General features: G+C 41.3%; 15 protein-coding genes and 1 long non-coding RNA gene across 22 annotated transcripts; 7 read left to right on the top strand and 9 right to left on the bottom strand.

The window, feature by feature from the left end:
- The first annotated feature begins 19,543 nt into the window (after positions 1–19,543).
- On the top strand, positions 19,544–33,052 carry LOC124640610 (transketolase-like protein 2). The gene is made up of 13 exons (XM_047178450.1): positions 19,544–19,743; positions 22,975–23,092; positions 23,586–23,803; positions 25,242–25,392; positions 26,154–26,381; positions 26,915–27,102; positions 27,949–28,020; positions 28,186–28,309; positions 29,135–29,283; positions 30,309–30,426; positions 30,737–30,848; positions 31,213–31,332; positions 31,888–33,052. The coding sequence occupies exons 1-13, from the start codon at positions 19,646–19,648 to the stop codon at positions 32,058–32,060; spliced, it is 1,869 nt and encodes a 622-aa protein (XP_047034406.1). The 5' UTR covers positions 19,544–19,645; the 3' UTR covers positions 32,061–33,052.
- LOC124640609 lies at positions 32,935–66,403 on the bottom strand. 2 transcript variants are annotated; one of them, XM_047178448.1, is made up of 3 exons: positions 66,262–66,403; positions 39,126–39,207; positions 32,935–35,863 (listed from the first exon to the last, which is right to left on the bottom strand). In XM_047178448.1, exons 1-3 carry the CDS (start codon positions 66,299–66,301, stop codon positions 33,796–33,798), a joined length of 2,190 nt encoding a protein of 729 aa, XP_047034404.1. In that variant the 5' UTR covers positions 66,302–66,403; the 3' UTR covers positions 32,935–33,795. The 2 variants fall into 2 exon arrangements, with proteins under 2 accessions (XP_047034404.1, XP_047034405.1); XM_047178449.1 differs by lacking the exon at positions 66,262–66,403 and adding an exon at positions 53,966–54,444.
- Positions 66,404–71,101: 4,698 nt separating this feature from the next.
- LOC124641002 lies at positions 71,102–75,555 on the bottom strand. The gene is made up of 5 exons (XM_047179009.1): positions 74,855–75,555; positions 74,418–74,652; positions 74,092–74,118; positions 72,068–72,313; positions 71,102–71,447 (listed from the first exon to the last, which is right to left on the bottom strand). Exons 2-5 carry the CDS (start codon positions 74,469–74,471, stop codon positions 71,304–71,306), a joined length of 471 nt encoding a protein of 156 aa, XP_047034965.1. The 5' UTR covers positions 74,472–74,652; positions 74,855–75,555; the 3' UTR covers positions 71,102–71,303.
- A 2,959-nt stretch (positions 75,556–78,514) lies between these two features.
- LOC124640814 (adenosine 3'-phospho 5'-phosphosulfate transporter 1) lies at positions 78,515–89,870 on the bottom strand. The gene is made up of 8 exons (XM_047178748.1): positions 89,670–89,870; positions 88,619–88,729; positions 86,934–87,037; positions 83,002–83,414; positions 82,782–82,932; positions 82,152–82,354; positions 81,864–81,989; positions 78,515–80,765 (listed from the first exon to the last, which is right to left on the bottom strand). Exons 1-8 carry the CDS (start codon positions 89,690–89,692, stop codon positions 80,619–80,621), a joined length of 1,278 nt encoding a protein of 425 aa, XP_047034704.1. The 5' UTR covers positions 89,693–89,870; the 3' UTR covers positions 78,515–80,618.
- Positions 89,871–91,254: 1,384 nt separating this feature from the next.
- On the bottom strand, positions 91,255–92,450 carry LOC124640895. Its single transcript, XM_047178856.1, has 3 exons — positions 91,910–92,450; positions 91,728–91,825; positions 91,255–91,546 (listed from the first exon to the last, which is right to left on the bottom strand). Exons 1-3 carry the CDS (start codon positions 92,022–92,024, stop codon positions 91,379–91,381), a joined length of 381 nt encoding a protein of 126 aa, XP_047034812.1. The 5' UTR covers positions 92,025–92,450; the 3' UTR covers positions 91,255–91,378.
- A 19,209-nt stretch (positions 92,451–111,659) lies between these two features.
- On the top strand, positions 111,660–136,501 carry LOC124640885 (prostaglandin E2 receptor EP1 subtype). Its single transcript, XM_047178840.1, has 7 exons — positions 111,660–111,833; positions 121,818–122,260; positions 123,853–124,029; positions 131,080–131,263; positions 131,745–131,992; positions 134,179–134,361; positions 134,499–136,501. Exons 2-7 carry the CDS (start codon positions 121,934–121,936, stop codon positions 134,619–134,621), a joined length of 1,242 nt encoding a protein of 413 aa, XP_047034796.1. The 5' UTR covers positions 111,660–111,833; positions 121,818–121,933; the 3' UTR covers positions 134,622–136,501.
- Positions 136,502–141,850: 5,349 nt separating this feature from the next.
- On the top strand, positions 141,851–150,433 carry LOC124640801 (arfaptin-2). 2 transcript variants are annotated; one of them, XM_047178732.1, is made up of 7 exons: positions 141,851–142,053; positions 142,217–142,347; positions 142,760–142,921; positions 143,206–143,374; positions 146,057–146,209; positions 146,284–146,434; positions 148,055–150,433. In XM_047178732.1, exons 1-7 carry the CDS (start codon positions 142,043–142,045, stop codon positions 148,229–148,231), a joined length of 954 nt encoding a protein of 317 aa, XP_047034688.1. In that variant the 5' UTR covers positions 141,851–142,042; the 3' UTR covers positions 148,232–150,433. The 2 variants fall into 2 exon arrangements, with proteins under 2 accessions (XP_047034688.1, XP_047034687.1); XM_047178731.1 differs by lacking the exon at positions 141,851–142,053 and having other exon boundaries at positions 142,068–142,347.
- LOC124640803 (DPH3 homolog) lies at positions 150,429–151,650 on the bottom strand. The gene is made up of 3 exons (XM_047178733.1): positions 151,420–151,650; positions 150,932–151,006; positions 150,429–150,826 (listed from the first exon to the last, which is right to left on the bottom strand). The coding sequence occupies exons 1-3, from the start codon at positions 151,525–151,527 to the stop codon at positions 150,758–150,760; spliced, it is 252 nt and encodes an 83-aa protein (XP_047034689.1). The 5' UTR covers positions 151,528–151,650; the 3' UTR covers positions 150,429–150,757.
- Positions 151,651–152,903: 1,253 nt separating this feature from the next.
- LOC124640632 (EH domain-containing protein 3) lies at positions 152,904–177,883 on the top strand. The gene is made up of 3 exons (XM_047178492.1): positions 152,904–154,261; positions 174,619–174,789; positions 176,240–177,883. The coding sequence occupies exons 1-3, from the start codon at positions 153,037–153,039 to the stop codon at positions 176,440–176,442; spliced, it is 1,599 nt and encodes a 532-aa protein (XP_047034448.1). The 5' UTR covers positions 152,904–153,036; the 3' UTR covers positions 176,443–177,883.
- LOC124640637 lies at positions 176,570–197,408 on the bottom strand. The gene is made up of 2 exons (XR_006985574.1): positions 195,675–197,408; positions 176,570–176,788 (listed from the first exon to the last, which is right to left on the bottom strand). It is a non-coding gene; the product is annotated as an uncharacterized LOC124640637 (long non-coding RNA).
- LOC124640636 (small glutamine-rich tetratricopeptide repeat-containing protein beta-like) lies at positions 178,533–180,222 on the bottom strand. The gene has a single exon (XM_047178498.1). The coding sequence runs from the start codon at positions 180,074–180,076 to the stop codon at positions 179,198–179,200; it is 879 nt and encodes a 292-aa protein (XP_047034454.1). The 5' UTR covers positions 180,077–180,222; the 3' UTR covers positions 178,533–179,197.
- LOC124640634 (actin-related protein 10) lies at positions 183,136–190,040 on the bottom strand. Of its 2 annotated transcripts, XR_006985573.1 has the most exons (6): positions 189,780–190,040; positions 187,590–187,742; positions 187,135–187,243; positions 186,814–187,066; positions 185,843–186,698; positions 183,136–183,508 (listed from the first exon to the last, which is right to left on the bottom strand). XR_006985573.1 is itself a non-coding variant. In XM_047178493.1 (5 exons), exons 1-5 carry the CDS (start codon positions 189,854–189,856, stop codon positions 186,154–186,156), a joined length of 1,137 nt encoding a protein of 378 aa, XP_047034449.1. In that variant the 5' UTR covers positions 189,857–190,040; the 3' UTR covers positions 185,840–186,153. The 2 variants fall into 2 exon arrangements, 1 of the variants encoding a protein (XP_047034449.1); XM_047178493.1 differs by lacking the exon at positions 183,136–183,508 and having other exon boundaries at positions 185,840–186,698.
- Positions 191,750–217,244, bottom strand: LOC124640635 (synaptonemal complex protein 4). Of its 3 annotated transcripts, none has more exons than XM_047178495.1 (7): positions 217,166–217,242; positions 195,151–195,421; positions 194,652–194,756; positions 194,206–194,445; positions 193,832–194,028; positions 193,679–193,751; positions 191,750–192,347 (listed from the first exon to the last, which is right to left on the bottom strand). In XM_047178495.1, exons 2-7 carry the CDS (start codon positions 195,355–195,357, stop codon positions 192,105–192,107), a joined length of 1,065 nt encoding a protein of 354 aa, XP_047034451.1. In that variant the 5' UTR covers positions 195,358–195,421; positions 217,166–217,242; the 3' UTR covers positions 191,750–192,104. The 3 variants fall into 3 exon arrangements, with proteins under 3 accessions (XP_047034451.1, XP_047034450.1, XP_047034452.1); XM_047178494.1 differs by having other exon boundaries at positions 217,138–217,237; XM_047178496.1 differs by lacking the exon at positions 194,206–194,445 and having other exon boundaries at positions 217,166–217,244.
- On the top strand, positions 198,038–202,249 carry LOC124640631. Its single transcript, XM_047178491.1, has 2 exons — positions 198,038–198,263; positions 198,365–202,249. The coding sequence occupies exon 2, from the start codon at positions 199,317–199,319 to the stop codon at positions 201,753–201,755; it is 2,439 nt and encodes an 812-aa protein (XP_047034447.1). The 5' UTR covers positions 198,038–198,263; positions 198,365–199,316; the 3' UTR covers positions 201,756–202,249.
- On the top strand, positions 201,806–204,808 carry LOC124640630. Its single transcript, XM_047178490.1, has one exon. The coding sequence runs from the start codon at positions 201,943–201,945 to the stop codon at positions 204,514–204,516; it is 2,574 nt and encodes an 857-aa protein (XP_047034446.1). The 5' UTR covers positions 201,806–201,942; the 3' UTR covers positions 204,517–204,808.
- A 10,521-nt stretch (positions 217,245–227,765) lies between the features above and the next one.
- On the top strand, positions 227,766–234,731 carry LOC124640979. Of its 2 annotated transcripts, none has more exons than XM_047178978.1 (3): positions 227,766–227,908; positions 229,940–230,041; positions 230,116–230,619. In XM_047178978.1, exons 1-3 carry the CDS (start codon positions 227,783–227,785, stop codon positions 230,458–230,460), a joined length of 573 nt encoding a protein of 190 aa, XP_047034934.1. In that variant the 5' UTR covers positions 227,766–227,782; the 3' UTR covers positions 230,461–230,619. The 2 variants fall into 2 exon arrangements, with proteins under 2 accessions (XP_047034934.1, XP_047034935.1); XM_047178979.1 differs by lacking the exons at positions 229,940–230,041; positions 230,116–230,619 and adding exons at positions 233,867–234,124; positions 234,197–234,731 and having other exon boundaries at positions 227,770–227,908.
- The last annotated feature ends 9,889 nt before the right edge of the window (positions 234,732–244,620 follow it).

The raw sequence follows: 244,620 nt of genomic DNA, 5'->3' as shown, positions 1-244,620 counted from the left end.
TATTGTGCCACGAATAATAAGCTGGAATGGCAGAGTTTACGCGTTCGGATAATAGCGGAAGGATCTCCGGTTATTTATGTGACAAATATAACATTAATTGAGCGGCACTCGATCTGTTGAGAAATAAAACACCCATACAGTCATACAGGGACATCTGCTGAGGGTGCTCCGCGATGTTTGAGCTGCTACTTGATTAATTGCTTGTCGTCTCAGTTATTATGCACTTCATATACTTAGGTAGTTGAATGGAGCTCAGGAAAATACTATAAGATTTTTTGCCATTTTAAGACTTGTTGCAAAATAATAGGGAGACGCAGTCTATTATACTCAATAAATTCAAAAAGATATACCCATACAATCATAAGAAAAATTACTTCATAGATTTAATGGTTTTTTTAATTAATGTATACCTAGCCATATATTCCTGAGACGATAGTTAATTTCCAAATAACATGATTTTGTATTCTTAGCGATTTTCCATAATCCGTTGAGTATTAAAGTACAATAATGAAAAACATTCACCGTTACTAACCTAAAAAACTAACCGCACATTTAACACAAGTTAAGTACTCTTAAATGTTTATACTTTTTAGAATCAATCTTTACAAATTCAAAATTAATTTCCACAACAATTGCAAATATAGGACACAAAAAAATATCAACAATAACGTTTAAAAAATAACTGATAGTATCAGTCACAATTACATCAGACAATCAAAATCTCATCACAAAGCCACACTTTAACTTTTATCATTTTATTTTGAAATCCCCCAATAGTAACGTCCCCCGATTGTAAGGTCCCCCAATAAAGATGGCGGAACCATAAACGGTTTTTAAACTATTAATAAAACGGAATCGCTTGCGCATCCTGTCCGACCGACGCAGGCGCAGGATGTGGATTTGTTTTTTTTTTAGTTTTGTCTGTGTATAAGATACAGGTTTATATAAAGTACTTACCGTATATAATAATTGAATTAGAAAATTAGGATTTTATTTTTTAATTTCTTAGGTCTTGCACTGTAATTTACATACTTAATAATAATTTTATTACGCTGCTTAATTAAGCTTACATGAGCATTGTGACTTTTCCTTTTCTTAAATATGTTTTATCAACGTCTTTATAATCATATGTTTTCTTATTGAACATAATGACTTAGATACGCAGACTTTCAGTATTTTCATTTTTCTCGTATTCATACTGGATTGTGACAAAAAAAATCTTCCCTCTTTCCAAACATACCAGTACTACCAAAACTTAATCGCCTCGATCACAACGTAATAAAACAGCAACTTATCATGAGGGTATCACAACACGAGATAAATATCTGGAAGTGGCCACACAATGCCCGGCGCGGCGACTCGTCCACTCGTCCACTCGGCCACGCGGAGCCGGTTCCTCTCGGCCACAATGACGAGTCGACGGTATTGTCTGCACCGGATGTCGGTACACGGATAGGGAACAGGTCTTACTGTGAGCGAGGGAAAAACGCTATAAGCGGTTCATCAGATGTAGAAATTCAATAGGTAGATATTATCTTGTGTCTATGGTAAATTAAATGGTAATTTCTGTTTTAAGTTATTTCGCGGTGGTTTATCCTCAGTATCAAAGTATCCTCAGTAATTGAACAGCCTAATAAAAAAATTGCCAAAGACAACAAAAATACCGCTTCTTCTTTATAATTTTAACAATAATTCTATCATGTTCTCAATAGTTTGAATCATTCAATGAAAAACACTTACTTGCTTCTAGCCGCTCCGCTTCCCGCTACTCGCTGTCAGTGGCACCTCGCCCCGCCGCGGCCGGTTTCCTTCTCACCGCATCAATTAGCCGACACCTTTGCTTTGTCGGCCTTTTATCATCTGCCTGTTATACTCCTCATATTATACTTACATAACGAGCCAATTTAAACCTTACAACATTAAAGATAGAGTTGAGAATACGCTGTGAGAGACGGGATAAGGGTATTTATGTAGACGTAAATTATAAATTGGTCCGATATTTATTATAGAAATATTTATGGAACCGTTACTAATGTTCAATTAAGATTAAGGTTAATTTTGATGTCGTCAATTGGTGAATATATTTCTGTAATTAGATGTTATGCTAATGAGTGGGAAGTTGGTTGTATAAACACTTTTGTTCGGTAATGTGTTATTTCCTCGCAGCTTGGTGAATGGAGCTTTATGTTCACGAAAATTACTGTTACAGTGATGGAAATGTGTTGTATTTTAAGTTAGTAGTATTTTTTTTTTAATCCACTAAAGGCTACGTGTGAATATACCTAGATATATTTCGATATAACCAGAATAAACTAAAACTCAATTTAGAAAATCATAAACTGTTTTTTTGTAGTATAATTTATTTACTTACGAAAAAAATATGTACAGAGCTAAGTATGTACAAAAAAATATATTATAAAGGAGGTACCTTTTACACCAAAACTGGTTAATTTCACTTCATAAAAGTATTGCAGTTTTGTAGACCACAGAATAATGCTTTTTGCTATGAGGAAAATTACATGTTCAGCTAAATTCAGTTTTTATTTGCCAAAAAAACCTGTTGCAGTGTATGAACTAGTCAGCATATGACAGCCATGTTATATTGCGTTATTAATAATAAGCAGGTACTCAATGTATGATTTATTGCGATTTTAATTGAGGAAGATTGATGTCATAAGTAACTGTTGATAACTAGTTTAATTTATTGCTGCATCGAATGATTAATATTGTAATAAAATAACCAGGTTTTCAGTTTAACTGTTTATTTAAATAATTTGTAATGGTAAATTATGTGGATGTACTTTGAAAACTAGAAGAATTTTAGGAATAATGAGGAACTAAAAAATATGAAACCACCTTCAAGCGTATTTATTAACATTCACACTTTAAAAATTGAACTTATAATTAAGTTGATTTTTTAAAGTGTATAGTGTCAGTAGACGATTAAAACAATAGTTCGACTTCGATCACAAACAATAAGGAAGGCAAGCCAAACAATGAGTGTATCTATAAAACAAAAGCATTTAATAAAAGTTTATCTCCCGAGAGCACTAACACAAACACACTTACATACAATTTGGCAACATTTAAACGCGAACTGCGGACTCCACCATATTTGCCAACTTTAAAATCATAATAAAAAAATCATACTTCAGTATGAAGGATCGACTACGGTAATCTACGAATTGGAGGGAGACAGCCACAGCGTAGACAGGGATAGCAGATGATTCCTGTCTCCTGATTGGTTGGTTGCAGAGCTAAGCCCCGCCCCACGTTGTGGTGTACCCCACGTGTTTTTGTTGCGCTCAGACGATGTTTGGCTGCGATCGAGAGCGGACGTGATGATGCTCCGTAAAACTTTCAGGAGTTTACGTCCATATAAAGTATTTTATGCACAGGTGTAGTTTATCGTATATGTGGGAAAACTGTTTTGCTATGTTGTGTAGAACAAAGACCTACTTTTGTATGCAGTGTACTGACACTGTTTGTTTTATTTTACCGTTATTGAAGTAGTTACATATTCAAAAATTGCAATTTACACAAGAAAGAACACCATATTGCTGAAAACACCTTCACATCAGTCTTTTCCCAAAGTTATTGCAATTTAATGTTTTCACTGTCATATGTCACCTTGACTCGTACTGTAGGGAAAAAAATAATTTTATATAAGCACAACATTGACTATTGATATTTCTATAAAAGACCTCTTCACTGGTTCACAATTAGAATTTTATACAATAAGTAAGTAATCAAAAGAGCTTAACTCTTGAATTATGCACATAGGATCGAAACGCAGAAAAACACACATCAAACCGCATCACCTGATGTATTTTTTTAACCAATACGAATAGTTATTGGCAAGTAATACGCCACACATGTTGCCTCGAACCGCAGCCCCCTGTGCACCCTGCACCCTGCACCCTCGGGGAGGTCTGCTCATCTGGCCCTTGTTTAGGAGTAAGCAGTTTTTTATCAAATGTTCTGTGCGGTTTTCTTAATCTGATGCATTGATTGATTGGCAGTTTGGACCAAATCTTGGTGGCATAACTGTTGCAAGTATTAGCTTAGTAAGTAATCTTTAACATCAGTGTCTTAACCTTGTAGAAATATTGATATCTGCACCTCGATTTAATTTTGCTTAGAAATAAACTATAGTATTAGTAAAATACTTGGCTTTTGTGAGAACTCTAATTCATTTTGCCATGAGCCTTTCGTCAACTACATTAAGTAGTTACCCTACTTTCACTTATTGTATTCTTGAAACCATTCATTCTACTCAGTCAAAGTCATTATTTTTCTCAACACTTTCTTATACAGAAATGCTAACTTATTTGATAAGCGATGCTCCATTCCATAAACTACTTTATATTAGACAATAACTTCCAGGCAACTGACTCCCTCAATACCATTTAATATTTAATCTCACAGAACGAAACAGAATCAATCGGAGCTCCATTAAACAAACTAAATTTAAATCGTCCGAACCCTGGGGTTCCGTAATACCATTAGTTAGGGTTCCGCACCCTCGCTGGATATATCTATTGTCGTCAAATGCAATTATAACGCACCATTTACTCATAGTTTTGTAAACAGATTAATGAAATGGATAATTCAATTATATTCAATTATTTGAAGCCGTTTCCGTGTTGTTAATATGTTGGAATTTAATTTTGTTTAGATTAATATTGCTTTTAGACTGATATGAGTGGGTGAGATGAGTTTTCATAATTAAAAGCGTTTTTTTTTTGTGAACAGCAGCAAAGCAGCTGAATACGACATGTTATTCATTTATGCAAAATGATGAATAATGATGCAGTTGTTATAATAGTATAGTTTTTCTAAACTAAAATAAATGACAGGAGACAAGGAATCTTATGTTTTTTAGTTTGTATTTGTTGAACATCTCCATAACGGTGATAAGTGCTACTAATATATCTAAAAACCGTTATACATCGTAATGCCTAGAAGGTATAGACATTGCCTACTCTATTCAATAATATTGTGGGCTTAATGCGTGCTAACAATTCAAATGCTGTAATACGAGTATTATGGCAACACCATTGTTTCCCTTCTAACCATTATATTGCTTCATTGTAGCAACCACATTCATTGATATTATCTAAGTTGTCATTGTCTTTATACACTTGTAGACTTCATGCTATATAATCCGACGGGTTGGTGTTGCAGTTCAGTACAACTTAACTATGGGTAATAAAATGTAGTTACCAATTAAAATTGACATAATAAATGACAACAAAACAGGTAATTACTTTAAACTGTGTATTCAAAATTTGGGATAAATGTTCTACCAAAAGCAAAAAATTTGCACTCGTGTCGACGCGAGACGCTTGGAAAACTTATATTAAAAAACATTGTTCATTTCCTTTCATGTTTAGATCCCTACCTAAGTGACTTTCAAGAATTAACTACATAGACGTAAATCATTTTTTTTTATAAATAAAAATCACCAATTCACCGTAGTTCTCAAAAGAGTGCCAATAAACACAGAGCGCACCGCGGCACACAATTAGTCGTTGTTAATGAATCGTAATCCAGCGCGCGATAAACAAGGCGCACGTGCCGCCATCTATTGGAAAACTTGCTCACTTCACCAACAGTGACCAGACAGCGGGGAAATGTCGATTATCGATACTATTTTGTTTGTGGTCAGTAGTATCTAAAACTAGTACTAGTACTAGGTACATATGTACTTATTATTGAAACCTCTGAATTGTTTTAAAAGTTAGTAGAGTTAGTCTTTAAATAAACATTATTTGCCTTCATCATCATCTGCCTACCCTTTCCCAAACTATGTATGCTAGGGTTGGCTTGCAGCCTTATTGGATGTAGACGTTTCATATGGTGCCACTGCCTATCTGACCTGAACTGGATAAACATATGACACGTTTTGCATGTGATTTCCCGATATTTAAATTTTAAACAATTATAAAACGCCTGAATTACGATTTCACGTACATGTATGTTATCATCAACTCCCTATGTGAGTCACTCCTAATTTATATCTTACATTTGAAAAAATGCCTTTCATTTGGTATCAATTTACGCCAATAAGCACATGTCAAACAGTACACTTATTCAAAAAGAAGAACAGCAAAACCTCAAAAGTATCGATATCAACGACAGAGTGCGGATATCCCTAACCCCGGTGCAATAGCTAAACATTTATTTGATGGCGTATCGAGTGATTGCGCGCCTCCGTATTGCTGCCACCTGAATTAAAAACAATAAATTGTCGACAACATACCCCCCGCGCGTCCCGCTCACCCCCGCACACCCCCGACCAAATGAAACTTAAGACTCCCAAGTTTTCTATTAAAAAAGTTCCAAAAAATAATGTTTATATTTATCGATATCGAAATTATTGCCGTCTAATTTGGTTGTGACTATAAATTAGGGTATGTTTTAATAATGGCTACATTTCCCTGTTTCAATGTAGTTTGTTTTGTTTATGTTTTCTTAGCGTAATAGTAGATACTTTGTTTGTTTGGGTATTAGAATGCGCCTGTAATATTGTGGTGACACAGTTGTTTTTCAGCTTTGTATTAAATGTCAAGTAGTCAAACTCGATAGACACTTTCGGATATCAAATAAAGCTACTTAGCAAATTCAACCACATTTTTGGCAACACTAAAGGAGTCTCCAATCCCACATCCCCGTCTTTTTGTAAAACCTGAGCATCAATCAGCCAATTATTCGCTAACTTATGGTATTGCGGGGCGCACACTTAGCGTGGAAGCGGTCCAACCGCGGCAAGTCGCGCGATGTGACCACAGGCGCCGAGCAGACGCGCGACTAAGCGCGGGCGTCGTAAATTGTAAGTTGTCGCGATTTTAGATCGACGTGGTTAAATTTGTGTAGATTTGATAAGGTTTTAAAAGGGGTTTCGGAACATGTAATGAAGGTTCATGTTTAATCACAGAAAGGCCATAAAGGTTTGGGAAGATTTCTTTATTTTCTTTTAATCCTTGTTCAATATCCTGTGAGTGCGCAGTGGTGTATATAATATATATGGTGTGTAGTATGTAGTGGTGTATATAGGTAAAGTCACAACTCAAAATTATTTTAGTTTGATTATTTTGAATGAATTAGCAATTGCATAAAAAAATATTCTATTATCATTCTATCTTCGCCATCTAATGAAACCAAGACACCATTGCGATATAAGAAAATTGCTCATTAATTAACCTGCCAGCTCTGCACATTCCCAACTCTGTAAGATTGGCTTTTAACCGAGCATACTACCGTTGTCTCCGAACGTTACAATATTCGCTAATTTCACCCCCGCCACCCCTCACTCACGCACACATACACACGCGAACACCATGTAGGACACCAATATAACACCATAAGTGGATTTTTGGCACGAAAACACTCAACATACGGCGATGGAGTTCCGATAGCTAGTTTATTTATAGTTCCCATTTCCCATTTCTGGTATGACCATTATTTGTAATTGTAAAAACGTGTGCTACAGAAGAAACTATGTTAGTTACCGTGCTGTCACTCTCGCTGTGTGGGTAACAATTCCTGTTAATACTTAGATGCGAATACTAACTATATTTTAAATAGTAAACCGATACTGAAAAATCACAAATTATCTGAAATATCGGATATATTGTCAAAGAAGTAAACCTCAATCAAAGAACGGGAAACCTTTACAGATACCAAACCCAAATAAAATCTTTTTAAGTAGAAACATCTATTATGCCCCAACCAAACAGCAGTAAGGTTAATTAGACTGAACAAACATCGTAAGGGGTTGCAAATTAAATTTATTAGCACCCCTCCCCCGCACCCCGCGGCTAAGTGTCACTAATGGCAGATTTAGTGTCGCGGTCGCCGCCCGACACTTGACACTAATGTACTGACACTTTAGCGACGAAAAAATATGTGGGGATACACTTATTTTCGTGTGATATCGTAAGTTTTTCCGTTTTTTCTTTTTTTTTTGTAATATGGTATTTATAGTTTCGTAAGAGAGTATAAAGGGGTATATTCCTCTTTTCTTAGTTGCACAGGAAATTATAGCCTAAATATTAATCAGTCTCTTAGAATAATTATCATTGTGATCTTGAGATAAATACACGGTGGAGTAGATTTTTCAAGATTAAATCGACACTGCGACTTAAAAGAAACCTAATTGCTAGACTAATTACAATAGTATCAATACACAAATTAAGGACAAATTACATGAACATCTGACAGTCCACAACAGAATTACAATGACTAATTGACAGCACTAATGACTAACTTGAATACTGTTTAACAGTTCTCCCAATCAATCACAGACCAGTTAAAACCTAATCCAAGTAACATCAAGTTGTACAGTTAAACTATTCTCAGAATGAAGACAATGCTGCCTAACTGGCTAATGATGACCTCTTCGGATGCTGGGGGGTGTGAGGCGATACCGGGGGGTGTCGGGGGGTGCCGGGGGGGGGGGTCACAGTGATTGTATATTATTATAAGAGAGAAATAAACGTAATGTCTGAAGTTGACCGCGGTCACGCTGAGGTTTATTGTCGAGTTTAGTGATGGGAATTGTGTCTATCTATTCGATTATAGAATTGATATATCGAGGAATTATAAGAGAAACTAAAGTGAAGAAAATTATTAAGTTGAAACAGCGCCAACATTACAAACACAAAAAATAATAAAAATAGTTATGTTAGTATGGAACATAGTTCATAACAAATCATTTTCTGATTTTCCTTTTCCAATGAGAACGTTTATTTATATACATAGAATATCTGATAAGAACGGGTAAAAAACACTCTAGAGTGTTTTTTATGATATACCTATAAAACATCAATGGCATTATAGACGAAAAATATATAAAAATCATTAGCTGCATATAATAAAATTCTAGTTTGGTAGGTACGTAGTTTGCAGAGACTGCATTCTTAATTTGTCCTAATTCTTTTTATCCCTACTCTACACCTAACTGACCGTATAAATAGTTAATATCATTCATTATTCTATTCAAAATATAAGTACAGTGTCCCATCCCTCGAGCGAGTAGTCTTGGCAATAGCGCAGGTTTATGCGGAGATTAGCGCAAAACAGGCAGTTAGCGCCACTCGCCGCTCATTAGCCGGCCCCAAAGTTTCGCGCTCGGCCACTCCATAGCGACACGCGGCGCAATTACTTGTTAATCAGCCTGTGTTCATTCACTTCATCTTGTTTATGTGTACTAGCCGTATGATATGTAGTGCAGTCAGAGAAACACTAACGAAGAAAATCACCAGGGTACAAAAAACAACATCAAATTAGTAAAACAATGTTTTCCAATTTCTTTCACTTAAAGGAAAAAAAATATAAAATCTCAAGCCCTTCCCCAATCAAGAAAGTCAATTAAGAAAATTAATAAAAACGACCAACACCTAATCCTTTTCCATTAGTACGAAAACATGCAAAAATAGTGCGTCCACCAAGAGCACACTAAATCTAACAGGTCAAACATAACTCAAACTCGAAAAAAACAGCTCATCTACAAAATGGAATTGGAATAAGTTCCAATTCTTCGATTCCAATTCCAGAATGAATCCATTCTGATATTTATTGGATATTCGGATTAATCTTTAATCTGCCCTCTTGTGATCCGTTTTAAAACGCGCTTATAAGTTTATTTGCCATTCGAAATTAAGCCTTAGCTGTTAAGGTATAAGGTTGTGTTTAAGTCGGTGCAGTTAGAGTGGAGGTAGTAAAAGTGGGCAATATTTATGAGCTTTGGAAGGAAATTCTTCGTGAATGTTTGCATTTATGAAAATATGCTCGGATGGAGGAGGGCGCCACACGGTCCAATTGTGACATTACATTGTTCAAACCTGTACCTATTACTTTATTGTATTAAGTTACATGAATATTATTTTAGCATTAGAGTTCGATTGCTTAAAAAGACGAGCATCCGGTATATTGTCCTTTCAAGTGGGGATAATACATTTCATTAAAAACAATACGTTCAGGTTTAATGTTGCTGATTCCTGATAGCTGAATATTCAGTTAGTGATTATATTTTACTTAATTTCTGTAACTGAATAGTCGTCCGGCAAAATTATTACCTATTTGAAGTGTTCCTAATGACCATCCGAAAGTCTGAAAACATTTTTTCTAAGAATTTGCGTTCATTAATCAAATACACCTTCATCTGTATCATCCCTTATAACTTGGAGCTGAAAGCTCCGAGACAACTGTGCACTCTTACTAAATCTGTGCATTCAAATGTTGCAGCTGTAATTATCGTGTGACATCACGTCGTACGAAGGTGTTCGCGAATTTTTTCCTCTTCTAATTAAGGGGGAGTCGCGCCGAGTGCGCCTGGCGTCGCGTAAATCATCCCGACTTATTAAAAGAATTCTCTACGAATCGAACCTCTTTAAGATTCCAACCTCCTTCCTACAAACACAACGGAAAATACACTTTAAAATGTGACATTTAAGAGTGACATTAGCGCGCCGGTGTTGCCAGGCAATCATCGCGTATGTTCCTGTATAAGATTTGCTATCGGAAAAGTAATGCTTTTTAATATAAAAGCTAAGGTCGCGACTGCGAATGATTTTCTGTGTATTAAATATTGAATGGCGGAATTTATGACTTATTTTTAGGGCGGTTGGAATAATTTGAAAATTATTATTTTTTTCGTTGCCAGCGTAATAAATTTTTATTTCGATAGGTGCTGAAATGAATGTAGATTATTGAACATTGAGCGACGTAATTGAAATGGTAGTAATATTAAGAGATTAAACAGTATGCCTGCTGACAAACTTTATTATGATTTTATGCTTTTGAAAAGTAATATTCAAGTAGTTACTCTTAAGAAGAACCATAATGTAATGACTGGGTACAGATTAAAACTCCTCTAACAAGAGGAGTAGTCAATACAATTTCTAAATACAATAAAACCACAATTAAGTAGATACAGTTACCGTACCTTTGTGATGTTTGAAGATCAATTCTAAGAAAACACTACATCCCCGATTCCATTGACGTGGTAACAAGCTTCCATAGACAACAGCCGCGGGGTCGTCTCTTGTGAAACTAACAGTGTGGACTAGCTCGGCCCGCGGCGCCGCCTGCCCACTCGCGATCAAATCAAAACATACAGGTAGGAATATATCAAACATCCCCTGTGCTGGGGTGCCCATGTTTTATTGATAACGTTGATTTTTAACTAGTTAACTCTTTTTGCAACTACTCCATTTTCCCGAGTTGTACTGTTTTCTAGAAATGATCAAGAATAGTATTTTCAGGAGAAAGTAATTTTTAGTTTATATAAAAAAGACTCCTCCAGATATCGGGCTACTGGATAAATTAGCAATTCTTTCATGTGAAAATAGATAGTTAAGGCAAATGCTGTGCAGACGTCTTTCACCCGTTTGATGAATAAAGAAAAAGTTAGATACTTGTAAAATTATCTCAGCCGTATCATGCAAAGTGTTAATTTAGGGAATGTCCATAACAATACAGATTAATTCCTAAATATAAGTAAGCTGGTCACCCTACCCCCCACATTCAAACGGCCTCGTTCTAAATAAAGACATTGCTCCCAAATCGCTTCTATTTCCCCAGCATCTGTATCTGAAACCACCTTTTATTTACCGCTGAAAAAACTACATTCAACCTTATGTTTAATACAATAAGGTTTAATTTCTTATTCTGTGGGAGCAAAGTTAAGGTTGCCATGTTATAGGTATGAGATTGCAAGGAGTCGTGTGTGTGGCAACATTAAGGCGAATAAAATTTAAATATGGCAACACTCGCGCGCGCTATAAAAGAAACAAAATAACATAAAGAGGTATAAAAATATATTTATATAGGAATGGTTTAGGTGTTCCGTTCACCTGGCGCGGTGCTCGGCTTGTTTTAATATCAAACTATATTATTACATAACGCTGTATCTCATATTACGGTATGAGGTAGCGCAAATCATGTATTCATGGATTCACTAATAGTTTTTTTTCGTTGGAAAATACCCGGGAGCATTATTTATCTGTAAATTGCTTTATCACAAAATACATTCAAGACACAAAATCTCAACTAAAGTTAATTGAGATCGTATTGTCTGCCACCGAGGCAGTTTTTGAGAAAGAAGTGTCGCAAGTTCATTGGTAGCCAGTCATTCTTGCTGAGGTATTATCACATCCTCGAATTTCTGGGCTACAGTTCGTCAATAACAATAGGCTGCGCTGAATTCTTTAACTACTTCATGAACCAATAGGTAACTTCCTAATTTTTGTATGACCACTGTAGCTTTGTTTGTGTGTTCCTCATTTTTACCTCATTTTAACACGTGATAAGGTAAGCCCTTTTTACCCGATCTGCTTATCATTCTGATCATGTATCTCTTTGCATGCGATGCAATCTGTAAAGGGTTACACCATACTTGTGTGACCCTCGCGTGCAACTTGTCACTCAGTTTACAAATATTTTTTGTGGCCAATCTATTTGTTATTTGCTGAATAAAATCGGAAGACTTAGTAAATTGTTTATCTCGGATTAAAAGATGAAACAATTGTAGTCACAAGTCATTTAAGTGACATGTCATTATTACGAAAGTATATTAACTGAAAATGTAACTGTGAAAAAAAAGCGTAAGTACAGATACTTATAAGTTATTTTTCTCAACAGTATTATTGATGGACTACGCATTTTTATTATTTTATATAAATAAATAATCATTGATTACCTATATCTTAGCTATCATCAACTGCCTAGCCTTTTCTCGATCTTGTTGATTAGCTTCCAATCTAACCATTTGCAGCTGAGTAGGTACCAGTTGCCACGATCTTCTGTCTAAGCTTATCAACAGCAATCTATGGCCAATAATAAAATTACAAATTCAGAATTACATAAGATAGCAAACAGTGGTCACCCACACAATGAGAGCGGCGTAACAAGTAAATATTTTTGCGCGTTACAAGTAACATTCGGCGTTGCTCGTATTATTCAAATGCGCACCAATAAGACCATTTACGGCCGAACATAAAACTACAATCGAACCGTACGAATAAATATCAGACCTCTGTAACTTATAACCTTAGGGACCATGATGTACTATCGGAATACTGGAAGAGGCCAGATCAATGAATTAGGAAATGTTCGTAATAACTCCAGGCTAGGTAATAGGTAGGTGTCTATGTACAAAACTTTAATGATCTCCATTCAAGTAGTGAATGCTTCGAACACAAGTCATGCATGTGATATTGCACTACATGTAAAGTTCAATTGCAGGGAAAACTTTATGACATAGTATTTATGTAACATCTACCTCATCAAATTAGTAGATTACTATAAATCTGATCTCTTTTTTCAGTTATTCATTAGGAGCTGGAGTGCCTATGAGCCTATGAGTATGTCCAATTGTCCTTTACTACAGAATATGGCTCTAAATAAAATCACGCTCACGCAGTCGGAAAATAGAGAGTTTTCACCACTTCGCGAATACTGATGATTAGTCTTCTAAGTTTTGCACTCCATGTTAATACGTCTGTTTTAAATATTTATATAACATAATGATTTCGGAAGTGAGGCACATCCAGTGAGTAATGTGGTAGGTAAAAGTTATAATAATACAAGCCATAACGCGGGGTTATGGTTGAGGTCGTAACCGGCGAAACAACCGGACCGAGGTTAATTCCACACCTGCACTTATTTGCCTCCTATACTTACTATATACCTACCTAAGGCTGTTTACTTGTTTATCACACACGCATTATGTAATACGTCTATGTGTCTGAAGTCAAATATTTCGTCAATCTGAAATGAAAATTAGTGAAGTCGAAATATTTCATTTACCTACTTTCTTGAAGAACTTGCCTTTCAATAATAATTTTCTCGGAGTCCACTACGTGGAAATGATGAAGCTAATTCTCTGTTTTTTTACAATAAGTTAATTGTAGATTCAGAAGACCCTTACCGAGTGGTAATAGATTACTCAGATGACTGGGTAGAGGATGTCAGATTGGCAGTAGCTCCGTCCAGTTAGGCCGGAAGTTAACTCCAACATAATTGAGAGAAAGCGAGGTAGGTCATAATTTGTTGAATCCAAAAAGTAGTAGAAACACTTCTTCAGAAAAACATATTTGCTCCGTTTAATTTCAAGTTAAGTCATTATATTTATTTAATGAATAATTGTAATTGTAGTGTTCGCTATATACAGGTAAGTATATAAATTACTTTAATTTAATAATGTGAAAAATATAATTGGTCTTGGGTGTATTTTTTACAGGAGATGATAGAATAGTGGAAAATAGAAATAAGTTAACGGTACGCGAGAACGGTCGTTTTTGGGTATCCATTTACTTGTCACAACCATTAAAACATTACACAGAAATCAAAGTGTGGATGATTTGATCATCAAGTATTTCTCATCCACCTTATCCTTTCTTCAATAGAAACTTAAACATTCGGTGGAATATATTATAACAATTACATAGCAAAGCACATATTAGTTACACTTAAAGTTTGTAGGCCTTCAACTAATAAGTGCTTACACGTTAAGTAAGAGTAGCGAAATAGACAAACAATGAGTTGGCAATAAATTAAGTGATACTTAAGTAATGCTAGTTAATGCCGCGCAACTAAGTAAGGAACTTGTAAGTTTTTGTACTTCAGTGTAAGGAGTTCTACTTGTAGGGCTGGCGCTGTCTTTGAATAATTATACTGAAAGGAATCGCAGCTCAATTGTAAGCAATTGACTAATAACAATGCTTGGTAAGAGCAGCTTCAGTGTACTTTAGAGGACGAATTCAGATCTATATAACGGATTTTGATCGTTCAATACACAACTTTTATAATTTATATCACTTGTACTTACATACTACTATACTTTGAAGTATTTTTCAGTGGTGCTTTAAAATTGGTACAGATTTTTTCATTTCTTCGACTTGTCTTGTTATCGTAAGCATAGAAGAATCTCAGCAATGTTCCCCCCAAAAACTACAATCTCTAAATGCGGAACTCTTAGCAGTGTGTACAAGGGTAACCAAAGCCGAATATTATTGATAGTTTATTAATATTAGCGAGGATGTCACAGCCGGGGGCGAGCAGATAGGGAGGCACTCGTTTGTAAGCCCAGTCAAAGGAACTATGTGTACGTTTGTGACGGACTTATTACTACCAAACTGGAAAGTTCTCGATGCTAACAACTTTCATGTGCTTAAGTAAGTGTTATTCGCGGAGGGGTGGTGGGAACAAGGTAGGAAGGTTGTGAAGAAGGTATGTAGTTGCTAACAATGGCACGGCTGATAAACTACCATGAATGTAATTACAATCACTTTTATTGGTTTCTTAGGATTTCCTACTTGCGAAGTGAATCTCAACTTCTACAAAAGCTACCTGAAAAGTTACCAGAACCGTTAACATTTTTAGTAGATCAGTGACTAACGTACTTAAGTATTTAATAAAGAGTAAAAAAACTCCTCACAAACTATAGTTTTTTAGCTTTAGATATATGAAATATCATCACTACTGTTTAATCATGTAATGGTTTATAACAGTCACCGGTTCTTCCATTTTCATTTTGTTTATCGTTCCCCTAACTTAATAAATGAACTTAAACTAAATGTACACATAATGAAGTTAAAGATCATTCCCATGGCTAACTGACGCGACAACACAAAACATAATCAAATATGCTACAAATGTAATCCCCATTTATCTAACATCGGCCGATATCCTATTATCCTAATCAAATAGCCTTTAATATCGCCGACACTGTAAACATTGTTCGGTTTACACGGTTGGTGCTGTTTGCAAACATGTAACCCTTTAGTGACGTCACCGCGGCCGGCGGCACGCGCCCGCGCCGCCACGCGCCCGCCACACGCCCGCCACGTGTCCGCCACGCGTCGCCGCCGTGAACAACTAATACAAGTAATTATGTTAGCGGATTACACGCATGATTGATGTTGGCGTGTTAACGAATTTATTAGTTGTTATCGAATAACTCTGTTGATATGCGCATTACAGAACATTAACCCGCTTTCGGTTCCGGGAGCTGAGGCTTAAAAGCTGCCGTGCTGCCATAGATTATCCAGGATTATGAACAGGTAATTTCTTTAACCAATAGTAACAAGTTAGATGTAGTTTTTCGTTTAACTGGCCACAACTTTTTCCCTTAACCTAACTTCTTAACATTTATGCTATGATACACCTAAGTCCATTCTCATATTAAAGACAACATTCGTCCTGAAAAATAACTTAGTCTAAGTCAACTGACTCATCATTAACTCAAAGCTGGTGATTTAAAAACATCACAAATACACCCAGTAAGCTGCCTCGAACCCTCAAAGGCAAACTGTTTAGTTTTCCCCATAACATTAGCACAAGAATCAAAGTATCGGTCTCAAACGTGGGCCCCGGGGCACTGACAGCGCGGACGTTCAGATACGCGCACCGAACATGGCGACACTTGAACAACTTCGCCCTTTTTACTATTTTACAAATCCGAACGTATATTTGCGCTGACCGTTAGTTTTATGCATTCTCACTGTGGATGTGACTGAGAAAAGAATAATAGGTAATATCTCTATTATTCTACTGTAGTGTTACTGAAAATTCTTTCTTGAAAATCTAGGATTTGTGGTACTAATTGATTAAGTACTTTATACTGTGTAATCATTTTACAATATTCATAACACAAGCAAAGTGCAAAAAACTATAGCAAGCAATTGCCAAATATTTTAATAAGCTACTTAAATATAGAAAATAACCAGGTACAATAACAATAAAGAACCTCCAATCCTACAAACAGCAGAACTAACAAACATAATCTCCCATGTAGATACGATCAATCAATACAATATCCGAACGGAAAAATAGCGGTCATGTCCACACAATCGTTCGTCGTATCGTTCTATTGATATTCAATTCGGAATCGCGCCGAGAAAGATCGCCCCGGGACACCGGCCAATTGAATTTGAAAACAGAACATCGAACGCGCCCCCTCCGCCCCCCGCGCCCCGGCTCCACTCGCCCGCGATGCCCCGTGTGGATGCACCATGTTTGTGGATGTTTCTGGGATAAAAGAAATGGACATAGGAAACTATGTCTTCAAAAAAAGCTATAAGAAGCTACTAAAACTATATCCGTCTTACCACAAAAACTTTTAAACGTCAGTTTAAGACTTGTCTAAAAAAATGACGGATTATGACGTTGACATATGGTTCATTTTGCAGCCACAATTTTTTTAGACAAGTGTTAAACAGATGTTTAAGTTTTTGTAGTAAGGCCATATATATTAGTTAGCAAGTGTGTTACTTACTTAAGCACTTATTACTTCACTATGGTAAATTAACTGGTAATGGTTAATATGGTAAAATTTAACTGCCTCGTTGGTCTAGTTGTCGCAAGTGTGGCTGCTGAGCACGAGGTCTCGGGTTCGATTCCCGAGTCGGGCCGAAATCGCTTTGTGGGTTTTAGAAGACTTTCACAAAGCAGCCCGAAGCCTGGAAGTTGGTGATTGATTCACCCGTGCATCGGAGAGCACGTAAATGTCGGTCCTGCGCCTGATCTCTTTCCGGTCGTGTCGGATTGCCGTCCCATCGGGTTATGAGAGTGAAGGAATAGGGAGTGCACCTGTGTCTGCGCAAATGCTTGTGCACTATAATATGTCCTGCGCAGTTGGCTAATCTCCTTACATGAGAACAGCCGCCGTAGCCCATAATCGGCTAGGAGGACATCATCATCATCATCATGGTAAATTAATTACCATATATTTTATTAATTCCATCATTATGTTTAGTACAGACCTGTTGTCTTCTCAGACTGTATAATCATATTTTTATGTCTTATTTAAACTATAACTAACTGACTTACCTTGTTTCTATATCCCACATGTCCCACTATGATGTGAGATATGATGGTCACCCTAGCCGCCGTGTGCCCAGCGCGGCCATTTCCCTGCCGATAGACAACAGTTTTATTGTTTTTATATTTATTTATCAGACGGCATTTTTGCGATATTAGGCGTTGCGTAGGCGCGTAGTGGCGTAGCAGCGTAGCCTCGTAGCAGCGTAGTGTCGTAGTAGCGTAGCTGATTTCTGGCGTATCACTGTTTAAAATATTTACTACATACAAGACACAGATTTGCAGATTTTGCTTTTTTATTTAAAATAATGTTTTTACTTATCCAATAATATTTGTAAGTTAATCTGTGAGAAAGTAAATCTGTGTAGACCTTCTTACAAATGCAGAAAAAAAAGACTGGAACGCATTCGAAAATTAAACTTCTTAATCGTAAATGCCATAAAAATAACTTGTACTTAATAGACATTGAGTCCTACATCAAAAATCAATCGCTACACGAGCCGTGACGCGCTGGTCACATCCTCGCTACGCCAACGGAGTCAGGTGAACAAAGGTCCGGCTTGATACGTCAGCGCGATTTAGAATAGCCACCCTCGTTTTATCGTAAACTCAACCACCTTCATCATCACCTACCGCTATTCCAAAACCAACCTTACTACCCTGTAATAAGAGCTAAGACGACTGCACGATTAAGTTTGACATGTATATGACGTTTTTATCAACATGTACATTCGATTTGTAACTCTATTCCATTGCAATAGAAGTGATAATGAGTGTAATTGTAAGGTTGTTCTAGTGATGTCCCCGCATCGGTAGTTCGGATTCAATTCAATATGACAGGCGTTTGATCGCGTCGTTTGGCGGATATTACTCAAACAATGTTCAAGTGCTTTTAATACAAGCGCTATCGATGTTTGTAATGTCTAATAAATTTGACGCTTTGTATATTTTATTGTTTGTAGGTCCTTAAGAAACTGCTTGGTATGTAACCTGTGCATTTGTTGTGTGTGTGTGTTTTATCACTCTTATCTATGTATCTACGTGGGTGAAGAATAAGACCTACTATACGATTACCAGTTTACTCTGGCTTTTAATATAACTTTGTAATTAATCTCTAATCACCTACACAACTATGTACCTACTGGTCAGAATGCATAACATTACAAATGAATAGTGTACAAACTGTGCAAAGGACTTGAAAGGACTCAGGACTAGTACTTATACGATTTCTATCATATAAAAATAATGCTGATTTCATCAAAAAGAAGCCCAAGACAATTAATTCGCCTGAAAATTTGTTATGGTTGCTTAAGACCCACATAATCATTTTTTTGTTTTTAATAAATTACAGTAATTTCTTTACATTGGACAATTTTTTTACTTTTAGCCGGCTATCTCGTTAAAGACTGTTGACTCGTTAAACTTGAACTTGTACATACAACGCCATCCGTTGGTAAACTGTAGAACTTGGTCACAAAATATTCCTAAAAGCGCACCAGAGATGGCAGCACCATCGGATTGTTTACTGACTTGAAATATTTTCCATTAAGGTATATGAATACACAATTGTTTTTATGAACTAAGATCAATCAGCTAAAACTGATTATAATTGAATTTAATACAAAAGTATAGAGAAATAACCTGTTGCACAGCGAGGTTCGTTGGCCGATAAAAAACTGATGAATAATCTCTGACAGCGATTGTCATTCCGTTTGGCGTTTGTCAATTCATTGAATCCGGCGGCGGGCAAGCGACCGGTCGCAAACAACGTGGTTATAGTTTTCGTTTGAAAAATACACAAAAAAACACGTCCAAGATGAAAGGCGACAAGAACGTAGACATCCAGGCTCTCAAAGACATCGCCAACAAGCTGAGGATCGACAGCATCGTTGCTACTAACGCCTCCAAGTCTGGGTAAGTGGATAACCTTAATGCATTCGCCGCTTTATTGAAGGTCCTATGAAGGTTATTGTGCCGATTTCTTGCTTATTAGAATCCTATAGAACATATTCTTAGTAGTTTCGTGGTTCTGTACATCAAAATAAGTTGTTGCAACATTGTTTGTTGACATTATCCTTTTTTTGTTATTTTTGTCATAAATTAGAGTTATTGTAGGGCTTATCGGCGGTCGCCGGCCGGCAACAAGTCGGTGCGGCACATAGGTCGCTTACTCAATTCCGGTGTACTTTGGTAGCGTTTGTGGCCGGTGGTTGCGCGATCCTCCCTTGGAGGTTATGAGAACCATGTGACTGGTTGCTATCACGCCATGCCCCCAAGGTCATCGCCCTCAAAGCTCACTCACCATAGGAAATCGATTGTTTATTGTGTTTCTGACATGCATTAAGTAATAATGCTAATAAGAATTTTCCATCACATGAAGGTTGGCCTATATTATATAGGTAACTTTTGTAATGTAGGTAGACATGAAATCAAGTTGAATATGAATATTTGTCAGTAACAAAATAATTAAGTTATATTACTGAAAATGATAACTACATTAACTATTATTTTCACTATTAATGTGTATGCAAAATATTCTTTAGTAGTGCAATCTGGGATTGAAATCTTATCATTATTATAGAGAACAATAACTAAGTTAGCCTTTACTGAACAAACAAGTTATACAAGCAGAGCTGATAGTTGAAGTTAATAAGTAGGTACTCTTTACACAAAATCATATTTCTAAAGAAGTCTATTTGTGCATAATTTGTCATGCTGATCTTATTTCTAATGTGTTTATGTAAACTTGCCAAATCATGACTTATCCATACAAGTCATAGTGACTAATAAATATTAAACGGTGGCTAATTTCCAAGATATTTCTTGCCCAATTAAATGCAATCATTTACATTATTAATTCATGTTTAATTCACACTATTTACTTATTCTATAATTAACTAGAGTTACGGTTTACAGTTAAGAATAACTGCTATAATCAGTTACATAATGAATGGTTCTGTAGCTACGGCAATCTTAGGGTCAACTGATATGAGACGTCAAGGTGCTCAGTAAAGTCAAGTAAAGGTTATTGACAATATCTATTAATTTGACAGTTTTGTTCAGTTGAAATAGCTGTTATCAGCTTCACCTGGTAGTTAATTTCGATTAAACTATGTAAATGCAACATTAAATTTAATTAAAATAATGTAGCATTACATCCTATTTATGTGTATATTGTATGTAATGACATGCAAAACTATAGTTTGTCATCATCTCATCCTCCGAGCCTTTTCCCAAACTATGTTGGGGTCGGCTTCCAGTCTAACCGGATTCAGCTGAGTACCAGTGCTTTACAAGAAGCGACTGCCTATCTGACCTCCTCAACCCAGTTACCCGGGCAACCCGATACCCCTTGATTAGACTGGTGTCAGACTTACTGGCTTCTGACTACCCGTAACGACTGCCAAGGATGTTCAATGACAGCCGGGACCTACAGTTTAACGTGCCATCCGAAACACAGTCATTGGTGTCTAAGGTATATTTAGAAAGTACATACAAACTTAGAAAAGTTGCATTGGTACTTGCCTGACCTGGAATCGAACCCGCACCCTCATACTCGAGAGGTTGGTTCTTTGCCCACTAGGCCACCACAACTTTTTTTCTAAAACTATAGTTTGTGTGTAAGACTTAAGGAAAGTAGATTTTTAGAATGTAGATGTGACTTCAATAATATGTCAATTGAATAAATAAACTGTCATGTTATTTTCTAAGGCATAATATAAACATTTGCACTAAAATTGCATACCATCTGTTATAATTACAACATGGGTTGTACATAGCAACCCAAAGCAACTCAATAAGTACTATATAATAAACAGCATACAAAAGCCTACAAATTAGATACCAAGCAAGTTTATCAATGCATCTTATCTTACTACAGCATTATACAAATCTTTACTGTGATATGAACGATAGCTAAAGTATTTGTATGTGTATAGATTTTTATTTATTGCAATGAAATCTAACGTTCGTAAGTATGGTCATGAACTTAAAATATACTTTGTACTTTTTTAGTTAATTTATCTTAACTCCCTGAAAGTCTAAATAAGTTTAAAAAAATAGAGGATAATCAATTTTATAAGTCTATAAATAGGTGTTTAGATTTGTTTGCGTACCTACTGCTTACCCAATTACCTATTAATTTATTGACACTCATTTACTTATGTCATAGTACTTGTCCTCGTCTTTAACACGTCAATAAATTATAAGAGAGTGACGTATTATATAACGTACATACTAAGTACCTAACATAACTACACACTAAACTCAAACACACGAAGCTACTTAAATCTGCAAAATTCCCGATCAACATTGAACCTTGTACTTTGTAAATACAGTTGAAAATTGACTGTAGTAACTTGATATGCTGGCGTCTGTTCTGCAGATACTTTCCACAGCACGAAAACTAATTTCAACACAAAATCTCCAATAGATGAGTGTACAGTTGAGTGCCAAAGCAAGCCGTTTGTCGTACTCGCGCCGACTAGTTGTCGACCGCGGGCAGTAGCATTCATACACTATAGTCTATACATAATTAACTGTAGATCATTATTATTTACACATTAATTAATTATTATTGACCATCTGCTCTATGACATATGTAGCAAAGCAGGAGTCCTTACGTTTTTTGCAATGAAGTAGTAATGATCAACTGTTTTTTACATCAACATATTTGTTCAAAGTAAGTACTTGTCTATTCAAGGCCACCAATAAAAGGTGAAGGACCGCAAATACGGTGATCACTTTTCTGTTTTTAATTATAGGTATAAAAACTTATTTCTTGCATTACTTAGCCTTTTTATTTCATTCTAGTATTCCAATAGTTTCGGTCTACATAACATGGTCACGGTCTAAACTTTTGCACAACGATCAAATTGAAACATAAATTTTGTTTGCATTAAGATGACAAACCAAATACCAACAACACCCAGACTAAAAGTATCTATAACATTCCTTAGTACTCAACATATCATATTCTCAATCGAAATTGTCTCATACTGTAAAATTACAACAAGCCAATTTGAGACATATTCTTAGTGCAGTAAAGTTCAATTTTCTACATGTCGGAATCAGTGTAGCGAACTCTTCATGCGAATTTGTACCCTATGTGAAGGACTTAAGATTAATTTTCTATGTTATTTGCAGTCACCCAACATCATGCGCCTCCATGGCAGAGATCATGTCGGTGCTGTTCTTCCACACCATGCGGTACAAGATCTCGGCGCCCAGGGACGCCTCCGCCGACCGGTTCATTCTGTCCAAGGTAAGCACAATAACCTGCTATGTAACCAGCGAATTCTAATATTACAGGGCTGTGGGACTCTTCAAAACACTTGCCCACCCCTTATGTAACTAAAGATTCCAGAAAGTAATGCGTTTTACTTACAAAACAAGTGCAACTTCCCATCCCTTCTACCCATAATGGAAGAAGTTATATAATCATTTTCTATAAAAAAAAATGCTGTCCAAGGTTTTAATGTCTGCAATAAACCAGTGACTAGGTTAAGGTCCAAGTCTGCAGTATTGACAAGCGCAATACGACGCTATAATGCACTGCAGAACTTTTATTATCGCAAGCTAAGAAGCCCCGACGTGTCTTATTGCAAAAACACGAAACTGAAACATAAGTAAAGGTATACATACCTACTGAAACATAACAAGGAAGTAGGTATAGCCATTTACAGTTACGGAACTTCCCGTGGGAATTATTGATAGTGGGAAGTATTTTAAATAACCAAAATGATACCCATATCCAGGGTCACGCAGCCCCCATCCTATACGCAGCCTGGGCTGAGGCAGGTCTGTTCCCCGTGGAGGAGCTGAAGAACCTCCGCAAGCTGGACTCCGACCTGGAGGGACACCCCACCCCCCGCCTCAACTTCGTAGATGTGGGCACTGGCTCGCTCGGACAGGGGCTGGCTGTCGCCGCCGGTATGGCCTACGTTGGCAAGTACTTCGACCAGGCACCTTACAGGTACGTAATTTGTTTTAGAGTTGAAAATGAATTGATAAAGACGCATAGGACTCTATTACATGTGTAGAACAAGTACCTTATCAAAATCATATGCCTAGCTTTTTTCCAAAAACTTCGAATTGCGGTTCCAATCTTACCAGATCCAATTGATTGTAATAGGCATGATGACAGTAATCAAAAATCATTAAAATAATATATTTATTAAATTAAACTTGAAGCTTGGAATATAAAACGCGCATTGTTTTCTTTATTAATAATGTGATTAATATGTATTTTTATAAAATAAAATTACGAAATAAGGCAATCCGCCATGATATCTTGAACACCAATCAGAGCTCGTGACGTCATCTCTGAAAACAACTCGCGCGAAAGCGCGCGAACGTCACATTTCGTTATTGTGAACTTCCACTGCGATCTTTGTTTTTAATTAATTGTTTATAACACGAGTTATGGAGCCCGGATTTATCAAGGCAAACAGCGCTAATTTGCCTAGAATGGATATCATAATGCTGGGAGAGTTTTTGGCATCAAATAAAGATTTTTGTTCAGCTGAATTTAGAAATGTTAAAACTTCCATGTAAGTATACTAGTTTAATTAAAAAACTTCCATTTAAGTGTATTAGTTTAATTTAAAAAACTTCTATGTTAGAATATTAGTTTAATTAAAAACAATTTTAGTTATAAATAATTCCTCAAATAAACACATACATATAAATACATGATATGAATAAAATGCGTAATATAACAGCAATGAGAGATGAAACCTAACCTCGAAATAGTTATTTACATTATAAACTATGCTAGAATCTAGAGAACTATGTAATAACTTACATCAAAGTGATCTTCACAAAAATAAAGTTGTACCCTGGGCAATATTGCTTTTGAATCTCGCCTTGCAAGTTTAAGCCACTTGTTTCGTATTTTTTTATTGTGAGGAACGTACACAAATAACTTATCAGGAGTTGTTTTGAGATGTGTTCTTACACTGGGGGACCCCACAACACCTATGCACTTTCGAATTCATATTTAATAACACAAAAAACTTAATTATTGCACGAGCGTTGTTTACTTACGTCTTGTAATTTCAGTCGTGACGTCACAAGTGACGACATGACACTGACAAGCGTTTTCGCGCCGGATTCAAAGTGGACAGAGAAAAATGCAATTATTTGATAAAAAACTTCACATTTTCTTAAAATTAATAATTTTTCATATAAAATAGACGTATACCTACATCATACAAAGGAATTTAAAAATTTGTCATCATGCCTATTCTACTTTACTACTACCTCAGTTAACAAAAAAAAACTAGCTATCTCCAAGGAATATCTTATTGACCCAGGCACCATTATTCCAATTGTCTGTTTAAAATGTATTCCATACTCGTAGCTTTACGTTCCTTCAAGAAACATTTCACAATGATATCCTCGTATTCCAGGGTGTACTGCCTGGTGGGAGACGGCGAGGCGGCCGAGGGCAGCGTGTGGGAGTCGCTGCACTTCGCCAGCCACTACAAGCTAGACAACCTTGTGGTCATTTTCGACGTCAACCGCCTCGGCCAGTCCGAGCCCACCTCGCTGCAGCACCAGGTATATCAACCACAACATTTATTCTCGGTTATTTGACACGCATATAGGACACAAAACAGACAGTCAAATGTTCATGCAAAAACACAAAAATCTTGGTAAAATAGTAACACAAAATAACAATGTAGGAAAAAAATATGCATACCTATATAGGTATCTCATCTGTGCATGATCATATAACAATGAATACGAGGTAAGACACCAGACGAGATGACAAACTATTTGTTTGTAGACACTACTTATATGCCTTGAGTATGTTGTTCATAGTAACACCGCTTTCACCGCCTATACCGCCACATATCGCGTACGATACAGATAAGATAACGTATAAATACTGAATATTTGGTTTTCATAACATGCAATCAAATAGATATGATTTAATCGGTTACATTAGTGCGAAAATTTGGCCTTGAATGATGACAATGCACTTTTACAATCACCTTGTCGCACATTTTAATACTAATATCGAATAAAATAAGTGCTTGCATGAGATGAGAAAATACAATTGTATCCAAAAAATTTATAAAATATTTATTTAGCTTGTTATTCTGGTCGATTGCAAGTTATTTTTTATTGTAAAAGAAAGATTGCTTTTTCAAAAATATCCAATAATGCAGTAAAATTAAAAAAAGTGCATTCTTTATAATATCTTAATTTAAATTGTTTGAGCATTTAAATGAAGCCTTTTTTCATATACTCAACATTGCAATTTGTCGTAGTCACCTAAAAAATAACGAAATCTGACCATAAACATTTATCCTTAGCTGGACGTGTACGACGCTCGCATGAAAGCGTTCGGCCTACACTCGCTGGTGGTGGACGGGCACGACGTGTCGGAGCTGGTGAAGGCCTTCGACGAGGCCGCCGCCGCCCCCGGCAAGCCCACCGCCATCATCGCCAAGACATTCAAGGGGAAGAACTTCCCCGGCATCGAGGACTTGGAGAACTGGCACGGCAAGGCCTTGGGCGCTGATGGTGATAAGATCATCAAGGTAAATCTTATTTATATTCATTTTTTTATTTCTTATTTGAATGTCGATGAAAACTGAGAGTAAATATAAAATTAATTAGTCAAGATTGACTAATAAAAATATCGGAGACATGACTTATTACGTCATGTTTTTTTTTTTAATAATGTACATATTTTATTATTAATAATGAAAGTAGCGATGTGTGCACTAGCTGAATATACAATAGTGCATAATGTATTGTGCATTATAAATAGTTCGTGCAACATAAATAGTGTGTCGTACTCACGCGGTCGCTGTCGGCCGATGTGGGCAGTAGCATTCATACATTTATTTTACCTTTATTTATTTTTCACTCTTTTATTAAGTTATGGCATTGTTTATATGTAAATTTTTAGAGCTTTTATTCAACCTTCCTCACCATTATGTAAAAAGTTATTTTGTCTCTAGAACACAGACTAAAACCTGGAACATAACTATCAAACCTTATACATGTCATACAATCTACGAAAAATCAACCATAACTCCACAAAAATAAAGTCCAACCTCCCCCGCAGCACCTGCAATCCCTGATCAAGAACAACAGCATCACGCTGAAGCCCAAGGCCCCGCTGGCCGAGGCCCCTGCGGTGCACATCGGCGACATCACGCTGTCGGCGCCGCCCGCGTACAAGGCGGGCGAGCTCGTCGCCACGAGGCTCGCCTACGGAACTGCCTTGAAGAAGATCGCCGACACTAATATGCGGTATGTGGACTGACAACAATCATTAGCAGCCTTTTTGACGTCCGACTGATAGACACAGGCTTCTTCTCAGACAGAGAACTGACGATATTGTGTAGTTTTGACGCGTCTTTTTCTATTTGTGGTGCTATATTGTTGTGTTCTGAATGAGATGTGTGAAAAATCAATTGATTTTACATATAATGTTCATATGAAGTAACTGGTGTCTTCATGGAAATGAGATAGACGTTGAATAGTAATGTTTTGTATAAGTGTCTAAGTGTTGGTTTATCAAGTAATCAGACAGACACAACAAAGTGCTATATCGATATTATTGCTTCCTAATAATGTTTTATCTTATTTACTATGCAGTGTAACTACCTCAGTAATCCCGAACCTATACTCGCAACAATATTGCATGGCTTATCACGTCACTGTTATCAATCCATTTGTCTCGGAACATTTACTATAGTTTCATTAACCTACCTCAAGGCATGCACCAGCTATATTATGTAGTAGTGCACTAATCTAGTGCATTATAATCAGTCGGTGCAATATTATACTATGTGTGTCGTACTCACGCGGCCGATGTCGGCCGATGTGGGCAGTAGCATTCATACATGTATGTTAAACTACCTTCCAACAGCGGTTTCTTGCGAACCACTCCGCGCACCCGGATAAGAGTTGCTTATGTGTTCAAAGTCAAATCATTTATTTCAAAGGACTTATGTATAAGCTATATTATTGCCAAGTTTCATCATATGTTTAGTCGTTGACGCGTAAAGAAGTAAACACCATGCATTCGCAACCGCTTGTATATTATTAGTGTGATCTGTTACATTATTATATTGTATTTTATTTGTTCCACAGTGTGATCGCGTTGGACGGCGACACAAAGAACTCCACGTTCAGTGACAAACTGCGCAACGCCTATCCTGAAAGGTATAGTTTTGGACTTTAGTTTTTTTTTGTTTCCATATGTTTGATTATTTGAAATTTGAATTGAGAATCAATGGTTTCGATCTATTTGATTCAGCAAAAGTAATTTGGGGTGTCATTTTTGTTTGCTTAATTTGTTGAATAACGTTCATGTATGATGTACCTCAGATACATCGAGTGCTTCATCGCGGAGCAGAACCTTGTTGGCGTGGCGACGGGCGCCGCGTGCCGGGACCGGGCGGTGGTGTTCGCCTCCACCTTCGCCGCATTCTTCACCAGGACATTCGATCAGGTCAGAATATGTTTATTGATACCTGTTTTTTGTTTTAGGTTTTCAAATGTTTGAAATGTGTGGAAGCAGAATGTAGTCCTCTCCCCTCGACTAGTTTTCCTACGGCATTGATACTAAATATTTTTCCTAACATTTCTTCATCATCATCAGCTCTACCATAGGATGTCCACAGCTGAACGTAGGTCTCTCTCTTAAATTTCCACAGATATTGGTTGGTTGGTTTATATATTCTGCTAACATTTAGTAATCCTAAATAATATTATAAATGTGAAAGTAACTCTGTCTGTCTGTCTGTCTTTTCTTCACGCCTAAACTACTGAACCGATTTGTGTGAAATTTGGTACAGACATAGTTTGGAACTTGAGAAAGGACATAGGATAGTTTTTATTTCAAAAAAAAAATATTCCGGACATATAGCGCCATCTATTGGTCAAACCAAAAATAAGCCGGAAGTCACTATTCCATGCGAACGAAGTCGCGGGCAAAAGCTAATAAATAAATAAATAATGTCGGGACACCTTTTCACACACGGTCGGTTAGCCCCATGGTAAGTTATTAATTAACTTGTGTTATGGGTGCTAACACAACTGATAAACTACATATAGCTACATATATACATATTGATAAATACATATTGTAACACCCAGACCACGGCCAACAAGCATGCTCATCACACAAATGTCGACCGAGCCGGGAATCGAACCCGGGACCTCAGGTTCGGCGGTCCGGCATGGTGACCATTGCGCCATCGAGGTCGTCAAAAAGCTAGTAGCTAAATAAGTTATCGCTTGATTTCATCATTTATAAATAATCCGTGTTTTGTAGATCCGCATGGGCGCCATCAGCCAGTCGAACATCAACCTGGCGGGCTCGCACTGCGGCGTCAGCATCGGCGAGGACGGACCCAGTCAGATGGGCCTCGAGGACCTCGCCCTCTTCCGCGCCGTGCCCACCGCCACCGTCTTCTACCCCTCGTGAGTGTACTGTAGCTTGTGCCCAGTCAGATGGGCCTCGAGGACCTCGCCCTCTTCCGCGCCGTGCCCACCGCCACCGTCTTCTACCCCTCGTGAGTGTACTGTAGCTTGTGCCCAGTCAGATGGGCCTCGAGGACCTCGCCCTCTTCCGCGCCGTGCCCACCGCCACCGTCTTCTACCCCTCGTGAGTGTACTGTAGCTTGTGCCCAGTCAGATGGGCCTCGAGGACCTCGCCCTCTTCCGCGCCGTGCCCACCGCCACCGTCTTCTACCCCTCGTGAGTGTACTGTAGCTTGTGCCCAGTCAGATGGGCCTCGAGGACCTCGCCCTCTTCCGCGCCGTGCCCACCGCCACCGTCTTCTACCCCTCGTGAGTGTACTGTAGCTTGTGCCCAGTCAGATGGGCCTCGAGGACCTCGCCCTCTTCCGCGCCGTGCCCACCGCCACCGTCTTCTACCCCTCGTGAGTGTACTGTAGCTTGTGCCCAGTCAGATGGGCCTCGAGGACCTCGCCCTCTTCCGCGCCGTGCCCACCGCCACCGTCTTCTACCCCTCGTGAGTGTACTGTAGCTTGTGCCCAGTCAGATGGGCCTCGAGGACCTCGCCCTCTTCCGCGCCGTGCCCACCGCCACCGTCTTCTACCCCTCGTGAGTGTACTGTAGCTTGTGCCCAGTCAGATGGGCCTCGAGGACCTCGCCCTCTTCCGCGCCGTGCCCACCGCCACCGTCTTCTACCCCTCGTCAGTACATTATAAGCTTATATTTCCATCATTAACAGTATTATAGCGCGGCCCTTACCGCTCTAGCTATAGCCTCACTCTTAACTCCCGGCCGCGCCGCGCGTCGGCACTGAGCGATTCACCGCGGAGCACGATTCATGGAAACTTATGTCCGTCCATAAAAAATGTTCTGTATAATCTCCGAAATACAAACACGAACGGCACTAAATATGGGTGCAATATTGTACGGATGGCGTGGTAATTTTATATACTCTTCCTCACAATATAACAAGTAATGCTATGTACACAGTGACGCGGTGTCGACGGAGCGAGCGGTGGAGCTGGCGGCCAACACGAAGGGCATCTGCTACATCCGCACCTCGCGGCCCAACACCGCCATCCTCTACGCCAACGACGAGGTCTTCAAGGTAAGCAGCATTACTATTATTTCTTATTTATTGTAAATTAACATTTGAATGTTGACAAGCACCTTATAGTTATGCACTGTATTATATCATACGACCGCTGACTCAAACACGGGTTTAATACAAAATTGTGAAAACCCTTGCAGTTTAATCAAGGTCGGTTGATAAGGGGAGCCTTACAATCAGCATGTACTATACAAGAGACATTTACTTTTGCGTAGCATATTCCCAACGCCCAACTAAATAAAAACAGCCACCAAATATGGCTATTTCAAGTTAAACATATATAACAAACACTACATTGTCTGCACAGGTGGGCTCGTCCAAGATAGTGCGTCAGTCCCCCAAGGACCGCGTGCTGCTCATCGGCGCCGGCGTCACGCTGCACGAGTGTCTGCTCGCTGCCGACAAGCTCAAGGCTGAAGGTAACTACATTACACCCTTCTTTACCAGTTCACACAGTCTTGTAACATAACCTATAAAGGGATTGTGGAGGGTTACACACATACACACAGTTAGTATAGCAGAAACATTTTCAAGATATTTTTAATTTATCATCGGCTTTTATACTGTTCCAATTGCGGACGTTTCATAAATAGAAAATGTTAACATTAATCACTTTACCTTGCTTAAAATTATGACTTATTTGTATACTGTAATCATGTTTTATGCGAAAAAATAAATCGAAATTGTTGTATATAACAATGTTCAAGGCCGATATTGTTAAATTTTTTAATACTTTTGAAGTAGATAAAAAGTCCACATGTATTTACTGTAACGTTCCAATAGGCGTGGAGGCCCGCGTGTTGGACCCGTTCACGATCAAGCCGCTGGACGAGGCGGCGGTGCAGCAGCACGCCAAGGCTGTCGGCGGCAGGGTCGTCGTCGTGGAAGACCACTACCAAGCCGGTTAGTACTCAACAACTTTTTCACATATTTTAAAAAGGCTTATAAAAGTACTCTCAAAACGGTTACAATTCAATGGACGTTATTTTATTTGGATTTATCTTATGTTTTGTATTCTAGTCCGTGTTTAATTGACTTCGAAAAAGAAGTAGGTTTTTGTATTGAAATGTTTAATTAGTATTGGGTTTGGGTTCTTCCAGGTTATATTAAGAAGTTATATTCTCGTGCATTGTCTTAAAAAAGTGGTTAGGTACTGTCAATGAACGCCGGGTCGGGCCATGTGTTGGAAAGTCCTTATATGTATCATTAAGTATATAATTCGCCTAGACGACGCCGAAATGTATTATAAAAATAATAAATATTATGCAGTCTGCGACGCAAGTGACTGCGTGTGCGCTCTCTGCGTTTAGGTTCGTCGGCGATCCGGCGAGCGGTAGGCATTTATCGCGCGCAAGCATATCGAGTGGGCAGGGGCCTGATACAACTTACTGCATTTTGTTCAGTATTCCTTCAAGTTGAGGTTGCAGCATTGTTTACAAATGATTATCACCATTACAGGTGGACTCGGCGAGGCAGTGCTGTCAGCCCTGGCGATGCAGCGCGACACGCTGGTGAAGCACGTGTGCGTCCGCGCCGTGCCGCGCTCCGGGCCGCCCGCCGTGCTGCTCGACCACTACGGCATCTCCGCGCCGCATGTACGCGCCGCCGCGCTAGCGCTGCTCAAGGCGTAAACACTCATACACACGCTGAGCTGAACTTTATTACATCATGTCAAGATAACTCGCACTCCCATTCAACTAAAAAGTAGATGTTCAATAATTCGCTTTTTGATGTTTCTTTTTGTGTGATTTGTAATGAAGTTCAGTTCTAACGTCTACTAGTTGTCCTCTTGTCGAATTTTTATTTCGTTTTGATACCCGATTGTTACATTCTTACGACTTGTTATCTTATTGATGGTTTTGCGCACAGAACTTGTTATTAATCAATTGTTATATCAAAGATTTGCAATCATACATGTTTGCTCTACGATCAGAATCAAAATTAACATTCCTGCAGGCATTCCGATTGTCTATGTTTATACAAGGTCTAATACTTTGAGCAGACAGCTTGAGAAAATTATGTAGTTCCTAAGAACATTATCTAAAGTTAAGTGAAGAAACATAATATAGATCTTTTTTCTATACTTTATATACAATATTGAAGTATATATCCGTGCCTTTGTTTATTGTGATGTTTCCGCACAAGTTGCGACTCCGGTCGAGTTTTTGATGGATTTTTGAAGGTTAGCGTGTAAGAGATATTTTATAGTTATTTTTGTATCAGCGTGTAGGCTCGCCGGTACAGCGAGCCGTTGTTAATCGGTATGTGGTTACTTTGTTGCCTACAGTGGACAAGTTTAAGTTTATATATTTTACATAAATCACTATTGGTCTTGTCATCACAGAAGTACATTAGAGTTCCATTTTCGGCAACAAAGGCTTTATAAAGTGCATTTTGTTCACTCACATTGTTATTACTCGCATAGTTGTACGACGGTGTTGTGTCACAGTCCCACAATCATGACGAGTATATTTTTGGGATCCTTTATCAAAATCAAACAAAATATTGATTCGGTTAAATGTTTTAATTGGTATATTACATTCCTGTTTTCATTATTTTGCTTTATATTTTAATCACTGGATCAAGTGGTCTTTTTTTGCAATAAAGTTTATTGTATACAAAACAGTGTATTTTTTTTTATAAAATTACGAAAACATTTTAAATAAAATGACAATAGAGCAGCAGTTAATAACAACGATGTATAAAACTTAACATTAATGACTAGAATGCCTCTGGTTGGCAATATGTACAGGTTGCCGATCGCCTAACGCTAACTACAGCTAAGTTAGAGGTGTGTCACGTGACTAGTTATGTTAGTACTCCAGTATTTAACTATAACAACATTAATAGCGCCCAACGTAGTCTTATCTAGTCTTTACAACAGTTTTGTTATAAAACTTGACTATACAATAATAAATATTAGGCATTTGTAAATAAGTACATACAATATTATACACAAGTTCAGTACTTTCAACGAGCCGAGCCGTTATAGGATTATAAATTCGTACATATTTATATAAAACACCATTACACAATTATACATTTACTTACATTATAATAATAAACAACAAATAATTTAAACCAAAGCGAAGATACGATAGTAAGATAATAACCATTCAATATGGACGGAGTGGCGATCAAGAACAAAACAACACAATTAATAGTTTTAAAATCTCACTAAACACGATTATTAAATGCATTATTCGACCGTCAACAGCGGCCGGGTTAATTCTCCAGCGTCCGAATAACTTCACGTTATGTACAAGCACAAGGGGTTCAATTCAATTCCTCGTACAGTGAGCACGTCAGCCTTCCGTGCGGAGCCAGTGCGGCGAGTGTGACGTCATGTTACGTTCACGCGTGACGTCACCCCCACTCCCCGCGCGCCTCGCCGGCGGGGGGCGGCGCGGGGGAGGCGGGGGTGGCGGGGGCGGGAGGCGCGGGGTGCTCGGCGGAGGCGTGCGTGGCGTCCTCGAGCTCGCCGGGCAGGTAGTCCTTCCAGCTGCGGAACAAGTACCGCGTGAACTTCCTCAGCTGCCGGAACTTGCAGTACGTCGCCCCCTCCGCCGACTGCAACTGCTGCGTCTGTATCAAAAACCCCTTCTCCTTGAACGTCTGCTCTAGCTTCTCTCGCTGTAAACTTTTCCTCGATTTCCTCTTCTTTTTATTCAAGTCTTCTTTGCTCAGAGCCGTACTCTGCTCTTCTACTTTCGGCTGCGAGGTCGACGTTTCCGCTGAAGCGTTAGCATTCTTGCCTTGATTTGAGTCCCGTTGTAAATATTCGTAACCTTTATTCCCCTTGTTCCCTGTGCCGCTATAATATCTGAAGTTGCCGCCGGAGTCAACTGATAGCATTTTTTTCTCTTGCAACGAAGGCTTGGAGCCTCCGGTGAACTTGAACTTACAAATGCTGACCTCCGTGGTAGGCGTGGTGGAGCTGGTCTTGCTCGGCATCGGCGGGATGAATATCGCCGAGCGTTTTCTCTTCACTGGGCCCTGCACTGGGTTCGGAGACACTCGCTTCATTTTGGTTTGATCTGGACTCCGTTTCGCTTCCTCCACTTGTTTTATCACTTTAGGGTCTAACAGTTCTGAAATTTGTTTGAGCACTAATTTGTTTTTGTTATCGTCTACGGAAGAGTTTTCTGACACTTCACTAACACTGTTGGGCGTGGAGGCAGAGCCCCGGTTGTCGGCGTCGCCGGGGAAAGGCAGGTGTCCGGCCGCCGCCAGCCGGCGGTAGTACAGCAGCTGCGTCTGCAGCGCCAGCGGGTGCATGTAGATGCCGGCGTTGGGCCAGTACACGTAGCCGGGGAACTTGCCGTCGCTGTCGGGGCTGGCGGAGGACTGCGCCGGCTCCGACAGCGTGGGCGACACGTTGCGCGGCCGCGACAGCTCGGGCGAGCTGCTGGCCGTCACCGGCGACAGGTTCGTGTTCCGCTGTATGACCGAGATCGCGTTCGGAGGCTGCTCAGCCTTCACGCCGTCCTGCTCCGAACTCTCAGTTTCTACTTCAGTCTTTACTTCAGGTAGGGACGAGTAAATGTTCCCGAACTTTTTCTGTATTTGGATCTTAAGATCGTGTAAATCTCTGATGCACAGGTTCAGAGGCTCGTCGTCACTGTGAAGGGGTCCTGCGATGGTGACCGGCGCCTCGGGCATCGGCTCGTCCGGGCTGGAAAACTTAGGTGGCGTCATTGATTCCAGTCGCTTTTTGTTTTCTTGTGACAACTTCCTCTCCAATAAACTAGAGATAATTTTGTTCTGCAAGTCAGTTTTTGGGCTGCTCGTTGGAGGATTGTCCGTTCCCCTGAATGGCGGGCACATGTTGAGCTGATTTAGTCGGTCCTGCGCGGGCGGCGGTTGTCCCGGCACCACAGTCCCGTAGTTCTCATATATTAGGTGGCAGATATCTGCTTTCTTGGGCTTCCGCCCTCTCCTCGGCTTGGAGTTGTTCAGCGTCATCTCTCCCATATACGGCAAGTCGTCGTACGTGACAATTTTGCTTGGAGCTATGGCGGGGTTCTTCTTTTTCTTCTCGTCCTTGGCGGGTGGTTTGGGCGCCATGTTGATCATGGAAGACACTTGTGGCACGGTTAGTGTTCCAGTCTCATTCTGTATGCCCGCCAGCCTTTGCGCCCAGATCTTAAACGTTTCGTTACTGAAGTTGTTGATGTCAAAGTTTGGTTCAGCTTTGGGTTTGTCCGCGGGCTTGTGCTTCTGCTGCGCCTGTTTAGCGGCGTTGGCTTTCTGCAGGCTCTGCTCGTAGTGGTCGAGGTACTCCTGAGGCAGCGCCTGGTGGTGGAACTTCAGCTTCCATCGGTTCTTCTGTCTGTTGCGAGCGTGCTTCGGTTTGGGAGACTCCTGCTTCTCAAGGCGCTCTTTGCTGGCCGACAGGAGCTGCTGACGTAACAGCTCTTTGTTCTCCGATGTCCTGAAAATAGAAAAAAAACGTGATATTTAAAGAATGTATAAAGAAGATAGTTCTAAGATACAATATGGTTGATAGTGAACATTGTGTACCATAAACAAGGAATATATTTGGAGCATGTGAGCCACAACATTCCTGCCATTGCTGTCATGGCTTGAAACAACACAATCGTGTCCAGAAGTTGGCAGGCGCCACAGTTAGCTACACCTCCATCATCCTCCGAGCCTTTTTCCCAATCATGTTGGGGTCGGCTTCCAGTCTAACCGGATTCAGCTGAGTACCAGTGCTTTACAAGAAGCGACTGCCTATCTGACCTCCTCAACCCAGTTACCCGGGCAACCCGATGATACCCCTTGGTTAGACTGACACCAGTCTACTACTACCCGTAACGACTACCCGTAACGACTACCCGTAACGACTGCCAAGGATGTTCAATGACAGCCGGGACCTACAGTTTAACGTGCCATCCGAAACACAGCCAATGGTGTCTTAAGATATACTTAGAAAGTACATACAGACTTAGAAAAGTTGCATTGGTACTTGCCTGACCTGGGATCGAACCCGCGCCCTCATACTTGAGAGATTGGTCCTTTACCCACTAGGCCACCACGACTGCTTAGTTAGCTACACCTGTTACTCCGATATGTTCTGCGTGTTTACGAGACATTGACAAAATATCATATAATTACTGGTACTAAAATTGTTTATTTATTTATTTATCTACATACATTTACCATTACAGGTTACCCCAATGCGATAAATGCGCCTTAATTACATATAAATTATCTATACATATAATAAATCTGTAAAAAAACTGTGTCTGTACATTGAATATATTAAAAAAATAATAATTGGGTGGGGTTTAGAAACAGTAATGGAGCACAAATCCAAAAAAAAAATTCTGTCTGTTTGTCTGTATGTCTGTATGTCTGTATGTCTGTTTGTTTGTACACGCTAATCTTCCGAACTACTGAACGGATTTCAATGATTTTTTCTTTGTTGTATCAGTATTAGGCCTGGTCAACATATAGGCTATAATTTATCTTCGAAACTTGAAGACCTGATGCAGAACTCCAACAGACCAATAAAACTATAAGAGATACAAATATGGTGCCGTGGCAAAAATTGTTTCATTTGATGAGCATTTTCAGCTGAGATTATAAATTTTAAGATCTGGAACACCTGATGTGGAACCCCAAGAGCCCAGCTTCTCTGTACCATATACAGGTATGCCGTTTTAGCAAAAGTTGTTCAATTTGATAAGCACTTTCTATTGACTTATACAAATTGAAGATCTAAAACACCTGATGTGGAACTCCAGGGGCCCAGCTAGACTATAGCATATAGAGGTATGACGTTTTAGCAAAAGTTGTTCAATCTGATAAGCACTCTCTGTTGACTTATAAAAATTGAAGATGTAAAACACCTAATGTGGAAACCCAGGAGCCCAGCTAGACTATAGCTTATAAAGATATGACGTTTTAGCAAAAGTGGTTCAATCTGATAAGCACTCTCTATTGACGTGTAAACATCGAAGATCTGGAACACCTGATGTGGAACTTCAAGAGCAATACTACACTTGAAATGTATAGAAATGAATGTTATGAAATAGGTATAGTGAATCAAAATAAGTAATTAGTCCGTCTTTTAGATAACCCTAAAATAATGGACACGCATTTTTCTTTTCTCTCTCTCACAAACAAATAATAACGAAGATACAACAACGCTTGAATTTCGTGTTAAGTCACTGCTTAGTACAAATTTTACATACCTAGACGTGGCGTCACGAGCCTCCACTCTCTAACTTTGTTGCGTTTTATCTTCATTATTATTTTGTATATCTCTTCCAGACCTCGGGACTACAGAGTTCCAAATTTTTGGGAGGCATACGTGGGGTCGAAGCCAACACGCTGAAGCCCTTTTGAGACAACTTTAATGAAATGGTGACACAAAACCGACGATTATCCCTTTATACACTATAGAAATGAACCCAAGGACAATCCCCGGTGGACGTCGTTAAAAAAAAGACAATCCCCGGTTCTGTGCTAAACTATTGCTAACTATGGAGGAAAACTACTTGGGCTATTTTGATGGGATGTTAGTGGATGACAATGTATTAGGTACATGTAAAAACGGCAGGTGGAGACTCGCCACCTCACTTACTGTAACCAGTCACTGAATAGCAACAAGAGGGCAATAGGGACATGAGCGGCTGAAGGGTGAGGATACCTCGGCGGACTTTAAACGCGGATTACGCGCTCCCTGTGCTTACCATGAGGCACCTACCCTCCGAGCAGGGCCACTAATCCTGCTCTAGCGACTCCACTCTGGACGGCCAAGCCAAGCCAGAGGCGTGAGACCTACCCCCGTCATGGTTCACTCCGACCGGCCGGAGATGGGGGACAGTATACTCTCCCTGGAGAACTCAGTATATATAGCCCCGCGGGGTCGCTACTCCCCGTCATCAGCCTCAGATGTCTTGCGGTGCCTATATCTCATTATTATTGTCGTTATTATCTCAAGAGCCTTTGTCCCAATTATGTTAGGGTCGACTTCCAGTCACGATGCAACTGAGTACCAGTGTTTTACAAGGAGCGACTGCCTATCTGACCTCCACAACCCGGTTACCCCTTGGTAAGACTTACTGGCTTCTGACTACCCATAACGACTGCCAAGAATGTTCAATGACAGTCGGAACCTACAGTTTAACATCCCCTCCAAATAACGGTCATTGGTATCCAAAATATACGTAGAAAGTACATACGAACTTAGAAAAGTTGCATTGGCAGGCACTTGCCAGACCTGGAATCAAAGACGCACGCTCATACTTGAGAGATTGGTTCTCTACCCACTAAACCACCACGAATTCCACTAAGTCACCACGACTTTGTCATCTATTTAATGTTTTTTTACGAAATAATACCTACGTGTAATATTTTTGCCACACACAACTTAAATGCGGTCTAATTAGAATCACTACTTTTATCCCTATGGTCACGTCTATTGCGACTATTCAGATCTTTGATTTTGCTGACCCCATAGTCGCTGGCATAAGGGACAGGATCCGCGTACGAAGTCGCGGGCAAAAGCTAGTTTATACTAAAATCTATCTATTTATCTACTACGGATCTATCTATTTATCTACGTTGTTGGAATTTATTGCCGTTCCCTTCACTCTCGCTTTAACATGGACTTAGTCCTATTGTTATGATTATAGGCACTCTGGTAAGAGTTGAATGTGAGCGGATATCTAGTAGTTATTTACCTTTGTTGCGCTTGCGGCGCGGGCGGGTGCGCGGGCGGCGGCGTAGGACACACGTCGCCGCACGCCACGCGCCGCATCACTTCTGAAACAACCAACACAACAGCTTACTAATCTTATCTACGTTAGATAGAAATGGGAAAGGGAAACCATACAACATTTGGGTCGAAATTGGGGACGCAGGGAATATTATCAGTACCTCAAACGCTATTTTGTCATATTACACGTTACCTATAAATTGAAATTTCATCAATATCCGACTTCAATATATTTAAGGATCGAGCGGCATATGGTGTCCTTTGTTGCACATTAACATAAGTCCTTAATTGAGCAACTATAGCGAAGTTTAAATTGTTTCTAGGCATGAATAGGTAATGGATTTTATTACAATTTAATGACACAGGTACTAAGTGCTATTCATAGTTAGTTGCACTGTAATGGTTGTCTGAATGCTACTGCCCACATCGGCCGACAGCGACCGCGTGAGTACGACACACAGGTTTATCTCGCACCGCAATTCAATAATGCACTATGTTGGAACGCATTATTTCTTAAACAGACAGTGCTCTTATTCAAGTTAGAGCAAAACTCCAACTTGAAAGTACCCCTTATAATTTCTTAATAATGACAATTATTGTGTCTTGTTACATCTAGTCATCTACTTTAAACATTGTTACATCTAGTCATCTACTTTAAACATTGTTACATCTAGTCATCTACTTTAAACCGCACCTACATAACTTTAACAGGGTTACATAAGTTTTCTTATCTGAATCTATAGCGCCTAATGACTGATATAATGGCTCACTAACCTTTAATAAACCTATCACACAAAACTATCTATTTACAATGTTACATTGCAGAAACAACAAACTTCTTCAATATAATCATCATGAATAATTTCATGAAGCATCTACAGTTAATGTAAACACACGTTTAATGTGTTTAGCTTGTAAAGCCGACGTCAGGTAAAGCGAGAGGTGTGCTGTCTACTCGTAAATCATTGCTGTTTACTACGCATGCGTACCAGATCATCGTCATCACATTGTAGATTACACCCTAATGCAATATATCGAGTATTGAACCGGCTGACCTCTTCTTTAGCCGGAAAATGCAGTTATTTCATAAGATTATCGCAGATCTAAATAAGCTATTCACTTAAGCACTATAAAATAAATAGGTATCAACATAACAGTCAACTCCCTCAGATAAATGTTATCTAGTGAAAATGCATCAGATAGGTAATTAATATTTTTACCCGTAGCTAGTGAAGTTATAATTAAATGTCTCTCTGTTGGTATGATACCTCGCAGTAGGAGCTTCCAAAGAATGTGTGAAACTCGGCGAAATATTACCGGTTTTGCGCGAAGCGTGTAGTTAGTCCGTAGGAATTAGGGCATTTAAACTATCGCAGCCGTGGTTATCATAGCCTCAGGCTGAAAATACAGTATGTTTGTGTGTCAGTGGGTACGGCGGCTCGGCAGAAAGGCGTGAAACCCGACGCGGCTCGAGTGCGGCCCGAAATACTCGCGCCGGGAATGGCCGCGCCGCTGTGCGCACGCGCCGGTTTCGCAACAAGCTTTCAGCTGATGCCACCGAGTAATCGCAACAACACGCACTTGTTCTCCAATGTGGACGTTTTCTTTTATTTCAGAAATAGATGTTAGACTACATCTGTCATATTGTGACAGGCTTGAGTAATCTCGACGCTCTGGCCGTAATGAATGCGGGTCAGTTTTAAATATTATGAGGTAGATTAACAATACGAAACTTTGGGAAAATAGGATTTTCAAATTATTGACAGATATAAACTTGCATTCAAAAAAGATCTCTTACAAAGCATTGTGTTTTTGTGTTCCAAATGTCCAGAAAAAAATATTTTTTCCACAAAATCCATGGCCGTTGTGAATCACGCGCACCGCATTTAAACGTGATGACACTCACAGTATGACAGAATTCAGGAACACTTCAGGTTTACGCTTACGTAACAGCGAGACTGCACTGCATAGTAAATACGTATACCTCATAATAACGGAGCCAATAAAAACAGAACAAATCTCGTTGATTCGAGCGGTGTTCAACAAGAATGTAATGTTGTCATCGATGCGACCCGCGGTATGCGTGGGAGGAGAATTAGCAACATATTTAACATTCTTGGAAAAGGCGGAGGACACCCAATTGATGTGCGTTTTCGGTAGCATGACGCGAAAACTAAGCACATATGGTTAAGGACTCACATTGGATTATTGTTTCAGTTAATTAACTTAGAATATTATCTGTGGTAAAGGCCTTTGTCCAATTCAAAGAGCTCTCAATCCAATCCAAACTCATGCTGAAATGACGCCGGTGTCTTATGTATAGTGTAGGTAGGTACCTAAAGGTTACTGCGTCCACTCTATGGATTTCTTCTGATTAGTTACCTAACATAAGCAAGACCACTTTCTTAAGTAAGTATATTAGACTGCCCGCATAATAGACATATGGACTAGGGCATGCAATTTCGGTAAAACAAAAATTACCGGTAAAAATTCGGTAATAAAAATATTTTTACCGGTAAACCGGTAAAACGGTAATTTTTGTAATTTTTTTAAAATGTGATATTATAACAATAAGATTGGGTAGTCTTAAAGCAAAAACTAAATAAATATGCAAAGTATAAGGTGGTAAACGTTTTTTTGTGTCGTGGGCCGTAACAAAAAACATGTCAGTACCATCCGTACGCGATGTCGCCGACAAAATGCAAGAGAAACGGCTGCGATGGTACGGACATTAAAAAGGAGTGACACCTGAGGACACCGGCAGTGTGAATGTGATACTCAATCTCAATATACCCGGTCAAAGGCGCAAAGGCAGGCCGAAACCGTGGTGGTTGAGTGTCGTAATGAATGACATGAAAATCTGCGAACTCGAAGAGGAAGATGTCTATTCAGGAGGATAGAGCGAAGTGGAAGAAGGAAGATACGGAAAGCCGACCCCGTCACAAGACGGGATAAACGCTAAGAATTACCGTAAAAAATATATTTTTCATTGAAGGGAAAGCCCTTTTTTATGGTAAATCATCAAATGACAGACTCTTTCTGTCTAAAACCCATGTTTTTTAGTAGGCGTTTTATGGACCAGGGTAGCAGTAACTCTTTCGAACAATCCCGCGGCCCCGGCAGGCCTTGGCCCTGCTGGGCCCCATTGGGTTTGCTGACATCTCCCTGAGGAGCCCGTGGAACAACGCGCGCCGCTGACACGGGTCTGTTGTCTATGCAGACGGTGGAACGATGAGCCACTCGAACTCACCGCCCACAGACCGACGGCGACGCCTACGGTGGCCGGGAGTCGTCTCTCGACCCTTGGCGCCCGTGGTGTCTTCCTGGTCCACTACAGCGGCTGGGATGAGAGGTGCTACTCGCAGTCGCTCCGCCGTCTCCTTCTCGAGCATGACTGCTTCGCAGAAGGGGCGACGGCTTCCCATTCCGTCTAGCTCCGGACCATGGCTTGAACCAGGGAAGGACGCGAAAGGTCGCCGCTGCATATTGCCTCGACGACAACACGGCGGTACCCTTCCCAGGCAGTGCACACCTGGACTATGTGCTCCACCGTGTCCTCAGAGCAGTCCGCATGGTGGTGAAGTAAAAGCCCTTGCTCAGTAAGGTCATAGAGTAGGTAAAATAAGCATTAGCTACATTTGTACCTAGTATGAGCTGACAGCTATGAGGAAAAACAGAATTACTGAATGAATACAATTTGTTTAGATTTTATAAATTAAGATGAGAAAGAAGATTTGTATCTAACCTAGAGATAGTTAAGGACACACAAGTTTACTTTTCTAAAAAACAGCAACTATAACACTCTTACAATACGTAATGTATGCAACATTACATTATATTCAGGCTACATAACAAAGATTTGACGTTAAATGAACAATTGCTATATTTTATCAGAAAAACGTAAAAACCGGTAAATTACCGGTTTCATATTATTTTTACCGGTAATTTAAAACCCGCAAAAATGGGCGATTTACCGGTAAAAACGAAACCGGTTAACCGGTATTGCATGCCCTAATATGGACTTGTCAAACAAATATTTTAATTTGGTCTATGATATTGAGTGAACATTCTGTGCATGTTTACACAGCGATCCCGAGTGAGCGCGCGTTGGCGTCGTTCTCACAATAATTTACACTGCGTGACGGATAATGACGGCTCAACACTTTCGCTGTTAACTCGCCGCGTTCGTGCACATGCTGTTCTGTGAAGCGAATCCATTCAGCTAATCAGCAAACGCATTACCAAACAGATTTAATATACTGAATATGTGTATCTACCGAGAAGGTACTTACCTAATACCTATTTACTGTACATTGAGTAGCAAAATCTCTATCTCTGTAAGAATCGCAGCTCACAACAGTGCATCGCGTAGCTGTGCCGCGGTGGCAGTCTGCCAGTCAAACATAAGGAAGAAATCTTGCATAAAAATTGGCGAGAGTTTAGTACAAATTGCTATAAATAACGAACGTTACGATACACAACGCGAAGATGCGAGTAAGGTTTATGAGATACGAATCACAACAATACGGAGTGAGTCATAAGAACTGCCGACTGTTGTAAACTGCTGATACCGAACCCTTCACTTTTAAGGCAGACGCTACATTTAGCAAGATTATTGTGATTGCCATAATATATATTTGTTTATTGTTATTGGCTTCCTTTTCAGCGGCTCCGAGAATGATTTGTTTTGTCTTCGACTTAATTGGGGACGTTAATCATGAAGAACCGATCCAAGAGAGACGACTTTGAAATTCTTAGTCCCAAATAGAGTATTTACAACATTATCCAACATCCTATTAAACGTCATAAGGTAACATTACAAAACTCTGCTTCCTGCTTTCTTATGGACAGTAGGTAGAGACAGTTAGTCGTTCGCATTAGTATCTATCCTGTAAGTATCCCTGTTCAATCTGCGACCCCGCATGCGGAAGCCGTAAAGGCGTTGAAGATCGTGTTAGGTCAGCCTTTACTATCCAAATAAGTAATGAAGTCATTCACTCCTTCTCTTCTTAAGAAAGAATATCGCTTTTTGCCTTTAATTTTTACAAACCCTTGATGAATTTAACTCCGGTACCTAAGAAACTTCTGATTCATTCCCAAAATGGTAGGTAAGTCATTGTTTGCAAATTGTGATTTTTCATCAAATTACGCCAGATCGCAGTCCTTATAAGGAAAATATAGAAACAAAGAACAATAAAAGCTGAAAAACCCGCTAGGCTAAGGAAGGAGGAAAATCATGATTTCAATAAAATCATGACCTTACTCATTAGGTACCTACTCTTTACTTAAATAAATGACTGGTAATCCCACGTTAGATTGGCGATATCTCAAAAGACTTGACCATGAATAGAGTCTAGTTTAAAATACAGGAGTCAGTACGAAAGCCACAATGAATGAAACAAATATAGAAGTGATGAGAACGGAAATATGGAGGAGAATATTAACAAGGCACTAATATAATAATTACTCATAGCCAATGAGTTTCCTCAACAGCTCAGTCATCGCGAAAACGACAGCAGGCCACAAGAGTTTGATAGATAGCCGAAATAGTCACCTACAGTCCTACACGTTGCGGTTCTTATTAACCGCAAACACCGCAGAATCGGACAAATAAAATGTTTTTATAAGTAATTTCCAAGTACCTACTTAAAAAAACTTAATTTACCTACAATAATCCTTCCTTTTATGAAAATTTTAAGTTTCGCGAGGATAACCTTTAATCAAGCGTTGCGTTGCTAATCTGATAATATCTTATTATTATTATTATTCTTATTATCTTATTATTATTATTCTTAGAAACTATTCGCCAAGTAAACATAAGCTCCGTAAAAAAAATTCATTAAAAATAGTAAAACCCTGTAAAACAAGTAGTAAATCACATAAATAAGATCGAAAATGTTCAAATATACAGTGACAGTGTTTGCAGACAAAAGTGGCATGTGAAAGTTACTTTTTTTATCGAAAGCATCATACAGTGAAGTGATTCAGTTCTAAACAAACTTTTAACACAAATAAAAACAAAATCCAGCAATATTCGATAAAATTAAAGTGAAACTGAATATAATTGAAGCCAGTGAACAAATAACTGTAAGTAAATAGACATTTATAAGTGATACACAAAAAAAAATACGCTTTCTGCAAGTTAATTCAAATTCGAATTATCAAACGACGCTTCAAAACTTCAACGATCTTTACGGCTACAACCTCTACCGATAATTCGCACACATTGTTAATGTCTGAGCGGCGCGTTGAAGGAGGCGCTCAGTCGATGATTGTGGCTGCTGGTTCGAATCTGCCTAACGCATGCAACTTTTGCTTACTTTTTTTTTTGGCTTTTTATGATTGCATGTATTTTTTAAGACAAGTTTTCTTCAAACATTTTGAGTAATAAAAATGTGCTGATTTCCTGAGCATTTTTTTATGGAACTACGAGACACGGGCGAACATAAATAATTGAACAAGTTGAAACTTTGGGTACATATTTTTACGCCAGTAACGGGGAGCGTAGTACGAACAACAGGGATACCACATTAAAAATTATACTTGATTTGGTAAAATTAATTGAATTTATCGAAGTCGAATTATAACAAAGTGGAAAAAAGTAAATTAAATAAAACATTAAAATGGATCGCAGTTATGAAAACATCACGATCAGAAGAGGAAACACGGCTCTAAATGCTTCACTTGACAGTATTGATGACAACTCATTCATTTCAACGGAATCTAACATTCTACAGAGAAGTCTTCCTGATCTATCAACGGCGCCGTGGAATTATCCAGAAATAAAATTACTTAAGGATAATATCAAAGAATTGAAAGAGAAACTTGAAAATGCCGAGAAACAAATAGAGAGTCTAAAAATAGAAAAGAATTGTCTGAGAAAAATAGTAGAAGAACAAGGAAATAAAATTAATGACTTGATGACTAAAAACACCTTTAATGTAAGGAAGGAGAATTTTGAACATAAAACAAATGAACATTTTACTGAAAATGTAGTACAAAACACGGTGGATATGCAAAAAAACCCTAATGAAATAAATTGTGTCAAAACTGTGGTAGACCGCGATCGCTCTGAGATTACTAATGATAAAGCAATAAATGCTGAGAAGAAAAATAACAGCTCAGATAAACGAAATAGTATAAAGATAGCTAATAGAACAGAACAAACGAGATGTCAAGAAAATAAAATACATATACTTGGAACCCAGCAGATTGTAAACATGGCAACTCGATTGAATGACATGAGAACTAATTCTAAGTTCGAGAAGTATATGGTATCTGGGATAACAAAGAGCAATGCGACAGCAACCCAGCTGATAGGTAATAATTACGATCTCAGATGTAGACAAACGGACAAAATTATTATTTGTATAGGTGAGAATGACAATAACCCTCTTATGATTTCCAGTGAACTGTGTAATTTTATAAAAGTAAACAACAAATGTCCTATTATAGTATTAAGTATTGTGTCTAATAAACATCTTAATGAGAACATGTTAAATAAGTATCTAGAGTTAATTTGTAAAAACCATCAGAATTGTTATTTTTTAGAATCTGATAGCAACACATGTCATAAACTAAACTTGCTAATTGATTCAATTGATTATAATAATAAGTATTTACTCTTTAACCAAGGTATGGCTCAGGCAAGATGCACCAAGTGGTTATGTGATTCGAACAAAGAAATATCAGTTAATCATTATAAAAATTCATTAAGAACATATAATTCAGTTAAAATTAAACAAAACAATAGTGTAAAAAGAAACAGGATAAATTTTTTTCGTTACTGATAATGTTAAAAATAATAACCTAGATCCTTTTAAAAACGTCGATAAAAGTATAACAGATTATGATATTGATAACATAAAAAATAATGCAGTGGATAAAAATAAGGAACCCAATAAAACACACTCGGATGATTTTAGTAATATAAATGATAGACAGAAAAAACAAAATGATAGTGCTCTAAACATTCTTCACCAGAATATAGCGGGGTTTAGAAGTAAGAAAGAACATCTGGAAATAACAATTGACTCATTTAAAGACAAAAATAAAAACATAAATATTTTATGTCTAACAGAGACTTTTATTAAAGCTGGCGATGAGAGCAATGTTAACTTAAGGGGATACAAATTAGCTGATTGGTTCTCTAGGAAAAATAAAAAGAGAGGAGGTGTTTGTGTATTTTGCCAGAACTTTGTTGAATATAAAGTGATAGAAAAAGTAAAACAATTCGCTAAGGAACAAGTTTTTGAGTGTTGTGGCATTGAACTGCCACAATACGACATTTTAATAATTGTCCTGTACCGGACGCCAAACTCAAACCCGTTTACTTTTCTAAAAACATTAGAAACGATGTTGTGCAAACTTCGTAATAAATTTAACAAAAAAATAGTATTACTAGGTGACTTAAATATTAATATACTATGTAATAGGAAGGATGGGAAACACGACAGCGTATCTGAATTGAATAGAATAGCATTAAATTTTGGTCTACAGTTACACATACAACAACCTACTAGGAGACACGCATGTCTGGATCAAATTATTAGCAATATAAAAGAATCGTCTTGTGAAGTCATTCCATTAGGACTATCAGATCATGAAACGGCCCAGTTAATGTCAGTGCCGATTGAGACAAAAATCACACCAGATCGATTCCGAAAAATTACGAAACTAGACTTTAACTCCGAAAATAAACAAAAATTCTATTATTATCTATCTAATTTAAATTGGTCTGAAGTATATAATGAACGAGATGTGAATACAGCGTTTGATAACTTTCATAAAAATCTTATGTTATTTTACCACCTTTGCTTTCCTAAAATTACAATAAAAATAGATGTAACTAAAAATAACATGAAATGGATCAGCAAAGGGATAAAGAAATCGGCTAGAACTAAAAGACTCCTTCGCATCCAATACTATCGTATGCCTAATAAAGAAAATAGATACAAATATACTAAATATAATTATTTGATGAGAAAATGCATACAAAAAGCGCAAAGACTAAGTAATACTAAATATATAGACATGGCTAAAAATAAATGCAAAGCAACGTGGAACTTAATCAGGTATAATACAAATAATGAAAAGACTTATAACACACATATTCAGGAATTAGAAGTAGATGGAACAACTATAAATAAACCTATGGAAATAGCGAACCATTTTAACAACTATTTCATTAAATTAACTAATAAGGAGTTTGATAGTAAAATAAACAATTACAAAATTAATCAAACTGACTCAAGTATATTTTTACGGCCCGCCACTAGTTATGAAATTCTTCGAATAATTAAATCACTCAATGATAGTAACGCAACCGGATATGACCAGATAAACACACAGATCATTAAATTAGTTGCCCCAATAATAACCCCGATACTAACTCATTTGATAAATCAATCGATATCAGCTGGTGTATTTCCAGACGGATTAAAAATATCCGTAATCAAGCCAATATATAAGAAGGGTGATAAAAGGAATGCCTCTAACTATAGACCAGTCGCTTTGATTCCTATTATCTCCAAAGTTTATGAGAAAGTTATGCACTCAAGAATACTACAATTCATAAATAAATTTCAAATACTAAAAAAGGAACAGAATGGCTTCCAAAAAGGTAAATCTACTACCCTTGCCGCATTCTCATTAATCAGCAAAGTTATAAAACATATAGATGACAAAATACCAACCACCGTAGTATTCTTTGATATGTCAAAAGCTTTTGACTTCGTATCACATGACCTACTACTAAAAAAATGTGATAAATATGGCTTACGTGGTAACGCTTACAATTGGATTAAAAGCTATCTCACAAATAGATCACAATTTGTTGAAATAGAAAGTAAGGGCCACGATCTAAATTGGTCTACCTGCCAAAGCACGCAAATTGAAAATAAATTCGGGGTTCCGCAGGGTAGCATTTTGGGACCATTACTTTTTCTTATTTATATAAATGATCTCCCAGATGTAACCGACTATACCTGCACACTTTTTGCTGACGATGTATCGGTAACTATACCTAAATTTGATAATAATTATGAGCATGAAATTAACACTACAATAAATGAAATAGCGAAATGGATGGAAAATAATAATTTAAAACCTAATGTAGACAAAACAAATTACATACAATTTTACAACAAAGATGCAACTGGAACGAGCCTAAACTTAAAATTAAATGAAAAACCACTAAAAAAAACGGACAAAACCACCTTCCTAGGAATAGTGCTCGATGAACGATGTTCGTGGAGCGGTCATGTAGAAAAAGTGTGCGGAAAAATCGACAGATTTGCTTACGCTTTGTGGCGATTAGGTAATGTTTCCACAAAACAGGCGACTATGCAAGCCTACCATGCATATGTCGCATCAGTATTAAGATATGGCATCTTAATATGGGGAAACTCGGTGCATGTTGGCAGAGTTTTTATCTCACAAAAACGATGTATTCGAGCAATTTGTAATGTGGATAATTTGACATCATGCAAACCGCTTTTCAAAAAGCTAAAAATCCTAACACTTGCTTGCATTTATATAGAGGAAGTTTGTAAATTTACTAAATCATATGAAGATATTATGTTTAAGAAACTTGGTGATGAATGCACATTTAACTGTAGATTCCCAAATAAATTAAATTTACCATTTATGAGATCCGAATTGTACCGTAGAAATTGTTACCCAATGTGCATTCGAATATACAATAAGCTACCATCTCGCATTAAAGAACTACCTATGAGTAAATTTAAGAAGTCCCTCAGAAATTGGCTTATTGACAAATGTTTTTATACAGTTAAAGAATACCTAGAGGAGAAATAGAATTATAATAGAAATTTAGCTATTAGATTATAGGAAAACTTAAATATTTGCATGACTAATTTATAAGTCGAATATAGTGAAACCATTTTTTGTCATTATATTTACCATCATAATGTACCTATATTCTAGCAAATAAATAAATTTCATTTCATTTCATTTCATTTCATTTCTAGTAAAATTCCTTATGAGTGATTTTTAATTTGGTCTAATTTTACAATAAGTCGCATTTATTAGTCACTTCTGCAAAAGGTAAGGTTCATTTGTAATTGGTTATTATTTAGTTACAGTAACATCAAATGAATTTCCCAATTGGCCAGTGTAAAGCGTATCGCGCCTTGTCTCCCTGAGTCATCGTCACCTACATTCGGCGCGGGTGTTTACTGCGCGTGTGACGTCACGCGGGCCCTGGCGCGCGGCCAGGCTACGTCACACGCGCTAGTCAACTGTGCCATGTGCGCGCACGCACTTCTTCTTAACAGTTCATTTACTTGTGATTACAGGTTCTTGGCATTGCTGTAACAGGTGGCTCAAAGTTTTTCTTTAAACAATTCCAGGCGAGTGTCGTATGGCGCCACCTGGCTCCTCGTGAATGAGCCCCGGCGCTAGCGTGGTGGACTGCCAACAGTTCATTATCATGTCTGCTGTCCCTTTTCATTTTTTCGATTGACTTGATTTATGTTTTGTTTTGTTTTTGTCGCACTTTCACAGGCTAGCGATGCTCGTACTATCATACCTACTACGTACATTGTACCGCGTATTGGTCGCTGAACTTGGGACCGATGACTTGTGAGACTTGTGATGAGTACACTGAATCATGAAATTCTGAAAAAACATTCTACACACAACAATGTGACAAACAGCTGCTAAGTACAAAACGTTTACAAAGAATCAATTACATCACCAATTACAAGCCTGCAGTACCTACATTTTAAGGACATAAATAAATAACTACAAACTTGGAGTTTTTATATTTTCGCTTTCCAAAATTTGAGTGAAGTCGGTTTAACAACTAGCTATTAATTTGAGATCGGCATAAAGGGAATGCTAATAGCTGCCATGTAGGGCAGGCGGAGCCGCGGGCGTATTCACATATCGGCGCGCGTAGGAGCGCTCCGGACCAACGCGAACTTATTTATGACCGTTTTGGAAACGAATTGCGAACCGTTGACCAAAACAAACGATATGCTCGTGTAGCTTTACATAATATTAACTATCCGACATCCGACAGTTTATGGTCAGCTAACACTATTGGCTATCTTAGCAGTTTAGACGATTAAGCTTTTAGGCGCATTTTATTGGAGATAGGCTATGTTGTCATGCACGGATGTAAATAATGTCTATTGCATATCGGAATATCTACTGCTCGTAGATGTGTGTAGTCGGAAAATGAGAAAATGCCTTTTGAGATTTTTAGGAGTTTAGCTGTTAAGAATGGCATGATCTTAAATGAATTAAATCCACTACAAAAGGATATGTTGATGCATTAAGCATTCGATGATTAAAGAGAAGTTTAGAGGAAGGATCATAAAAAGACCTGAACGGACCACGCCGCACATTTTTGGTGTGTTAATAATGGCTTATGTTTAACTGATCACCAGATATAGTAACAAATAGCAGACAAAAATAGTAAATGATCACCAAAATTAAACCACCATTTTAAAGTAAAATTATAGCCAAAGTTTTTAAATTCTGCTATCCTATTTAAACAAAATGAGTCCAAATAAATCGTTGTTATCCCAAAAGTAGTAAATGATCATCAAAATTATACCAGCGTTTTAATGTAAAATGATAATCAAAGTTTTTATATCTTGCTATCCTGTTTAAGTAAACTGACTCCAAAAAAATCAGTTCGGCCTGATACAATAAATGTAATAACATTAAGGGGACCCTTTTCCTGCACAAAGGTGGAAAATTGTCTATTGCATGCCTCTAAACAGTGCGATAAGAGTGTGTTTTCGAGGGAGTGTATTGAGAAACACATTCTTCTTCTTCTTTCTCCTGCCTTGTTCCCAATTTTACTTGGGGTCGGCGCAATTTGTCATTTTCTTCCATTTTCCCCTGTCACTCGTCATACTGACACTCACTCCCTTCCTATTCACATCATCTTTCAGACATTCCATCCATCTTTTCTTAGGTCTGCATTCTTAGGCATGCATTGCAAGCCGAACACATAACTTAATATGGCATCATAATACTTTATTTGGTAATAAGCCTACATTTTATGGCAATCACAGTGACTTATTTAGGCAAAAATAATACATTAATTTGGTCGTCAAGAGTTGGTGATCATTTACTAAATTTGGTGGTCGAATACAATTTAAAGTGAAGTCGTGACTAAAATAGCTGGTACTATTACATTTTTAGACTTTATTTTTCTGGTGTTCAGTAGATATTTTTGGTTACAAAACTGAGGGTATCAAAGCATTTTATGGTGGTCATTATATTTGTTCCCGTTAATAATTTATGTGGAAACGATTAGGTGTAGTCCATAACAAGGGTCTTTATTAGATATTGACTCTATAATTACATATATTAATTCCATAAATATTATTAACTGTAACCTTAGCAACGGTTATTCAGCTACATATATTCGTTGTGAGAGATATTATTGAAACAACGCCTACTGAAAAACAGACAAATGAACTGTACCTTTCAGTTTGAAGTTTTCATTACAGTTAACCCTGAGAGGTATCGCAATCTGACAAACAATGCGATCACCTCGACATCTCCGAAACCGGAGTGATAACAGAAAGCACCTCGGCGCTGTTGACACAACGGTGCGCGAGATGCGCAGACGCACCACTATTTGACACTTGCCCTATTAGGACTAGCGCACAGGGAGCTTCCTGCGGTAAGTGACACCGCACACAGAGTGATTGGCTGCGCACACATGACACAGATACTATAATGAAGCAATCAGCGGACCAAGGAGAAGAGAAAGATCTGACTCCATGACATAAGTGATAAAATTGACACCCTACTTTCTTTCATAGAATACATTCACATGAGTCTAGTAAGGTTGGCATTTACTTAACACATTGGTAACAAATGACAATCTGCTTTAATTGCTCACCTTCCTATGACGGAAATCGACAGCTATGTACCACCTAACACTGGGATTTAATCACTTATCTATCACCTCAGAGACATCATATGATAGTTATTTTAAGTTAATTGTATAATCAAGTTCCTGCGTACTATTTCCTCTTTGATTAGATATTTCCTAGATTATCTATAAGTTCTATAACATAACATAGATATTATCCTAATTGTATGGAAAAGGTAGGTATGAAGATAACAGAGGTAGGTAAAGAGCATCTAAACTACATACGTAGATTAAAACGAACATTTAAGATGAATTAAAATGGTTAGGGTTAACCAAATTATTTTCACTTAATAATATGTAGCTTAAACAGAAGTCTACAATACGAAACGGCTTTAACTTTTTCAACACTCATTTAACGCTTTAGAATAAATAAAAATGAATTAATTAATTACAATAAATAAGTGTTAGTTGCACGGTTATAACTAACTATTTACTGAGTTAACAGAGAGTGATAACTGATAAGGTTCGGAATCAATAGACTAGGCGCGTATCGTCACCGTCGCGATAACACGCACAGAGAAATAACGAAGCCACCGGGTTACTTTAACTAACACAACGCACTTCTAATTAACTGATAACAACTAAAGTGTTTATTGAGAACATCAACATCATAATTAGTTTGACTACTCGTATTTATGATTTTACAGCGCAACGTAATGTTCAATATCCGATTTAATTTACTGACAGTCATTTTAATTTTCAGTTGCAGTTGCAATATTTTTTCAAACACATTTATGTTTAGAAAATATAATGATAAATACACTAGTGGGTTTATTTAAGAAAGACGATTATTTTATTTTCTTTCAGCATTCAACAATAAACACTTTAATACCTTTATTTCCTTGAATGAAGACTTGTAAGATAAAAGCACAGGTATTTACCTCCGCCCTCGGGCAACATTTGTGACATCCAAATCCTTTATATTGTGCACTAATATCACAAAACAGTTAATTGATAACGCGTGCGCGCGCGCATGTCCGGCGTGTACGCGCGGGCGGCGGAGGTCGCGAGTCGCGCGGCTCCCGAGTCGCGAGTCGCGCACTGCGCCGAGCTGCGCCCGCGCCGCTCTAATCTAAATACAGACAACGCGGCCCCAACCAAAATCGCTCGTATTACTTTCGGTTTCCATACGGCCTAAATTTAGAGGCCGCTCGCTACAGAAATAAAAACGTTTTTTACGTGTTTTTAGACGGGAACAGAGAGCGTTTTTGCAGTGGCTGGTGTTGTGCCAGCTCGGCGGCGCGCGCGCCTCGCGAAACCCGAGATTCGTGCCATATTTGGCAACCGCTCGCGCGATCACAAACGCTTTTGGGTATTTAGTTTCGGCGCGGCCCGGCTGGCAGCGGCCCCGTCCGCCCGATGCGCGCGCGCTGCTAATTTCAGCCGCTTCCGTTGCGTTATAATCGCTCACTGATCGGGGATGCATTACCTGCCGGCGACTGCCTGCCATATATGGTATTCTCTTACAGGGACGTCACCCCGACCGGCGCGCGCGCATGACTCAGCCCGCTCCAGACAGCTTCGCGATATAGACATTCTGGATGCTAGCCTGTACTTGTTTATGTATTAGGTTGGACTGAATTGCAGATGTAAAATGAGGTGATTAGCACACATTCGTTATTTTCATCTCCTCAACCTCAATTCCAATAAATCTGTATCATACGTCGGATGCGCACGCGTACACATTACTCAGTTTTTCGCAATTCGAGAGTACGAGTGATGTGGTTTGTTTATCAATACGACCGAATTATCATTTAACTGCCACAATCATGAAACTATTCAGCCTCTAGTCGTCGGTATTGTGAAATATTTCGAGCATCTCATTTGGTTTCAGCATTTGAACAAAAACACATTTTCGGCGTTTTGTAAAAATGTAGGTATGTGACACGAATTTAATTGATTGACCAAGAAACATACCGTATTCGAAGAAGTCACACAAGGAAATAATTACAATGGCTATTGTTAATAAAATAATGAGAAAACAACACAACGTTTCAGTATTTTTCATGAGTACGTGAGAGCGCGTCAGCTGCACAATTTGTACAAAAATTATTTGGCGTGGCGGAGAATTTCGGCTGTCACGATCGGTAGTAACAAAAACTTTTGGAGTAATTACTTTTACTTCGGGTTTACATAATTTGTGCTCTTTATTAGTTATCTCAATTACACAAAGTAATCGATCTTTGTTGAAAAATAATTTTAGTTCAGCGATGGTACAGACCGATTGTGGTACGAGTTACGACCATAAATTATGTAAGCATTTCAGAAGTATGGAGTAAATGTTTATTTTAAATCGAAACGTACTGTTTTTATTGGAAGAGCGGAAGCGAGGAGCCATGATTGGCATCACTTCAAGCTGCTCGCCAGTCGGTGTTCAATCCGAACATTCCGCCGAAATATAACATAAATATTATTTTAATCGTGAGAAAAACCGATTCTAGCATTTGCTCATTTACACGTTATTCCGACTGTTTTATGTCGATAAAATATTTGGTTTAGTTCGTATGCGCATTGCTACAACGTCAGAGAACAATTTATTTTGGATAGAGAAATTATTGAAAAGTCCATTTTCTCATAAAATACCCTATGTCATGTTCGTTTTTTCTCTTCGTTCGTTCGTTTTTTCATCTTGGTCGTCTGAACAGCAGTCGTACGGGTCAATAGCTCACAAGGGGAACTGGAAAGCAACATTTTTTAATAAGTTAGCTGGCGAAATTACTTGATTTCACATATTTTTGAGTGATGGCTTTTTACTCACATAGTTTTCATAATTGTTATGTTAGGTAGGTGCTTGTGGGATGAGGGCAGGAGGATGATGATAACGATGGGTTTGTAAGATTATTGTAAATATTTATAAAAATAAATTTGAACACCGTACGTCGACACGCTGAGCATCCTGAAGCGTCAGTGATCTGGGGGTCGGGACGACAAACTAACGTCCTCACGTCTCGCGTTATCGCTTAAGACTAAGATCAACTTATCTGGGGCCCGATTCTCCTAATTTTACTTAAGCGCCATTCGATTGACGTTCGACTCGATTCGACTGAGACCCAATCCCGACTCGATTACGATTGAAGCGTATGTGGCATTCCGCTATTTTTTCATTGAAATAAACGTTTTTATCCTTTTCTGTCATTCAATAATGAATCATTTTGTCTGCAAATGATTTACGATTGCAAAATGATTGTACAGCAAACTACCGTATAGACCAAAATCATCAAAATAGCAGACCAATCGCACACCAATCAAATGTCAATCGAATACGATTGGTCTTTTATTAGTAGCAGAATGCCCGATATGGTTAAAACTGCTATTACGATCATATTGCGATTCGATTTCTATTCGATTTTGACATTATTAACTTAGGAGAATCGGGGCCCTGGATATTAACAAACGAATGTTATAATGGTGGCCGGTGGTCGCAGGCGGCTGTCGCCCACAGTTCGCTAACTGACCCAATTCCGCCACTAGGAGCCACTCTCGCATTTAGGTGTCAATTATTTTAATTAAGCGCATACATATTAATGAGCTGTCATGAATAATAAATAATTGCAGCCTTTTATGAGGAAATTCATACTGCAGGATCTCAGCGAGCTGACAGTTTGATCTATCGCTAGTAATTGACTCGTTATACGAGTGAAGATTAATGTGCAATCGATATCAATATAAGTTCGAGTAGGTACTGTAATATTGAGCAACTCACCAATAAATTCATTATATTACAAACATTTCAATCGTAAGAGCCATAAAGAAGGCCGTAAAATGTTCACTAGAAACAAACAAATCGTATTCCTTGCAAAAATAATCTCGTTGAGATAAATCTCATTGCATCGTTATTGCGCTATAAAAATTGTAAATAGATACGTAATAGCGAGTGTAGGCCTTTCACTGCGCGGGTGCAGCAGGCGTGCCGGCGCGGGCGCACACCCCCGCGTGTCTCACCGCGCACAGCCACCTAAGCACAAATAGCTTTTGTAATATCATAATGTGTAATCAAATGCTGCGAGATCGCGCCGGTGCATCCGACAAGCGCGACATTTGCACTGCGACTGATATCTAACGCGACAATAATAAACGTGTTGAGACAAACATTGCTTCTGAGCCTCCATTACTGCAAAATGTTATTATAACACGGCAATATATTTAGTCACGAGCCAGTTATTTTGGCATCTCACTGCTTACTCGTAACTCACATTCGAAACTATTTTCACTTATTCTATTCCTATTTTAAGATGACGGCGCCAAATACCTATCTGTTGGAATGATCGGTGCTCTTGTACTCGAGCTTGTCATAGAATTAGGATGATTGGTGAATAATATCTCAATTGCGAAAAAAATGGCACTTGCATCCCACATGAAGTCCGTCACTACAATTTAACAATACTTCATTGAATGTCGCCAATTATAGCGATGTTGGTTATTGATCGGCGAGTGGCGCCCACGCGGGCCCATCGGTCCCCGAACCCAGCGTGACAAATGTGCGACCTCTCTGACTGATGATGATCGACATACAATTAATTGATATTATTGGCCGGCTCAATTCTATTGTTTTCTATTATGATTTACTGGTTCTTGTCAAAGGTTTCATTGTGATTTAATTAATCGGAAAGGCCTATATGTATGACATACGGTCTGAATGGCAATTTTATGAAAAGATAAATGAAAGCTACAAAAGCTTTTAAAAATCTACAAACTGCGTCTTTTGTTTTGACGTTCGAAAAGTGCTGAGTTTTGTTTGAATATAATGATTTTGAGTTGCATTGAGATGACGTAGACAACCTATGACTCTTCGACGGTTTACCCATCTTTAAAATACATAATTTATTATATGTAGGTAAAGCTTAAATATCTGCAAAATTAAATAGAGTAGTCAAACTACCATAACAGTTTCCTTATAAAATTCATTTCATCATAACCATACACTATTTTACACACCTATAATTATGAGATTCTACTTTTACTTCAGTGTTATTTATTTACCACCTAGCCTGTCATTTATTCTCTGCAATTCGGCGAATCTCCTAGACATAAAAATATCTGACTCCCACGCGGGAAAATTTGAGTGCGGTATTGTTTCCCACCGCAAACGCACACAGACGCACTAGTGTCCGCCCACGCACACAACCGTAACAATTATTTGTGTAATTCGCACATCATGATTCAGGGGAAATTCCCTACTGAAAGTTTTCAGTTTTTTAACCTTTTGTATTATGAAAGGTCCTTATATGTATTCCATGTATTAAGGTTCTGGTGTTTCCTCACTATGAATTGAGATTATTAATTAATAAAGCGTCATTCACTCAGACTTATCCTCCACGACCTCCACCAATAACAAAACTGCTCTGGTGTAGGTTACAGTGCTCGCGTAGGTGACAGACAGAACATCAAAACGTCAACAAACTGACATGATGAGGTAAAACATCCAAATATCGTAGAGCCATATTTACCCAAAAGCGGCTGCTATCAGATTACCAGATACCAGTGACGGCTGATGGCTTCCTACGTGATGGACTTGCGACGTAGCCCCTCCATCATTAGCGGGCACGCGTTGCCCAAAACCCTGGGCCACGCCACACTAGCGCAAAAACGTATGCCTTATTAGTAGTATTATAACGATATGTGGGCTAATGTATAATGTAGGCTCGGCTAAGTATATGCGATGTTAGTTATTGTTTCTTGTAGGAGTGCCTTTAACCTGCTGCCGTTAAATATCGAACATCTTTGCTAACTGTCGTAGAAGACCGAACGCAGATAACGAAAGAGCTGCGTATGACGATAATTAACAATTTTATGTAAAAGAAGTAGGCTTTTATAAAAATGCAACATTATTTTACAATTGACACACTGTATGATAGCCTGTCGAGATTGAATTATTTTAATCATGCACTGTCATTCAAAGTCTAAGTACCTATATTGTTCATACATTTCAGCTCAATCAGTTAAGGATATCTGCTTCAAAATTGAGTTGCAAGATTTCGCCCTAAAGTACAACTTACAAGTTACAAAAAAACTAAAACTTAAGTACCTATGTGACAAAAATTTTTGATCAAATAGTCCTAAGAGAGCTGGTGCTAACAGCTCAAACAACTCCTCAGCTTCAAATAGGTTTATACTCGATCTTTTTGTAATATAAACTTTTCCATATGTAGGTAAGTAGCTAAGTGTACCTACATATTGTATGTACCTGTGTATTGTTTGTTTGTGTAAGCTTCCTCAGCGCGCTCAAGGGCTGTTGTCGAGTAATATCTGGCAGACCCCCAAATACACTCATTTCATATATTTTATGAAGCGAATACCTCAATGATCATGTCGCTGCGACATCCATTTAAAAATAAGAGTTATTTCCTATTCTTTCATCTGTTTCAACATATTTAAATAGAATTGTAGTAAGGTCAGCGACAGACTGAATTTATTACCAACATTATTTACACGACATCTTACCAGGGTTTCAGCTTTCATGTATTTCATTCCTTTTCATCTAATATGGTCATTATTACAACAAAATTCCCGTAAACACAATCGAAGTACAGACTACAGATGCTTATAAGTACCTACGCACTGACCTGTCATAATAAGTTCAGTCTTTCATGTGGGAAATATGAATAAGCGCGGACTATTTTCCCGAAACAAAGGACCGATGCTACCGACGACGTATTTAGTGTTACAGAACGCATTGTTTGATTATAAATATTAATATTTGTCTTTGCAGTCGAATGCATCGAGGCAAACATCTCCAATTTTCCAACGATTTCATAAAGACATTCTGACTTTGTCTTAATACGCTATAATTTATTTAAATAACCCGCCATCGCCATCGCAGATCGATGAAAACGCCATATTGGCGCGATCCGGCCTGCGCGTACGCAGCTCCGGCCAAAACCAGGAACCAATAAATATAAATACATTTTAGTTGTTGCCCCAAAAGGCCCAGCGGCCTCGTCGTTATTTCCTTAAAGCACTTAAACCGAGCACAGAATAGGGCTGTGTTATTTACCGAATATTGTATCTTGACGCTTTCGTTGTTCCGAATAAGCGGCGCGATTGTCAACCAATATGGAATATTTATGAAAGCATTCCGCTTCAGACTCAATTACCTGTTTCGATGGTGGATTCGATGGCGTGTGTTTTATTGAAAGCTGATTTTGGGCAACCTTGTTAAAGTTAAAGGAAAGTAAACTCGTAAGACGCATTATTAGAGCAGACTTAAATGGGACACAATAATTACTTAGGAACATCACGACTCTCAACAAGTGATCAAGGAAGTTACAAAAGGAAGAATATGCAACTTGGGATATGAAAGTTAGTAAGTATGAATGGAATAAGTTGTGCACCGCTAGAACAGCCCTGCTGCTGCACTTGGGCGGCATTGTCGCCTCGGTTATTGTTCACATCGACACCATCTTCGGAGTGTTGTTCATTAGTGCGACTGACTCTCACTGGTGAATTTTATATTTCAATATTTTTCCAGCTTGATGGAAACTCGCTGCTAGCAATATAGGCTTCAAATAAACTTGTAAGTTTGTAATTTAACTTTAGTTTGTGTCTATTTAATAACATAATGGTTGTACAAAGTTAATAAGAACAATGGTTGTTCGAAGTTAATGAGAAACAGTCCCGCGCATTACAAATAAAACTACTAGAATGGAAGTTTGTAATACACGTAGGTATAATGAAGTTGTCAGTGAAGAGCAACACTGAGTGCTAAAGTGATATCACTGCGCTACTATATGGGTAACATTGACGCGCCATCTCCGGCGGTCAGGAGGAAGTAGAAGATGAAGAATCTTCAAATATCATCAGTTTTTTATGTCATCATCATCATCATTTGTACTTCGCTGGTTTGATTGGCATAACAGACAGATTTAAAAATTAACAATGTTTTTAGCGTAGGTACCGCAGAGTCTAGGAAAGATACAAATCTGTGGTATACTCAGTACATAATAAGATATTGACTGAACCAACGCTTCTCACAAGCAGGCTCGAAAATCAACAATCTCTCGCGTTATAGGAACAGTGACTCAATTCGGATTCTATTATTATCTGAAACCGTCCGACTTGTAAACACTGCTTATTGTAATCGCTATATTTTAGGGGGAATTACACAAAGGCATCTTAACGTCGGTGTTATTATAATACCTAACGAGTAAATACAAAGGAAAGAAGTCCAACTAAGTACTTAAGTAAATATGTAGATCATGAAATCGTACTGTACTTGAATGTCATGACGTGAGTTAAAGGTGTAATTTTCTAGCATTTGATAGCATAGATGGCAATGAAACCTTTACTTCTATAGATCATAACTGAAAAATATGTATATTGCTATGCTACGTATGTATAAGATTCTGACACCAACTGCTCGAAATGAAAAGCTGTACTTGTTCTGTGACATTAAAATTATTGAAACAAAATGTAACAACTGCAAGATATCAGATGTCACGCCAGTCACTAGTGTCTAATGTTAAGTGTTCTGCAGCGGTGCGTGGGCGCATGCCTGCCGAGTGCCGCGTATTATGCGCTCAACTCAACCACTAAGTAAAGGAAATCATTTCCATGCTAATACATCGCCTGCAGATAAACCTATGTAGTACAGACCCAACTACACGATACTTTACATCGGTTACACAACAGTGACGTCACTTGGAGAAATAGGATTTGTTTTGTTAGAGATTGCCAACTCAACCTGGTAAGTAAATAGCAGTTTTCATACGATTTTTAAACAACATCAAACAATATTGTTTATATCTTGCATGCTTGTGAAAAACTTTGTATCAATCGAGTTACTATTTGCAAAGCGGCGACAAGTCTCGGAGGTCATGTTAGCTTTAGTAAGATCTACTTAGCGGATAATATAATAGAGTCAGATCTTGATAATGAATAGGTATATAAAAGAACATAAATTATCGCCTCGCCCAGGCGTCCGTCAGTAAAACAATCAGACCCTATCATTACACTGGTCCAACTAAAAAAATCAATTTGTCAGCAGTTATAGGCGGAGATCAAGTGCCTCGCCATAATGTGTGCACCGACATTACCGAGCCAAACGTGTGTTTTTATTGTGTTTATTGTAATAATTATGCGGAGCGCACGTGGGAAGCACCCACGGTGTTATGAATCACATCGCGCACAGATATGGCGCGGTATAAATAATATTGAGCAAAAACAACGACGGATTGATTAGTTGATAATGCGACTCAGTAAAATGTGTTAATGTTTAGTAATGAGCTGTTGTCTGCACTATATATTGCTTGACGGGTGACACCGATAGGTAACGTATTCACTTGATTAACTCGCCAGTGGGCGACGGGCGGGTTAACGTCTTGTAACACCGACAAGTCTGGTAACTGTCAGTACGAGAGCTGAGTCAATATCATTGAGAGCGAGCAACATTAAGTGTTTGTCTTTGAGCCGGAATTAGGTAACCATACAGTACAATTGCCAGTAATCGTAATAAAAGCGCATTGAAGAGAAAATAAATATTCTGCATTTACATACATCGTTATTAAGCAAAAAAATAATTATAGTCTTCTAGCTTGCTCGTCTGTATCGCAACTTTTATTTTATGATGAGCATTATGAATAAAATATAAATAAAATGCACTCACTTTCTCCATCAGCCAGACAATAACTGCGCAAATATTATTTAATTAAAATACCTGAAATTCCAACTGCATTGTTGCGTTAATGTTAAGCTCGCGTTGTACATGTATTACTCGAACCCACTACCCTTTACATCCATGCGGCAGTCTCATTACAGTCGCTTGCGCATCGCCCACGCTTACACCTAATTATTCTATGGATTTTCCCCAGCTTTCCATTTACGTACATGCATTACCATCTGTTATCATTAATAGATAATAGACCGATGTAAATCTGTATAATAATTTTATAATTTTAGTAGCTGCATGCTAGTTAAGGGAACATAGCCTGAATAGCAAGTGCATGACACGACATTTTCTATTCTTATTGTTAAGTAACTAAGGATGTCACCCTATTTATCAGCAGTATTTAACACCATACATTCACTTTTGTGACACGTGTAGAAATATCAAATGTGTATAACTAGCGATACCAGAGTTTTGAGTTACCTCTCGTATGCATAACAGATACTTAGATGTATTAAAAAAAAAGTTGTATTCAGTTAAAATAGAAATTTTTCTCTTAAAAAGTTACTAAATTGTCAAGTCCTAGCGCTCGTTATTCAGTTACAAAATAGTAATATATGTATAGGTACTGGTTCGTTCATCATCTATGCATGATTTAGCTATGAATATTTTACGCAAATCTAACTATGCAGTGGTATCTCGGCAATCTTAATGGCGACCGGACTATTGAGAGTTGTGTGTCCGTCGGTCCTGATCCGGCTGACACTCGCTACATCCCTACGGTTCCTTAGAGTCGACGCTGATCATTATAATCAATTCGAGTGAAATGGTTTTGAGGAGGAAAGGAGTAACGCAAGATGAGATTAGTGTTGTTTATGAATGCGGTTTGTCGTGAGATAAAAGTAAAGCAAGTAAAAGTTGGGCAGGTAGGCTGAATCATAACAAGAATGAGACTCTCTTCGGCTTACACACCAAAGAGATTGAAGTAGATTAATATAAGGCAGGATGAGAATAGACTGACTGTTAATGCTGTAGGCCTAACAACAGTATCCAAAATGGTAGCGTTAAAGTTTTTTTACCAAAACAATCGCTATTTATGGTTTACGAGTTTTACGGCTATCCATCAATATGATAAATCGATGATGTTACTCGCCCAATTTGCTATAGTTATATAGCTGTCTCCCACGCAGGCGGAGCCGCGTGCAAAACTATAAATATGGCATATTTTGATGACATTTCTTCAAAAGGCTACGCAACCACCTGACAATATTGACATACTATTACGAGTTAGGAACTAACGCCTATTTTGGATTTAAATATTCGCCTATTCTTCTGATATATCGCTCTTGTTGCTAATTAAACGGATGGTATAAGAGGAGGCTTATACTATTTAGTAACAGGAAAATATTTTAATGCTTCAGGTAGGTTCTTCACATATCACGAAAAAAAAATATGCTGATGCGGAGGAATGAGGATCATGTTGTCAGCAAGGCGTAGAGCATAAACATGGATTGCTATCTATACTAATATTATAAAGCTGAAGAGTTTGTTTGTTTGTTTGTTTGAACGCGCTAATCTCAGGAACTACTGGTCCGATTTGAACAATTCTTTCGGTGTTAGATAGCCCATTTATCGAGGAAGGCTATAGGCTTTTTATCCTGGTTCGTGCAGAGGTTCCCACGGGATGCGGGTGAAACCGCTGGCAGAAGATAGTTATCTATATAGGATGAAGACGACCAGATAAACTTTTTAGCTGAAAAGAATATCACTGCTGAATGAGATGCCGTCAGATAGAGAAGTATGGAAGAGGAAGAAGTGCGGCGCCGACCACTAATGAGAAACCGAGATAAAGGAGTGAGACTGAGGGACAGGGGAATTATGTATGAACTCGACGCGAAATACCTACTTAGAACTAGCTTAGCTAGAATCGGTTCCTTAATCAGCTAAAATGTAGGTAATAACTTTGCATATTATGGTAGCTATCTAACATTTTACTGGTTAGATCTAGCAACAGTCACAATCATAATTGTTTAGCTAATAAGTACCTATCTGATCAATCTCGGCTAATGGTCGGTGAATTTATTGTTTAAACCGAAGAACTGTCTAGTCTGTTATTGATACTACCTATAGTACTTATATTAAATAGAGCTGGCGGCGTAAAGATATGCAAATGAAGTGCATAACCTTGCAGTTGGGATGACTGCAGCTCAAGGAGCTACTGCCTAATGCAGCAGTAATTGTGTTGCAGTGGGAGGTGAACATGGATTAAACTATGCCGTTACACAAGTAACTACAAGTATGCCACTTATCTGAGGTATGGTAATGTGTGTGCATATTCTTAGACGACAAAGTTTTAACAACTTTCTAAGATCGAATTCTAGAAATTGTATTGTCGTTGGTGGTGACAACTAAGTTGCATAAAGTGTGTAGAAATCTGGTTGGTGCCCAATTGGTGCTTGATGTTCATCTTTACATCCTTTAAGTCTCTGCATATGATTTTAAACTATCTTAATTAAGACCTACGTTTCGTAAGTCGTTATCGAAATATAAGTATAAGTAAGTGTTACATTTTGGTAATTTGTATTTTCCCCAAGTTTTCACCCGCATCATGAAATTATGATCTATGCTTAGGTATTGTCGGTGGAAGAGTCAAGCGTTATATGCAGGTACCTACATATTACTGAATGTATTAATTTTACTTGTTAGTACGTAATGAACTAAAATCTCGGTAAACGTGTTGATGCGTACGAAAGAGAAAAGGAAAATGTTATAATTAGTGATCAAACGCATGTATGATACGTAAATCCCTGTAGTTGTCTAAACATGGAGCAGGTAAACGAGGACTCAAACAAATCTGTACTTATTTATTATTAACCTATACTTACAATTTACCTATTTAAATACCTATGTATATTCTTTGTTCTTTAAACTAGCTTTTATAAGCATACTTGCATACGAAATACGTAGGTACTTAATTTTCACTTATCTAAGTCATTTCCTAATACAGCCATAAAAAGCTTACATATTTGATTACTAGGTACGGTAGGTGGTTACTATCTCTATCGTAGATATGTTGTTATACATCTTATCAAATCTAGAGGAACCTAAATCTACCTAAGTATCTTCTATTTGTATCCAATTTTCAACAAAAGTATCTATGCTGTCTTGAGTTATAGCAGCTGCATAGCTTGTTGACAAAAACAAACAAAAATAAAAGCCAAGCCTTGGCTTGTCGTTGTCTATCGTTTTATAAGGCAGAAATCTTACTACTTCCTTAATTTAATTTCTCTATGAAATATTGATTTCTGACACTTACGCGAATATTAGACATTTAAATAAAACTACTTTTACGGATTTTATTGCGTTATATTAATATTATTTAATCCCGACGTTTCGGATCCTTTACAGCATCCATGGTCACGGGCAGACTAAGGTGTTGGTCGTCTTGATATATTAGTTAAAAACAGCTACCCTACATTTTGTTGATTATTATTGACAATCCGATTCACGCAAAACGAGCTCACTGTATCCATAGGTCGAGCAGTTCTATATGAAATGTTTTGTATGTACACTTACGTTTAACGAAGCTCCCGTCAGCACTCCTCAGTCCACACATCAGAATCCAACACAGCACGCGACTGCCATCAGCACTATATTCACACAATCACTTGACAGTTATTGCTCACGATGAGCTATTATTTATTGGGCACAAAATTATCCTCACAGCACAATAATATTACCAAAACAAAACAATGGTAACTGCTAACGACACGCCATTCTAAATTGAAATGAAATGCGCGCGAAATATCCGCGAGTGAGGCAAGTCGTAAGGCACAGGGCAGGCAAAGGCACGCATCATACTGCCAGTGAGGCTGTACGCTAGTGGGTCACCGCCCACCGCAAGCAATGAGATCATAAAGCTGCTTCGAATATCATTTACACTTAACTCGGTGCAGCTAACGCGTATCGCCTCCCTCGCCCAGTATTTACATAATTATGCCAATACCCAGGCACTTACTTTTTGCTAAGTAGGCAGGTACAACTGATAGGTTTAACCGTGAGAAACTATGGTAGGTGTAAAGCTCTTGTAACTTAACTTACATAAGTAAATATCATAATTCAAACGATTTCCAATAAGTTTTAGAAGTCTAAAGATTCTCTAAGTAAGTAGGTCTTGGAAAATAATCACGAAGTCAATCAAGTAGGTAATTCTTTAGTTAGCTGGTACTCATTGGATATCCCTACAAAACATAGGCACGTAGGTACGCAGTTAAAGCGACAGCCTACTACAGACTCGCGAGTAGAGGCCATGACTTTTAACAAATGCAGTCAATAAAGTAATTGCATTAGATACTTAGTTCTAATGTTCTAATCTATACATATAATAAATCTGTAAAAAAACTGTGTCTGTACATTGAATATATTAAAAAAATAATAATTGGGCGGGGTTTAGAAAGAGTAATGGAGCACAAATCCAAAAAAAAAATTCTGTCTGTTTGTCTGTATGTCTGTATGTCTGTTTGTTTGTACACGCTAATCTTCCGAACTACTGAACGGATTTCAATGATTTTTTCTTTGTTGTATCAGTATTAAACCTGGTCAACATATAGGCTATAATTTATCTTCGAAACTTGAAGACCTGATGCAGAACTCCAACAGACCAACAAAACTATAAGAGATACAAAAATGGTGCCATAGCAAAAATTGTTTCATGTGATGAGCATTTTCAGCTGAGATAATAAATTTTAAGATCTGGAACACCTGATGTGGAACCCCAAGAGCCCAGCTTCTCTGTACCATATACAGGTATGACGTTTTAGCAAAAGTTGTTCAATTTGATAAGCACTTTCTATTGACTTATACAAATTGAAGATCTAAAACACCTGATGTGGAACTCCAGGGGCCCAGCTAGACTATAGCATATGAAGATATGAAGTTTTAGCAAAAGTGGTTCTATCTGATAAGGACTCTCTATTGACGTATAAACATTGAAGATCTGGAACACCTGATGTGGAACTTCAAGAGCAATACTACACTTGGAATGTATAGAAATGAATGTTATGAAATAGGTATGGTGAATCAAAAAAAGTAATTAGTCCGTCTTTTAGATAACCCTAAAATAATGGACACGTATTTTTCTTTTCTCTCTCACACAAACAAATAATAACGAAGATACAACAAAGCTTGAATTTCGTGTTAAGTCACTACTTAGTACAAATTTTACATACCTAGACGTGGCGTCACGAGCCCCCACTCTCCGACTTTGTTGCATTATATCTCATTATTATTTTGTATGTCTCTTCAGACCTCGGGACTACAGAGTTCCGAATTTTTGGGAGGCAAACGTGGGGCCGAAGCCAACACGCTGAAGCCCTTTTGAGACAACTTTAATGAAATGGTGACACAACACCGACGATTATCCCTTTATACACTATAGAAATGAACCCAAGGACAATCCCCGGTGGACGTCGTTAAAAAAAAGACAATCCCCGGTTCTGTGCCAAACTATTGCTAACTATGGAGGAAAACTACTTGGGCTATTGTGATGGGATGTTAGTGGATGACAATGTATTAGGTACATGTAAAAATGGCAGGTGGAGACTCGCCACCTCACTTACTGGGCCCCCGGGAACCAGTCACTGAATAGCAACAAGAGGGCAACAGGGACATGAGCGGCTGAAGGGTGAGGATACCTCGTCGGACTTTAAACGCAGATTACGCACCTACCCTCCGAGCAGGGCTACTAATCCTGCTCTAGCGACTCCACTCTGGACGGCCAAGCCAAGCCAGAGGCGTGAGACCTACCCCCGTCATGGTTCACTCCGACCGGCCGGAGATGGGGGACATTATACTCTCCCTGGAGAACTCAGTATATATAGCCCCGCGGGGTCGCTACTCCCCGTCATCAGCCTCAGATGTCCTGCGGTGCCTTTATCTCATTATTATTGTCGTTATTATCTCAAGAGCCTTTGTCCCAATTATGTTAGGGTCGACTTCCAGTCACGATGCAACTGAGTACCAGTGTTTTACAAGGAGCGACTGCCTATCTGACCTCCACAACCCGGTTACCCGCTCAAACCAACACCCCTTGGTAAGACTTACTGGCTTCTGACTACCCATAACGACTGCCAAGAATGTTCAATGACAGCCGGAACCTACAGTTTAACATCCCCTCCAAATAACGGTCATTGGTATCCAAAATATACGTAGAAAGTATATACGAACTTAGAAAAGTTGCATTGGCAGGCACTTGCCAGACCTGGAATCAAAGACGCACGCTCATACTTGAGAGATTGGTTTTCTACCCACAAAACCACCACGACTTCCACTAAATAACCACGACTTTGTCATCTATTTAATGTTTTTTTACGTAATAATACGTGTAATATTTTTGCCACACACAACTTAAATGCGGACTAATTAGAATCACTACTTTTATCTCTATGGTCACGTCTATTGCGGTTCAGTTCTCAGCGTTTTGTTTAGTCTGCTGTGCTTTTGCCGTTAAAGTACAAAAATTAAATATATGGAACGTTTCTAATGGTTATGCGTATTCCGTTGTTTTCAAGTCAACGGGCCCTTAAAATTCAATATCAGACTATTCAGATCTTTGATTTTGCTGACCCCGTAGTCGCTGGCATAAGGGACAGGATCCGCGTACGAAGTCGCGGGCAGAAGCTAGTCCTGAATAACACTATCATTCAGCGGAAAATGAAATAGTGCTTGACTGTGCCTACTATTGCAAACTATTTTCATAATTAATTATTTTATATCCGCTCCGAGCTAACAAGCGCATGTAAGAAAATTCAGCGGAGCATTAACGATTGCTATCTAAACCTGGGACCCGATTCTCCTTATTTTACTTAAGCGTCATACGATTCACGTTCGGCTCGATTCGACTGAGATCCAATCCCGACTCGATTACGATTGAAGCGTATGTGGCATTCCGCTATTTTTTCTTTGAAATAAACGTTTTTATCCTTTTCTGTCATTCAATAATGAATTATTTTGTCTGCAAATGATTTACGATTGCTAAATGATTCTACAGCAAACTACCGTATTGACCAAAATCACCAAAATAGCAGACCAATCGCACACCAATCAAATGTCAATCGAATACGATTGGTCTTTTATTAGTAGCAGAATGCCCGATATGGTTAAAACTGCTATTGCGATCATATTGCGATTCGATTTCTATTCGATTTTGACATTATTAACTTAGGAGAATCGGGCCCCTGATAGAGCGTCGTGCGTGCGTCTAGCGCAATGTGCGGAGATGTGCGAAACTGCGAAATTATGTAAGGATCGCCTTGGACCACTCATTACTGCTGTCATCCGTCGCATCGCTCAGCTAATGTTGCGCTTGTTAAGGTGCGCGCACAACTAACATGCGCCAGCGCTGCATGTAATACATTACATAAACAATTTATATTGGAAGTTTAAGCGTTTTGATGTTACTAATTTTCATTCTTTTGTATCTCTATTAATAGTTTTTTTGATAAGATACTTAAAGCTCGGCTGACTCTTCTGCACTCATAATGATTTTGGCAGTAATGGTCATCAATGCGACGTGCAATAATTTATTGCCATCGACATTTTCAGTAATATATGATTCGATAAGTTACTAAAAACACCCATTATAACAAAAACTAGGTACGGCCAGTATCAAGGCGTCCTTACGCGGCAAGCGCACATAATCGATATCGATGACTTCACCTGCGCGAGCGCAGTCACCATCACCGTCCCGGTATTCCGCGCGAATTTGTATATCAAATTGGAATTTGTGTTTGGTAGAAAGACATTTTCTTTAGGAAAAAGCATTCTCGATATTATGACCGATTGATAAAGGGCACTTGAGAAAATATGACTTTCCTGGTCCTTGATATATTACTATATTTATTGAAATTATCTCGACCATTTTCTTCAGTTTTTCAAGGCCATGTCTTCGAAAGCCTTTCAGAATTTTATTGAAATCACTAAGTAATTTGTTTCACGTGATGTAGATATTTGAAATACATTTTTTACCCTGTTTACAGCCTATGGCACACTAAGTAGTGAGGTATGGTTTGACGAATTCGTATTAATCCTGTTAACCTTCCGAGAAATGTCGAGGATATCGAAATAATTCGAGGTTTGACTTCGCAGTAAGTGAACTACTCCATTGATCAGGAATGTGAAGAATTTCCGCAATGTTTTTGTTGACAAACCGTATAAGGATAAGCAAGTTCTCGATCGACAACTAGCGTTTTGAGGCTTTTCTTCTCATGAGTACCTATATCGTTACGACGAATTATGTATAATTCTGCCATACTTAACTCTAGTTCGATATTCATTGAAGCTTAGCGCCCACCGTGAATTACGAATAGAATCATTCTTAGACGTTAAAACACTAAACTACATAAATGAAACACCTACCTTGGGTTAGTAAATATATATGTAATGGGAAACGTAGCAACGGCATAATAAAAGATATAACGAAAATGTTTTGAAAACATGGTTCGAAGGTAAATACAAGAATAATTTCTTAAGATGAAAACTATGTTTATAGGGCTATCTCCGAATTAAATATATGACTAAGTAAAATGATGAACAGCGCCATCTGTGTGTGTGCGAGCGCACTAGGAGGTGTTGTCGACGTCGGCCGCCACGTTGGTGGGCATGTAGTCGAAGAGCAGCGCCTTCTTGTCGTAGCCGCAGCGGAACAGGTTCCACGCCAGGTCCTCGGGCGAGTCGCCCGCCTGGTCTGCGCAGCTCTCCAGGACCTGCAGCAGTTTCACATTTAATACTCGCTGAAAATAGTAGCTTCTTCTGGATGCGTTTGTTTTTATGATCAGAAAGTCGGGCAACTTAGTCCAAATGGGAATATTAACTAAGTACATTATGATGGTCAAGAATGCAGTCGCTCATCGAAAAAACATCGGTATTCAACTATACCTGACTAAATACCAGACCTCAACCTAATGGAGAAAAGGCAAGGCAGATAGTTGAGGAAATCCAAATGACCGAAGAGAAAGGATAACTAAGCATATGAACGTGAATATCGCACGACGCACGTGGTACACCTCTCGTGGCCTCCCCTAAAAACTAACTTGCTGTGCCCGACAGGGTCCGACAGGATACAATTATGGTCTCTGCACACAGCGGGCGCGGCGCGGCGGGACGGGACGGCGACGCGACACTGAGCAGTTGTAATGTACTAGATATTACGGATGACATCACACAGAGCCGTCCCGCTCGGCGCGACGCGACGCGACGATCTAGTACATTGTGTCGCGTCGCCGTCCCGTCCCGCCGCGCCGCGCCCGCTGTGTGCAGAGACCTTTATGGGATGCAATAAAGTTATTGAGTATTGAGTACACCGCAGTAATGGTATTTCGCTCACCTTGGTAGCGTTCTTAGCATCAGGCCTGGCGGCGATCTTGCCGAGCACGGCGGCCTTGTGCAGCTTGCCGTCCTTGCCGACCAGCTTGCACTTGAGCAGCACGCAGTAGACGTGGCGGCGCAGCGCGGGCGAGTCGTGCAGGCGGCCCGCCAGCAGCGCGTCCAGCTGCCGCGGCGCCACGCGCGACTGCTCCGCGCACGCCGCCGAGTGCGCGCGGAACATCGCCTTCTCCTCCTTACCCAGCATCTAACCCGACATTGTTATTAATGCTCCAGACCGTACCTTGTGTGGTTGTTAAATACTAGCAGATCCAGATTCCAGATCAGACGAAGGACAATTCAGGAAAATTTGGTAGCTAGAGTAGGTATCACTCTAATTACCAGGCACTGGTATTTTTATGCTCCTGCTCCACCTGCGTTAGCGTTAACGTTAATGTCAATGGCCAACTACACGTTACTTATTGCATTAAAAATGCGCGTTGCCTACACTTAGGTTACAATGCCGCAAGAGTTAATCCCTCATGAAGTAACGCGTTAACACACATTAAAGAGGTTAAACGTAGACACACAAAATAATTCTAAAAACTAAAGCTTTCTCATTTGACCATTCCATTATCGTGCTCGTAAAATGCAGTTACCGCTTAAAGTATCTATACTCGTCCTTGCATGCGTGCAATGAGATGGCATTAATGTAGCCAACATCACTTAGCGCTCTAAGCTACGCACTAAAACCCTTTGATGTGTCCAAAAAACCGACAACCGAGTTATCGCTTAACGTTTAATGCTATTAATAATGCCATTTGTATAAAATGCCATTAAAACGTTGGCCACATCTGCGTAAAGCCAAAATTTTACGCGTTAAGACGCAGGTGGAGCAGGAGCATTACTATACTTCGGCCGTTCAGAGAATGCGTTCCTGACACCTATCAGTTAGTCACGACTAGTGATGGGCACAACATAACACTGAGTTCGTTACCGTTCCTTCAAAATGAACCGCCGCATTATTTTAAGATTATTTTCGTTTTAAATTGGCGGAATCATTTGTTTTATATTTTAGTTATTTAAGTGGAAACCAAAAAAAGGTAATATTCATATAATAAAATTGTTTTATTTATTCTTTGTTACAAGTACATTGAATTGAATGTGCGAACAGAATATTAATCAGACTCCGATTTGCTTGAGGAGGTGGTGTCTTCATCATCATCTTCGCCTACATGTATAATTATATTATTATCAATAACAGAATCAATCCTGATATCTCGGTCTAACAAAAGCCGGGTAATCAAATAAAAACAGATCGAAAACACTTGAAAAACGTGGTCTATGCGCACGAAACGACAACGGACGACTGTTTTAGCGTCACAAAATGGCGGCCCATAACGCCATTTGGGGTTACCATTTTTAATCTAAGTATAAAAATGCGGTTTGGTCATAGTTTTATTTTTATATTTCATAAACGTTATAATTAAGTCCATTATTTTCCAATTCTTAAAAAGAAAATCAAAACGTATTATTTTATATTATAACTGTATAAGAACAGATTACGATACTTGCCTGTTATTTTTAGCACAGCACTACAAAATATAAACCGCTGACATAACCTTGTAATAGCGCAGTATAGATTTAGAAAAATATTGTTTACCAAGTTATTTGACACTCAGTTTGGCACAAAATTATAACATTCATTGATTATTGATATAATAATGTTGTTTTAATGCTCCTCAATTGTTAAAACGGTAAACAACCAGCAAAAATATTTTTATCGTAACTGCAACGCCATTGCAAAGTTACGTCGTCAGTTCAATCGCGACGTGTCAGGAACGCATTCTCTGAATGGCCGAACTATAGTAGGCTACAAAGACTGTTTTTTGGGATAAAAACTATCAGGAGCCTCCATGGCCTAAGGAACTTATTTTGGACTAGGTAGGTATTCTTTGATTTATTGGAATCACTATCTTCAGGGCAGCCAAAACTACATTTGCGAAATAGCACAGGTTCTCTTACCTAAATGAATGCGATACTCACTATACAATTCTTGCATACTGTTGTTGCCTGAAAAAAACACATTCCCATTAATTTTAACCTAAGGTAGGTAAGTAGGCACTTCGAATTCTCAGTATTTTATGTCGGTCCTGCAAAAAGCAGGTAAGCCATAAAGAGGACACTATCCATTTTAATGAAAAGCTCAACTCGTGGATGTTAGCCTCCAGTTCCTGGCTGTCACAACATAGTGTCTTCCAATCTTTCCAAAAACGATATTCATAGATTTTGTATGTTCCAGTTTAGCAAGGTTGTCACCACTAGGATATGGCAAGCACTTGAGATCACAGTCACTGGGCGTGGAGGCTCACCTGTTGCGTGAGAGCGACGAGCGCGAGCAGCGCCAGCGCACGAGAGCAAGTCATGTGACGGTCCGGTGGCAAGCGCAGCGGCACGTGAAGCAGCACATCAGCCAGTGGCAGCCCGCGCAGCGCTTGCAGGAGTACTCGCGCGTGTAGCTCTCCGCCGAGCGATATATGCGCCGCCGCATCTCTCGCCACCGCTACCACGCGACAACGACACTAGCGATTGTCTACTCGACAATTTCTGTGAGAAAAAAGTGAGAACTCTTACGACCGTTTATGTCGTTCTTAATGAATCGTGTAGCCGCCATGCCGGATATAAAACACGAAGTCTCTAAATCCAGTTTCAGATAAGACCAAGCTATACCTATTTGTTGAAAAAGCATAGATGGTATGCAAGTAGGTACTTATACTTAGGTAGTCTCTATTGAAAGGCGGATACTTACAATGGTTATCATCTACCTTGACACAGGCGGCCAAATAAATTTTCTTACTTTCGTGAAAGCTGAAAGGAAAAACGGGAATATATAAATTGTCGAATAGCAGTCGCAAAGGGTTCCACAGTTAGTAGGGGGACCAATAATTATGAAAATAATGAAACAATACGGCGTGTGTTTAGTAAACAGCGGACGGACGCGGTAGGTATCACAACACGGCACATCACTCGCCAAATATTCCACGCCATTGTTTAACGCATATCTTTCATTGACAAATATCTGCCGCCGCACATTGTACAACAAACATTCGAGGGATGTTGTTGTGAGTGCCTCACTTACTTGAACATTTCGTATCATCACGCCTCCGGCACATCTCAGTATTGTCCGTCGCCGCGACAGTACTGTGTCACACGCAGTTCCAATTTCATAGTAGGCTCTACTTGTGATTATTTCTCAAAACATAAGAACATTGCTACTCGTAACGAGAAAACTGGAGTCAAATAAAATTTTAAGAGACATTTTACTCACTGCAATAATTTCTTTAAAATTTAGAAGATTTCTCTTTAACAAAAAATGCGTTGGAGTTTCCTTTAACTTTATACTGCTATCCTCTTCTTTTTCATGCTACTTCTTGATACTCTGAAATCGGATCAAATTATTTTATTAGGGAACAGTTTTCTCATTTACAGAAATTAGAAATCATTCTACTGATTCAACTTTGGTTTGATTTGCGGGTCCGTCAAGTCTTTCCCGGTTGATAGTAATCTACGCGGGTGGAGCTAACCTACGGCAGGAGTAGGTGCCAGCAAGTTTGAAGAAATGTGCAATGTAACCTTGTTCCAGACTTGTGAGCGCGTTCGTTCCGCGCGGAGGGGATGCGGTGCATGCAGACGGTGGAAGGCGGGCGCGGGCGCCGCGCGGGGCAGGCGCGCTGCAGCACGCACGGCGCCAGCCCCAGCGCCAGCGCCACCGTCGCCACCAGCTGCATCAGCATGCCTCACACCCACCCTGCCGTGTGCACTACATTACATTATATTCCCAAAATTGCGAGTAGTGCACTCACTACTCGCAATTTTGGGGATTGCCTGCGCACCAGCATCGAAATGAATTTCAAACGTATTTCTTTAATTACTTATTGACTGATTTATATTTGCGCAAATTGGATATGGAGAAGACATCAACTTTATCAGTTCAAATCTGAATGCCATGGGACGGCACGGCACTTCGAATCTATTGCCTACCTTCATTGATCAACTCGCCTTTCCCAGCTACATTAAAATCATAGCTCGTCATTCAATAGTACCTACCTATATAACACCTAAAAACTACCGAGGCGTAATTGCCATTAGCCCCCGAGTTGTTGTTCACACGTACGTAGGTATAAGTCATACCTACTTTGCAGGTTATTTTTCGAACAGGATGGACTCGAACTGCTTGAACTCATAGTAGTTGTTGATGCTGATGGGGTTGGCCAGCCACCACATGCTCGCTTCGGACACACACACCGCGGACACACGCGACCCGCCGACGAGCATCTGACACTGACGCGCGCGCGCCTTCTGTTTTACAAGAGCTTTCTCGCCTGCCAGTCACTTACAACTATACTCTTTATGCCCGGTTTACACTTTGTTAAGTTAACACTGCAGGTGATTATATAGTGCAGGTGTTTAGTAATCAAGGTGTGAACGGAAGCGTAAAGTGATTAGTGTTAAGTGATACGTGCTATTAGTACTTATTGATTAGTGCGAGTGAATAGAATCAAGGTCTATTTTTGTTGTTAAGTGACTACCCCCTCTCAACTTTTCTACTACCCTCTCTCGCAATTTGCCTGTACTAATCAGTGTGTAAATACGTGTGTCTTAAGTGCGCAGTGTCAAGTTCAAAGCGAAAATGAAGTGGACGGAACAACATACTTTAAAATTCGTACAAGAATACATAAAGTTTGAATGCCTATAGAATGTAAAGTGCGCAGAATTTAAAAACAAACAGTTGAGAGATGCGGCCCTATTGAAACTGAGTGAAGCGATGGGAATTCCCGATTTCAAAATTGAGTTCATTTTCTATATCATATACCACAACAGATACAATCTCCTTAATTATTTGTCTCAATATTAGGCTCTGTTCATCTTCCATTTCTAGAGACACTATGCACAACGGACAGTACCACTATGAGCTTCTTCCTAAACACTGTGTAAACGGAGATGGAAAAGATTACTTAACACTTGAGACTTATCGCGTAAAGTTAACGCTTAACACTTATCACTTCACACTTCGCAAAGTGTAAACCGGCCTTTAGTTAGGAAAGGAAATTCACACATGAAAGGGGTTTGTATTTAGCATTCGTAGCACGAGATGAGCTCAATGAGGTTTTAATGGCATCACTTGTTACAGGCCAATATTATTCGTTATTGAACTATATAACTACGCGATTTACTCTTATTCAATCCGCCAGACAAAATACATACTTGAGCATTGAATAACCATTGACTCTTCGATACTAGGTATCAGCCCCGGATCTAGGGGGGGGCGAGCCGGGGCCCATGCCCCGGGCGGCAAAATCAAGCGGCTGCCTGATTTAAAATCCTATATCACAGATTACCATAATAGTTACCCACAGGGCCGTCTTAACCTATGGTGTAGGGTGTGCGAATAATCCGGGCGCCTCGGTCTCAGGGGCGCCGCGGGACGCCCCACCACCAGGAAATTTCGATGAAATTACGCGGCTAAATGACAATTTATGTACAATTTTTCTGATTGTTTATTATTTTTATTGACGCACCAAATGAACGAACACAAATGGCACTCGCTCTAATCACGGTTTCTTTTTATTTGTACATAATTCCCAGTATAATTTGTGAGTCTTCAAACAAATAACTTAAAAAAGTTCGCGCTCGTTACGCTGTTGCTTGACAATGTACTTAATCAGGTACTTTGGTGTCGTAGAATCAAAAAATTTCGCGCTCGCTTCGCTCGCGCAATATTGCACAGACATTGCCTTGTTGATTACATAAGTCGAATCCACGCTGTCTTACCTTTTATAAATCAAATGTAGCAAAACAAAATATTTATGGAGTCCTCAAAAACAAAAAAGTTTGCGCTTCCGACTGCTTACCTATTACTTAACAGCGCTTTTTAAAACTTATTAACTTTTTGTGTTCATTAATCTGTTTCGACTTTCATAACTTAAACCTGGCCAACAGGCTCACTACAATGATTTCGACACATTTTTTTTAAGTCCTTTACCTACCAAAAAAGTGACTTTCGTTGGTGAAAATAAACATAAGTAGGTAGGTAGGCGGGGTGGCATTTTTCAGTTTTTGCCCCGCCTGAAAAAAATTGAAGATCCGGGGCTGCTAGGTATCAAGCCTACCACGCGCTCCTCAAAGAGATGTCAGCAACCCCAGCGGGGCACAACAGGGCCAAGGTCTGCTGGGGCTGCGGGATTGTTCGAAAGAGTTACCGCGGCCCTGGTACATAAAAGGCCTACGACGGAACACGACGGTTTTTAGTCAGTAAGAGTCTGACACTCCCTCACCGCTGCTAACCCACAGCGGGAGGGGTCATTTGATGATTTTTGACGTCGCTAAAAAAAAGAAAAGGTAAAGACCACCTTGTATACTACTTTGGTGTCTGGTATAGTAAAACAAAATATAAATAAAACAATCACAGTTGGATCCATGTTCAACTTTATTTAACTTATCTATGACACAGCACGTGTTGGGGTCATTCGAGTGCGCTATAATATATTACAACCACAATATTTTAAATAATAAGCAATGGCGGCCAACTAGTATTATGTTACATTAGATCTTAACAAGAAGAATTAATTAATTATCTAGAGACAGTATCTAGTAAAGTCGTAATACTTACATTTGATAAAAGACAATAATTAAGTAAATATACAATATACAACAGTACTTAGAGGATATGTAGGTATTGAATGGGTACTTCCTAACCGCCATTGTACAAATAAAATTATTTGAACAAATAAATACCTCATTACACTATAACTTGATCGTGGAACGATCATCTCACGCGTCGATTACATCGTAACAACCAAAAGGCTGCACATATTTATACATTAGTCCGTCTGTACAACGTGTGACATACACACTTACACTACTGCCTTAAGGCCCATCAACAGTCTGACTCGGTAACATTAGCCTCTAGTCCTTTTCCCACATATTACACAACTACTAATACGCCTTGCGTACAAAACTATTCTTCCATCCTTGCTCTCCAACGCTTGATGTCACTAACATCCTATAGCCAAGAGGTGCTATAAAATCCTTTATGTAAAATTCTCTACTTTCTTAAGTCTGGTCGTCTGGTCGTCTAGTCTTACTTTAATGTATACAGGGTGGCAAATTTCAAAATCAATTTTTATTTAAAGATTTGGCTCAATCGACAAATACAATTCTTTTGTATAGTAAGCACTTAATTGTCAGGTCACAAAACCTATATTTTATCCAAATTGAGCAGTCACAACCTACCACTATAAAGGACCAATTATTTTAATTTCACAAAATATGCAAGATTGCCGCAAAACGCACACGTCTACAAAACAAATTAAATGACAACACACGAGAACTACGGATAGTGGAGATTTATACTATTCATGTGCGCTGAGGACCAATCTGTGTAGAAAACATACTGTGAACACAAGTTATAGAACAATAACAACGCTCGGTCAGCTGACGATTATAAAACCAATAGGAATGGTTTTTCACAATTACCAGTTGGTTTTTGCTTGGTACAATACTGTATCGCAAGCAACACTATTGCAGAAGACGAAATAAACAAGTACTAATCTAACGGACAACTTGAAGGAATGCACAATTTGTGGAAATGTGAAATAATGGAAAACACCGTGACAACAAACTTGCTGCACACGTGGTTTACAAATAATCCACTTGATTTATTCTAGGGATAAACATAAATAAATATAATGTTTAGGTTGGGTCAACCTTAGGGTCGGCATTAGATTTGTGTTTTTGAAATAAATACATAATGGCCACTTATTTACTGATTCTATCGGTATACACTATAAATAATATATAAATAACATACTAATGAACCGAGTTACACTGGGTATATAATTTTACCACTAAAAGATTGAAATATAATCGCATTATTATCTAGCTGTATTGAATTTTGGCTTTAGAGATTTACTTCAATCACCGCACCTTCCGATGAATAGATGGCAAAGTAAAATATTTTTTCAGCAAATAAATTCTTCAGTTCATAATTTTGGTAGGTATAGAAAATATTTATTACATAAATTCGAGCGTTCATTTTATGACTGACAGACAACGAAATTTTAATGGAAAGGAGTCCATAGTTAAAAACCCACCTGTTGACTTGTGTATCCTTCGACAGAATTGGACTTAAAGCACTTTTCATTAGTGCTACGGATATAAGGTTAGGAAACGAATACATGATAAATATTATTAGAATACAGCTTTCGAGCACTGGGGTCGTGAGATCGTATCATGTGTCTGATCACATCGTCTCCTTTTTGCTTTTGTGTTTATATTGTTTGTGAAGTTTTGTCAAACTGTATCTTATCACTGAGATAATACCGTCCATAGAAATGTGTCGAGAGTGTCACGTGTATTACTCAATAAGAGCGGGCGTACTGCTGATAAACATTTCGAATTAAATATGTCATTTCACCCTGTGGATATATTTCGGTAGTAGAATATTACAAGTGGTTTAGGAAATTGAACTGTAGTTTGAGTTAGGTAGAAGTGAAGGAGTGAGGTGTGTGTGTTCATGCGGGCAGAGCCCTGCGTCCGCGGCGCCGCGCGCGTGCGTAGAGGCGCAGCAGCACGGCGCCCAGCACCAGCAGCACGCCCAGCGCGCCGCCCCCAGACACCGCGTGCCCGTACACCGCGCACGACAGCAGGATCGACACCGCCTACACACACACCATCACACACACGTACAGTTATCGGCACGGATATCGACCCATGACCTTCACCAGCGCAGAAGCGGTTTATTGGTTTATTGCCTTATGTGTACAGTACGCAAAGCGATCCCCACTCTTCCGCCGAGAGCTCAATATCCGTGCCGGTAACTATAACAGCCGCCTCCCTAAACTTTAGTTACAGCCTTTATATCATTCCACTGCTGGGCCTCACACACGGAGGGGAGAAGGAGTTGGATCCCAAACGATCATTCAATTTTTTCCCAGACGCTCATTCTCTACCTACCCTTTTGCCCAACTACATAAGTTGGAGTCAGCCAGTCTATACCCCCTTGGAGTTTAACTGGATGTTAACCTTTTGAACGCCAATGTCGGCTATAGCCGACATGAGCAAGCGTGCCCTGTGCGCCAACGACGGCTATACTCGACAAAAAACAGGTCGCAGAAAAATACAAAATAAACCTATTAAATCATTACTTTTATGTATTTTTTAGTAGATATTTAATTAAGATTTTCGGGCTTGGCGTACAGGGCATAGGAATACCGATATGGCGTGGCGGTGAAAAGGTTAAACTTTCAGGCTTCTGAGTACTCGTAACGACTGTCATAAATGTTAAAAAAATTACAGCCGAAACCTACAGAGTACCATGCCTTCCGAAACACAACACATATAAAATAATAATTAAATTTTTATTTAAAATCATTCAATATGAATGTGGTCTTAACAGTTTTAAATTAAGAACAGGCGTTGACTCCGCCCCGACTATCGAAATATACTCCGTAGTCATTTATTGAAAAAAATATATATAGTAGAAGTGATGGCCAAGTGGGTAAAACTGTCACGTATGAGTATATCGGTTCGATTCCAGGTCAGGCAAGTAGCAACACAATAAGTACTTTCTAAGTATATTTTGGACACCAATAGCTGATAAAAAAGTGAAGGAAAACATCTCGAGGAAACCTGGACTATAAAAACTGAAATTACCAACCTGCATTGAGCAAGCGTGGTGATTAACGCTCAATCCTTCTCCATGTGAGAGAAGGCCTTTGCCCAGCAGTGGGACGATAAGAGATGATGATGTGACTGACCTGGCGCAGCGTCATGATGATGGTGAAGACGACGGCGCCGAAGCGCGAGATGGTGTGGTAGATGAGCAGCTGCCCCACCGCCGAGCTCACCGACAGCACGATCACGTCCGCCGCGAACACCGGGTGCTGCAACGTACACGACATTACATTACATGACTATCAAACTAACAAAGTAGGACGTTACAAGCTTACCATTGTGCAGGCGAACCCTTTGCAATTGGCTTTATGTAACTGCAGAATTTTAGAGTAGTCGTCTGAAATGTTCTGAAGTGTGAGTGGCGTACGTACGTGCAGCAGGCTGAGCGGCGGCGCGTGGTGCGCATGCGCGGCGGCGGTGAGGGCGCAGGAGAAGGCGTTGACGGCGCAGAGCATGTGCAGCGCGCCGCAGCCGTAGCGCGCGAACACGGCGCCCTGCCACGACGACGTGAAGCTGTCCGCCACCATGTACAGCGCCAGCAGCGCCGCGCCCGACAGCGTCATCGCGCTCGACACTGCGCAATCACAAGCGTGCCCATCACGTAATCATGCTGTATCCATCTACTATCACATTATTCACTCTGTGTAAAGCCCGCCTGATACTTAACCCGCGGGCCGCGCGCGCGCCGCGGGCTAAGTGGAGATCGGGCATAACATTTCACTCACCGTGCTATAAGTATTCACCCTGCATATCTTTTACCTCTCATACAATTCACCCATACTTAATACATCTCTGGATGATTATAGGTGAACTTCAAACACCGATAACATTTCTCACTCCACTACCTATTTAGTTAATCAGGCACTGAAATAATATTTCATATCTAACAAGTTCTTGACATTAGAGCTTTGAACTAATAAAAAAAAAATTGTATCAGTTTTTAATAATTTATTTAGCATTTCTCTCATTATGAGGCGAAGGTAAGTATTTAGTGTGCTCACCCATGTTGTCGTCGTGGCTGCCGAACATGAAGAGCACCATGCCGACGGAGATGAGCACGGCGGTGACGTACTCGTAGGCGTCGTACTTGTTGCGCGACACCAACTTGCCCATCAGCATCACCGGGATCACCTTGCACGACTTGGACAGCACCTGCCGCCGGGACACGCGTCAGTCACACACAAACACACACACGCACACACAGGGCACAGCGAGGCGTACCTGCGTGGGGAAGCTGACGTACTTGAGCGCCTCGTACTGGCACCAGGCGCTCAGCACGTTGGTGAGCGCGCAGTACGAGAACTTGTAGAGCGGCGCCGGCGCCAGCGCCGCCCGCGTGCACAGCAGGCGCCCGCCCGCCAGCAGCAGCGCCGCCAGCCGGTTCACGAACACCAGGAAGGCGGAGTCGCTGAAGCGCTGCGTGCTGCCGTCCGACATCACGTAGCTCTGCGTCATGATCTTCTCCTGCAGCAGCCCCCACACCAGGTAGGAAGCCATGAGGCCGATGAAGCAGAAGGCCAGCTCGGCGCCCTCGCGCGCCGGCGTCTCGTCCTTGCGCTTGGCGGCGTCGGGCAGGCGCTCGCCCGGCTCGCCGAAGCACGCGAACAGCACGCGGTACGTGAAGCCCGTGTTGCCTGCGGCACGTGCCGTACACTCGACATGTTACATACAGCTATGACCAAAGGATAAGCATCTTGCGTGCACTAGGTACCGCTACCGACTGCTCCTTGTTACAATTCGACGACGAGCGGTCAAGCGGATTTGAGAAAACTTGTCCGGAGCCTAGAGTGTAGATTTTTTCGGGGTTTTTCTGTTTCATAGGGTATACTTCTCAGGTGATATACCTAATACTCAGAATATCCGAAAGATATTCGCTGAAGGTCATTCAGGTATACGCACCGACCTCGTCACACTCCGATGATGAGGTGGAGACTATGTATGAGGACGTAAGTAGGGCCATACATAGTTCCAAAACCCACTTCACTGTTGTTATGGGGGATTTTAACGCTAGGTTGGGCAAGAAAAGCGGTGATGAGTTGAGAGTGGGGCAATTTGGATATGGGCAACGGAACCCTAGGGGACAGAGGCTGGCTGACTTTCTGGAGAAAGAGGAACTCTTCATGATGAACTCTTTCTTCCAGAAGCCGCCTCACAGGAAATGGACCTGGTTGAGTCCCGATGGTTTCACGAGAAACGAGATAGACTTCTTCATGACCGACAAGAGACGGATATTCAGTGATGTCTCTGTGATCAACAGGGTAAAAACCGGAAGCGATCACCGAATCGTAAGAGCCTCACTGAATATCAATGTTAAACTTGAAAGGTCCAGTCTGATGAAGTCTACGCTCCGACCTACTCGGTCCCATATTCAAAACCCGGAAAGCTTTCAACTCGAGCTCTCTAATCGCTTTGCTTGCCTTGAGAACTTAGTGTCAGTGGACGAGATCAACGACGGACTAGTGGAAACTGTCCGCACGGTAGGGTCTAAGTTTTTTAGACCCTGCCGTAAAAATAGACCTCAAAAACTAACCGAGCAAACCTTAAACCTCATGGCTGAACGACGCTTGCTACAGTTGCAGTCTTCCCATGATGCGAAGTCATATAGGCAGCTCAATAGACGAATATCCAAGTCCTTGCGACACGATCTGCGTCTCTTTAATACGAATCGTGTTAAAGAGACCATACAGCGAAACCAAGGCTCCAAAGTGTTCGCAAAGGACAAGTCTATTGGGCAAAGCCAGTTGACTAAGCTGAAACGGGAGGATGGCAGCATAGCGTCGACCAAGGCAGAGGTTTTAGGCGAGATCGAGAGGTTCTATGGACAGTTATACACTTCGGTCGCAAAGTCCGTTGACAGCTTGGCAGGAGATCCAAGAGCCAAGCTGTCCCGACATTATACCGAAGATATCCCGGACATCAGTCTGTACGAGATTAGGATGGCCCTGAAGCAGCTTAAGAACAACAAGGCGCCGGGTGAGGACGGAATCACTTCAGAGCTTCTGAGAGCGGGTGGAACACCGGTACTTAAAGTCCTCCAGAAGCTCTTTAACTCCGTCCTGTCCGAGGGCAAAACGCCTGAAGCATGGAGCAGGGGTGTGGTGGTGTTGTTCTTCAAAAAAGGTGACAACAGCCTATTGAAGAACTACAGACCCATCACACTTCTAAGCCATGTTTATAAGCTGTTTTCAAGGGTTATCACGAACCGTCTCGAGCACAGGCTTGATGACTTCCAGCCTCCCGAACAAGCCGGTTTCCGAAGAGGCTTTAGTACCATAGACCACATCCATACGCTGCGGCAAGTTATACAGAAGACCGAGGAGTATAACTTGCCATTATGCTTAGCGTTTGTGGACTATGAGAAAGCCTTCGATTCGGTGGAAACATGGGCGGTACTTGAGTCACTCCAACGATGCCATATTGACTATCGGTACATCGAGGTGTTGAAGTGTTTGTATAATAACGCCACCATGTCGGTCCGAGTACAGGAGCATAGCACGAAGCCGATTCCATTGAGAAGAGGTGTAAGACAGGGGGACGTAATCTCCCCGAAACTGTTTACCGCAGCAATGGAAGACGCCTTCAAGCTCCTGGAATGGCAAGGACTTGGCATCAACATCAACGGCGAATACATCACTCACCTTCGGTTTGCCGACGACATCGTAGTCATGGCAAAGTCGATGGAGGAACTCAGTATGATGCTCGAGGGCCTCGACCGAGTTTCACAACGGGTGGGCCTGAAAATGAACATGGACAAGACGAAAATTATGTCAAATGTCCATGTTCAGCCCACCCCAGTCTCTGTTGGAAGCTCGGTACTCGAAGTTGTTGACTCGTATATCTACCTAGGACAAGTAGTCCAATTAGGTAGGTCCAACTTCGAGAAAGAGGTCAACCGCCGAATCCAACTCGGCTGGGCAGCGTTCGGGAAACTACGCAATGTCTTTTCGTCCGACATACCTCAGTGCCTCAAGACGAAAGTCTTTAACCAATGTGTGTTACCAGTGATGACTTACGGCACCGAAACGTGGTCTCTCACTATCGGCCTCATCTCAAAGCTCAAAGTCGCTCAACGAGCTATGGAGAGGGCTATGCTCGGTGTTTCTCTACGTGATCGAATCCGAAACGAGGAGATCCGTAGACGAACCAAAGTGACCGATATAGCCCACCGGATTAGCAAGTTGAAGTGGCAATGGGCAGGCCATATTGCTCGTAGAGCAGATGGCAGATGGGGCCGAAAAGTGCTGGAGTGGAGACCACGGACTAGCAAGCGCAGCGTAGGACGTCCACCAACGAGGTGGACAGACGACCTTATAAAGGTCGCCGGAAGACGCTGGATGCAGGTCGCTTCCAACAGGTATCTGTGGAGATCAAAGGGGGAGGCCTATGTTCAGCAGTGGACGTCCTATGGCTGAGATGATGACTTCTCAGGTGATCTCATGGTCATTAGTACAGGACCTGGTGACGGAAACTCTGAGAAATCGTCGAAATCGAGGACAATTATCGAAAGTCGTAGGCATGCATTGAATAAAAACTTTACACTTAGATGTATGTCTAAACACATTGTGAAGTTTTAAAGCTGACCTGATGATGGAGACAAGAGAGTTGAAGGAACCTTACAAGAGTACCTATGCATTAACTATCTGTGTGTGGGATTATTATATTTGAAGTGATAAGAACTTTTCACTAAGCTATATTAGTATATAATCACTGAAAAGCAAAAAAAACTATTTACAAAAATAAACCGACTTAGCCTAAACGCTGTTTTGTCTTGGTTTTTAATATTTTTAGATGTAGAATCTCTTCTATTTTTACGATTGTAATAGAATACGACGAGGGGCATGCGCTTGCGCACGCGGCGGTTTCTTATTACAGTCACTTCCTGTGCATCTATAGCTAATTTGTAATTTCAAATCATTACTAAATCAATTTTAACAACACCTACGGCTAATATGTAGATCATGTTGATGTAAATAAAATGCTCACAAACTAACTCGATCGAGAGAATATTTTCTAAATAACCGTCAGATTAAAAAATGTAGAACGTTCGCATATCGCGGCTTTGGCTAATTAACGCAAAACAAGCAGATAGAGCGTAACTAATGAACGCGGTTTAACAGTCGTCACCACGCGCTCGCCGTGCCCAAACTACTCACTTATCTTATCGAAGTAGTTGATTCTGTCGAGATATTTGTACAGGATGAACATGGGCAGCAGCACCGTCGAGTACCCCACCAGGTTCAGCAGCAGCCGGAAGAACCTGCAAATCACACCTGCAAGTTATAGCGGCTGAAAAAACATTAATAACTTTGGAGAAAAAATTCGAAATCATTCAAAAAACATTAACACTTTTTGTTCTTTTCAAGAAACAATTTCAGGAGGGTCAGTTTTCAAGAGGCTACCTCCGAAAAGCACACACAGGAAATGTGTGTTTTTTTTCTGACAAGCAGAGGTACAGCCAAACCAAAGCAGCAGAGATCTGTCTGTGCGGGTTAACGGCTATAACAGAGCCTGTTTGTACTGCATGCTCATTTAAGATAGTTTTGGACTATAAAGTATCAGATTTAAAAGGTATTTAACAGGCACTGAAAACAATAATCAGCAAATACATTATGCTATATAATCACCAGCATACAGACAGCTACTTTAACAAGCGTTTTATTATCAGTATAGTATGGTGACACCAATAATTAGTTATTTCTTTAGATTCTCAAGTAAGTAAATAATATATAACCAACAACTAACTTAAGTGAACATATCAAAATTAATATTCACTTTATTGAAAACTAAGTGGTGTGAAAACTACAGGTTCTCCTGTATCCGAATGGAACTTTAATGTTACTTGGGGATAAAGCTTCCCAACAGGGAAAGAATATTTTAATTTGACTCAGTAGTTTCAGAGCCTTTATTTATTTATTTATTTATTTATTTATACTTCATGCACATTTCGTACAATGGCGGACTTAACGCCTTAGGCGTTTTCTCCCAGTCTACCTTTAGGTGGTGGAGAAATAGCAGTGGTAGGTGCAAGGTTTTTGTTTGGATAGTTAGTTTAAAAGTATACAATATATATATAGATAATAATACATAATATACATACATACATATAATTGCCAGGAGAGATAAAGAAATAGATAAAAAAAAAAACAATCTACGGTAGCGATTCTGCCAATTTCCTATGGATGTGGTCGCGTAATTTCTTTTTGAATGTATAACGACTGTTAACCATCCTGACTTCCAGAGGTAGCTCATTCCAGAGAAGAATAGATTTAACAAAGAAGGAAGAGTGAATGATATCTGACCGGTGAGCAGGGCAGTGAAGAAGACGATTATTAGAGGAGCGGAGATTTTTGCTATGTTGAGAACATATATATTGGAAGTGAGGAGTTAAATAAGAAGGCGTACAGGAAGAGTGTAGAATAGAGAAAAGAGTAGTTAATGCCCTCATCACACGACGTTGTCTTATCGGTAGCCATTTAAGTTGCGCTCGATAGGCTGACACATGATCGTACTTGCGGAGATTAAAAACGAATCGAATGCAATTGTTGAGAAGCCGGTCAAGTTTATTGAGCAGATCTGCATTCAGGTCATAGAGTCAGGCCTTTAAGGTACAAACAAACAAAAAATCTTTTCTCTTTCTCTTATTAGTACCGCTGTTTCCCACTGTCTCACCCTTGGCCCATTGAAACTGCTTCTCATACCCAGATAAGAATAGTCAACAAATAAATATAGTGCAGTAGCACAACATTGAAATAATTTTTTTAATAGTTTCAGCATTTTTAGAGACTCTATGGTAAAAACAAACAAATATACCATTAGGATAGACAAGCCAATATCTCACCATGAATACTCAATATCACTGAGTGTGGCGGACTGCTCGTACGCGTCGATGAGCAGGTGGTAGAGGTGGGAGATCAGCCACATGCACCCCAGGCATATCAGCCCCATGGACCTGCACCAGACATCCTTATTTTTTTATTCATTCATACATTATGTGAGATGTTTTCTTCACTCTTCTTTATATCATTTTAAGACGATGATTAGAATAAATTCGTAATTCATTAAATAATGATAGTCGTGGTGGCCTAGTGGGTAAAGGACCAACCTCAAGTACGAGGGCGCGGGTTCGATCCCAGGTCAGGCAAGTACCAATGCAACTTTTCTAAGTTTTTATGTACTTTCTAAGTATATCTTAGACACCATTGGCTGTGTTTCAGATGGCACGTTAAACTGTAGGTCCCGGCTGTCATTGAACATCCTTGGCAGTCGTTACGGGTAGTCAGAAGCCAGTAAGTCTGACACCAGTCTAACCAAGGGGTGTCGGGTTGCCCGGGTAACTGGGTTGAGGAGGTCAGATAGGCAGTCGCTTCTTGTAAAGCATTGGTACTCAGCTGAATCCGGTTAGACTGGAAGCCGACCCCAACATGATTGGGAAAAGGCTCGGAGGATGATGATGATTAGAATAAATTCTTGCTGCTGATTGGAGAAGTACACACATGTTTGTTTTGACTTTAAAATACACGGTGACCCTTGACCAGTGTTTTGTTCTCAAATTAGTCAGATAGGATATATGAACCTCATCGCATTAACATTATGTATATGTTTTTTTTAAATGTTGTCCTGTTTGAAAAATAAAAATTGAGAGTGGTTTTATTACAAAGATTCTTATAAGATTGCTATAGTAGATGCAAGTGGCAATTAATTAATTAGTTAAAAACAATTTTTATGTTAACAAAGCAATTCATGCATATCTACAGAACATTGTGATAGTCATGGTATAAACATACGCGCTCTCTCCCTGAGCCGTATACTCTGATAACAACGATTTATGCCTAATAATATTTTTTACTGTAATTTGGTTTTGCCAATGTTTTTATGTTTGAAAAACTTACCACACTGCTACTCCCGAGGACATTGTACCGTTCTTTATAATAAAACAATCACAAAAATATTAAATAACATATACAAAAATACTGACTGATATGTAGTTAAATGCTTTACACTAACAATTCATTGTTAATTCACTATAATATTAAAATTAACTTCATTATTTCGGTAAACCCACAACATCCCCACCCGACCCATACTTATAAAATGTCAAATTTATTTTGACAATGACATGAGACGCAACAGATCATAAGACCAGGGGATATAAATGTTGCCACTATTAAAATAAGGCTACAGAATGCTTATTATTATACATTTGAATTTGCACCAACAACGACATAAAAGTGTGATTAATAATATCTCATTTTTGGCCATTAAAATATTGTAGTCTTCAATGCAGTAAATTCATGCAGCAATGTTTTCTATCAGCTGTACGAACGAAGTATCTGTAGATCCATGTCTTTAAGGCTTTTATAATGGCTTTTATGGACTGTGTGACGTTTGAACCACATTTTTACTATAGAAACCATAAACTGGCACATTTAAAAAACAAGAATAAATAAATAATGACGTTAAAAGTTTACTAACCTCTGCATTTTTGTAATGAATTATTTTTAAATAGTTTTTGTGCTTGTAACTCAGTAACGATCTCAGATTAACTAATAATTTATTGAGCTGTATGTTATCTAAATATATTTGTAGACCTTATGGAACACAAAAAATATTATCGCCCTAGACATGTGGTCTGAGGCTGTAATGTTCTTGCTAGAGTTTTTGGCAGCATTGTGTGCAGTGGCTGTGTGCGGACCATGCTTGCTGGCGTGCGCGCGGCGGCTGCTACTGGGAGACGAGCTGCTGCACCGCACGCCCACCGTGGTGCGCGAGGCCGACGTGCTGGGCTGCGACGAGCCCGCCTGCCCCTACTACAAGAAGAATGTCAAGTACCTCATGGTACCCGCGCGGAGGCGCCTCTACGGCTCCCCTACCCGACAGTGTTCTTAATGTTTTCAAGCTTTATATTTTTCTTAGTTTAATACATTTCTGTTTTAAATATCCTTGGCAGTTTTATTTTACATACCTACTCGGAGGGATCAGCTTGGCAAGTTCATCTGGATGTCTTCAAGGGGCAGAATGTTATATCCGATAAAGACACAATAGAAGAAGGTATCCGATCCATGACAACTGTTCCATATTACATACCTAGACAACAGGAAAAGAAAAGGCCAGCAATAGATAATATAAGCTTTAACTTTAATGTTAGCTTTCTGCTACTTAATTTATAAAGAATTATTAATTTATTAAGAAGAATTTATTTATTTATGATTGTTGTAGTAACAATGAATATATAAATAAACAAGCCATCGGAGCGATGCTCTCTAGATCTACTTGACCGGTCAACTCGGGAGTGTGGCGCGCGCCTGCTATGCAATTTTCCAATCAGCTCCACTAAAGTTGTAGTTCAATATGACATTATGCGTGTAATTCCTCTTATTAGGTACCTGTGGTACTTACTTATTTCATCACATCACTTTGGAATCGGAATACAGGAGTTAATGAAAAGGACCTATTTAGGTGTGATTAAAAACAATATTTACCTATGTAGCAATTTTATTGACATTTTTGCACAAGACCATGATACAGTTGAGTGACTATTATATATATGTATGTAGAATGGATTTATGTTCAGTGTACGTATGGCGGCAGCGGGCACAGGTCAGTGGATGCGCGGGGAGTGGCCGATGCACTCGTTGTCGACGCTGATGTCGGGGTCGCGCTTGTACGACGGCTGTCGCCCCCACTGCTTCCACGGCGTCGCGGACGACGGCAGCCTCCAGTCGCCCCCACACGGACACGTCTTCGTCTGCGCAGGCCCATACTTTGCCTAATAAACGAAATACAAACATCAATTATGTTGTAATGGCAGCAGAGGTAATAAAGTCTTTATAATAATTGATATCGGTAAAAGCAAACAATCTTAGCAATAGCAAGACCTCGCTGGCTCCAGGAACCACAGATGCAAAAATAAACCCTTCAATGCTGTTATAATTAAACAGTATCTTGACCTGAGGAGCGACACCTGCCGCGAATATTTTGGCTGGTAGGTGGGGAGGTTGTCCTGCCACTTGCTGGTCATCAGAGATCGTTCGCTTAGCAGCAAGACCTGGGGAATGCGAGCATTGGTTACATGGTGGGCTGGAGGGAGAGCACAAGCACAATGCAGAGGCATGGTGGCGAGGGTACTAACCGAGAAGCCGGAGGGTACTGACCGGGAGGCCGGCGCAGGTCCATTGCTGGTGGATAAGCACCACCAGCACGGTGCACAGCGCCACCAGGGCCTGCAACAACACCGCGCTCGTCATCAGATGTGTCTCGTGTTCGAGGTGAAGCTCATCACCTCCGCCTACGCCACTCACTGGTACTTTTTATTGAGTTGCGGAGCAATATGTATTATGACTATGACGGATTTGATACTGTTATTTTTTTCGGTATTTGACAGAAGTGTGGAAAAGTTTGACATTGTATTTTTTGGACATCATTTATTATGAAGGTTTGATGCTACTTGGAATAAAAAAAAGCTAATAATATTTAGGTGTATAGCTGACGGATTCGCAAAGAACAGAATACGAGAAATAAAATGCACTCCATCGTACCGCAGTAGGCAGTGCTACGAGACGTTCGATGCCCGCTACGCAAACCTCGACATAACTATTTGTTGAAAGCCTAAAGGTACGTTTTGGAAGCAACTGGCTGCCTTCAACAACTCTTATAATCAAACTAGCTTCTGCCAGCGGTTTCACCCGCATCCCCTGACAGTGGCGGCCCTAGGGGTGTGCGAACTGTGCCATCGCACAGGGCCTCGCGCTTGGGGGGGCCTCGCGCTACAACCCACACTAATGTAAAAAAATTATAATAAAAAAATATATATCTGGTTTTTTTTTAAAAAAATGTGCATTTTTTCAATGCACATTTTTTTCGCGCTCGCTACGCTCGCGGATGTTCACTTGACAGTACCTTTACTTCTAACTTGATTAGAGTACTTCTATGTCCCAAAACTCAAAAATTTTCGCGCTCGCTACGCTCGCGACTTCACCTTGCGCTGTTGTTGATTATACAAGTTTAGGTGCTTTAGTGACCCAAAAAGCTCAAAAATTTTTGTGCTCGCTACGCTCGCGGGTGCTTTACTTTCCACTAGTTTTATTTTTTTTATCCTTTTTTAGCCGAACCTAGAAGGTAGCGCCGCTTTTAAGTCCTTTTATTAACGAAAAAGAAGAGAAAATAACTCCTACTTTCCGTATGAACTTTCTTATTTACGACGTTCGAACTACTCAAGTCACAATCTTTCAATATATAAGTAGAGGGCGCTAGGGTCATGATTGCACCCAGGGCGCTACATGAGCTAGAGACGGCCCTGAATCAGTTATACGAAGAGCTGAATATTATCTCGGTGCTGAAATATATATATTAGAAAATAATTTAACTGAAATTTATCCCACTACCGAAATAGTATTGAGAATTCGAATAATAAAATCATAATATCGAAAAAGCAGTTTTTCGAGACTTACAATTATTAAAACATGTCCCTTGCTATTCTTTCGATCAAAAATGACGTTGCTCATTCATTCGACTATTCTGCTCTAATTAAAGATTTTAGTCGTAAAAAAAGTCGCAATCATCAGATCATTTTAATATTTGTTAATTTTGTGATTCTTTAAATATATAAACTGTAGTAAAAATAAAATTGTATTAATTTGCTAAATCAAAACACCAACTTACTCTCGCGACACATACTTTTCACGTAGGACAAAGGGCCTCGCATAGACCTGTCGCACGTAGCCTCGCAATGGCTAGGGCCGCCGCTGTCCCCTGAGAACCTCTGCACGAACCCGGATAAAAAGTAGCCTATAGCCTTCCTCGATAAATGGGCTATCTAACACCGAAAGAGTTGTTCAAATCGGACCAGTAGTTCCTGAGATTAGCGCGTTCAAACAAACAAACAAACTCTTCAGCTTTATAATATTACTATATGTAGATTAAAACTTGCACTGGTTTTTTACGCGTTTTTATGAAATGATTTTCAATCGAAGCCTTATATTCGTGTACAGGGCTGGGAGATTTTTTTTGTTTGTGAATATGATACAGTGTTTTATTGTCTTTGTGTACGCACTTAAGACATACTTAATTACATAGACACGATCAGCGCATATCCTTTGTTTATGTTACCGGAAATGTATGAAGTCTAGGATGTGTATACAGCTCCTAGGAAATGTATACAATTCCGAAGCTATGTAGGAAATGTATAAAATATTCTTTCAATAATTTTATTTTATACGTAGGTTATGCATAGGCAGGCCCGCCGCTAGCTGTTTGTTCGCCCGCGTGCAAAACTGATTATGCCGCCCTACGACTACATACGTTTTGACAAAAAATATATAGGGGGGGGGGGGAGGGTAGATCCAGGGGTTCCGGACCCTCCCCGCCCATTCAGATCCATCTTACTTGTCCAACAGAAAAAAATATGTACATGCACCGCTCTGATTGCAGAAACCCCACCCACTTTTGGATAAATAACTATTGCAATACATAACATACATTACACATAACTTTTTATTTACTTGAAATGTTCAGAGTAACCTAAGCAGTCCTGGGTTAGCCCATAAGCAAACTAAGCAATTGCTTAGGGCATCAATGCAGTGCAATCATTACCCAAGTGGCCCCTATGTATTGAAAGATTGTGATTAACTTAAACTAACGCACTTAAATATCTATAACAATGTTTAAAGTCAGTAAAATTATGTTATTTGGTGGGTTTCCCGTTGAAAACTTCCAAGGCACATTTCATATGTAAGGAATCGCGAGCGGAGCGAGCGCGAAAATTTTTTAGTCTAAGGACACAAAACAAATAAAAACCACTGTTAATTAACAAAGCTAAGTCAAAAAGTAAGATATGCACAGAAGTGAAGTGCAAAAGCCGCGAGCGAAGCGAGCGCGATTTTTTCCTTAGAGTTTTCATGAAGTAAACATATTATCATAAAAAGCCATAACGGACGTGCGCGAAAAATGTTGTTCGGAATTGAATGCCTCAACAATAAAACAAAGATAAAATGCGACATCTGACATGGAGCCGCGAGCGCAGCGAGCGCGAATTTTTTTGGGGATGCAAAGGGTAAAACAGTCAAAATTGATAGGAGACGACCAAAGCTAGGGCGGCTTTTTCTGAATCTTTATTGGTTTAATTTTGCCGCCCCCTAAATAGCATTTGCCCCACGCTACGCCACTGGTTGATCTTAAATCGATTTTAAGAATCTTTAATTATGAAAATGTCCTTTCAACAGATGTACGTAATTGAAACCGGCAGTGTAAGTAATATTCTTAGCGCTATTGCTGTGTTCGGAAATATTGAAATCAAATCATTGGTAAAAATATATTGTATTTTTTAAATATTACGTGATAACTCGCTAGATTTGCCGCCCCCTAGGACGTGCCGCCCGCGTGCTGTGCACGCGCTGCACGCCCGCTTACGGCGGGCCTGTGCATAGGCATTGTATAAAATTCCAATATCGTTTTAGGAAATGTATAAGAACAATGGTTTCTGTCGGATTTCTGTCGGGTTCCTTCTATCTGGCAGAATTGGCGTACTATGAAGATGGTAGTGAATAGGACTGTATGTAAAATTTAATAAAAATGCTTCGTGAAAATTTATAAGTGTTGTATTCCGCAAGGCTTATTTTTGACAGCGAAAATTTAAAAAAAGATAAAACAAAATACAGACACAAAGAGGTTCCTACATTACAGGTTTTAGTGTTTTACATTAAAAAAGGTTTAACGTTCTGGGTATCCCGAACATCCCCCCGGGCGTTGAGAGCTCGACTCTCAACCAAAATCTTCCGAGTGAGCTATAGGTAAGGGGAATATCTTGCTGAAAGCCCGACGAACCACATCACCACTTGAAATCATGATGTCCGCGACACGACTGATGCCATCATGTCCAGGGAACACCTCTGTGACTCGGCCCAGGCGCCACTTTAAAGGAGGTACCCTGTCCTCCTTAATGAGCACAAGAGTGCCTTTTTCTAATGGCTTTGTGCAGGATCGCCATTTCGTTCGTTGCTGGAGCTCCGACACATATTCCTTACACCATCGTGACCAGAAGTGCTGACGAAGTTGCTCTATACGCTGATATCGGGTTAACTGAGTCAACGATCGGTCCTCGAGGTTTGAAGATGGAAGTGATGTCAGCGGTCGTCCAATTAAAAAATGTCCAGGCGTAAGCGGCGACAAGTCGTTAGGGTTCGAAGAGAGTGGTGTGAGCGGGCGAGAGTTCAGTATAGCTTCGATCTGGACTAATACGGTGTTCAACTCCTCATATGTTAGATTACAATTGCCCAGTACTCTTTTTAAATGATACTTAACAGATTTTATACCGGCCTCCCAAAGACCTCCAAAGTGCGGAGAATAAGGAGGGATAAAATGAAAGTTAATATCTTCATTTGATAACTCACCGGATAACGAATCGCAACTACCCTTTAAAAACTTACCAAGTTCATGATAAGCACCAACAAACGAGGTCCCATTATCAGAGTATATATGTTTAGGTTTTCCCCTTCGCGAAACAAACCTACGCAAAGCTGATAAAAAATTGCTGCTTGTTAAATCACCTGCCAACTCTATGTGTACAGCCTTAGTCGTAAAGCACACGAAAAGAACAATGTACACTTTCGTAAGACGACATCCACGTCCCTGCCTAGTGGCTGACATAATAGGTCCAGCATAATCTACGCCTACTGTTTCAAAGGGGTAACCTCCCGGAATCAACCGCTTTTGTGGCAAGTTACCCATCAGAGGAGCAATTACCTGTCCCTTTGTACGACAGCAAGCAATACATTTCTTACAAATTGATTTAGCTAATCGTCTACCACCAATTGGCCAGAAATTCTCTCTTATGGACGCGAGTAAGAGCTGCGGTCCAGCATGCATAAGTTTTTTGTGCATAAAATCAAATAATAATCGTGTAACGACATGAGTGGACTGTAATAATAATGGATGCTTTTTATCGAAAGCAAAGTGAGAATTATCAAGACGACCTCCAACACGAATTAAATGTTGGTCGTCCAAAAACACATTAAACTTATTTAAGGGACTCTTTTTGGGTAGTTCCTTTTTATTCAATAACAGAGCGTATTCGGGGAATGATTCCTTTTGTGAAATTCGTATAATAACATGTAGAGCCTGTTTTAACTCATGAGTGGTAAGAAATAGATGTTTAGATAACTCCTCTTTTTTACAACGACTTATAAATCTCAATACGTATGCAACCGACCGTTTGAGTGTAGTTAAGTTTGGAAATCTATCAAAGTCTATAAAACATGGTCGTGAATTCTTATTTGCAACGAGTAGAGAAACTTCGGACCTAATTTCGGGAAGGTTTTTCGTTGCAACTGTTGGATCATCAGGCCATTTAGACACATCATATCGTAAAAATTCAGGGCCTGACCACCATAAATCTAAACATTGCAAAGAAGTTACATCTGTTCCACATGATATAATATGGTCAGCTGGATTTAAGTCTGTGGGAACATGCCTCCAAGAACAAACCGCAGATTTGTCCAATATCTCAGCGACACGGTTACGGACAAAAGGTTGTAACTTTATTGGCAACATTTTAATCCAACCTAAAACAATCGTTGAGTCAGTCCGAAAGTCACATAGTACGATCCGTGGAACTCTCAATGCATTTAAAAATGGTAAGTCGCGTAAGATCTTGGACCAAATTCTGGATATTTCAGAAGGGAACTCATCATCCCATCCCAATTTAAATACCCAAAGCTTTTGCATGAGGGTTTTTATGACAATAATGCAAGGAGCTAATAGACCCAGAGAATCAAAAATTTGAGCAATTGTAAAAAATGTCCCACGCTTTGTCATGACTTTATTAATATCGGGATTCAATGAAAATACTAAAACGTCAGTCTCAGTAAGCCAGCTCAAACCTAACATTTTACAAGGTTCTATTGAACCAATATTCAAACTAAATGAAGAATGACCTATATGATCGGGTAATACTTGAGGAGTATTTGATTTCCATTTATGTAATGGCACACCAGCTGAAGCCAGCTCAACGGGTCCTTCAGTAGTTAAAGTACTTTCACAGACAAGGCCATGATGAGCTATTAAATATACAACCTTCTGTGGGTCAGGTGCACATAAAGACATATGGTTAAACTCTAAATACTCTTTCATAAAATCACAATAACGAATGCTAAATGATGTCTGACTCTGAACGCTACGCTCTAATGAAAGCAAACACAGCTTAGATTTATGTTCAGAGTGACCTAAGTTATAATGTGATTGTTTTAACGTCAATCTAACACAAAAATGGCCATCTTTCAGACACGTAGTGTTTCTAATAAGGTGCTCTTCACACATTTTTTCTTCTAGATAATGTACTGATGACTGATGGCTAACTTCCTCAAGCTGCCTAAAACGCATTAAACGGTTTTGGATGTCATCGGTACTTGAGTCATTCTGTAAAACATTAGCTTCAGAATGATGAATATTCGTAAAATTACAAATAAATGAGGGTGAACGCGACACTTGACCACTATTAGCCATAGGGCCTGAAACTATCCAACCTAGTCTAGTCTCAAATAGTACCGGTTTACCTATACCGAGGTTTATCTTTTCTGTACCCAAGATGTCCCAGAAAACATCTGCACCTATAATTAAGTCCACGGAGGATGGTGCATAAAAATGAGGATCAGCTAGACACAAATCACTCGGAATATTTATGTCATTAAGATTAAGTTGACGACAAGGCACTTCTTCAGTGATAGAAGGTAAGATGTAACAATTAATATTTACAGAAAAGTTTCCATTCAATGATTTTATCGGAACGCAACACATTTTACTTATTAGTGAGTTGGAATTATTTATGCCAATTAATGTCTCGCTAACCTTAATAGTCGGCAAACTTAATGAATTACAGAATTTCTCTGTGATAAGGCAGCACGTACTACCACTGTCAAGAACAGCACGACCAAGATGTTCGCGGTTACTGCTATCATAAAGTTTTAACAAAGAAGTGGCCAAAAGAACTTCTCCTTTATTTCGTGCATTCGCCGTGACTTGTGCCGACAATGTTACGTTGTTATTAGACAATGGCTTCGCAACTTCACTGCTGTTATTGCCGTTACCGATAGAGGTTGATGGTTCAATTGACGGGTTAGCTTTACCATCAGTAATATGAACAAGAGTGTTGTGTCTGCGCTTACACACTTTGCAGCCTCTTGCTTTGCACCGATTTGCATAATGACCCGAACGGAAACAGTTAAAACATATCTTGTATTGTGGTATTAACTCCAACCTCTGTTCATTACTAAGACCTAAAAATTGTGAACAGTTATTAAGATTATGTTCACCGCTACACTTCGGGCAATGTTTAAATGAATTAGACTGCTTATCTGGCGCACTGGTTACAGACACCATGCTTTTATATTTAATGTTAGTAAGAGATGACTTATTAGCACTACTCTGTGACATTTCAATAGTCTCTAACAAATCTGAACGGCTTCGCAAGAAGTCAAAAAATATGTTCAAAGTAACTGACTTGTCCTTAACAAACCTACCTTTAAATTCTTCCCATTCTCGAAAGGTTTTAGAATCCAATTTGGTTGATACCATGTGAATCAACAGCGTGTCCCAATGATCTGTTGGCTCTCCTAAGGATTCCAATGAACGCAAATTCTTATTCACAGAATCAATGACACGTTTTAAAGCTACGGAAGATTCTTTTTTAACAGTCTCGAGGTTGAATAATGCTGCAACATGGTTGTTTATTAAAACCCGCTTGTTGTCATAGCGATCGCATAATATCTTCCACGCCACAGAATAGTTGTTGGCGGAAAACTCAATGGATTGGATCACAACAGCAGCTGATCCCTCGAGACACGCTTTAAGATAATGAAACTTGTTGACGTCATCAATATCATCATTACAATGTATCAAGCTAGAGAACGTGTCATGGAACTCCAACCATTTCTCATAGGAACCACTAAACTTAGGCAGTTGTATGGTAGGTAATTTAACAAGCCTGCGATTACGCGTTTGTGCTGAACTATAATCACTTTCCAAAGGTTCATTCTTAGTTGGTTTCAAGTTACGTGTAAGTAAGTCTTGAGCCTTTGCAAAGATCTTATAATACTTAGATTCAAACTCGTTACGCTCCGGTAGTTGACTATTAACATCATCAGCTAAACACTCTAATTTTGACTGAACCTCGTCAAATTGTGAAAATAAACTTTCCATCTTACCCAAACGTAGTTGCAATTCGCACACCTGTGACGCATCCAATGACTCATCCAACTCGTTGACATAGTTGGTAAATGCTGTCAACCGACCCTTGCAACTCGCGCGTTTTCTGACTGACTCCTTGTCGGTCATTTTGGAGACCGGTATTAATTACACTGTAACGTTAAATAAGTTAATACCAATTCGTAATGTCTCACAAACTTAGAAATAAGACTTGCAAATAATAATAAGGGAATACAACAAGTTAAAGTATACAAATAAGAGTACCTACCTAATAGACTGTCTGATACTAACTTACATTAGTGAAAACTTAACAGAAAACCTAAAATATCCCTTAAAGATGTATTACAATAATCACTATGTATATAACACACCTAGTTTCTGCTTAGTTTAGCACTGAAGCTAGTTAACTGCAGATAAGTTATTTATCTGGTTACAACAGTCTAAATAAATAAATAGGTAGTACTAACCTTAACAATTTTCACTTAGCTGAAATACCTATTACCTTACCTATGAATTTAGAGCACTGGGTACCTTTGCCTACAATGAATAAGATTGTCAATGAACACCACTGTATGCATATCCACGTCCAGTTTCTCCAAATTATATAGATTTCCGTAGGCCGTAATTAGTTCTTATTTTATAGTTCTTCTTATTTTATCCGATCGCAGGGACCAATGAATAGGACTGTATGTAAAATTTAATAAAAATGCTTCGTGAAAATTTATAAGTGTTGTATTCCGCAAGGCTTATTTTTGACAGCGAAAATTTAAAAAAAGATAAAACAAAATACAGACACAAAGAGGTTCCTACATTACAGGTTTTAGTGTTTTACATTAAAAAAGGTTTAACGTTCTGGGTATCCCGAACAGGTAGAATTTCATGGATTCATTTTATTTAGCATATTGCCATTTATAACCTTCAATGAAAAAACGTATTAAAACTTGAAATTAATGACGAAAACGAATCGCTGCAAAACCGACTCCACGTAGTATTGTCCGCCCTACCCCTACCCCTAGAGTGCAATTCAAAACCGCGTAGGCGCGGAGGGGCGAGGCGGCCTGCGAGCTGAGGCGCAGGTAGTTAACGCTCGCCGCCGCGGCTGAGGCTCATCCTTTGCGGCCTTTGCGGCTTACATATTATGTACATGTGTATAAATTACATTATAGATACATGTGTAAAAAAAGTCGTGGTGGCCTAGTGGGCAAAGAACCAACCTCTCGAGTATGAGGGCGCGGGTTCAAATCCAGGTCAGGCAAGTACCAATGCAACTTTTCTAAGTTTGTACCTATGTACTTTCTAAGTATGTCTTAGACACCAATGGCTGATAAAGGTGAAGGAAAACATCTTGAGAAAACCTGGACTATATAGTCTGAAATCACCAACCCGCATTGAGCAAGCGTGGTGATTAATGGTCAATCCTTCTCCGTGTGGGAGGAGGCCGCAGCCCAGCAGTGGGACGATAAAAAGGCTGTAACTGTAACATAATATAATATGTCATATAATATGTTTAATATAATATGTAGGTATGTATGTAATCCGTCATTGTATACAATTCCTAGGAAATCTATGTAATTCCTTAATGGTAATCTATACATTTAGTACGTATATACAAGAGTAGTAGAGGTGAATGTCAGAGGTCACCGCCCTGCTCCCCCCCCCCCCTTTGCCGCCGGTCGCCTCGAGGCTCTAATAGGAAACTTACCATCAATAAGAGTAATTGTTACCCTAGCACTTAGGTACTTAGGGAAACCTATTTGTTTTCCCATAAACCTGCTATATTTGCAGCATGTCACGTATTTAATCAACATTTACTGAAAATAGCTCATGCTGTGGGGATATACAATAGTGTCAGCAGCGTATATGAAATTTATACCTTTACACAACGCTTGTGACATACTCACTTGTGAAAATACTTATATTAAAGCGTACCTTTGCGTAACATTTATGACGTCGCTGGCGCGAGTTGACTTGGGGAATGTTTTCAGTTTGGATATCCCCAAGCAGTTATTATAAAATATACCCGACCATAACGTGGCTATCCACAAGAGGTTGCTGTAGAATTTCCGAAACAATATGAAAATGCAGTTGCCGAGTTTAAAACTGAAATAAAACGCTTCACAAGTTTATTTGAAATTGCACTGTCAAAATTCACAAATATGATAAAAAAAAAGTATATACATCAGAACAAGCACAAAACTTAATTTTACATCCGATAATGACAAGGCGTGTAGCTAGAAACATTCAAAGCACATTCATTAGTAGACGTAGAGAAAGGGGAATATTAAGGCGACGAATTGGTGAACAATAATTCCATAACCGGCACGCGCATCTAAGGGGCCAAAAGGGGACGGAGCGTCTGAGCGGGGCGAGGATTACAATACGCGCGCTAGCTTATAACTAAAAGTCGTAAGCGACAAAATGGTTTTGTAATTTTATTATTTAGAAATGATTATTTGATAAAAATTCCTTCCAAATTTTAAAGAGTACTACAACTAGTTCGGCCATTCAGAGAATGCGTTCCTGACACGTCGCGATTGAACTGACGACGTAATAACATTCATTGATTATTGATATAATAATGTTGTTTTAATGCTCCTCAATTGTTAAAACGGTAAACAACCAGCAAAAATATTTTTATCGTAACTGCAACGCCATTGCAAAGTTACGTCGTCAGTTCAATCGCGACGTGTCAGGAACGCATTCTCTGAATGGCCGAACTATACTAAAAAAAACGGTTGTCTGTAAAGTCGGTTTACTGACGATAGTCGAACGTGACAACGTCTTAAGAAATTGATCGTCAGATGTCGAACGTTGCCGAACACGGAGGCCGATCGTGCCTCTTTGTTGCTCGTTGCGTGCTCTCGCTTGCACTTCAAGCCTTAAACGGAACGCCTCAGAGCGAGGTAACGCCGCATGAGTCATGTTTTTTCGTGCGTGCAGCCGGCTCCATCGATTTATAAGACGTTGTCACGTCAAAAGAAAAATATATTTTATAAAAATTGGTGTCAATTAAATTGGCCCGAAGTGTTTCGTCGTCAACCGCAGCTAAGAACCAATCCCGAGTGACGGATATGACGCGATGCGCTGCGGGCCAATCACCGCTTTACCGCCGCCCCCGCGCTCCCTTCATACCACCAAAGGGACCCAATAAATCACTTCTGCGCAGGTGAAAGTCAGGGCTCGACTTCCGTGCCGGTAACTGTACTTAACCAGCAAACGACAAGGCAGTACATGAACGCGCGATTGATTATTTAAAATGTGTAGGTAGTTATAAAAAGTAATCTCGTAATCGTGATTGCAACTACAATTTGTAGTTATAGTTCGGCCATTCAGAGAATGCGTTCCTGACACGTCGCGATTGAACTGACGACGTAACTACATTCATTGATTATTGATATAATAATGTTGTTTTAATGCTCCTCAATTGTTAAAACGGTAAACAACCAGCAAAAATATTTTTATCGTAACTGCAACGCCATTGCAAAGTTACGTCGTCAGTTCAATCGCGACGTGTCAGGAACGCATTCTCTGAATGGCCGAACTATAGTAATCAAATTTTTTAACTACTTTTTACGATTATTTAATGTAATTTGCAGTTTTGATTACTAACTACAATATGTAGTTGTAGTTAGTAATCAGTACTTAGATTTCATTTTGCCCAACACTGGCTATGCTCCATAATTATTTCGATCGAATAGTAAAGCAATTGATTTTTTACTCATCGTGAAATAGTTCTATTACCTTATTATTATAGTTTTGTTATAGCATAACCTACAATCGCTGCACTAGCGGACTGATGCTATTTATTTTAATTATGAAAGCACGAATATTCGACAATATATCACTGAACATATATTTAATATCGAAAGAATCATTACCTTTATCGTCGCAATTATCGTTGCTATAAACAATTTACACCACATTCACTTTTCACTGCACTTCATACTTGACGAAAATATGTAAATATATTATTGAATAGCAGCTGTTTACGCGGACGCATCGCTCACTCAAGTGGGAGAGAGACAGATGTCGAACGCTGCCGAACGCGAAGGCCGATTGTGCGATGGAACGCCTCAGAGCGAGGTAACGCCTCAGAGCGAGGTAACGCCGCATGAGTCATGTTTTTTCGTGCGTGCAGCCGGCTCCATCGATTTATAAGACGTTGTCACGTCAAAAAGTTAAAAGGCTTAAATCGGACCCGTTTGCCCATAATATGTGAATCTCTTTTTAAAAAGAGGTATGTTTGATATATTTTTCTCTGTTATAAAAGTTACCTAATCATGTTTTGAAGTCTAACAAAATAAGGTTTATATCATGAACTTTCAGGTAACCAAGTTGTATTTTGATCCGTTTTGTATTTACTGAGAAAAATTGAGATCCTTGGCGCCAAAATTTCCAATTCGTCCTCTTAAAGTGTAAAGTGTAGGGTTCAAGCTGGGCGGCCATCAAACAAAGAACGCATGACTAAACGGAAGCATAATATAACGCCCGTTAATTTTATATTTTTCATTTTATCAGTTTTTCCTAATTGCATTTCTTTATTAGGTTGATTTTCTTGTATAATAAACGTTTTTCTATTGTTCTTGAAATTATTTATCTTCATCATCATGCTCCGAGCCTTTTCCCAACTATGTTGGGGTCGGCTTCCAGTCTAACCGGATTCAGCTGAGTACCAGTGCTTTACAAGAAGCGACTGCCTATCTGACCTCCTCAATCCAGTTACCTGGGCAACCCGATACCCCTGGTTAGACTGGTGTCAGACTTACTGGCTTCTGACTACCCGTAACGACTGCCAAGGATGTTCAATGACAGCCGGGACCTACAGTTTAACGTGCCATCCGAAACACAGTCATTGGTGTCTAAGATATACTTAGAAAGTACATACAAACTTAGAAAAGTTGCATTGGTACTTGCCTGACCTGGAATCGAACCCGCGGCCTCATGCTCGAGAGGTTGGTTCTTTGCCCACTAGGCCACCACATTTTTTTTTTGTTTTTTTTTTTTTTTAATAATTATTTATCTTATTCCTTATATAACAATAATTATTTTTTTTTCTGTCTCTGAGTTCCTTGAAAGGCAATTAAACGGGTATGGATTAAACTATAGCTAATCGATATCGAATCGATAATAATGTTGCAGTCGGGTATACTTTGAAATTCTTGATACGGCTATATATATTTTTAATGTTTTCATGAAGTGGTCAATTCTACGATATGGCTACGACATATATACGAACTCAACACTACGGAGCGTTGCGTAAAGGTATAATTTTCATATACGCGTGTCAGCAATACTAGACTTTGGTGTATTTATTATTTGGTAAAGATATCTACTCTTTGTACAGTGGACTCCTTGACCTTCTCCCTTACTTACTTACTCCCCTGGGTAGTCCCTTATACATAGGGTTGTACCTACAACTTATGTACTTTTATTTAGGTATTCTTGTTCTAACTTACTCTCCTTATATACTTCTTAAGGGAGTACATGGGGATAGACAGGGGGATTAGAGATAATTACGTGTCCTATATGTATGCTCTAACGCCTCTAACCTTGCACTCCAAAACAGACATATGCTACCAGCCATGTATCGCGAGTCGCCGTGTCTGTCTGTCTGTGTCGGCCAGCAGTAAATCTCCCGCCAGGCGGCGCCACTTGCCGACTTTGGCCTTTGGTTGGACCAACCATTTCCGCGCATTCATTGGATTTATTTATTTATACAACAACATCATTATTATTGCCTTTGCTCATTTTGACGCGCCGCGTTCTGCATTAACTTGACTATATGGGTAGTCACTGTAAATATCGATGTCAGGTATGCTGTCGTTCCCCAGCGGGGCCCAGTAGGGCCAAGGCCCGCCGGGGCTGCGCGTTGTTCGAAAGAGACACCGCGGCCCTGGTACATAAAAGGCCTACGACGTAACACGACGGCCAGTAAGAGTCTGACACTCTCTCACCGCTGCTAACCCACAGCGGGAGGGGTCATTTGATGATTTTTTACGTCGTTAAAAAAAAAAACAAACCAGTACTGCAGCTTCGGCCGATTTCATGCAGTCGCTGCATGCGCGGCCGGCAGTTGCAGTCGGCAGCTTGAATTCAAAACGTACCTTTATAATTTACACTTAAAACTGCTTGCCTTTCAGGGTTTATTCACCTTCAGTCATTAAAAAAAGTTGATCAAAATATTTTTTATTATTTACAATTGAAAACAGTTTCGACCACAATAACACGATAATTATAAAATCACAGAATATTTATTATTATTTTAGGGAAACAACGTCATTAGTATCAAACAAAAACACAAATATAATGCATAATACAATAATGGTCCCAAAGTGAAGACTTACACAATACAAGACACAGTGAGGAAGGCATTATCCCGACCGCAGGGCACGCGCCTGCGCGCGCGCCGGTGCGGTCACCACCCGCTGTGAGTCACGGGGAAAATGTTACACCATACTGGGGCCCGATTCTCCTAAGTTAATAATGTCAAAATCGAATAGTAATCGAATCGCAATACGATCGTAATAGCAGTTTTAACCATATCGGGCATTCTGCTACTAATAAAAGACCAATCGTATTCGATTGACATTTGATTGGTGTGCGATTGGTATGCTATTTTGGTAATTTTGGTCTATACGGTAGTTTGCCGTGCAATCATTTTGCAATCGTAAAACATTTGCAGACAAAATGATTCATTATTGAATGACAGAAAAGAATAAAAACGTTTATTTCAAAGAAAAAATAGCGGAATGCCACATACGCTTCAATAGTAATCGAGTCGGGATTGGATCTCAGTCGAATCGAGTCGAACGTCAATCGAAGGTCGCTTAAGTAAAATTAGGAGAATCGGGCCCCTGAACACAACTAATTAACAACCATTACAACAACACACATTACATTAGAACAATACCAGCTGGCGACGTCAGCATGTCACTTGTAGGTAAGTGTGTTTTCCATTTATTGATAGATATGTATAGATATTGTAGTCAAATGTACAGGTACATTAGTTTTAGCGTCGCTGAGTAGACTCGCATGCGTATAATTTTTGAATCGTTACAAACCACTTGCTAAAAGCCAACCATTAACTAAGTATGTTCTTTTTAAATCAGCCTGTGCTGTGCTGTAAACGTAACCCGAAGGGTAATATTGTTAACTAAAAATAAAACTGTGTGGGTAAGTAGGGTATATTCGTTTTCCCGATACACAATGAAATCAGCTATTGTGTTAATTAATGAAGTGTCTACTTACCTACCCAGTACTAGGTATATATAAAATAATAGGAATTCGTTTTCAAATGCGGTTGTTGTACTGACATGCGTAACTAATCTGCGTCATAACAAACATTCACTTCAGGAAAACTGAAGAAGATGAAGTGGTTTAGGAATTCTTGCCTTAACCTTTCAGCAAACAACCTTTACCTAACTTTATTGTATTTGTTTTTTTTTTTGCGAAATAATCTGCAAACAAAAAGTATTAATTTAAATAAGCTTAATTTTTTGTTACCGTTAACTAATTATTATCAATGTAAAACGCGTCTGCCATCATGCTAGTTGCAACGAGTAAGGCTAGTCACTCAGAATATGATTATTGATAAGTAATTCATACCAAGTACAACAAATAATTATCATAATAAAGCAAGTGTAATTCGTCGCATGCGCATTACTCATGTACTGTTGAGCGCTGCATGGTGCAGGCGCCGGCGGCGGGCGAGTAGTCGGCCCAGTAGCCGGGCGAGTGGCCGGGCGAGCTATCAGCATGCCAGTCGCGGCGCGGGCGCCACGTGTGCCGGGGCGAAGCTCCATGCCGCATTGTGGTCACGTCACAACGTGTTATTTATAGCTTACTACTGGAATTTACGATGAATATTATGCGAAATGAAAGCTCACTCTGAATGTAAACATTACTATATTGTGGACTTATCTATCAACTACCTAATTGGTGTTTCGGACTGTCTTAAACACTACAGAATATTATATATCAGTAGACACTGCTAAATCCTGTCTGTTCTCTACAAATTCCTACATTAAAACTTTCAAGTTTTACAAAACTCTATCCATAGACATCATCATAATCAATCAGCAAATCCCCAATAAACAATATTTATTGATTTTCCCTCTGCCATTAAAGACTGACTGCTAAATGTTCATGAATTAATTCTTGGAATCAGCTATTGTCATCCAAGTACAATAGTATTTTATCTTCTAGTAAATATGGGCTAAAATACATTAAAATCAGAGACCATGAAACCATATAAGTTTTAACAAAGTTCATTATTATGTACAACATTTACTTGCAATAACTACCAATATCATAATAACCTACTTTATACCTACCACTATGCAACTTTTAGTGTCATCTATTGAGAATTTTCGAATTGGGTCCAAACGCCTCCGAGCAGTCGATGTGCTAACATAAAAAAAAAAAACAAAACTGTAGGTCCTCCTTTTCGAATTAAATTAAATAGCATGCGTTTTAATGTGGAGACTCAAGAGAGAGTGGAAGCGAGTACAGAGACAGGGTGTCGGCGTAAATGAGCCAGTGCTCGGAATGTGGGTACTTATTTACTATTGTCTTTACCACTTAATAGTAGAGTAGGTTAGTATATCACACTGAATGAGTGTCTCGGTGACAGCACAGGGTGTCAGTTCAGTGTAATTTCGCGAACAACACCGCAGTTGCGGTGCACTTGCGGTTTTCATTGACATTCGCTAATCGCAGCTACTCAATGAGCGGTATTTAATTATAATTATTGGTCTTTCAGATATGGACTTGCGCAATACTTGTTTGTTTTAATGAATGATTCACGCAAGTTTCAGATTTGCCTCACATTGTTGCAGCTCATGAATATAAATCGAGGTAAGTACGAGTAGCCGATAACGACTAGGGAAACCCTAAGGTTTAAAAACATTCCTCTGTCACGCTCGCATGCACTGCATATGACCAGCGTCTGGTTCTCTTCGATGTTAAGTCTGTGCAGATAAGTACATATTATTGTCCTATTTACACACTTTTAGAACATAATGACTTTACATTACTTATAGTGTAACCAGCCGGAAAGTTTCTGAAGATGTCTCATTTCTAAAATCCCCGTCCAACTATGGGTACAGTACAAGCTGGCACTAAACTAGCAATTGGCTCCCACAGATCAAGGTAACATTTATAAAAGATTAGGATGTCGTTAAACACAAGTGTGTGCAGATCGGGCGAGCGTCCATAACGCGCCGTATCGGGTGCGCGCGCCTTATCCGTAAAGGAAGCGAGCAATGGAACGCGCGCCACAAAAGGACCCGCTATTGTGTTTATGCTAAGTACACTAAAATAAAGAGGCATAGGGTTGGCTGGCCCGCCGCCGGGCACTCGCTGCTGCGGCAAACAATAGGCTTTTGGCGAACGATGCGAATAACACATCACTACGTATTCCTGTTAGTACATAGGTACGCAGGATTTAAGACGTCTTCCAGGCCAGCTAGCATTCGAATTTGTAAATGTTCAAGAAGCACTAACCGAGTTTTCGCAAATAAATATATTGATTGTACTTAAAGCAATGTAACTTGCTAGACTTGCTACCTACGAAGTGTCTTACTAACGTTGCAAATTAAGTTGTTGTAAGAACCTGCAGTCAGAATGCCTGCTAGCTTTCACACTCAGATTCATGATGAGAACACAATACTTATAGTAGTTTTTTTTATTGCATTGTTAGTGTCAATCAAATTCAGGTGCAGTGGCCGCAACGGACCAACAAAACGAGTCAAGGTGCACTTTTCTGCACCTGAGGTCACGACCTACTAACTTTAGTAAGTAATGGCTGATTTAACAAATGGTATTAGAAAGAAAAGATTAAAAACTAGTCTCGCAAGTCCAGTATTCGATACCCAGATCAAATAATGTGTTTCGAGGTGAAATACTCAGTAGCAGGCTCAAGTTGTCAGGTCATCCCTGGTGTATTGTGAGTCTGAGGTCTATATTAGTGCAAAGTGCCATATATGTATATTATTATTCTCAAAATTAATTTAAACTAAATGAGTAATCGCCACGTACAGAATCCCCTTTATAAACTATACTAGCTTCCGCCTGCGGCGATTATCATGTTTTTACTCTGTCTCAAAACTAGTTATTCTTGTCTAGACTGGCATTAGAGGCATTAGAGACTAAAGATACAAAATGTGCAAATAATTTAAGTCTAAAACATAAAAGTTATTTGATCATAAATCACTGAGTGATTGCACTAAATGACTGGGGACAGCAGTCGCACTCATATTATTATCAATCGCCCAAATTGTTCGTTTAACTGCTAAAGTATAATTAGCTGTGTTCTAGTTGCAGTCGATTAGATAACGGGCTGGCACAATGGTCCGCCTGTCCCATAGACAACGACCACCACAGGGAGATACCGCACGGACTGCTCACTGCTCTTGGCTTGCAACGACATTGCCATACAACTTTGTCACTTTCCTTATATCATTATTTATCTATAAAACTGATTTGTCTGTTGGGTTTCTCCTATTCTCGCAGACCATCACACGACCGGAATCTCTGACTAAAGTTATGGCGCAATAACCACCAAACTATAGTTTTCTAAGAGATTGATTGGGTTATAATATGAGATTTTCCTCAAACCCTAATGGTAGACGAATGAGAGCTGGATTGTTATTATTAAATACTTCCTTATCTTAGTGGTCCAAATGTTTTATTATTTTTTTATCTTAAGATATTACAAATAGTAAACAATTGTAATCACAACTATTATCATGCTGTTAGATCACAGGGACTCCCTACTGACGTCACTCAGACAGTACGCTACCCTCAGTTTTCCTGTAACATGCCATTACGGTTAACTTAGTTAGTACCTACAAAATACCTATCTTTCAATGACTAACTTGAGATTCAGTAATGTTGACCTTAGTGCAGCGTGCCTTAACTTGCGAGGATAGAGAGTTGACAGTAGTTTATGTGCAGTAAGTATTATAACACATTTTCCCAAAGGATATGCTCAATGAGTGCACACCTGCATCGGCTACATCCCTCCGTCTCATTTGTTTCATCTGTCCCGACAACACTGCCTAGTGTCTGTATCGAATCAAAGAGTACAAACAGGCTGAGCAATAAAACAGTTTCATTATTTTTCTACACAGAGGCTGTAGGTAAACCCTTCAATAAATAAATAAATAAATTATACATAGGTGCATACATACGTACATGTACGAAGTGACTATGTTTTGAAATGCCAAATAAACTTTACCAATTTTTATCTACGAACTACAGTATACACAGATGTTATGATCATATTTACGGAGCTTTACAGAGATGCAACTCTCTCATGCTATTACAGTAATTACCACAAATAATAAATATAACAGATACGAATACCGTACATAAATTAGGCGCTTGTTTACATATCTAAATTAAGGACTTGTACACACCGACGTCATTTTTTTATTAGGATTATTCTGCTAGCAAAACGGGAGTAATTAAAATAAAGCTAAAGCCGCTCAGTACATAATAAGGGGTTTCGCCAAATTCCTTTGATATTTATATTTTACCTTATTCTAATGCGAAAATGTGTCAAAATAATTTTGATAGGCCATGTCGAGATTTGTAGTACGTCACCAAATGTTGTATATTGATGAGTTAGTGGTGGTGGTGGTGTGTGCAGTGCCTAAGCTCGGCTCGGCTCGCGTAGCCGGCGCGTCGTAGCGCGCAGTAGTGCGCTAGTGTTGCCGGAGTGCGCCCGCGTCCGCGTAGCAGCGTAGCGCTCGCGTAGCCGCAACTACTTTACGTTCAGTGTCGCCTTCTAGTGTTCTATTGTAATTATTACGAGAAGATATCGAACTAAATATTCTGGATGTGCAGATACTCAACTGGTAATTTATATTTTGGATTTAATAATTATTACTATAAGCTTCAATGTTGTGAATTTTACTTACATTTTATAAGCTTCCTTAGGAAAGAAAATAGATGTTACAAGAATGCAACTATTAACAATTTACAACAAACTATTTTTATTGATTTCATTGCAAAATATATGTATAAACCTCTATATAAAAGCTTTCGTTGAGCTTTTTACTCTCTAAAGTTTAATTAAAAGTGAATCAATCCTCCACTGCACTTCCATATCTTGGTCAACACACTCTCTTCTATTGCGTACGTGAAGTCATCTAAGTCATCTTCCACTTTGTTTACGACCAACAAAACTTTATGAACAAGCATTAAGTAGTAAAGTAAGTGAAGTATAGCCCAGTACAGCAACTATAGCCGCTTGATGAGCGCGCCACACGGTCTCGACAACAATCACTAAATATCAGCTAACTGGCGAGCAAGGCGCGATATACCGCTGTATTTTCTGTAACTCCTGAAACAAGAAATCATTCCATACAATCTATAGTTTTTTGTTAAATTCAGCGAAAACGCCAATGTACTGAAACCATCCGATAAACGATATTTCTTTCAAAAGTATAGTGGTTCATGTATTTTTCATAAGTCTACAAAACTGTACATTTTATTTATCTCCTCTTTTTACAGCATCGATATGTTTTACTGTTACTTTTATTTTCGTTGGCATGCGTGTCTCATATACTTAGCTATCATTATGAATTGGTTTTGTATCTAGTTCTTTTTCGCTGTGAGCTCGCATAAGTTCCATGAAGATATGCACTAAATAATGTTTTCTTGTGTTTTTTTTCTGTAAGGAACAACTGTTATGTGGTTCTTACCTAATTTGTTATTAATAAAATTGAGAGACATGGAACATAATAATTTATTACTTAAAATAAAACTAACATTGTTTTTTTAATCTAAAAAAAACTTGTAAATACCTACTTGGTAGGTATATGAAAATTATATAACTTTTTGTCAAATTGCTAAGCATTTGAATATTAATGAACATAGGTACTTACGTAAAAATATACTCGAGCTCTGATATCTACCAAAGAAATTGGTGTAAAAATAATTAGGATTCCTAAAAATACATACAGGAATGAATCTTAAGCAGTGCGCAAAAAAAACTGGTGGTCCAGAATCGTTAACAGAACATATCTGCATCATCAGTAAAAAATTTTTTTTCGTTCTTTTGTCCGCCCTAAAATCAGCAAAATATGGATACCAACTATTCTTACGCGCGCCGAGCGGAGCTCGCGTCAGTAAACCGGTTTCGCGTTGCCGCTGTGCGCTGTGCATAAAATGACGACTGTAACCGTACGATCGGTTACAAAATAAACAACTTTCGATATCAATAACTTTTCTTTTTTGTACTAAAATACTACAAAATAAAAATATACGTATCTATAAAACTTATTTAACTATAAGTTGACAAAGTTTGCGCACTAGATAAAATTTATTCCTGTATACAATTATTTCATTCATCATAAATTATTATAATATACTGCAATTATTATATTAATATTACTTTGGGGAAAACATTACAATTATTGTATTGTATGCAAATAATTTGTTTTTAGTTTTATAATTAATCATGAATGTCAATATGAAAGTCCAAGAGTTTACATTTGACGTATATTAGTGAGGTGCGAGGTACCTGCAGGCTGCGGTCCCGTAGTCGCCTAGCTCCGGCGCCCGGCTCTCACCATGTAGGGGAGATCCACCGCTAGAACAAATACTTGCAAAGTATTGTACCCGACGTATGTAACACATGTGCCAATAGTACTAAATAACCCTCCTAGGACATTAGGAGAACTTACTGACTTTACTAATGACAAAAAGCTGTAAGCTCTAACTATTGAGGTCGTCTTAGGTCGTCTTAGAACCAGGTCATTGATCAATGTCCTTTCATTCGACGTTATTACTGCGTAGGACGCTTTCACTTACTGCTAATTACCACTGTAGACAATTCTTACGAAAAAGTCTTGTGTGACATTTGGCGGCTAATGTTCCTCTCATGCAATCCTAGTCTATATTTGATTATTTGCACAGACGTCAATATTAGCCAAACCTATTTTTGAAGTAATAAAGACTTACTTGTCACATTATCCATAACATGAAATCCCGAAACTCTAGACTGAGCGAATTCCTAATGTCTATGTTGTATGATAATGTTCTGCTTCCCCTCTTTATTAGAACTCAATTGTTTTGTGCCAATATCTGAACATTGCTAAACTGAAATAGCCGAAATTGAAATTCTAATCTGTCACATTTCATTCGCACGCGTTTTCGACTGATTTCATAAATAAATCATGGCAGACAAAAACTATCTATGAAATTGCAAGATATGAAAGCGTTTTTATTTCGCGTCACATGAGGATACAATATTTTTAACACTTCCTTATTAATGCTTCCGAATCAATATTTTTACAAATGTTCTCCGCGTTATCCGCTTGGTTTCATTTGTAGCAAACATAATATGTCCTCACAATGACGTGCAAGGGCTCTCTCTCATCGTATAGTGTACCATGGTTATCAGATAGCAGCTTACTGAAGGATAATACTAACTCAAACACGCGTTGTTGTCTACAATCAATCATGCCTGTGTTTGATTAGCATTAGTTTGACAAGTGTTGAACTGGCCGGCGGCGGGGACATTAGGCCCGGGCGCCCTCAGTCAACACAATCGTATCATAAAACTTCATGACTATTATAACTACATATTATACTGTGGAGCATGCTGTGTAATTAATTAGCATCAAATACGCATTTCATACGTAGGTACCAACAACTCACACACATACATATCATTAGTTTGGCTCGCTTAATTTAATTGTAATTTTAATAAATGCTAAATGTAGTGTGTTTTAGTTCATCACAGTGTTTCGAGAATAGGTATCTTCAATATCAAAGAGACATGATTACTTTTGATATCCAAATGAAGCTCGCTGTTCATTAGTAACGGATACCTATCCTCAGAGCTCCTGTAGTTCAAAGGTTATGCAATATAAGCATTAGATAACGTGTATTTGTACGGAATCGTAATTACCGGCGTGCATCTGATTGGTCTCGCGGCGACATCAGAGCGAACACAAACATCATCAATCAGTGCACAGCCGCCGCCAGCACTCGAACACCCGCCGACGTCATCGGGGCGCACCCCATGTCTAACAGCACACCAATGATGCACCCTTAAACAACTACTAAACTAAACTACTAAACTCGAGTGTGGAAAACAACTAATAACTTGTTGTTGCGAAAACAAATAAAAACATGGTGAGAGCAGTCGCCAATAATTTGATTGTTTACGTTATTTTATTGCCATTTAACCTCATTTTTATCCGCACTCAATTAACGCATGATTGATCTAGACTTGCAAAAATACTTTTTAGACAGGAAATATGTAAATAAATTCAAGATTAAGCTCTACCAAATATAACTTTGAGTAAACAAGAGGATATTCTGATATTTTATTGCTATTATTTAGGTATCGTTAAGAACACATTACTTCCCATCATCAGCTGAGCTTAAAGTCCAAATATATGACTGCGAAGCTGTTTACTTGACAGCATTCCTCAAATAAAAGTACACAAACATTTAATTGATTAGTGCGCTAATGGGTGGTTAGAGTAAGTGTCGGTAATTATGTCATTATCACGCAGTAATATGTGTGCGGTAGTGAGGCGCCACTGATTGGGACGCCTATCTGCGCCTGCGCTCGCTTGCTTCTACATTTGCAGAAGGCTCACTAGCGCCTGAACCGTGACTGCTAATGTCACCACGATTCAATGGATTTTGCACAAGAGCCTTAATCACTACATAGTATAAAACAAAGTCGCTTTTTCTATCCCTATGTCCCTTTGTACGCTTAAATCTTCAAAACTACGCAACGGATTTTGATGCGGTGTTTTCTAATAGATATAGTGATTAAAGAGGAAGGTAGGTTTATATGTATAATAACATAGGTACATTAAATGGTGGGGAAATACTGTTATCCCGTGCGAAGCCGGGGCGGGTCGCTAGTTTAAAAATAATTCTTGTTTTCTTTTCAACATAATATACATATAATAGAATAGTGCTACACTAGAATGGTATTTAAATATGTATTATCATCCACTGTAGCTCTTGGCTAACATACGTCAATATTTTGCTTTACACAGAAATCTTCGAATATCTGACAGGCAGCTCGTAGACACCAACATTACTTTGGATGAACCTCCTGAACCCTGGCTCTTCAACATGCCGACTAGTTCCCGGTTATTTACGTTTCTCGGTTTCTTGTGCAATAGCTGGTGAACTCGGGCTTGCGCGTGCGCATACCGGGTTGCAATTAACGTCGACTATGTAAGACTTAAAATATTGTCGCAATTTTCATTCGAGCTATAAACATCTGTCACCTTCTGCTTAAGAGGCAATTTGCAGTTGAACTCCATTGATAAATTGACAAAAAGTTTAAAGAGTAGCGAGCTGGGTTTCTTTGTGTTCGCGTGAAAATCTAAAATTGGCAATAGTCTGCCGAGAGCCGAGATTCTCTGATAAAAAGACTCATCTGATTGGCCACATTTTATATTTGTGGTGAAAGAAATGTTGCCAGTATTCAAGAATTTCGACTATTTTTTTTTCATTTACAATCTATATCTATACATATAATAAATCTGTAGAAAAGTAATTTTTGTACATTGAAGAAATTGACAAAAAAAATAGCCAGCATTTTAAAGGATAACTAAAAGAACCCATTTCCATCATTTTTTTCATTTTTGTCTGTTTGTCTGTTTATCTGTTTGTTTGTTCGCGATTCACGTAAAATCTACGAATTAAATGCAGACAATGCTTATATACAAAAATTTTACGTAACTTGGGGTATTACTTAGTTTTTGTTTCATCGAAATCGATTCACTCTATCAAAAGATATGATTAATTTTGTGAATTCAAGATGTAAAATCTAGACACACGGCAGTGTGTCCGCCAAGTTCGAGCAAAAAAAGCGACACACCGGCCGTGGGTTATATTACACGAACCATTTCGGGCCAAATTCGACCCCCCTGTAACTCAAAATCTATTTTATTTACGCATATCAAATTTCTAGTATCTATTGAGACCCCCTCACTTATCTAAAATACAAAATTTCATTAATATACCTATTGTAGGTCTTGAGATATTGACGTCAGAAAATCGCTATTTTTACTATACACTCACTGACTGACTGATTCACTGACTCACTCATCAAAAACCTAGACCACTTCCAATGGTCGTATTGACTTGAAATTTGGCATGGAGGTAGGTCTTTATGTCAAGGTAAAGGGAAAAATCTGAAAATGGCCAAGTGTGAGTCGGTTTCAAAATAATGAAGGTGTTTTATACCCGGTGTAAATTTATACCCCTAAGGAACTAAAACGAACTAAATTTATCTATATTTATATAATATATCTTCGAATGGTTTGTATTTAGTTTAGTTAGAAGTAAAATAGTGTAGTTAGAAGTAAAATAAAAATCTGAAAACGGCCAAGTGTGAATCACTTTCGAAAATAACGAATGTGTAACTTTGATCCACGAACATAATATATGATAACATGTCATGTCAGTCAGTTGGTAAATCTAGTCCATTTAGTTAATCTAGTTCATTTCTTTGTAAGAAACATAGTGCATATTAAAAAATCTAAAAGATAGTATAAATGAGACATTCCTTTAATTAACTAACTTATAACTTATAAGAAAAAAATAAAATAAACAACCTTACAAAAATAAATGAAATCCCACCCAAAACAAAAATGTGAAAGACTGCCAAGTTCGATAATATGGGAATGCTTCGCCTATAAAAGAAGTGAGATCTGAATAAGTACCAAGTTCCATACACATACCTCAGTTAAAAATAGTTACTTTTTAATGATGTTACTTGGCAAGTTTTAATAGAAAATTAAATACTTGATTCATTGCGTTTAGTAGGTTAACAAGGTGTATGAAAACTTTCCAAGTAACATCATTAAAAAGTAACTATTTTTAACTGAGGTATGTGTATGGAACTTGGTACTTATTCAGATCTCACTTCTTTTATAGGCGAAGCATTCCCATATTATCGAACTTGGCAGTCTTTCACATTTTTGTTTTGGGTGGGTATTACGACACGCAATCTATTAGTCAAAAGTGTACATTTGAATGTTGTACTTATATTAGTTGATCGGCCTATTATTAATCTTTACACAGAAAATCACACCTTTATAAGTAACTTCGGAAGAAAAAAAAAAATGAAAATTTTGTTTAGCCAAGGTTAAAGTAGCTCCATCTGTCTGTGGTAAATAAAATACATCAAATTTGTCAAAGGAAGGAGCGAGGTGGTAAATGACAATATTACCATACATTCTTTATAGAGGATTATTATTTCAACAGATGGAGTTGTGTATTTTCCGTAATTCACCATATTTTAACATGTAGTGTAATTTTTCGATAGACATTTCAATAGTGTTTGTCAGTTTGCCGTGCCACATCAAAATCCAACTATAATTATTACCTTGATGAAAAGAAAATTAATAGTTCTCAGCCAAATTTAAAACGGTGCGATCTAAATTATTTTTTGAACATTATGTCAAAAATGATGACTTTAGTGGAACAATTAATTATCATTTAAAGTTACAGATGGAGTTCATATCAGGATTTTTTCATAAACATAGTTTAGCTTATCTTCCACTAATGTGGTGGCCTTAAAACAAATTACTTTGAGTGAGTAGTATTAAGTAGACCTTAATTATTTTTTCTGATGCAAAATATGTAAACTTAATCCTAGAAGAAATGAGGATCTATCTCTCGCAAGCGCTGCTAAGCGTGAGGTAGGTAATGTAGGATTCTGTAGCTTTAAAAACAAGCCCAGATACAAAGTGCAGATAAGAAATGGGAGCTTTCTCTATTTAATACCATACACACGTAAAATGCTTTATGCGTCTGAAAACGTACAAATTACGCGTCGCATACCAGAGACATGCTTACTTTCAACTTCTGATCGCAAATACACTGTTCACGATTACGAACAGTCTCAGTAAGACCCGAGCCAAGTCTAAAAACCCTAAAAAACACCTTTTATATAAAACTACGTTTGATGTCATTTAATCACAAAGACAGAATTGTTCTCTGTTGCAAATCCTATCCACCTATAACCTATCCTAATCCAGCATGCATTGCACAAAAACCAATGGTATCCTATTAGAGAAGTCAAAAGAGTCGGCCTGCCAACGTCAGCTTCTGCGCTAAGCAAATGTTCTTAATAGTACCGTCAGAATTACATTCATCGTTGAATGAGGTGAATAAATTTTCAGAAACCACAACAACAGTAGGAGCCAAAGAGCTCTGATTGGCCCCAGGTGATCAAGTCAGGTCTGATTTGTTCGTTCATCAGATCTTTGAAAGTGTTTCGGTGGATACTTACTGTCGTCCTGTTTACGTGTGACACAAAATATGGTATATAAACGTCCTCCGCAAGAGCGAAATTTTCCCGGTGTGCGGTAGTGACGCACAGTATACAACACTTATGTTTCTTTTGATTTGCTGGCTCCACCAAGAAATGACAAATTGCGAGCGTACATTCTGAAAATCTTGGCAAAACTGCAGGTGTCAAGTACGAACACATGAAGTGGACTCTCACAGATACGTACATTTTGCCTATTCGTGAACTAATGCAAACATTTCGGTGGAGTCCCGGCTTAGGCCACCACATTAGGCGTGCGCGATCCTCGGGCGTGTGAGTAGCGCGGGCGCCGCGCGTGCGTCGCGAGCGCGTTGCGTGAGCGTCGCGTTTTGCTGCCCTGCGGCATTTGCAGCGCGCTCGCGGCGCGCACGCGCCGCTCTCCTTGACGTTTAACTGCTAAGGCGTTTAGCGGGCGGCGGGGATAGCGGGCGAAGGGGTAAGAACGCAACTCGAGCGCCGCGTGCTCGCCGCGAGCGCGTCGCTTGCACTCTTCACACATGCCGCAGGGCAGCAAAACGCGACGTTCACGCAGCGCGCTCGCGACGTCCACGCTACTCACACGCCCGAGGATCGCGCACGCCTAATGTGGGGTCACCCCTACCATAGTGAGTAAGTGAAACTATCCTACCCTATGCGCCTGCTGATGATGATGACTCATTTTATCATCCATCCAGCTATTCCCCAACTATGTTGGTGTTGGCTTCCAGTCACCGAATGTGTTTGAGTACCAATATTTTGCATGGAACGACTACCTATCTACCTATCTTCAATCCAGTCAACTACACAAGACGATATCCATGGTAAGACTGACAGACTTTCTGGCTTCTGATTATTCGCAGCAGCTGCAGAAAATGTACAAATGACAGCTTTGTCAGACTCAAAGCATGTAGACATAGATTATAGCTGTTTCCCGTGAAAATTACTTACGCACCATACGTAATAATTTTCCAAATTGGATGACTAGATCCAGAGATATCCACAACGTCACAAACTTTACTTCTTTTGTTTAGATAAATGGTCACATCCACAACACAACCTTGATCAATGAATCTATGCGACTGCCAAGTGCTAATCCTAATTATACTGTCACGTGAAAGAATGCACCTACGGGATAAGTAGTATTTTGACGATTCTATATTGCCCACGCAGACGAAGTTGCGGGCAACAGCTAGTGTGTATATGAAAATCGTACTTAATTAATAGATATGCTTGTTTGCTAACTGGCTGGTGCGTAAAATACCGACGTAGGTACTTCACCCGTCCGGATATCCTCATAGCAGAGACAAATTATACCATTATACAAATGAATTTAAAAATAGACAAATGAATCGCGCCGCTTTTCCCTAAAATATAATTATTTCACAACTGGGAAATACCCAATTAATTAACAGACGTGCTATGATTGTAAACGAGTTTTTTTTGTTTTGTTTAAATCAGAATTATCTCAATGACCTGTGTTGTACTATTCAGAAGGGTATCAGACTAAAGCACGTGTACCTATCATTTATTTATTTGACATCCTTTAGTTACAACCCAAATAGTTCTAAAGTTACTGAGGTTTTTATCGGAAAAACATGTTATCGTAATCAACGACGCACGCAGTCGGGAACAGGACATGGTATCTCTGATCAGCACATATAGGCATCAGTTATTCAAGTAACGACATATTTACATGCAAACGCTTGTTGAACACATCAATAACAAATAATTAAACTAGTTGGATGCTCGTAGTCATAGTTAGGGTCGCCACGTCGGATTAGTAAAAGCCTATGCTGCAAGTCAATTTTGATAAAGTAGGTATTTGTGGTTTTCAAGTTAATGCTCTTTCTGTGCTGGTTCCTCTGCCGCGGCTGCAGAGAACCTCAAGCGGCGCAAAATGCTGTCAGCCTCTTGGGTACGCTCCCAGTGGGCGGTGACGAGGAGTTCTTGATGTAATATTTAATTATTACTAATTTAATTTTATTAATCGAAAATAAAATTAAGCAATTTCTTCAATTTCTAAAACCAATAATTAAACAAGTCTAGCCAATAAAGGGTGCCTAAAATTGAAAATATTTCCTTTAATTGTAAATAGAAGAATCAGCCCTACAACGTGGCATCATAAAATATAATGAAAGTAGAAGCAAGTCATATTTGAAGTATCTCTGATGCGTATCATCGAGACCGGTCCGCCTGTACAGGCGCGGCGAGCGCGTCCTCGCGTCTCTTCATCATAACTCACGTGTAGGAACAACACTGAGTGCTCCGCAGTTTGTCTCACTGAAAAATGTAGCCTTTACTACTTTATACAGATATATCTTTGAATTTTGATCATAATTTATCCGAACAAATAATTTGAAATAGGTACCTATTCAAGTGATAGAATATTAGCGAAAACGAGGAAATTTCCCTTTTAACGCCATAATAAATATCACAGTATTGTCGTGGTTTATTTTAATAGTTTCACCACTGGATAGTCGTCTATAATTAGGACCAATGAGTATTTACACAGTTGATATAGGAAATGTTTTGTTCACAGTATAAACGTGAGCACCTGAGGGCGATGAGTCGCGCGACAGAGGCGACAACTCCGACCTGTACCGAACTCATTCCTTGCGAAACGACTGACGCGCACTGACAGCGCGTGACGCCAACATGGACCTGTCGTCGATATCGCCGCTGCAGCTGCTGCAGAACGCCACGGACATGCTGAACTCGACCAACGATGACACGTGGTACCTGTCGGACAGCGCGGCCGAGATGTGGAGCATGAACGTCACCAACAGCACGAACAGTACGAGTGAAGTGCCGGCGCGGCCCATGAGCCGCTCGCTCGGCCTCGTGGTCAAGGTGGTGTACGCCATCGGCATCGTCGGCAACGCGTGCGCCATCATCGCGCTGCGCCGCGGCGAGCGACGCATCAGGAACAGGAAGCATCTGCTGCTGCTCACCTCGCTCGCCGCCAACGACCTGGTCGCGCTGGTGAGTACCCGCTCATAATCATACAACCACCTAAAGCTAGGAGTACACTCTACAGTACAATTTATGCACGCAGATGCTTATTCATGCGACAGAATAAATATTAGCAATACTGCATCTGACTATGATACTCGCGAGGATGTTCAACATCCAAATATAATATGGCCGGATAGAAGACTTTAGCAGTTCCATGTTTTCCCAAAAATAACTAAGAGCATTTCATTCCTTTTATCCTTCAGGATCTAAGAAGTTGGCCAGGAGTCAGGCATTTACCTAAATGATCCCTTACGACTTTAAAATGTATGGTCATAAACAAAAAAGTCCATAAATACGCAGACAAACATAAGACTTTATACATCGTGTTATAATGTTTTATTTATACGTTAGTGCCGTCGACGCCTTTACATGGAATACAAAACAAAATCGTAAAACACATTCCGAGATTGATGTGAAGTGTTAACACCCTGTATAAAAAGTCTAAACACCCACCCAGACATAAAGATATCTTACCGCTTCTACATTTAAATACAAATGGTCTTACATAAATTAGAAATATTGACATGAACTAAGGTGACCCTGTAAAGTCCTGTTTCGTGAGTCGCGAACTATCTATTTTGTCGTGCTTCACTCACCATCTTTCGTCAGAACATGTCAACATTCCCGCTGTTTCATGTTCCTTTGTATAAACAAACAGGGTAACTATTCACGCTCTCATAACTCGGAACTTCGATAAAACGACATTTAAATTCGACTCAGGCGCATGTGGTTAACCTTACCCAAATTTTATCACATGACAGTTGTGGGAAGGTATCTTTATTTAGGTACCGCAAATTATCTGCGGAAACAAACATAACTAACTCGAACAAGAAATTGGTGATATCTTTAAGTCTTCTACATTTTTAAGTAGATAAGCACCTACCTTTACAACTTAACTGCTGTTTCAAACTTTGAACTCCCGAATTTTTGGACAGCTGTCTTGCAAGGAGTGTAAAAAAAATATTTGAGAAAGTTCAAAGTTGCATGTAATCATGAGTAGAAAGAATCACGTATTCATGCATCAGTGTATCGGTCAGTAATTTCCAGTAACCCTCAGTGAACAAACCCACGCTTAGCATACGAGTAGACTCAGCTACACTCGTGTCCTGCACTAACATAAATCAAAACTCAATTTGAACGTTATTTATGGTTAAGTTATATTCGTACGTCTACATAGGTATTGGAAAGCTCGTGTCACCTGCCTGAGTAATGACTCGGTGGGATGTGAGCACCCTCGTGTAGGTACTTTGTCTCGAAACCTAAAATAGCTGTAACCTCCGAAACCTTCAGTAGGAGCGGCTTAACGACATCGGCTTGTTTACGACTGCTTAGTGTTCATTCATTAGAGCCATGAGTAATGCTTTCGACAATATGCTTTCGACAATAATCATCATTTATTTACGACGCGAACTTTTTCCCCCATTCGCCTTATTTAGGAATGTCGGATGATAGCGATAGTGCTATTTTGTTGCATTGTTTTAGATCTTCATTTCGTCAAAACCAGAAATGGTGATTGTAAATAGTTGGGAATGTTTGCGTAAGTGTATGTTTGTGATCAGGTGGGCATGATGTGCGCGCTGCTGGTGAGCGAGCTGGTGCCGGGCGCGGGCGGCTCGCGCGCCTACTGCGCCGCGCGCGTTGTGCTGCGGGTCTTCGGCATCGGCTCCGTGTGCATCGCCGTCACCATGGCCATGGAGCGCTACCTCGCGCTCACCAGGCCCTTCCTCTACCAGAAGGTAACACCATCTCTACTACTACTTACCTATGGATTTCCTCAAAGAGCATGCCCACCTTCCAGCTGAAGTAAGTATATTGTATCCAGAGAAGAATCAGGATACATTACACTGGTGCTTATTGCAGTAATACCTTCACCTCATAATAATTTGAAGATACATTTGGCAATGATATTATTTCCTTGTGCACAGAAGGCAATTGAAGAAAAGCTGTACCTATTAATTAGCATTGTAGGTATCTAAAATTGTGTGCTGCTTTAGTAAGTAGCTTGAGTGTGCAGTAGAGAGAGACATTTACATAAACGGATCACAATGTTACGTGCTCGTGCAGAGTCTTGCTCACGTCATTGTTCGGTTCTTTACTAAATTTTTTACTTTTTTACTCAGCTTTATCTTGGCTTGAAAGCCATAAAACTGAAGAGTTTGTTTGCTTGAGTGGTCCTCTGTCAGGTCCAACAAATCTTTCATTGTAGCCAATTGTAGGACACTCCATGTATCGAGATAAACCTTATAAGCGTTTGTCCGGTACGGAGTAGTTTCCTCGGTACTCGGGCGAGACCGCTGGCGGAAGCTAGTTTATACTTATGCATAAAATGATTTCGCGAAGTGCTTATGTAAATCACAAAACAAACCACACACAGGAATACCTTACGAGGTTGACACTCAATAACATGTCCACCGCGTGTTGCGAATTTTAATAGATTTCAATCTGCTTTTGAGCAAATCAAATTGTAATTGTACCAATGTGGAAATACGACGGAAGCTACGTAAACATACTTTCTGTATTCACAAAAGGTTTCCCATTAGGTTGAGTACCATCAGGGTTCTCTAGCGTGACCTTACACTTCTGCAGTATTCGGCACACACTTCTAGGCTACAATAATATTTTCGTAGGTACGAACATTTGCAAATATTAGCCATTCGTTTCGGAGCACATAAGTTTTCAGTCCAATAAAAGAAAGCAGAGCTACTAACGCAGTGCGAAAAGCGTCAGACACTGTTGTGCGAATAGATATTTTGTTGGACGTCATACAATGGCAAAAATACTCGGAATGATATGTAATAGTTTGAGATTCATGGCTTGAGCTAGATAAACACAAGGCTGCCCTGAATCCAGCCACCACAGTTCCGACAGCGGGCTATATGCGCCGCACTAAAGCTTTATACAGAAACAACGATCTTGGACTTACGAGATAATCCTGAAAATAAAATTATGCATTTCGGTGACGTCACTTAGTTTCGATTGTAAACTGACAAGAATACGTATAAAGTTTGAAGCACTGTGCAGTGTTCGCTAATCAATGGTCGTCTGTGATCGGTGCGTAGTGCTGTACCTGTGCCATCATTATTTATCGATTTGGCGAAACTAGTCGAGTGTCGTCGAGCAACATCTGTGATTACTCGTCGATAACGCAGATTACGCGACTACTGCAATCAATCAATCATACAGATAATAATTGGGCACTAAGTAGTCCAGTGGGGACTTCGTTTGTTCCTGGGCTTGGTTGTCAGGAAGTTCCTTTTGTTAACGGTTTTACTGAATGGTAAATACTTGAGAAAGTGCTATTTATATGTTTATCTTTCCTACTACCTTTTATAGCTGATGTTATAGCTTTATTTTCATGCAACAACGAATCGACAACAGTTTGCTTGACCTTTGTGTCAGGTTCACATCTTTCTTTAAAAAATTGGTATACTCGTGAACCATTTACATTTCTGTTGGGATCATAATATATATTAGATGTGCACTGCTACTAACACGTAATGGTATTCACGCCGACAGACAAGTCCATTTGTTGGCGCTGAGCAACAAGTGGGCGAACCTAATAACTATCCGCCATCTATTACCGACGGCTATGAATCAATATAAACATGCTTTATGATCAGCAATTTCCCTCTTAATACTAGAGCTCCAGCCTCCACTGAGATCGTGACAATCAAGTTACCCTAAGGGTAAAGATCTTAATTTCCGATGGGTACATATTACCTTAGTATTTCGAAATCTAAAAATACAATACACATACCTGTACGCTATTCAAGCATTCTGCGTGAGTAATATGAGTACACGCCAATAACATATAAAACGATTTGTCGATCATACAAACTGTACTAATCTGTAAAACAGTGATATTGGTTCAATACATCTTGAACATTGCAGTCAGATACAATTCAAGTGTAAGTGGTTGTGTAGGGACCCTCGCCTGCGTGTCGCGGCTGACAGCTCCTCAACTTACAGCTCATTGATGTGAACAAATCAAATACTATTATTTTTAGCTTCCAATGGTCGGCCGGAATACCCTGACGATGCACTCCCGCGTCATGTTTGTTTACGATCTCATATCGACATCATACAAATTGTCCATGAGGGAAACAGAGGGAAATAACAATTTAATCTATCATTATTGTGTTGTTGACTTGTAGGTACATCTCCCAGTGAAAACTGCTAGGTGCGCCGGACATTAATCAATTAAAGCTTGTTATCTTATAGTTTTCTAAATTAATTGTCAACTTGTCTCACCTCGCTGTGTCATTCTCGCAAAACAATTACTATTATTGGGATTAATAGAAAGAAAGCGATGTTCGCGAGTCAGTCTAGATAACATCAACGTGCAAAAATATGAAATTGAAGTTCATTCAGGTTAATTGTTAGCACAACACGCCTAGGCGGAGTGGAGTGGGGGGGGGTAGTTCGTCGTATTATCATTAGTAGCCTAATAGGGCACGTGGACGTAACAGTTAGAGCAGTGAGTGGCCATCAGGCTATCAGCGCGATCTGCAGCGCGAATGGCGCATTGTGCGCGACCACCGGCGGCGCCACCTGACGTCAACTGCGCCATCACACAACATATGGCAAACATAATGTGCTCTACCTTATCATTCATTGAAACTAGATGATCTACCCACGCTATTGTTGGTAACATTCTCCTCTACTACCTGGATGCGATGTCGTTCACGTATCAGATAACCTTGACATTACTGTAATATCAACTGACTCATAATCAGAATATAGTATACATTTTTTTAACTTGTTTTTACTATTCTTAATTTAATCGCGCGGTTTGTTGATAATGACTTTATCATGAATGGATCGGCGATCTGAAACTCGTTTCCCGGCTGATCTTTCCGCTACGAGTGACATAATCGGAACCGGTCGGCGCTCTCCGACCGACTGGTTTGCAATGTTTGTAAACATAACATATCGAATGTTTATAATGTTATCTATAGGTTAAAGATAGCGGTCGTTTCTAAGTTGTCCACTGTGACCGTGACTCGCGACTACATGTCGATCAATTCATTGATAAATCCCGCCAAGTTCACAATTAAGAGATCTGCGTTCGTCTAACACTAAAGTTTTGTGTAATACTGTTGTAAATTACAATCATCGGCGATCATGAATAATTTTCAGTAAATCATTTATTTATTTAAACATAACATACTCATAACAAAATTCCGTAACATTTCTAAAACAAAGTACATAATAGGCAAACATTACATAAGTATTTTTCAGGAAATTAAAGCATTTTTCACGAAACATAATGGCAGTTTCTAAAGAGTTCTAATAATTCAAGCAGCTAAAGTCGATCCACTAATAATAGTGATAAGCGCAAGTGTGCAACCGCCTCAGCAGCTTATATAGTTTCAGTACAGTGTTAGTATAGTACAGTTACAGAAACAAGAGCTCGTAATGCGCGTCAATCAGCGACTGTTTACTGGAGGACTCGCAGTGGTGATACATTTTACTGGTAACTATTGTGTACCCAGCTCTGTATGAAGAAGCTCGCGCTTCGTCGCTGAGCCGCCTCAAGTGCCGCCGGCAACGCCACAGCATGGCGCGGGATCAGCTGCTGAGCTCTTACTGTCTAGCTGAACAACCGCCACATATTTACAATTTTATGTCATACATTTCTAGACCATATTGTATTTTTTCTTATTGATGTCCACTTTTGCAACATAAACTAAAAAGAAGTGTATGTCACCGGAAAATAATAAGAACTTTCTTAGGATTCTAAACCAGAGATAAATTGTATTATTTTACTCCGATATTTTCGTAAATTGATAAACTTACCGAAAACACGCGTTATCATAAGTATCTTACGAATCCGTCAGTTTATTAATTTTGTGAAACTGTGGCCGTAAAATAATACAATTATTATCTTAGGTATTTGAATATTATTTATCTTCCAGTGACACATAAACCATCAGCTAGGAGCGTGACAGCGAGTTCAGATTAGTTACAGTACTGATCTGCATTGGTTGGTTGTGTTTTATAAAGAATCGCTTTGTCTATATTGCACTTTTAGTGGTATTTCTATGGATGATAACCATGACTCAATGCTCCTACAGAGTAACATTTTCCAACAACATAATACTTAACGAGTTATTTTTAAATCTCTACAAGATATTTATGTGTTATCGAGTTCAAATCGATATTTTTAGGTCACAGACTTGATACAGGAATGTTAGGAGGAAAACAAACAACAAAATGTAACGGAATATCATTTCCTTGCTGATGAAGTTTCTTGCTTATATTCATATTCCGTTAAGAATATTTACCTCGCAGGAAGGTGTCAGTAGGGCACTCAGTGACGGAGTGCCCACTTATCAAGATATTGAAATACCTACATAACAATTATGAACTTTATACTACTAGCTAGCCAGTGAGGAGGTAAAGGACTGGTTGCTTGGAGGAAAATTCGGATCAGATACTTAAGGTAAAATATTTGACATTAGTTTTAATGGAGAACAATTTGTAATCCTCGCAGATTTAGGGCAAATATCTATGAGCTCATGGTCGACCTCACAATTATTTATGAGTCAGACAGAGTGTTGTCACAAAAGGAATGAAAAAATGTAAGAGAAAAGCTATTCTTAATAAGCATTCAATTGAAAGAAATAAAAAAAAAAGAAAATAGAGAGTCGTGGTGGCCTAGTGGGCAAAGAACCAACCTCTCGAGTATGAGGGCGCGGGTTCGATTCCAGGTCAGGCAAGTACCAATGCAACTTTTCTAAGTTTGTATGTACTTTCTAAGTATATCTTAGACACCAATGACTGTGTTTCGGATGGCACGTTAAACTGTAGGTCCCGGCTGTCATTGAACATCCTTGGCAGTCGTTACGGGTAGTCAGAAGCCAGTAAGTCTGACACCAGTCTAACCAAGGGGTATCGGGTTGCCCGGGTAACTGGGTTGAGGAGGTCAGATAGGCAGTCGCTTCTTGTAAAGCACTGGTACTCAGCTGAATCCGGTTAGACTGGAAGCCGACCCCAACATAGTTTGGGAAAAAGGCTCGGAGGATGATGAATAAGCATTCAATTAGGACAAATTGCTTTTCATCAAATTGATAAGTTTACTAATTAGGTAGGTGTTGGCTATGCGCTTGCGACATATACTGAAACTGTTTGGGCAGTATAAAGGCGCGGATCCACTGCGCGCTCTGCCGAGCTATTCCGAGCACGCACACTAGCGCAACTCCAGGCTAACTACAGGATGCACACTATATAAGTAATTTTACCGAAATGTTTTTCTGAACCGAATTATATTAATACACAACTCTAGAAAGAATCTCTTGTAATGTATGATGTTTCTCATCTGTTCATTAACAATATATGGAGAGGAAGAGGTACGCCCAATAAAAAAGAAGGGAGTTATTCTTGCTACCTATGTCAAATGGATATTATGAATCTGATGTCATTCCATGGAAAATTAACATCGCTAACCTAGTTCCACGAGCACTGGGTGGAGGGATCGCTGACAAACACGTACGCATGGCATCTTACTTGCTAATCATCGTAGAAACAGATTATCCTCGAGAATATTGTGATACTTTCAAAAGTATCGAAATATTTAATAATAGCTTGTTTTGTGGGAACTACTGAACGTACCTGGATAAAATATGGCCTATGTTACTTGGGAATAGTTAAGCTACTCAACAGTCACAGATCTTTTCAAAGTTCAGTAGTTACAAAGCCTTTGGAGTAAACAAACAAAAACATGTCTGCTAGTTAAAGCTAAGGTATGTTTACCAGGGTATTATGCCCCATCGAACTTAACTGGTAATGAGAAGGTGTCTGAGAGGAATTTTTGAACTCGTAGGTACCCGATAGGTAGTTTTCTCTCTTTTCGCAATTATAAAACTAAACTGACTTTGTACTTCCTAGTAGTAGACTAAACTACATGACATCGATTAGGGAAAGTAGATAGAATTATACAAGAAATGTTTATTGACACTAGTTTTACACCAATATACTCAGCAAGGAGACCGTTCTCAGAAAGTATCAATATTCCACCAACATTGTGCAACTTGTAAATAGGTCGATGAAGCGTCAACCGCGAGGATTATAATTTCTAATTCGGAGATAGCTGATGCATCGTCCTATTTCGAAAGCGATCGTTTTATAATAAATGTTGCAAAAGTACTCACATGTAATCTTCGTGTCATTTTAAAGGGCAGAGGGAGTCATGTAATTGATGAAATAGTAAACGATCTAAGGATCCCTCTACTTAACTGCAATTTTATCTAATGAACTGATGAAACGAAAGTGCACAAAATTACTTTTTTTAGTGGTCAACTTCCAACCAAGCCTGCCGGCTGGTTGGAGGTAACTAGTAGTTTGTAAAGAAATCCCATCCTTACAGACACACATGCAGGAAAACTATGTGGTAGCAGCGCACCGCAGCTGATGCCGCAGTGACGATAGTTCACGCGATATGACGAACTTGAGATACTCGCCCATTGACGACAGCTTTACGATTTATCACTTTTGGATATTGAATAACTTTTCAGATGAATGAAACTCCGCTATCGTTTTTGTCAACTTACACGTTATTTGTTACAATCACATATTATCAGCCTGAGACTTATGATTCTGTTGGCATCAATCACCGAGATGTTATACAGTATGAACTTTTGATATCCAACCCTCTGAAGTCAGCCATGTGAAGAGGAGTTTCCATTTGTTACGCAGTCACCGCAGTCTACTAACTTCAGAGGAGCAATATTATTTAAGCGCAGTAGAAATGGAGGGATGTGAGCGAATTGTTTGTGTGGTTGCAGCAAGTGACGTACTACGTGATCCGCACGGCGCTGCTGGCGTCGTGGTTCTGGGCGGCGGCGCTGACGTGCGCGCCCATCCTGGGGCTCGGCCGCTACTACAACGAGCCCGCGCGGGAGTGCGTGCGCTACCGCAACGCCGTCACCCTCAGCGACTTCGCCTACGCCATCGTCTACGTCGTCTTCGGTGAGCACCATCATCATCACAGCCCCAACTCTCTCTCACTTACATTTAAATACTTAATGGATCATTTGACCCACCTCGTAATAGGTGCAATTACTAATTTGTAAAATTTCCTTGAATACTGCCGGCAAGTGAGAAGTTTTATGCAATTTTTGCCGTAGCCGTAGAAAGAACTACGGATAAAGCTAAACTTTATACTAGCAGGACTTTTCGAGATTAATTCTACATTTTAACACGCTAATGTATATTAAGTTCACTTGTAACTAATTATATTTGCCTAGTTTGGGGCTAATGATAACAGAAAATTTACCTTTTTGGAAATAAATTTCTTATTCTTATGTATGTAAGAAAATCTTGAAATCTTAATTTGACCCACTTCCCGGTCTTTGATTGGGATAAACTGGTGCACACGCTCTTAGTTAGCTAGACCGCTTCCTTATGCAGTGAAAGCGGTACATTATAGGTAGTGGTATGTGTGTGGCAGGCACGATGCTGTGCGTGGTGCTGGTGTACTGCAACCTGGCCGTGATCCGCGCGCTGTACGCGATCTCGGCGCCGCGCGGCGGCGGGCCCGTGGTGCGGCGCGTGTCCAAGTCGTCGTGCCGGCAGCGCGCGCGCACGGCGCCCGGCGCGCCCGCGCACCACAACGCCGCCACCGCCGAGGAGGTCGCCTTCAGCCGCCTCATGGCCACGCTCTCCGTGCTCTTCATGATCTGCTGGATGCCGCAGATGGTGAGCCATCTTCTTACACTCTCCACTCGTTACTGTTCATCTTCACTAAATACTACTACATTAAGATATCAAGTAAAAATGTTGACGACCTGGATATCCAAATCAGTGCCATTTTGTGTTAAACCGTAACAATTCCTTACCAGGAAATGACGAATGAAATACTTACAATTCAAGACAGCTTCTGCCAATTTTGGTAAAGGTCCTTGCACTCCGCTAGAAATAGTGTGACACTGATGATAAATTTCGCTTAGCACCCTGACATTTACAATGATAGCCAGTCTTGAGCCTGAGCAGTGAGCAGTGAGCATTGTCGGAAGACGTGTTACTGACATAAGAATAGGTGTCCGGAGACAGCGACCGTCAGGAACATTTGGTGGTACTGCGCCACGTGCGTGCCGGTCGCACATCGGCCCGCATTACTATTCGCCTGGTGTTCGAGGTGCTGCTGCGGGAATGCGCAACGACCGACCTTGGAGTACCTTCAGCGAGATGAAGTTCTTATGACTCATCGCCTCATCAAAGGAGCGTTCAATTCTATTCGCTACTTTGTAGGTACGACTCCCATTTGGCGTGATCGGTTTCATAACAGCTACAGGAAATAATGAGCAGTTTGTTTTGCACAATACGTTCCAAATAAACTTCAAATAATTTAAAACAATAAAACATTGTTGTCTCGTTTCGAGGAATCTAGAATTAAAGTGAAGTGTTTTTTCCGAGCGACGTAGAAAGAATACGCCATCAACAATTGCTAATAGTTGCGGCGCATTCTTCCATCACTCGATCAAATTGATCAGACAGCCAAATATGCAACTGCACAAAAGAATGTGAACAAGGAAATCGATATTCATTGCCTGTTGTATCAATATAAACAAATAAATGATCGGCCAGCCAGTATTATTAGCTCTGATCTGTCATCAAGGCATCAATATTCAGCAGGGGCGCTGAATTGAGCATTGTAAGCAAACTCGCGCTATTTATATGTATGTGAGTGGCGCGGTGCATGCGGTGAATAGGGATGCGTCCGCTGCACGTGGAGCCACTCAGCTTGTACACAGCCCGAGCTGAGCTTTTGTCGGAGTTTCTATAGGAAACTAGTGTACCTACCTAGTTCTTTGTATCATCTTCCAAATTAATAAAAAAACTGGCGATTCGTTTTCTTGGGTCGAAAAAATATGAGTTGCACCTTAGTTTTTATTTAGCTAACGAGACATTTTTGTGTGTCATCAACGGAGTAAACACCCACTGAGTGCTAACAGGCAACGATGGACGTAAGTGCCCGTACGACTATTGGAAGAGTCTTGCCAGGCACGATGTAGGTGTATCTAACTACGCAGTTCTATCTAGTCGATAATCACCAATAAACGACGCGGAACGCCATTAATTTGGGTCCATCTCGATGCTATGAGTGAAGTCGCGTCAGTCACGTCGAAGCTTTACAATATTCATTGTTGATCAGCGCACTTATTGGCGCTCATTAGCACGCCGCGCGCGTCGCCGACGTTGGCGAAAATATTTTATTGTTTCTCAAATGGCAAGCGAATTAAACTAGAATTTTATTCATATTAGCCTATAGCCATGTCCGCATATAGCGCTTCAAACATTGGACAATTATATTGCAGACACTACCTACAACACATGATGAATAGATAATATTAATTAGTTTGGTTGTGTCATTAGCTACTCATCAAACGATACATTTTAAGTGATTTCAGCCAAGTTACCTAATATAATCTATCAGTGCCTAGGTAATCTAATGTCTAAATAAGTATCTAGCTAGAAACATTCAAAACCAACCGGCTGCCTGCCGTAATGCCATCCTGTATGGGCAACGGTAGGGACATGTTGCAATCTGAAGCAAAGCAATATTGTAGCATCGTTGGTGCGGCACCAGGCGTGTTCTCCTCCGCTGTAGCGAGGGTGCAGCTAATCGATCAATTGAACTGATTGCCTTTAATGATGTCGTGTCGGGATCACCAATAATAGTAAATTGATTGCATTTCACCGCTATCTTATAAACATTATACAATCAGATCTAACTATAGTAAGTTCAATGAGTATTTACGAATATTTACTGCGTTATGTGAACATAGACATTCGTCAGGGCTAGTACAACTATTCAGTGATTCATATTTTGAGTTGGTCAAGGTATTAGCACATCTCCTTGAGCACAGTGGCGTGTGTTACAGCTGACGTCGGCGCTGCACCTGGGGCTGGGCGCGCGGCCCTGGCTGAAGCCGCTGTCCATGCTGTCGGACATGCTGATGCTGCTCAACTACGTGCTCAACCCCATCCTGTACGTGCTCATGCGCCAGCACAAGCGCTGGTCGCTCACCAAGCTGTGCCACTCCATCGCGCACTGCTTCAAGCGGGTGAGTGCTTCGTCATACATCCCAACTAGATACAGATTTACTGATATACATAAGACATGCTTGTTGATTGTGGTTATAGGTGCAAGGAAACTGTAGAAGCCGGTGTTTTTACAACAATGTTGTTGTTGTGGTTACAGAGTCACAAAACGTCGACGGAGTCGGTGTCGATGAAGACGTCGTGCTGCCCGCAGGAGACGGTGATGGTGAGCGACAGCTCGGGCGCCGAGCTGCGGCCGCTGCGTGCGCCCGTGCTCGACTGACGGCCCGCCCCCGCCCGCTCCCCGCGCGCCTGGCCACCCTCCCGTGCTCTATGTCAATACATTCATGAGAACAATCAGCAGTGATGTGAGAGGAGTCCGTTATGTCTTCGTACAGTCAGCATGACGTGGTGTGACACAAGCGAGTGCTATGCGAGCGAGTTATTCCGCTGTGCACCAGTGTGAACAAGTGCTCGTCTCCGCTGCATCGTATAATAAAAATAAGTACAAATTGTGTTGCATTTCACACAGTACTTTAAGACCAAACACCGTTTTTGTCTGACTTATTATATTGAACGTATTAGCGCCAGCTAAGCCCTCTAGTGATAAAAGGTTGATGAAAAATAATTGACCATATCAATTATACTGACGGGAAACTATGGTTCTGTCTTAAAGTAGGTACCTACACTAGTACCGGGACTTTTCGCACTGTTAAACTTCTAATTAAGGTATTGTATAGTAAAGTTTATTAATAAGTAATGTTAAAAACCGTAAAGATAATTAAATACGTACATAATGAATGTACTTAACACAAAGTTAAATGGTTTAGACCGACTATATGTATTTCTGTAATACGACGATACAAGTGTGGATGTGCAAAGCTAGTCATTAAAAGTTACCCAATATGTTATAAATTCTTTGTACATAATCAAAAATGTCAATGAAATGTTCTATAACAAATGTTATGAAAGATCACTTTCACCCCCCAACGAATAAATAACTACCTATAGATAGGATTAAGTTATTTAAGTAAATGTGTGTATAAATAGAAATATTTTAGAGTAATTTATAGATGATACCTAGGTACCTATGTTGTATTAATAATTATAAAAAGTACATTAACGTTCATGTACTTTACTCCACCACGTATTACATTATTAGCATTCTTAATTATAATCGCTTGTGCTGACAAGTGATTTTAATTATATTATAGTAATCTAAAATCAATGCTTATCACATTTACAATAACTCTGGCAACTGGGTCCTTGCCCACAAACTTCATTTACTTGGGACGTAACACTTGTCAAATCAAATCATTTATTTTTATTTAATTTAGGCCTTTTAATTTCCCCTATTGTAATCGTCTATGTATTCTGTCGTACGTTCGCTATTCGAGTACCTACTCTTTGTATATACCTACGTCCTTCGTAATCCCTCACACATGCATATTGGATGGATGTGCCCCAAGCCACCTAACTAGGTACCTATATAAAATGAAATGAAATCGTTTATTTTGCTAGTTGGACACTACATCACTTTTACACTTCATTTTAAGAACGCTGGGGTTGGCATTTCCTAACTGACTGATCCCTGAGAAGAAACGCCGAAACAAACTCAAGGGTTATATTCTTTTTATAGTATGGCTATAAGTTTATACGCCTACGTTATTTATTACACAGGATAGACTGCTTAAAAGGAGGCATCTAGACCATCAGTGCTATCTTTAGGCCTACCATTTTATGTCACAGTCCTGTGTATTGTATCATCTCGTGACGGTGCTAATGGACAACGTCATGGAGTGGGTATAATTGTGCGTGCAGATAACTTTCTTGTACCTTTACAACGTTTTATTTAAGTAAGTACATACCTTAAAGTACGATGTTCAAGTAACCTAAGAAAATAAACGAAACGTGTGTACCTACTGATCGGCTACATTTGTAATACTCATTGTAAGATACTGTTCAAGTGTGAAATAATTTGTATTATTCTCATAACGATGTAGCTACTGTTGGATTATGGTTACGATCGCTTATAGAGTGACTTGTGTATACCTTTCTATTATAAAATGACAAAGATGCACATAGCTTTAATAGTTATAATTTTACTAAGATAATCCGTCTGAATAATATTACCTATTAATAAAAAATATCTATGATGCATTACCAGTTGTTTAATTCCCCGTTGAAGTATATTATATGTACCTACATTAAACAGAAATATTAATTGTACCTAATGTATGTATTTACATAATGTACGAATGGTCGTACGTACGTAGTGGATAAAGAACATAATAAAGAACAACCTCAAGTTTAAGTGTGTGGGTTTGCAAGTACCAATGCAACTTTTCTAAGTTTGAACCTATGAATATGTTCGCAGTATCTGGGTTCTATGATTGACAGTCAAGTCTTCAGGTTCTTTCTTTTAAGCTAGGTAAAATGTGAATGCAATTATAAGGGAAAAAAATCTAAATAAGGTAAACGATTTAATGCATATTTAATTAAAATTAAGAAAATAATTTACGGCAGTTATTAGTATATTAGATCCCAAATAAGTCTGAAAGGATTACATAAGTTCTACAGACATCGATCTAAAATATCATTGCTAATGTTGTCAGTGTATCAGTTCCGTAGTTATTTTTATAAAATAATTATGTTCACTACTTCAATCGTGACTTATAAAGATCCCTTTTTATGGTTTGTTTACCATTTGGCTCATTTCTCCGTGAATAGGGTATAGTCTTACCAAGTTTTATTTATGGGTTTACCCCATTGGTTTACCCGGGTATCTGGGTTAAGGAGGTCGGATAGGCAGTCGTTCCCTGTAAAACACTTGTATCCTACCTGGCTGTACCTATCAGGTTAGACTGATGGCTTGACATGCTACCAGACAGGATGGCTTGATGTGGTGAATTCAAGCTAAAACCTTGATCGCTCCTCAAAATAGAGACGTTGGTAGATGATTTGGGCAGATACTTTTATAAGTTGTTCAATCTTATTTAGGTATAAGATAGCAACAAGTACATACATACATATCATCATTATCATCCTCCGAGCCTTTTTCCCAACTGTGTTGGGGTCGGCTTCCCAACAAAATCTTAACAAGTACATAGGTAAGTACATAATATAATTTTCATCCCACCATCTCGGAAAGAGTAGTTTTACCCTTTGATATCTGAGCGCAAAAGTCGTTTTTATCCTCTAGAGCGGCAAAGTGATTTGAATTTAGAACATCGTGTGCAATACTCCATTTGTGACAATCTTGATACCTAAACAAACCTTGACTTTTCAAACAAATACTTATTAAACAAATAAAATACTGCTTAAAATAATTATTCAATTAATTAAGTATTTTTTGTTATTGTTTTTACACCGATTTTTACCGTCGTTTCATTTTTAAAGTAAGTTTTCAAATATATGAACTTTAATAGGTACATCTTTTTAATTTGATACTCGTATGTGTGCGCCATTTTGTTTTTTTGGATTTAGTAATTTCCTCGATGAGGTGGGATGAAAAGTTACGTGTTGCACTCGAGTGCAAAGATTTTTCACCTTGTGCTCTTTTGATTCCCTCGCTATCGCTCAGGATTCTAATTATTGAAACACTCGCTACGCTCGTGTTTCAATTTTAGAATCCTTCGCTTGCTCGGTCATCAAAATTGAGCCCGCCGTTAAAAAGCAACTTTGCACTCTTGTATAACAAATAACTATTAATAACTTGTAAAAATATCTATACAAGAATGTATTTAGTGTGTACAACGGCGGATCCAGGGGGTAGGTCACAAGGTCATGACCCCCCCCTGGGCCAGGTTCAGGACCTAAGGGGACCAATAATTGAAATGGTTAAACACGATGTTTTCAGTTTTTGTTATAAGTATAAGATAATTTTTATTCCGAGTGAATAGGTAGATACCTACATAGTTACAGGTAGAGTAGTTTTGCTGAAGAATTCGTGCTCGCAACGCTCACTCTCTATTCTTTATTTACTCTTTATCCGTACCCAAAAGGAGGAAACGGGATCCTGTTACTAAGAATCCGCTGTCCGGGTTGTCTACATTACATGCTGTATCTCATGCAGGGCCGTCTTAACCTATGGTGCAGGGTGTGCGAATAACCCGGGCGCCTCGGTCTCAGGGGCGCCGCGGGACGCCCCACCACCAGGAAATTTCGAAGAAATTACACCCGTTCGATAAGGAAGTTCCACATTGTATCATGATACTGACAAAAAAGTCGCCTTCGCTTTGTTGGATCGATCATTTTGATTATTTTTAACTTTTAACATCCTCCAACTAAGTGAAAAAATTCTAGCTCGCTACGCTCGCGAGTAAATGACTATAGTTCGGCCATTCAGAGAATGCGTTCCTGACACGTCGCGATTGAACTGACGACGTAACTACATTCATTGATTATTGATATAATAATGTTGTTTTAATGCTCCTCAATTGTTAAAACGGTAAACAACCAGCAAAAATATTTTTATCGTAACTGCAACGCCATTGCAAAGTTACGTCGTCAGTTCAATCGCGACGTGTCAGGAACGCATTCTCTGAATGGCCGAACTATAATATAAAAAATAATGTATTTCTGATTATTTATTATTTTTAATGACGCACCGAATCAACGAACACAAATGGCACTCTCTCTAATCACGGTTCCTTTTTATTTGTACGTAATTCCCAGTCTGATTTGTGAGTCTTCAAACAAATAATTCAAAAAAGTTCGCGCTCGCTGCGCTCGCGGCTACTTGTTGCTTTACAATGTATTTAATCAGGTGCTTTTGTGTCGTAGGTTCAAAAAATTTCGCGCTCGCTTCGCTCGCGCAATATCATATATACCTTGCTTTGATAACTTCATAAGTCAAATATAACAAAAAAAAATATTAATGGAGTCCTCAAAAACAAAACAGTTTGCGCTTCCGACTGCTTGTTGCTTTACAGCGCTTTTTAAAACTTATGAACTTTTTGTGTCCCAAAATTAAAAAAATTTGCGCGCTCGCTTCGCTCGCGCTCATCGTCGCGCCATAACGTAGTCCTGTCTCGACTTTCATAACTTAAATCTGGCCAACAGTTTGAGCCTACAATGATTCGGAAACATTTTTATAAGTCCTTTACCTACCAAAAAAGTGACTTTCGTTCGAACGTTCTTATTTATATTCCTTTCAATAGATACATAAGTGGCGCTTGGGTGATGATTGCACCGAGGCGCTACATGAGCTAGAGACGGCCCTGATCTCATGAACCCTTACCATTACCCTTACTTAAGACAATTGAAGTTTTCACAGAAAATGTTTTACTGTTGCTGCAATAAAAAAAACGTACGCGCCCTTTTCTACGTACACAATACTTTTCAAACGTTTAGTCTTCAACCTGAAAAAATTCTCGCGCTTGCTATGATCGCACTTTCTTGTATTTGTGCTGTCTATTTGTTATACAGCAAGAAAGCGTTTTCATCTACTTTTAGTCCTCGAACTGAAAAAAAATTTTCGCGCTCGCTTCGCTCGCGCTTTTTCAATTTCACGTCTGTGATTCTGTCCAAGAAATCGCGTTCGCTCAGCTCGGACCATTTTCTACATAAAAACACTTTTTTAACCTTAGTCCTCGACCTGAACAAAAATTTTCGCGCTCGCTTCGCTCGCGCTTTTTTGTTTGGCACGTGTGTGTAGTATAAATACGAGAAATTGCGTTCACTCTGCTCGGGCCATTTTCTACATGAAAACACTTTTCTTCACATTCGTAAAAATTTCGAGCTCGCTACGATCGCGCTTATTGTATTTATACTACTACTTTTAATATTAACAGATCTATACGCTACAATATAATATTTTTTGTGACTTGACCACGACTTTGTGACCCCCCCCCTGGTGCCGAAGCTGGATCCGCCCTTGAGTGTGTATCCAAACTAAAGATATTCAGCTGGCTTATTCGCTAACTTTCGAATTCTCAGATGTCAACTGGCCTCAGTTGTCATCGGAACTTTGATGTCAATCTATAAGTTCAAAACATTGGTATTCTGTATCGCATGAAGTGGATATCGGTGGATATCGTTACACGGTTGCTGATGCCAAAACTACGATGACAACTTGACAACTCTATTTTTTTATCGACTATTATACTGCTAAGTAGGAAATACCCTATTAGCATTACATTACTACGTTTGAGAGAACGCTTTATTTTCAGCGTGTTATATGTTTAAATTATTAAATGTTGCTCAACTGTCAGGAGCCAGCTGAAAATCAGTGCTGTGCTTGCATGCACAGCGTATACTGAGCTGAGTCTCCTGCTACATATCATTTTTCTCCTTCTGTTTGTTGTCCTATAAATGTAAAGTGTATGTGTAGCAAATAAATGGTTTAAATGGTTTAAATGGTTTAAATGTTTAAAAACAATCTGTGGCGGTAAAATTCAGTATTTGCGTATTTGCTTTCTATTGTGTGTGAACTTGGTGTCTAAAATTCCGTGTGGTTGAACAATATTTTAACTGAGAATATTCTGAGTATTGTAGTTATTATAAATTTTACAACGTAAACAATATTTTGATACGTAGATTCCTATGTTTTGCATGCAAAACAAAAATTGGTACACTACAGGAAGGTAACTTTACGTACTTGAGTAGGTCGTCCCATACATTGAGAGCATCGGTTACCTCACTTACTAAATGAAGGTTGAGACATGCTGCAAATTAGTAACATCAAATTATGTAATATTGGTATTTATTTAACTTTTTACGTTATAAATTCTTACTTTTAGCTCAATTGCAACAGCAGTGTTTTGTTGAGCACGTTGCAGAAACGGACGTAACTCTGCCGAAACTCGCTGAAACCTTGATTTGTTGATACGGAAATTTGCCATGAATTCCTTCTCCCGTAAATCCAGAGAATTATTGCAATCTCGCATACGACGTTTCTGGATTCTGGATAAACTTCGTTTTGTCTCTTATTCCACAAATGCCAGCAAAAATACACGCGAAATTTTTATTCCACACAAAGAAAGATAAAACAAATTAAAATAATACAAATAAAAATAACACTATCAAAAAATAAAGGAAACGACTCAGGGTTTGTATTTCTATTGGAATCGCAAAATTAGAGAAATCTAATATGTCTGATGCAACAATATAGTATAGACATCCCAGTGATGAGGCATAAAACACTGCTATTTGTAGTGTATTTCAAAAAATGACATTGGCTATCAATTTGATGTCCACTGGGCTTACGGAATCGCAATATAACGTTTATCGATACAGAAACCGCTGTCAAAATGAGTCATGGTGGATATCAGCCTGTGTCGATGCTGATGACGTCATCTCATTTGGTAACTGGCGTTAGCGAATAAGAAAATAGCTGTTTGACAATTTACTGATGTACACTTTACCAATTGATGATATCTGCGAGCTGTCAGTGGAGTTAGCGAATAAGGCTACAGAATCCCATGTTGCCATTACTAAAAAAAACACCCTATTCTGTTCTCTCTCTAACTTAGTGGCTATCTTGACCATCTGCTGTCAAAATACCCCAGTTTGTGTTGATATTATTGACAATTTGTCATTGTCAAAGTTTAGTGTACTCTAGCGTCGATTGTGTCGAATTCTTACAATATTTTCCGGCATTTCTTTGAATAATGCTAAGCATAACGTGTAATTAAATAGGTGTGAGGTTTTATAGTGACCGACGCGTCAGGCCGCTGAGGAAGATATCTTCTTTACGCCAAGATGTCTAAATGGTGTGTTCTAAGTTTTACTGAAATACAATCTATCTTTTGTACAACAATACCGGGTTGTTATCTGTTTTTAAACTAATTCTTGCTTGAAATTTGTAATGTTTGTATTGGTATCGTGGCGCGTGGGCCGTTCGAGTGGGTGTCGTAACGCAATGTTACCGTGCAGGCAGTCGGAGCGCAGCATCCACGAGATGTTGAAGGACACTCCGCCGCTGCGCGAGTCCAGCGACTCCATCACATCGGGCACCGAGGCCAAGTTCCCCACGTCGCGGTCCATGCCTTTCCCGCCAGCCTACGGTAAGTCTTACAAGTGCACATGTAACTACTAACTGAACTGTCTGACTCTCTAGCTGACTTAATCTGGGTTTAGACAGACTTATTTAAGTGATGTGTCATTACTACAACCAAATCAAATATACTGAATTCAATATAATGAGTTTACCACAATAAAACTGAGTAAGCATCCAAGTATGAGTCATGCTCCTTTAATCTGTCCAACACATCTCATGCTATAAAGTAGCAAGATATATAAATAATCAAGAGCTTAGCAGTTGGCATGTTGCGTTAGAAAATCATAGCTGTCACTGAATGGATATTATGGAATATATTTAACATACATGTTTTATTAATACCTTAAGAGATGCACTACACATGTTACTAAAAGTTACACACTGAATTGGCACATAATAATGAAATGGTTATGGTTCAGCTCCCCCAGATGTATCACAGAATGGAACAGGCTCGGGCACATTGCTGCGCTCGGGGTCAAGCAAGCTGGACGCTATCCGCAACTGGGGTGTCTCCACATACAAGTGCACCAAGCAGATACTGTATGAAAAGCTCGGCAAGAGCTCACGCACTGTTGACACTGGTGAATATAATATACTCAAGTTATCTCTACTTATACTATATCTATAGGATAGTGTCCTGTCATTACAGCTTAAAGTTGTTGCATTTGTCCTCATCATATCACCTTCTTGCTGTCCACTGCGGAACTGCCTAACGTTTAAGGGATATATAATTTTAGTATATTATTAACTACTTCTCTAAGAAATAAATATTTGTATCTGTTTGTGACACTATTACTTCTCACTGTGAATATTTAAAACAATGGAGCGTAGTACAGCATTGTAAGAGGTGTCTGTGCGTGCACAGAGCTGGAGGCGCAGATCGAGATGCTGCGCGAGACGCAGCGCAAGTACGCGGGCGTGCTGCGGCTGTCGGGCGCGCTGACGGCGCAGCTCGGCGCCGCGGCCGCCACGCAGCGCGCGCTGGGCGAGGCCTTCGCCGACCTCGCGCAGAAGTCGCCCGAGCTGCAGAACCAGTCAGTGCCCCACGCTAATACACACACATGTACAGATTCGCTAACTTACACTGCCGTCGATGTCTGCATCGGGTATAGTTTCCGAATGCCCAGTATCTAGCTAGGGAACAGTTAAGACAATGTCTGTCTGACAACCACTGGGCCCTTGCAAACAAAGTCTGGCCATTACCGACCGAGCAGTTACTGTCTGTCAGCTGCTTATTTTTTTTGTTTCTTCTGTCCATTGACCTTTCCTTAAACGTGTATTAATAACATGCGACCAGTACCTACTACAGTCTACAGCAGCCATACCTACCGATAATTTTCCTAAGAGATACAGCTTCTTGAAAATCACTTATGAAAATCAACTACTAAAAAATATCCTTCAATTTTTGCGAGTACACTATTCAACGGCGGATCCAGGGGGTAGGTCACAAGGTCATGACCCCCCCCTGGGCCAGGTTCAGGACCTAAGGGGACCAATAATTGAAATGGTTAAACACGATGTTTTCAGTTTTTGTTATAAGTATAAGATAATTTTTATTCCGAGTGAATAGGTAGATACCTACATAGTTACAGGTAGAGTAGTTTTGCTGAAGAATTCGTGCTCGCAACGCTCACTCTCTATTCTTTATTTACTCTTTATCCGTACCCAAAAGGAGGAAACGGGATCCTGTTACTAAGAATCCGCTGTCCGGGTTGTCTACATTACATGCTGTATCTCATGCAGGGCCGTCTTAACCTATGGTGCAGGGTGTGCGAATAACCCGGGCGCCTCGGTCTCAGGGGCGCCGCGGGACGCCCCACCACCAGGAAATTTCGAAGAAATTACACCCGTTCGATAAGGAAGTTCCACATTGTATCATGATACTGACAAAAAAGTCGCCTTCGCTTTGTTGGATCGATCATTTTGATTATTTTTAACTTTTAACATCCTCCAACTAAGTGAAAAAATTCTAGCTCGCTACGCTCGCGAGTAAATGACTATAGTTCGGCCATTCAGAGAATGCGTTCCTGACACGTCGCGATTGAACTGACGACGTAACTACATTCATTGATTATTGATATAATAATGTTGTTTTAATGCTCCTCAATTGTTAAAACGGTAAACAACCAGCAAAAATATTTTTATCGTAACTGCAACGCCATTGCAAAGTTACGTCGTCAGTTCAATCGCGACGTGTCAGGAACGCATTCTCTGAATGGCCGAACTATAATATAAAAAATAATGTATTTCTGATTATTTATTATTTTTAATGACGCACCGAATCAACGAACACAAATGGCACTCTCTCTAATCACGGTTCCTTTTTATTTGTACGTAATTCCCAGTCTGATTTGTGAGTCTTCAAACAAATAATTCAAAAAAGTTCGCGCTCGCTGCGCTCGCGGCTACTTGTTGCTTTACAATGTATTTAATCAGGTGCTTTTGTGTCGTAGGTTCAAAAAATTTCGCGCTCGCTTCGCTCGCGCAATATCATATATACCTTGCTTTGATAACTTCATAAGTCAAATATAACAAAAAAAAATATTAATGGAGTCCTCAAAAACAAAACAGTTTGCGCTTCCGACTGCTTGTTGCTTTACAGCGCTTTTTAAAACTTATGAACTTTTTGTGTCCCAAAATTAAAAAAATTTGCGCGCTCGCTTCGCTCGCGCTCATCGTCGCGCCATAACGTAGTCCTGTCTCGACTTTCATAACTTAAATCTGGCCAACAGTTTGAGCCTACAATGATTCGGAAACATTTTTATAAGTCCTTTACCTACCAAAAAAGTGACTTTCGTTCGAACGTTCTTATTTATATTCCTTTCAATAGATACATAAGTGGCGCTTGGGTGATGATTGCACCGAGGCGCTACATGAGCTAGAGACGGCCCTGATCTCATGAACCCTTACCATTACCCTTACTTAAGACAATTGAAGTTTTCACAGAAAATGTTTTACTGTTGCTGCAATAAAAAAAACGTACGCGCCCTTTTCTACGTACACAATACTTTTCAAACGTTTAGTCTTCAACCTGAAAAAATTCTCGCGCTTGCTATGATCGCACTTTCTTGTATTTGTGCTGTCTATTTGTTATACAGCAAGAAAGCGTTTTCATCTACTTTTAGTCCTCGAACTGAAAAAAAATTTTCGCGCTCGCTTCGCTCGCGCTTTTTCAATTTCACGTCTGTGATTCTGTCCAAGAAATCGCGTTCGCTCAGCTCGGACCATTTTCTACATAAAAACACTTTTTTAACCTTAGTCCTCGACCTGAACAAAAATTTTCGCGGTCGCTTCGCTCGCGCTTTTTTGTTTGGCACGTGTGTGTAGTATAAATACGAGAAATTGCGTTCACTCTGCTCGGGCCATTTTCTACATGAAAACACTTTTCTTCACATTCGTAAAAATTTCGAGCTCGCTACGATCGCGCTTATTGTATTTATACTACTACTTTTAATATTAACAGATCTATACGCTACAATATAATATTTTTTGTGACTTGACCACGACTTTGTGACCCCCCCCCTGGTGCCGAAGCTGGATCCGCCCTTGACACTATTCGATGTTTAGTAGTCGAGCAAACGATTCGTACTTTCTGCGGCATCAAGACCGAAACGGTTTTGTGTTCCCGTTAAAAAAAGGTTGAGTATGTCTGGTGTACAGTACAGTACAGTGTCGTACAGTAGTCGTAAGACGGTAGAACCTGGTGTGGTGTGCAGGTTCCTGTACAACGCGGACACGCAGCGCACGCTGACGCGGAACGGCGAGACGCTGCTGGCGGCGCTACACTTCTTCAACAACTCGCTCAACACGCTCACCAACAAGACCATCGAGGACACGCTGCTCACCATCCGCCAGTACGAGGCCGCCAGGTCCGTGTCCACACCCACACACAACATGTTTGTCTTTGTAATTGACAGCTGTGATTGCAAGTGTTTGCGCGCAGGGTGGAGTACGACGCGTACCGCAGCGAGCTGGAGGCGAGCGGCGGCAACCCGCCCGAGCTGCTGCTGGCCAGCATCGCGCGCCGCCGCCGCTCCTACGAGCGTCTGCGCGACGACTCCGCCGTCAAGCTCAAGCTGCTGCACGAGAACAGGGTACGCGCCACTACCAAGCTTATAAAGCTAAGCTAAACATTTTATTGTTTGTTTGACATGAACAGGCTCCAAAACTGCTTGACCAATTTGAAAAATTGTTTCATTGTTGGAAAACTACATTATTCCTGGAAAACATATACATATGGCTATGACAAAATTGTCCAGGTACAACACTGAGTGACCATCAGTGTTGTATCAAATTCCTCGCATGTTCCAGAAGGCATTTTATATTGAAGGTCCCGTTTATTTGGTCATTCATTATACGTCTTTGGCGGGTAGTCAGAAGCCAAATATTCTAACCAGTGGCGGATTTACCAATAGGCCAAGTAGGCCAGTGCCTAGGGCGGCAGATTTAGAGGGGTGGCAAATTTAGCAATTTTTTTTACAGGTTTTTTTTTTTATAATTGAGTATATGAGAACACAATCCATATATAAATAAACTATTAATAAACGCAAAATGAATAAACTGTAATATATACTTAGGTACTTACGTGATCATGAATTTTAAAATATTCTAATAGCGTTTCAATAAAAATAAAATAAAAAATCCGCTCGCTTCGCTCGCGGTTTTTTCATCATTCCTGGTTTGTTCTGCGCTCTTTGAGTCCTCAATCTAACAAAAAGTTAAAGCACCGAAGTAGCAAAAACAACTGACGATTTCTAAGCTGTTTAGTTTAGCTTGTTTTTGTTCTGGTTTTTTTTTTCAAACTTGTTTGAGTATTTTTGTGTTCCAAGACTCAAAAAATTTCGCGCTCGCTACGCTCGCGCCTCTCACTTGACAATGACTATTTTCTGATTTCTTTAGGTGTTATTGCGTTCCAAACATCAAAAATTTCGCGCTCGCTGCGCTCGCGACTTCTTCTCTTTGCAGTGCTTTTTTTCCACTCTTGTTTGGGTAGGTATTTTTGTGTCCCAAAACTAAAAACTTTTTCACTTTACGGCGGTTTTTTTTTACTCGTTTTGGTACAAAATTATTGAGTTTTGGAACAGAAAAGTTTTTACATTTGTCGTTTTTTTTGGGGGAGTGCTCAATAGGTAGTCCGCCCCGGGTACCACCCGATGCTACGCCGCCACTGAATCATAGCACCCGAACTAATGAACCGATTTCAATTTAGTTTTTTTTTTGTACTACAGGTGTTTTACGAGCGAGTGTTCTTAGACATGTTTGATGAAAATCGATTGAGCCGTTTAATAGTTATAGAGGTTTTACGCTTCAAAGTCGCTGTCATATAAACTTGTTAATATTAAACTCCTCGGTACATAGAGGCTTGCAAAAATAATCTAGTAACTGACAGAAATATCATTAAGTTCACAATCATTAGAGGCGGCAAAAATTGAATGGCCTACTAGCGGCAAGTTTGTAAATCCGCCACTGATTCTAACAACCAGTCCTACTAAAGGGTATTTTTTGGGTTGTCCGAGTAACCTGGTTGAGGAGGTAGCTCAATGTAAAGAACTGGCTCTCGGCTGAATTCGGTTACACAGGAAGCCAACCTCACCATAATTAAGTAAGGGCTGGGCAGATAATAATTAAAGATCATTGCTTGAACGGAAAGCTATGCTCGTATATCGTCGTGATCAGCATTGGTTAGGTGTGAGTGCAGTTGTGCGTGCGTGCAGGTGAAGGTGATGAACAAGCAGCTGCTGCTGTTCCACAACGCGGTGTCGGCGTACTTCAGCGGCAACAACGTGGCGCTGGAGGCCGCCGTGCGGCACTTCAACGTGCTGCCCCCCGCCGCCCCCGCGCCCGCCCCCGCCACCGCCCCCGCCGCCCACGCGCCGCCCGCCACCGGCTAGCCGACGCCCTCCGACCGACAGCTTGTCAAAACATACATGCCCGTGGGCATTTTGAAAAACTAGATTTTCTTGCTTACAACCCAATGTCATTCAACTATTTAATTGATTACGAAAAGTAATGATGATTTTACATTTATTTTAATAAGGATAACGGTGTCAGATCATATTCTGATAATTATACATAAAAAAGCACTTTAAATAATTACCATGTATTTTTTGACAAACTGTACATATTTTGATTTCCTGTTTCAAAATTAATTTAATTGAACTTCTATTGTGTATCCGTGATTTATTGGAACAGAATAATGGGTCTCACAATAAACTGAAAATAATGACTAGTAATTAAAATACTGTCTCGCAATAATGTTGATATAACAGTGGTAGTGTGTGTTGGGCCGTACCGGAGGCTCGGAGTGTTCACTCCAACTACACGGTTAGATTAAGCTTTATTTTAATTTTGTAAATAATGTAATGTGACGCTTATTGACCAAAATGAAATTCCCGTATTAATTGATATTTGTGACAGAAATATGCCAGATGTTATCACTAGACATCTACTAAATATATGCACTATCAAAATACTATTTACTACTTGAACGAAATATTTTGGCATTCACTAATTTCAGAAGTTTTTTAATAAGGTCGAAAAATACTACATCTTTTCAACACGCTTTATGTAACTATGTAATGGAATCGAATTTAACCATCTTCCAAACATTGTAGCTTCATAAATATTGGCAACAGTATGTAGGTCTGATGACAATACAATAATATGGCACTGTCGAACTGATCTGATGGAAGATATGAACCGGAACTTCATGATAGAACGTCGTATCATAGTTGTTCGGACTTCTTAGGAAAGTCTCGTAATGATTTTGCACGCATTTATAAAAGCGTGTTTTTTTTAAACTTTTCATTTATTTCCGATAGCTGATAATATTTCAGTCCATATGTTGGCCGGTGCTTGTTAATAAACACCAGCGAAATACAACAAGCCAGACTCTTAACTAAAATATGCACAATTCAGAAATAAATTGCCAAAATACATATGTAATAACACTGTCATAATAAAGTTTATGAATTTGCTTGTGCAAACAACGCCTATACATGTCTACTTTGTTATCATGTGGCCACAACGTTTAGTGAAGCCATGTTAGCGTCATGAAATATACTGAACTCATCAAAATATTTTTAGTTGATACTAATTCCGAGCATACACAAATAAAAAGTATAATGTATACCCTTTACATTAGTAGGTAGTAAATATTTAATGAATTTATTTTTACAGTATTCCAATTATGTTATAAGTTGTGTTAGCTAAGCTTACATTATGTGTGATTGTTATCTATTCATTCCAATATTTATTGCTTTCTGCTTGCCTAGTTGTTAAAGTTAATATAAAAAAATGACATTTACTATTTCCTTGTTTATTAGGCACAATGTTAGCAATTTATTAGCTCAAAATTGTCCTTCCAAAGTTCCCCGCAGCCTAAAGCTTCTGTGTTCATAATAATTGAACTAATATTGCTCCCGTGTTACGGCTAGTAGTTGAATGCCACATGCTGCCTGTGTTTCCAGGATATTATGGACCATTTGTGTACTTTTCATCATGTAAATGATTACTTTGAATAACATTTCAACCGATGTATGACATGTATAAGTATGGATGTCCTGAGAACACAGTAGCACCATAGTGAAACTTTTGAAACCAATTTCTTGTAATTATGAGTATTTTACAACATATTCTCAATAATAATCTACACACTATGTTGTATGTACTTATAGGATATATTGTAATATTGCCACTATTGGAATAAGGCCTTTGGTTTCAATCCTTTTGATGTAACACATTGATGTGGTGTTAACCAACACAAGGTTGGCTAAATTTGAAGTTTCTCATAGTTTAAGTATTAATTGTGATCTCATAACATTATCAGCCAGCCGCAGTTGTGTTCACGCTACCAGTTGATGTGTATCCTAACAAGTTATGACAATATTGCACAGAATTAGGTCCAGTACGACAAGTATGAGCCTAGGGGCCTAGGACAAGTTCTCACTAGCTAGTCAAGTTGTTCATTTAGTTGATTGTACTTCAATGTGACTTATTTATATTATTTTAGAGATCAAATTATACACTATTATTATAAATATAAGGCAATGTGTTTATCATATTTTTTAAGGAGTGTAAATTCAACTATACCACTTTTGTTGTTTTATTTATATTTACAAGATCCAGTATCATAAACTGTATTCTCAATACATGTATATATATATACGCAATACAATAAAAAATCTTATAATAATATTCCCTACCAATGATTGGATGTCTAATATAGTAAGATATTGAATGGAAATATATTTGTATGAAATAAACAACAACAAGATGACTTATAGCTCAGAATCTGTATGACTGGCAACAAGACATCTCAGTGAGTCCAGCCTGCTGGACCAGGTTACCAGGACAGGGAGCTGCTGGTTAATACGCCGCCGGCATTTCATGCCATTGTATGTTTCACATACATCAACTTAGGCTCTCACAGCTTCCCTATTCTTCTCTGATTTATGTTTTTCTTCATCTTCTGCCTTCAGTTTGTCCTGAAAAGAGTTATCATTTATTACCATACTTTAATTAACAAAAAAAAATGAAAGTGAAATTAACAAAGCTTCCATATGTATATAAAATATAAAAAAATAGTTTACCAAATCATATATCACTCTGACCACCAGTGAGCAGCTTGGACATGTTGCTAGTTCTTCTCCATCCAACAACTCCTCCTGAAGTCAAATCAAATAATTATATTATAGGCATGGTACTACACAACTATGAAATTACTGTAGATAGGTACTAAACAATTTGGCTATGAAATATCACTCCAAATTATCCATGTTTTGGCTGGGGGACGGAGTTGCTTGTGTCCCTCTATAATTACCATCTCACCTAAGTCACCCTACACATTCAAGCAAGAAAAAAGAAGTCACAAGTACTCATTGTGGCAAATCTGGTCTTTCACAAGTATTTAAATCAACAGGATTGTAAAATTTTGACCAGTAGGTCATCATGGGATAATTTGTTCTCAAATGGCCAGGCCAGACCTCTCACTTGCAAAATTGAATGGCTGCTCAGCATGATCTCGTTGAGAAGAAATAAGAGAACCTTTGGAAAAGCTTACAATATGAGTAATTCTAACCTTGCTTATTTGAAATCGATCACCACAGGGACAGGGATAGTAGTACATGTTTTCATCTTCCTCGTATTCGAAGTCTTCAATTTCTATTTCATCGTGAAATGTCGTCATTTTTTGTACACAACATGTACAGAAAAATCTCTACTTCGTGGTGTTGTGATTTCAGCAGCATCTGCAAGGCATGGAATTGCAGGTTGATTCAGTCACGACAGTCACTCTGACACATGACATCAATGAAAGGAAATGTCTTTCATTCCGTCATACGTCCATAGACATAATATTAGTAAACAGGACTGCGCATATAAACCCAAAAAACGAGCCGAGTGAAACAGTTAGTACGGAGGCTGTCTGTCCCTTTCTAATAGGGTGACTATGAGATTAAGCTATGTGAGACAAATCCGAATTTGCTAAGATTATTAAACACAGATTAGTATTGAAGTTTTAACTTACGCAGTTTGTGACCTTAAGATACTAATAAAGGCTTTTAATAATTAGCGGAAATTAGCAGTATAAAAGCAGGAAGATTCGAAGTGAAGACTGTTTTTTTTGTATTTCTACTTCATATATAGACTGCTGAGCCATTTATGTCGCCTTTCTTCATTTTTTGGGAAGCTATAACAATAGTACAACAGTTTTAAAATCCATCACCCATATTTTGACTCGTTACAAGAATTCATGGGCACCCTAGTTGTTTGGTTTACGAAAATGTTATTATTAGCTAACCTGTGGAACGATATATTGCAACCACCATAGGATTCACTTTTGCAAGTAGAAACGCAACACTTTTTCACCATTTTAATAGTTTAAATTGATTTAATACAAAAAAAAAATAAACAAAATTTTAAATGCTGATTACGCGCCAAGAATGTTCAGGGTTACCGCTAGAAAATAAAAAAAAAGCAAAATAAAAATTTATGTTGTTTATGTTTTAATAATAAATACGAATAAAATTATGCGATTGTTATTAATTTGTTGACTTACAATTGTTAAAATAAGATAAAAATATAAGTGATTCAATTGTTTTTGGGAAGACAAAACTTTTGATCACAACATTTTTTTATGCTGGCAAGGTGTTAGAAAGAGACAAACAGCCTCCGTTCGAACTATCCCTCTCGGCTCGGATTTGCCTCTGTGTATTATGCAACCAATTTAGTACCTTATTGCGTTAGAATAGAGTTTATTTTCGTAAATATATATTTTGAGCGTGCGCAATCTTGTTTAGTAATATTATATCTATGCATACGTCATACTAAAATCAGTGTGACCATATCCAACTTTTATGAAGTTTGATGTTGAACGAACTTTCATGTTTGATTGTCATTTTGATCATATATTGTATATGCACTAATTAAAATACATTAGATATTTAATATTTGTAATATAAATTATAGTATAAAATATAAGTTGGATATAATTTTAGATATAGCAACTTTAAGTCACGTCATGTTATGCGTCATCACAGTCATCACGTCACACACGTCACTTGACATTTTCATTTTTGTGGGGGAGGATGATCGTGGTGGTCTTACCGTATTTGTTGTAAAAATATTTTGTAGTGTTGCAGTGAGTGAATTAGTGCTCTATTTATCATTAAACAAGGCTACCTAATTTAAAGACACAATGTTTAGTTGGCTAAAGAAAGAAGGTGAAAAATCCGAGAGCATCGAAAATGTGGTGGAAGGTCTCAAAAGGATTTATAAAACAAAACTTTTGCCGCTGGAGTTACATTATCAATTCCACGACTTCCACTCACCACAGCTCGAGGAGCCGGACTTCGATGCGAAGCCCATGATCTTGCTCGTGGGACAGTACTCTACCGGGAAAACCACCTTTATTAAATATCTCCTGGAACGAGACTTCCCCGGTATCAGGATAGGCCCGGAGCCCACGACAGACAGATTCATTGCAGTTATGTACGACGAAAAGGAGGGCGTTATTCCCGGCAATGCGCTCGTCGTAGATCCGAAGAAGCAGTTCAGGCCCCTTAGCAAGTTCGGCAACGCGTTCCTTAACCGATTCCAGTGCTCGACCGTGAGCTCGCCCGTGCTCAAGGGCATCTCCATCGTGGACACGCCCGGCATCCTATCGGGCGAGAAGCAGCGCGTGGACCGCGGCTACGACTTTACGGGCGTGCTGGAGTGGTTCGCGGAGCGCGTCGACCGCATCATCCTGCTGTTCGACGCGCACAAGCTAGACATCTCCGACGAGTTCCGGCGCAGCATCGAGGCGCTGCGCGGCCACGATGACAAGATCCGCATCGTCCTCAACAAGGCAGACATGATCGACCACCAGCAGCTGATGCGCGTGTATGGTGCACTCATGTGGTCGCTAGGTAAGGTCCTCCAGACACCTGAGGTGGCCCGTGTATATATTGGATCCTTCTGGGATCAGCCCCTGCGCTATGACGTTAACAGAAGGTTATTTGAGGATGAGGAGCAAGATCTCTTCCGAGATATGCAGTCTCTGCCTCGTAATGCTGCATTACGCAAACTAAACGATTTAATCAAGAGGGCTCGACTCGCTAAGGTTCATGCATATATTGTCAGCGAGTTAAGGAAAGAGATGCCTTCAATGTTTGGCAAGGATGGTAAAAAGAAAGAGTTAATAAAGAACTTGGGTCAAGTATATGACCGCATTCAGAGGGAGCAGCAGATATCTCCAGGTGACTTCCCTGACATCAAGAAGATGCAAGAGACCCTGGCCAACCACGACTTCACCAAGTTCCACCCCCTCAAGCCCAAGCTGTTAGAGGTGGTGGACCACATGCTGGCCACCGACATTGCCCGCCTCATGGACATGATCCCGCAGGAGGATGTCAACATTGTCTCAGAACCATTGATCAAAGGTGAGTTCTTTGCTTTTCTAAAGTTTTTTGTTACTTTTACCAGCTTACACTAGGCTTCCTTGCGTCCTGAGGGGATTTAACTTATTTTTACTTCCTGCACCCAAATAAAAGGTATAACCTTTCTGATTTTTGATAGATGACTAAGAAACCTGATCCATTCATCCTTATAAACTTTTACAATTTTCAATATTTATAGGATTTTTAAAGCGGGTACTTACTGACTTTGCAGGGTTTGAGTTTTGATATTAATTATAACTACTGCCCATAGAGGAATAAAATATAGACTATGTTACTCACAGATACTGTAGCTTTCTAAAGTTGAAAGATTTATTTAAATCGATTTTGAGTTTATCTATTACAAACTAATTAACAAAGGACAATGCTATTCTTTGTATGGAAGTTGGGCTCAAGTGTTGCCCACAGTAACTGCATAGTGTATTATGTTCCATAGGCTTATATTAGGTCCCAGACCAAAGCATTTTGAAATCTATCCCGGGAGTCTTGAGAAAAAATGGTTTGACTCTTATTCAATATTACATAAAATAAGCTTACGAACTCTTAACTATTCCACTTTTATTACCTTAATTGAAATGAATTATATTCATTGACAAATACGAGGGATTGTACACGACAACTTTTTTTTAACCGACTTCCAAAAATGGAGGAGGTTCTTAATTCATTTGTATTCTTTTTACGTTTGTACGTGCATAACTCCCTCGCTTACCAACCGATTTCAACAATTATTTTATTGTTTGAAAGGGCTTACTTCCTTTGTCATCCGGCCCAGGGTCTGGTGATGGAATCTCTAAAAAAATCGGGAGCGACTCTCGAAAATTGTAGACATATATCGAGTAAAACCTTGTCATTCGGGTATATGTCTCAGACACCACAAAACAGTGGAGGTTAAGATCTGACCTGACAATGGAGACGACAGAGAGACGAGGGAACTCCTCAACGTAATGAAATGAAATGAAATGAAATGAAATGAAATGAAATGAAATGAAATTGTTTATTTTGCAAGTTGGACATTACATCACTTTTACACGTCATTTTAAGAACGCTGAGGCCGGCATTTCCTAACTGACTGATCCCTGAGAAGAAACGCCGAAACAAACTCAAGGGTCATAGTCTCCTTTAAAGTCCAAGCATGTTATACATGAAATAATTATGTGTGAGTGTCACCATGTACGCGGTCTGGAATGGCCTTTTGAGGAAAGAGCCACATCAGGCTGGAGCTGACCAGTCCCAACAGACGGCACGCATGCATCAGTCGTCGTGTAGCTCAACCATATCTTAGGGAGCTCAACGACCTGTCACACGACGATACCAGATCTGCAGAACATTTGCGTAGGCCATTCAAAATTACTCAAACCCGCCAGACAGTATTTATGTTATACGAATATATAATGTTGCTCGCATACACGATACTCACATTTACAATAATAATAATAAATTAAAAAAAAAAATACAATTATAACATATAACATATAAATGTCAATAAAAAGAATGTCATTAATAAAAAGTTATCTGATGATAATAATATTTAAATGTCAAAAGTAACAATTCACAGGCATTTAAAAAGATATCACTCACTAAGCGAGCAGCTCATTCCCAAGCTTCTTTATCATTTAAATAATCAGATATTTTGTAATATCCTTTTTTCAAAAGTTTGGATTTTATATGATTTTTAAATTTCCTGATAGGTAAGTCACGAACCGCTTTGGGAAGTTTATTGTAAAAGCGTATACATTGACCCATGAACGAGTTGCTTACTCTGTGGAGGCGAGTAGCATGTACAGCAAGATTATGTTTATTCCTAGTATTTATGCAATGAACATCAGACATTTGAACAAAGTTTGAAATGTTTTTACGAACGTACATTAAATTTTCAAAAATATATTGAGAGGCAACAGTCAGAATGTTTATTTCTTTGAATTTCTCTCTGAGAGAAACTTTTGGACCCAGATTATAAATGGCTCGAACAGCTCTTTTCTGTAAAATAAATATAGTTTCAACATCCGCACAGTTTCCCCAAAGGAGAACAGAACGTATCTACTAACTACCTCATGTTTGAGCTTATTTTATTCGTCTTGATAAGATTTTTCTAGAAGATAGCTCTTAGCGCAGGCGCCTTGTAGATTTAAACCGTAAATTCAAAAATATTGCGGTAATTGCCTTTTTTTCAGAAAATCATTGTCAGTTCTTATTAGAATCCAACGCTTTTAGAATTTATCTGAAAATTACAGTAAAAAAAAATAACCCATTCCAACATTTTCCAGTACTGGATCCTGACAGCGAGATCCTGAGCATTCAGATTGACTATATATGTTACCGTAAGATTACAAACATCGTTAGATTACAATCTATCTCGAGAGATTGTAAACTGTCGAATTATTGTGAACCGTAACATCTGATTGCAATTTAACGCATTATTTTTCGCTATATTATAATCTATCGATGAGAAATTGTCAAATTGTCAACTGTCCGAAAGCTCTCTCTGATTGGTCAGTCTTTTTGTAAGATCGACCAATCACGACCAGCCGTTCTGTTCCCATGGAGTTCCCGTAGAGTTAGGAATGAAATAGAGGTGTCAGTTAAATAAAATAAATGCTTTTCAAAAATTCTTCAAGTATTAAATTTATATAAAAATAACTCTTATAAAAATACAGTTAGGTATTTTGTCTTCAAATACAAACTAATATTTAAAAATAAAATAAAAGGGGTGCTAATTAAACAGGCTTCTTTTTAATATCATTATTCGCCCCCAAAAATGTATGTTGCCTTCTAAATTACTAAGTCAGCCACAATTAATAAAGCGTCGAGCATCTAAATAATACTATCTTAGCCACGAGTTATCTTCCACTCTAAATACAACTCAGCATGATGGTTATTTTTTTGCATCTAAATTTGTAGCATGCATTCTAACAGTAAACTTCTTAAATACTATTAAATGACATCATAAAAATATTTATTTACCTTCTAATTTTTTAACTCGTACCTACTGAGTTTTTTGTTTAAAATATAACACATCCCATATTAATTGACCCAGCATGGAAGTAAGCATGCAACATGCAGCAAGCATATCTTCTGTCACGGCTCCGGCGCTGCGGGGCTCCGGCGGTCCCATGCGAGCTTATCGTCGCAGATGGTTTTCACGCTCACCACCGCAGCTTCGGCTTGCTGGCCGGCGGAGCCGGCCAGCCTCAGCCGCGGCGGCGAGCGCTGAAACTACCTGCGCCTCAGCTCGCAGGCCGCCTCGCCCCTCCGCGCCTACGCGGTTTTGAATTGCACTCTAGGGGTAGGGCAGACAAGACTACGTGGAGTCGGTTTTGCAGCGATTCGTTTTCGTCACTAACTTCAATTTTTAATACAATTTTTAATACAATTTTTAATTGTGTGTAATTTGAGTCTTAAAAATTAAGTACAATTTTTGATTTTATAAAAAATTAAACCGTCACTTATTTTTGCACGTCAAAGAACTGTAACACCGGGAGTTGCAAAGAACATTGTCTTTTTTGACGTTCTACCAATCAGCGCGCAAGATGCATTCCGTTCTACGCCAGTTGACAATTTGACCGCTCTACATCGCTCTCGATCTTACAAAAAGACTGACCAATCAGGGAGAGCTTTCGGACAGTTGACAATTTGACAATTTCTCATCGATAGATTATAATATAGCGAAAAATAATGCGTTAAATTGCAATCAGGTGTTACGGTTTACAATAATTCGACAGTTTACAATCTCTCGAGATAGATTGTAATCTAACGATGTTTGTAATCTTACGGTGACATATACATATGAGTAAGACTTATTTTTCAGAAAAGTCTTATCAGATTAATTTCTCGGGACCCCTGGGACCGATTTCAAAAATATTTTGATTTCTTGTTAAGAGTGAAGTAAAGAACCTATTTTGACCACTCCCACTACTGGCCAAATGCCATAGGCTTTGTAAACAGACTGTTCATGTGGAACATTTAAACCGGTTTTCCTCGGGACCCCTGGGTCCGATTTCAAAAATATTTTGATTTCTTGTTAAGAGTGAAGTAAAAAACCTATTTCAATCACTCCCACTACTGGGCAAATGGCACAGGCTTTGTAAAACGAATGTTCATGTGGAATATTAGAAACGGTTTTTCACCCGGACCCCAGGGACCGATTTCAAAAATATTTTAATTTCATGTTAAGAGTGAAGTAAAGAACGTACTTTGACCACTCCTACTACTGGGCAAATGCCAAAGACTTTGTTAAGTGACTATCTAAGGAGAACATTTCAACCGGTTTTTCTCGGGACCCCTGGGACCGATTTTAAAAATATTTTAATTTCATGTTAAAAGTGAAGTAAGGAACCTATTTCAATCACTCCCACTACTCGGCAAATGACACAGGCTTTGTAAAGCGACTGTTCATGTGGAATATTAGAACCGGTTTTTCTCACGACCCCAGGGACCGATTTCAAAAATATTTGGATTTCATGTTAAGACTGAAGTAAAGAACCTATTTTGACCACTCCCACTACTGGGCAAATGCCAAAGACTTTGTTAAGTGACTATCTAAGGAGAACATTTCAACCGGTTTTTCTCGGGACCCCTGGGACCGATTTTAAAAATATTTTAATTTCATGTTAAAAGTGAAGTAAGGAACCTATTTCAATCACTCCCACTACTGGGCAAATGACACAGGCTTTGTAAAGCGACTGTTCATGTGGAATATTAGAACCGGTTTTTCTCACGACCCCAGGGACCGATTTCAAAAATATTTGGATTTCATGTTAAGAGTGAAGTAAAGATCCTATTTTGACCACTCCCACTACTGGGCAAATGCCAAAGACTTTGTTAAGTGACTATCTAAGGAGAACATTTGAACCGGTTTTTCTCGGGACCCTTGAGACCGATTTCAAAAATATTTTAATTTCGTGTTAAGAGTGAAGTAAAGAATCTATTCCAACCACTCCTACTACTGGGCAAATGGCTCAGGCCTCGTAAAGTGACTCTTCATGGAGAATATTTGAACCGGTTTTCCTCGGGACCCCAGGGAGCGATTTCAAAAATATTTGCATTACGTGTTCAGAGTGCACTAAGGAACACCCTGGAACTACTCCCATTGCTGGGCAAACTATGAGCCCAGACCCTGGCATTGTCCTTTTCCTCTGTGTAATACAAGTATAGATAATTGATATTTTTGAACCCGGGGGTTTTGTGTTGGTCTATAAGTAAATTACCAATAGTTAATATTATTATAAATAATTTTATTATGTGAATTTTATCATAGCAGCAGCACTTTTCCAATGAATTTTTGAAGTGGTTATAATAAAATGTAGTGAATACTATCTTGGCGTTACAATCGGCACAGTCATAGCATAGGCGCGGCTGTTATCAGGCAAGTCTGGTGCAGCGCGCACTCTGCGTTACTACTCACCGACATGTTAGCGCTCTCTGTTCCCAACGCGACTAACTCAACCTGTAAGCCGCCCGCAACACCTAGTTTTACAAATCTGTTATCATGAGATATTGACCTGAATATTTTCTTATCAGAAAGATAACACATTGCCGGGAATTCGCTCACGTTACTATTTAATGCATTAGGCAAGCACTATAATTAGAAATGATTAAATTATGGTGTGTGACCTCATGATTGGAAATTGGTATACATTGTTGATGTAGCTACTCGGCAATAGCACCATTGTTGTACTTATTGATTGTTGTGCTGAGGATGACACAATATGCTCTTGAACAATAATGTGCTACATATATTGCTTCTCCTAAACATTACATTAGAGATATGTAATGCAATCAAATAAGTTGAAAAAGACTCGCATAAAATTCACATAACAATCTGTACCCTATCATAAAATGACAATGTAATGTTTTTTGTGTGACTTACTTAATTGTTATTGTTTTTTTTAATAAAATCTGAATGACAATAAACGAATTTATGCCATTTGCAGTTTTGCAACGTCTTTATAGCTAGGTTGCGTAGAATAACTGCATTGTTAATGGAGGATCCCCGACGAGTAGGCCTTCAGATGAACATGGATAAGATGGTTATGTCGAATGTCTTATCGACTAAATACCTCACTACCCTAATGCGTCAGTCAATGTGTGTGTTAACCGTAGTGACTTAGGCTATGAATCGTAGTCTGCCACCACATTCCTACTGAACAAGCTATGGAGAGAACCATGATAGGAATTTGTATACGCGATTGAATCAGAACGATATACGCGATTAACATATGAAATTCTAATAAAGAATTGAAGTTGAAGTGGCGATGAACAAGCTATAAGCTCGGAGATGATAAACAGCCGATCGAATCATAATATTCTCATATCGGCCACTGACTGGCAGCTCGAATGATGAACACAGGCTCGCTTCCAACCTGTCCTTTTGGAAAGCGAAGATGGAGATCTGTATTCGGTGGTGGAAAACCTATAAACCTAAAAGTGACTCACACTCTTTCACACCGGGTCCTTCACCAGCTTATCAACCTAGTTAATCCTGGTACATTTAAAGTGCCTGTCACAAATTATTTTATTAGTGACTCAAACAAATAAGTGAAGCATTGTACGAGCACGAAGTCTAGGCATTACTTAACTCGTCTTAATGTGCCATGATATTGAGCGCCGAACCACTGAGCCGTTACCTGGCAGCGTTGCGCAATAACCTAACAGTTTCACAAGCGGCCGTCTGCGCACTTCCCGCACCAAGTCCGCAGCTGCTGCTTCAACTGGCCACATGTGTCGTGCACACGTGAGACGTGATGACAAGCCTCGCGTACACGCTGCACTACGAACACCTTGGCCGGGCCTGCATTGCCGGCAAGTTTTTCTCCTCACCTACTTGCTGGAGTTTCGATGTGCCACTGCTACTGCCCATCAAAAATACATACTAAAGGTTTTTCGTGTTTATATTTAACAATTATACGGCTGGAATCGTATCATAATTAGCAAGTATTTAGGGTGTATAGGCGTGGCGATAATACCGCGCGCAATAGTTGCGATAGGCATGATTCTATGTGTTCGTTGAAGTTTTCCTGTAAAGTGTATAGTAGATTTGCGCGCATGTTTCCACAATGAATTAGTGTATGTTGATGTAATTATGCGAGGTTCACGCGGCCGGGTCACCGCACGGCCTCATTGTCTGACGTGCGGGGCGCCGCTCGTATTCCCGCGCTATGAATCCACGAAGCCTCCCAGCTTGCGCGAACAAATCACTTCATCAGCTTTATAGTCACACCGCCACAGAGTGACGATAACAGACAGGCCTAGGAGTTTTACTCATTCATCATTAATATTTATAACTAGGGATGATTTAAGTTCATAGCATAATTCTAAAGTGTTCTGCCTGGTGGCATGGATCGCATCTCCAGTTGACTAATAGTCGACGACTAAAAAAACAGAGAGAATCGAGCACATCTCGCTTCCAACTCACAGTAATAGCTTGATCAAGTTTAATGGGTTTACTTTCATTGTCGCTGTCATTGTCGCGAGTCCGTGAAATTATCATATTAGAATCCGCGGTCTTTGTAGCATTCGGTTTTTTATGGAATAGAAAAGCCCACCAGGCACCAATGTCGATGATTGTGTTGGGCTTTCAATATTTGATTGCGTTCAATTGAGTTCGGTATTGATGAAGTAGCTACTTGTTTACTCTCGCACCGTTTGATCGAGAGCGACACACGTGATAACAGCGATGCAGTATGTCTTACGGGGAGTGATTGCGCGTTGTGCTGTCCAGCCTGTAGCCTTCACCGTATTACACTTAGGTGACAGTTTGTGACACTCACGAGTGCCTACCCCTTGTGTTCAGATTATTTATGCGTCCTCTATTTATTATTTAGCCTGGTTCGGATTGGTCGATCGATCATAAGGTTAAGCAACGCACCAAACAACTGATTTTAAAGCACACGTAATACAAAATGGCGCAACAATGTAACATGCAATTTTGCAGCGTTTTTTACTAGAGGAGCTGAGGATTCCTCATCATGGCTATGACTAAATATCTTGTAAGTTCTATTACACGTGTTTAACGTGTATCGCAGATTAGTTCATGCTAGGTACCCAGCCGGTTCGGTATACCTAGCCGCTCCAAGGCGGCGTACGACGGCGCACCTATCCCAGTGCGCCTGCGCCGGCAACCTTGCTGATTCTGCTCGCCAAATGCACCATGGACATGGAAGGTCACCCTTCCGAATACAATCGTAATAACCTAAACGTCAAATGCAATATTATTTCCTGTTTGGGTCGATGCTTCCATAAACTGGCACTCACACAAACACAAAATATGTTTCAGTCTTTCGTTTCACGCCACACAGGCTTACAACAAAAAATATCTTGGAAAGAAATCGTTTACACGTCTACATAATGATCAATATGCGATGCGTCCTAATGAGCGATTGTTGATATCGTGACATTGGCAACAGTGGTTACGCAATAGCAGCGAAGTTCTTATCTAGCTGGGCAGCGGTATCGCGCGACGCATCATCGGGGTGCCAGCCGTCGTCGCATGTCGCGCCTCGCATCGCCAACATCAGCACATCCTCACAGACATCTACTTTTCTTGGTATTGTGCGTCATCACTTCATCAGTCAGTTAGTCACCGCTAATGAAGCTAATCAGCATTGCACTCACGTACTACGTGATTTGAAATCGACATTATGATACCGAGTAATATTGATTGTTTTTGCTGCCTTATCTTGGCGGTCAAGTACACATATAATGCATTTGCTATAAATTAGCAGTAAATTATTTCCTCGTCAGGGTTAAAGGTGGTACGTAAACGCTGCTGCTAACGTCCGGTTTCAAAGGTTAGGCGCGCCGACTCACCCTGCCTGTGTCGAAGCCGATAATCTCTCAACATCTAAACTTTTCTGCTTCAATATTATGATCTGTTGGAGGATACTCGCGTTTCGATATCCTTCCGTGCATGAGGCGGAAATATTCTCCAATAGATTGTTGATATGAGCAGCGGCAACACTTAATGCTAGCTTCGCTATAGCAGTTTGACACAACCAGTATCGCAGTTTGATAATACGTGTATTGGTGGATTGTGTCATTAACTTCAAATAATATGTATGTCTTAATTGGTGTAAATTAATTTCTTGTTGGTTTGAGTCTTTGCAAATTCGTGACTGTTTAGAGAAGCATTAATTAAAAACGGCAAGTTAGTTGTATTCCTTACGGGCGGCGCACGCGCATGCCTGATGAGTCGTGGCGTTAATACGGAAGCGTAATTAAGGGCGCTCCGAGTCGACAACTTTACAACAATCCGGCGCACGTCCGTCGTCGGTCTCGATGCATTGTCGCTAGCTGGACTGGTGGTTCAGCCTTATGCTAACAATCATTACTTATATTAGTCTTATAACAGGGCGGCCACAATTATCTTATCAGAAGTTATGGCTTCCAAATTGAACTAAGAAATTCAATGCAAATGTCAAGGTCCCCCAAGACGGGCGTGGCATGTACACAGTTCCGGTGCATCGGCACCGCTCTGTGCCGGCGGTGCGGCAATGAGAGCGCGACCGGCACTGCCGCCGGCACTTTCGCCGGCCTCGCTCGTTAGCTTACATTAATCATGATTACAAAGGAAAAGGGGCATGCGCCATGCTCACAGGTTGTTGTACCCGCGAACACGCGAACCGATGACCACCAGGCGACAACTTTATAAGCAATGGTGTGTTAAAAAACATTTATTATAACATTACATAAGTTTGCACTTTTACAATTAATTTGCAACGAATATGGTTTGACAAAAACACGTGACATGCTCTACGATCCGGAATTGGAAGTTTTCGCTTGCGTGTCTGTGCCAAACTGTGTAAGTGTGTATTTTACTCATATGCACCAAGCGTATTAGCCCATTATTTCACTTGTGTAATTAAAAAGGAGTTAATTTAGTAGTTAATTAAACTGCAACTAGTACCTAGTAGATGAGAGATCGATAGCAAGCGTTGCGGCACGATGCATCGCGAGCGTCGCCTGCGCGGGAAGTGTCGCAAAAGACGCTTCCTCGCAACCGCCGCGTTATGTAACGTCCTTAAGGCATTTCATTGAATGTTCGATTAATACTCTCATTTCAATCTTATTTTTTTTTTCAACAGTCAAAAGATCACTTAGCTGTTATGTTCCTGTGTTTACCGCTTTCTACCTACCAATTCCCATTTAAATCGATAAATATTTTTTACTTTATAATTTTACGGTTATATTATATCTTTCTTATTCCTTGGTGTAACATTCGTAACTTTGGAATAGATTTTTCATGAACTCTCTAACTAGTTACTACAATCAGCTTCCTGTGTTGACTTTGTTACGCTTCGTGTAGTCGTGGGACAAGGCGGAGTTGATTGTCGCGCTGGAAACTACTATTACAAACAGTATAATCTTAAATCGCTCGCAATAAGTACTTGACAATAGTTTGGTGGGGTTTCGGCACTGGTGCACTACGGCTAATTATAAGGGGAGATCATTGATTGCGTCGATTCAGTGAATCTGATGAGTCAACGCGTTTGAACACCGTGGGTCATCAATGTTTACGTCCGATGCGCTGGCGCACATACGCGACGCTAATTGTAGCGGCCATTGTTCCGCATCCGCTGTGACATCAGTCGATGTGGACGCCCATTGAGACGCATCTGAGCAGCATCCATTGTGCCAGCGGCGACCCACTTGTCGCACAATGCCGGCTCATTGTGCGAGCATCACGACACAACGCAACGCACAGCGCCACCACCCGCAGGCCACAATATTGGATCGCCGTTCGTTGTTTTCCTCTGTGTCAGCCATCGATTTTATATTTACCTCACAACAGTCACGTTGGCTGTGGTTCGCCATTTTTGTGGATGCAAATTCGTGATAGCTGCTTGCGTTCTCTCTGCCACACTTTCGTTTTGAAGGTAAAAGTTTATGGCGTTGTGGGTCACACAAACAAAACAAATGAAACCAATACTCGTATTGGTGTTTGATAAGCCTCGGTAGCAGTAGATGTGTGCCGCGCGTGCGCTGAATGGCGATGCGCACGCGCGCACCCCCAGCCACTTGCGCCGCACTCGATGGAGTGCCTGAGCAGTGCTCTATTGTAGTAGTCCCGCCGTCGCTATTCCATTCTGTGATAGTATAGCATATGTATAGTGTATGTGTATAGGTACCCATCAGGTTACATGCATTTTATTTTTCAATTAAAATACGAAATTTAATTTTCTCGCCAAGACTAGTTCATTTTCACTGACAACATATAGGTACATACAATTATATATTGTAACTTGAACGTGAAAATTATTTAAAAAAAAACAAACACTAGTTTGAAAAACCCTGACGTTCATGTTGTCGGTGAACTTAGCGCCTCTCTTGATCATCTTAGTTTACCTATGAATGTGCAAGATAACGGTTCAGGTGATTTACTGGCGTGTCACACCACGTAGTGATCAGATCATAATATGCATAAGATAACTATGGATTCGAGGCGACGCATATGCGACGACGTGCGTTGCATATGCGCGTGACTGTATGCAGCCATTGTCCTTCACACAATCCTCAGCTTATAATTCAACTCGTCATTATTTTATGCTCTGCTTGTCAATGCATCTGAACGACCAACAGTTAGAGCAACGGTATATCATTCGTTCTCCTCAAATGTAGAGCAGGCTTACTATTATAGCATTACTTATTTGGGTAATGTATTTTGTTTTTACGTCGTCTATTGTTTTGGTATATCGCACGCCCAGAACAACACTGCACTAAGTCAAAATAGCTTATTTTTCAGAATTGACGAAAAAGTGTTATCTCACTTTACGTCGCAGTTTTTGTGAATGTCTTGCACATTATCTGTGAAGAATCCTATGGGTGTCAGGATTATACAGTGCAATAAATTCTAAATGCGTTAATTAACCAAAATAATGCCTTTTTTTACTTACTTCACTGTTTTGGACTGACAGAATGAAATGAAAAAGTATTATTTCGAGTTATGTCTTTTTTACTGATTAATTATGAAATAATGCACTATTATTCTACAGTTTTTGTGTAAAGATTCAATGAACAATAAAGGCTTATTTGTTTTTTTTTTCAGGAAAAGATCTATTAACAATGAAATAAAACACGAAATTTTAACAAAATCAGTAGGTATATATTTTAAACATAAACAATTACTTGTTACATGTAATACTCAAATAAAAAACAACAGAACAATCTTCTCTTAATCATTAAACAAAAAAGGCAAATTTCGCTGAAATAATCATATAAAATATTAAAACAAGACAGTAATTATCAAAAAACTCTTTGCCTCTCTAAATTACCCAACTGCCAAAACTGTTTAAAAATGTCTTGTCGTATCAACTCGTCTATTTTAGTCTTGCATTTCTACTATGCTCGGTGTTTCTCTACGTGATCGAATCCGAAATGAGGAGATCCGTACACGAACTAAAGTCACCAATATAGCCCACCGGATTAGCAAGTTGAAGTGGCAATGGGCAGGCCATATTGCTCGCACAGCGGATGGCCGATGGGGTCGAAAAGTGCTGGAGTGGAGACCACGGACTAGCAAGCGCAGCGTAGGACGTCCACCAGCAAGGTGGACAGACGACTTTATAAAGGTCGCCGGAAGACGCTGGATGCAGGTCGCCTCCAACAGGTATCTGTGGAGATCTAAGGGGGAGGCCTCTGTTCAGCAGTGGACGTCCTATGGCTGAGATGATGATGATGATGATGATTTCAACTTGCATTTGTCACCGCAAGGTCTATAAAATCTTCTTCATTTGCTATGTTCAGATAAAAAAGAAGCAGGTACCTCCCTATCGTGTACTTCATCGACTGATGCCTCCACCGCTGACGTACCAGCGGTCGATGCTGCACACGATTTATTTTCGGTTTCTTTTTCCCCGCTGCCTTGTTGAATAGAAGATGTGGTTTCTTCTGTAGTTACTTCCATTGCCTTCTTCACTAACAAAAGACATCGGCCCTTCATTATCTCATCATCAGCCTATCGCAGTCCACTGCTGGACATAGGCCTCTCCAAGTGCACGCCACTGAGATCGATTTTTGGCTTCTCGCATCCAGCTCTTGCCAGCCGTCTTGCGCAAGTCATCACTCCACCGTGCCTGAGACGTCCTACACTACGTTTGCCGAGGCGTGGTCTCCACTCTAGGACTCGTTTACCCCAACGGTTATCGGTTCTTCGGCTAATATGGCCAGCCCACTGCCACTTCAGCTTGCTGATTCGGTGGGCTATGTCGATGACCTTGGTTCTCTGACGGATTACCTCATTTCTGATGCGATCCCTCAGAGAAATGCCGAGCATAGCTCTTTCCATAGTCCGCTGAGCGACTTTAAACTTGTGAACCAGCCGTACCGTCAGTGTCCACGTTTCGGCTCCGTAAGTCATGACAGGTAGGACGCACTGATTGCAGACTTTTGTCTTTAGGCACTGTGGGATTGACGATGTTAGGACTCGACGTAGTTTCCCAAATGCAGCCCAACCCAACTGAATTCTCCTATTCACCTCGTCAAAGTCGTCGTTCCTTCATTATCTGCGAAATAACCATGACAATTTAGATTTATTCAACAACAGTGCATTATATCGAAAAAAAGTATTTTATCTAGTTGTAAATATGGTACAAAACAAATTAGAATTATATAACTTTTAAATTATTATATAAGTAATAAGTCTGCGTATATAAAATATTTATTATGATTTTTTTAACAAAATTAGGTCATCATTTAAATCTAACATCAATACTGCATTATTTCACTGATTTTCACTTTTTACGAACAATACTGAACCATTTTCGAATAATGCAAAAAAAATAACATACCTTCATCACCAACAGGGTATTATTTCGAAATAGTGTCAAACACGTTGTATAAACACAGTCACCAATACTGAATTAAAACGAAATAACTCGGAGTAGTTTTAGCACTACATTCAACAACACCTCACTATCACAAAATAATTCAGTGTTGCGTCGAGACCTGCGTGCTGTTCCCTAGGCGGATAAGTTGCAACAGGAAATAGTTTTGTGTTCGCGGTATGATTCTGGCAACGCGTCGGCACCAATAAAGAGTTAGCACGCCATCTCTTGAGTATTTTTGTAAATATAAATATGCCTGTCTTCGTGGGATATGCAGCAAATTTTTGGCTATTCAAATACATAGATAACTCAGTTTTGCGATTTTTCGACATAATACAGTGTTGTTCTGGGTGTGCGATATATTAAATATAAAAAAATATATGTTTTTGAGATATTAAAGGGAATCGCAAAAATACCTACATATACATATTATTGTCAGAAGACATTGTTACTAATGAATGGTTGATCTGCAAAATTTTCTATCAACTAATGGAGCCCCGAAGTCCAAAAATTAACTGGCCAAGTGGTGCCTCTTACCGTGATACACATAAGGGGACAGTTCTCTGTGTAGTGGGGCTCGCGGCGACCGTGCGGTCAGCGCGCGTGGGCAGCGCCGCCGGACGCGCATCCTCGTTACCGCGAGGATACAGGTATCCTGCTCACCTCGCCACCGACACGCACCCAAATTGCTACGTTTTGTCCGAACACCTTCCGCGGCCATGTACCTACTCGGTTAGCCCATACATCGTGTTTCCTACTTCTCATCATTTCATCTCGCTGTTAGCTTAGTTGGCTCAAGTTACATTACATATGTGGTTTCCAAAAAAATATGACGTGATAGGTATTGATAAGACGAAGGTCTCACTGCGTCGCCTCAAACGTTGGACACTAAATATTAGTTGTTTGTCGACGGCTGTAAAAGCTAAGTGTTATTAACTCGTGATAAGTGAGTTTGTTTAGAGGATGACTTGCCGGTTGCTAGATCATAATGTTCATGATTTTGTAAAGATAATAAGTAATACTACGAAGTTATTCTAAAAATGTCTAGCATTAGTTGCCTATGCCTACTGCGCCAAAATCCGCTGTTATATTTGCAGGATTCTGAACTCTTACGGCGCTTAGGAAATTCTTTAAAGATATCAGGTATTAAAACAATAACTGCTATCATCAATCTGGGTATGGTAACGCGCCAGCTTTCCTTTGGATTCGCATTTGTCGCTGACAGGTTACAATGGACAATTGCAATTGCGCTATGGGGTTCACTACCATTAGTTTAGTGTCACGTTTGTACATTCAAAACACCACCTGGAAGATAATGTATTGAGGGTTTTGCCATTGGGTCGTCCACGAACACTGGAGGCGGGTGCGGGCGGCGCAGGCATCAGCAGTAGCGATGTGCGACGGGCGGTCTTCCAGTGGCGTGTGGCGCGCTTCCTACACTTTCACTCGCATGAATCGCGATCTAGATTACTGCGCCACTACCTATTACATGAGTTGTGATACGCTGCGCACTCGTTTGCTAGTTTCACATCGACAAACAATAGTTGGCGCTGGCGTGACGTCACATGTCGCCGTGAGAACGCGTGCCATCGGCCGCCATGGCATCTGGTAATAGCTGACTTGCATTCCTGTGTCATGCAGGCGGCATGGACGGTGGCCGAAGCCGGCCTGTAATAAGTCTCAACACGAGGTGGCATGCCATGAATTAGTTCCAAGTTTCAATGCCTTTAGTACGACCTCGGTCGCTGCTTACGTTGTTCATATTTTCTTACCAGTTGATGGTTAGTATTGTTTGAAGTAAATGTTTATTAAATATTAGCCAGGCCGTTTCCTGAATAAAACCTAAACTCTTGCTTTGGAGGATAAGCAACTAAATACAAAAACATTCTTAGGTTTGTTTAATTATTCAATTTTGGAACGGCAACTGCTCGCAAGATATACCTACTCGTACGCACGAGTAGAGTGCGCGTGTTGCTGTTGCAACAGCAAGAACATAACAGTTCCGGGCAAGTTCGCGCACTCTGTTTGTTATCTTAGTTTTGCGACGAGAGCGATACATACAGGGCGCTGCGCTAATAAATACGGCGCACGTGTCGGCTAACAATGAATGTTAAAGGCTGTTAAGTGGGATATTGATTGAGCGGCGCAGCGGCCTCCACACACATGGCGTCACGCAACTGAAGAGATTCCCTATTGGTACTGATTTGCCCAAATTGGCATATTCTTCTGGCATTAGACTATCTGAATTGCTCGGATGGCGCTTAGCGAGAGACAATGCACTGGAAGCTCACCTCCGAATCAGCTCACTAACACTTTTTGTTCTACAGACTACTGACCCATATCTACATAATTGTCACAATTAATCCTTGAAGCAACAATCCATTGTGGCCATTCACGAGTAAGCGTGCTAGAACAAAACGGTTTCTTTTTGTCAAATAAAAACATGCGGTACGCTCCGGCGAGCGCTGACACAGCAATCAATAAATGTCCTCGACTTTAATGTACAGTTATTCAGCCGAATGACACTTTTTATATACGTACGTACTCTATAAATGTCGTAACTTGCAGTTTTTTGTGCAACATCTATTTTCACAAGTATACGTATATTTGTGATGACAACCTTGGCTATCTTTCTGCCTCGAGTTGCTGACTAACGCAAAGTACGTACGTACATTTGTTCTATTTTCTATTGCGAGTTTATAAATTAAGTCGAAATTATTGAGTACTTTTTCTCTGCAGAAGCAAGAAGCAAGATAATAATGATATCACGAGAGCATATTGTTATACATTTTATAGTTCTGGTAGGAAGTGGTTGCGCATGCTCCCGGCACCCTGTCGCGCGGGTGTTGTTCAGCTCCAGTTCTATCTGAAGCGGCATCTGGAAGCCACGAGTGCATCGACTGACGAGTAGCCGACCACTGACTGATACACAGTTACTTTCTAGTTCAATCGTTTCATTGGTTTATTGAACCAATTGATGACGTTGGCGTTAGATGCCAACTTAGTTTTTGCAATCGGTTAGACAATAATGTATCGGCCACGAGTTAGAGGAAACAACAACTGCAACTACGTTTAGAGTTTTGGTAATATAAAACGCGACTGATTTGTAACTGCAGTGGCGATGCAAACAATACGTGCACAAACGAACTGCCGTCACACTAACTATGATTTATACACGGCCGCGCGTCTTCACAGCTACCTACTGACTACCTGCTATGTATCACCTATGTATAATACACGTACATAAAAATCACTATCACGGTCAGTCCACGAGTAATGTATGTAATGTACATTGTCAAAAGTCAAAACGTTTATTGAAAGTAGGCTAGTTTTTAGCACCTTTTCACGTCAAAATACAAAAGGACAGCACCCACAAATCGCCCCCTCTTCACAAATTCCTAGTACTTGTTGTACTATTGTGACTCCTGACGATAACTGTGGACGGACGTCCTGGCGGAGACAGGGACTCTTGTATTGAGCATTAGACTTTATTACTCATCACTTGACTTACTGAATGAAGTGCAAGGTGAACTTGCATGAAGCGACTAACAATAATATTAATGTAATATTGCGCGGCGGCCACTGGAGATTATTGTGTGTACAATAGGTCGGTATCAGCTACTGTGTGCTGGCTTAGCGATAACTCGGATAGTGCCGCTTGCTGTGCGCGGAATTCTGCTAAGAAATAGAAACAGTTTCTAATCAAGTTCAATGCAACCCTAGCTGATATGGATCTCGGATTTTAATTATATTCACGAATTAGGCTCAACAACCGTATTTTAAAGATCCACCTAAATAGTCATCTACCCAACAAAGCAAATTGGCTCAGATGTTTTAGTTGGAAGCTGAGGCAGAGATTAAGGCACTTTCAAATCCACACAGTTACCCGTTTAAAGAACAAAGGGTATTTATGCATGAATACGTAAAAGGGGATTCCGATTTTAGATTTGGATAAGTGAAAAAACATTCGGTCTTATTGTTCGTCACATCTATATGTCTATCTATCTATATGGTGGAGCGTTTCGGGAAGCGTGAGTCAGGCTGTGATAAGGTGCTACGCCCCTGGCACAAGGGCCGCACTGGCACCCGCCTCGCGCTACTCTCGCCAGTTGCCGAACACAATGTAGTACAGTATGTCAGTATCGATGTTTACAACACAATTTTATTGATATTTGTTGCATAGAGGCTTGCGACTAACTTAAATGCTGCGGAACATTGCGCGAGTCGCTGCGAGAGGCCATTGTTAAGTATGTGTGGGTGCCAGCGGTGTGCGAGGTGTGCGAAGGGTGCATACCCCTCCACATGCGTGTGCTGGTCAAGGGCGGATCCAGCTTCGGTGCCAGGGGGGGGTCACACAGTTGTGGTCAAGTCACAAAAAATATTATATTGTAGCGTATACTTCTTTTAATATTAAAAGTAGTAGTATAAATACAATAAGCGCGATCGTAGCGAGCTCGAAATTTTTACGAATGTTAAGAAAAGTGTTTTCATGTAGAAAATGGCCCGAGCAGAGTGAGCGCAATTTCTCGTATATATACTACATACACGTGTCAAACAAAAAAGCGCGAGCGAAGCGAGCGCGAAAATTTTTGCTCAGGTCGAGGACTAAGGTTAACAAAGTGTTTTTATGTAGAAAATGGTCCGAGCTGAGCGAACGCGATTTCTTGGACATAAACAGAGACCCGAAATTGAAAAAAGCGCGAGCAAAGCGAGCGCGAAAATTTTTTTTCAGTTCGAGAACTAAAAGTAGATGAAAACGCTTTCTTGCTGTATAACAAATATACAGCACAAATACAAGAAAGTGCGATCATAGCAAGCGCGAGAATTTTTTCAGGTTGAAGACTAAACGTTTGAAAAGTATTGTGTACAACAGTAAAACATTTTCTGTGAAAACTTCAATTGTCTTACTATTGGTAAGGGTTCATGAGATCAGGGCTGTCTCTCGCTCATGTAGCGCCTGGGTGCAATCATCACCCAAACGCCACCTATGTATCTATTGAAAGATTTTGAGTAGTACATATTGATCGACTACTTTACAAGGAATATAAATAAGAACGTTCGAACGAAAGTCACTTTTTTGGTAGGTAAAGGACTTTGTTGGCCAGATTTAAGTTATGAAAGTCGGGACAGGACAACGTGATTTTAAAAATTAGCGCGAGCGAAGCGAGCGCGCAAATTTTTTAATTTTGGGACACAAAAAGTTCATAAGTTTTAAAAAGTGCTGTAAAGTAACAAGCAGCGAGGAAGCGCAAACTGTTTTGTTTTTGAGGACTCCATTAATATTTTATTTTTTGCTATATTTGACTTACGAAGTTATCGAGGTAAGGTATATATTATATTGCGCGAGCGAAGCGAGCGCGAAGTTTTTTGAGCCTATGACACAAAAGCACCTGATTAAGTAAACTGTAAAGCAACAAGTAGCCGCGAGCGCAGCGAGCGCGAACTTTTTTAAATTATTTGTTTGAATTATTTTGAAGACTCACAAATCAGACTGGGAATTACGTACAAATAAAAAGGAACCGTGATTAGAGCGAGCGCCATTTGTGTTCGTTGATTCGGTGCGTCAATAAAAATAATAAACAATCAGATATACAGTACAGACATATTCATTTATTCGCGAGCGTAGCGAGCTAGAATTTTTTCACTTAGTTGGAGGATGTTAAAAGTTAAAAATAATCAAAATGATCAATCCAACAAAGCGAAGGCGACTTTTTTGTCAGTATCATGATACAGTGTGGAACTGGTGTAATTTCATCGAAATTTCCTGGTGGTGGGGCGTCCCGCGGCCCCTGATATCGAGGCGCCCGGGTTATTCACACACCCTGCACCATAGGTTAAGACGGCAACCCGGACAGCGGATTCTTAGTAACACGGTCCCGTTTCCTCCTTTTGGGTACGGATAAAGAGTAAATAAAGAATAGAGAGCGAGCGTTGCGAGCACGAATTCTTCAGCAAAACTACTCTACCTGTAACTATGTAGGTATCTATACCTATTCACTCGGAATAAAAATTATCTTATACTTATAACAAAAACATAAAACATCGTGTTTAACCATTTCAATTATTGGTCCTCTTAGGTCCTGAAACTGGCCCAGGGGGAGGTCATGACCTTGTGACCTACCCCCTGGATCCGCCGTTGGTGCTGGTTCTCAGAATGTTGTTGCGAGTCCCCACTCAGTTTGACAAGGACATATACTCAGAACTTGCATCCTACAACCAAGTTTGCCGTCTTGTAAAGGACGAATCCTACTAAATATTTCACGTCTATTCTATACTAGCTTCCGCCTGCGGCTTCGCCCGCGTGGTGTGTAAAAAGAAGCCTACATGTTAATCCATAGTACACCTAACTATATACCAAATTTCAACCTTACCTTTCAGTCCTGCCGTTTTACGTGAAAGAATAACAAACACACATCCATACATTCTCACAAACTTTCACATTTATAATAATAGTAGGATATGATAGTAGTAGGATAAATTTGATGTCTCACACGAATGTAATAATGATGAATTTAACTACTCCAGGTGGTGCGTTCGAAGGCGTAGAGGACCAGGTGTCGCCGTTCGGGTACGGGCGCGGCGAGGGAGTGGACGCCGGCCACGGAGACCCCGAGTGGATCTGCAGCAAGGAGAAGCCCCGATACGACCAGATCTTCCAGTCGCTCAACCCTATCGACGGCAAGGTCACCGGCGCCGGTACGCACACACTCACACACTTGTTGCACACACACCCACACCTGCGCGGCCACCTCGTCGTCGACAAGGCGCTGGACGCGCTGCTCTCCGCCGCTAAGAGCTGTTCGCTCATCACCGACCTGTGCATGCAACGCAAAGACCGCGCCGACACTGATAAAGAGGACGATCATTTTGGCAAACTTGTAAATTCTCTCTCTAGTGCTACTGAAAATTGCAAATTGATCGCACAGTTCATCTTAAACGCTAGGGAGGCACGAGCGGCCAGCACGAGCAGCCACATGTCCCCTGCCGTCTCTATTCACAGCCTGAACGATGCGCTCGCCATCGACGAAGCCGGCGACAGGTGCCGCTCCGCGCACTCTGCCTATAACATCGGTGGCTTCCAGACTTCGCCGAATGACGGTTTCAATGATGACGAGTGCGAGTCCGTTTCTAGTTCTGAGTCACAATCTGAGCCTCCATATGAGCTGAACGTGCGCGCGAGGGGCGCCGATTGTTTGGGATCGCTGTTCAATACTGTGAAGTTCATAGTCCTGCTGGCCTTGAATGTAGTGACCCTGTTCATTGTGGTCGAGCTGATGTTTGTGTCGCTGGCGTATGTGCTTACAGGCGAGCGATACATGGAATTCTACGTTGACAAGTCCCCCAGATCTTGGTTAGACAAGGCAAAGCTAGTGGCGTTCGGACCGGATCAGCAGGCCGTCAGAATTCACTCAGCCGTACAACTCTTGTATCGCGACAATATTGTCAATATACTCAAATACTTGCTAGGCAAGCTGACTGACTCCATGCCCACAGTTTAAGCTCTCTTTGCGGACAACCTCTTTACCTCTCCCATGTTTGCTTTGATATACTTACAATACTACATACCATTGCTAGATGTCTACCATGTTACAGGAGTGTTTGTCAAATCCAGGTTTGTTCTAATGAATACAGTCAGTCAGTTCGTGTTTGTGCGGTCTGTGTCTGTGGAATGTCTTGTCGTAGTCGTAGTTTAGGTACGTATCATTCTAGGTTCTATACAGTAGAGTAACGGAGTTGAGCTCTAGCGGTAGAATTGTCTACAAGTGTTAGTTAGTGCACGTGGAATGTAACAGTTGAGCATCAGTTTCGACACGTATCGTTATCTAAGCCCGCTATCGTATCGTTCCACAGCGCCGCACTATCTCTTCTCTTTATCGTCACGCTTCTACTCACGATGTAATCTTTCTTATTGCATGATCCCTTTTTAATTTAAAAAAACTGATTAACAAACTGACTCTACTTACTATGCTTATTATTTTTAATGTGTTTTTTTGATCGCGGAACTCTATTGGCAACGGACATAGTCTCGAATGGCACTGAAATATATGAGTAGTAGTAGTATGTGTGGTGCGTTGGTCGCTACGTTCGTTGCCGACGGAGTTCCGCAGCTGGTGACACGAGTTGACCTGGCGGCGTTTGTCGACAGCCGCCAAGACGGAGATGGTGAAGTCGAAGCTGCCCAACTCGGTGCTGGGCAAGATCTGGAAGCTGTCGGACATCGACAAGGACGGCTTCCTGGACGAGGACGAGTTCGCGCTGGCGATGCACCTCATCCACGTGAAGATCGACGGCCACGACCTGCCCTCGGAGCTGCCGAGCCACCTCGTGCCGCCCTCCAAGCGCAACTGAGCGCCTCGCTCCTCGTCTGTCCACGAGCATGCTCCTCGCATCTACGCAAACTAGGAATGTTGTCTAACTCCGATATTTGTTACTTACGAACTTTTAACATTGAAAACGGTTATTTTATTGTTGTGTACTTCACTTTTGAGCACTGTTTTACTAAAATCCATGTTGAGTGTTATAGTAACAATTGTACAATTTGGTAGATGTACAGAAGTCATATATTCAGCCAGACCGATAACTCAACCTAAAACTATTGTTAGCAGACTTATCGAGCTAGGTTGATGGGCGCAAGGCGTCCTAGCGTCATGTCCAAGCGACCAGCGAGTCGGCGGGGTGTAGTGTGTGTGTGTGGCTTAGCGGGCGAGCGCGAGGGACCGCGACTATCAACACTACATGTGACAACACACATGCACCTGCACACACAACATACTACCAATCATAAATTACATTCATTAAAAAAAATACCTTTATTTACATGCATACATTACTCTGAAGTTTAGGATAACATAATATGTCATTATTATGGCACGGTCGATGTGTGAGTTTATATTTTATCGTTGAATTTTCAAAATTTATTTTATTTTATTATTGATCAAATAGCTGCGTCCAATGTATTAGCTTTATTTACTTAAAACTTAGAAGTCCACTAATTCAGTGGCTGCGTCTTAAATTATTGTTTTGTTAATTATAAATGTTTTATTTTAAGTACATCTTGATTTTACTAAAAATGTTCATAAATTTATTTAATAGTCAACTTATGATTGTTGTTGCAGTAGATATTTCTTTATTTACATAATTTGTGTATAGATGAGTGATGCTAATGGTCGTATTCCGCGAGAGTGACGATATCTGCTGCACGTAACGCATGGTGTGTTCCGACCCGCGATGAGTGATGCACCAACACTTGTGCGCTCCGGCCTCATCATGCTTTATAGTATCTGTAATTTTTATTTTTCTTTAGCAAATCAATGAAATCATTTCGCTATATTTACCTACACTAAATGTGCTGCATTTATATGATATGGGACTATCGATGATCCACGGTGCCTTTGCTTTAATATAATTAGGTGTAAAGCTTTGTACGTCACTTTATCAGTGGATGGACGTGTAGGTCTGTTAGAGAGAACGATGGGAGGTGCATTACTACTTGTATAGTCGAATACCAATATCTTACGTCTGGCACTTCGTGTGGGGATTGTGTAAATACAGAATTTTATATCGATTACATGTTTTGGAATGTATTTAGCGAGCCCACGTCGCTGGCTCGCTCCCGTGACGTGACGTGACGCTTGGCGCCGCGACGCCCGCGTGACGTCACACGGCACGAGCTCGGCGGCCGCGGCTCGCGCGCTGTTTTTACATTTTGCTATTGTATGTACATAAAGATTATGTAAATTGATTACTATTATAAATTATACATAGTGTAATAAATAGTTAAGAAGGCAAATTGGTGGATTTTATTCATATAGGTACCTATATTCCTGTGAAGTGAATACTGCCTACCTACCCTCGTCCTCAATTACCCACTTCCTACTCAACCAATAATACGTAGGCAGGTAGGTTGTACGACTCTTGTTTTTGAAATGAGAGGCAACAAAAGTTGGACATGGTGTGGAGTTGATACAGTCAGTAACGAATCTTTATAAATAAACCCCATTTGGAGGTTAAAATACTGTCTACTAGCAGTTTGTATGAAAGCCTAGTTTTAATGAAGTTAAACCATAATCCATAGGGTACTTTCTATCCGGGTATACAAAGTAGTTCTCACAGTATGCCAAGTTAAGTTTCCACCAAAAGTATAAATAAATAAATAATGTCAGGACACCTTTTTCACACACGGCCGGTTAGCCCCATGCTAAGTTATTAATTAACTAGTGTTAAGTAAGTACTAGTTCCTCTGTGGTCTTCAGTTTACTCTCAGAGCATGATAGTCAATTAAAGTAAGAACAAATGTGGCAAGCCTTGGTGCTCACACAATGCCTTTTTACATGCATGTATGTACAAACCTACAGCTATGCATAGCTCTAACGTGGAGTAAGAAGTATTGCCTGCGCGAGAGGTTGTGTTGCAAATACTTTCTACAAAAATATTCACAATATTATTTAAATAAATTTATTAACAATACCAATAATTGAAACCTTAGCTTTAATAATTTGGGTTAAACAGAGATAAACTTTGCTTAAAGTTTCTTCCTTGTTTAACATTCCACACATAATTTAAATATTATATTTTACAAGACATGCTTGAGAGCATGGTCTATACGTCTTACACTCCATACAGGAGTATACTTTATACAATTTAAGTCTAATCTAGGGATAGAGTGATACAATGAGTCCTGTGTGGTTACATAATATCTGCCAACAAATAAATGCAATTAGTGCTACCACCTCCATTACAAAATATTCTCACAAATATACAAAAACAGAACTTCAACCAGCAGTGGTCTGTGTTGCATGCTCAATATCTGACTTGATATTCTGTATGACATTAGTCAAGTGTTCATTGAGCATATAATATACATCTATGGGAACAACACTGGCGTGGACAGGTAAGACTACTAATTTAACAAGTGACCCATCAGCTACTATCATAAAAGTAACAGGCACAAGTAGTGTCTTATGTGAATATTATAAGTAAAAGTCAGTTGAATCAGCCCCACTAACGGTCAGAAAATCAGCAAGTTTGAATAAAATAAAATTATATTACATCTTAAAAGATTAAACAAAGATCCGCTGGGAGTTGGCGGGCGCGCGGCGCGGACTCACTGCGGCGGGCTGGGGCCGGGCGGACGCACTTGGCGCCGCAGCTGCTCCACCAGCTCGGGGTTGGCGGCCTGCATGTGCTGCGCCAGCGCCTGCCCCGCCTCCAGCAGCGCCGACATGCCGCCCGCGGCCGCCGGCCCGCCCGCGCCCGCCGCGCCGCCGCCACCGCCGCCGCTCATCAGGCCCGAGATCAAGTTCTGCATGTTGGGGTCGGCCAGCATCTCCGTGGCCATGTTGAGCAGCGCGGGGTTCTGCAGCAGGCCGCCCAGGTCCAGCGGCGCGCGCTCGCCGTGCGCGGCCAGCTGCTCGTCGGCCAGGCGCAGGTTCTGGCGGTACGACTCGTTGTCGGGCTCCAGCTGCGCGGCGCGGGCGTACGCCGCCCGCGCCTCGCGGTGCCGCTCCAGCGCCGTGAGCGCCAGCCCCAGGCGGCTGTGCGCCTTGCCGTAGTCGGGCTGCAGGCCCAGCGCCGCCGTGCAGTCCGCCACGGCCGCCTCGTTCTCGCCGAGCTTGAAGTGCGCGGCGGCTCGGTTGCAGAAGTACACGGGGTTGGAGGGGTCGAGCTCAATGGCGCGCGTGTACTTCTCCAGCGCCTCGCGGTGGCGGTCGCTCTTCATGAACTCGTTGCCCTCGTTCTTGAGCTTCTCGGCCTCGGAGCGCGTGGGCGGCGCGTTGAGCGGCGCGGCGCGGGTCTGGGCGCGCACCAGCTGCAGCAGGTCCAGGCCGCGCGCCGCGTCTTCGGGACTGAGCTCGAAGGCGGTCTCGATGCACTGCACGCCGACCTCGACGCTCTCGCGCGAGTCCACGCTGAGCGAGTCGCCTTCTAGCTGTCGCTTTAGGAAGTTCACAATGCTTGCGGCAACTATTTTTATATCCGACATTTTGTTGGAGTTTTGTTCAAATTGCTACGATTTTGTCAATCTAAGAAACTTTGAAATAATTTCTATTATTTTTAGATTTTACGACCGACGATGACAAAATGACAGATGACAAAATGAAAATGACATTGCTGATCACAGATTATATAAATCACAGAAATAACATGTCATCTAGATAATAAATTATACAGTAGAGGAAAGTAATATTGTGTGGCTATATTATTGTATTAAGAAATTATGTAAGTGCCTTAGAAATAAAGAAATAAAAAAAATATATATACAAACTAGTCATGGCGAGCAACAGATTACTGCGTGTGTGCGTGTAGCATAGACATAATATTAGTAAACAGGACTGCGCATATAAACCCAAAAAACGAGCCGAGTGAAACAGTTAGTACGGAGGCTGTCTGTCCCTTTCTAATAGGGTGACTATGAGATTAAGCTATGTGAGACAAATCCGAATTTAGCTAAGATTATTAAACGCAGATTGGTATTGAAGTTTTAACTTACGCAGTTTGTGACCTTAAGATACTTATAAAGGCTTTCAATAATTAGCGGGAATTAGCAGTATAAAAGCAGGAAGATTCGAAGTGAAGACTGTTTTTTTTGTATTTCTACTTCATATATAGACTGCTGAGCCATTTATGTGTCCTTTCTTCATTTTTTGGGAACCTATAACAATAGTACAACAGTTTTAAAATCCATCACCCATATTTTCACTCATTACAAGAATTCATGGGCACCCTAGTTGTTTGGTTTACGAAAATGTTATTATTAGCTAACCTGTGGAACGATATATTGCAACCACCATAGGATTCACTTTTACAAGTATAAACACAACACTTTTTCACCATTTAAATAGTTTAAATTGATTTAATACAAAAAATATAAACAAAATTTTAAATGCTGATTACGCGCCAAGAATGTTCAGGGTTACCACTAGAAAAAAAAAATATGTTGTTTATGTTTTAAGAATAATAATTTATATAAATAATTTATTCGTATAATAAATTAATGCGATTTTTATTAATTTGTTGACTTACAATTGTTAAAATAAGATAAAAATATATGTGATTCAATTGTTTTTTTGGGAAGACAAAACTGTTGACCACAACATTTTTTATGCTGGCAAGGTGTTAGAAAGAGACAAACAGCCTCCGTTCTAACTATCCCTCTCGGCTCGGATTTGCCTCTGTGTATTATGCAACAAATTTAGTACCTTATTGCGTTGGAATAGAGTTCATTTTCGTAAATATGTATTTTGAGCGTGCGCAATCTTGTTTATTATATTACATCTATGGCGTGTAGCAGCTACGGACATTATATATCGATGGCTACGGATGTGTACATAGTACATGGAGCCTTTGCCAAGTTAAAAAAAAAAACATTATACCGCAAGCTCTTTGAGCCGAGACCTATGGCCGAGACCCAAGAAATTCCGATAATTCCGATTTCTGGACAAATTGTTTTCAAAATCTCTCGGGACATTCGGATTTTTTTTGGGAGGGGGAAATCCTCATGGACTTCCTCCGCCTGGGGAGAGGTGGAGGGGTGTGCCGGACTCTTACCGGCTAGAAACCCCTTGTGTCCTCCTTGCACGTGCGCCTTCTGCGGCCGGGGAAGGGAGTCGAAATCTCCCTCTCCCGTTCCGCAGATTCCTTCTGCGACAACACTTCTTAGCAAACGACTCTACACTATGGCCGGCAGCGACAGATCGCCTACAATTTCATTTGTGAAGACATGGCGCTGCTCCTCCCACATTCGGATAATAATCTAACTTCATTCCCTATTATTTAAATTGTTGAGGAAAAAAACGTTGCGTTATAGAAAATTAAGGCGCGGCTCCACCGCAGTGCACGCTGTGCACGGACACGCGGCACATTTTAGCTGCGTGTATTCATTTGAACCTCTCGAGTATGAGGGCCCGGGTTCGAATCCAGGTCAGGCAAGTACCAATGCAACTTTTCTAAGTTTGTATGTACTTTCTAAGTATATCTTAGACACCAATGGCTGATAAAAAGGTGAAGGAAAACATCTTGAGGAAACCTGGACTATAGTCTGAAATCACCAACCCGCATTGAGCAAGCGTGGTGATTAATGCTCAATCCTTCTCCTTGTGAGAGGAGGCCTGTGCCCAGCAGTGGGACGGTAAAAAAGGCTGTAACTGTATTCATTTGTTTGACAACGTGGGTCTACGTTTCTACTGAAGTACACGAATATGACCCACGACTATGTATAGCGTGGCACGGCGCACAGGTAGACCCACGCTGACAGCGTTGAGCTACGTAACCGCTTACAACAACTGCTCTGCGATAACCGAGCTGTACATAGTCGTGGGTCTTATTCGTGTACTCCAGTGGAAACGTAGACCCACATTGACAGCGTTGAGCTATGTAACCGCCTATTCGAGCAAGCCACGCGTGTATCAATCACGTCAATTCATGCGTAGCCTCTCCGTGGGTTGCAGTGGACACAACCACATACATTTTCTTACAAAGTGAAGCTTAATACACGGGCGTAGCCTCTCCGTGCACCGCGGTGGGCCCGCGCCTTTATATGACGTTTCACGTACCTACGTCAGCGCCGTCTAGTCATCAGCTAAGAAAATAATTAAAAAAAAGAAAATCCCTCACTGCGTGCGTATTTGAAATATAGGTCCAAATTCTATTGGTTTTAATATTATAATCAGGAATGAAAATACTACTTTTTTTGAAATAATATATATTATATTTAAAATTAGTTTACAGTGGGTAACAGAGCTGTGAAATGTAAATAATTCTATTACAGATAAGTCATGAAGTGCAGGTACACTACACCTGGTTCTAAAAATTTGTTATATCCTCTTCGATCACAACTAGGTGAAGCCTTATAGCGGCCAGACCTAGGTGTAACCACCCGTGGCTAGAGTTACGTATATCCTATTTCTCATCAGCTAGAATTAGATTTTCAGTTCAGTTAAGCATCGTGGCGGCTTTATTTTGAGATTCTTTACTATTCTTTCCCCAGTCCCAACTGATTGTTCGATCTGATATTGTAAAAAATAATAATTATAAAATTATATAGGGGAATACATAAGGAAGTATACAAGGGTACGTAAAGAACTATATAAATAATAAAGTATATAAAGGTGTATGTAGAGGAAATACGTAAGCGCGTTTATGAGGATAATATAACGGAGAATTAGTAGGGCTATACCCTATCCACGGAAGCAAGAGCTAAAAGGTAAACAAAGAATGACACTTTTTCAAGATGGCGGTATAACCCGACCGATGACAAAATCACAGATACTGCGAACATTTTACACAAAAATGTGACGTTTTGTCATCGGTCGGGTTATACCGCCATCTTGAAAAACTGTCATTCTTTGTTTACCTTTTAGCTCTTGCTTCCGTGGATAGAGTATAGTACATAATGTAAGTACATCCATAGGGGAAATAGGTATTTGTTATACAAGAGTGCAAAGTTGCTTTTTAACCGCGGGCTCAATTTTAGCGTAGTAGTAGGGGAGGCCTAGAAGGGATTTTGGGATTTACTCAAGCGCGGCAGATTAGTATACAGGGAGGTACCTATTACCCCATTTAACACCTCCACCAAGTATAAGCCCTGTATATGTAGCCGCGTGTCTAGAATAAAGGATCAGATTAGTAAAAAAAAAATATCATCTGACATTCTCCAGCGCGTCAGATTAAGAGAGGGTAAGTTAGTTATATGCTAAAAAGTGTATATTCCACTAATCTGACAATTTGCGATTGACGATAAGTAGGAAGGTTACAAACTTGTAAAAAAAAAAACGTCATCTTGACTTTCTCGAGCGCTGCTAATTTTTTTTATTTTAACTCGCTAATCTCAGGAAGTCATACATAGTATGCAGATATACTGTTTTTAACGAAGATGATTCATTTTATTGGATACTTTCGTTAAATACGTGTGCCTTCCAGTTGCATTGTTTGTCTATCGTGATACCGAGAAATGCCATTTCGTATACTTCTTGTAATTTATGTCCTCTATAATTACTCTTTATAGTCTTCTTTTTATACAGTCGTGGTGGCCTAGTCATCCGGTTAGACTGGAAGCCAACCCCAACATAGTTGGGAAAAAGGCTAGGCAGATGATGATGAGCCTTATTTTTTATCTATATGTATTAAATTGAATAAAATTAGTTTTTGTAAGATTTACGCGTAGATTATTTCCGTCAAGCCATGTTATTATAGATTCAATCGTATTGTTTATGTCACATGTATATTTATCAATGTCTTTATAATTCAATGTAATTATTATAGAAATGTATGTAATGTATGAGCAGATTGGTACACTCCATCAATAGCAATTTCATACATATCATTGGATAGGCCTTTTTATCTAGAACAACCTTTATTATGACAGCTTTGTTGAAATGTTTGTCCGTTCTGGGATATAGATCAAAAAGTGTGTAAAAGTTAAAACTAAATAATCTATTGATATCTCAAGTTTTAAAGGAATACCAAAGTGCTACAACGTGTCTTGTAAGTACTAAGTACTTGCTGTGCAGACATTGGTGTCCAAGATAAACTTAGACAGTAAATACAAACTTAGAAAAGTTGCATTGGTACTTGCCTGACCTGGAATCGAATCCACATACTTGAGAGGTTGGTTCTTTACCCACTAGGCCTCCACGACTTAGATAATGATTATAACAAAATTAAAAAACAACGACATTGGTGTTAATTTTTCAAAGAAAATTAGGTTACAGTATTGATTATTATTAGTTTTAAAAACTTTCCATTGTCAGATTAACCGAGTCTCTCCAGATAATCGTCAAATTATAAGATGATTACGTTAAGGGTACATAAATGAACTATTATATCTTAATCTGACGCGCTCGAGTATTTCAAAATGGCGATTTTTTTTTGCAATTTCAAATAATGGCCACGAGTTTAGGTCACGTCTAAATCGTCAGATTATTGCATAAGAGACTTCGTTTTGGTTCACTTAACACCCCTTTTGAAAATCTGTCGCGCTCGATAAAATTATTTTTTTTCCCATTTTTAACCCTTACCTACGACCATGGAAACAGTCAGATTAATATACGTATGTTTTCAAAATGACGTACGACGTGCATGCTATTAATATCTGACGCGCTTGAGTATGTCCATGCAACTGTTTTTTTTTACATTTTTGAAAGTTTATAGCCGCTCCACCCACCGTTGAAAGTGTGTGTATGTCAGGACATTTTTTTCTTATCATCTAAGCTTCGCAATCTAATAGGTCTCATTGACGCTCGAGTCACTCCCGGTTTAGCACCCTTGCCTCCCCTACTATAGCGAGTGTTTCAATAATTAGAATCCTGAGCGATAGCGAGGGAATCAAAAGAGCACAAGGTGAAAAATCTTTGCACTCGAGTGCAACACGTAACTTTTCATCCCACCTCATCAAGGAAATTACTAAATGCAAAAAAACAAAATGGCGCGCACATATGAGTTAAAAAAAAATTAAAAAGAAGTACCTATTAAAGATCATTTATTTGAAAACTCAGTTTAAAAATGAAACGAGGTTAAAAATCTATGTAAAAACAATAATAAAAACTACTTAATTAATTGAATAATTATTTTAAGCAGTATTTTATTTGTTTAATATGGATTTGTTTAAAAAGTCTTATCAAGATTGTCACAAATGGAGTATTGCACACGATGTTCTAAATTCAAATCACTTTGCCGCTTCAGAGGAAAAAACGGATTTTGAGCTCAGAAATCAAAGGGTAAAACTACTCTTTCCGAGATGGTGGGATGAAAAAAAAATTAACAGATATTATAGAGGAGGAGGTCATATGGGGAGAATCTAAAGACGAAATAGTGTGACGTCACGAGTTCATCAGGGTTGTGAGTCACCCACAGTGACATTGCCGAAGATCCATCACTGTGATGAATAGTATACACCTAACTGCGGCTGCACCTAGTTCTAGTCCATATGATGAAGGTTATATATAGCTTTACCGACAGTTGTAACCGAAAAAAGCATACATGCAGCCATATTTGGCAAGCTACACCTAGCTTGAGCTGGGTAGAGCTAAGTGTAGCTCCACTTTGGTCTGTGCAGCCGGGCGGTTACATGTCGGCGGCGAGGCGCTGCGGGTGCGCGGGCGGCGTGTTGTCCAGCAGACACACCCAGTCGCGCAGCCGCGGCTCCCGCGCGTACTGCTCCCGCGCCTGCGCCCGCGCCGCGCCCGCCTCGCCCGCGCCCAGCAGCGCGCCGCCCAGCCACGCCACGCTGTTGGGCTGCGCCGGTGCCGTGTGGAACTTGAACGTGCGCACGTGCAGGCGCGACGCGTACGGCTCCTCCGCCACCAGCGCCCGCAGCTCCGCCGCCAGCCGCGCGCGCAACCCCGGCAGCGCCGCGCCGCCGCCCGTCAGCACGATGCTCTCCGCCAGCGGCCGCCGCGCGTCCCGCGGGCAGCGCGCCAGGCACTGCAGCACGGCGTCGCCCAGCGAGCCCAGCTCCGCGTCGCGCGCGAACAGCGCCTCAGCTGCCAGCTCGCGCACGCGCCCCGGCACCAGCACGCGACCGCACGCCACGTCCCGCGCGGCGGCCGGCGGGCTGCCCGACTGCCACTGCAGCGCGCGCGCCCGGGGGATCACGAAGCACGTCTTCACTGAAATCATTTTACATGGGTATATTACGACGTCGCGCACGTTCCTAATTCGTGGATAATCAGTAAGACAGAGAGGGTCGTGTAGAACGTCGCTCCAAGAATATGTCCTGTTCACCTTTGATATCCTCGAGCTCCTCGTCGGAGAGCGCGAGCGGCGCGCCGTGGTGCTCGTCCAGCAGACGCGCCAGCTCGGCGTGCACCGCACGGGCACCCAGCGGCTGCGCCTGCAGCGCCGGCAGCAGCAGCGCGGCGTGCAGCACGGGCGCCACCTCCGCCTCGCGCGCGCCCAGCGCCACCACCAGCGCCGCCGCCGCGCCCAGCGTCAGCGCGCTCAGCCGCGGCCGGTCCGCCCAGATCACGCCCGACACCTGCCCCACACGCATTACATCCACTGCTGGTCTCAACGTGTCCCTCGACAACGCGGCAAGCGGCTCACCTCGTAGTGCGTGAACAGCACCTTGGCGAGCGTCTCGCGGAACAGCGTGGGAGTGAGCAGCGACTCCACCACCACCACCTTGCGCTCCTTAGGGTTCACCAGCACGTGTCTAGATACACGCATATGTTACTTTATGTAGACATTTATGTAGGCATTGTGTTCTTCTTAAGTTCTTACATATTTATTATCTATACCGATATTATAACGTTCAACAGTTTGTTCTTTGTTTGGAAGCATGTTTTGTTAAGTTCAACTTGAAAAATAATTTCAGAGTTTCATGGCCCATTTATTGAGGAGGGCTACTTTTTATATGGGTGCGTAGTTTGCACAGGATGAGTGTGAGACCGCTGGAGGTAGCTAGTTTATTGCATGACAATGAAGAGCAGCCTGCTCTCATCGTGATCGGTAGAAGAATGTTAGAGTGAGATGAGAGAGTTAGAAGCTCGATGTGCAACCTGAAGTAGAGCAGATGCAGCATCTGCACGAGGTTGTCGTAGAGCTCGTCGGGCGAGCGGTAGTCGTGCACGCGGCGCAGGCGTCGCTCGCGCGCGCACCAGAACTGCGAGCGCACGATGCAGCGCGGCGCCGCCTCGCCCGTGAAGCCGAACCTGCCGACCACGTCCGCTTTACCAACTACCATCAACTACGACCTTAACAACTAACCCTACAATATTATTTCGACAGTAGGCATCATAAATATTATTGTGTTGTTGTTGACTTTAACAAGGGTTTGTAACGGCATAGCGAATTCTTAATATGTGTCAGGTTGTAGTGTAAGCTAAGTTTGTATTTTGTACGTGATTATAAGCCCTGTGTGACATGTCTAGCCTCGCTCTTTATATCTGTTGTTTGTGAAGAAACACTACATGAGTTAGTCGTTACCAGTCATTTATTGTCTACACACTAAAGGCAGGCCTCTGTCACTCGACGTACTTGCGCGCGATAAATGCCTACCGCTCGCTGGGTTACCGGTAGCCCCACGCGGCACAGGGCTTTCGACAGCCGCTCGCGACGCGCGCGTTTTATGTTTATTATTTTTATTTGTGAACATGACGACCTCTGGCCAGTTATGTGCTGTGCTTGGTTGCAGATCAAGTAAAAGAAAAAAATATAAAGCTTTCGTTTTTCCGTTTACCTAGAGATGTAGACAGGTCAGTTATTGTTTATTTTTTATTTGGTTTTTAAAATTATCTAATAAACTGAAGAATTATTTTGATTTGTGTAGGTGAATATGTGACTATTTTAGGAAAATATAAAGGTTTCCTATTATATATGTATAGGCATTTGGAAATATTTTATACCTGAATATACATAGGTTTCGATTTTTTTAAGTTAAAATACTTATCTTCTTTGTCATTTTAAAAATAAGCGACTTACTTTAGATACTTAAATTATAGAGATACTTATACCTTATACTTACAATGATTACCGAGTTTTGTAGCTAAAAACATTTCGAGTATAAGTAGGTATAGTTCTCGTCCAACTAAATGGTGGCTTGGAACATTGCATATATCGCTGCGCAGAAACCAATTTTGGGTAAGTAGGTATGTATCAGCGGTCAGCGGTGTTATGCCAGGGGTAATAGGTAAGTATAGAATACTTGCGTGTTCTGTGCTCGAAAAGTAGTTGGGCACCTCCATTGATTCGGGAAGTCAGTTACAAATAAGCGTAACTTTGTTCCCTATTTAATTGTAAGAGGCAACCCTACGCTCGCTGTCGGCACGGTCGCGGTCACTGAACTGTGCGCTATCGCATTGAAATAACAATCGAGCGCTGGAGTTTTTAAGGTTCATTTTATAACGCAGCTATGAATTTGTAGGTAGTTTGGAAACTTGTAGGTGCTTATAACAGTAGGTATGGACTTTTTTGTATGGAGTGATTTATCTGTTACGTAGTAACTATTATATAATCTGTGCTAAAGGTTAATTAAAATCCAAAAAGATTTTAAAGCCAAAGTAAAACACGAAACTAGGCTAGTTTTTAGCACTTTTTCATGTCAAATATACAAAAGGACAGCACCCCCTAAATGCCCTAACACTTTTTTATATATATTTAATAGATACTTCTATTGAGTCAGGGCCTAGTGGAGTCACAGTGGCCAACCTCCCAACCAACCTACCAATGCACAGGCTCCTTTTTATCTAGATGCTGTAAGTAGTTCTCTCGGGACTCGGACAATAATACAAGAAAGCTAGCGAACAATATCAAACCAAGCAGTTTAAAGTACTCAAAAGTAAGATCAATTGTAGTTGATACAGACTGACCTCATGGTTAACTGTTCAATTAATGAATTAAATATCACAATATCTTCACACGCCGTTGGTTAGCCCCATGGTGAGCTATTTATTACCTTGTGTTATGGGTGCTGATATAGCTGATAAACTACATAAGTATGGGTACTTTACATAATATATTTACTTATTAATGCGTATAACGACACCCAGCCCACAGCCAAAAAGAGTGATCATCACACAAATGTTGACCGTACCGGGAATCGAACCCGGGACCGTCGGTTCGGTAGAGCATTGCGCCAACGAGGCAAACTGTCACTCAAGAACTTGAACGGCGGACACAGTTCCACCGACAGAACTGTGCTCGCATGGTTGCAGTGCTCGCTCTATGTATTCACTGTGAAATTGACTCACTTAGTGTAATCAGTGCCGAGGTCCAACACGACGGCCTGTTTCTCTTGTATTAACGCGATTCCCTCGTACAACGCCATATTTTTCTTATATTAACTATATTCTCTTAAGTGTTAATATTTCATGATATTAAAAGATATTAACATTTAGTATCACAGATATCACGGACACATTTCTAATAGGTATCTTACAATATTATCTGAATATTTTGGTGCATACAATTCTATGACTAACAAATTCATTTGTCATGAATGATACTTGACAGTCAGCTGTCATCCGTCACCCATTGTCCGTGTCAATGTCATGTGAAGCTGAGTATGTAACCGATGCGTTCCTCTTCCTCCGAGCATTTTTCCCAACCATGTTGGGTGCGTTCCATAGTTACATAAAAGAATGGGTATATTTAAGAAGTATTTTTTCTTACAAGGGACTGCGGATGGACTAGAGGTAAATGTGGGGCCAAGCTAAAAGTAACTATAGAAACCACCCCCACTCCAACATTCTTAAAGCTAAGTTATTATTCCGTGAAGACAGGTCAGTTGGATGCTTCATAGACTGTATTTAAATAATATTCAACGTTACGTATTTAATAGTACAGCTTGGCAAAAAAGAGTCTGACGCGGTGACAGTTGGAACTAAAAATCAAAATCAAATAAAAATTGTTAACATCGTTAATACTGGACATCGAAGTGTCCAAGGGACATCGCCTACTTAGGATTGAATATCTTCAAAAATAACAAATATCAAAATCTGTGAGTCGTAGTACTCCGGGTTGCCACAGGTGCGATAGTGCTGACCTCATTTATTCCACACTCTTTTTTGCCAAGCTGTAGCCATTTTTCGGGATGAAATCGGGATAAATATAGTCTACTTACATGATGGGCTTACTTTATATTATTTTTGTAACAACCTGCATAATTCCTGTGTACACTTATGTTTATACAAATAAAGAATCTTGTATCTACATATGTTACTCGGGAAGAAAGTAGCTTTTCAACAGTGAAATTATCGTTTCAGTTTCGGAGCTTTTAGGATACAATAAAAAAAAACGAAAAAATTTTTCCTCTTGGATAGCATAGATAATATAAAAAGCATATAATTCGATGTATGTAATTAACATTTCGTTTAGTCGATTCAGAAGCTTTGTTTCAGTGCTCAACACTAGAATTGAATATTGTTAAAAGGTAAAAGAAGAAATGTCTTTACAAAACCAAAATTAATAAAATTTTGTATAAATATATTTTGTTTTTTATTTTGCACAATTTCTTTATGAGTATTTATCTTGTACAACGAATAACAGATGGCGCTTGGCGGTAAAAAGTTTACAATAATATTAGCAGCCGAAAATCGATCTCAGTGGCGTGCACTTGGAGAGGCCTATGTCCAGCAGTGGACTGCTATAGGCTGATGATGATGATGATGATGATAGTTTTAGTATATGATAGTTAATATAATTTTCAGCGAGCTTAGCCCCGACGGCCCGTGTAAGGCAGTGGGGCAGCACGTGCTGGACCGGCGCGTGCCGGCGCCGCGGGTACTGGCGGCGCGGCCGGGCCGGGGCGCGCCCGTGCGTCTGCTGCCGCGCGCCTCCGCCGTGCCTGCCAACCGACGCTGCTTCTTCGGCTGCTTAGCGAAGTTACTCGACTCATTTTTTAACAATTATTCATAAATGTGCCACAAAAGTTTAGTGAAAACTGTGTGCTGTGTACTTAATATTAGACCCCTGCTAGAGTCCTGCGGTGCGAGTACATGACGCAGGATCCGTCACAACTACTGAGCCCTAGTTGTGTTACTCAGGACTTATGTCCTGAGCTTTCAGGTTCTTTTTATTATAAACTAGTCTTGCAAGGCAGCGTAGAAAAGAATATATGCTTCTAATTTTAGGTTTTTATCGCGTACTTACCTATGTGGCAAAAATTGCTATAGACTTGGGCAGACGGATAAAATAAATACATTATAATAAAAGTAAAACATAATAATAATTTAACTATTTATTTATTTTATACAAATTCCGCTATAATACATATTTACAAACGTAAAAACGAATCGAGAATATCGCGGTATAAAAAAAAGCTTGAGCAGGAACGGCGGCGGCGCCGGGCGGTCCTCGGGCCGCGCCACGCCGCCGCCCCGTGCGCGCCCCGCCGGCGCACCGCAGACGTGCCGCCGGCGTGCCGCAGACGTGCCGCCGGCGTGCCGCAGGCGTGTCGCAGCGGCTCGCGGCGTGCCGCAGCGCCTCGTGCGTCACGCCGCGCGCGCACTCGCGGCTTCTGGCCGCTGGCCTCTACACTACTACCTAACTAGGATATTGTTCTACACGCAGGCGCATTAAATAATGGAGGTGATCAGTCGCGCCTTGAAGTTAACTATTCTCTCGGAGGTCTGCGCGATACGCAGGATGAGGTCCTGGATGAGGTTGGCGATGCCGCGGTTGGCGATGATGAACAGCCTCGTGATGGGGCCGGGCACGCCCTCCGTCAGGTTGTCACCCTTGGCGGCGCCCGCGTCGTCGCCATCAGCGCCGGCGCCCGCGTCGCCGCCCGACGAGCCGGACGAGGAGCCGGCCACCAGCTGCAACACACGCGAGCTCAGTCAGGCCGCGCACACTGCCATACGTAATGACATGCTAACTACTACACATCCCTCTGCCTACAATTACTTCTACATAGTATAACAGGCACCCTCTACAGTTCTACAGTTACGGCTAAGTACAGTACGGCGTATGCGCAGTTCGATCAAATGCAGAATGTTGAAGGGAATCAGTATTGATGTAAATAGATTATTATTTAATCAAACTAAAGTGAATACTTCGATTATCCCGTTTATTTTTGAAAAGTGGGGCCTCATCGAGAAATTTAATAAGTTATCTAAAGTCCCAAAATTTTTACTAAAACATGAAATTATCAATTCTGCAGGTGATCCATGGTTGTTTTCGGTACTGGTGCATAAGCAAATACATGAAATGTATTTGGGAACGGCCAAAGTGTAACATGATAGTATTGCAGCAAGTAACCTGCAGCGCTGCCTGGCACACCGTATGTACCTATACACACACGAGGTGCCACTTACAGCCGGACACGTTCTGCTGTAGATTCTGGAAGCAACTCGAAGTCATACAAACCTCCCCCACACGCGTGATGAGGAGAGACGACGCCTCACTGCACAACGATGAAATCTAACTCAACCACCACTACAGCAATCCCTCCGTCCGCGCTATCTCCGCTCGGCAACAACAACACTACGAGTTTACTACGTGTTATGTGTGTGCTGAATTATTTGTGCGTATTGTGTTTGTGTTAGTATTCATTACGAAAGGAACTGAAGGACGGGATAAGTTTATGTTGGTCTGGGTTCAAAGTATTAGGGTAATTGAGTGGAGACTATGGCCGCTACGCTACTGTATCAACGTCGGCTGGTCGTTACTACGTCCTGAGACTGCGGGGAGCAAGCGGCTACAGTTGTCGCTCTAGAGCGCTAGGTGGCGGCACACTCGTACGATACTGCGGCAGTGTGGTGTGTAGCGGAGTGTAGTATGTGGTGTATACTTGTGGGTCGTTAGGGTCCAGGGTGGCGGTGTGCGACGCGGTCAGCCCCACGTTTAACGAGTCGGTGCCCGCGAACAGACGGAACGCCGAGCCGGCCGCGCGGGCCATCGCCTCCGGAGCGCGCTGGAACATCAAACCTTCTCACTCGCAACTGGTGCGCTACTCTCGCGCCACTGCCGCACTCACTGCAGCAGTCACCTTACACGTAGTACGCTTGCCACAACCAATCGTGCAGCACAATTTTTTAAAGTTTTTGTTTGTTAACGATCAATGAAAATGTAAGAGAGGTGTAGGTATGTAGAAAATGAAAAATACAGGTTTCGTGTAAAATGTGAAATCCGAACGCGCTAAGCTTACCCTGACGATGTCGAAGAGGAAGTTGCCGGAGCCGCCGCCGGAGCCGCCGCCGGCGCCGCCGAAGCTCAGGAACCTGCAACACGTGCTGGTGTGAGACGCGGACACAATGGCAGCTCAGCATTTGGTAGGCACGAGAGAGTGACGCCAACTCACCTCTTATTTCTGTTTTCTTCGCTGTTGTCAGCGTCGTCGAGCGTGATCTCGTCGATGCTGGCCTGGTTGGTCTGCGCGGCGGTCTGCTGGTCATCGCTGGCGGCGGGCTGCTGGTCGCCCTCGCCGAACGCGACGCGCACCTCCGCCTGCTGCGACTCGGCGCCCGACAGCAGCTGGCTCTCCTCCGCGATCGCGTTCTGCAAGGGGGAGGCGGGTGAGAGCGGGCGGGGGCGGGCGGCGGTGAGCGTTAGTGTGGCGAGTCCATGCGTGAGGTGACGTGACGATGCGATGACGATGACGATGGAGGCGCGCGGTCTGCGCGCGCCCGCACTGCCGTCCCCGGGCAGGCTGGGTGCGATGCCGTGACCTCATACCGGCAGGAAGTAGAGCGCGCGCCGCCGCCTGGCGCCGGCGGTGCTGGTGGACGCGGGCGCGCTGGTGCTGCTGGTGGGCTCGTCGTCATCATCGTCATCGTCGTCGTCGTCGTCTAGCTCGACGGTGCCGCCGCCGGTGTTGCCGCCGCCGTTCCGGTTCCCGAGGAACAGGCGCAGCACCACGGGCCCGAACGTTTGCAGCACCATGCTCGTTAGTTGCTGTACCTTCTGTTCGATTATCTAGAACATAGACCGCTTAGCGTCGCCTCTGCGACCGTCTACACACAATAGTACGCGGATGCGAGCGCCCTGCGCGTGCGCAACCGTGACACTCCGCGCCGGAGGGATGCGCCGGGAGAATCTTCCTGTGCTGCTTGGAGGACTAGCAGTAGTTATTAGTTTAATTAGTTTGTAGGAAGCAGTGCGTCGGAGCCTGCGTGTCATACCTGCGTCAGAGAAGGGAACAGCTGTCGGAGGATTCCAATAGTTCTCTTGTTCCTCTCGCTGAGCTCGGAGCCGGGCGCGCCGAGGTTCAACGTCGCCAGGGTTTCCTGCAACACCAACGTTTGAGAACTCTGCACTTAGTCAACTAGCAATGCAGTCGCGTGTCCCTGAACACCGGCGAGTGCCGAGCAATCTGCCTACATAATATGATATAGGCAATCATTTATTGTTAGATTTATGTTGGGGCATTGTCATAAACAAAGCGATGCAATTACGTAATTTTATTATTGATGGATCGAAGTGATTAGGGTCACGCGAGGCGCTGACCCGTCCCCTGCCTCGCCTCACCCCGTCGCTCGCGCAACTAATTATGAGTTTTACGATAAGCGTGTATTACAGGCGATTGGTTTCTTGTTCGCACGCACCGACGCGCAATGAGGACGTCTCATTTACATATTGATCGCGCTTCGACATAATGTTCAGATGCTGCAGGCGTGTTACCTGCGCGCTGGCAGCGGGCGCGATGATCTCGATGATTTCGGGGCGGTCGTCGCCGGCGGGGTCGGGCTGTGGGTCGGGCTGCGCGGCGGGCTGCGGGTCGGGCTGCGGGTCGGGCTGCGGGTCGGGCTGCGCGGCGGGCTCCGGCGCGGGCGCCGCCTGCACGCTGAGCAGAGCGCACAGCGCCACTATGTACAAGGTGTTCCTCATGCTTGTGTTAGCGAGTAGCGCTCACTTCTGTTCGGTCTCACCGTAGCAAACTGTTTGTTGGGACCTGCAGAGTAATCACATGATCGGTTAGTTAGCAGCTCGAGCGGGGTGGTACTGCAGTCCCCACGCCATCCACTCATTTTATAACTACTTAATGGGAACATTGTTTCTTTATAGTTCATTTAAGTAGATATTATCACAATATTTCCAGTGCGAAGCTTATAATATAATCTGTGTAAGTGGATGGCGCGGGCGCTGGTGCGACCCCGGTACGCGGTGTACACAAGCATAGCACGGCAGCTCGGCAGAACCCGCACGTGTGTGTGTGTGTGTGTCGTTATGTATGCAAGCCGCGCCCGATTGCGCCGGCGCACCGCGACCTCTGCTCGCGATCTGACAACTAATCAGACTTTTAGTCATACCTATGTAACAAGTATGCGTGCTAGTCAAACAAAAGTGCATTTAAAACACGAATCATCATCAGTTTTTTTTATTATCGCACTGCTAGTCATAGGTACTCTTCTCATACAGAGAAGGAATGAAAGTTAAATCAAGGCGAGTTAGCAATTTCAGATATTTAAGTCCTGGTTTTTATTAAGATATTTTTTCTCAATTTTCCTTATGTAGGTATTATCTAGTTTTGTATTCCATATCAAACTTTTTTTATTTACTTTTTATTATTTACTATACATGGTGAATCCAAGTCCAAATATGCCCTAAGCACATCTCACTTTTTTTTTAAATTTGCGTATTATTTCAAATAACGGTAAACATAAACTTATACTTGCATGCCATTAGCTCAAACAGATACTTGGATCAAACTTTACGAAAAGAAAAACTCCGTGAGAGAATAGTAAGGCAATCGATTGCCTGGGAATATCGATCGGTTGCAGCGCTAGTGTCGACGCGTGCGCATGCAGGCTGCACACAGTCGTCGCTCCACGCCGCGACCAGCAGCGTGCGTGCCTCACAATATTCTTACATTATAATTACTCTTTTGAAATGCTACGATTATGACAAGGTTTGCGAAAGCTTATATTATTTATATTTACATTTCTAACAATATCATAATTGGAAACAGGAAATCCCCGTTCAATGTGCGGATGCGGCGAGGGTGAAGAGTCCTCGGTCGCGGCCGCACGCGTTGTGTGCGCGCCGCCTAATCACAGACACTGCCATTACAGCGACGCAAGCAGTAACGAGCTTAGCGCTAGATAATCTCAAGTATTGCAATTATTTTGTAAACAATACTTTGTAGTGATGAAACGACTGCGTGACCAGTTTTGAGTACATCATTATAATAACACGTATCTAGCAATTTATCTAAAATGAGCGGTCGTCAGCGGCATCGGCATCGCATTACAAGCTATCATTTATTATTAACGTTAAGCGCTGCGACCCTGAGCAGCTCCACGAGCACCATTACCGCGGCTGTGACCTGCGCACGCGCTCCGACTCCTATCCGAGGAGAGTCCTGCTCTGTGCAGGACACTGGATGCTCGAAGTAGTATTGTGCAAGGGGTGTGTCACCTGGCTTGGAAGGCGCTGTGAGCATCGAGCGGGGCGACAGCTACACCTGCTCCTGCTAGCCTGACCAAGTTCAGCGAGTGCTGTACTACTGCCCCGAGTGGCCCGAGTGGCCCGAGTGGCCCGAATGGCCCGAGTGCCCCGAGTGGCCCGAGTGCCCCGAGTGCCCCGAGTGCGCCGGGTACACGAGGAGCGCACACACTTGCACGCGTGTCCGCGTCTTGCACGCGACGCACACTTGCACAAGGTGCCAGTGTGTGCGTCACGATTAAGCTTTGTTTATTAGGTCACGTCTCTATGTAAGGTAACATTTGAATTTCAAATGTAAGATATAATATTTGGTAAGCGCGGTCAACTTGCTCAATATCAACACTTCACATTATGCAAATGAGTTGCTATTCCGGTTGGTTTCGTAGTTATCGGCAGCCTTGTACATAACACTACAAACTGTCCACAAGTAGCGCGAGCCCGGCACGTGCGGCACCGATCCGTTAAATAATACGTTTTAGCATTAAAATCTGATGATACAACATATTATGATGAATTTATACTTATATTTATTGAGACCTTTAGTGCAAAAGTTATTGATAATGACGTTGGTGTCATAGTCCTGAGCGGTTGGCGATGCTGCACAGTAGTGACGGTGTGCGCACGCGCCGTGCGGCGAGCTGAGGACGTGTTGCATTCAGTTTCGAAAGGTGATGCACTTCCATCGGGGAACAGCTCAAATGAAATTATGCGCGGCTAGTGAGGCAAACTGTTGAGAAACAAGTGACAACACAGACTGCTGAGCCGAGCCGGGCTCTACAGCATCATCCGCGACACAACTATCAACATCTGAGCATTTATTATCATAACTATTATGCTCTTAATAAGAGTAATTGAGCAATTAAATGCGCGAGGAACAACAATCAGCTAGAGATGGCGAACACGTGCCCTGCATGGAGCTGCAGCCGGCCGGCGCCTGCGCACGCGCCGCTACTCTCACGACAACATTCACACATTTATATACTTTGCGCAACGTTTTTAGCTAATTAATTCAAGTTCGTTTTGTTAGTAATTTGTTAGGAAACAATCTTGATATGACTTTTTATTCAAAAACTCACTTTAAAACTAAAATGCGATTAAGATGTGCATAATTGTGACTGAATTATGTACTGATGTTAACGCGCACACTGTGCAGGCGCGCCAAACCGATCCACCGTGCAGTGCGAGAAGGGGATGCGGGACGCGCGGGAGGAGGGCCGCTGGCCGCGTCGCTTCGCCGGGGCCGCGCGCCGCTCTCTTTCGCCATCGGCACCGGACGAGTGCACACGTCGTGATTAACCTAATATTTTTGTATAACGCCAATCGCCACACGTCGTAACTATGAAACCTATGTAACTAATTACTTTCTTAAGAATATAAGCAGTTTGTACCAGAGGCACGCGTAGTTTCATTCATTTGGCGACCGTCTATGACAATATTTTCTAACCCGAAGAACCTACAATCTACGCCGAGCGGCGCGCAGCGGGCTAAGTGAGGACGGCGGCAACACGTGCAGCCAACGTGTCTCCGCGGACCACGCCGTACCACCACCACGAGTTCTACGAAGACGCAGACTACAACAGCAGGCGGCATCAGACGGCGGAGGTCTAACCCGAGGGAAGTTGCTCGTTTCCTATTATTTCCTATCCTTTTCCTAGTGTTTATTTGTGTGAATAGCCTAGCGGGCTTAGGTACTATTCGTTAATTAGCTTGCCTATATTCAAAATGGTACAAATTTTGCTTTTCTAGCCTACGACGCTATAGTGGGCGAGTCCATTATTTTTGTGCCGCGTTTTCTAACCTACGACGCTATAGTGGGCGAGTCCATTTTGTGCCGCGTGTGTGAAATTGCATAGCCTAAACTTAATTTCATTTAAATCGTGCATCCTAAACTACGTGTACGCCTAATTAATCTAAAAGCATCTATATTAATGCACCTAATAATTATTTATTGTACACACTAAAAGTGTACCTACGCCTAATGCACTATAAGCATATCTACCTAAGCATATTAATTTTGCAAATTGAGGTTTTGGTTCTAAGTATTTACCAAAATACATGCCTATTGCCTAATAAAAGTAAATTCCTAACTAGCGCAACAATTAATACAGTTATTATACCAAAGCTTGCCGACTATTTCAGTTGCGGTGAATGTGCATGTGCTTCGCTCAACCAACTGCTAGCTACCTGCAGCCTGTCTACTAATCGCAGCGCAGGTGCCTGGTGAGTGCTGCCTACTTCGTGCTGTCACAGCTTCAAAAGGTTACCGTGAGTTAGCGGCTTTGAGTTTCTATTGTAATCTGTGCCTACCCATTCATTGTTGCCTCTAAAGTGTTAGGTAGTTTATTCTTTTAACTAAATTTGTACCTAATTACAAAAAATATTGTGTTAGTGAGTTATTCAAAATGAGTGAAAGTGAAAAGTCAGAGATTCAAGTTCCTATTAGAAAACGTAGTGCCATCAAAGGCCAAGTTACAAAATTCTACAACTATTTACAAGAGATATCTAAAAATACTCCAATTAGTAGCTTGCAGTCTAAAGAAATTGTTTTAAAAATAGAGAAATTTCAAACTTTATTAAGTACATTTGATACCTTGCAAACTGAAATTGAATTGAATTGCTCAGATTTAGAGGAACAGTTAGCTGAGAGAGAATTAATTGAAGAAAATTTTCATAAGTGTATCGCATTGGCTCAAGAAATAAATGAATCAGCGAGTGTTTCAAAAACTGAACATCAAAAGCATGAGTCAGAATATGGTAGTGTAAATAATAGTCAATGTAGTCATAGGTTTAGTTCAGTAAAATTGCCCACAATAAAATTGCCATCTTTTGATGGAAATTACCTTAAATGGCTGGAATTTAGAGACACTTTTGACAGTTTAATTAATAGTAATGAAAATATTCCTAACATAAACAAGTTTCATTATTTAAGGTCATCCTTAGAAGGAGGAGCACTAGTAGTTATCAAATCAATAGAATTCACATCTAACAATTATAAAGTAGCATGGGATTTAGTTTGTCAAAGATATAATAATAAAAATTTACTTATAAATAATCATTTAAAAGCATTATTTAATATAGAAGCCTTAACAAGAGAATCTCACAAAGCTTTAAGATTCTTAATTGATTTAGTTTCAAAAAACTTAAGAGCACTAAATACTTTAGGGCAGCCAACAGATAAATGGGATGCTTTAATTATTTATATGGTGTCCACAAAGCTAGATAGCACCACTAGTAGAAAGTGGGAAGAATTAAAAAATGGGTTACCAGAATTACCTACTTTAGAGCAATTCAATGATTTCTTGCGTAACAGGGCAGATGTTTTAGAAACAACACAAGTTCAAAATATAAGTAGGAATGATAATTATAAATCACAAGGTCCTAGGGAGCAAAAGTATTCTAATTCTAAGTCTTTTGTTAGTTCAATGAGTAACAACAATTCTTACAAAAAGTCATGTGATATTTGTCATGAAAGTCATCATTTGCATGCATGTTCAAAGTTTAATGATATGTCAACTGAAGCTAGGTTAGATACAGCCTTAAAGTTGAAATTATGTCTCAACTGTTTGCGAAGTGGACATACTGCAAAACATTGCTTCCTAAAAGGTTCCTGTAAATATTGTAATAAGAAACATAACTCTTTGTTGCATAAAGATTCTACTGTAGGATGTAGTAGTAGTAGTTCAAATACAAATAATAATAACTTACCTTCAAATACTTTACCCACAACACTTTCAGCAGTCTCTGCAAGTCAGGTACTATTATGTACAGCTATAGTGGAAATTGTAAATCCTGAAAATAATATTTCTTACCGTGCTCGAGCTCTCCTTGACACAGGTAGTCAATCATCGTTTATTACAAATAAATTCAAAATAAAGCTAGGTCTACAGACACAATGTTCAAACCCAATACGTATCGCTGGCATTGGTAATGTGCAGTGTGACATTACAGAGAGGTGTAGTTTGAAATTATTTTCATGTATTGATAAATCATTTAACTTAGAAATGATGTGTTTAGTAGTACCACAAATAACTAGTAGTTTACCAACACTAAAAGTTGATGTTAAAAGTTTAGGGCTGCCGGCTAACATAATCCTTGCAGACCCTGAGTTCCATTGTCCCTCCGATATTGATATGTTATTGGGGGCAGACGTTTTTTGGGAAATAGTAGGTACCCAACAAATAGGATTGGGTAGACATCGGCCTATATTACAAAGCTCTAAGTTAGGCTGGCTAGTAACTGGCCCTATAGGAATAGGACAGTCTAATTTGTCACATGAAAATTCATATATTAATGTTTTAAATTGTAGTATTATAAAGGATGATATTCATGATTCATTACAAAGATTTTGGGAGGTAGAAGAATTGCCTTCAAATAAAATATCTTACACGCTTGAAGAACAAGCATGTGAAAACAGTTTTAAACAAAATACAAGTCGCTTGCCAAGTGGTAGGTTTTTAGTTAAAATGCCACTGAAAGAATCACCAGAGGAAGCATTAGGTGATTCATATAATATTGCCAAAAGGCGTTTTTTTAGTTTAGAAAACAAGTTAGATAAGAATCCTAATATTAAGAAACAATATGTAGATTTTATTAAAGAATATGTAGATTTAGGTCATTTGGAAGAAATAGAGCGTCCAAGGTTCGGTAATTATTTACCTCATCATGCAGTATTGCGTGAAAAAAGCGAAACAACAAAGTTAAGGGTAGTTTTTGATGCCTCAGTAAAAACAACCTCTGGAAAATCACTAAATGATATCCAGATGATAGGTCCAGTAATACAAAATGATTTATTTAATATTATGGTAAGGTTTCGTACTCACAAATTTGTTTTAAACCGGTGACATAGAGAAAATGTATAGACAAATTTCTATTGATGAGTCACAACGTCATTTACAATTAATTTTGTGGAGGGAAGATACATCTCTACCACTTAAAGTTTTACAATTAAACACTGTAACATATGGTACAGCTTCAGCACCTTTCCTAAGTACTAGATGTCTATTGCAATTAGCTGAAGAATGTACAGATATGTCTATTGCTAATATAATTAAGAATGATTTTTATTATGATGACCTAAGTACTGGAGCATCTACAGAAGATGAACTATTGAAAATCTACAACTCTGTGACTGAAATATTAAGTTCAGCATCATTCCCATTACGCAAAATACGCACTAATTGTCCAAAAATATTTGAAAATGATGTAAATAATAATACATTAAATCTAACTAAACAGTCATGTGTACTAGGGTTGAATTGGTCACCTACAGTAGATTTGTTTACATTTCCTATAGACATAAATATAGATTCATTAAATATTACTAAGAGAACAATAATATCTACAACTTGTAAAATCTTTGACCCTTTAGGTGTCTTGTGTGCATGTATCATTACTGCCAAAATAATATTACAACAATTATGGAGCGCTAAGATAGACTGGGATGATTCAGTACCTGATGATATTAAGAATTCTTGGATTAAATTTACAAAAAACCTTTCAGATCTATCAAACATAAAATTGGAAAGAAATGTTATCTGTGACTTGCCAATATCAGTAGAGCTGCATTGTTTTGTAGATGCATCACAGAATGCATATAGTGCTTGTGTTTATTTAAGGACAACTAATAATAATAATCAAATTACAGTTAAGCTGTTATGTTCCAAGGCTCGAGTGGCTCCATTGAAGCCAACCACCATACCTCGCTTGGAGCTGTGTGGTGCCTTACTCGGAGCAAGGTTATGTGCAAAAGTTTTAGAGTCACTACGTTGTAATATTATCAGTAAAACTATTTGGACCGATTCAATGGTAGTACTTGGTTGGCTAAAGGTTCAATATAAGCATCTAAAACCTTTTGTTCGTAATAGAGTAAATGAGATCAATGAAATTACAGCAGACTATTCATGGCGACATGTGCCTACTGACTGTAACCCTGCTGACCTAGCCTCAAGAGGTGTAACTCCACAACAATTGCAGTCCTCATCCTTGTGGTGGGAGGGACCTTCATTTCTTAGAAGGGACCCAAGTGAGTGGCCTCAGCAAGGTGTACCAAATTTAGAATTACCAGAACTTAAAGTAATGGTTACTAGTATAGACACTAATTTCTTAGATTTTACTAGATATTCAAATTTTACTAAACTTAAAAGAATTATGGCCTATGTTCATAGATTTGTTAATAATTTTATTTGCAAATATAGTAAAAATAAAAACTTTAATAAGCTAACAGGTTGTCTTAGCACAGATGAACTTTGTAATTCCCTAAAAACATTAATTAGGTGTTGCCAAGTGCAATCATTTTCTTGCGAATTAAACACAATTAAAACGAATAAAGAACTGCATCACAAATCCAAAATGCTACCACTAAAACCATTCATAGATGAAGATGGTATACTTAGAGTGGGTGGTCGTATACAAAATACAAATTACAATTTTGAAAAAAGACATCCAATTATACTTGATGCCAAACATAGTTTTACTAAATTACTTATGAGACATGAGCATTTAAGGTTATTTCATGCCGGACCACAACTACTTTTATCTTCTATAAGAGAAGAATATTGGCCTATAGGTGGTAGGAACTTAGCTCGTAGTATTTTAAGAAAATGTGTAGTATGTATACGATTTAAAAGTAAAACACTTCAACCTATAATGGGTAACCTTCCTAATGTAAGGACAAATCCTAGTTTTCCTTTTTATTCATGTGGAACAGATTTTGCAGGTCCGTTCATGATTTCAAGTAGAAAAGGTAGAGGTAGTCGAGTATCAAAATGTTACCTTTGTTTATTTGTTTGTCTTACAACTAAAGCTGTTCACTTGGAGCTCGTTAGTGACCTTACTACTCAAGGTTTTTTAATGTGCCTTAGGAGATTTGTTTCGAGAAGGGGAAAACCTTACGAAATTTATTCAGATAATGGAAAAACATTTGTAGGGGCTAACAATGAATTGGGTAGAGTGCTTAAGTCTAGTCGCGAGGCTGTGACAGAGTATGGCAGTACTGAAGGCATTAGATTTAAATTTAGCCCTGCATATTCACCTCATTTTGGGGGTATTTGGGAAGCTGGGGTTAAATCATCCAAACATCATCTTAAGAGAATAGCTGGCAACGCAGCCTTAACATTTGAGGAACTTGCAACGTTGTTCACACAAATAGAGGCTATCCTAAATTCCCGTCCCCTATCTCCTCTCTCATCCGACCCAACCGATCTCCTACCCTTAACCCCTGGGCACTTCCTAATCGGGCGGCCACTCAAGTCGGTGCCGTCCTTGCTAATTGAAAAGTCTAGAGCTAACAGATACGAGCGTATAGAGCAGCTGCGGCAACAGTTTTGGGAGCGATGGCGCCGAGAGTACCTCGCCGAACTCCAACAGAGGACCAAGTGGCGGAGACCAGACCGGGAACTCAAAGTAGGCGACTTGGTCATCCTCAAAGAAGACAACCTACCTCCATTATGCTGGCGACTAGGCCGCATAACCAAACTTTACCAAGGACCAGATGGCGTCAGCAGAGTCGCCGACGTCCTCACATCGAGAGGGACTGTCAAGAGGGCAGTCCACAAGTTTTGCATCATACCTGGAGATGACATCGACCCAAATTCAACTGCTTGATAGCTGTGCTATCAAGGCCCGGGAGGATGTTAACGCGCACACTGTGCAGGCGCGCCAAACCGATCCACCGTGCAGTGCGAGAAGGGGATGCGGGACGCGCGGGAGGAGGGCCGCTGGCCGCGTCGCTTCGCCGGGGCCGCGCGCCGCTCTCTTTCGCCATCGGCACCGGACGAGTGCACACGTCGTGATTAACCTAATATTTTTGTATAACGCCAATCGCCACACGTCGTAACTATGAAACCTATGTAACTAATTACTTTCTTAAGAATATAAGCAGTTTGTACCAGAGGCACGCGTAGTTTCATTCAACTGACAACCTTTATACATTATGGTACGCGATAAAGAATTGACACTAAATAAATTATATGCAAATACCATAAAAACATTCTTTAATATTAATATTAAACATTCTTTAAAAATAATATTATTTTTTGTGTAAAAAGTCCTATCAAGTTTTTTTTACCTATAGATAATTGTCTAGTGAAATGTATGCAGAGGTGTAGCAATAAGCGCGGCGCGGCGTAGTGACGTAGCGCGTAGCGCGGAGTGCGTAGCGGGTGCTACGTAGCGCGTAGTGCGTAGTGCTTCGCGCGGGGCTACGCGGGCGACACGTACCTGCGGGGCGGCGGCGCGGAGTGAGCGCGGCGCGCGCGCGCGGCGGTTATATCGCGCGGTTGGGCAAGCGCCTCCCGCGACGCGCCGCCTCACTGACCCACTGTCGCCGCTCATTATATACTAACCATTCATTACCTTCCAACATTATCAATTAAACGAACAAAAAATATTTACAACTAGCTTTCGCCTGCGGTTTCACCCACGTCCCGTAGCCAAAGCCGTGACAAAAACTATCCTAAAACCTTCTCCCGGGTCTAAGTTACCTCCCCTCTAATTTTCAGCCAAATCGGTCAAGCCGTTTTTATGTTATGATGTCGTGACAACGGAAAGCGGGTTTCATTTTTATATATATAGATATTGTATTATATTGAAATTATTAGGCATTCAGTCGCTTGAACAACATCTAATATCACACAAATAAGATTACTACCGAATTCTTATTTAGGTCCAGATTTACATTTGATTCAAGTTGTCGAATTAATTACGCCGATCCACGCAACCTGAAGCCATGTCAAAATCGCACTAATGGCTGATGTCAAGTGCAAAGTACAACTCAGTGGGATAATATACTTGTTCGGAACATTCTATTATTTAGTATAGTACAGAATACAAATTATATCGATGTCTCAGAAACAGGTTGTCGCTCCTCTGTGCCACGGTAATTGCTCATTATTCAGGTTTTTATAGCAAAACTTGTAATAAAAAGATAAATAAACGTTTATGGCGTAACGCGTCCGTGGACTTTGTCGGGTGTTAATGAGTGAACTAATGAGTGTCGGCAATGACTTCGTCCATATAATAGTATCTGCCTTCATTTATTCAGCGAATCCAAACGTTGTTCTCAATTTCTACTGGGTTTAATGTCTCCGTAGCCCTACTCAAACATGTTTGATGAGAGATTATGTTATTGTTATAGTAAAGTGTGGAGTCTGCAAGCAGCGCAGCTCGCGTGCCGCTAATGGTCACCATTACGCAGATTGTGTCGCGCGGCCATTGTGTCGCGCAGTTCCTGCACTCGCTACTCGCTGCCAACCATTACATTACACTACATGCAGTGCCCGAGCCAGCGAGTGTGTCGCCGACACTTCCGCGCCCCTAATACAATAACATCTCACCACTGTACAACTTACGTGGTCGTGAATCTCTTAGGGAACTGTTTAAAAACATTAATATTATGACCGTGCCTTGCCAATTTATATATGAAAATATCATGTATGTTAGGAAAAACCTACATTTGTTTGATAAAATATGTGATAGACATAATTATAACACTCGAAATAAAAATAAAATAGCCATCCCGCAGTTTAGACTATCTAAAGTACATACATCTTTCATGGGATATTGTGTCAAATGTTATAATAAAATACCAGACAACATTCTGGAACTAAATGACATGCGGTTTAAAACTCATATAAAAGCCACACTTTGTAAAAACGCTTATTATAAATTAGAAGATTATATTCAAGATAAAAATGCTTGGAAACATGCTGGTCCTGCTCCATAGGACGCACTGACAGTATCAAATTATTGCGAATTTAAAATTACACCCGCTAGTAAGATTGTGTTATTCTTTTGATTGTTTGTTTGTAACTTTGTACAAAAATATAAACTGATTTGTAAATGTGAACACCATGTAGCATTTTAACCTTTTTTTATTATTATTTATTCTCATATTCTTTGTCTATTGTGATTCTACATGATCTTCGCATGTTATTATAGTATGTATCAATACATACAAACTGTAATACCTATTATTTTTAAAAAGAGTAACCATGGAGTTTCTTGCCCGTTCTTCTCCATAGGAAGCTACTTTTGGAATGGGCAACTAGAATCAACTAGAATCAACTTTATTTATATTTTTTGACGTTCATAAGTGCTTGTGAAAGCCTAAGTGAAATAAATGATTTGACTTTGACTTTGACTTTGACTTTGACCACTGACTTCATGAGCCGACGAGCAGTTAGCCACGAGTCACTGTGTCGCTGCGCGTGCGCCGGCTCCGCACGTGTTCTGGTTATTACGGCACGGCGTGTGTCAGAGAGGTTGCGACAATCTGATGGCTCCATTTGTTTTTTCGTAATGTTGTTGTTGAGGTATAATATAGTTAACTGCCACTCATTACAGAACTGGCGACGTGACGCAACTTGCGCCCTCTGCCGACCGACGCGCACTCACATTATTATTTAGCCAGATATTCCTTAGAAGAGCTCGTGGCTCAGTCAAAGCCGCGCGGATCGATCGATCATAAAGTTAAGCAAGGCTTTGTGCGGTCGGTCCGTGGATGGGCACGATAAACTGTCGGACCCGACTGTCGTTTCAACATCTTTGGTACATAGTCTGAAGCCAGGAAGTCTAACAAGTAGTCTTCCCAAGGGGTAATGGGATGCCCGGGTAACTGGGTTAGGATGTCAGATAGCCAGTCGCTTATTCTAAAACACTTTAGTTGAGACTCGAAACGGACTCCAACATAGTTGGAAAAAGGCTAGACAGATGATGATGAGTGATTCTTGGGAATAGTATGTACTTAGTTACTACGATTTACTTATACCCATGTGAAGCCGGGAGATAGTACAATACATGTCATTAGGACGGCGACGCAATAGAGTGGTGTTCTGCGCATGCGCGGGCACTGCTTCACGGAACTGCACGAGCAGGCTGCGCGGCCGCGTTAAAGGTTTCTGCGTATCGCGTTTTGGCAGGAAATATACCATAATAAAATAATGATATTACAAACAATTACTCAGAACATTTCCTCATGTGCGTGAATGTGTAGCGAGCGGGAAGTGCGTCACCGACCTTCACTTGTTTGTATGAACACAAGGGCTGCCCCCCTCCCCCTCCCCCGCACCTCCCGCGGCCCGGGAACACGTGCGCCGAGTGGAGGCTGTGACGTAACCACTCACACCGGGAAATATCAGCTTTATATTGCACCGGCCATGTGCCTGCGGGGCGCGAGGTGCGGGGCGCGGGGGGTGCGGCCCGCGCTGTTTGCACAACACCCTTTCACCGCGTCCCGCCGCCGGCCGGGCTGACTCACGGAGGAAAAAACCCAACTCAACCTCAGGGAGAATGTCGAGTGAACGTCCTCGCGCCGCCCGCGTCACGTCAGCGTCCCGCCCGCACCAAGCCTTATGGCACCACAACGTGTAGCCAACTGACCTATGAACTGGAAGAGGACGACGCAGCCAATGACGATGCTCGCTTCAGCAGAACCACTGCAACGCTAGGAAGTTGTGTGGACGCTCTCGTGACACTAGTGTCGCGCTGTCGGGTGTCGGCGGGAGCGAGGCGCGCGGTAGCTCGCACGGTGACGCAACGCTAACTACGTGTAATTATTACACACAAACAAATATAAACACGTACAGTTTCAGTACTTTCTAAACGGAGCTGCGGTTCATCGGCGATCGTTGTGCAACTCGTCTAGCAGCGTCCAGCACCGTCCGGCACCGTCCGTCGGCCGGCTAGCTCTGCGATCACTGAGCAGTATGCGCAACACATCACGTGAGGAAGAGACACATGCAGCAACATGCGCACGCATTGCATCGCGTTGCATCGACCGACATTTAACATGATCGCTAGAAGTGAATGTAGGCGACGCCGCTCATGAAGTTATTAATAAAGCGCGGGTTGTTGCGCAAGCGCACCGCCGCGCTGACCTTCACTCGCCGCTGCTACAGTTTCTCTGTAAGCATGTGTAATATTGAAGGAATTTTCCAAAAAGGTTATTTAGTGAGTGGTGCCGAGGTCGTCCGTAAAAGTAGCACTAGTTCGCATTGGCGGCAACATGTGGCGCATCGGCGGCGACATGTGGCGCATCGGCTGCGCGGGCGCAGTTCCCACTCACACGCGCCGCAACACAAAAACCCGAGCATTGTGCGCACGCGCAAGAAACGCTCCCATTGCGCACCACACACACATAGTTCAGCTGATTGTGTTCACTTCACAAAACAATGCATTTGTTTACTATGTCGATATATCTTAATTAATATCCACGCGCTGCCAGACTTAATTGTTCAGACAGCAGATAAGCTCTTCTTGAAGAATGTGGCGTGGGGGGGGGGAACTTCTACTGAGAGCATGTCTAACTGTTACTGAAATAATCTATGTGCAATAGATTCAGTCTGCTACTGCAACGTACCTGAGCAAACGACAAGACGACCCGCCGCCCGCGCCGCCTTCGCGAGCTGAGAGATCATTCAATTGGCCGTACAAAAGACATCAACGCACGAACGCACGCAACGAACGCCGGGAGCCTGTCTTTTTAAGAACTAATGGTCTTACTACAAAAACTTAAACATGTGTCAAACATTTGTCAAAAAAAAGTGTGGCTGCAAAATGGACCTTATTTCAACGTCATAATTTGTCATTTTTTTAGACAAGTGTTAAACTGACGTTTAAAAGTTTTTATGGTACGACGGTTAATGTTTAGTGAGATGTATAATGTAACACTTGAGGTAGCGTGTCGCAGCTGTAGCGCTACCCGCAGCGGCGTGTCACACGGCGCGGCGGCGGCTCGCGAGGCACACAGCTTACACGCGGGTTTGCTTTAGGCATGACCAATACCAATTCGCAAACTTGCCCCGTACTGCCATGATTGACTAATGAACAACGCTGACTGTGAAGCTCAATATGATTACAGATATGGCCAATTTTAACATTAACCGATGCTGATAAGTAATGTCGACTAGTCAGGTGTACGGGCTGTGTTGTCATTGTCGCAACTAACCGTTGTGGGCGGCGATACACAGTAAACAGATAATACATAATGTACAGAGTAAACAAAGAGGTACATGGTGATAGTAATGTAAGCGAGTTTAAAGACGAAGTATTTAGGAAGGGTTATAAGAAAATAGGTAAGTATGATGTGACGTCACAAGTAAACTAGGTGAGTGGGTGCCTCCACAGTGTCTAGGGGCCCGGGAGAGCCAGCGCGGGCCCTTGTCATGTCACGTGTGGCGTCGCCCACGTGTGGCGGTGTGGCCGGGTTGCGCACCCGATACACATCAGTTGGCCAACTCGAGCGGAATGCGTTTGCCTATCCAAGGAAACATCGTTTGCGTCACAGCCGGCGGCGACCTGCGCACGCGCCGCTGCGCATCCTGCCGGGAGTGGCGAGTGTGGCGCCACTCATGTCGAGACCTTCACCCTCAGGGAGCCACGCGGCCACTGCGGCACTGCATGAGCTTTGTGTTGCGCGCCCGCTGCTGTGGCTGCTCCGCAAGGGTTCGCGTCGCTCAGCTCAGTGGCCATTACCTCACAGTTATACTTCCAAATGTAATGCGGTGCGATAACCGCAAACATATACCGAACGCACACACAAACATATACCGAACGCACACACAAACGATTATCGTTATATATATACATATAAGTAGGCGCTTGCGCGTGTTATGAGATGTTCGCAAACTTAATGCGGCTGTTAATACGTAACAGTGTGTCTGTGTGCGTGTGTCGCTTTGTACACACTGTACGTACGCGCCGCACGTCTGTGTGCGTTTCCTTTCGCTGCGCGCGACCTCCTTCCGCTAGCGAAAGTGGCGCACGCGCACACACACACGCGCGCACTTGCTCAACTGATGGCAAGTGTTGAGATTGTCGTGGACAGCACGAGCACAGGTCAACAGCTGTGGATGCTGGACGAGGAGCCGCGGAGGCGTCGCCGGCGTGTGCCAGATAGTGCGGCGACCTTGCGGGAGATATCCGTGTCGCTAATAGCTCATCTGTGTCACGAGGTGAGTGCGGTAACGTGACCGAGTGCCGCACCGCGCGTCGGCCCGGCTGCCACCAATCATGTAATTAGTTTGATTGTATAAATGCAGCCCTTATGTAACATGTTTTAATCCATTATAAATGGCGACATAATATCTTCAGAAATCGCAGCACCACACGAGGCCATCTATGCTTCCGCAATAGAGTTCTGGTGAAAGATTTAAAAGTAGTTTGTACGAATGCAGTTAACTGATTGAATAATAGGGAACAAAACAACAGAGTAGCGCGTCGCGCCGGTGATATAACGAACCAGTCGTTTTTGTGCTTGGAGCGCCGCGCCCGCCGCCCGACGCCCGCTCTCTCAGACGCTGGCTTTTCATTTCGCAAGTCGTGCCTAGATCCGGTCGCGACGAGCGCGGGGGTGAGCCCCGGGCTCCGGGGTCCGGGGGAGGGGGATACAGTTCATGCTTTATCGATCAGCTGAGTGAACTCAATGTCACCTGGTCGATGGTACTTGCGCGTATTTTTTGTGTGTCGCGTGTCGAATGTCGCCGATGTCACGGCACTGTTGTTGTTGTTGCTGACGGAGCGCTCGTGACGGGTACTCACACCGCGCACTAGCAGGTATAGGTATGACGCTCTTTATGTGTTCTGGCTCGTAATTAGTAAACATGGTGAGTAATGAAATGTATGGTGAACTTCGGCCGGCCTTGGCGCCGCGCGGTCTGTGTGTCGCGTGCGAGTGTTATCTGATGTGACGCGCGGGACCCACGCTGCTCATGTGCGATGCATGCTCAATATCATTGTTTATTTCCAACATTTACGGACAAAAGTCTGCGTAATAATTAGAAATCAAGTTCAGAACTAAATTGATGGCCTTGAACCAAATTAGCGTTTTCTCTTTGAATGTTTAATATAATCGGTCCGGCTGTAATGCAACGTCGCGCGGAGCACAGCCGAGGTGCCGCGAGCACATGCTGTCTGCGCCCGGCGACGCCGCTCACTCTCTTATTGTGTCGGCTATAGCAAGATTCTGGTAAACTCAAATCTCAAATATGTTCAAACGGCATGCGGGAAAAGGTTCCGGACGTTTACTAGAAGAATCTCAAACGGCATGCAAGCGATGCAATCTTCATTACGAATCCGTGAAGTCGTTAGATACATCATGTGTAAGAGAATGTTCAATCGTCTTGAATGTCATTTCACTGTCGAGTACAGGTTCACAAGTACAAACATGGCGGTTGTGTGCGCACTCGCAGTTAGCAGCTAGTTAGAGGTGTAAACATTGTTCGCATGCTAAGTAGCTGAGCGTGAAAGTAAACACTAGACACGTACTCGCGGCACGTGCGTCGCCCGCTGGCCGACAGCTCGGCGCGGGCACCCTCGCGGAGCCAGCTCAGAGCCTGGTCCTGTAGTGCAGCGCGCGCACGAAAGTCATGACGTCACCTAACGTGTTACGTGAGGAAAGCGCTCCCCCCCCCACGCCTTCCCTTCCATTGAGAGCTCGGGTTTGATTACATATCGAGTAAGTTTTATGTAACAGCTGATGTGATCCATTGCCGGGATGGTGCAACAGTGTCCAGAGCGCAACAGCGTGCGCGGGTCGCGGCCCTGCCCGGCGCGGGTCGAAGGTGACGCCTGATGCAACTCTCGGGAAGTGATAGTGGTCTGCATCCATGCCGCAGCGGTACCGCAGTGGTACTGCAGTATGTGATGTTCCCGGAGTGTCCGCACGCTCGTCGTTCACGCGTCTGTCGGCTAGTTTGGCAGCTCGTCACTTTCGTGTCGCCATTATTGTGACCAGGCTAATTCGGTCGACAAATTGTGTAACGACGATAACAAGTTCGCGTGGCGTCATTAGCACACTCGGTGTTATGTCGCGCGTGCACTCGCTGGTGATATGCTCGTCGGTGTAGCACAAGTGTTGCGTCATCATCATCTTCAAATAACATATTATCTGTATGATATTCACCGCAATGATCGATTTGTTCTCGTTAGCCAATGGAGTTGCAACATAGTTGATCGATGTGCTTTATTCTTGCAATAACTAGCTTATATTTGTTCGGGTTATTGGAAGCGGTCGGTTCCCAGTGTACGGCGTGCTGTGCATTTGTCACGTATGTGTGAGATGTGCGCGGGCGCCGCGAGATGCGCAAGTTCAAGGGTGCGCGCGTGGTCGCCGGCGCGGAGCATGCGCACTCGGCGCTTCCTGCTCCCTGCCACCAGGGCTCGATACTACTAGACTATTCATATCGTTTATGAGGAAAATAATTCGAGTTTTCAATTTTAACTTAATCATATGAAAACAATAGTTTGTGATGTAATGTGTTTGCAAGCCGACACAAATCCATAAAGAATAATAATAAACAACATAGTTGCAAATATTATGTAACGCAGCTAATTTAGTTTCATACAGATGTCGGCGGTTCAGCGTACACAAAGGTCCACTATGAAACTGTTGTCGTGTCGCAATCACTATGTTCAGTTGCCCGAGATCGTTCTCCTTTGTTCGTGACACTGTCCTGGTCGCGGAACTCGCTCATGCAATCGCCTCCATCATTTCTGACTACTTTTGCTTACCAGGAAAATAAATACTAACTTACGTAATTTCATTTCAAAGGAAATTCACTAGGCATTAGGGAATGCAATCCCGATCCCGCGGGATCCCGATCTCGCGAGATCTCGTGTAATTTTTCGGGATCAATCCCGACGCATCATATGACGAGATCCCGTTCGAGATTGACGGGATTGGGCGGCAGTGTTCAGTGACGCAACACACACACAACCAAGTCCTTTTGCACCTGTATATACGTCCACGAGCTTAGAAAAATTAGAATCTACCATTAAAAAGAAATGGATTTGCTTGAGTGTGGAGGAACAAGGGGGCGATTTTTGCAGTTTGCATATAATTGCTTCGCCACGCTGTTGCCAACCAGCGTTGAGTCGGAGAGGGCATTCTCAGCAGCGGGGTACATTGCAACGGACATTAGATGCCGTTTAGCAGATGAAACTATTAATACACTTTGTTTTTTAAGGAGTCATTTTCAAAATCACTCTTTTTACTAATTCCCTTGAAATAAGCTTATTGTTTTGATTACCTAATTTACCTACGTTAATTTCCTTACAACCTGATTATTATTTAGTTGGTAAGATTAAAGAATAAAGGTTTTTATTTTCTTTCGAGTAATATGTTATTTTAATTAACCTCACTATCACAAACAAGCAGTTATCAGACATACAGCTTTTTCAGTCATCTGAATTCAATTTTTTTTTAAATTAGACGGGATCCCGAAAATTCCGGGATCCCGCGGGATTAGAAATATCAATCCCGAATTTGCAATCTCGAGTCGGGATTGCATTCCCTACTAGGCATGTACGTGCGCTGAACTTTAATCCAAATGCACACCACCGAGCTGTTGCCGACACGAGGTGACAAGGTCGCGAGGTCGCGGGGTCGCGAGGTGACGCCGGGTCCTGCGCGCCACCAGCAAATGTCACGGAGCCGCAGACGAGCGCCGCTCGATACCCTTGTTCTCGTTTACACTTCGGCTATTATCCGATAAATAGTTGGCATTGACAACTGACCCCAAACGAGAACATTGAGATCGCGCGAGACCAACTCCGCGACGTGTGCGTCACCAGAGCTGCCGCCCGGTGCAACAGCCGCGCCGGTGCAACAGCCGCGCCGGTGCCACAGTCTGTCCGGGACATCCTCCACGTGCTCTTCACATTCGGTTCAAATACAAAATAGATATTATCTAAAATTCGTTGAATCCAGGTTATTAATTCGGTGGGCGTTTAAGTGCTTTTTTGTCGTAAACTTATTTCAATGACCGTGTTTGATTTTAAGAGTAGAGTATTACATTATGATACCTTGATGACGTCATAAAATGTACTGTAAACACCGAGATTTGATCAAATCACTATAATCTGCTTCTTCCAATGCGGCTTCCAGTCTAACTGGATGCAGCTGAGTACTAGTGTGCCACACGGAGCGATTGATTTAATTAAATATGAATGACATTTAAAACAAAATATCTGCAAGCGAATAGTAATATCCTGTTGATTTCTGACACTTACGTGAATATTAGACATTTAAATAAAACTAACATATTTTATCGCGATCGATTTAATAATATTATTTAATCCCGATGTTTCGGATCCTTTACAGCATCTATGGTCACGGGCAGGCTAAGTTGTTGCAATGTTTGTTGCAATATTCAACAAACTTCTAGTCCGTAGTCCGACTGTCCGAGGCTTAGTAACGATGCTTAACATGGATATATTAATGTTTTAACCACGCAGACAAAAGGTACGAAATTCACAAAGTTTATTACTTTGTAATGAGCTCGTAATGTTTTATTTGTTTAATATTAACTCATTCATTTGGTTGCATTATCAATCGTCGGCATTAACATCATGCGCGGCAAGCAATAATCTATGTATGTACCTCTAATAAGATAATAAACAGAAATAATTGCTGTACTACTAAACGTAATTCGAAGAATCATAAAAACAACTGAATAATAAATAACTGAGCCATTATATAGATTGTTGGACGTCTACGGGATGTGAAGGAGGAGCGCCTGGCGTTACACCCGAGAGTCAGGCGGCGCGAGCGACACCGCGGCCGGAACCTAGTGCCACCATGTATCAAGTGTACGTATCCACACTTTTAATGTATTAACAAGCTATCTATATGTATGTAAATGCGAATGCTTTAGCGACAATCTGCTGAGTTACGCAATGTAAAATTTTACGAATATACCTGGAACCCTGAACATGGTGCCTGGATAACATGGAAAATATTAAATGAGCTTCTTCACGTACCGAAGAAGCTTTTCAGCGCAATCAAAATAAGGAATGCTATTTTAAATTTAAAAAATGCGACATGACCATACTCCATTTGAGTAGACACCTAGCTGTATGTAGATATGCAATCTTGATATGACTGTTTACAAATACCGTTTAACAAATGTAAGTTTGTTCAATAGTAACAATATGTTAATAAATTGAGCCACTGTTATTAGCAATAGTTTGTTAACTGTATTGTATTTGTGTAAAAGACCAATGAACATTGTTTACTTACAGTCAAGTGTCGCGCTACTCAGATGGAGTGTAGTATAAGTTAGTAATCGACATGAACACGTGACGGCTGAGCCGGCTTCATGGCTTACAATATCATCTATTACAAGGTACACATAAAAGCTGACAACATGCTACTTCCAAACAAAGTAAGGAACAAGATACCTATCAACAAACAAGTTAATGTAAAGGCTCAGCAGTCGCGCATAGTGTGTATGTGTGTGTGCGTGCGTAGTGCGGTGCGGTGCGGCGCGGCACGGCGCGGCACGGCGCGGCACGGCGCGGCACGGTGCGGCACGGTGCGGCACGGTGCGGTGCCGCGGCGGACAAACCATACCGTGAGCTTGTTACTGTACGAGATGAGTGGAGATGAAGCGGCAGCTGACAGTGGGCGACTCACAACTCTCACTTGTTTGTAATGCACACAACTGTAGGCAACGTTCGAGACCCGCGCGTGACACGACAGCAGCCCGGTGCGACCTCTGCTCACACAATATCTACTGTTATTGGATTTTACGGTCAACGAGCGATTTTAATTCAATTAGACATTTCATTTTTGTCGTAGATATTTTATTTTAGAATCGAAGGTCTTTGTTTTGGCTCGGTGGAGGAAGAGAGTGGGGGGGGGAGGGTGCCGGGGTCACCCGGTCGTTTCGCGGCCTTGACCGCGGCAAGTAGACAACTTTCTTGCAAAGTCCAAATACGAATTTAATTTAAAGCTATTTACACTGTTGGGCAAGATGACATAAAACCGTTTGGACGCTCTACCGTGCATTACATAATGAGCCAAGCGACCCACTTGGGCACGAGGAAAGCTAACAGTGACGCGAGCGCCGGCCTGCGCGCGCGCACCACGCGTGTGACGTCACACCGCCGCGTTTGTTTACATCGGAGACGGAGAGGCGCATCTCGCGCCGCCTGCGCAACCTCTCCGCCACAACAAATTAAACACGCGACAAATTCGACAGCAATGTTAATGGTTTCGCTCAATGTTATCGAAATCGGTTTCAACCGCGCGATAGATCGATATTGTGTGTCGAAACGCGCCCAATGTCGGGCGGCGAGGTTGCGCACGGGTGAGGCAACGGACTCGAGTTGCACTAGTTCGAGCGAGAGCGCCGGGAGCCACCCCCGGGCGGCGGGCGGCGGAAGCGCGGCGCTTATGCAAGCGCGTGCGTGTGAGTGTGTGAGTGCGGTGTGCGGGTACGTTACCGAGCGGCGGCGGCGGCTGGACACTGACGGGAGCTGCTGAGCTGCGCGGGACACGAGCGATCGATGCGGGCGCGCGCGAGCGAGTGCCGCAGCGGCCGGCGCCGGCGCCGCGCCTGCCCGAGCCCCCTCCCGCCCGTCTCCCGCGCCCCTCCCGCCGCGCAGCCTCTCACCGGACGCCGCCGTCAGTTTTCCGCGGCCTGCGCGCGGTTTTCCCCGGCCCCGGACTGCGGCTACAGCTTGTGTCGCAAAGCGCGCGCTCCGGCAAGCTTCTGGGCTGCTTCCGCGAGGAGGGCAGTGCTTCTACTGCTAGTGTCTCTACTAAATAAACGATTTGATTGATTGATTGATTGAAAGCTTATTCAGTTAGGTAATGCAACTGTATTTGGGAGTTAGGGCGTACTGTTTCTCAGGATTATACAAGAAACATGATATGATTAGCACGTTCGCAGGCGTGCGCCTCGCTGTTGTAAGAGAGCACTTCCGCGAACTACCTCCAGATAAAAGCACACAAACAACGGCATCGGCTGCAGCAGCACAGATGCAGTATATTGAGTGATCGATGAGTTCTGTGTCAGTCGGTGGTCGGAGCTTCCGATGTGACTGTTGACTCACGATAAGTACTGCACTCACACATGCAGCGAGTATGATGTAACACTACTAAGTAGGTCTGTTTAGAGTGGAGCCTTTTTTGTGCAGTCTAGTGGACATATGCTCTATGAGATGCCTGTGTGTGAGTGTATGGGTGACAGTAGGGCTCCGCTTATGTAATAAATACCTTGCTCCGGGAATAATAGACGAATTGTTTCTTCTAAATGTGGCAATATTTGCACGTGAGCATTGCAATTAAGTAACACTGCTCAGCAATATGCATATAATAGACATGCCTGCAAGGATAGGTCGCTCCGGCTCTAGGGTGCGTGTGTCTGCAGGTGGCGGGAGACAGGCGGCGCTGTCTGCTCAGAGAGGACATGGCGCAACCGCACAATTGCTAAACAAAATATTGTAATTTTATGACCCCGCGCAACTTTGTACGTTAGACCCCGTGTGAGATACGGCATCGTCAATCATTTAGCGACACTACGCAATAATTAGTGAGTCGCCGGCTAATGAGCACGTCAAGTGCGCACGGGTCGCAGGTCGCACCGCGCGTGTGTGTATGTGTGTGTGAGCCCTGTCGCCGGCTATGTATGTGACTGCTCTCATTTATGTAACTAAATATTTTGCACCTACATTTATAGAATAGAATTTTATTTGCAAATATATATTTCAGCCACATTTTACCATTTGGCATGCAAACATTATAAACATACTAACCGTTTTCCCGGAGTTTCACTTGCGTCCCGTGGGAACTACTGCTCGTATCGACATAATATTGCCTACGTTACTCGGGAAGAGTGTAGCTTTCCAACAGTGAAATCGGTTCAGTAGTTTCAGGGTCTTTAGGGTGTAAATAACAAACATGAAAGGCCTTAGGCCTTAGGCCTTAGGCCTTTAGTATGGGACGCAACCTGTGTCGATACTGTTGCGCCATCCCCTTGCAAGTTCTGCGTGCTGTGCTGCTGCTGCGGCTGCGGCCGCGGAGAACCTCAAGCGGCGGAAATATAGTGGCCTTGTCGGAAACTATATTTTCGAACCGTTTGGGGTGGCAACCCGCGGCTCTTTCTTTCTTGGCGGCTGGTTAAAGCTTCTCGTGATCAAAAGCCTGCTGTCTGCCATTTGGTCTATACGGTAGTTTGCTCTAGTCAATCGTATTGCAATCGTAAATAATTTTAAGATTTATTTTGCATTTGCAGGCAATATGATTAGAATAGAATAGAATAGGTCTTTATTTGCTTAGAATGTAGGTAAAAACAAAATGGGATGGTAAATAATACAATAGGATCCGTATATCGCTTCAGTAAAATGAGTAAAATCGCGCTCCAGGACTCTCTCCATGTGAACACCCTGCTGAAGCCAAGTGGAAGAGCAACAAAGCCAGGCAGGTGATGCAGTATAACTAGTTACGACTACTATTTCTTAATTTAATATATTTATGTTTGAGATGATAATTATTGGTATTTTTTTGCGGCATCGTCATTGTTCGTCATAGTTTCACTGTCACCCCTCCACCGCCCACTCCCCCCGGCCGCGCCTTGGCTTACTTTGGTGTTTACGGCTAATTTAATCAACAGATACTGCCGTTGAAAAACTTTTTTTTATCATAAGTTATAAATACCGAGTGCGACAAGATGCATGGCTCGACTGCAGGCATGCGATACTATGTATACACGTATTGTAATATTGGGCACCAGGAGCTCCGAGCATAGAATCAAAATATCGTGAAATAAAATAGTAACCTCTGTTAAGTAGTACAACATATCAGTTAACGTTTTAATAAATGTGAACGCAAACCTTCACAGTGCCGACTGGTTCCACGTAACTACGCCTCCACTGGCAACTGGAAATTGTTGATTGACTTCATTTAAGTATTAAGTAAGTGCATATTCGCCTGTACAGTGATTTGCGTCGGAATAATATGGCGAGGCGCGGCCGCACTTGCTGTTTGTTCTCAATTCAGGTTAATGCTGGCTTCACGTCAAGTTAACGCTTTTTGTCCTTGCATCCCGCACACACGCTCGCTCGTACGCACGCACGCATGCACGCATCTCGCACGCACGTACAGGATGCCGACAATTAGTCGTAACAGTACGGCGGCGGCCTCCACCTCAGCGATGACGATGAGCTGCGTGCTGCCTGCGGCGGCCCTCACCAGCCCGACCCCGTCGCACTACCGACCGGCGTCTTACATACAACGACCGTGACGTTAGAAGCTGTAGAGTGCAGGGGTAGCTACGCCTTGGATTCATTGCATTCGACTTTAAGTGTCGACGATTCTTACCCTTTGGACTACTAGCAATAATCATGCGGAACAATTGCTCGCCACACACCTCGGCTCAAATTACGACTAACTTGATTACAGTATGAGTGAGAGTAGATTCATGATGATGATGAGCCAGTAGTGTACGAGCTCCCAGAGGGTGATGTTGCAAGCGCCAGCGAGTGTGGAGAGTGTGGTACCGGCATCGCGACAGTGGCTCGGCGCGCGGCTCCGGCCACCTCCGGAACATTGCCCTCGATTTGAAGCGATGACTTGTATAATTCCATGAGACTTGGTCCGCGTAGGTGTTGCGTCACATTCGCAGACGGATTTATTAATGAGGATAAGTAGTTGTGAAGCCGCGCTGGGATGTGTCGTGTTGCAAGTGCGCCTGCGCGGGAGAGCACTCGGCGCAGGGGTCGCGGCCGCGCGCGTGTCTAACGCGTGACCCGCGACAAGGTGACTCTTGCCAAATACTTCACTAACGAGATAATTGGAACAAAGCCTCGCCTCACTGCGATTTACCGCCACAGTTACGGGGCAGAGGGCTGCGGGGCGGGGTGGGGAGGGGCGGGCGGGTGAAGGACCTCGCGTTTCGACAGCACCACATTGACACCTCCGAAGTATTAATAACCGACGAATGCGGTCGGCGACTGCACTCCGTGTCGCTGCGCCTGCGCATGTCGGCTGCAGTCCCGGCTGCGTCCAGAGTGCCAGTGTGCCAGACTTGATTATTATTGCTGAAAACAACAAAGTTTTGCTAAATACATTGATGTCGCGACTAAGGTTCAGAAAGGGCGGCTGACTGCCACCCTCCTGCAGCAGAGTTTAATGTTATCTGCTCTGCCTCTCGCAGTGACGTCACCGAGTGCGCGCCCGGCCTCGTAGATGTAGTGGGCAGTTGCATTAAACTTCATAATTATCATTTATTATCTGTAGTTTACTTTTGCAAATCGCATGATTCCGTCTTAATTTTTTTTTATTTCAATATCAAAATTGTTATTGTATTCCCACCTACTAGTTAACATTGACAATTTGACATACGCAGTGACACACTGCAACACTGCCAGAATGCCACAGTGACACACTGCAACACTGCCACAACGCCACAGTGACACACATGGGCGTAGCTAGCTTTGGGCTCAGGGTGGGGCAGCAGTCAACCTATCCCCCGGGGGAGGGCGGGGGCCCTCCGATTTTTTGTATCTTGAGCCGTTAATCTCAAACTTGTTAATCTCTTAATTTGAGAGGTTTATATTTTCAGGTACAGAAAATAAACAAATCACACACAGGACAAAAGCCAAAAGCAAGGGCATATAGTTTCTGAATACGCGAGCGAAGCGAGCGCGACATTTTTTTCGGACTTAAACCAAATATTACGTAAAATTTAGCCCAAACGTACTTAGCTTTTTGTTTGTTGACAAATGCAAAATTAAGGGCATATAGTTTCTGAATACGCGAGCGAAGCGAGAGCGAAAATTTTAAAATTTTTATTTAAACCAATTATTACGTAAAGGACAATGCTATTCTTTGTATGGAAGTTGGGCTCAAGAGTTGCCCACAGTAACTGCATAGTGTATTATGTTCCATAGGCTTATAATAGGTCCCAGACCGAAATATTTCGAAATCTATCCCGGGAGTCCTGAGAAAAACTGGTTTGACTCTTATTCAATATTACGAAAAACATCCTTACGAACTCTTAACTATTCCACTTTTATTACCTTAATTGAAATGCATTATAATATTAATCGACAAATACGAGGTATTGAACGAGAATTTTTTTTATCGACTTCAAAAAATGGAGGAGTTTCTCACTCAGTTCGTTTGTATTCTTTTTACGTAAGTACGTGCATATTAACTCCGTCGTTTACCAACCGATTTAAACAATCATTTTATTGTTTGAAAGGATTTACTTTCCAAATAGTTCCTTTGTTATTCGGTCCAGGGTCTGGTGATAGAAACCTTAAAACAATAGGGAACTCTCGGAAATTGTAAGCACATATCGAATAAAAACTTGTCATTCGGGTATATGTCTCCGACACCACAAAACTGTGGAGGTTAAGACCTGACCTGCCGATGGAGACGACAGTGAGACGAGGGAACTCCTCAACGGTAACTATTTACTACCTCGTGTTCGAGCTTATTTAATTCGTCCTGATAAGATTTTTCCATTGCCATTACGGATATTAATTGCATGACGCTACACGAACTTAGGACTGATTGTAGTATAGTTCCCGGCACGTAACTTGGCAAGAATCGTGAGATGAAAACAAGTCCTATTTTTTTCAAGCAGACATAATCGCCACTAAAGGATGTCAGTAACCATAGAATAATGCACAAGCAATAACAGGGACCAGTTTTTTGTAAAATTTAGTGCACTATGTGCGAGCTCAAACTTATTAAAGGTCCCAAATCCTTGCCAAGTTATATGCCGGCTACTATAGATAGAGACTGAAAAGCAAGAGAAACAACAATTACCTTTAAACGTCTATTTCTGTTATTTTATCCTGTTAACAGTGAAACCACTAACTATCTGAATGTTATTTCAAGAAAAGAAGGTTGTTAGGTTTGTGGCTGCTTAAAATGGCTAGCTAACAATGGCTGGCTAACATGAGAACCGGTTTTTCTCTTGACCTCTGGGACCGATTTCAAAAATATTTGGAGTCCGTCTTAAGAGTGAAGTAAAGAACCTATTCTAACCATTCCCACTACTGGGCAAATGGCTTGGGCTTTTCTCAGGACCTCAGGGACCGATTTCAAAAATATTTGGATTTCGTGTTAACAGTGCAGTAAAGAACCTATTTCGACCACTTTCACTACTGGGCAAATGGCTCAGGCTTTGTTAAGTGACTATCTATGGAGAACATTTGAACCGGTTTTTCTCGGGACCTCTGGGACCGATTTCAAAAATATTTGGATTCCGTGTTAAGAGTGAAGTAAGGAACCTATTTTAACTATTTCCACTACTGGGCAAACGGCTTGGGCTTTGTAAAGTGACTGTTCAAGTTGAACATTAGAACCGGTTTTTCTCGGGACCTCTTGGACCGATTTCCAAAATATTTAGATTTCGTGTTAACAGTGCAGTAAAAAACCTATTTCGACCACTTTTACTACTGGGCAAATGGCTCAGGCTTTGTTAAGTGACTATCTATGGAGAACATTTGAACCGGTTTTTCTCGGGACCTCTGGGACCGATTTCAAAAATATTTGGATTTCATGTTCAGAGTGCACTATGGAACCAGTTGGAACTACTCCCACTGCTGGGCAAACTTTGAGCCCAGACCCTGGCATTGTCCTTTAGCCCAAACGTACTTAACTTTTTGTTTTTTGACAAATACAAAAAGAATATAGTTTCTGAATACGCGAGCGAAGCGAGCGCGAAATTTTAATTATTTTTTAAGACTTAAAACCAAAAACTACGTAAAATGTCGCCCATTTTCATGAATGCGGGGACTAGGTACGACACACCCGATTTACTTCCATACGAAAACCCCCTCGCTCGCATAGATATGTCGATAAATATAAAGTTAGGTACCTAACGTATAGCAACGTCGCGCAGCTAACCAATGGTCCGCGGACCACCGTGCTAAACGATCGTTCTATTGTACAGGTCGTTCCAGGCTGGGCAAGCAAAATAGCGAGCTCGGTTTTTACATTAGGATAAAATTGCATTTCCGAAATTTTGATCACATCTACCAGTTCCATCTCCTTCAATGCATTATTTTTTGGATTAGATGGACGGTGCGGCTCGGTACGCCACATAGCACCTATTCTTTTAGGGAATATGGCTCGCTTTCAAATGACGCGCGCACCGCGCACGTTCGGGAACTCGAGCGTGTATTTTGTTTTGATCGCGCTCTTTTAAAAGTCGACAATTTTTTTGTGCAATAAACACGGATAGTACATAATATGATTGTTGATGTTGTTAGTTAGAGTTAGTAAAAAAAACATTGTTTAATCAGACACCTTATTGGTCAGAGCCAAGGCCCAGGGTGGGGCAAGTGCCCCAGCTTGCCCCAGTGTGGCTACGCCCATGGTGACACACTGCAACACTGCCTCAACGCCACAGTGACACACCGCAACACTGCCACAACGCCACAGTGACACACTGCAACACTGCCACAACGCCACAGTGACACACTGCAACACTGCCACAACGCCACAGTGACACACTGCAACACTGCCACAACGCCACAGTGACACACTGCAACACTGCCACAACGCCACAGTGACACACTGCAACACTGCCACAACGCCACAGTGACAAAGTGCAACACTGTAACACTGCCAGCATGTAAAGTTGAGACAAGAATGTTCAAACCCCTCTCTCAATAGTCGGTGCCGAGTACCGGTACTTCTAAAGGTTTGGCATTTGCATATTTACTGCATTCCTCATTAAGGCCTTTTAACATTGCCGCTAATATAATTATCGAGGTGAATATGTAGACAAAGAACGCAATGCAAAATAGTATTTAAAAAAAAACAACAAGGTTCAGCTTGTTTCTATATTTTTTTGACGCAGTTTCTTTTTGTTTTCAATATGTAATATTTTTTAATAAGCCAAATTGTATTGTGGATATTGTGGTTGTCTGTCATACAGTCGTTTAGTTGATTTGGTGATCGCTTGTGGGCTCGGGCGCGGGTGTCCGGGTGAACGCGCGGCTGTGACATTATCGACAGGTGTCGGGCGGCGATGACGCTGCAGTATGTCTGAATGTGCGGCGCTTGCGACACGCGCTGCAGCGTGACGCAAGCGCCGGTGCACTGCAGCGCTCGCACTGCCTGTCGGACCTCCGCCTCCTCGCTCCATGTCGACAGTGTTCCCAATGCGCTGACGATCTCGTGGTTGACTTACGAGTGGCCTGGCTGGCTGCCTGGGGCCCGATTCTCCTAAGTAAATAATGTCAAAATCGAATAGAAATCGAATCGCAATATGATCGCAATAGCAGTTTTAACCATATCGGGCATTCTGCTACTAATAAAAGACCAATCGTATTCGATTGACATTTGATTGGTGTGCGATTGGTCTGCTATTTTGGTAATTTTGGTCTATACGGTAGTTCGCTGTACAATCATTTTGCAATCGTAAATCATTTGCAGACAAAATGATTCATTATTGAATGACAGAAAAGGATAAAAACGTTTATTTCAAAGAAAAAATAGCGGAATGCCACATACGCTTCAATTGTAATCGAGTCGGGATCGGATCTCAGTCGAATCGAGTCGAACGTCAATCGAATGTTGCTTAAGTAAAATTAGGAGAATCGGGCCCCTGATATTTTTAGCATCAGGTGTCGTTAATTAACATTAGCAAGTGCTTACGTAATGAGTTCAAATAACTTCCGAGAAGTAAGCAGCGACGTGTCATTTCATATCGTTGCATCTAATACAATTAGCTAATGTGCAACATTGCAGCGCTCTCTTCTACTAGTGATTGCGTAAACATGTAATGTGTCGAGTTGGCGAGGTGCACGGGAGCGCATGCGCTGAGCGTGTCCCGCGCGGTGCTGTGAGCGCTCTGCACTCTGTGTGCTTCGCTAGCTGGCTGTCCTCCACTCGCTGGTCCCGCGACGGGTCACTGCTCGCTTCTACGGGAATAAGGACGAAGTTCATGTTATTTTCAGATCGGTGCGGGAGAGCTCCCTACACACAGAGTGAGCGTGTCGTCTGCGTGTGACGCACTCACAGCTTGTCATTGATCATAATGTATTCAATACTTTCCTAATATTCTCGCAGAATGTGTGTAATCGGTTATTAACTTACGAGCTAGTGAACGCGCTAGTCAATGCCCGCGACTTCGCCTATCTTATTCTACGATTCACAAAAACTGGCGGATATGATATTTTAAAAGAAATGCTAGTTTTGGCCGCACACGACACGCCGTGCATGTAGTGTGCATAATAACTACACTGTATCAACTACATGTTATATCGAACAGAAATAGACAATTTGTTTTGTTTGCGTCGTTATTAGTGTTGTGTCCGGGCGTGACGCCGCTAGCAGACGTTACGTTACTCATATTTAACATACTATACATACATAGCGACAATTCCAACAAATATACTATATGTTTACACATTTACTTTCAATGTTGTCGGGTTTTTAATCATTTCAGTTTCGAAATACTCGTATTAGCCAAATGTATTAGCCTTATGTATTAGAATATCATTCATTTGCGCAATGAGTTCGTCTGCGAGATCAAGTGAATGTGCGCCCCGAGTGCCGCCCTGGCCCTGGGCTACGGGGCCCGGGGCCTGGGGCGTGAGGCCCGGGAGCGGCCCGCCACCGCAGGACGCCGGGGCGGGCCGCGGGGATGGCTGCGCGGAGGGCTGCAGGGCGGCAGGGCAGCTGGTGACCGGATTTAGAAAGGCCGTTACCTTGCCGTGATGATTGGAGCGACCTCGCGCGCTGCCTCATTATCAGCAGCAATCACGCGCCGCGCTGCGCTCCCGACGATGCACCCCCCGCACCCCCGCACCCCCGCACACCCGCGCATGCTGCACCCGCTGTCTACGACATATCCAAAAAAACAAACTACGATAATATTACTTTATTATATTCCCTGGAGGATAACATCTTACAATAATTAAAACTTTAACAAAAAAAGTATATTTATAATAAAGACTAGCTGACCCGGCGAACTTCGTACCGCCTTTTCCTTATTTGCTCACCGTTTAGACCTACCCTGGACTACGACAAACATTTTAAAACCAAAATCAGCAAATCTCAAACGGCCCAGCCGTTCTCGAGTTTTAGCGAGACTAACGAACAGCAATTAATTTTTATATATATAGACTAGCTGATCCCGCGAATTTCGTTATCGTTTAAACCTTCCCTGGCCCTCTACAAACATTTTAAGACCAAAATGAGCCAAATCGGTTCAGCCATTCTCGAGTTTTAGTGAGACTAACGAACAACAATTCATTTTTATATATAAGACTAGCTGATCCCGCGAACTTCGTATCGTTTAAACCTTCCCTGGACCTCTACAAACATTTTAAAACCAAAATAAGCCAAACCGGTTCAGCCATTCTTGAGCTTTAGTGAGACTAACGAACATCAATTCATTTTTATATATAAGAAGAAGAAGATAATCTTAACGTGGTATAAGAGAACGCGTTTCATACAAAAGACATCAACGCGCAAATGTTAAGTTTTATTGAATACTAGCGACCCGCCCCGGCTTCGCTCGGGAGATCATTACTTCCCCACAATTTATAGATGTTACTATACATATTTAAACCTTCCTCTCCAATCACTCTATCTATTTAAAAAACTGCAAGAAAATCGGTTGCGTTTAAGCGTACAAGGGGACATGGGGAAAGAAAAAGCTTTGAAAATACTTTGTTTTATACTACATATTATGTAGTAATTCGCGACATGATGATTGACACTAGATACTCAAGTAGGTTGCTGCGAGAGCAACTGACGGCGGCTGACACCAAACTGGCTAATTACTTGCTTTATTGATTCATACTCAGATATAACGTAAATAACTGTGTTTTCGCGCACGCAATCACCTCAAATGTGATAGTTGAACATTATCAGACGCCATTGTTGTTCTGAGCACGACTGAGAGAAACTTATCGCATTACGTGTGTTCAATACAATGAGTGAATGATCTGGACAAGTGTCATCGTGAGCGTGCTCCGAGTGGTGCAGCACAGTGGGAGCTGCACGCGCTGTGCGTGGGGCGGGTGGGGCGCGTGGTGCGCGTGGGGCGCGTGGAGGGGCGGCGCGCGGGCGGCGGCGGCGCGCGGGCGCTGCGCCAGTCGCTCGCTCCGCACGATGCTCGCCACACGCTCGCTCCCGCTCCTGGCGCTCCTGGCGCTACTAGCCGCCGCCGCCGCCGCGCCGCGCGCCTCGCGCCTGCGCCGACAGCTGCCCGCCGACGACGTGCTGCAGCCGCTCGAGGTACGACCTACTGTACATGCATACATGCTCGCGTTATGTAACGCGCGACATTGTCCCGGTTCGCACGCCGCGCCGCGCCTAGTCGCGTGTTGCCGCGCGTTGTCGCGACTCCGCCTGCTTGTAATGAACATTTGTTTGCAGCGCGCCGCAGTCCGCTCGCCTCACTCATAACGCTTACATCTCATTTAACATTTCCGATATATCGCGGCTTGCAGCGGCGCGCGTGTGTGCGTGCGCGTCACTACACATCACCACCCTCACGCACACACGCGCGCCGAGTTACATACACCTCACACTCACATACTTTGTTATTCATATGTACTGCGTTCACATAGAACCCCTGTAGGGCACACCGTATAATACCGAGTATCTATTTTAATTTTTCCATTATCTCTAAAATATTTCATCATTAGAATGAAACAGATTTATTGTTTTTTTATTAACACGCGTAGCATTTTTTAAATTTATGTAAATAACGTTATATTATTTTAATCAAAATTATTTACTTGAAGATTGGTTTAACTGACCTAGCCCGACTGTTCGTGTTGCGGTCACTCCGCGTGTCAGTACTCATTGTATCACTTATATTTCGTTTCCAACGAACTCGCATATATCTGTATAATGTTTTAGTGGTTGCTAGTAGGTGGTCAGGTAAAATTTGTAAGTTGTGAAATGTTTGAATGAGTAAGGTTTAGAGGCCATATCAACAATTGCGCCACGCGAGTGGAGCGAGTGTGAACACTCATGTGTCGCGTGTCGCAACACACATATCAAAACATGGCTTTATTGCCAACCAGCGGGACTCGCACCGAACTAGACGTGTCACTGAGGACGCGCTGAGGTCACGCGACGCGCACGCGCACATTGTGATGCGCCTCGCGCCCGCGCCTGTACCCGCACCTGTGCACCCGCGCCTCGCGCCTGTACCCGCGCACCCGCGCGAGTGTCGCGCTCGGGATCTCCTCCCGGTGCCGCTCAAGTAGCGGTTGTTACGGTTAGCACACACCGGACCTAGTTTCGGCGTTTTTGCTCATTTCGGAACCGCGATCATATGTATATTGTGCAGTGAACAAAGCCTCAAGTATCGCACGCCTTTACTTCACGCGTCGGTTTCCACGGCCCCGCGCCCCGCGCCCCGCGCCCCTCTCGCCCCGTCAACTGCATCGCTTCCGCCCGCGGCAGGCTCTGTGTAGCAATACACATTGTATGCAAGTTATTATATTTCGAATCTCCTGCACGCTGATCTCAAACAAATTAGAAAGGCGGCCGAATCATCCGGCGCAGCTCGACATACGATAGCGTCTGTGCGACTGCCGCTCGTTTCATAATTACGTATTCCGCCAAACCGCCGGCCTTCAGCGGCGCGGTGCATCCGCGCAGCGTGCGAGTCTCGGCGCGTGCGAGTGCGAGTGCGAGTGCGAGTGGCGGCTTGCGGCCGCACGCGTGCCGCGAGAGGCGGGCGGCCTCGACCCGCGCCGTCCGCCGCCGGACATCCCCGCAACACCCTTTCATATAACTAAAGGCCATGGCGCGATGTATTACCTTGCGCAGCGACACCTCACTCATTCATGTTCTGATGAGCGTTACGCTCACTTGTCCCTGCAGATCAGATCCAACTGAGGATGCTTGTTTATGGCACGAAGCTCGCCTGACCACCATCAATACTTTTCCTAACAGCAGTATCTTACGGGCCCACTCAAAACAAATATGGATAAGAATTGAGTTGCGTGCGCGCGGATCCTGGCGACTGGTCTCGCGTGCGCTTGCGTAAACATCATCATAATCTGCGTTACAGAGACATATCATTTACATAACTAGGCACTAAAATCACAATTAATTTAGAAAATTGTGTAAAGAACGGAACCTAACATTCAGCGAACAAAATCCTGAAATCGAAATATGAAAGATGGCTTCAGTCCCAGAGCACGGACACACGAGTGGTGTCAGTGGCGGCATGTGGTCACGGGTGGCAGGCAATGGTGGCGGAGAGCTTGTCGGTGTGTGCGTGTAGTGACGCGTGTGTGTGTGCAGGACGGCGCCGGCGACGAGCAGGCGCGCGAGAAGCGCAAGCTGGAGGGCGTCACGCAGGCCAAGTTCGGCATCAAGAACGCCGTGCTGGGCTTCGTGTTCGGGGTGAGTACCGTCCCGACGCTAGCTGTCTGTTGTCGCTGTCGCTCGGCGCGTCACTCGCTCGCTCTCTGTTCTAGAAAATCAACTCGCTGATTGACGCGAAGACGCGCTTCGTGGACTCGCTGGACCAGAAGAACATCGAGCTGAACAAGCAGTACGGCATCGAGGCGCCGCAGAACGGTCTGGCGTCGCTGAGCGGCATCGTGGGCCAGGTCATCGGGCCCAAGCTGCAGCTGCTGGGGCCCAAGATCCAGGCCGTGTCCGGGCTGCTGGGCGGCGCGTCGGGCGGCGGCAGCTCAGGTGGGGGGGGGCTCGGCTCCATCATCTCGCTCGTCACGTCGCTGTCGGGCTCGTCGTCGGGCGGCGCCGGCGCCGGCGGCACCGTCGAGACCATCGACTCCTCCGAGGAGGATGACTCGTGAGCCCCTCACCCCCCTCCCCCTCCCGCACCCGCGTCCCCCGCGTCCCCCGCACCGCCTGTACAGTCCGCGGTCGTCGTCCCTTCCCAGTGTCCCCATGTTTTGTATTTATATTGTAAATAGGTTTAGGTGAGCGATGGTGATATTAAACGATTCTTCGAAGTTGTTTGTTTTACTGCACGCTGCACCGCATGTCTGCCTGCCTCACTCACTAGTTAGTCGCGACGCACTTGTACATAGTCCGCGTGTGTGCGTGCGCCCCGTGTCGCACACGTGCACGCACACACGCGCACCCTGCCGTTTCAGGGTTGGAGCACATCTAGCAGCACGGAATCGCCTTTTTCCGTCGCCCTTTCTCTTTCTGTCGCTTAGAACTGCCAGATGTGGTCCAACCCTTAATGTCACGATAACGTAGAATAAAGTTGTCCGAATCTTGCCACCGTGCATTTATATGCCGTAGTGTGTCCTCTAGTCAGCCGCCGCGTCTGTGTCGCATCTAGTCGCTTGTCTTAGCTTTACGTGTCCGAGTGCGCACGTGTGTGCCAGCACTGCGCCACTTGTAAACTTATTCTCATTATTTTGTCAGTCGTACCTACGAGTATAATCTTATTTTTCTTAGTTCGAATAATATAGAAGACGTTAACTATGAGGACGATAATACTAATTTACTACGAATTATCCGATAGAAGCCAATAATTGAACGTCGTTGCTTCGAGTTGGTCTGTAATGCATTCAATACTTTAGAATAACATATGAATAATTGCTACTATTTATCTAACGACCCCATGGGCGCAAAATGGGGTTCAAAATTTGTGTGATGATATTGTTTGTTGGCTGTGGTCTGAGTGTTATAATATGTATATGTTACCGTAAGATTACAAACATCGTTAGATTACAATCTATCTCGAGAGATTGTAAACTGTCGAATTATTGTGAACCGTAACATCTGATTGCAATTTAACGCATTATTTTTCGCTATATTATAATCTATCGATGAGAAATTGTCAAATTGTCAACTGTCCGAAAGCTCTCTCTGATTGGTCAGTCTTTTTGTAAGATCGACCAATCACGACCAGCCGTTCTGTTCCCATGGAGTTCCCGTAGAGTTAGGAATGAAATAGAGGTGTCAGTTAAATAAAATAAATGCTTTTCAAAAATTCTTCAAGTATTAAATTTATATAAAAATAACTCTTATAAAAATACAGTTAGGTATTTTGTCTTCAAATACAAACTAATATTTAAAAATAAAATAAAAGGGGTGCTAATTAAACAGGCTTCTTTTTAATATCATTATTCGCCCCCAAAAATGTATGTTGCCTTCTAAATTACTAAGTCAGCCACAATTAATAAAGCGTCGAGCATCTAAATAATACTATCTTAGCCACGAGTTATCTTCCACTCTAAATACAACTCAGCATGATGGTTATTTTTTTGCATCTAAATTTGTAGCATGCATTCTAACAGTAAACTTCTTAAATACTATTAAATGACATCATAAAAATATTTATTTACCTTCTAATTTTTTAACTCGTACCTACTGAGTTTTTTGTTTAAAATATAACACATCCCATATTAATTGACCCAGCATGGAAGTAAGCATGCAACATGCAGCAAGCATAACTTCTGTCACGGCTCCGGCGCTGCGGGGCTCCGGCGGTCCCATGCGAGCTTATCGTCGCAGATGGTTTTCACGCTCACCACCGCAGCTTCGGCTTGCTGGCCGGCTCCGCCGGCCAGCCTCAGCCGCGGCGGCGAGCGCTGAAACTACCTGCGCCTCAGCTCGCAGGCCGCCTCGCCCCTCCGCGCCTACGCGGTTTTGAATTGCACTCTAGGGGTAGGGCAGACAAGACTACGTGGAGTCGGTTTTGCAGCGATTCGTTTTCGTCACTAACTTCAATTTTTAATTGTGTGTAATTTGAGTCTTAAAAATTAAGTACAATTTTTGATTTTATAAAAAATTAAACCGTCACTTATTTTTGCACGTCAAAGAGCTGTGACAGCGGGAGTTGCAAAGAACATTGTCTTTTTTGACGTTCTACCAATCAGCGCGCAAGATGCATTCCGTTCTACGCCAGTTGACAATTTGACCGCTCTACATCGCTCTCGATCTTACAAAAAGACTGACCAATCAGGGAGAGCTTTCGGACAGTTGACAATTTGACAATTTCTCATCGATAGATTATAATATAGCGAAAAATAATGCGTTAAATTGCAATCAGGTGTTACGGTTTACAATAATTCGACAGTTTACAATCTCTCGAGATAGATTGTAATCTAACGATGTTTGTAATCTTACGGTGACATATATATTACCTGTATTTGTAAAATGTATGTAGTTTATCATCTGTGTTAGCACCCATAATACAAGGTAAGCAATTGCTTACCATTAAGCTAACCTGTCGTGTGACAAAAACTCGTCTCGATATCTCTGTTAAAAAGCTATTTACTCTAATATGAGATACAATGATATTGATAATGATCAGTGTGTCTTTTTATCGTTATAGCATCGCTATCTATTCTTGTGTATTATAATAAGTTGTACAGGTGGGAGCTACTGTTTATACCAGTAGAGTGTACAGAATGTTTGGGAGTTAGCCGCGCTGACCCCGCGCCGGTCAGGTGTCACCGCAGTAAGTGAAGCATGCACTACTCGTAGCTCGTAGCGCGTAGCGCGTAGCCCTCGTAGCCACGCCGTAGCCTGCACGCACACACACTCACCTCACGACACTGCACCGCGCGGCACATGCGCGTTCACCTCACCCGACCTACCTCTGTGATACTGTATCAGTTCAAATATTATTGTAATAAACGTGACTCATACCGAAATACATTTGTTTCAATTCAACGTTACGCCTGTCAGTGACAGCAGCGCGTCCCTTGAATAGCTCGCAGTTCAAGTTTCTGCAAATCTGTATGAATGATGTAATACCCGCCGCGTTAGGTTTGCGGTCAACTCTATGTATATGTAAACAGAATACACACTGCGTACAGATTGCTAACAATACTTAACTACTGAGTACCGACACAAGCGACGCGTCATGTTGTTACTTCTGCCTGCCACTGCTCGCCTGTCACCCACCGACATTATCTTGTCTTACAAGCGAATACCGCGTTACAGCGTCACCCCGGGAGACGACCAGGTGATGACCCACGTCCTCGCAAGTTTACAATATTTTACATTAATAACAATTGACTGACACTTATGTTACTTGCCAGACAGAACCTAAATAAAACTAGGACAAGGATTGTATGTGACGCAGTCGCTATGAATAACAAAGGTAAGAGCGAGTCTATGTGCCTAGACACACACACACACACACACACACACACACACACACACACACACACAGACACACAGGCTGGAGGCGAGGCGCGGAGTGCGGCGCGCTCACCGGCCTCCTGGTCGCAGACTGGCAGTACGTGGCGGCGCCGAGCGGGGGCGCGGGGGGCGCGGGGGACGCGGGGGCAGCTCTCCCCATCGTCGTGGCCGCTCTCCCGCTCGAGCCGCACTGGCAGCCCAGCGAGCCCGCGCCCGCGCCGCCAAGCCACCGACGACATCCCCGTGTTCGACCGCAACAAGGTCAGCCTGGACCTGCCGGGCAGCCTGTTTGGCCCGTCCGTGTCGCTGCTCATCCGCACTACTAAGATCATCGGAGACGTCATCCAGGTGAGTGAGGCGCCCGCCAACCGCCGCCCGGCGCCCGCTGCCCGCTCGCGACTTACTCGCCTTGTGTTGCAGAACTCGGCGGTGCGCTACCAGACCTTCCTGCGCCTGTTCCGGCCGCTGTTCCGCGGGCCCTTCGAGATCAAAGGCCTGGACCCGGCCACCACCACCACCACCACCACCACGCCACGCGCGCCGCCCGCCGCCGACAACGAGGTGCGCCGGCGCTGACGTCGCTCCTGCAGCTCACTGCGCCAGCGCTCTGCGACGCACTTCACATTGTCCGACTGCAACTTTTGCTCAAATAAATATTTCTCTTACTTACTTAAGTTAGTATTTAATCCTGGTAGACGTATCCGCGCATGCGCGAGTGCTCGGAGCCGAACTATTCCCGATAAGACTGCTGTAGGTTAATAAAATAAAGAGTTTAGTTCAGTAGAATCAGATCGTCACAAAGGTTGGGTTCAGTAGCAGTATTATTCGTTACTTAGACGCATGCGCATCGCCGGTGTGGGCGGCTCCCCTCAATTCGATCGTTCTGTACATTAAATAAAGTCACCGCTGGAGATGTCAGACGAGATTTATAAATATATTACGATTATAAGTTGAAGTACCTGATTTTGATTTCTCGTTGACCCGTCACCCCACTACACCGTCACTATGTCACCCCATTACCCCGTCAAAATCAAAGTCAAATCGTTTATTAAAATAGGTTATTATTTCATTTTGTTATTATTGTTATTTTGTATGTCTCTACCAGACCTGGAGACTACAGAGTCCCGGATTTTTGGAAGGCAAACGTGGGGCCGAAGCCAACACGCTGAAGCCCTTTTGAGGCAACTTTAAAGATGAGTATCCCTGTATACACTATAGAAATGTACCCAAGGACAATCCCCGGTTAGTGTGCGTTCGCGCAGCGGAATGTTGTTGAATTTAAAGATTTTAATTATGCAGATAATTAGTGTAAGACGTCCTATAATTGTGTATGGTAGATAAAAAATTGTGTATGCAGCCATTGTGGAGAAATTCACCAAAAACAGATTCCGCTGGGCGAACGTTGGCGAACGTTGTCCTGGCGGAACTTTTTTTAATCCATAGACTTTAGAAGAAAAGAGATGTGTCCGAAAATTAGTGCGTATTTGTGTATAATTGATTATGTATGAATGAAATCAGTGCTTGCATAAACTTCGGAGAAATTCAAGTTTCCGCTACGCGAACGTTTGGCCATTAGCTAGTTTTCATATAAAGCGCTTACATAGAGAGCTGTAAGATAGTGGCGTTATTATTAAAAAAATAATTTTCATTCAAGAAATACAATTGTTTTATTTTTTCCTAACGCTTGTGTACGCAACTGTACCATATTAATAAATATACTAACCTTCCAAGTTAAGAACGTTTCTTAGACATATGGCACGGCCGCTTTTTTGTAGCTAACCGAACTTGGTCGGATTATGTAGGTTTTCGATGCTCCGTCAGTATTATAATTGTCTTTCTTTGATTACTGAATTTAATGACATGAAATTTTGCAAGTGAATAGTTGAATGATTAAACTAATTATTGGCATACATTTTACCATGCAATTCCTTCAGAACGTCGTGATATTCGACTGCTTTGTAAACAGTGATCTATTCATGGTAAAATATCCTATAACTTTTTAATTACTAACGGAACATCATTGATACTTGGCAACATGTTGGAGACACTTACAAGGTTTGTGTAAACGTGAAAATCTAGACCCCAAACTGCATACTTTGAGAACTAAGACCTATTAGTGTATTTTACGTTTATATTTTTATCTTTTAAACCCTACGACTTTTTCTAAATCTGTTTTTTAAACAAATATAAACAAATTCAAAACAACGTATGTAAAAATCTACAGCTCTCTATGTAAGCGCTTTATATGAAAACTAGCTAATGGCCAAATGTTCGCGTAGCGGAAACTTGAATTTCTCCGAAGTTTATGCATGCACTGATTTCATTCATACATAATCAATTATACACAAATACACACTAATTTTCGGACACATCTCTTTTCTTCTAAAGTCTATAGATTAAAAAAAGTTCCGCCAGGACAACGTTCGCCAACGTTCGCCCAGCGGAATCTGTTTTTGGTGAATTTCTCCACAATGGCTGCATACACAAATTTTTATTTACCATACACAATTATAGGACGTCTTACACTAATTATCTGCATAATTAAAATCTTTAAATTCAACAACATTCCATGAATGGGGAAACTACGGGAACTATGGTAGGTACCTGCCGATGACAATTATGTATTAAATACGTGTAAAAATGGCAGGTGGAGACTCGCCACCTCACTTACTGGGTCCCCGGGAATCAGTAGCTAAATCGCAACAACAGGGCAAAAGGTACATGAGCGGCTGAAGGGTGAGGATACCTCGGCGGACTTTAAACGCAGATCACGCGCTCCCTGTGGGTCCAGCATCACCGGCCCACTCGCCACTTACCACGAGGCACCTACCCTCCGAGCAGGGCTGCTAACCCTGCTCTAGCGACTCCACTCTGATCGGCCGATGAAGGCAAGCAAGCCAAGAGCACTCCGGCAGGCCGGAGATGGGGGACAGTATACTCTCTCAGTCGCTACTCCCCGTCATCCACCTTAGATGCCCTGCGGGGCTTATTATTGTTATTAATTTAGTTTTAGATAGTAAGTGCAAATAATTTGTGTAACACAGCTTAACTTTAATATTTATTCAGTATACTTTCTATGTATAAGATCTAACTAGTCTAGTTGTCTGGAAAAGGTTCCGCCATTCACCGCTAGATGGCGCTGTGCCTACATATCTAAGGCTTCGCCTTTTAGGCGCTGTGCCTATGACTTGCATTTCTACATCGCGGTGTTGTCTCCGTGGTTTAATGACGGTTGCTGGATCAATGAATCTCGTTCGGGGAAGACAGCTGCCTAGAGAATGCGTCCTGGGATGTCGTCCTATAATGAAAAGTACTGAAACTACTAGCCGTTGCTAAACATTTTCCGAAAGGAGATTAGTTGGATAGAGGAAATCTTTTTTTACCTGACTTTCGTCCTAAGGTCTTGTTCGATGGAAGCTATGCGGATCTGAACGTAAGAAATATTGTCTTCAATCGATTATTTATTTTGAAAATACATTTAATGAGGCTACCCGCGTGTGTTTTCTTTCGTGGTGTGTGGACCCCAAATACCTCCTACATTTGTCAATTTAATATAATTTATAAAGTTTAGTAAAAGAACTCACGTAAAAAAGTAGGCTAGTTAGATTTGCACTTTTTAACATCCCATCCCCCCAAAACACACTTTCACCACTTTCTAGTGTTATGGCTGGAAGTAAGAAGCAGTGAAAAACAAATGTTTCAGCAGCACAGCTGTCTTATACAATTTAATTATTAATATAATTTAATAGTTCTACAATACAATATTTTAAAATTGTATTAATAATATTAAAAACTGTAAAAATAAAAATATTTATTATACAGCCTTTTTTTTATGTTCCCTCTGCTGGGAACAGACCTCTCACATGGAGAAGGATTGAGCATTAATCACCACGCTTGCTCAATGTGGGTTGTGATTTCAGACTACATATACTCCAGGTTTCCTCAAGATGTTTTCCTTCATCTTTTTATCAGTCATAGGTGTCCAAGATATTTTAGAAAAGTTGCATTGGTACTTGCCTGAACTGAAATCGAACCCCTCATACTCGAGAGGTTGGTTCTTGACCCACTAGGCCACCACAACATCAGAGAGTTTGTCTGTGAAATAATCATTAACATTGTAATAGACTTTTTTATAAAAATTAAAAATTTTGAAAAAACCCCCGACGGTAAAAATCTTATTGAAAAATAATAAAATAACTCAAAACCCCCGACTTAACCCAATTATATAGGAATATCCGTCGGGGGCTGCCATTAAACCAGCTAAAGGATTTCTATTGTCGTGAATACAATTATTGAAGAATTGTAGATGTTTAATGATGACATAAAATGCACTCAATTAATTGTTGAAATTCCATATTGAAAAGGCAGCCCCCGTCGGTTATTCCTATATAATTGGGTTAAGTCGGGGGTTTTGAGTTATTTTATTATTTTTCAATAAGATTTTTACCGTCGGGGATTTTTCAAAATTTTTAATTTTGCTTAATTTTATTTCGGTCTTTTTAGAGAGCATATACGAATTATAATATATAATATGTTATTGCAATATTATTTTGCACCGATATTGTAGCGCCCTCTAGTGAGTTACAAGCGTAATTTTTATTATTTGGGAACATGCATTAAGCACGTACACATTGTTGATGAAAACAGAATTGTAATCGGACGTTTTGATTATATTGCAACATTGTTTGGCACTAATATTGTGGCGCCCCCTAGTGAGTAATAGCCATGACACCTATCTAAGAACATGAACTCATTGAGCACAAAAACGTTATTGAAAACCGCATCAAAATCGGATCATTAGCTTAGAAGGTAGGTGGGAACATTACTTTGCAGTTTGGACTAATATTGTGGCGCCCCCTAGTGAGTTACAGCCATGACACCTATCTAAGAACATGAACTCATCGAACACAAACCCTTTATTGAAAACCGCATCAAAATCAGATCATTAGTTTAGAAGATATGTGGGAACATTACTTTGCACAAACGCACACACAAACACACAAACTCACAAACACACAAACGCACATCTCTCACCCTAAACGCATATACCTGCTCCGTTCCATCGTGGGTAAAAAATCTTTAAAGTCAGTCAATTCTTACAAATGTTTATAAAAAAGGATTCGTTATGAATGCATACACAAATAAATCGTGCACCTTAAGTACCTCCGGCAGTGAGTCGCGCGCGCCAGCAGGCGTCAGCAGCGCGCGCTAGCATTCGTGGAGCATGCCGTCACGTCGACGTGACGGCAATATCTCCTGCCCCTTTGGATGGTGTCAAAAGTGGACAGGGTGCCGCTGTTGAGCATCTGCAGCTCCAGCTCGTCCAGTGTGGAACATAGCTCCTCCACACTGCTGCCTTCCGTGAGGCTCCCCCACCATGGGCTTTTTGCGTTAAAGTCGTAAGAAGGTGGTGACTTCCCAGCCCCCGCCTAATCGCTCTGAGGTGCTCCAGGTACGAGTCCATGGGCTTGTCCGTCTCAAAGTATGCCGATGCTGCTGCAATTTCCCAGGCTCGGGTCCGGATCCTCACCACGACGATGTTATGGGTGGTGAGTTCTGGGCACTGAATGACGTCGAGGTCGTATTCGAAAACCACGACGGCAGCTTTTACAGTGCCCTCTCCCTCCTCCGAAGCCTGGTAGATCCGCGCTCCCCAGTAGCCTTGCATTCTCCGGACAGAGCCCAAGGCTCTTGAATGAGAGCGAAGGACGTTCTCGACCGTGAAGCAGCCTCGAGCAGCTCGGCGGTCGCCAGCTGCTTCCTCTAGAGGTTAGGTTAGCTCAGGGTTAGGTTAGGTTCCTAATGGCGGAATGGCGGCAAAGGCTGATGCGCCCTACCGCCGGCCTTGCTACCGTCGAGGCGATCCGGCCAGTACTCGACGACTGGCTCGGGAGAAGGCACGGCTCTCTGTCATTCAGGGTGACGCAGGTACTGTCGGGGCATGGGTGCTTCGGCAAGTTCCTGTGTCGCTTAGACAGGGAACCGGACGCTCGGTGTCACCACTGCATCCATTGCGGGGAGGACACGGCGCAACACACGCTCACTGAGTGTGTAGCTTTGGAGGAGCAGCGCCGTGTCCTCACAAACGAAATCGGAGACGATCTGTCGCTGACGGCTGTGGTGCTGAGGATGGTCGGCAGCGCAGAGTCGTGGAACGCGGTGGTTTCCTTTTGCGAGGAAGTGATGTCGCAAAAGGAATCTGCGGAACGGGGAAGGGAGTCAAATCTCCCTTTCGCAGAAGGCACAACGGGTGCAGGAGAAGGGCGGACAACGCCCTCTTCCGACCCCCATGAATGGGTTCAAGGGCGAGGGACTTGGGGAAGTTCCCGCCCCTACTCAATGGACCCGAGGCGGTGGCACGAGCATGTGTCGGCGCGTGCCCCTGAGGTGATGCACGGGGTTGAGCGAACACCTCACTACCCCGTGCAAGAGACGAGGCCCGTGCGAGGCCCAGCACTAGTGTGCACACGTCCAAGGAGGACACAAGGGGGTTTAAGCCGGTAGGAGTCCGGCATACCCCTCCGCCTGGGGAGAGGCTGCTCCTCCAAAGCTACACACTCAGTGAGCGTGTGTTGCATAAGTCCATGAGGATTTCCCCCTCCCACAAAAAGAAAAAAAAGCTCAGGGTTAGGTTAGGTTACCTCAGGGTTAGGTTAGGTTAGGTTAGGTTAGGTTAGGTTAGGTTAGGTTAGGTTAGGTTTTTTTTTTTTTTTTTTTTTTTGTGGCAGGAGTGGGAAATCCTCATGGACACCCCGAGGGGTAGTGCCGGACTCTTACCGGCTAAAACCCACTCCTGCCGTCCCTTGTTCCCCTGACGTGGTCAGAGACCTGTTTAGACTTGTTTGTTTTGTTATAACTTGATTAATTTTTTGATGATACGTGGAATCTTAGATCGTTTTAAAATATATATTTGTATATAATAAATATTCGTATATATTTAAATGGTTGTATATATTTTATATTTTTCAAAGTAGTTCATGTGTTTTCTATATCATATAATCTCAGTAATTATACCTTATAAGATCTGTTTTGTATATAATACATTGTCATTTTTGTGTATAGTTTTATATGGTACAGTATTATTATTTGTATATATTTAATTATAAATATTTGTATATAGTTGTATAAATTAAATTATAGGTATTTGTGTATAATTGTAAAAATTTAATATTTGTGTATAATTGTAAAAATTGAATTATAAATATTTGTGTATAGTTGTAAAAATTTAAATTATAAATATTTGTGTATAATTGTATAAAATAAATGTTAAATATTTTTGTGTATATATATATGTAATAAATTGACGATCTTTTGTGTATACCCCATGCTTACCAGGCCATATTATTTCTAATAAGGTGGAAGCATGGGTCAGGCTTCTTTATTCCTACGTATTATTTTATTTGCAACTGTTTCGGCATACTCTAGGAATTTTTCTCTTGCTTTTCGTTTGTGCATTATGTGGCTAATGTTTTGCAGGCTCAGCTCTATGTCTAACTCCTGTTCTAGTGTCCACCGTTCTCGCGAGAAGATAGGGCATTCTAGGATGATATGGGGGACAGACTCGATCGCACTGGGGTCGCAGATGCACGATGGGTTCTCCTTACACTTAAAGCGGTGCAAGTATTCGGAGAACCCGCCGTGCCCCGTCAGCACTTGTGTTATTACCCCACGTGGTAGAATTTTTCTGACGATCCTGTACGCGTCCGCAGCGTCGGGCAGAAAGATCTTCGTGACCCCTGCTGTCGCTCCGTTCCCGTATCTCCGATTCCATTCGCCCAGCGACTCCAATCGGATCTGCCGCTTGACGAATGAAACCGGGCAGAGGTCGTAATCTGGCCTGGTTTTGTTCTTCAAAGCCGCTTCCTTGGCCAGGTGGTCGGCGCGCTCATTTCCCTCCAGTCCAGCGTGTGCCTTTATCCAGAACAAGGATGTAACTTTGCCCTGGGATAAAGCCACACTGAGGTTCGCTCTTGCTTCCACTGCCAGGGCGTGGAGGGCACTCTGGTTGGTGACCGTTTGCAGGGCTGCCTTCGAGTCACTGTATATGCCAAAAGTGCCCTCCCGGCGCCGCAGTATTTGCCTAGTGGCTACGCATATGGCCAGGAGTTCTGCCTGGTAGACAGTACAGCAGGACGGCAGACTGAGTTTCGAGGACTTGATCTCGGCCTCTCTATCCCAAAGGGAGAGTGCTGCTCCGACCTTGCCCTCGATCTTGCTGCCGTCTGTAAAGAACCGTATGTCCTGGCTGTTGTGGGACTCCACATGAGACTGATCTACCAAGCTCACGAACCCCATGGCCGTATGTTTCGCCGGGTGTGGCGTGTCTGCGAACGCCACCACCCGTTCCACCTCACGACCGGCCAGCGAAGTTACTCCCTTTTTCTTTTCATAGAGCGCGGCTGCTTCTTGAATCCTAAGGTCGAGCGGGAGCAACCCCGCCAGCACAAGTGCCGAATGCAGTGAAACGGTGCGGTACGCTCCGCACAGCTTCTGAGCGAACCCTCGCTGGACCGAATTAAGGAGTTTCTGCACACCGACTTTCCTGGCTGCTGGCGCCCAGGCGCTGGCCGCGTACAGAATCACCGGTTCCACCGCCGCCGTGTAGATGCTGCGGATCACCTCGGGGTGTAGACCCCAGCTCACCTTTGCCGCCCTGGCCAACTGTTTGTAGATATTAATAGCCTTCTTACAAACATTTGCGACGTGCGTGTTGAAGGTGAGCTTGTGATCCACAGTGAGCCCCAGTATCTTTATTTCCTCTGACATGCCAATGGCGACCCCGCCCATGCTCAGGAGGGGGACATCGTACTTTAGCTTCCTGGTTACGACCATGGCGCATGTTTTGTGTGGCGCAAACTTCAGCTTATTTCTGATGCCCCACCCCCGAACATACTCGAGGGCGGCATTGGCACGTCTTTGGATTTCGAGTGCTGTATCCCCGCTGAAAATGAGGACGACGTCGTCAGCGAAAGCCTGACAGTAGTCGCCTCGCTGCTCAAGACCTTTTAGCAGGGGATCCAGCACCAGGTTCCAAAGGATTGGGCCTCCAATGGACCCCTGCACACATCCCTTGTTCGTATCCCGGCGGCACTCCGCTCCGGCGTACCTGACCCGGACACACCTGTCGTTGAGGTAGCTGTCTATCATTCTTCTTATGTTCACCGGGCACTTTTCCTCAGCCAGTCTGGTCCTGATGGCCGGCCACCATGCGCTGTCGAAGGCTCCCTCTATATCAAGAGAGACAACAGTGATCAGCTTTTTGTCGTTTAATTTTTCCTTGATGTGTTGAATCATGGTGTAGAGGGAGTCTTCGGTGCTTTTTTGTGGCATGAAGCCAAACTGGCGAGTACTAAGCCGCGGGACTAGGTGCCATTTGAGACGAGCTACCATCAACTTTTCCAGGATTTTGCCCAGGACAGGTAATAGGCCGATGGGTCGGTAAGACTTAGGGGCGGTGTAGGTGTCTTTCCCTGGCTTCCGGAGGATCACCACTGTGGCCTCCTTCCAGGCTCCGGGGAAGTGTCCCTGCTCCAGACATTTATTGGCCAGGGCGAGGAAGATCCCCGGATCGCGGAAGATGGCTTGAGCGCAGATATCGGCGGTGAGACCATCCGCCCCGGGTGCCTTTTTTGGGTTGAAGCTATCCACCGCCGTTTTCAGTTCCAGTAGCGTGAACGGTGGGTCATGGTGCTCATCATGCGACCACACGTTCGAACGATCGGCATCTTCACGAGTACGGCGGTGGTCCTCGGTTTCACCCTCTTCCGAGTCCACGGGGTAGAAGGTCTCCGCCAGGAGCCGCGCTGAGTTTTCTGGGCTCAATGGCAGTCCGTCCTTGACCAGGGGCACATCCTCACATCTTTTTGCGGTGCGACCGATAACCCTATAGATCCCCTCCCATACGCCCTCCCTATCCTGTTTCTCGCAGAACCCCTTCCAACTTTGCACTTGTGCTTTCATTGCCTCGTGTTCATATTTTTCTTTTGCTTGCAGGTACTCATCAACGACCTTTTGTCTCCGGATCTTTGCAGCACAACGTATACGGCGTCTCCTAGTGTTGACCTCGTTCTTCATCTCGACGAGCTCGGTTGACCACCGCGGTATGTTGACTAAACTGTTATTTTTAATTTTTGGTATGGTTTCCTGACTTGTTTTTATTATTATGTTGATGTAATTTTGAATTGATTGATCTAAAGATTGTGTGTTGTTAATTTTGTTTATTTCTGTACTATTAATTTGATACTCTTCTTCCAATTGGGCCAATTTCTCACGAAATTGACTCCAATTGGCTTTTTTGGTGTTATAAATTCTTGTTTGCCTATTAATGTTAATACCTTTTGATTTTTGTAATTTAATTTTGAACACAATACCGTTGTGGTCCGAGCTCGTGATGCCGCTCTCGACTCTCCAGTCTTCAATTAGACCAAGGAGTCCCTCCGAGCAGGCTGTGAGGTCAACAAAGCTGGTGAACTGCTTTCCTCCTCTGATGGTGTCGAAGGTCGGAGTATTGCCGGTGTTGAGTACCTGCAAGCCCATGTCTTCGAAGCTGCCAGCTACTTCTTCCCCCCTGCTGTCGATGATTGAGCTACCCCACCAGGTGCTCTTTGCGTTCGCATCGCCCCCGACTATAATATTTAGGTGACCCATTTCCTCTCGGATCCGCCTTAGTTGCTCCAAGTATGGCTCTATGGGCTGGTCCGGTTCAAAGTAGAACGAGACTACCGCAATCTCCCAGGCGCGGGTACGGATCCTTACCACCGTGATGTTGTTGGTGGTAAGTTCTGGACACTGTAGCACGTCTAGGTCGTGATTGAAGACGGCTATTGCCGACTTTACAGTTCCTT

Source organism: Helicoverpa zea, chromosome 21, assembly GCF_022581195.2.
Source record: "Helicoverpa zea isolate HzStark_Cry1AcR chromosome 21, ilHelZeax1.1, whole genome shotgun sequence".
Classification (NCBI taxonomy): Eukaryota; Metazoa; Arthropoda; class Insecta; order Lepidoptera; family Noctuidae; genus Helicoverpa; species Helicoverpa zea.
The sequence above is the reverse complement of the archived record's forward strand: the minus strand, read 5'-3'. Positions and strand labels throughout refer to the sequence as shown.

Excerpts from the sequence above, each read along its gene's own strand:
- LOC124640610 (XM_047178450.1), top strand. The coding sequence starts at position 19,646 with ATGAAAGGCGACAAGAACGTAGACATCCAGGCTCTCAAAGACATCGCC. Across the intron at positions 26,382-26,914 it reads ATGGTGATAAGATCATCAAG|CACCTGCAATCCCTGATCAA; the intron begins GTAAATCTTATT and ends CCTCCCCCGCAG. Across the intron at positions 30,849-31,212 it reads CGACAAGCTCAAGGCTGAAG|GCGTGGAGGCCCGCGTGTTG; the intron begins GTAACTACATTA and ends ACGTTCCAATAG.
- LOC124640609 (XM_047178448.1), bottom strand. The coding sequence starts at position 66,301 with ATGTGTGGACTGAGGAGTGCTGACGGGAGCTTCGTTAAAC. Across the intron at positions 39,208-66,261 it reads TGACGGGAGCTTCGTTAAAC|AAGTGATGCGGCGCGTGGCG; the intron begins GTAAGTGTACAT and ends TGGTTGTTTCAG. Across the intron at positions 35,864-39,125 it reads GCGCCGCAAGCGCAACAAAG|GACATCGGAGAACAAAGAGC; the intron begins GTAAATAACTAC and ends TTCTATTTTCAG.
- LOC124641002 (XM_047179009.1), bottom strand. The coding sequence starts at position 74,471 with ATGACTTGCTCTCGTGCGCTGGCGCTGCTCGCGCTCGTCGCTCTCACG. Across the intron at positions 74,119-74,417 it reads TCGTCGCTCTCACGCAACAG|GCAACAACAGTATGCAAGAA; the intron begins GTGAGCCTCCAC and ends TGTTTTTTTCAG. Across the intron at positions 72,314-74,091 it reads CAGTATGCAAGAATTGTATA|ATGCTGGGTAAGGAGGAGAA; the intron begins GTGAGTATCGCA and ends ATGTCGGGTTAG.
- LOC124640814 (XM_047178748.1), bottom strand. The coding sequence starts at position 89,692 with ATGTCCTCGGGAGTAGCAGTGTG. Across the intron at positions 87,038-88,618 it reads AGTGATATTGAGTATTCATG|GTTCTTCCGGCTGCTGCTGA; the intron begins GTGAGATATTGG and ends TGTGATTTGCAG. Across the intron at positions 80,766-81,863 it reads TCATCATGACGCTGCGCCAG|GCGGTGTCGATCCTGCTGTC; the intron begins GTCAGTCACATC and ends GTGTGTGTGTAG.
- LOC124640895 (XM_047178856.1), bottom strand. The coding sequence starts at position 92,024 with ATGACGAGCGCGGTGTTGTTGCAGGCCCTGGTGGCGCTGTGCACCGTG. Across the intron at positions 91,826-91,909 it reads CAGTACCCTCCGGCTTCTCG|GTCTTGCTGCTAAGCGAACG; the intron begins GTTAGTACCCTC and ends CGCATTCCCCAG. Across the intron at positions 91,547-91,727 it reads CGGCAGGTGTCGCTCCTCAG|GCAAAGTATGGGCCTGCGCA; the intron begins GTCAAGATACTG and ends TTCGTTTATTAG.
- LOC124640885 (XM_047178840.1), top strand. The coding sequence starts at position 121,934 with ATGGACCTGTCGTCGATATCGCCGCTGCAGCTGCTGCAGAACGCCACG. Across the intron at positions 124,030-131,079 it reads GGCCCTTCCTCTACCAGAAG|CAAGTGACGTACTACGTGAT; the intron begins GTAACACCATCT and ends GTGTGGTTGCAG. Across the intron at positions 131,264-131,744 it reads CATCGTCTACGTCGTCTTCG|GCACGATGCTGTGCGTGGTG; the intron begins GTGAGCACCATC and ends TGTGTGTGGCAG.
- LOC124640801 (XM_047178731.1), top strand. The coding sequence starts at position 142,149 with ATGTTTGTATTGGTATCGTGGCGCGTGGGCCGTTCGAGTGGGTGTCGT. Across the intron at positions 142,348-142,759 it reads GCCTTTCCCGCCAGCCTACG|CTCCCCCAGATGTATCACAG; the intron begins GTAAGTCTTACA and ends GTTATGGTTCAG. Across the intron at positions 142,922-143,205 it reads CTCACGCACTGTTGACACTG|AGCTGGAGGCGCAGATCGAG; the intron begins GTGAATATAATA and ends GTGCGTGCACAG.
- LOC124640803 (XM_047178733.1), bottom strand. The coding sequence starts at position 151,527 with ATGACGACATTTCACGATGAAATAGAAATTGAAGACTTCGAATACGAG. Across the intron at positions 151,007-151,419 it reads ATCGATTTCAAATAAGCAAG|GAGGAGTTGTTGGATGGAGA; the intron begins GTTAGAATTACT and ends ATTTGACTTCAG. Across the intron at positions 150,827-150,931 it reads TCAGAGTGATATATGATTTG|GACAAACTGAAGGCAGAAGA; the intron begins GTAAACTATTTT and ends AACTCTTTTCAG.
- LOC124640632 (XM_047178492.1), top strand. The coding sequence starts at position 153,037 with ATGTTTAGTTGGCTAAAGAAAGAAGGTGAAAAATCCGAGAGCATCGAA. Across the intron at positions 154,262-174,618 it reads CTCAGAACCATTGATCAAAG|GTGGTGCGTTCGAAGGCGTA; the intron begins GTGAGTTCTTTG and ends TAACTACTCCAG. Across the intron at positions 174,790-176,239 it reads CGGCAAGGTCACCGGCGCCG|CCGCCAAGACGGAGATGGTG; the intron begins GTACGCACACAC and ends GTTTGTCGACAG.
- LOC124640636 (XM_047178498.1), bottom strand. The coding sequence starts at position 180,076 with ATGTCGGATATAAAAATAGTTGCCGCAAGCATTGTGAACTTCCTAAAG.
- LOC124640634 (XM_047178493.1), bottom strand. The coding sequence starts at position 189,856 with ATGGCGTTGTACGAGGGAATCGCGTTAATACAAGAGAAACAGGCCGTC. Across the intron at positions 187,743-189,779 it reads CTCGGCACTGATTACACTAA|GTTCGGCTTCACGGGCGAGG; the intron begins GTGAGTCAATTT and ends CGTGGTCGGCAG. Across the intron at positions 187,244-187,589 it reads CTGCATCTGCTCTACTTCAG|ACACGTGCTGGTGAACCCTA; the intron begins GTTGCACATCGA and ends GCGTGTATCTAG.
- LOC124640635 (XM_047178495.1), bottom strand. The coding sequence starts at position 195,357 with ATGAGGAACACCTTGTACATAGTGGCGCTGTGCGCTCTGCTCAGCGTG. Across the intron at positions 194,446-194,651 it reads TGTTCCCTTCTCTGACGCAG|ATAATCGAACAGAAGGTACA; the intron begins GTATGACACGCA and ends TCTATGTTCTAG. Across the intron at positions 193,752-193,831 it reads GAAGAAAACAGAAATAAGAG|GTTCCTGAGCTTCGGCGGCG; the intron begins GTGAGTTGGCGT and ends CACGTGTTGCAG.
- LOC124640631 (XM_047178491.1), top strand. The coding sequence starts at position 199,317 with ATGAGTGAAAGTGAAAAGTCAGAGATTCAAGTTCCTATTAGAAAACGT.
- LOC124640630 (XM_047178490.1), top strand. The coding sequence starts at position 201,943 with ATGTCTATTGCTAATATAATTAAGAATGATTTTTATTATGATGACCTA.
- LOC124640979 (XM_047178978.1), top strand. The coding sequence starts at position 227,783 with ATGCTCGCCACACGCTCGCTCCCGCTCCTGGCGCTCCTGGCGCTACTA. Across the intron at positions 227,909-229,939 it reads ACGTGCTGCAGCCGCTCGAG|GACGGCGCCGGCGACGAGCA; the intron begins GTACGACCTACT and ends GTGTGTGTGCAG. Across the intron at positions 230,042-230,115 it reads TGCTGGGCTTCGTGTTCGGG|AAAATCAACTCGCTGATTGA; the intron begins GTGAGTACCGTC and ends TCTCTGTTCTAG.